Below are 255,035 nucleotides of genomic sequence, written 5' to 3' on the forward strand. Positions count from 1 at the left end.
GTTTTAGTCAGGAAAAGCAATCCCAGCCTTGCAAAGAAAGGCTGCATTTAGCAGTCTTCTCCCTCCTTCTGTGTTCCCAAGATGTAAGTGAGCAGAAGGCTGCTGGAGCAGGAACCAGATTGCTCCTTGAGGGCAGTTTTAGGTACTTTTTTTTTTTTTTCTGATGTTGCTTTTTTGATATGTGGATATTTGCAAAACCTGCCCAAGTACCTGCTAGGGTAGCATCCCAGCCCCCTGGTCCTCTGGAGAGCAGCCCTGTGCTGGCTGCGGTCTCTGATAATGAGGGAAGTCACACGTGCGTGCACTGGGAGCACTGGTGCTGGACTGGGAATGCTGTGTGCTGTCCCTCACCTGGGAGGACTGACTGTTTTAGGATGCAGATCTCCTCTTCGCAGGTACAGTGACATCTGTTTGCACTGTGGGGTGGTGGGAATGGCCTCCAAAAGAGAGTAAGTGCGAAGAAAGGTGGAAACAAAGAGCAAGGCTTGGTCTTCTCCTGAACCAGAGTGGTCACCGTGGCCTCCCCTGGCTGGGAAGGACCCTGCTCCGAGGCTTATCCCTGTGTGAAACCTGGGCTGTGCCTGCTTACAGCCCTGCTCCGACTGACTCGCGATAACAGGTGCAGTTGGAGCACAAAGGAGTTGTTGCATCTCCTTGATTTCCCTCTGTTCTGATAAAAAAAGCACCCAACCCGTGCCCTTCTCGAGGACACCCACATCCCTTGGTGGTAGCTCTCTGCTGGACATCCCTGTGGAGAAGACCACCCTGGGGAATGTGTTTTCCCATCCCCAGCCAGCATGGATGCTCTTCACTGTTTTGTTTGCAGCTCCCTTGAGTGGTTGCTCTCAATTAGCCGTGTGGTGATGAATCCCACAGGTTAATTGCATATTGTATCTGAAAAACAAAAGAGAAGATCTGTTTGTTGTTCTAAATTCATTGTATGCATTCAGGGCTGTTGTTTTCATTGGCTTTTGCAGCAATGGAGAGAGCAGAACCGCTCTGGGCTCCCTGCCTCTCATCCCGGTATTGCTCACTCCTGTGTCCTTGTCCTTTTTGGTTTCACCACGACTGAGAGCTCTGCAGTCCCCTCTTGGCCTGATGCCCTGGTGTGCTCCTCCCTGTCCCCATGGAGCTGGGATGAGTGATGTGCCAACCGTTCCTGAAGCTGAGGCTTCCCACCACAGCATCTCCCAGCCAGCAGCTTGCAGAGCCCAGCACCATGAACCTCAGCAGACCTTCTGGTGATGACACCGAGGCTTCCTCCACCTTCTTTCCTCTGGGTCCCCTACAGCCACAGCTCTGGGCTTCCAATGCTGCCAGGTGCTTGGACTGGTCCCCAGCACTGAATTTTGGGGGCGCCCATTGTCTGTCACTTATTCCTATTTGTACTGGATGTTCTCATTAATTTCTGATGGATGATTTCAGTTTATGGCTGAGTAAGCTGATGATTTAGTTTTCCGAATCTCTTGTTCACGGAGTTTTGGGCAGAAACATTTGAAAAATTCAGATAAATTGCAATATTCTGTCTTTTGCTTGGAATTCTTGCTCTAAACCACCTGCAGCTTAGGAAAACACTGCCAGTGGAGATGATGTGGTATAGATCTGTTGTGGGCTCTCCTAAGATCTTGTAAAATCCTGCTTTTTGTGATAAAATCTGCTTTTGTTGCTGCAACGGAACAGTCTGCTTTGTGGTCACTTGGACCTTTCTTAAAGGTGGAGGTGATGCTTGCTCTGACATGATCTTTTGGCACCGTGGTGTGAACCCCCTTTGTAACTGGGAGGTTGGATTTTTTTGGACATAGCTGTATGGATTGGGGCAGAAATCACTTTGCTTGGTGCCTGAGGCACAAGATGCCCACAGACTGCCTCACGATGGGCACGAGGGGAGCGTGTGTTCAAGGGAGGGGAATGAAAATTCAGGCTGCGTCAGTTTTGTCTTCCTTGAGCTGACAAAACACTTTTCTCCCCTAGAAAACAGCAGCACTTCAGCACTCAGCTGCCTCAGAGTGCAAGGAAAAGGTGATTATTCAATATGGAAATCCGGAGTTGTGCTTTGGAGCGTTCCCAGAGTTGAAATCCTTGCCCTCCCAGATGCATTGAAGTGACCTGAAATGCTGGATCTGAGGAAATGCAGCATCTCCCCTGGCAGCACAGTTGGTGTGGGGGAGGTTTGTCTGGTGGCTCATCCCCGCTCTCTGCCTGGGTGATGCTGTGGCAGAGGAATGCATCTTCGTTTTCCCATCACAAACATTTAGTGCCCCTCTAGGTTTGCACTACAGACCCCTGGGCAAGTAACATGTATGGCCCAGGGGCTTCCAAAGGCTATTGAGGCGAGGAGAGGTCTGTCTCTCTTGGGTTCCTGCACCCTTGGAGTGGTCTTGGTACCTAATAAACCAAAAGGGCTTTGCAACTTCGATGCTTCGTGTTGCCACCGCTGCCTGGCTCAGGGTTTTTGCAAGCCGTGCCTCGCTCTGCACCCTTTCCCTTGGCAGGAGAGCAAGGAGGGACACCCCAGGAATCCCAGAGCAGGAGGAAAAGCTGGTGCCAAAGCCTTCCCCTATTGTGCTGCCTCCCCAGCTTGTGGGCAGAGGCTTTTAATGGGGTTTTGGGTGGTGAAGGCTGCGTCCATCTGCTTTCAGCTGTAGCAGGATGCCCTTTCACAGGCTTTCTGCTGCTTTGAGGTGCTCTGCTTGCCTTGTTTCTCTGGCAGCATCTCCTCGCGGGGAGTAATTAGCTCTACGCTGGACCAGTCACTATTGCAGCTGAGGTAAATGGAGGGGAGCGTGGTGCTGCCACGTGCCATCGGGGCAGGGGGTAAGAGCCCCCTGGGTACTGGCCAAGCGAATCCTCTCCACTGGTTGTAATTACAGGCTGGCCCGCAGGAGACCCTGCAGGTAGGGTTGTTTCCAGGGCAGAGGAGAAGGCAGGAGAGCCGTAGGTTTCTCTGCAAGCCAACACAAAGTTCTGAAGAAGCAGTCCTTTGTGCTGGTGATGCCCTGGTCCCAGGCTGGTGATCACCTGGTGGGGAAAATGGCCTTTTGTGCTTATTTTACCCAAAGCAATGGGCCGTCTGGTACCCTTGGAGGCTCCTGGCAGCGAGAGTTGCTGTGACAGCCTCATCCAGGGAGTGCTGTGATGTGCTGAGAGGCATTGGGGTGCCTGTGCACCCACCCTCCAGGAACACGGGGCTGAAAGGTGCTTTTAGAGCCACGTTGGCTGTAAGAGATGGAGGGGTAGGGCGAGCTCTGGATGAGGCTGTGGCTGTCTCAGGGGAACTAGGGGCCCTCTGGTCCCTGCTAAAGCCACCTGAGGGGTTTGCTTCTGTACGTGATTGAGAAATGGTCTCGGGAGCATCAACACAGCTCTGTTGCTGTCAGCTGAAAAGAAGGAGAGAAAAAGTACCCCCCGCCCTTGGCGTTCATCGCAGAGCAGGGAGGAAAAGGAAATTAATGTTCTCCTTGGGACTTCTCTGAGGGGCTAAGAGAAACAACAGGAGAAGGGAAAGCCAAGAGAGGAAGTGATTCATATGTTTAATTTACCCTCTGCTTCCTATTATCACTTTTTATTTGTTGCATGGCAGTGTTCAGAGGCCCCAGCTGAGATCGGTGCCCTCCGTGTGCAGCCGCTGCTTCGCCTGGAGCAGGAGGAGAGCGGTGAGCATCCTTCATCTGCAGGGAAAGCAAATTGAGGGGTGGGGAGAGAGCTCTGCTGGCTGTGTAGGAGCCGCACGGAGCTTTCATTCTTATTTCTTCCAAGAAATAGGCAGTGGAGAGAGGATGGATGGTGATTCCCTGGGGTACGTGGTAGATCTCCATCATCCTTGGCTCTTTCTGTTGCATCACATGAGCCCATGACAAGCACCTAGGTCTTCTGCTGCCCTGAACTTCAAAGGTTTCTAGTTCACCCCTGAGCAGAGCTGGTGAGAAATGAAAGGCTGTTTTCCTCCTGCTGGCAGCACGTGAGGACCTTCCGTGGCAGCAGGGTGGAGATCAGCTGTGGCAGGTGGGATTTGGGGACAGAAACCTTCCAACGAAGCCCTGGGGATGCCCTCACATGAGCTGGTTCTAGTGTTTTGGAGCTGGTGGAGCTCAGCAGTCTGTTTTACAGTAGGGAGGGCTGTGTGCATGCGGTGATGTGGAAGTTTTGAGCTCAATCTTGTGCAAAACATGTATAGATTATTTATCAAGATGGTATAAGGAGAGTTTTATGTGGGAAATGGTATCCAGTGCATCCACCCTGGAGATGGAAAAGGAGAGGCTGGTCTGGGCTCCTACAGCTCAAGGGGAGACAAACACAACCCAGAACTTGGGTGTTTCAAGGGGAAGCCACCTCCACATGGACCCAGCAAACACTTTGATGGGGTCCAGCGGACTGAGATATCAGTTATTGTTTGCTCAGCAGATGTGCTGTTCTGATTGCCATCAGCGTTGTCCTATAGAAGGATCTAATTTGCAGCTGTCTGGGCTGGGGTTAAGTGGATGATTTCCCCAAACAGAGGGATGGATGGGATCACGGAGCAGTTGTTGCTCGTGCCAGCCTCTGCTGCTTGGGTACCACCAGCTCTGTGTTTGTAGGTGCCTCGTCTAGCCAGGGTTTCCGAACAGTTTCCCAGCAACAGTTCTATCAGCTCCTCGCTGCCTTCAGCAGAAACAGCCCAAATGGGAGCTGCAAGGAAGGTGTGTGGGGTGAAACAGGCAGTGGAGCAAACTGTCTGCATCTTCTGAAATCCTGGGATTAAAAGCTGAATCTTCTCACTGCCCTCCTAGGAGCAAAGCCATCAGCTCTTCTTTACTTCTTTATTTTTAAATTTTATTTTCTGACTTTTTTTTTAATCTGCAGATGTTTTTTAGTGTTTCTTCTCCCTCCTGGTGCCCTCATTGCCCAGTGCTTTTTCCATTTGAGACGATGCAGGCAGCCCTGGGTGCCTCCTGTAGTGTGAGATCCACGGGAAATATGGAGAAGCTTTCTGAAGTCCTGCCCAGGTGAGGTGGGTTGGGATAAGTCCAGCAGGTCTTGCAGCCGAGGTGGCTCAGAAAGGCAGAAAGGGAGGTGAGAACAGAGACCCAGCTGGGCTCAGGTCTTGAGAGCAATTCCTTTTCCCCTTGTTCTGTTGCTCAGTCCAGGTCTGAATTTCTAGATTTTGAAAGCAGCACAGTAACTCTTGCTCTCTGTCAGCTGTGTAATGGGTTGTGCTTCAAGCCTATACCCAGCACCCATCACTTCTGGATTTCCCCTGCCCTCATAAAGTTATTTTTCCTGTAGTCTTGGGACCACAGATGTCTCTGAGGCATGGTCAGCTTTGGACCTGGGCTTCCTTACACTGGGATGTCCTAGAGTAGCATGGAGGGAGCTCGGTGCCTACGCATGTGTTTGGAAGCAGTGGGCTCTCAGACTATTCCATGCCACATAACTAATCATAGAATCACCAGGTTGGAAGAGACCCACCAGATCATCGAGTCCAACCATTCCCATCAAACACTAACCCATGTCCCTCAGCACCTCGTCCACCCGTCCCTTAAACCCCTCCAGGGAAGGGGACTCAACCCCCTCCCTGGGCAGCCTCTGCCAGTGCCCAATGACCCTTTCTAGGAAAATTTTTTTCCTAATGTCCAGCCTAAACCTCCCCTGGTGGAGCCTGAGGCCATTCCCTCTATGTTATGTGCTTTCATCTAGCTACCTTGTGCCCTGTTATAGCCTGGCTGGGGCTGGAGCAGCAGGCTTTCCACCCCACCTAATAAGTCATGATTGGCCCTGGGCTGCCCTAACAGGACATCCCAGCGTCCTGCTGGCACTGGGGAATGACTGGGACCTGGCCTGACAAACTGGCTGCTACCCGAGGAAGGCTGTGGTTCCTTTCCAGGTACCATTACACCTGCAGTCTGATGTTTTTTCTCAGTGCCTACCAGCTTCTGCTGGATTTAGCTGAATGTTCTGGACACAAAGTTCCTCAAAGCCCCCTTGAAATTTCATTTCTGCTGACAGACAGGCTGGGAGAACTGTATTAAACCTGATAAGAGCTGGCTTGGAGATCCCAGCTTTCATAAATACAGCAGCTGACAGTCACTTCTGTAATGCTTTAACACCCATTGTAAATGGTTCCAGCAAGCAGAAGGATAAGAGGGATGTATAATAGCTGTGGTTTAGGATATGTGCTGGTTTAATGTGAGCAGCTTGAGGATTAGATGGAAGGACTGGGAACAATGACTCTGGCTCTGCAGGCAGCGCTGGGAGTGCCGTCTGCTGATGCTGCCGCAGCCCCCTCGCCCATCGGCCCCCTCCCCGGACACTGCTGCACACCTAGGGCAGAGGTGGCAGGGTGTCCATGGACCATGTGGCTGGTTTGCCTAAAGCCAGGGTCCCCGGGGCTAAAATATGAATCTCCCTCAAGGCAGGGATGGGAATATAGTGGAGACTTGGCAAGATACTTTTCCAAGAGGCAGCATGCGAATATGCATCCACAAAAGCCCTGACTGATCCGTAATGGGGAAAGAAAAGGTCTGTTTGGTGTAGAGGCGAGACTGCTCAGTGACTGGGATTGAGATGAGCTGCATCAGAAGAGAGGCTGTAAAAGGTATTCAGCGTTCTAAGCTATTCCCCTGTTGCTCATACGCGTCTCTGGGTGCCTCCTGCAGCGAGAAGCCTTCTCTGCCTGATGGCAGGAGGATCCCAGTTGGATCTGTTGAGACATTACTTCACTAATATTGTTGTTTATCATGTGTTGGAGCTGTGCCTCAAAGTCTGAGCAGCCCTGAGGGGTGCCAGTCCCCACAAAAGCACTGCTGAAGCTCCCTGGGTTTAGCCATCACCTGCTCTTGGCTTTCCTCAGAGGGTCTTGGTGACTTTGTATAAACCTGGGGCAGGCTGGCAGTGTGGGGGTTATCTAAGGACCTGGTGGGATGGGTATTAAGGGTGTTTTGGAGCCATGTGGCTTCAAATCCATGGACGGTGATGGGGCCAGAGCTCGCTGGGTGAGCTGGTGTCTCTCAGCAAATCCCTTGGTTAGAGGGTTGGAAAATAAAACCCTGTTTGTTTCTGAATGTTGAAGCAGATGGAAAGGATGCTGCATGCTAAATCTCTCCCCATTAATGGAGGGGAGTTATGTTTGAGCCTCCAAACCTTGGGACATCCCAAATAAATGCATTGGGCACAGCCCTTGATGCTTCCCGAGGCCACCGAGCTTCAGGGGTTTGGATGGATGAATTTGGGACAGGAGGGCTATCCTGTGGCTTTTGAGCTTCACGTGGTTCCTTGGTGTGGAAGTTAGAGTGAGAATCAGACTGTGACTGCCTGCTGCTTCTGTCCAGGCTGGCGTTAGAAAACCTGGAGGCAATTTGCAGCATCCTCCACCTTCTTTTGGCTCTGGAAGTTACCCGTCTCAACGTGGGCTGAAGTTAAGTGTTTCATATGGGCAAGTACATAGAATCACCAGGTTGGAAGAGACCCACCTGTTCATATATGTACAATGATGTGTGGTCAGAGAAAGTGACCCTGCTGGGGTTTAACCCCCACCGGCAGCTGTGCTCCACGTAGCTGCTCGCTCATCTCCAGGGGGATGGGGAGGAGAATGAATAAAAGTGAAACTCGTGGGTTGAGATAGACAGTTTAATAGGACAGCGAGAAAGAGTGAGGGAATGATGATGATAATAATAATAATAATAGAATACATAAAACCGGTGATGCACGATGCAATTGCTCACCACCTAGAAACTGATGCCCAGCCCATTCCTGAGCAATGATCCCAGCCTCCTGGCCAACTCCCCCAGTTTATATACTGAGCATGACGTTTTATGGTACAGAATATCCCTTCGGCCAGTCTGGGTCAGCTGTCCTGGCTGCGCTCCCTCCCAGCTTCTTGTGCACCTCCTCACCAGCAGAGCACGGAAGCTGAAAAGCGGTTGACTTGATGTAAGCACCAATTAAACAGTGTTTTATGAACATTATTCTCATACTAAATCCAAACCATGGCACTATTTCAGCTACTAGGGCAAAAATAAATTTATCTCCGCTGGAATCAGAATGGGGCCATAACGGGTTAACTTGGTGTTGCTCATAACATCACAATTTTCTTGTCCGCTTCAGTGTTGCTCTAAGTGGAGAAACATTAGAAGGTGTTTGTTTCTGGAGATATCCCGGATTCAGCCCTGAGCCGTGCTTGTCAATAACATTTTTAGAAAGGTGAAAGACACCAAAGCTGTTGGTGGAGATCTGCAGCTGATGGAGAAGAGGGCAGGAGACCTAAATGCTGATTGTAAATGCTTGGTTGCCGGCCATGGTTGTGTGCAGCTCTTGGGATGGGGAAGCGGAGGCTTGGAAAGGAGTAGGGGCTGATTTGGAAGATCCACTGAGCCCTGGCTAATGCCCACTGGGGTTGGGGAGGAGCAGCCAGCAGGTGTTGAGGGATTTTGCTCCTGCTTTTATTTATTCTCGTAGAATAACATGCCCTGTTCTGGCCTGCAGTCAGGAGGATGCTGAGAAGTTAGCTTGGAGCAAATTCAGAAGCAGGATTAAAGGTTGGTTGGGGAAAGCACCACGCAGCCAGGGGCCTGGTATATTTGGGGTGCTGTGGAGGGGTGACTTGATCTCTGACCCTTAAATGCTTGTAGCAAAATGGAGTTGAGGACTCTGCCACCCTTCCCAAGTGGGAGGAGAATGGTGTGATTTTTTTTATTTTTTTTTTTTTGGAGGAGATGGGGAGATGCTGTCCAGGTGATGGACCTGGGGGCAGTGCTGGCAGGCTGCTCTTCCTGGGCACTCTTGCCTTGTCGTGCCTCTCTCCAAATCTTCCTGACCCACTGTGGCTCTCAGAGATGGAGCAGGGGTGGGTTTGGGGAGGTATCATAGAATCACCAGTTGGAAGAGACCCACCGGATCATCGAGTCCAACCATTCCCATCAAACACTAAACCATGTCCCTCAGCACCTCATCCACCTGTCCCTTAAACCCCTCCAGGGAAGGGGACTCAACCCCCTCCCTGGGCAGCCTCTGCCAGTGCCCAATCACCCTTTCCATGAAAAATTTTTTCCTAATGATTCAAGGTACCTCAGCTAAGGTGTTGCTCTGGGTGCCAGCAGCCTCGTGAGCTGTGGGAACAGGTAACTGGGCAGCTCAGGAGGAGCATCCTTGGTCTGATCCAGCAATGACTCCCCAGGGCACTCGTTGGAGTTGACTTTCCTGCGCGTGTGGGTACCAAACGGCTTTGCGAAGCACCGGGCTACTGCGAGGAGCTAATTGACTTTCCATCAGATCTTCGAGTCTTTTTTGCGAGCGAAATGACTAAAACGAAGCCGCAGGCTTCCCAGTAAACAATGAGCAGTTGGTTTTGCATGGCTCCCTGTCAAAAATCCCAAACTGGAAAGGCAGGAAAACAAACAATCATATCAGAAAGAAATGGGTTTTTGGCACAGATTCCCTCCGTGTTGACTGGGCTGTGAGACAGACCCTGAGAAATGGCTCAGATTTTAGTCAAACAGCTCAGACATGAGAAAGGAGGAGGGGGTGGGGAAGCAGATAAAAATGTTTGTGTGCTTAAATCCAGGCACCTGCAGTCAGAGCAGAGCGAAGCGAGGGTATAGGTCTCTGTGTTCTTTCCAGATGGCAGATACATTTTAAACACAAGAGGTGCAGTTATACCCTGGGTACTGAAGCAGAACAAGTGCCAGGAAAATATATGCTTCAGTTAAAAGATAAGAGTTTGGAAATCAAGAGCGCGGTGCTTGTTTTGTAACTGGAATATAAACTACAGGTCTGAGTTGGAGCAGCAGGCAGGGCAAAGGCATCTCCCCTGCGGGCTCAGCTTCCCCAGCACCTTAACCTAACCCACAAAACTGGCCAGAGCATCCAGGGGGAAGTTTGCTGATATTCTTTTCTTGCTGTCTGCAAGAGCTGATAGGTGAAAAGTTGTTTGTTTGGTTTTTTTTAAACAGAAGACAAATGTAGTGGTTGATTGACCCATTCAGAGTGTAGCTTCCCTGGGATTCAGCTGGCCAGAAGCTTGGTCCTAAAGCGGAGAGGTCCATGCTCTTGTCTGCCTCCCACTGCACTGTTTTTATTCTGCAGCATGGTCTTGGAAGCTTCTCTTACTGAACAATGAGTTTATTTGGTGTGGTTTGTTGTTTTGTTTTTTTTTCTCTTCAGAGAGGATAGTCTGGTTTTGGAAAAGTTCCCACTTTGGTAAAGCTTAGTCTCCCTTTACATAAAATCCCAACTATTTAGCCCAGTTTTTCCCATTTCAGTCCTTGTTACAGTGTTTATGTTATTGTGAGAGCGTAACTATCATCAGAGCTGTTTCAAGTTTCATGAGCTTTTCTGTCGCTTCACAGAAGCATGGATTGGGTGTAGGGAGTCCCTGGGGAACAAGCAATGAAGGCATCAGAGATAACATTTGGCACTTGCTGGCAGGACTTTTTTTTTTTTTTTTAACATGAGGTGGTCTCACAGGTTTGTGTGAGTTTTCCAGCTGTGGAAGTCATGGAATCATAGAATAACCAGGTTGGAAAAGACCCACCGGATCATCGAGTCCAACCATTCCTATCAAACACTAACCCATGTCCCTCAGCACCTCGTCCATGTGCCTGCAGGCACGCAGCTGACCTCTGCTAGGTTGGAGGATTTGCTAGATACACACAAACTCTTTGGCTTTTAAAGATACTTTCAAGCTGGCCTTGAGCTTGATGTCCTCTCGTCTCTATCTCCGTTTAAAATACGCATGTACCTATTTGGTGGATGAGGTGCTGAGGGACACGGTTTAGTGTTTGATGGGAATGGTTGGACTCGATGATCCGGTGGGTCTTTTCCAACGTGGTGATTCTATGAGACCAGTGCAAAGCCAGCCTGAACCAACCACTGAGCACTAAATCCCAGGACAGAAGCGTACCTTGCAAGGGGCTCTGGTCTGTTCATCTGTGTCAAAATGGGAGATGCTTTTCCAGACCATTTCTCATCAGGGTTTGTCTGACCTCTCAAATCTCAGCAGCTTCTCAGCTCTCTTTCCTAAAGCTTAAATAATCTTGCTATGCTTTTTTTCTTTCTTAGTGTCTAATCTACAATTTACAGCCCATTACTTCTTGTCCTGTTCCCCGTAGGGATTCAGTGCAATTTATTCCCACACCCTTTGTAGCAACCTTTTACATAATTGAAGACTGTTATCACATCTCTTCTGATTCCCAGACAAGACAAATCCAATTTTTTTGGGTTTTATTTTTCATTTTTCTGCAAGGGGTTTTATTTCACTGCCCCCTTTCCCCCCCGTTAGCCCACATCTGAAGTGTTTGTGGTTCTGAGTGGTGAAGTGGAGGAGAAAAGCTAGTTAGGCTTTTGTGCTGCATGGAAGGAAAGCAACGTTAAAAAGCTAGAGGTCCTCAGGGTTGGTGCTATGTGGGAATAAGAGGTTAGTAAGCGAGCAGTGAAAATAGATCAAGACCAGGTAGTGCCTGCAAGTGAAACGGTGCTGGGTTTGGGTGATGGGATCAAGTACCTCTGGGCACTTCCAGGAAGCTTGGGGTTGAGCAAAGTTGGATGCTCCTGGACGTACAAGATGCTCGTTTCGGTCTCGCTGGGCTTTGCCATTCTGTATTTTTTGGGCTCTTTCCAGCCAGTGCCTTGGGCTGCTGACCTGTGGTGCTCACCTTGCGTGCTTGAACGGCTGGAGGAGGGTTTCACAAGCTCTCAGGCTTGCAGGGAGAGCTGCTGGCAGGTGAGCCCCACTGCCTGTGCCGCTCGCTCCCCCGAGACAACAGCAGCTCAGAGCAGGGATGTCGGCGCTGCTCCTGATGCCGTCTCTCCATATTTCATTCCTGTCTAGCCGGGTGGTGGGAGGAGATGTTTGACTTCATCTCAGTGCCGATCAGGATTGTCTTGTCTTTTGGGATGGGGAGAAGCTGATCTGCATTCGTGTCTAATCATCTGTGGAGCTGACAAAATTATTCACGCAAGGAGTTCTCGAGGAGAACCTCGCTTCTCCTCCCCCCTCCTACTGTACTAGGGGAAAGCTGAGAGCTGTCTTGCCTTGGTGCTCACCAGGGAAGGCAGAAGGGCTGCGCGGAGCTGCAGGAACGGGAAGAAGGAGCTGGGCGATGAACGGCGAACCCCCAGAGTTCAATTACCCCCAGCTCCCACCATAAGCAGTAACCATGGAGACCTCAGAATCCGAGGCATCGCCAGTCCCAAAGTAACAGCATATACATACATATTTATTTAAATAAAGTCCCTGGGCTTGTCACCGAGGTAGCTGTCTGCGTGCGTTCAGGCTGGCTGCTGCTCTGAGCTGCAGGGAGGCCACGTAGGGCAGGATTTGCATGCAGAGCTGTGTGTGAGAAGGGCTCAAAATCACTTTAGGGGGGGATGCAGAGGGATGCACTTTTATAGGGTGCATCTGCATCCCTCCCAGCGTCAGATGTGTTGTTGCTACAAGGAGAAACGGTGAGGAGTGGGGTTGCTGATGCACAAGGGCCCTCGGGCAGCTTATTTTCCCTTCTGCGTGGGCCACGATGGCCTCGCTTGGGCTGGGTTTGGGGTTTTGGTGTGCACTGTCCTGGTAGCAGGTTGAGGGATTTCTAAGCATCCTGAAGAGGATGGGTATTCATAGGCGTTCTGTGCCCCCTCCCTGAGGAGCAGGCAGAGGAAGAGTGCCAGGGCAGGAGCACTCGTGGGGCGTGTGAATGAATGAGAGCGCTGGAGGAGACGCTTAAATGAAGCACTCATCTCCAGGATTTTCTTCCCTTGGCTTCATTGAGATTCAGGGATGAAGGCTTTAAAGAGACAGCACCCAGGCTGGGTGGCACAAGCGGGTGTCCCTGGGAGGGGCTGGCTGGGCACCTGGCTCCACTTCCCCAGCCCTGGAGGTCCCAGCAAAGCAAAAATAACCCAACCTGCCCCTAAACGGACCGGTGCCCGGGTTCCCTGGGGTGATACATACCTGCTTGTGGCTGCCCCATGGTGGGGAGGTATGTGCTGGGGTGGAGGTTGTGTGCCGTGTGGCAGCGTGTGCTGGGGCTCAGCGCAAGCATGGGGACAGAAGCAGCTTTAGGAACCCTCCCAGCATCCAGTCTTGGAAGCTTCTGAAGTCCAGGGTGCTCCTGGGCACTGCTGAGCCCAGGGTTTGTTGGGATGCCCTCCAGTGTAGTGGGAGGAGGTGGAGACCCTGAAACAACCCTTGGCTTAGGCTGTGGTGGGCTCTCTTCTGGAGAAGCCAGCAATTATGAGCTTTTTGAGGGGCACAGTTTAGTGTTTGATAGGAATGGTTGGACTCGATGATCCGGTGGGTCTCTTCCAACCTGGTGATTCTATGATTCTAATCAGATCGACTCGTCCTGAGCTGCACCATGACTTCTCCCTGCACGTGTGAAGGAGTAATATAAAAAAAGCTGTGGGCTGCCTCAGTCCAGCAGCCCCTTGGCAGCATTAAAGGGCATCTATGACAGTGCTGTGGGTCTCCTTCACTGACACGTGAGAGAGTCCGTTTCACCTCAAGCTCCTCCACCCTGCATCTTCAAGCCTCGTTGTCCATGGGTGCTGCCTGGGGCATCTTGGAAGGCAAAATGAAGGGGTGCATCTCTGCCAATTGGGCTGCAAATACGATTTAAGAGGTCTGCAACGCGAGCCCTTCCCACTAGCAATCCTTGGATGCTGTGGGGTAAATTTCTGGCTGATCTGGAAGGCCAGATACTTCCATATCGCTTGCTTTGCCTGCAGGTTAAGGGTTGGCCTCGCCCTGGAGATGGGCAGGGAGCACGAGGTTATATTTTGCATGGATATGTGGTGACTGGAAAACTCATCCTTACTTTGTTATGGAAAACAACTTGGTCCCCATGCCCCAGGTAGCAAGGTGTGTGCAGAAAGAGGGGTTGGGGAGAGCCAACCCCATCTGTTGGGGCAACGTGCGGGTCCTTTGCCACCAGTCCTGGTCACATCGAACCCGCTGAAGCTACAGGGTGTGGGTTTCTGGTGCTGCTGGGGGGGTGGCTGAGCCTGGGGTGACCGAGGTGGCCTGGGGGGGCAGAGACGCGGCTGTTGGCTTGGCTGTGCACCCCATCCTTACCCAGGGGGGGTGTGTGCAAGGGGGTGCGCCTGGATAGTTCTTGCTCTGTTTTGGTGGAGCTGGGCTCCTTCCCTCCTTTGTTATCCTCCGCCTGCCCCCTCTGGTATATGTGCGAGTTCCCTTCCTCCGATTGTCAGAAATTTCTTTTCCACTGTGTGGGCAGGAGACAGATTTTAACTGTCTCTATTTTCTCCTCTCTCTCTCTCTTTTTTTTTTTTTTGGTATTTCGTTTTGTCCCCCCTCCCCCTTTCCTCTCGCATCCCTTCCTTCCCTGCTCCCCTTGCCTCTCCCTCCCTCCTCCTCCTCCTCCCCTCTCTCCGTCCCTCCCTCCGTCTCCCCGGCTCTTTTTCCTTCCTTTCCATCACAAACGATGCCTCTGGAATAACATCCCGACCTCGCCCAGCTCCCCAGCAGGAGCCATGCGGCTGCGTCCAGGTAAGCGGTGGCCGCCGGGCTTGGTGGCCCCGGGGATCCCCCGTGGGGACATCGCGCCTGCTCCCTCCTCCTCCTCCTCTTTCTCCTCCTCCTCCTCGCTGCTACCTGTTGGGGACAGCCGGGAGACGGCAGTTCCCACCAGTTGGGGCTGTCTCCATCCTCCTCCTCCTCTTCTCCTCTCGAGCATCTCCTCCTCCTCGAGCATCTCCTCCTCTCCCTTCCCCGGCGGCTTTTGTCTCCTGCCGCCCGCCGAGGATGCTCTGAGCCCCGGGGACCCCTCGCACCGGCTCCTCGGAGAAGAAGGAGCCGGTGGCAGCGGTGGAGAGGGGTGGCAGTGGCCCCAGGGGCTGAGGGATGCTCCCCGCAGGTGAGGATGCGGCTGCGCCTCGGGAGGGCACCCCCAGCTTTGCAGCCGGGCTCCCCTTTTTTTGCTCCTTGCCCAGCAAAGCAGCTCTGCTCGGGCAAAGTTTTTATTAAAGTAGCCTCGGAGCGGCAGGAGCCTCGCTCCTCTGCTGGAGGTGGCTCGTTGGCCAAGAGAAGGGGGCTAAGAGGTGGCTTGGGGAGCAGGGGGTCCCCCTGCCCTGCGGAGAGAGCAGGGAGGAGGGGGCTGCCCTGCCTCTTGCACCAGGTGGGGTGAGTGAAGCTGGTTTGGGGTGTGCAAACCCTTTTTCTTCCTCTGCTCTGAGTCCCTGAGGACTCGGGGCACCCTGGAGAGCCCTTGATGGGTGCAGGGGCAGGATGGTGGTCAGGGTGGGGGCTGGTTCAGCTCTGATTCTCCCCTGCAAGCCCAAGGCCTCCCAAACGTGCCGGGTCTCCTCTCTTCCCTGGCAGCGCGGGCTGTGTGGTTGCCCTCAGCAGCCTCCCCTGGGCACCCAGAGTTTCTTGTTGTCGTCTTGTCTTCTTGCATCCAGTCCTCGCTTTCTGTGGGTCTGGGTGCCGCTCCAAAGTTTGGCCCCTTGCTGGTTGTTGCTGATGAATGAGGGTCCCCAAAATCCTTGTTCCTGCAGCTCTTCTGGCTTGCACGTGGCTCCTGCTGGCCCTCTGCGTGGCTGGAGGGGATCCAGAGAGGACTCCTCACCACGATCCCCAACAGACAAATGCTGCTTGTACCCTGGGCCACCTTGCCTTCTCCTGCAGGCTGCGTTCCCCAGCATGGGCGATCTCATCCTGCTCCCAATGCTCGGTTGGTGCTGCAGATGGGGAGATCCGGGCTCAGGATGCTGTGGGATGTGGTGACTCTTCCAGCAGGTCCAGGGCCGTTTGGCAGATGAGGCACAGCCTTACGGAAGGCGCTGTCAGCGAGATGAGCCACGCGCTGGCATCGTTGGCAACGCGAGGGCATTGCTGCCACTCATTGAGTAACTGGAAACCAAGCACCACGGGAGCGTTTGGAGGGGTTCCCTTCATCTGGAACACGCTGCCCAGGGAGGGGGTTGAGTCACCTTCCCTGGAGGGGTTTAAGGGACAGGTGGACGAGGTGCTAAGGGACATGGGTTAGTGTTTGATGGGAATGGTTGGACTCGATGATCCGATGGGTCTCTTCCAACCTGGTGATTCTATGATCTCCCTCTCCCCAAAGTGTTCGTACAGCGTTGCTGGCACGTGGCAGCAATGCGGTGCCCGGGAGCTGAGATCTGGGGTCCCTTCAGTTGGCTTTTGTGGGGGTCTCTCCTGTTGGGCATGGTAGAACCACAGTTTAGGGCTTGTTACTGGTGGTCTCTGCTCTTCTAGATGTGCGTCTACAGGTTTAGGAGGTGGAGGAGATGGTGGTGGCAGCAGGTTGCCCCCTGGCACCGAGTTCCCTTCTGATCTTGTTTTCTGCTTGTCTGAGTTTCCTCACTCCTCGGCAGTCCTGGCATACCTGGAAAGTTTGCTCACAGTAGTTTGGGATGTATTTGCATCCCTTGAACAGCTGGGGGTTTCCTCCTCTGCCACAAACAGGGCAGTGTAAACCTTTCCCCAGGAAAATGCTGAATGAGAGGGTGGCCCATCCCCGTGGCATCGTGTCACCTATTCGGACAGGAGACAGGTTGGTGCTTGAGGTGCAGAGTTTCCCTCGGGTTCATCCGAGCACGTGTTGGGGATATCCTGGCAGGTGGTGCCTTTAACCCTGCGTAAGCGGGACTGTCCCCGTGGCCGTGTGAGCCCGCAGCCCCCCCGCGCCCCCTCCCCAGCGTGGTTGAGTCAATGCACCCACCCACTGCACCCAGTGCGTGAGTCACAGGCTTTCCATACTCTGGTGTGAATCACTCACACACAGCCACACTGATGACTTTAGTGACAGCTGAAAAGAGAAAATAGCCCCCCACCTGTCGCCCAGCACCACTACAGCTGCCGCTGGGCTCCTTGCTCACAGTGACCCCAGGAAACTTCTGCGAGTGGCACCGAGGTGACGGTGGCTGGAGTTTCTGTTAACTTTCTGCATCTCGCGGTTGGGTTGATCCGTGGATGGCACTGAGGGTGCTGGCAGCTGAAACAGATGGGGGGACACCAGGATGATGCAGCCTGGAGGGCGGCTGCTCTGCTTTGGGTGCTCTGCTGGCTAGATCGAGGCGAGTCTGGGGGTGTGCAGACCCATCCCCTGGCTCTTCCCGTGGGCATTTTGGGTCTAAGGATGTTCTACATTCCACTCTTATTTTTCTGGGGACCACGCACGGAGGTCTGGAGGCACGGTGGTTTGCTCTTTTCTCTCCCTCTGTGTGCTGGGATGCAGCAGGGCTGCTTGAGCCCCAGCGTGAGCGGCTGGTGATGAGCAAGAGCTGCCAGGAAACAAGCCAGATCCCCTCGATGGCTTTGGCTGCTCCTCTCCCCGGTGTTGCTGGCTAGCACATGGTCACGGCCAGCAGCTCAGCGTCTCCTTGGAGGTGACTGTTTTAACACAGGGGAGATGCTTGTTAGTTAACCACCCCAGGGATCGCCGTCTGTGCCTTCCTGGCCCTGCTGGAGAGAACCCAAAGCAGAGCTGAAGGATTCTGGAGGCACTGCTTTCTCTGGGCAGAGGACAAGGACAATCCTCCATCCCTCGCCACCAAGCAGGGGCTCACGAGGAGCTGGTAGAGCATCCCCAGGTCCCCTCTCGAGGAGTGCAATTGGTGGTGGTGGAGAGACTGTTGGAATTCAGCGTCTTGCACCTCTGTAGAGCTCCAGAGAAAGAAAAGGCGAGGACTGGATCCGACAACAGGCTTCCTGTGTGCCTTCCAGGTCCCAACCCTCCCCTTGGCCGTCTCCCGCATCTCTTCCATGCTGCTTTGCTTCATCATTGCCTGTTGCTTTTTGCAGAAGCTCTTCCTGCCCATCCCTCCCGGTGCCGGCTCCCCACCAGCATGTCCCCTCCTTCCTTCCTGCTCCCCGCGGCTGCAATGAAGTGCTGGAGTATTTCAGGGATGTCAAAACATACCATTAGTCACAGCCGTGAGGCTTTGTGCCCGGGGAGAGGCTGCCAAGCTCTCTGTCAGGCTGAGAAATGATCAGGGAAGGCCAGAGCTGGGGGGCTGGGGGGCAAAAGGATGGCAGCCTGGGGTGAAGGCTTTGGGGTTTCTCCTTTTCTGGTATCGCTGGGACTTAGCTTCGAGCAGTGGGTTGGATCAGAGGTCCCCTGACACGAATTATTCTGTGATTCCCCTGTGATATTGAGATGTGACATCTACAAAATGAAGGGCTGGGTTCCCCCACCCCCAGCTTTGCTCTAGGGTTCTCCCCCAAAATCTGATGCCAAGGGGACCGTTTAACTGTGTCTGGCTCCTGTGTTGGTTATTGGCTCAGAAGGGATGTTTTCCTCCTCTTCAGCACGAAGAAGTGTTCTCTTTAGCACTTTCCTTAGCTGAGTTCATGTGCCTCTTGCCTTGGAGCCCACCTCGTGTGGATTTAAATCAAATAGTGGGTTTCCCAGGCAGCTGTTTAAACAAGGCAGCAGGGGCACTTGACCACCCACTCCCCGTGGAGGTGCAGAGCCCTGCTGTCCTGGTCACCATCTGCAACCTCCACGCTTCCCAGCAGGCTCAGGTCTCTTTCCTTCCCTTGCACAAGCAGGGAAGGGGAGATCTTGTTGTAGAGCACCTGTCTGATGGCACAGACAAAATGCTTGACGTGCCGGAGACCGATTTCTACTCCCTCCGGTGCTGCTTCCCTCTCTTAGCTTGGCGGCACAAAGCTCGAACTTGTCCAGCTCCCTGTGGAAACGTTTGAGCTCCATCTCTCCCTGCAATTCACTGAGGATTCTTTTTCTGCCTATAAATAAGCACCAAACCAGCCAGAAAGGTACCTAGAAGCAGGGAGGTGTAGGCAGGCCTGGGCGATGACGAGCCTCATCCCTGCGAGCGGATCGCTGGAGAGGGCCAATTAAGCTGTGGCTATTATTTTTATGAAGCTTTCAGGTTCAGTAAAGCCTTTGCATTTCTTCTGCCTTGTATTTTTTTTTTTTTTATTTCCTTCCAGCTTTTTTTTCCCCAAGCTGCAGGCAGAAGGTGGGATTTAACCCCTTCTTACCCTGGGTGCATCGAGGGGTCCATCTACTTTATGCCCTCAGACTGGGACCGTTGCGAGTCCTTTTAGGAAACTTGTTCCTGCTTGGCAGCTTCTTAAGTCACCTTGAGGGTGACTTTTGGAAAGCAAAGGGCTCTGTGCAGGCTGGCTCTGCTAGCAAAGAGCTTTGGAGAGCGTTTCTCTGTCCAGGTGGAGCGAGCCTGCTCCCCAAATCCAGGGAGCGCCTGCCATGGGATGCGAGTCTTGCTGGGAGTGGGAGTTGGTGCAGCAGTGGGAGCGCATGGGCGCAGCTCCAGAGAGAAATCCCGGCTCCGGTCTGTGCTCGAGGCATGGATCCAATCCTGGCAGCGGGTGGGGAAAATGCAAGCCTCTCCCCTCCAGCCGGAGAGCATCTGCTCTGCAAAGCTGGCGCGTGTTCTCTGAGGCTTCCCGAGCAGGGCTGGGAAATAAGACCCAGTTTAGAATGGAGCTGGTTCCTTCAAGGAAGCAAACACCTCTTCTGCATGTTTTTGTGCCCTGGCTGAGCCCTGTGGTGGGCCAGGATAGCCGCTTCTAATTTGGCTGCATGGTGAGTGTCAATTGAAATCTTGTGTGCTGAAGAAAATCAGGCTGTAATTAATGGGAGTCACTCAAGACGGTGGCTAATTACCATGATTAACTGAGCAACAGTTTGGGTGACTCTTCCTCCTGCTCTGCCCATCATCCCAGCCCCTGGGGAGTCGAGATGGCAGCAGGGCAGGGTTGGGGGCTGATGTTACTGGTCCCCCCAGTGGGGTGCTCTGGTCTCTCTGGCCATTGCTGCCGCTCTGCTTTTTGTATAAACAGGGTTTTTGCTCTCTGGAGGCAGCTGGTGAAGGAAAACTAGTGCTATGAGCATGGCTGGAGCTGGAACCCTTGGACTACAAAACTCCCATCTGAAAAGTCTAAGTTGAGACATGAGGGACATGCTGAGAAACGGGGTCCAGCTCTTGGGTTTTCCATGTCCTGTCCTCCTCTGTGGGATTTTCCCCTCTTGTTGGGTCCTCCCTTCATTTCTGCCACCTCAGACAATAGGTCTGGCTGTTTGATCAGCAGCTTACTAAGCAACCTTAAAAAAAACACTGTTTACAAAACACATCTTCACTGATGCTAAGTGAGTCTGGTTCTGTGCGCTGCGCTCGCCGGCTCTGCTCAAAATGTGTTACTTGCACCAATGGTTATTTTTAGAGGTGAGGTTTGCAAAATGCAAAGGCTGGGCAGGTTTCTCCAGGGTGCCAGATTCCTGGGAGGAGGAAAGGGGGACCGAGATGACCTCTAACTCTGTGCCGGCCACTGCTTTCACCAGAATTGTCTGAAAAGATGATGCTCATGCAGCTTTTCCCATCTATGTGGGGATTTTTGAATCCTTTATGTGCTTGTTTCCTTTCTCCTGGTCCTCCTTGCCTTGTGTTCTGTGGTGTTCCTGCCTCCCTGCTCCATCTGTGGTGGCTGACGCTTCCCTCGACGCTGCTCCAGGTCTCCAGTCTCTCTGCTGTGCAGTCCCTCCCATCCTGCTGGCCTCTCTTCTTGCCTGCACCTCCTGTGTTTCTGCTAGAGGAGCTGAGGAACCTGCCTGCTCTGCTGTTGCTGTGAGCTCAGACTGTGCCAGGGTAGGCAGGGAGGCAGTGGGAAAGAGGGGTTGGAAGAGATGGGGAGCGCAGCACCTCTGCGCCAAGTTCGATGTTGGGATGGAAAGGCAGCAGGAGAGGGTTGGATGTTGGCTCTGGTCCCTTCCCAGCTGCTCTGAGGCTGCATGGGTGCAGTGGCTGTGAGAAGCTGGCAGGAGAGCATTGCTTCATCCACATTCACCTTCAAACCTGCCTGTGCATCTCTTCTACCCCTTTCCAACCTCCTTCTGACTGGAGAGCTGTTGGTCTGGCACCCTGTTCTCTAACCCTGGCCTCTCTCAAACCCTCTACTCCTCGCTTTCCTAGCTTTGGAGAGTCCACGAGCATCCTGTGTGTTGGACCAGCTCACAGTATAGCAGGTCTTGACCACACGGGTGTTTTGTGGCCTTGGAGACAGCAATTTAGTTGAATCTGAAATGCTTCTGTGGATTAAAGCTCGTTTGCATCAGGCAAGTTCTCAAGAACAAGTAGGGAGGGGTGAGGAGAGGGGGTGAGCTTTGAAAGCACCTGAATTTGCTGTTGCATGTTGGAATGGGAGGTTAAAGATTTGAAAGCTTTTAGGTTCAAAAGCCATTTTTTTTTTTAAAACCTGGTGGTGTTTTTCTTCTGGTGGATATGATATAAAAAGCAAAATTAAAATGAAGCGTGGCTGCTCTGTTGGAGTAGACAGTTTCTGCTGGCTACAAATGACTTCCTCCCCCCACCCCCTTCTCTTGGCTCCTTTTCCTCCCAGCATCTTCTGGAGCTGACACTTTCTTTGCTAAGCAGGTCTCTCCTGCCCCATGGGCTGGCAGCACTCCTGTCTATTATTAAAGCTCTGGGAGGGAGAATTTCTCACTCCGCTGAAGGATTTTCCCTCCTCTCCCAAAGAGTTATGGCAATGCACAAACACCAGCCTTGGTCCTTGCTCTTGTAGAGCCTTTGGAGAGGAGTTGCTCTCCTAGCACCACAGGGTTGCAGCTGGACACGGAGCTGGGCGGCAGGGCTGCTGCCACTGGCTCTGCCTGATTTCTTTTCCAGTGCCTGTTTCCAGCCAGCTGCCAAACTTACTCAGTCGTTCTCGTGTCTCACTCGCCTTCCTTGTGACTGTCGTGAATTTGTTTTAGTCACTTTATCTGTTTTGCTCATGCACAAAGCTGTTAGCATCGCTTGGAGGGTTTATTAGCCTCAAAGCTGTCACCTGTTTCCTACTTACTATTCCAGGTAGTTAATTTTCTTTCTGCTCCTTGAGAGCTGGAGCTTGTTTTCCTCAGGATTCCCTCTGGATAAGGCAGCTTCCCAGCCTCTGCCCCGGAGGGGGCTGCTGGGGTGGTGGAGAAAGCTTTGATGTGGCTGAGGCTCATAGCCACGAGTTTTCATCCCTGGGCTTTTGGGGTGACTCGAGCTCACTCGGAGCAAAAGCTGCAATCTGAATTAGTGTTTTAATTATCTCGGCCTCTTCCCCAAAGGCTTTTCTTATTGTTTTTAATTTTGGAAAGCTCTCATGCAGTCTTTCTCTTCTCCTGCTCCCTTCATCTATACCGTGCAGCTCACCCCAGGAAGCAAGCCGAAGGTGGGGATGGTTTCTCTGGCATGAAACACAAACCAGGGGCTGTGGGGCAGCTTCTGGAGAGCAGGCAGGTGGGCAGCTCGGGCTCTGATCCCACCCAGGCTCCCACCACAGGCTTCACGTGCCAAAACAGGCAAGTTTCTTGGCGCAGGCTTTCAGGAAAGGTGTTGGGCGATGAGATGGGGAGCTCCTGTGTTGTGAATCCCCTAAAGCAGCTTCTCCCAGGGGTGCAGGTAATGGATAAGAGCTTGATGCTTTAACCTGAGCATCTTGAAGGTGTCACGAGCTGCCTTGGTAAGGGTGGACCTCTGTATGCTCTATGCATTTAACCATGAGGGATGTGGGTGCTGCTGGAGTGCTCTGCGCCCCAGGGAATGGGATGCAGAGGATGGGGGCAATTCCTGGAGATGATGCTCAGTGTTGCCTCTGCACCAAAGCGAGGAGGGGGGGGCTGGTTCTCAGCTGCGCTGTGCTCCTCCTGCCAGGGAGAACGTGGGCAGGGGAAGGGGCTCTGGGGTGCTGCTGCTTGTTTCTCTGTGCCTGGAAGATGGGAGAAAGGAAAGCGTGCGTGTGCACACCTCTGCGTGATACTGTAGTCCTGTTATCTTCAGAGGAGTTATCTCACCTGCGGTACCAGCAGAGGAGCGCTGGAGTGAGGCAATCAGAAGAAAGGCTGAAGCTGCTCTGTTGGATCAAATATGTATTTTATTAATAAAAGGCTTATGCTGTGAGTGGAGCTCCCTGCAGTAGGAATGGTGTTGTGTCAAAGTGAGGGTTTAAATGCTTTTAAAAAAAAAAAATCAAGTGGGACAGATATGAAAGAGCAACTTAGGTTGTTTTCATCTTGCTCTGTTATTCATCAGTGCCCTTAATAATTCAAGGATTTTTTTATATTGGAGGAGACCAGACTTGAGAAATAAGTGAAATGTAGCTCCTGGAGCTACAGAGTAAGTACTGAGGCTTGAGAGTTCTTGCTTCCAGGTAACATTTGATTATTGCTATTAGAAAACATGAATACCCTGCATCAGGATCTGATCACCCCATCTTGGGCTCGTGTAGCACATCAATATTAATGTTGCTTTATGGGATTTTGTTGAGAAATGCTTATATCTGCCTAGTCGAAGCTGTTTTGCTGTGGTGGTCTAACTCACACTGGTGTACTGGGATGGGAAGGAACTTTGGCTTAGATGTGGGGCTCCTCTGGGTGAGGTGGGTCTGGGTGGACGTAGTCAACAGAAATAGGTGCCGCCTGTGTGATGATGGCACCTTGTGTGTCTTCTGCACCGCTGCTGTTAAATCACCCAGGCTGCCTGTGGCTATTGCTGTGTATCACTGGGAGGAGAAGAAAAATAACCTCCCTTGGGCTCTCCGTGATTCCCAGTATGGTATAAAAAAGCTACCTTGAGGTGTGTTTGATGTGTTTCCAAAAGGCTAGTGGGTATTGGTGGCTTGAAATGTCCTTGCTTGGATTTTAGCCCCTTTTTTCCCCTTTTGTTAGGGGTCTCTAGTTCTGTGGATTCAAGGATTGAAGGCTGCAGGCTCTGGGCTGCTGTATCCTGCTCTTTCTGCTGGCCAAGGAGATGTAAGCATTGCTCTGGGATACAGAAACATGTAAAAATCACAATCTGTGTTCTAAAAAAACAGCCACCCTGTTAGTGTTTCTTGTATTCACATTTTCAGGTCTGTCTCTGTTTCCTGAAGTTCTGGGTCCAAAGAGGGAGGGGATGGAGGGCTGGAAAGTACTTGTGGTCTTATTTCTGTTTAGGAGCAGTTTTTTTGTGGTCTCTCAGCAATGCTTGGTGTGGTTGAGGATGCTGTTGCCTCTGTTTCATCATCTTGATGCCAAACAAGTGCTCTTCTTCCCATTGCTTCATGAAACTTATGTTTTGCCAGATTGTGCTTGTTTTTTTTGGTTCTTTGGTAAATCAGTATCTTCCTTCACAGAATTGCTAGGTTTGAAAAGACCCACAGGATCATTGGGTCCAAGCATTCCTATCAAGGGACGGGTGAACAAGGTGCTGAGTGGCATGGTTTAGTGATTGATGGGAATGGTTGGACTCGATGATCCAGTGGGTCTCTTCCAACCTGGAGATTCTATGATTCTAATCACTAAACCACGTCCCTCAGCACCTCGTCCACCCCTCCCTTAAACCCCTCCAGGGAAGGTGACTCAATCCCCTCCCTGGGCAGCCTCTGCCAGGGACCAATGACCCTTTCTGTGAAGAAATTTCTCCTAATGTCCAGCCTCAACCTCCCCTGGTGGAGCTTGAGGCCATTCCCTCTCGTCCTGTCCCCTGTCACTTGGGAGAAGAGCCCAGCTCCCTCCTCTCCTCAACCTCCTTTCAGGGAGTTGGAGAGAGCAATGAGGTCTCCCCTCAGCCTCCTCTTCTCCAGGATAAACACCCCCAGCTCTCTCTGCTGCTCCTCTTGTTCTCCAGCCCCCTCACCAGCTTCGTTGCTCTTCTCTGGACTCGCTCCAGAGCCTCAACATCCTTCTTGTGGTGAGGGGCCAGAACTGACCCCAGGATTCAAGGAGCGGTCTCACTAGTGCTGAGTCCAGAGGGAGAAGAACCTTTCTTGGTGTGTTTTTTTTTTCTCTCTGAGGGCTCTGTGGCTGCGGTTGTGTTAGGGGTTGTCAGACACTGCTGCTCACCTAGTGCTGAGCTGGGATTGCATCTCCATAGTGGGTGCGTGGGGGTTGGGGCTTCCTCTTGAGCAGGCTGAGACTTTCCCCCCCTTTCCTGCCTCCGGGCCCCAGGGTTTTATAACCAAAACCTCATTAGATTTGGATGCAGAAGGGGTTTAGTTGGTCCTGGTGTGCTGATGGGTGCAGGATCCCAGGACACTGCCGTAGATGGGGTGAGCGATGGCAGGAGCCGCAGGGAACGTGGGTGATGCAGCCCAAGGTGAGCACCCGTGGGCTTTGCATGCTGGGGCTGTGCTGCTGCTAGGCTGGCTGGAGTGAGGCACTTGCTGCCAGAGGCTTTCTTGGAAAACTTATGGCTGGGTCAGAACTGGCTCTGATAATGCTGAGGAGCATCAGCAGCTCTGTGTGAAGCCCCTGCCCCTTGTCCGCTGCCGTGCACGGCTTGGGATGGGACCCCTGCACATCACCTGGGAGGATGCAGTAATAATAATAATTTGGCATTCGCATCACTGGGAGTTTCTGAGAGATTCATGAGGCTGCTTCTACTACCGGGGGTTTGTTTTTCCTTGCTACAGTAGCTTTAGAAATTTATCACTGCTCTGGCTTTGGGCTGGTTTTTCCATGGCATATGGAAGTAACAAGCTTGGAATAAATGCGATCTGTTAGCCGTTTCATGCAGTCTGTATGTACGCGGTGCTCCACGTCTCGCAGGCTGGGATTTTTTAGAAACATTCTGCACTGGCCTCGTGCTAAAGCTCCCGTGGAGAGCATCCCAGCCTCTTTAGATGTTGTATCGTTGGTCAAAACCATATTAAGGAAGCTAAGCCAGGCTCCAGGCGATTCAACTCTTTGGCTGGAGATCTGAGGTGGCTGGAAAGAAGCTAAAACTACCGTGGGTGCCCTGGCAGCCTGACCTGTATGTAGCTCTGGGTGTCTTGGGAGGCACAGGGAGGGTGAATACTGATGCTTGTCCTGCACAGAGCGATCTGTGTGTACCAGGCCAGTGATGGATGGATGGGGAGATGTCCTAAGGGAGTGTGGGAGGTGGCTGATATGTGGGATGTCTGCTCTGGTCTGTAATCAGCTTGAAGATGCTCAGGGCTTCAGCTCAAAGGAGAGATGGGACAGGTTTGTCTTTGTGTCCAGCTGGTGCTTCGCTTTCTCGGACACAGTCCCTCATGAAGGAAAGGCAGGAGAAGAGGGAATGGGGAAGGGCTGGACACAAAGCCTTCTTCCTCCCTGTTGGGATGCTTGAGTTGCTGTACTCAGAGGCTTCGGGGAGAAAACAAAAAAGACCAGAACAGACCAGTTGCTCTCACCTATTTTCCTGGACCCCAGTGCAGGTTATGAGCTGAGCATTTTTTGCAGAGGGGACGATGAGGTGAGCCTTTCTTATGGGGGGTGACGGTGCTGAGTAGCCATGGAGCAGAGCCTGTGAGCAGCTCTTGGAGCTAGGGGACGTCAGAAACTTTGTCCCAGCAACTGCTGCTCTACTGGAAATCTCAGTTTTGCTGGTTCACTAGTCCCACCTGCAGTGCTGACCCCTGGGGAGCCTGCAGTGTGTGCCCTTTGAAACTGAGAATCCTGTCTTGGTGCTTGCAGGCTTTAAGCAGCTTCTCTTTTCATCTAGGAACTGTTTGTAGAGTCTGTCCAGCCCACTGTGGTTAGAGGGAAGGATGTAAAACCCTAAGGGAGCAGGAATGTATTCCCAGATGGTGATTCTGCACTAGCATGTAGCACGATGGGATTTTAATACATCCCCAAACGCATCACCAGCACTGAGGGAAGATTGGAGCCCTTGCAAGCAGTTTTGTTGGTGGCTAACATATAAACGAGGTGTAAACCTGTAAAATGACCTTGTTTAAACCCTAAATGTGGTATGGGAGTTGTGTTTCGGCTCCAGGCTGGGAAAGGTGGATGTGTCAGCGTGGTAGCCGCTTGGGAGGGATGAATTTCGGTCATTGCCATTTGGAGGGATGGAGACAGGGGGCTGGGACCATGAAGAATAGTTTCTTGGATCGCCTCAGCTTGCTGGTGCTCTGAAGCCTGCCGCCAGACGATGGATGGCTGCCATGGGAAAATCAATGGTATTAAACTATTTTGGAAGGAACGAGTGGGCAAGAGGAGAGAGAGAGGGGGTGTGACGCTCCCAAAAATAGTATTGCTGGTTTCTGAGGCTCTGAAAGCAAATGGTTTCTGCTGATGCCCAGCATAAGTATGCACGAAGGGGTGGTCGTGAGGAGGGGCAGTGCCAATTTACACGGTGGTACCGAGCAGCCGTGACGTGCCGGAGGAGAAACCCTCAGGCGGCTGCACGTTGAGTGACATACGCCGGCAGTCTCGCACTGCCGCTCCTCAGCCAGCCTCGAGATGTCTAAAAATTACAGATGGCAGTTTCCTAGTGTAAAAAGAGCTGTGTGCCACCCGCGGAAGCGACTCGTCTGCTTTCCTGGAGGCAGAGAGGGCCTGATGAAGAGGCCACTGATTAGCAGCCACTTCCGCGCTCCGCGGCGTGATTGCCGATGTTTGCAAATACGGCGAAGTCCAAGCTCCGAGCAAACACGCTGCTGTGAAAGGGCCAATTTCATGACAGGGTTATGAGCTAATTCAGCTGTCAGTCATCGTTTCAGTAGAAAGATGGGACTAACAAGTGAAGCCATGGTGAGAGCAAAGCTCCTTTGAGCTCTGTGCCTGGTCTGGCTGCTCAGCAAGGGCTGCAGAGGTTGCTGGACTGGACTGGTTGTGCTTCTTAAGAAATATAACGAATGGTGTAAGAAATAGGATGTTTGTTGCCTTTTTTCCTGCTAGGTCTTCCTAGGCTTTGGCTTTCAGCAGTGCAGAGCTCAGTGATTGCAGCTAGGCTGTTATTCCTGGCTGTGCCTGCTCTCCTCCACGAATTAGTCTCATCCTTATTTTGAGCTCCTTTGTACCACGCTGAAGTGTCCCACAAAGCAGCTATCTGGCAGGAAGGTTGCTTTGGTATGAATAGTTCCTAGTAACGTGCTTCAGAGGGATGAAACAGCAGCGATGAAATAATGCCACGAAGGGAGTGGAGAAGGGGAGGGGATCGCAGAATTAAAAGCTCGATGCAAGCAAGTGTAGCGAACTGATAAAAGAAGAAAAAGTGGAGCTGGATGAGCTCTTGTTGAAAGAAGAGACATTTTGAGGAGAAAAAGGAAGCCTGGTGATAAGGTAGTGGCTTTCCTGAGGGATATAGTGGCCTTTCCTGAGGAGGACAGGGGTTCCTAGGACATCGTGGGTGCGTGTGCATTGGGTGGGAGGTGAGGAGTGGGCACTTGCTGAGTGAGGTTATTAGTCCTAGTAGAAAAAGAAGGATTCCTGTGTTCTTTTTGGCTCCCTGTAAACGTTTCATTTTTTTTCCTCCCTTCTCCCATACCATAGCAGATTGGGGAGAAACTGAGCTCTGTGTGTGTGTCAGCTTGGAGGGGCTGAGGGTGGCAGGGACAGGTGAGGTTGAGGAGAGAAGGAAGAGCACAGGGCTTTGCGGAATGTGGTACCCAGAAGGGATGCTAATTGCTTGCTAAAGGGTCCTCAAGGCCCAATTTGCACATCTGTTATGTTGACAGGCAAGGAATACCTTTTAATTGTCCATTTATCCTTTCCTGACTCCAGCCAGGATAAGCTAAAATGTAAATCCACTCTCTTCTCTGCAGCCTGCAAAGCAAGCAGGGAAGGGTTATGGAACACCTGGGTAAAGGAGCAAAAAGAAAACATGCTTTTTCTCTTTTTAGATTGAACCAGGAAGGTTTTGCTCTATTTACCCACTAATTTGGCCTGACTGTGTGATGTCCAAGGCTCTGCCTTGTTCTTGTGGCTCGCAGGGTCTCACAGCACGGGATGCCTGGCACACTTTCTTCTAGTCTTCAGCATGGCAGGACAGACTTATTCTCTATCCCTTTCCTTTCTTCACTGTGCAATTTGTGCAAGCAACTGTCTTTTTTTTTTTTTTTTGCACAAACAATAAGACCTTTTCAATGAGTCTTTGTACATAAAGAGAACAAAAGTCAAAAAAGAATAAAGCCTGCCATCGCTCACCTTTAAAACATCCCTTTGTTTTAACCTCTCAAGGGTGCTGTGACTCCTTGTGCCGGCAATCTGATGTTTGCATGATCGTATAATTGCCTTTGCGGGTCTATTAAGCAATGACACACGTTTTGGTTCATGAGTCACTCCGGTGAATGCACTGTTGGAAGTGAGAACTTTTTTTCTCTCTGGCTTTGCCAGGTTAAACAGGAATTTTGTTATATTTGTTAGGTTTCCTTGCTGGTGGGAAGGAGATGGCTGTGGTCTGCTGTGATGCTGTGGTCCAAGCCGTGTGTTGTGTCCTTCCTGCCTTGTCCTGGTAGGTGGTTTCTGGCTAAGCCAGGTACATTTGGAGAAGGTGTAAGCTGTGGTGTGAAGCCCAGATCAGGTTATGTGCTGGCAATTCCTAGGATGCACAGGATGCCATCCAGATCCATGACCCCCCAGATCGAGCAGCAATCGATCTCATGATCCGCTGTTCAACTATGTGTGTTCAGCTCGCCTCTGCACAGGAGAAGAAACTTTTCTTGGGGCACTGCTCAGGAGTCCTGGATGCTTCATGGTTCCCTGTTTTCCCATTGTGTATGGACTTCAAAACCTCTTTGCATCCACTGTTTCTAGCTGGCCTGGGTTTCTGATCTCCTACAACAAAAGCAATGCCCTGTTCTCATCCCCTCCCTGCGTGCCGCCTCATTTCGAGCGCTCCGGAGCAAGGGCTGGCTTGTGCCAGCAGTGTTTCCCAGAGCCCGGTCAGTATTTATCTTTTACAGCCTTTTCTTTCTCTGTTGTGTGACAAGTCCTAACACCCTGATTTGTGCTGGCAGCTCCTTCTCCTCTCTATACCCTGGCAACTCTTGCAGCTGCTTTTGGGATGAGAGTGGTGGAGACCAACACTGAACCTTGACGTTGCTTGGTTACTTGTCCTCTTTGAAATGAACCGACTCAGGCCAAAGATACCGGGCTCAGCAGCACTGCTTCCCACATCCCTGGGTGCAGAAGCAGCTGAGGTGACAGGCAGAGCCGGCTGTGCTGCTGTGTCTTAATTAAAACATAAATCTTGACTCTCCTTGGGGACGATGGGGCTCTATCTGTCACCACCTGCACACACCAGCTCTTGGCTCACCCAATATCCAGGGAGCGGCAGGCTGGGATGTGGAGAATCTGCTCTCCCCGTGCCTATGGCTGGGTGAGGGGATGGTTTTGAGGCTCGAGGTGGTTTCCATACATGCAATTTGTTGGTGCTGGCTGCCTGCCCTGCGTTGCAGGAACGACAGGCAGCCCAGGAGGAGCCTTGTGCCTTTCTGGGGAAAACCTCCTTGTGTTGGGAGCTGCAGGGGAGGAGCGCAGCGTGGCCCTGGAGGGGTGACAGCTTGCTGTCTTGTGCAGGAGCAGAGTTATATTCCTGGAAGGTGGCCCGGTGATTACGTCTGGAAACGGTCTTTAAGTCCTGGCTCTGCCCTTCTTTGGAAAGCAAACTGTGAAGGGCACGCTCTCTGTCTGTGTGTACATACAGTTCTCAGCACCTCTGGTTTCCAGACACTGCTGTGGCACAAAAGGCTGAGCCCAGAGAGTGGTGGGAGATGGAGTTAACTCCAGCTGGAGGCCAGGGACAAGTGGTGTCCCCAGGGCTCAGTGCTGGGTCCAGCCCTGTTCAGTGTCTTTATCAATGACCTGGATGAAGGCATCGAGTGCACCCTTAGCAAGTTTGCGGACGACACTAAGCTGGGTGGAAGTGTGGATCTGCTGGAGGGTTGGGAGGCTCCAAAGGGATCTGAACAGGCTGGATCCATGGGCTGAGACCGGTGGCATGAGGTTTAACAAGGCCAAGGGCCGGGTCCTGCACTTGGGGCATAACAACCCTGAGCAGCTCCAGACTAGGAGAAGTCTGGCTGGAAAGCTGCCTGGAGGAGAGGGACCTGGGGGGTGTTGGTTGAACAGGAGCCAGCAGTGGCCCAGGTGGCCAAGAAGGCCAATGGCATCTTGGCTTGGATCAGAAACGGCGTGACCAGCAGGGCCAGGGAGGTTCTTCTCCCTCTGGACTCGGCACTGGTGAGACCGCTCCTCGAATCCTGTGTTCAGCTCTGGGCCCCTCACCACAAGAAGGATGTTGAGGCTCTGAAGCGAGTCCAGAGAAGAGCAATGAAGCTGGTGAGGGGGCTGGAGAACAAGAGGAGCAGCTGAGAGAGCTGGGGGTGTTTAGCCTGGAGAAGAGGAGGCTGAGGGGAGACCTCATTGCTCTCTCCAACTACCTGAAAGGAGGTTGTGGAGAGGAGGGTGCTGGGCTCTTCTTCCAAGTGACAGGGCACAGGATGAGAGGGAATGGCCTCAAGCTCCACCAGGGGAGGTTTAGGCTGGACGTCAGGAAAAAATTTTTCCCAGAAAGGGTCATTGGGCACTGGCAGAGGCTGCCCAGGGAGGGGGTTGAGTCCCCTTCCCTGGAGGGGTTTAAGGGATGGGTGGACGAGGTGCTGAGGGACATGGGTTAGTGATTGATAGGAATGGTTGGACTCGATGATCTGGTGGGTCTCTTCTAACCTGGTGATTCTATGATTCTATGAAGAGGTGGAGATGATACAGTCTCAAAGGTGATGTGAAAGAAATTTAGGCAACGGGATGGGTGTTCCCAAGCACTGGGGCACCTTCCCATCAGTCCTGGTGCTACCCCATCATTGCAATCCCTATGTCAGACCTGCCAGAACCCTGTGTCTTGCTGCCACCCTACTAAAGTTGTGCCTGTCCTTGACTGTGCCCTGCAAGCATCCTCAGGGCTCAGGCTCCTGCTGTCTTGATGGTCTCTGGCTCTCCTGCCTCTCTGTACTGGAGATGGAGGGCTGATTTCTTGGATGTACGTTTATATACATAATAGTGGGCTTGTTTAACAGTTGCTCTTAAAGGAGAGATGAGATAATTCATGTTTTGATAGTCTTAAAGCCGATTCCCCTGAGATCAGTGCTCTGCAGGAGGGCTCTCGTACCCGGGGCTGTTTAACCCCAGTGCTGGCACAGGCAGAGCTCTCGCCCCCACTCTCCGCTCGCTGGCCTTTGCGTGTCCCTTGATTGTGATGGGGTCTGAGCAGCAGCCTGACCTCATCCAGGCTCAGAGTGGCTTTTCCTGGGAAGCAGAGCAGTGCTCAGCCTCAGGGAGCAAGCTCTGCTGCTGGAGCCTCACACCAGCCCTGAAAACCCCTACACAAGGCAGAACAAAAGCAGTTTCCTAAACAAAAGGTTGTCTGGTGCTGGAGCATCTCTGGGCCTGAAGCAGCCCCTGGCTATGTGAAGCTGTGCTCTTTCCTACATCTGATCTTTGCAGTTGTTCCCGAGGTCTTTGTTGTTGTGTTTTGGTGCTGTGAAGGCCCAGAAAATAGTTTATTATATGTGAATGGGTGGTAAGAAATGAATATTTCTTGAAAAACAAGCCAAGCAGCCCTTCTTTGCACCATGTCCCTCTGCCCCAAACGTGCTGCTCTGTATGATGCTGCTTTCTCCAGGCTCTCCTGCACCAGCATCTTTGACCTAAACCTTGTACCTGTATCTTTGGAGCGTAGGCACAGGTCTGTGCAAGGACCCTTTGCCTGTAGGTGTTTTATTTTCTTTTTCCCCCCTATCTTACTTAAGTCTTGGTTACTGGTGTTGTACAAAGCTCCCATCCATGGGATGCAGAGCTGGCTGTTGTTGGGTACCAGGCAAGCTGGGAGCAGCTCTTCCCAGCCAGAGCTCCCGCAAACGGGGACTACGGGAGGGAGAGGGGGGTTTAATCCAATAAACTTTCCCCCAGCAACAAATGACTTGACTAAAAATAGCTCACCCTCACCAGCTGGCTCCCGCTGCCACCGTGCCGCACACCCGGTCGTCGCGTTCCGTGTGAGACGGAGGAGCTGGAGGACTTGGGGTGGGGGGGGAGGTTCAGAGCTGGCCCGAGTGGGGCTCACCCACTGTGCATCTGTGCCGCTGCGAGGGGAAGGGCACGTGGCAGGAGAGGAAAAGGCCACGAGAATGAATCAGTCGCTCTCGCAGCCCATCTGTCTCTGTTTGGAGGAGCCCCACGCTGGATTTCTTCCTAGAGCTCTGAGGTTTTAGTGCTGCGCTGCATGAGCTCACCTTCTCCCCTTGAACAGGGACTAATAATTAGCAGCTCGGGGTACGCAGGGCTCAGCAGAAAGAGGCAGATGGCATCTCGTTGTCCTGAAAACTAAGTGGCCTCTGTGGCCCAGGAGAGGCAGGTGAGCGAGCTAGAGGGAAGGGGTGGCAGGGCGTGGGTTTGGAGCATCCCCGTGCCCCAGGGAGGCTGGAGCAGGGCTGAACAAATCAGTTCCCAGGGAGACCAGCCAAGCTTGGGAACAAATTGTTCCCCTGTGGGCTGGCGAAGCAAAGAAACCCCAACCCGGCTCAGGGTGTCCCCAAGACGTTTGGGGACAGCATCCAAGATGCTCTTCTATATGTATGTACACATCTCCTCAAGGGGTTCATTCTCGTCCCTGTTGTGCTCCCTAATTCCTTGTTCAGGAGGGAGAAGGGACGGTTGCTCAGACAGTGAAGGAGCAGCATCAGAGCAGCTGGGTGGAAGTGTGGATCTGCTGGAGGGTCGGGAGGCTCTGCAAAGAGATCTGAACAGGCTGGAGCCGGGGGCTGAGACCAATGGGATGAGGTTTAACGAGGCCAAGTGCCAGGTCCTGCACTTGGGGCACAACAACCCTGAGCAGCTCCAGACTAGGAGAAGTCTGGCTGGAAACTGCCTGGAGGAGAGGGACCTGGGGGTGTTGGTTGACAGGGACTGAACATGAGCCAGCAGTGGCCCAGGTGGCCAAGAAGGCCAATAGCATCTTGGCTTGGATCAGAAACGGCGTGGCCAGCAGGTCCAGGGAGGTTCTTCTCCCTCTGGACTCGGCACTGGTGAGACCGCTCCTCGAATCCTGTGTTCAGCTCTGGGCCCCTCACCACAAGAAGGATGTTGAGGCTCTGGAGCGAGTCCAGAGAAGAGCAACGAAGCTGGGGAAGGGGCTGAGAGAGCTGGGGGTGTTTATCCTGGAGAAGAGGAGGCTGAGGGGAGACCTCATTGCTCCCTCCAACTCCCTGAGAGGAGGTTGTGGAGAGGAGGGAGCTGGGCTCTTCTCCCAAGTGACAGGGGACAGGACAAGAGGGAATGGCTTCAAGCTCCATCAAGAGAGGTTCAGGCTGGACATTAGGAAAAAGTTTTTCCTAGAAAGGGTCATTGGGTAGTGGCAGAGGCTGCCCAGGGAGGGGGTTGAGTCACCTTCCCTGGAGGGGTTTAAGGGATGGGTGGACGAGGTGCTGAGGGACGTGGGTTAGTGTTTGATGGGAATGGTTGGACTCGATGATCCAGTGGGTCTCTTCCAACCTGGTGATTCTATGATTCTTGCTCTGATACTGCTGTCAAAATCACCCCCCACATTTGTCAGGGAGGCTGTTGAGCTGACGGAGCAGGGTTGAAGAACTCTGGTAGCTTTGCTGCTAGTGTGCATACAACATAGCCAGGGTTTGTCCACCCTGGGTCCTCTCCAGGTCTCTGACTCCTTACTCACTCAGGGCTTGTGGCAGCGCTGGAGCTCAGCACTGTGGAGCCAGCACAGCATTAAGCTTTTCTGATTTAACTCTGGGAGTTTTGAGGAAGATTATTCAGATAATGGAAGCAAAGAGCTCACCCGGCGCCTTAAGTGCTGAGTGTAGTTATTATGGTAATACCTACTTACTTGGCTAAAAACTTGATTGCTGCTATTGTAACACAAATACATACACAGAGAAAACCCCTAAAAGGAATTTCTGCTTCATAGGTCAGGTGCTGCTGGGAACCCGCTTCTCACTGCAGCTTTGTATTAGTTAATCAGCTGCTAGAAGGGAAAAATGAGTATGGTGTGAGGGTCCAGGGTCTCCTGCCTGTACAGGCTGTGTTCCTTGGCTGTGGCGTGTGGTTTGGGTTGAGATAACAGGTTGTGTCACCTGGCAGTTTGTAGTCATCTTGGAAGGATGCTGCAGACTACTTGTGCATGTCTCTCCTTCCATCACTTATCCGCTGGTGCTGAGGTCTCGAAAAGGCTGTTCACAGTGGTTTATGGGATGGGATGCTGCCCTGGTCTGTGTCCCTTTGGTCCATGGGACAAGAGATGCTCGCTGTGCCGTCCCTGTTTGGCCACCGTGATCCCAGCGTGGGAGGGGAGGGATGGATGCCAGGTGGGGTCTCTCTAATGAGGTCCCTGTTAGACAGGGTGAGCTCCGGCTGTGCATCATCACAGTGGGGTGTTCTGTGTCCTCAGATGTCCCCAGGTTGTGCTGGGAGCATCTGGGAGCATTGTCCTGCTTCCAGATACTTTGCAGGTGAAAGCACAAGTGCCACCTTTTTAGCAGCTGAATACTCACCCTCTAACTCAGTTTGACAGCTCCCAGTGCCCTGTGGCCATGGTTTTATCTAGATGACTTCTCTGCTGCAGGAGAAAACAATAAATTTCCCCACTCCTATTACTTTTAGACTGAAATTTGGGAGATAAGAGCCTCAAAACTTCATTTTCTGGTATTGAAAGCCAGCTACGTGTCACAACAGCAGCTGTTCCTTGGCCCTCCTGTATCAAATGAAGCCAAACACGCTGTTCCTGTGCAGAGATGTTGTCTGCTCCTGCAGCAGCCAGGTGAGCAGGGGAAAGGAGGATCTGCCTGGATCCATGAGCTGCTCTCTTGTCATGTCCCAGCCGTGCAAATGGGGTCAGAAGATAACTCTGGTTTGAAAACCAACTATGTGTTGGTTTCCCATAGGTTTCCCTATTCCAGTAGGCAGGGCTGGCGTTTAAGCAGCAGAAGCCAAATTACGTGAACAAATGTGGTGTTTTTCCCAATAATTTGGCTTTTGTGTAAAAATAAAGTGACTTTATTTTTGACGGGGGGCGAGGAGGAGACACCAAAGGCTGGAAGATGGGCAGATGCCCGGGTGTCAGATGCTCCGTACCCAGAGTGTGGCATCCCGCAAGCACCCTCGTTAGCACGTACCCTCATCAGCTCTCCTTAACAAAATGTTCTGGCATCCTCCTTTCTCTACTTGTCATTTCTCCGGAGGGAACGTGGCTTGTTCTGCTGACAGCGTGAGCCCTGTTTGCTTAGGCGGAGACAGTGCTAATTATTTCTATTTATTTCCTCAAACTTTCTCGGTGTTTCATTTGAGGGCTCTGGTTGAGCCTTTTCACTTGTCTCTGGGCTTGGGAGTCACTTGCATCCCTGGAGAAAACCTCAAGTGGGATGAATTGGTGGGCATCAGGGAGCCAGCATCCATGAGGATGCTGGACCTGCCCTTGGGATATGTCTTCGCTTGCTCTTAGCTAATTGTCCCCATGGCTCTCCTGCAGCCATCCCAGAGTGCTTGTGCTTGGTGTGCAAAAATTCCCTCATTCTTCCTGAGGAAATGCTCAGGGAAAAAAAACAGGGCTGCAGAATGGTTGTTTAGAATGAAAACGCACCACAAACCAAACAAAATACAAACAAAAAACTAGTCCCCAAACCCTGAAGAAAACTTGGCGTGGCCAGACAAGGAGTTAAACTTTAGCAGGGGCGAGTTGAGAATGAGCAAAGGAATATGAGGCAGAAAGGCTTGCGTTAGGAAAATAAGAAATTGTAAAGGTACCCATGATGGGATGGAAAAAGTAATTAATGCCTTTAAAAGAAGCAGTCACATGAGTAAGCAAAGTAGTGAAGTGAAGAATCTGTTTATAGCTTTCAGTGGGAGCAGCCAAACTCCTCTCATCGATGTGCTAATTAATTTGGCGAGGCTCTTGATGGCAATTGCCTTTTTCCTTCTGGAGGGTGTCTCCTAGGCTAGGCAATTTTCGTTCTCGGGGCAGTTTTAGCTGGTGCAGGTTTGCTGTGCTGGACCACAGGGCTGCAGGGGATGGGCTGTGCGTGCCTTCCCCTGCAGCGTGGGGATGTTTATTTTGGCTAGCTTGGGGGTACACACTGTGCTCCCTCAGTTCCTCTTGTGTTTTTATCTATATTTAATTCCTTTTTGCTCCTCGTGTGGTGGTTTCCCAGTCTTTTTCCCTGAGTGCCATTCTTACCTCCCTGTTTGCTCTGGGGGAGGAGTTCAGGTGTCTCCAAACTCACCCTGCAAAGGGGTTAAGATGACTGATGTGCTCCATTTGCTGTGTTACTGCCTTATTTGGGGGGATTTGAATCCTCCCTTCCCTTGCTGGGTTGCTTCCCCCTGTGCCAGGGATGTAGTGAAGAGGAGGATGAGAGCCCTGGGATGAAGTAATGCTGCCTTGCTCTTTTTTTCTCATCCCCTCTTTCACCTCCATCACGGGCAAGTGCTTGAGGGGGGAATTTCAGGGAATGCTAGAGCAAAGCCCTTCCCACAGCAATTTTATGCTGAACGGAGCTCCTCCAATACAAGGATAAAGCATCTCACCGTGACAAGGCTTCTGGTGTATTCTCAGGCACAAGCACCTCCTGTCTATAGCACATCATTTATTTTGCTTAACAAAGGAGTGTAGCTTGGTGCAGAGTTTCTGGCAGGATTCCTGCACCTTTTTGCTCTGATGTGCAGCTCCAGAGTCAAAGCTGTGCTGATATTTCCATATCCAGCCTCCTAAACTGCTGCCTGTCTCTGCCTGGGAGGGTGAGGTTGGAGGGTGGGCATGGATGCTCTAACCAGGGATGCTCCAGTGTGGTACCTACCAGGGAGGGACCGTGCGAGGGCTTTGTACAAGAAGGATGTTGAGGCTCTGGAGCGAGTCCAGAGAAGAGTGACGAAGCTGGTGAGGGGCTGGAGAACAAGAGGAGCAGCTGAGGGAGCTGGGGGTGTTTAGCCTGGAGAAGAGGAGGCTGAGGGGAGACCTCATTGCTCTCTCCAACTCCCTGAAAGGAGGTTGTGGAGAGGAGGGAGCTGGGCTCTTCTCCCAAGTGACAGGGGACAGGACGAGAGGGAATGGCCTCAAGCTCCGCCAGGGGAGGTTTAGGCTGGACATTAAGAAAAGAATTTTTCACAGAAAGGGTCATTGCGCATTGGAACATGGAGATGGTTGAGTCACCTTCCCTGGAGGGGTTTAAGGTGCGGGTGGATGAGGTGCTGAGGGACATGGGTTAGTGATTGATGGGAATGGTTGGACTTGATGATCTGATGGGTCTTTTCCAACCTGGTGATTCTATGATTCTGTGATTCCCATAGACTTGAGGGTCTGCTGTTGTGTGCCCTACGTGTGGTTTGAGAGGGTCTAGCCCAACAAACCCAGGAGAAATGGGACTTTCAGTTGGTGTGGGAGGAGGGGAGGGAATTGTGGGGGCAAACGGATCAATGCCCTTAGCCTTCCCTTTCTTTCTTGTGCCCCTCTAGAGTGATGAGCTACACCACCACCAAAGATGCTGGGATTCGGCACGTGCTCCATCGGCGCCCCAGTGCCGGGCAGGGGGGCTGAGCTGGATGCTGCCTCCCCCCGCTACATCCTGGCCCTGCCCGAGGAGGAGACGTGGCGCAAGCACCGTCTTGGTCTGATGCAAACCACTCAGTCCTGCAACCTGCTGGAACCTGAGAGTCTGGCTGAAGCCCTGGTCTCGCGTGCTGCCAGCTTCGATGCCCTCTACGAGTCCCGGTCCCGAGATGCCGATGGCAGCATGGAGACGGGCAGCACCTTCGACCTGGGGCTGGGCCAGTATGTCCCGGTGAGCCCGGACGTTATCAAGCGCCGGCGAGGCGGGCTGATCGAGCAGAGGGACATCATCAAGGCACACGAGGCACACAAGATGCAGAGCACGCCACAGGCACGGAGGAAGGAGTGGGAGTAAGTACCGGCGAGCCCCCAGCCCAGGTGGGCAGCTGGAGGGAGTGGGGCAGCGTTCTCTGTCCTCCACAGGGTGGGTTGGGGGGTGTCATGCCTCCACGGATCCGCCGACACGAGCTGTGCTTGATCTCCTCGCGCTCCTGAGCAGAGCTGCTTTTCCTCAATTTCAGTATATGATGATGTGATTGAGGGGAGATGATGCGATTGAGAGCAGCCCTGCAGAGAAGGGCTTGGGGGTTCTGGTTGATGAGAAGCTTGACGTGAGCTGGCAATGTGCACTCGCAGCCCAGAAGGCCAACCACGTCCTGGGCTGCATCAAAAGAAGTGTGGCCAGCAGGGTGAGAGAGGGGATTCTGCCCCTCTATTCCTCTCTTGTGAGACCTCATCTGGAGTACGGTGTCCAGTTCTGGAATCCTCAACATAAGAAGGAGATGGAACTGTTGGAATGGGTCTAGAGGAGGCTACAGAGATAATCCTTGTAGAGCTCCGAGGATGATTTTTTCCTGATGTTCAGCCTAAACCTCCCCTGGTGGAGCTTGAGGCCATTCCCTCTCATCCTGTCCCCTGTCACTTGGAAGAAGAGCCCAGCTCCCTCCTCTCCACAACCTCCTTTCAGGGAGTTGCAGAGAGCAATGAGGTCTCCCCTCAGCCTCCTCTTCTCCAGGCTAAACACCCCCAGCTCTCTCAGCCGCTCCTCTTGTTCTCCAGCCCCCTCACCAGCTTCGTTGCTCTTCTCTGGACTCTCTCCAAAGCCTCAACATCCTTCTTGTGGTGAGGGGCCAGAACTGACCCCAGGATTCGAGGAGCGGTCTCACCAGTGCCGAGTCCAGAGGGAGAAGAACCTCCCTGGACCTGCTGGTCACGCTGTTTCTGAAATCACTCGGGATAAGCTGCTGCAGAACATCCTGCTCCAAAATCACCCGTCCAGAGCAGCTCCCTGCCTCAGGCGCTTTATTTGGGGAATGAACTATGTATTATAAAACACCTGAAGGAGGTGGGAGCCCCTGTGTTAATTAGACGTGGCTTTGGTGCGATCTAGGTCAGTGCTCTGCTTGTTTGAAGTGGGGGGGATTTCTCTGGGATGCTTTGCATGATAAAATTGCTTGTGATAATGCTGAGGCTGTTCCTGCCTCTTTTTTTGGAGAGCAGCCCATCAGTGAGGAGGGCTGTTCCTGGCCCTTTCCGCTTGGTGCTCATCCCTTTGTGCCCAGGGAACCTCCTGGCCAGTGACTCAGGAAGCCCCGCACAGAGGAAATAAATTGACATATGGGCTCAGCAAGTGCTCGGTGCCTTATTATCTTTCGTGACCCACCAGGGATGCCAGATGAATAAATCATGGCTGGGTAGGAAGCAGAGAGATGGCCTCGTTAATTGTCGGCTGGCGGAGTGTGTTCCTAGAAGGGCTGCTCGCTAATTAACTGCCTGGATGTCTACAGCTCTATTCTGTGGCAGGGCGATGAATCCAGAGCCTGCTCACACCATGCAGATGTGCCCCTTTTTCCACCCTAGGGTTCTCTATCTAGCAGTAAATGAAACACAAAGCCTAATATTTCTGTCTTTAACGCAATGGGAATATGCACGCGGCTGCCGTCCCAGCCTCTCCAAGGCTGGTAGGGTCTGATCTTTGCATTTCCCAGCTCCTGGATACTTGGTTTTGACGTTTTAGCTTGCTTTGCGATGGTTTTGTGGGTGTATATGGGAGGTCAATTGAAGGCAGGCATACCTGAAATTTGAGACAGGCTGTTGAGGTCTGGCTGTGGGGCTCTCTCCTTTCAGAAGCCCAGGCTCTCAGCCTGGTAGCCAAAGGAGCTGGAGATGCTGGTGCCTTCCAGTAGCTTCGTCTTTCCAGATGAAACGTTCCTGGTGTACGGCCAGATTCATGCAGTCGCTCTTGTGCTGGGTTGCAGTCAGGGAAAAGAAGACAATTGAAGGCTTTTTCTTACTTGCCCATCAGTATTAGCATCAGCAGGTCTGACCCCTACCAGGCCTTCATCTCTGTTATCTTTTGCCAGTGAAAATACCCACGGGTGAAGCATGCATGCTCCTTAATATGGTGAAATGAAATTATGAGGAGGAGAATGTGCTTTTCCCTATTTATTCATAGGGTAACTGAGGCAGAGAGCAGAAAGCACCATCCCCCACGTGCTGTTGGAGTGTGTGTGGGGCAGTGGCTTTATAGGATGCTTAACTTTATGGTGAAGGGCATGTGAACCAGCCTATCTTGTTCTTTTAGGGGGGATTTAAGCCCAAGGTAGACAATAAAACCCGTTTTCCACTGTCGCAGCCTGATGCCCTGCCCTCCTTCCCACTGTTCATGCGCTGGAATCAGGGGTGGAGATACCTGCAGTGCTTCCACAGGGCTTGGCCTCCTGCTGCAGCGTGGGGTTGGTCATGGCTGGATCCCCGGTGTCTTTGTCGCATATGTTTGGTAAATCATTTGGACCTTGTGTGGCTGAGAGAGAGCTCAAAAGAAAAGCTCCTTGTCAAAATGAGCAAACGGAACCTCCTGTGGCTTCTCCGGGCTGAGCAGCCACATCCTCAGCTAATGGCAAGACAGGCAGAGACACCCAGGGAGCAACCCAGAAAAGCTTTAAGCTGAGTGTGCAGCAGACAGGACCTAAACCTGCCTTGCATGGCTTAAAACCACATCTGCATGGTTATTTGTTGAATTGAGCTCATGCAATTTGAGGAATGCGAGCTGTGCCGTCATGTTGGAATGATATCTACAGCAAGGATGCACGGAAAAGGACAATTCCCAGAGTCCCAGGGAGTGCAGGAACAGAGGAGACCGGAGGGAAAGCATCTGGGTCTTGGTACAGTTTGGAGAGGGTAGTGTGGGGATGGGATGCTGTAATTCAATGTTCGAGTACCTAGGTATGGGTGGCAGGTTTCAGTGTCCTGTGGGAAATGATGCTCTCTGCCCACAGTACAGGACAGTGCTCCTAAAGGATTAAAAGCCACCTCCTGTCTTGTAGCACCTCGGAATTAATGGCTTTGATGTTGGAGTTTGCTAGGTCTTCCTTGCATGGTATCATCTCCAGTGAGATCCCTGCAGGCCCCCTGGGCGCCTGTGGTCCCTGGAGTGGTAGGACAGGAGAGCTCTGCTGCTCACCCAGATCTGTACCTGCCACGCAGACGCAGACCCTGGGGAGCCTTTTGGGCTGGAGCATAATGTTACTGCAGCTCTGCCTCCATGCGGCTTTATCGGAAGAAGTAAGAGAACAGAAGAAACTGTGAAAACGCACAGGGTGTTGCTAACAGGTCTCAGTGGCTCTTCATGACTTGGCAGTCTGTCTGGTTATGTGCACACTCTGCATCCCAGATTGCATATGAAGCTAACTTTTTTTTTTCTTAAATATATGAAGCTAAATTTTTTTTTTTTTTTTTACTTGACGCTGAATGAGACAAAATGCCCCCTTGGTGTGTGCTGAGCTGCCAGCTCCACTGCTGCTTCCCAGCACATTTCCCAGCACGTTGCACTAGCTGGGTTTAATCGGCTGTGGTGACGGAGAGGGCAGGAGCACGCGCTGGGCAGCAGTGCTGTTTGCTCCTTGTGCTGCCTGGGAAATGCCCTTGGGCTGGGGCTGCTTTGGAGACAGTGGGGGCCCTGGGTGACCCAGCACCCGTCACCCTCTCCCTCTCCGGGTCTGCTGTGCCGTAAGCCCCAGCTCTACACAGCAGCTTCTGCCCAGTGGGCTCCGTGGAGGGCTGCCTGGTACCATCCTGCTGTAGCCTGGGGCTGGAGGAGGGCACAGGCTCTTGGCTGCAGCGTTGATGTTGGTGAAACAGCAGCCCTTGCTCCTCTGTGGATGCTGCTGGGGAAGGGAGAAAGCACCCTGGGTACCTCCTCCTGATCTTAGCTGGGATGCCAGTGTCCAGTGCCCATCACCTCTCCTCATATCTTCCTGCCCTGGGAGGTAGATGACTTCTCCAGCACCTCTGCAGCGTTCATTTCGGTCAGATGCATCTTAGCTGCATCCTTCTCCACCGTGGGCTCCTGTTCAGGTGTCTGCAGCTCTGTGCCAAGGAGCTTAGGAGGGCTGGGCAGGCAGGAAAGTCGTGGCAGCACAGGCAGCTGGTAGGAGCTGCAGGGGCTCTGGAGACAAAAGCCCTGAGGTGGTGGTGACAAGTCAAAGCCAGGCTCCTATACCTTGGAGCAGCTTTCATGCAGATACATGCGTATCTCCCATTCAAGCCCTCTGCAACCCATGGCAAAGCAATTGATCTCTCCGAGAGCCTAAGGAGCATCTCTCAGTTAAGATGACTCTCTCTGTTTCTGTTTTTCCCTGCAAAAAGTGGTGGAAGGGACCACGTATGCTCTAAACCTGTGGGCAGTAGAATATGGCTTTATTATGATAAATAGGCCTTGAGCAGCAGGGAAGCATCTCACCCAGAAGCATCCATCCTGGACCCCTCTGCTCTCTCCCTCCTTCCTTTCAGTGCAGACCAAGGTTTTGATGCACAGGGAAGAGATTTTCTACTGACCTGGAATGAACTTGAATTCTGCTGAACGTCCTGGCAACAGCATGGAAATAGCAGCATCTTTCCCTGAGCAGCCTCAAAGTCTGGGTTTCTGGCACACCCTGGAGGAATTCCTTTCTGAGTGAATTGAGGTGACTTTGCAAAGCCTCCCGAGAAGGGGAGCCAGTAGGGAGGGCAGTTACAGTCGGTCCTGGCCTCCCTGCACGGCTGAGGCCACTCTTCTGGGGAGCTGGGACAATCCCAGGAGCTGGTTGCTGAACGTGGAGGTCGAGCTTCATCTCAGGTCTGTGTCGAAGCCCTGCACGATTCTGGGGCTGGTTGAGCTTTCCAACACCTTGAGAAAGAGCTTCCCTTTGGCCTGGGGCTAGCCAGGGCTCGGGAGCACGGAATTGATGGGAGGTTGTGAGGTGGGAGAGGATCTCAGTCAGGTTCACCTACAGCAGGCTGTTCAGGACCGTGTCCAGTGGGTTTTGAGCATCTTTAAGGATGGAGACTCCACATTCTCTCTGGGAAGCCTGTCCCAAATACTCAAGTTACCTCACAGTCAAAAAGTTTGTTCCTATGTATAAACAAAGTTTCTTTTATTGCTGTTTTTGTCCGTTGTGACTTGTTCATTCACTGGGTGCCATAGAGGAGAGCCTGGCTCTGCCTTCACTGCTCACCATCAGGTACTCCTGTGCATTGATAAGATCTGTTCTGAGCCTTTTCCAACCGGACTGAGCTCCCAGTTTCTCTTTGTAGGGCAGATGCTCTACTCCTTTAGTTACCTTTGTTGGAGTTGCTCCAGTAGGTCCATGTGTCTCCTGTCCTGGGGGTCACAGTCCTCTGGATGTGTCTCACTGAGGCTGAGCAGAGAGGAAGGGTTGGACTTGATGATCCAGTGGGTCTTTTCCAACCTGATATTCTACGATCTCAATGTGCTCGCAGTGCTTTGCCTTGTGCAGCCCAGGAGGCTGTTGGACACCTTTGCTACACAAGCTCACTGCTGGCTGATGGTTCGGTGTCCACCTGCTCCCTCAGGGCTTTCCCAGCCGAGCTGCTTCCCCACCAGGATGTACTGGGTTGTTCTTTCCCCAAGCACAGGACTTGGCATTTCCCACGAAGCTGAACTTCGTACTGTTCCTCTGCCTGTTTCTCCAGGATGCTGAAGTCCCTCTGGATGGCAGCACAACCCTCTGCTTTATCAGTCCTGGTTTTATATTGACTCCTGCACTGTGAGCGTTAATGTAGTGACATCTCTGGTATTCAGTACAAGTTTCCTTCCCCATCCCTTGAACAACTCAACCTATTCCCCCCTCCCAGGCAGCCCCTGGCTATCCCTACATGATTCTGATGAGAGGGCTGTCTGCTGGCCAGGAGTTGTTTGTGGGAGAGGTTCTTTCCAGCCTCTCGAGTATATATAGTTCACATTATTTCTTTTCACAGTTTCTAAGGTCTAGTACACCCCACCCCCTCACACTACTTGTATTTCAGAGATGACAGGGTAATAAGATAATTCAGGGTGGAAGGGACCTCAGGAGGTATCTAATTTTTTCATTTAACTGCATGTTTTATGTTTTAAAACATAGATGTCTCATTATGCACTTCTTCATTTTAGACCACGCTCTTCAAACTTGGGAAAGGGTTTTGAAAACCTGTTGAAAACCCAGCTATGAGGATTAGTGCACAACTTGTCCCCAGAGAGACCTGCTCCTCGTAGACCTGTCGGTACCGTGGAAACAGCACTTCCACTTATCTGTGCGTGAGGGAATGCCAGTGATGGTGTGTATGTGTGTGTGGGACACTATCTTGGTTCAGCTGCCTCTGAAGGGCTTATAGGCTTTTCTTTTGAACTTCCTAGTCAGCCCCTCCTAGTTCAAAAACTGTTTGCTGTGTTCACGCATGACACATTAATCCCTGGCTTGGACGGCTTGCTCTGTGTGAGAGCTGAAAAAATCAATATGAAGTTAGGAAGGTCCCTGAAATTGTACTAAAGCAGCTTTCAGATGTGGCTCTTGATTTCCCAAGGTGGCCTTTGAAACATTAAGAGATCTTTCTTGGAAAAGCTGAAAGGAGAGAGATGCATTTCTTGTCCCTGCTTACTTTTTGCGTACTTGGAAAGTATGTGAATGGAATGGATGGAAAAGTTCACTCTGATCCTTTGGCGCAGCGTGCATGGGTCACCCAAACCATATTAATATTTCTGTGACCTTCCAGTACCTGAAGGGGCTACAAGAAAGCTGGGGAGGGACTGTTTGCGAAGGCTTGTAGGCGTAGGATTAGGGGCAATGGGGATAAACTGCAGAGGGGCAGATTTAGACTGGACAAAAGGAGGAATTTCTTCACTATGAGGGTGGGGAGGGACTGGCCCAGGTTACCCAGAGCAGTGGTGGCTGCCCCATCCCTGGAGGGGTTCAAGGCCAGGTTGGATGGGGCTTGGAGCCCCTGATCCAGTGGGGGGTGTCCCAAACTATTGGGGGACAACCCAAACTATTCTGTGATTCTGTGGCTGGGCTGGTGCTCTCACTCTTTAACTGGGAAAGATGTGCTGGTGCTTGTTCCCAGCTGCGGGGGGGACCCCACGGTGCATGAGGAGATCAGTGTGGCATCCTTCTTGCCCAAACACACCTGAAAGAGCTGGTGTGGTGTCTCATCTTTCATGGATGATGTTAATTAGCTGCGTGAGGCTTGCTTGGTGGGAAGCAGCTTTCTTGCAAGCTTGAGGCACGCAGCTGTGGTGAATGATTCTGTAACGAAACACACATCGTCTTCCTGAGCTCTGATACAAACCATGAGTTCCCTTTTTTGTCATCAGAGAAGCTTTGCAGGGGTCATTTTTTTCCTACGGCAACTTATGAGACAGCAAAACTAGCTAACGTGCTCTAAGTGTCTTCTCTATGCATTGGCTCGAGTGGAAGCGAGCCTAAAAATTCTTCAATTAACTTTTTCCCATTGAGGAATTGCACAAGACACCCTCAGCTGTGCTTTCCTGGGGCTGGGTGAGGGTGTTTGCCTTCGCAGAGGATGTCGAGCTGATGACTGCCTGTTGCTGCGGCAAGGGGGGTGGGTTTTTTTTGCACCTCCTAGCACCGAGTAGCTTTCAGAGAGAGGTTTTGCTCTTTGGCCTTTTCTCTTTCACAGGTTTGGAAGATGGAAGCAGCATCTCCTTCCTGGCTGTGCGCCAGGGATGGGGCTTCTTTGGCTGCCTTGAGCATCAGCTGCTCAGTGTAAGTTCAAGCTTGCCGGAAAATTTTTTTCAGCAGCTCTATCTTCTCCTGGCTCTTGCCCTGACAACGTAATTTCATTGAAGGCACCCTGTTTGCTAGCAGGTTGCTTATGAGAAAGCTGAGCCTGTGAGTTTGGCTTCACTATATTGGGGATGGAGTTGGGAGGTTGCTGATCCAGCTCTCTTTTTATTGCTGGCAGTATTTGCAGCCCCAAAGCAGGAGGATCCTCTGTCATCCTTCTCGACGACACTGTGGTTGCTGTGTTTGTCTGGCTCGAGCCTTGCAGGGCAGGTAGAAGATCAGAGAAAGTGCCAGGTGGTCTTCAGGCATGGACTTGCCTTTTGTAGGGGTGCAGAAGAGATCTAAGGGAGGAGGCAATCTTCCACTGGCTTTCGTAGGAGCTAATGCTGCTGCATCAGAGGAGACACAAGAATGTTGATGGAGAAAGTGAGGGATTTCTTATGCTTTGGGCAGTGCAGAAGTTGAAAAAAATGCTTTAAAAATAACCCTCTCCAACCCTTTGGCAGGCTAGAACTACGCTTTCTGGTGTTGACTGTCTGTGGCTGGCCCCAGGGATGTCTTTTCTGAGCTCAGCATCCTTGTTCCCCACACATGCATAAAGCTTGGCAGCTTGGTGTTTGGCTGTGGCAGAATCTGCCCCCTTGAGTCTTGCACTCTGATGTCAAGAAGGGAAATATCCCCCAGGTCTGTGCTCCTTCCTTCCCTCCCTCCCTCCTCTCCCTGTTGTCTCTTACCCACGCTGCCCAGCCCTGATCATTTTGGCAGCGACGTTCCCAAACATTCCTGCTTTTTCCCACTGATTATTCCTATTTTTTTCCATTGGATCCTCTCGAGTCAGCCTCTCTGGAAGTGGTGATACCCCAAACTGGAGCCATCTGAGATGGAGGGAGGCAGAGAGGTTATATTTTGCCTGTTGCCAGCTTGGTTAGTGTGGGGCTGAGACACTCTGTGGCTCGGCTGAGGGGAGGGGTGGTGGAGAGGGATTTAGGGGTTGGATGCTGGGATGGAAACTTGCTTTAATCTGATAGAAAAGCAGAGGCAGACAGATAGCTGCTCTCTGAGAGGTGGGATTGCTGCACGCCTGCCCTGAGCAGCCAGGATGTGGCTGCAAATACTAATTAGAGGCCAACTCCTAAGGCTAAATAAAGCAGCAGGGCACTCCAGGCAATTTATTAATGGGTGGTTATTTCAGGTCTCTTCAGCTGAGCGACAAAGCCTCCCAGCCTAAGGCAGAGTTAGCTAAAGGAGTGCTGTGGTCCTTGGAAACACTCAGCATGGGGTGTTTCAGTAGGGAGCAGGAGAAGAGGCAGCAGTGGTCTTGGGGATGCTGCAGCCAGCACCGGTGCAAAGTGATGCTGCCCCTCGGTCGCTGTGGTTTGGAGGGGATGGGGTCTCGCCTGCTTCTGAGCTGTCAGCAAACGCTTCTGCTTGTTTGATAGCGTATGGAATTGCAAAGATGTTGGCCCCTGGCTTTGGTTTGGGCTTCTTGGAAAGTACAAAGACCTGAACAGCCCATGGCAAGGTGGGTAAGTGCAGGCATTGAGCTTCATGGTGACACAGGGAAACCAAGCACCAAAACCAACTCCTGTGGGCTTCACAGGGCTGGATGCACAGCCCTCCTCCAACCCCATAAATGCACAGGACTGGAGGTTTCTTGGCTGTCCTCTAAACCTCTCCCAGCTCTTGCAGCCTGTGGCCATTTGGTTGCTGAATCCCCCTTTGATTTTGGAGGCAGCGTCCTGCTTCATTGGTAGCTCTGATGGATGAGCTGCTCTGTAATCCCACAGTGGCACAGTGTAGGGGAACATTTGACTTCAAGGCTCTCTGGTATATTTGGACACTTTTGGTGGCTTCAAGAGGTACGCGAGGAGTTTATCTTGGGGTGCTTGTGATCCCAGGGTGCTGTGGGAGGTGGCGAGCCCTGGGGCTTGGGACACCTGAGCAGGACCTGGTGCCAGGCTGTGTCTTGCTTTTGCTCACACAGATGGATGTTGCAGCAGACCAAGCCACTGGGAAACATCTACATGGGTGTGATGAGGGGAGGAGGAAATGGGATAAAGGCTCATGGGTTTTTCCTCCAGGCTCTGCTTGGAGCACCCTGAAAAAGCGTGGCTTGTATGCAATCATCCCAGTACCTCACCCCTAGAGAAGTGGGGGGACTGGTGGTTCCTGTTGGGATGTGCTGGGGTGCCGTGTATGTGGGAACCTTGAGTAGGACCTGCCAGGAACTACACTCATATTTGTGTGGCATTTTTGCTTGGTAGCTGAGAACTGGCAAGTGTTCTAAAAAATGGGGCCAGAGATGCTTTGGGCTGGATTCTCTTAGGCAACACTTGCAGAGAGGTTAGGAAAAGGGAATTCTAGGGTGGGAACGCAAGGTGTGCTGCATCTTGTGTCTTGGGAAGGGACTGCAGAGGGGAAGGTAGGGTGAGAGCTTCTGGTTCTGCGCCTCCATCACTTGCGCTCCTGCTTGTGAGAGCTGGTTGTGCGGAGAGATAGCGATCAAAATCCCCATTTCCAGAGGGCTATTCCTCCATCTCAGGAAAAAGAGCTTAACAAGGTTGTACCTCGTTAATTTTAAAGATGCCAAGACTGGATGTTGGACTCCTGGGTCTTGGTAATTAAAATGAGCAGCGTTTGTGGATACGGGTATGTTCTATGGCAATGCACAGCAAAAGACACTTTCAGCTTAAAACAATTCCAAGTTTTTCTGCCACCACTGCTGTGTGGCACCTGGTGGGGCTGCTTCGGCCCAATGACTACAGGAGTTTCGTGGAGTAGTGGCAGTTGCTTAAATCTAGATGCATAGTTTAGAGCTCGGTGTGAAATTTTCTGGCTTTTCCTAGTCTTCCAGTTGTCTAATTTCTCAGTGAATAAATTCTGCTGCTGACCCTGAGAAGTCAGCCCTTTGGGTCGGTGTTGGGAACGCGTCCAGGCGGTTTTGCAAGAAGATGCTGCTTGTTTCTGCTGTTAGTGCTGGGAAAGGCACAGTGAGGCAGATAGCTCATGGGAGAACAGTGAGTAGGGCAAGGCTGTTATCGAAGAGATCGAGCAGGCGGCAGAGAGGAGCCTTCACTTGGGTGAGAGTTGCCTTCCTGCACCAGAGCACAGAGTCCCTGTGGCGTAGCCAGCCCTGGCTCGGCGCTTTGTCAGCGGGAGAGATGCCAACAGGGCTGTCGTGGCCCAAACCACAGCTGCCAACATCTGCAGAGATGAGCACCAAGCACAGGCTGGTGTAGAACCTTCTTCTAGAGCCACCACCCTGGAGCTGCTTGGAGCTTCACCCGCATCCCTGGAGGTGTTCAAGGCCAGGTTGGATGGGGCTTGGGCAGCCTGATCCAGTGGGAGGTGTCTCTGCCCGTGGCAGGGGGGTTGGAACTAGATGGTCTTTAAGGTCCCTTCCACCCCAAACTATTCTATGATTCTGTGATCCTGGGTGTCCATGGGTGAGCTGCACCAGCCTGGGGATTCTGCGTCCCTGCTCGGCTTGGCAGGGCTTCCCCTTTGCAAACGGGGAAAACATCTCTTCCTAATCCAGCAGGTAATGAATTTGTTCCTGGAAAAAAAACCTTCCAGTCCGGCATGGTTATAAACATACTTCTGAGTCAGAGCTACCCAGTCCCAATTTGAAATTTGGCCAGAGCGCTGTAGATGATTTTAATTTGATCCCATTTCCCTACCCCCCCTCCCTATCCAACGCAACTAAAGCCTTATTTTAAAAATAAAATCGAATTAGGATGCCAAAAGCCACTTTCTAAGATGAGCGCAGCCGGTCAGAACTCCTGGGAATAACATCAGTGCCGAAGCAGAGCGGGTCCCCCCCTGCAGACCCCACCTGGGGACCTGTCTCCTGCATGATGCTGTCGCTGAGATGGGTCGCAGCCCCTGGCTTTCCAGGCTAAGCCCCTCGGGGCTGGGCAGAGGATGCTTTTTAGCGGTCTTGCCCGCACCCCGCGGTGCTCAGGTGGATTTGGGGCTGCCTGGGGCGCGCCGGAGGCTGCTCCTGAGCCGGGGAGAGGAGCGGGGGCGGGGGGGATGCGAAAGCTGCGAGGAGGGGGGGGGGGGGCTTTGCGCATCGGCTTCAAAGCGCCCCTCGGGACGGGCAGGCGGAGGGGGGTCTGTTGGGATGCTGGAGGAGGGGCTGGGGAGCTCGGGGGGCTGCGGGGAGGGGGCAGCGGCCGCTAGATGGCAATGCCGGAGCGGCGCAGCCCGGCCGCGTCCTGCGGCGGGGGGGATGCGGGCTTGGACCTCCCCGGGGATGCTGCGCGGGGGGAGCTGCGGGGCTAGGAGGGGAGGGAAAAAGGCAAGGAGGAGGCTAAGATGGCCTTATCAAGGTGGGGAGTGAGATATAGGTGTAAAACCCACAAATGTGTCAAACCCATATGTGTCAAACCCAGCGCATCCCTGTTCCGGCGCTTGCTGTTGCTCTCTCTTCTTGGATTTCCTTCAATCACAAAAAAACCCCAAAACCAAAAAAAAAAAACCCCAAAACAAGCCCTCAACCAGCCTCACAAAGCTGGCTCCGAATCTCTGTGCCATGTTGAGTGGTGCCGGCATCAGCTGTGCTTCTCCCTGACTCACCGATCCCAGCGCGCTGGGGTGAGGGTCAAGACGAGAAAGGCAATAAACATCCTGGGAAAACGAGCCTGCAGCTCCTGGCATAGCCCAGGACTCTTTTTTTTTTTTTTTTTTTTTTGCTTTCAATCTTCTCTTAAGGAGCTGCTTTCTCATAAATATCCCATCCTTTAGCCCTGTCTGAGCAGGAGAGAGGCTCCCAGCGGGGTCATCCTGCGCTCTGCTCTGCAGCAGAGAATATAGAGTAGAGCTGAAGGCGAACCCCTGGGCACAGGGGATAGCCTGCTGCCCCAGCAGAAGTGTCCAGGTAAGGCTTGCATCCCTGCTTTGAGGGGCAAGAGGAATGGGAATGCTGCCTTCCTTCTCCTCGGCCCCTTGCACCGAGCCGTGAGGCAGGTGTGGTGTCTCTGAGGTGGGGAAGGTGCTGAGTTTAGCCTTCCCCATCCTCCTTGGGTACCGGCCTGATCCAGCGGGAGGTGTCCCTGCCCTTGGCAGAGAGGTTGGAACTGGATGATCTTTAAGGTCCCTTCCAACCCAACCCATTCTGTGATTCAGGCTGGGTCAAGGCGAGCCTGCAGGGGAAGGGGAGAAGGCTGGGGGAACCGAGGCAGCAGCTCTGTGGGGCTGAAGATCTGCTTCTGGCTATCGGCCCTAATTAACAGAGGCTTAAAGGGTCGAAAGGTGGGAAGGTGGCACTGCCAGTGGTGGGGAGGAGGAGGAGGAGGCGAAGGGGCTGGATGAGCCACAAATCATAATTAATTCGCATAGGGTAGCGTCTTGCCTGGAATGAATCGAAGGGGCTGTAATTAGTTGGGTAGCTGGTGTAGCCTCTCTAGCAGAGCCAGAGGGGCCTTGCTGACACCCCCCACCCCCCCCCAGTTATACCCCTGTCTGCTATAAGTCTAATTGGAGGAGCAAAGTTGATTAGAGATGCAGCAGACGGGCTTTGTAGTGAGCTGGTGAGCTCTTGGTGTCTGGCTGAGGCTGGGGGAATAAACACACACCCTATTTTTTGTGAACACTCATTGGTTTTCTTGCTGTGGAAGGGCTTGATCCTCCTCTTTCCTTGCCCAGGCAGCCCAAGAGCTCCTGGCAATGCACCTGTGGGAGCCGGGCCGAAAAGCAAGCCCCAAGGCTCTTCAGTCGTGGTACTTGTGCCTGCAGGGTGGGGAGGGCTGTGGCGAGGTGCTGCCAAGCTGCACTGAGGGAGTAGCCCTTGCCTAAATGAGCTAATGATTAATGTGATTACAGACTTGATTTTGATTTTTTTTTGGTTCTTTTTTTTTGGGGGGGGGTTGTTTCTTTTATTTATTTTTTTTTTCCTGGCTGCTGCACAGTGGGTGTGGGAGACGGGGCAGCAGCTGCTGTGTTTGCAGAGCAGGTTGCTGGTGGTGGGGTGGACAGGGAAGAGCATCGTGGGGATGTGGGGTGTCTTGTGATGCTAGCTGGAGCTGTGCATGCTCTTCCCAGGGGAAAAGCAGGTAGTGAGCACCAAAGACCCCGAGCCCTTTGGATGCAGGGTTGAATGGAAGGGGTGGAGGATCCTGCATGTGAACAGCTTGCAGGGTAGCTGAGTGTGCTGAGCAGTGAGGCTGGTGCCCTGCCTGTTGGGTAGGGAGGATGCAGGGGACATCCCTGGGGAGCCACGAGTCCCTTGTGTGTGCCAGGAGGGCACGGTGAGTTCCCCAAAGGCTGATGGGGCCCTGGTCAAGCCCAGGGGACACTGAGCATCCCTAGGTGACCTCAGCGTCTGCATGGCCGCAGAGGCGAGGGCACCGCACCAGCCAAGTCGCTCTAGCTGCACAACAGCTGGGGAGAGCAGGGTCAGTGCCAGGCTGGCCCCGGGGCCAATTCCCCGCTCCGGATCCCCGTGGCAGCTGCTGCAGGGATGCATCTAGACCCGGTTGTTTACACCTCTCTGATGAGCTGCTGCTTCTTCTAGACAATATCAAGCATCCAAAAGAAAATCCCATGGCAGAGGGTGCTAAGTGTGCTGATCTGTATGCGAGTGTGCTGGCATCGGGGAGGCTCCGGCAGGGAACGGGGAGCCCTGAAGTTTCCCAGGGCTGGAGGGGTGGTGCATGCAGCCAGAGAGATGCTTGGGGTGGGCTGAGATGAGGGGAACCTCTCGCCTCCCCTCTTCCCATCCTGCCCCCCAGTTTAGCCACTCACCTAGGAGCACCCGTGTGCCGGGGAGCCCCTTGCAGCTGGGGCGGGGGGTGCTTCTTGCAGGGTGGGAGCTCCCCTATTGCCTTTGTTCCCTCCAGACCCTCCCTCGCCTCTGACTTTCCTTTGCGGCAGTTCCTGTGCTTGCCAAGAGAATGCACTGGATGGAGCGTGTGTGCGCGCTTGTGCGCGCGTGTGTTGCCACTGACTTCATTAAATCGAGCTGTCCCTGAGCTGCAGAGGCGCGGCAGCCTTTAATTTCGTGGCCCCGGCTCCTGCGGGAAGCCAGCATCGCATTTTCAAGCTCGTGCCCTGGCAGGGAAAGGCTGAGCATCCCTGCTGCCTTGGGGCTCGTCCTGCATCCCTGCCCGCTGCCCCCCGAGCCCAAGGATGGGTGGCCGGGCTCCTGCAAGCTGCTGAAGATGGAGTCGGGAGGAGGGAGTTGGACACTTGGCTCCAACTAGGCTGGACCACGCTGCAACCTGTTCCCCTGGCCTCCCCTCGGCTGCGCTGGGTGCTGTACCACACTGCATCTTCTTGGCGATGGGGTGGATGGAAGGACTTGGATCCCAGCCCTTTCCCTGCCTGATCTCTGGTGGCAGGCGGTTCTCGGGCTTGACTTGCTGAAGGGGGGGGTTAAAAAGGGCTGGTTTAGGCTCCAGAGCAGAGGGGAGGATGTGGCTGGGTTTAACCCCTTGCTTCGTGGCAGAAGGTGCTTAGGGACCGAGCTGCTGCGGCCTCTGCCAAGCGCGCAGGATGACTCCCTGCCCTCCCCGCTGCCTGTCTGGCTGTTGGGGTGGGGGGGCTGGAGGCAGCCGGTTGCCCACCCTGTCCTGCCACTGAGCCGCTGCCGCGCGGATCTCTGCTCCCCTGGAGGGATGGAGGAGAGACGGAGCTGAGCATCACCTGGGGAGGAGGGGGCTGTGGTTGGGATCACACCCCATAACCCCCCTCCCTCTTCTCCCCCCTTCCTCACCGCCTCGGTGGTGCTGCTTCTGCTCACCTGTGTGTTTTATTCCAGGATGGCTTGCTTTGGGGAGGCAGTGGCTGGCAGACTGGGCTCGGGAGATGGGGGCTCCGACCAGAACCGGAGCCGGCAAGGAGCTTCTGCCCCTGCAGGAGGGACCCCAGGAGCCTTCAAGCAAACCAAAGCGCAGAGAGCCCGGACTATGGCTCTGTACAACCCCATCCCCGTCCGGCAAAACTGCTTCACCGTCAACAGATCGCTTTTCCTCTTTGGGGAAGAGAACATAGTCAGGAAATACGCCAAGAAGCTCATCGACTGGCCATATCCTTTCTGTGCCCCTTGTGAGCCCCCACCTTGCTCCCCGGATTTGCTTTGGTGGCCGCCCAGGACACGTGCGTGTGGCACTAGCCAGCAGGTAAGCGCCTGCCTTCTGCTCTCCTTTGGCACGCGGAGAGGGGTGCCCTGTCCCCTCATCATCTCGCAGGGATGATCTCCTCGCCCTGCTGCTCCAACCCCTCTCGTGCTCTGCTCGGTGCCTGGCAGGGAGCTGAGCCCCTTCTTCCCACGGGGAGCCCCCCAGCCCTTCCTCAGGTTTGGATTTGGAAGCCTCCTGTGCTGGCACGGAGGGATGCTCAGGTGCCTGTTTAAAGCTGCTTTAGGATGCACCGTCCGTATGGCTGGGGGGTAGCAGGTTGTGGCCTTTCCTCTGAGCCTCAATGTCTTGCGGGAGTTTTGCCACCCCACCCCGCCTGGAGCCAACTATCCCATGGATGACAGACCCCCGGGAGCAGGCAAACTCCAGTCCCTGCTGGGCGGCGGCTTTGTCCCCTCCTCAACCAGCCTGCGTGTGCTCCGTTTGCTGCTGATCATTCCTGGCAGGGGCTCAGCCACCCTCGCTCTGCAGCCCCCGGCCCCGACGGTGGCTCTTGGAACTGGCTGCCCTCTCCCTGCGGCAGACGCTGGAAACCTCTGGTTGTGCCACATGGCCTCACGGGGGGCTGGTAGAGGGGACCACGGTTTATCCCAGGGACCCCTCAGCCTAGGGCTGGGTGGAGGGTGCAGATTTGCTGCTCCTCCACCCTTTCGTACACCCCCTCGTGGTTCTCTCCTCTCCCACCCTCCCTGTGGGTGGCTCTCGATGCCCTGGCTGGTGCCCAGCGCCGCATCTCTCCATCAGCCTAGGCTCAGCACCTGAGACCTCTCGTGGGCTTTGCCCCCTTCGAGGAGCTGAGCCTGAAAACCTCCGTGTGGCCACGCTTCGGCTTTAGGTCCCTCCCTGTGCAGTTTTCTGCAGTGGTGATTACATGCAGCTCTTGCCGCTGCCGTTTTCTCTCTCTGCAACTTGTTGGTTAACTTGCTGGCTCCTCCGGCAGGCGCAGGAGAGCTTTCCCTGGTGCCAAGCAGCGATGCCTCGATCTAGAGCAACAGGTATCACGGGGAAACTGCCCGGTGAGACGCAGGGATGCAGGGCAGGTCACCCACCCTGCTGAGCATCCTCAGAGAAATAGCGTCCTTGCAGCTGCAACGTGTCAGGTGAAGCCTCTGCCAGGCAGGGGCTGGAAAGCCATAAAGCCTCCAGGGTTGGGGAGGTGACCTGGGGGTGAAGGGGCAGCTTGGAGGGACTGAATTCCCCACGGCATCCCCTAAATCTGTCCCTGCCAGTGGAGGTGGGCGGCTGTGGGAGCGTTGGTGAGAATGGAGACCTAGCAGCTCAGCTCGGAGCTCTGCAGGGCAGCGGCCAGGTTGGCCTGCCTGCTTTTCCAGAATACGCCAAATTATTCATGTGCTTTTTCAGTGTGGTGTGGAGGGCTTCACCCCTTCGGCTTTCATTTAAAGCAAGAAGGAGCTGAGGTGCTGCTGCTGGCCTGGCACTCCCCGCGTGGGCCAGGGTCCCGTGCCGGTGAGATGCCTCATCTCTAGGCAGCCGCTGTCTCCTAGAGACTAGAGCTTCACCAACTGCGTGGTAAAAACACCCCAGCATTATTCTTTCACGATATTTGCAATGCATGAGGGAGATGGACTCATATTATAATTTTTTTCCAGAAGTAAATGACATATCCCCATGTGAGTTCTGGGAACGAGTGTGCTCCAGGTGTGGGAGTTGAGCATCCCTGGCCATCCCCCACCGAGCTGCCATCTCTTTCTTTCTGAGAAACTCACTCATCTTGGGGTTCTTCTACGCCACTTGAACTCTTGAGGGCTTGGACAAGGCTTTTTGGTGATCAGTTTGGTGAGGTTGGTTAGACAAGTCGTTCCTGTCCTTGTAGTTGTACCCTGGCACACGCTGCTGGTGCCTTTTGGCCAGGGAAAACGTGTGAACATCTCAGCTGCCTGGTGTGGAGACCACGGCATCGTTCCTGGGCAAGGGTGATATGCGTAGGTGAATGTGGATTTTGTCCCCCGTCAACGAGAGCTGCTGGTCCCAGCGCTGCGAGTCAGAGCGGGCACGGAGGAAAGTCAAGGGGGCTGGGTGGAGCGTGAGGAGGAGTGGAGGTTCTTCTTCATCCAGCTCCAGTTGACTAGGTAATAGGGCTAAAAATAACTGGTGATTCAGGCCTGTATATCTGCTGGGTAACTGTATAATTATAACCAGCAGCCTCTGCAGTTTGGCTTCCCAGTGTAAATAGGGATGATGCATGGAGTGGAAGGAGGAGAAATACGAGCAACTGGGATTGGGATGCGGCTACTTGGGGAGACAAGTCTTTGCCGAGTTCCTTGCTGGAAAGGCCAGTGTGTTACCTCCTCTGGAGCTGCTCTTTTCACTGATCCTGCTCAAAATGTGAGGCAGCTCCTGGTTTGGCTGTAGGAACACCTACTCCTCTTCTCCTTTGGAAAAAAGGCCTTGTCCTGCCTGCTGTCCTGCTGATGACCAGGCCTTTAGCACTGATTTCATTTGTTTGGCTGCCTGGGAAGCTGCAATTCAGTTAGCACACGAGATGGGCTGCAGCTCTTCTATATCTGCTCCATTCTTCATCCGCTTAATCACATTTGACCTGGATAAGATCCCTCTCCCGTCCTAGAGAGGCCAGATGACACTGTGTGGCTCTGGCTGTGTCCCCAAGGACAGCCTCCAGCTGCAGGCACACGCTGGCCACTGGACCTGGCCGTGTCGTTTGGCAGGGATGGGTGATCTCCATCAGTTCTCTGGGGACCTTACTGCTTGCTACAACGAGGACTTTCTCCTATCTCAGCCTCTTTGAAGACCAAATCTTGTGCAGGGCTTGGCCAAGAGAAGCCGGGGTGTCTGCAAAGCCCCAGTGCGTGCTTCCAGTCCAACACACGGAGGGGTTTTATCTCTGTGGGATGCACACCCGTGTGTGCCTGACTTGTTTTGCTGGTGATGACTCCTGCTCTGAGCTGGGCATCTCTGATGCTCTGCGGACACTGTCCCTCAGGGACCCTGGTGATGTCACACCAGGGCAAACATCTCCTGCACCTTTGCTTTTGCCCAGCCAAGATTTGGCAGGTGTCCCCTCCCCGCGGGAAGAGCCACGCCATGTCATGCCATCCTCGGGCAGCTCACTCCTGGTGCTACCCAAGAACGTGTTGGTTTTTACCCTCCTGTTTTCCGTGCCCTTCATTCATCAGATTTCTAAAATGCTTTTTTTTGGGGAGGGGCGAGTAGGTGTAATGGCAGGTACATCTTTTTGACAGCAGGAGAGAGCGAGGCTGCCTGTCAGATGGTGAATTTAAACAGAAGCAGCTGTTGTCATGGTGACACCAAGTTGCATCCTGTTGCCATGGCAACCAAAGTTAAAAAACTGATGTTAAGGCAGGAAAATCACATGATGTGGTTCTTTTTTGTGGGTTTTTTTTTTGGTTTTTTTTTTCTTTTTTTTTTTCTATTAAAAGAAAAGGAGGAAGAGATGTGATTTCCAGTTTTTAAGCACAGGGTGAGGTGGGGGAGGAGGAGACCTCCACCCCATGCCCACATCCCTTGGGGAGCAGCAGCGGTGCGGGGCAGCTGTGCCTCAACCAGCTTCTCGCTGGTACTGCCTTTGGTTTAGCCCCCGTTGGAGACCACACCACCACGGTTTGGAGTCATAAGCAGCGACATCGGTGGCTGCAGCAGATAGCGAGTGGAGTCTCCTCAACTGAGGCGTGTCCACGTAGTGTGATTGAGGCAGGCTGAGTGTCTCACCCGGGTGCTCCCTGTGAGCTGTGCAGAGACGTGAGCACAGCCCTGAGCCCACGCTCGCTCTCCTGAGCCTGTTTCGCTGTACGTAATGGGCACCGAGGAGCTGGCTCACATCCAAAGCATCGCTGGAGGAGCTGGAGCCTCTCAGCACCTTGTCCCCCTGGGCATCATTTTCTGTTGACCCCAGCAAAGCACAGATGGGACAGGGGTGCTGGATGGTAGAGCGCAGGGATGGGGCAGTCCTAAGGGAGCACGACTCTATGGCTGCTTGAGGGCACTGGAAAGCCTTACCTGATGGGGCAAGATCCCCCTGTCCTCAGGGACAAGCCAAGCAGATGCTGTAGGGCTGGGAAAACCCAGAGCTGAATTAGGACTGTTGGTGGTCTTTTCTCTATTTGGCATTTTGGGTGTCTCTTGGAAAACAGACTTGGAGAGGAGGTGCTCGCTTTCCTGATGGAGTTTGTGGCTGAGAAGAGGGGAGTTGGAATGTCCTAGGGATGGAGATGTTGAAGTGGTGGGTCTTTCTTCCTGTCATACCATGTCTGTGTGGGGCAGGTAGCAGTGATAGGATTGAGACCGGTAAAAGGTCCTAGAAAAGCTGGGGTGGGGCTCTTTATCGGGGGGGTGCTGGGACAGTATAAAAGGTAATGGTTTTAAGCTGAAACGGATTGTCCAGAGAAGCTGTGGCTGCCCCATCCCTGGAGGTGGTCAAGGCTGAGTTGGGTGAGGCTTTGGGCAGCCTGATCCAGTGGGAGGTGTCCCTGCCCCTGGCAGGGGGGCTGGAACTGGGTGATCTTTAAGATCCCTTCCAACCCAAACCAAATCTCTACGATTCTATGAAGGTGAAGTCAACAGATGTAGCTCCCTCTCACTGTCACCTGGGGAGCAGGGAAAGCCCCTCAGCACAGCAGGACCTGGGCAGGCCGGGGGAGTGGTGGGAAATGAAGACTTGAGTTTCTAGGAGATGTTGGAACTGCACTGGATGATGCAGGCAGGGGAAGAGGTTGAATTGTTCCTGCCTTTCTCGCTGACCCTCTGAGGTGGCTTCCCCAAGAGCCCTTTTGGAGATGCCCACGTGGCCTCACTCCTCTGGGTCTTCTGCTCCTTCCCCATCTGTCTGCCCAGGAGCAGGGAGAGAGCACGGTCACTGAAATGGAGAGATGGAGGGGGACTCTCTGCAGCTTTTGGCCCTTGCCTGCATCTGAGGAGGGATTTATCTTGCGCCCAGCCTCTTGAGGAGGTTACATCAATGTGCCATCAGCACTATAAATCCATCTTCAGGGCTTGGAGCTCAGCACACTCTGTGCTTTAGCAATGCAGATGTTCAAGCTGGGCTGGTTTTGGCTCCCTGCTGGAGGGGGAGATGAAAAGGGGGAACGTAGTTGGAAGCAGGGGTCCAGTGGTGGCTGGACTCCTCCCTGCTGCTCCCTGCCAGCCTCACCATGGAGCTCCAGCTCCAGGCATGGGGGTTCTTAGCCTGCAGTGCCTGCTCCATGTGGGCCACAGCAGAGATCTGGGGGGTGGTGGTGGTGGGGCGGAGGGTGTCCGTGTAGCCTGGAGGCACCTACCCTCCCTCAAACACACTGAGAGGAAAGTGTGGAGCTGCAGGTGTGGCGTACACTGGGATCGGACGGGTTGCTAAGGAAACAAGTCAACGGTGCAGGGGAGAGTGTGTTGGGTAAAGGAGATAAATCAATAAGAAAACCTATTTTTATCGGCTCCCTAATGATCCTCCAGGAGAAGCCAGACGAAGGAGGAGGAGAAAGCTGGAGGGAAACAGGCTTTCATTACTGGGCTTGGAGGGAGGCAAGTGCTACTCTGTGTTTTGGGTGACTGGAAGGTTGTGTAATTAGACATCTAAGCAGAGAGGAAGCAAAGGCGTGAGAGCATTGTCCGGTGGGCTCCAGCCTTGAGCTGGGAGGATGCTTCCTTGGCAGAAGTGAAGTGTGTGGAGAACATTTCCCCCAGTTCAGCTGGATGTTCCTGCTGTCCCTTGGGGAGGTGTTTCTTACCCTTGGCCTCTCAAAAGCTGGTGCAACTGGAGCTTGTTCCCACGAGGTTGATGCCTTCTAGTTCTCAACCAAATGTAATAACCTGGGTTTGGATGCTTGGAAATCTGGGCAAGCAGGGTTTGAAGAGTCTCTTTTGGCAGCGATCTTGTGCTTAGGTCACTGCTTAGGGAGGCGACTGCTCTATTCCCCTTAATCTTGATATCTCCTGACCTGTGTGCCTTGTGCTCATCGGAGATGGAGCGGGGATGTGGTTCTGTGCTGAATTCGTAACCGATCCTCGTGCTGCTGAGCCAGATGTTGGAGCCAGCAAGGAAATGTAGGGGCAAGCTGATCTATCAGAGGTGGTCCTGAGCCCTCCAACCATTGCCAGGCAGGAGTCCCATGCTGCTGGCTCTCAAAAATCTGAGTTTCCCCTGCTTTGATGTTTCCCCTGTGGGACTAGCAGCTGCAGGAGAGAGGAGGTGCTGGTAAATGCCTATGTGGTGGGGAGGAGTGCAGGATGCTCAGCGAGGTTAGCCGCGCTGGGGCAGACAGGCGGACACGCCGACAGGTGGACACGCTGTGCTGTTCCCACCCTTCTCATCTAGGCAAATGTGCTTAGCACCTGGGGAACTGGCTGCACCGCCTCACTAACGCACTGTTTTCTTTTAAGCCTGTGCTAATTGCTCGCAGACTTTCAGGAAAATGAAACAAAAGACCCCAAATAGGCTGGTGGCTCGGGACCAAGCGCCGCGGTCTGTTTAGTAGCTGAAGCATGCGGCCAGAGGTGGGAAGCAGGGAACGTACGTGGCTTTCACAGGCGCTGTGTGACAAAATCCTCACTTGTATGAAGCCTCAGAGGAGAACTTTTGGTGTCTGGCTTCTCCCTGAGCATGAGGAGCTGCTTGCAATTCGCCCTGGGTTGGCACCGAGGTCCAGGCTCACAGCAGTGAGCGCTGCAGCGGTCTCTCTTTTGGTTTGCCTTTAACTTAGAAACCATTAATTTCACTGAGTGGCCTTTTAAATGCCTTGGCTGAATCTTCCCTGGCTCTTCTTCCTCCTGGGCTAAATACATCGCAGCTCCTGCAGGCTCTTCTTGGCTCTGCATGCTCTGATGCGTGGCCTTGCTCCTACCTTGCCCGTGAGCCACAACAGGCATGAAGTTGTTGCTGCCGGAGTCAATTAATGGTTTCCAGTTTCCCATACTCATGGCCAGCACTGGGATGTCCTTTCTTGCCCATGGGCTCAGGGCCACTTGTTTAAACTGTTTTCCTGTAGTCAGCGCCAAAAGTCAAGGCTACAAAAAAGAAAAACATCTCTTTTCCTAGGGGTGATGACATGGATGTTCAGCACCTTCCAGCCTGAGCGGTGTGAACCTGAAGCCACAAGCTCTGGGGAAGCTTGACGTGGTAGGGAAGGGCTCATGCAGGGTCCTGGTCCTTGTTGTGTCTTGAGATATTAGGAGTGCAGATGATTTCCTTAGGGGCAAATGTATCCCAGGTGGGATCACATCCCCTTTCTGCAGACAGGAGCCTTGGGCAGGTGGTAGTCCCCTCCCTGCTTGCTCAGATCCTCAGATGCAGCATTTGATGCCACTTGTTCTGGTGCAGGATTGGTCCCAGAAAAGGGTGCATAGCCCTATACATGGTTGTAGCATTTAGGTTGCTCGTAAGGGTCCAACCAGATCCTGTTGATAAGGTGCTGCTGTCTCTTGGGGTCTCGCTGAAATGTGGCTGAGCTGGGAACAGGTGTTCTGGGAAGCCTTTTTCCCTGCCTGAAGAGGAGCTCGGACCCAGGCACCTTGAGCATCAGCATCTTGAGCTGGAAACATTCAGCCTCGTGCTCTGCAGCTCCCAGTGCCACCTGCTGCAGGGTGCTTGGCCAGGGACCCTTGACTCTCGGGACACAGGGTGGGCTGATCCAGGTCAGATCCCCAGGACTTCCCAGGGATGTCCTGTCTTCCTTGGGCTGTGCAGATAGTCTCTCCTACAGGGATGTCTTAGGAGTGGCACTGCCTATGACACCTCCTCCTCCAAGCTTCATTGAGTTTTGCTTCGTGATGGAAGAGAGAAGGCAAGCAGCGAGGCCGTGACGTGCCAGGGATGTGCCAATCCCAGCCACCAGCATCCCATGCAAGGGACAGCCTCCCTGATGCTGCCAGGGAATAATTCCAAGCTCTTTTACAGATGAAGCCCAGCCTGGTCAGATCCTGGTCGTCCACCTTCAACCTTGTGTCTATCTTTTGGGCTTCTCTCTCCTAAGATAGTTCACAGCCAAGCAAAGGCTGTCGGTTAAATGTCCTCTTGCCTTGGGAGGGAGGTGATGAGACTCGGTAGGTCTCCAGTGGGGAAGGACCCGAGGGCTCTCAGTTCTCTTGTCCCCTCTTGTTTTCAGACAGCACCGAGGCGGGCTTTACCCTCCTGTTTGGGAGCAGGAGGTGGTGAAACCTGGGCACCGTGTGTGCTTGTTCCTGCAGTGAATAACAAACAGAAGAAACATGGGGCAGGCAGGGGTGGGCTGGTAGGTGGGGGGCATCATCCACCTCTTCTCTGCTCCTTAACTCCCCTCCACTCCTTTCGAGTACATGATCCTGGCGACCATCATTGCCAACTGCATCGTGCTGGCCCTCGAGCAGCACCTCCCTGAGGATGACAAGACACCCATGTCACGGAGATTAGTAAGTACCCCGTGTCTGTCCCTCTCTGCCCTGGGTCGGGGGGGTCTGGCGGGTGAGCAGGGGCATCAGCCAAGGGAAGCCACCCCATCCTACCTGCCAGATTCTTCTGGTTACAAGGTGTTAGGGGAGGTGATTTCCTTGAACCAGCTCCTCCAGCCTTCCTGAGGCTGTTGTCACATACTTCTTCTCCATGGAAAGGGTTCAGGAAGGCTTAAGCCCCTTAAAAAGTAGGGTAGGGAAAGGGGACTGGGCAACTTGAGTGCGTCGTAGTCCCTACTTTTTGTTTTTGATGTTGTTGCTGGCTGATGAAGGGCTGAGAAAACTCACAAAGCGGGGAGGGTGGGATGGGACATGAGTTAGTGTGAAATGGCTGGAATTCTGTTTGCCCAGTTCCCCCTCTCACCGTGTTGCTGGTTCCCCTCTGGCAGGAGAAGACAGAGCCCTACTTCATTGGGATTTTCTGCTTCGAGGCTGGGATTAAGATTGTGGCTCTGGGATTCGTTTTCCACAAGGGCTCGTACCTGCGCAATGGCTGGAACGTCATGGACTTCATCGTGGTCCTCAGCGGGTGAGTTGAGCAGCACGGGGCCATCAGTGGGGTTGGGCAGCCGGATGCAGGGGCTCGTCACGGTGGGGACACCAGCTCCAGGATGTGGGGCAAGGCCCTGGTTTGCTGCCGTTGGTTTTCCTTCATCCCAACAAGGGAGGTGGTTCTCCATTCTGGAGGCTCCCGCGTTGGGTTTGTTGCGGGTTGCTGATGGTGGGACAAGGTTCCCCATTGGATGAGGAGGACTGGCTCTGAGGGCATCATCACCCACCTGGGCATGGGGTGAGGTGAGGATGAGATAGGGGCCTGATAAGCAATTGGATGTGGTCTGGGAGAGGTTTTGGTCAGTCCCTACCTGGGGAAGAAGAAAAATTCTTTTCCTCTTACCCTTCCAAGCACTTTGCAGCCTTGGCCTGGTGCCGGTGTTTGGGGAATGAAGTCTGGGTGGGGCTGTGCTCCCAGGACGTGCTCGCTCAGCGTCCCGATGCGTAGCAGCGATGCTGGGAGTGGCAGCACACGGAGCTTAACAGGTGCCGGTTGTGTCACTGGTGATGTCGCCTGCCTAGACGTGGCCTAGATTTGAGTTCTACTTGTGGTGTGATGGACTGTGCCGATGACACAGAAACGAGCAGGGACATTTGGGCTTGTGTTAGCCAGCACTGGCAATCGGCTTGAGCCGCAGCCCCTTGGGATGACGCCCCCAACGCCGCACTGTATGGAGGGCAGGGGCTGCCTGCAGCCACCAAGGGGTCCCGGGGAAGGAGCAACTGCATTGTGGCACTTTCTTTTTGCATGCTGATGGAAACATGATGTGCAGAGGAGCTGGTTTGGTGGTGCCTGTGGGTTCCTAAGCTCTTCACGAGCTCTGCTGGGTGCAGAGCAGCTGCAGGGCTAGCTGGGAAACTGAGGCACGGGAGCCAGGTGAGATACCTGGGGTCTCTGCTGAGTTGCTTGTTGCACAGTCCTGTCTCTTGGCTTGCAGGGTAGTGGCACCACCTCGGACGTGACACTGTTTGGGTATTTGGAGGAGGAGAGAAGGATGCTGAGCCTGGTGCTGCCAGGGATGTGGCAATAGGTACTGCTTGTCCATGGTGGAAAGGTGTAGGCTGGGACTGTGCTTGAAAGAAGGCTTGAGGAGAACACGACTGGGAATGTTTTGGCTTCCCTGGTCCAGTGCAGACCTGGGTGACCTTGCTGGGTAATGGGACCGTGTCTGCCTGTGGAGGGAGGGTATCTCTGTGTGCTGGTGCTGGGGTGATTCTTCTTGGTGGACACCAAACAGGTTGCCTGCGGGCTGTGCAGCCATCGCATGGGATACTTCTGGCTCTTCTGCATCTGCAAAGTGACTCTTGGGGGAGTGCTCTGTGCCCGGGAGGCTTGCTGCTGTGGGGACAGCAGCGGGCACAGCTCCTGGGCCGGGCAAAAGTGGTTTACATCCCTGTCCTCAGCTCTGGGGACGGCATGAGACATATGTCAATCCCGGTAGCAACAAGAGGGGATGTCGTAGCCATGCTGTGCAGCTGCGGTGCTGGGCTGAGGGTGCAGAAAGCAGCCGGCTGGCTGGGAAATGCCCATCAGCTGTCTCCTAGCCTGGTTATGGTTTGGGACTTTGACCAAGGGGAAGCACTGGGAGTTGAGTCACCTTCCCTGGAGGTGCTTAAGGGATGGGTGGACAAGGAGGTGAGGGGCATGGTTTAGTATTTGATAGGAATGGTTGGACTCGATGATCGAGTGGGTCTTTTCCAACCTGATGATTCTATGATTCTACTGGGCTGGAAGGTGGGGTTTGCTGTGGACCTCTCCCTGCCCTCCCCGTGGCTCCAGGTGAGTTGACTGTAACTGAGCCGGTGCTGAGTCAGCGCTCGGTAATTACTCACTCACGAAAGCCTCGCTAGGTCCTTTCAGTGCCGCGCTGCACCGGGCCCTGTGCCAGGGAATCAATTGCCCATGAAGGGCTGTTAGTGTCACGCTGGCCGTCCTGCCAGGAGGTGCCCAAGTTCCCCTGACCGTGCCAGTTACGGCACACAGCCCTTCGCCGTCTGCTTCACCACCCTCGTATCCTGATGTTTGCTCCAGCGGGGTGGAACCCTCTCCATGAAATGCACAGCTACCTACGGTGCTCCCAGCACCCATTGACGTGGGCTTCCTGGGCTTTCAGGGTGAGTTCTGTTGTGTGATGGGCAGGGGAGACAACCCACAGATTTTCATCCTGGACCAGTTTTGGGTCACTGAAGGATCAGCTGGACCAGGTCGTGGGCTTCTCTGTGCTATTCAGCTCTTGCTTTTGCCATGTGGTGCTGGTAAAGCTGCTGTTCTTCAGTGCCGTGGTTGCACCTCCCTTGCAAGAAACTCTTGCCTGTTTGATCTGCTGAATTATCGGCAAATTTCTTCAGCAAATAATCCTTGGCTGGCAAATGACTTGCAAACAGCTTGTGGGAGAGGGTTTGCACTTGGCGGTTCACGCTGTGTTGGTTGTGTAAGGCGGGTGGTGAAGTCTGCATGAGGGATGTGTGCGGGCAACCAGCGGGCTTAGGATTGTCTTTGCAGTTTCAAACTTTAATTAATATGTGAGTGTCTGGATAGAGATCTTGGGAGAACTGATGGTCATTGGGATCTTGCCACCACTTAGCAAGAGGCAGTGGCTGTAGTGGAGGGGTCGTTGCGAGCTTTAGAGGTGTAGGGTGGTGCTCACCTTGGGATGTGGTCACTGGTTTGAGATGCTGGTGCCTCCCATGAGTATGGATTGGAGAAGATGTCTATGTGAGTAGGACCTACCCCAAATGATCCCGAGGGACCCAGCATCACACTCGCTGGCCCTTGTCCCTCTGAGGGTGACACAGAGCGTTACTTTTCCTTTCTTATCTTATTTTTTTCCATGTGTCCAAAGAGAGAGATGTCACCACTGCAGACACCGCGTTGGGGTTTCCATGAGAGTGGGATATCCTGAGCGCGCTCTCCCTGGTGTTAATTAGCTTAATGAGGGGCTGCTGCAATGAACGATCTCCTGAGACCCTGTGAAGGAATGGATGGCACTGACTTGGGTTCAACCAGTGTTTGCTTCTTATGTCAATAAATCCAGATTTTTTTTCCATCTCGGCGGAAATTGACGCCCACCTAGAACTCCCTGATGCTAAAGCTTCCACTGGGGAACTAATAGTCACATTTGTAAACCTGCTCTGTTTATAACCTGTGGTTTCCAAATCATCATCGCTGCCTGAAAAAACAGCCTGTTCTCCCCCAGCTAAAAAAATTTTCACCCAAAAGGTGCATAAAATACCTTCACTCCTTCTGAGGCAGAGCTGGGGAGGGGAACATCTGTGCTTACCTTGGGACTTGGAGGTGCTCACCTTGCCTACGCATGAACCAGACCTGACCAGGCACTGAAGCTCTGCTTGTGACCTGCTCGAAGTAATATGTCCTGGACCAAAAAAGGGGAAAACTCCCCAGAAATGGTCAGGAAGGGCAGCAGGAACTTAGTGAACTCTTACTCGGTGGTCCTGAGAGGGAGAGGCTGAAAGACCTTCAACCATCAGCAACTGGAGCATCAGGTCCCTGCTTTCTGGGTGCCATTAGTGTAACGAGTAAAGACTGAGCATCCTAATCCAAACTGCTTTGTCCTATGCCATATTTGAAGGGGTTAATATAAGATGAAAATATCCAGGCGGGTATGTGCTTCACATACTCCAATGCCTGAGAATCATAGCTTTTTTTTTATAGGAGTTGCAGCAGTAATACAATAACATGTTACGTGAGAGGTGAAGGGATGGGGGAACACTTCCAACGATGGAAAAAAATCAAGATGTAAATCAAAAGGCCCTTGTGAAGTTGTGCTGCTTGGGAGCTGGGGAAGCAGCTGCTATAAAAGCAGGATAAATACACCAGGATTGCTAAAGGGAAGAGCTGGCGTCAGGGTTTTTTTGGTAGGTTTAATAACAGCCGCTACACCTGAATGCCTTTTGTGAAGCCCTCGGGCACTGTGGTTTATATTAAGGGATTTTGTGGGGTGGAGCATGGCCAAGGGAAGGCAGGAATGAATGATCGCCGGCAGTGCCCTTCGCCAACCAGAGAAGAACCAGCCTGTGCTGGTGGAGGAAAGCCCAGCTCTCCAAGGCCCAGGAGCTGACCCAGAAACCAAAGTCCTCTCCCTGAAAAGGCAGTTGTGAGCCTGGCCTCTCCCTTTGCCCTCCTGGGTAAATCCTGTGTACACCCATGCCCTGATTTTCAGCTGTGGCTGGAGTGAAGCAAGACAAAGTGGTTCATAGGAGTCTGCTTTCCTGTGGATACGAGGCTTGGAGAACAAGCATTAAATTGGAGCGCAAGTGCAGCATCGTGACAGGATTATTCTGCTGGAGAACGTGCTGTTGTAAGGAGTGTTGTCCCAAAAGATAAACCAGTAAAGAGGCAACCCTGAGTCCAAAAGCAGCGCAAAGCTTTGATTATACCAGCCAAGACTTTTTTAACTCTTCCCTTCTTTTCCGTTCATGAATGGTGCAGGTCTCCAACCTGATGTCTTCCTCATCTCCTAACCCCTTCCCAGCTCTTTCCTTCCAGGACAATTAGTGAAGTGTTTGGTCTTTCGTTTGGATGAATAATTAATTTTCCAGCTTTTGTGAATGATTCATGTGCCATATGTCATGGCAACGGGACATGCCTGACATCAACACCTTTTACAAAGGCCGATGCTGTTTTGCTGACCCGGTGAAGGGAAGGGATGGGAAGAGGCTTCATGCTGCTGGGGATGGGTGGTGGAGGGACATGGTGTGACCGCCCGGGCAGGCAGACCCACAGCTCTGGCTTTGAGGGGACAAGCATCCTTCCCTTCCCTCACGCAGGATCTGGCCTGTGTGCTGCTCATGTGCTTCTCCCCATCCTTCCTGGCTCCTCTTCCACGGGTAGCTGGTTTCTTGCAGCTTCTGTGGAGCGAGTCAGTCCCTCACATGGGCTACGTGTCACTGGGGGCATCGCCTCACCTCCCCAGGCACTCTCCACCCCGTGTGGTCCCTGTGGCTGCTGCTGCAGCCCCAACACCCTTCTCCTGGGCTCCCGGGCTGGGGAGAAGCCCTCTTCCTCGTGGGGTATAAAGCCTTGGGTCAAGCTGCAAAGTCCCTGCGCACCATTTCTTTGCACGGCCATGGACCTTGCTCCAGGAGAGGAGTTGCAGGGTCAATCCTTGGCTCAAGGGAAGGGGAAAAGGATTATTTCCCACCACATCCTCATGTGGGGAGGTGGTATCACCCAGGCTTGGGTGTCATGGACCTCTCCTTTGGCATGAGTTCAGCCACCTCCCGCCGCGCCGTGCAGTTACATGTGCTGCGTTTGTCTTTGTGGGGCTGGATCCCCAGCCTCTTGGCAATGACTTTGATGCCACCAGGTTTAGTTTGTGCAAACACAATTTCACCAGCATCTCCTCCCCCTGCCAGATCCTGCATCTGCTGCGAAGCGTCGCAGGGGCGGGAGGTGGGAGGGAGGCGCAGGAGGGGTGCGCAGAGTGGATGCTCCATCCTGCACCAGATCCTGAGGGCTTCTCTGGGAAGAGGTGGCCTTGGGGGATGATTTTTTCCCCCAGATCGAAGGCTGGTGAAGGCAGATTTTGTGTTCGCCTTCATCACGCTTTACAGGGAGTTGCTGGTGCTCACTTCAGGGCTCTCAAAGCTGCCAGGAAAGACAGCGTTGCAGCAGTGCAATCCACTTGGGTCACGGCCCCGAAACCCAGAAAGAGCGAGCAGAGATGATGGAGGCTTTGAGGTTGCTCTGAACAGTGCTGAGGGCAGGACTTGGTCCTGGTGTCCGAGTCTCCTGGCATCCTGAAAGCAGGAGCAGCGTGCTCTGCTGGGGCATCTTCAGGAGGGGCAGCCTGTTCCCACTGGCCCTGCCTAAAATAGGGTTTGGTCCCAAGAGCGTAGAGTCCATCCTGCTACTTGTGGTGCTGTCTGCGGGGAGGGGAGGGATTGATTCACCAGCAGAAAAGGGCAAGAACGGGGTAAATTCATCAGGTAACTTACTTTCTGTGAGTCGTTTGACCAGTGTATTAATTATGAAGTAGTCTCCCTTGTAGAGTCAGGTGGCAGTGCAGGCCTTGAGGGGCCTTTCCACTTAATTATAAATATTAATTTGTGCCTCAGCCAGCCCACACCCTCCCTGTCCCAGATTTTGAGCTGAGATTAGTCTGTGTCAGCCCATCCGTCCCTCTATCCAGGGCCCGGGAGCTGCCCTTCGCTGGGACGGCTTGTCTGCGTGTGCCTCTGCAGGGGTCCCTGATGGAGATGGTCAAGGGATGCTCAGTTTGCAGGGATGAATCGCGGGTTGATGATGTGAATGATCCCATTTAGGGGTTCGGTTTTTGCTTGGGGTCCCTGGTGTGAAGCCCTTTGCAGCACGCCCTGAGCTGCCTGCACTGTCCCTGTGTGCTGAGGCTTCAGGGCTGCTGGTGCCCAGGTGGCCAAGAAGGCCAATGGCATCTTGGCTTGGATCAGAAACGGCGTGGCCAGCAGGTCCAGGGAGGTTCTTCTCCCTCTGGACTCGGCCCTGGTGAGACCGCTCCTCGAATCCTGTGTTCAGTTCTGGCCCCTCACCACAAGAAGGATGTTGAGGCTCTGGAGCGAGTCCAGAGAAGAGCAACAAAGCTGGTGAAGGGGCTGGAGAACAAGAGGAGCGGCTGAGAGAGCTGGGGGTGTTTAGCCTGGAGAAGAGGAGGCTGAGGGGAGACCTCATTGCTCTCTGCAACTGCCTGAAAGGAGGTTGTGGAGAGGAGGGAGCTGGGCTCTTCTCCCAAGTGACAGGGGACAGGATGAGAGGGAATGGCCTCAAGCTCCACCAGGGGAGGTTTAAGCTGGACATTAGGAAAAATTTTTTCACAGAAAGGGTCATTGGTCCCTGTCCGAGGCTGCCCAGGGAGGGGGTTGATTCACCTTCCCTGGAGGGGTTTAAGGGACGGGTGGACAAGGTGCTGAGGGACATGGTTTAGTGTTTGATGGGAATGGTTGGACTCGATGATCTGGTGGGTCTCTTCCAACCTGGTTATTCTATGATTCTATGATGCTCTTAATGTGATCGATGATGGGGATGGGAGCGGGTGTGATGTGCAGTGGAGGCACGGTGGGTGCTGTTTGGTGTGATCATGCCTGAATTTGGTGCTGGCTCTGTGCTAGGAAGAGGGTTTTGTGTGGGCAGGGTCATTGAGCATCACTCACGGTTTATTCTGCTAAGTCCCAAAGAGCAGAGAGTCATCTTTAAATGTCATTATTCTTTCCCCTCCGCCCCCTGGGAAAAGAAACCCCTAGGTGCTGGTCTTTAGCTGGAGGTGAGGGTGTGCGCTTCGCTCAGCTGCTGCGAGCTGGAGCAGGGCTCGAGGGCTGAGCATCCAGCCCCAGAGCCTGCAGGTGCAGCGGGCCCAGCGGGAGCTCGCCCTTCCCTCCACAGCCTGTAAATAAATAAAATAAAATAATCATCCTGGTTGCAAACACAAAGCATCGGATTTTTTTTTTTTTTTCCTGAAAGCATGTTTTTGTCTGCCGGTGATTGCTCACTATTCAATTATACTTTGGGGATTAGCATATATTTCCCATCCTGCCTCCTCTCTCATTTGCATTCTTCCAATAGCTCCTCTCTCTGCTCTTTCCTCCACCTGAAGTCTCTTCCCTCTTTCCTCTGAAGAAGTAAAACTAACCCCTTTGCCTGGGTGACCTATAAAAACGCCTTCACTTCTTTTTTTTTTTCTTTCCCCCCCCCCTTCTTTTTTTCTCCAGTACATATGATGAAAAGCATGAGATCATTGGGATTTTTATAGCCCAATCTGGCAGCTTTTTCAAATAACATGGATGGTGAGATGTAATTTTAGTTTGGGTCCTTGCCTAAAAATAAAGAATAATTATTAGCACATCAGACGTGGATATTGTAAGTGTTCAAAAAGGGTTTAAGTTGTTCGGCAGACACCGGTGCTGCTGTTCTGTGTCATGGCCCAAATCCCTTCTCCGTGCCTCACATCTTGAGGAGCTACAAGAAACCTTAATGTGTGTCAATAAATAAATTAGAAATGGCTCGTGCTGTGTGATACAGGTGGCTGTCTCCAAAAAAGGCATGCTCAGGGGGTTAATAAGCAATTAACAGGTGAGATGGTGAGATGCTGAAGCCCAAAGCAGAAAGGTGTGTTTAGAGTGTTATATTTGTTATTAGTGGTAACGCGGTGGTGGTGTCTGTTCGTTATTTAGAGCCAATGAAGGGCTTGGGAAAGGCAGAGAGAGCACATCCTTGCATGCCTGGAAGCTTGCTTGGCTCTTCCCAGCTACCTCAATTGGTCTAAAGGTGGTCTAGGGCTGTTCAGAACATACTTAGAGGCTCTGGGACGGATGAGTGTGCTCGGCGCAGCTCCACCAGCACGTATTCCCAGAGCATCCATCCTCTGTGGGAAGCTGTGTCTGCAAAAGGATGCACGGGCACCTGTGCAAGGAGTCATCTTTGTCATCTGCAGTGCAACCGCCTTGCCCTGGTGATCTTGTCCAAACCTCCTCCTAAAAGGGCTCGCGCTGTCCCTTGTCCCCCAGTGAGGACAAGGAGCACGTCACCTTGCCACAGAGGAGTCCCATTCTTAGCAGCTAATTTGGAGCGCGGGGAAGCAGTGCCCTGAAATCGCCTGAACCTTGCCTGAAGGCTCGGTGCGCCGGCTCCCGAGCCCTATAAACGAATCTGGGTTAGCGGAGGATTTTGCAGCCTCTCCCCTCTGCGCTACTGGACCTGTGGTACCTCAGGTGATGCTCCTGCCCGGGAGGAAGATGTGTGGTGGGGCTGGGAACAGTGACAGCTCCACCTCCATCACTCCACCCACAGCTGTAGGACCACAGTTTGTGCTGCTCCATGGTGGTAGGAGAGAGCTTTCAATCCCGCTCTGCTGCTCAGAGCTTTCCAGCTGGGATTTTCACAGTACTGGGCTCGCATGGGTGAGCATGAGGCATCCCTGGTCTCCTGGAGATGCTGGAGTCAATGCAGGGGCTGCACACGCCTCTCCTCCATCCCCCTGGGAGGCTGGTTGGACACCAGGCATTGGGATGTGAGGAGCAGAAGCTGAAGGAGGGTCTCAGGATTTCTAATGCAGCGTTGGGCACAGCATGTCCTCTACGCTGGTGTTTTGGGAAGCGCTGGGTTACGCTGCTCTCGCTGGCAGCTTGCATGAAAGAGATGAAAGCACCTGTGCTCTTCTCTCTCTCTCTCATGTGCTGCTGAGTGGCCGTGCTTTATCGTACTTATTGATTTTGATCTTACAACCAATTTAACAAGGCAGCTCTCCCAAGCCTCTGGGTGCTCCTGACTTAATTAAGTCCCTTTTCTGCTCTCCCATCAGCCCTGTGGGTAGCGGGGGCTGGTCACAGGCTGGGGCACGGGCGAAAAGAGAAGTGGCATCAAGGGTAAAAGATCCCTACATATATTGGGGATGAGCAGCCTGGTATGTGGGGAGATGTGGGTGATGCTGGGACAATTCATCCTGACTGCGGCTGGGGCCGGGCTGTGCAGCTGACCCCTTGTGCTGGGGCAGGGAGACAGAGGAGGCAGAAAAAGCAATGGAAACAGCCTGGTTTGCTGATGGGAGAGCAATCCTGCTGCCGGGGTATCCTAGGAAACACAGCCGCCTTTCTGGAGGGGCAGGTTGGTACCTGCTGTACCTCAGGGAGAGGGGAGAGAAAGAGTGCTAATTGCTCAGCGCACCAGAGAGCTGCTCTGGCCTGTAATTAGATGAATTAGTGGAACAATGACCCAATTTTTCTCCGTTTTTGGATTGCTGCAAACAGCCCTGCCTCCCTCTGTCCCGCTCTCCTCCCTGTCCCATTCTTTCCCATCTCCTGCCTCACCCAGCGCCCTGGGGACTGAGCCTGGATGGGAGACAGCGCCGTCAGTGCTGGCATCATCCCTGAGCCATCCCATCCCGGTCCCCCAGCAGGTACTGAGGCCCCGAGTATTTTCACTTCTGCCCCAATTTGTTTTCCAGAGACAGGCTTGAAAAAAAATTTTGTGTTTGAAAAGAAAACCTCTGGAGTCTTCCTTGTGCCTGCTGATTGCCTACCAAGGTCATCAAACTTTCATTACTATGGGTTTTTGAATGCGTGTGAGGTTCTCGGCTGCTTCTCAGCAATCCCAGCGGTGGGGATCCAAGGAAGCTCCGTTTGTGGAAAAGGCCGAAGCAGCTGATGGCTGGAGGTGCTGCCAGGGGAACACGGGTGATGAACAGGGGAGTGACCCCCATCTCTGGGGCACCATCTCTGGTCCACGTGCCTCATGCCTGTCGATATTGTTGAGACCCCAGAGTGTGGTTGCACAGCCTGGGTGATGATGACCAGCTCTGTGGTGTGGGGCTGTCCCCAGCCATCCCGGCACGTGGGGGGTGTTGATGAGGGCTAGCAGGGCTGTCTGCCCTTGGCTGGCTGGATTGACCCATAAGTTTTGGTGCCAGCATCAAACGGGCTTGCTGGCAACGTGGGCTTTGGGAGGTGTTGAATCTCTGTATCGCCTGGGGACACGGTGCTCCTCACGGCTCCTTCCAGCCTGGTGTAAGAACACGACTCTTGGCACTGGGGTTGGCTGAGAGCTGCACCCAGGGTAACTCTGCTCTCTCCTTGTCTGCCCGCAGCATCCTTGCCACCGCTGGGACACACTTCAATACCCACGTGGACCTGCGGACTCTGCGGGCCGTGCGCGTGCTCAGACCTCTGAAGCTTGTCTCAGGCATTCCCAGTAAGTTGGACGCTCCTGGACCTCCTCTCAGGGTGTCCCCATCTGTCCCTGACACCCTCCAGAGTGAGAGGGGTCCTTGTGCCACCTCAGGGACATAGGGTGCAATCTGGGAGAAGGGCAACAAGCCTCCCTGTGGAGTGGGCATCGTATGTTCCACCTTCTCAGCCATCCCTCGGGTAACCCATGGAGGACGGGGCTGAGGATGGCAGAGTTTGGTGTCCCCAGGTGGCATTTCTCCCCACCCCCCCAGCCCTCTCTGCTGGCACAAGGCTGCACTTAGCAGCTTGCTGGGGCCTGCCGGGAGCTCCACTTCCCCGGCCAGAAGGTGGTGGGTGGATCCTTTCAGGACTGAGGTTTATTCAGGGGAGATTTCAGTTTATTGCAAGATTTCATTTGCTGGCACAGGGCTAAATAAGGAAACTGGGCTGCTGCTAGTGCCTGTCGTCCTGTCCTGGACACTGGCTAGTGGTGTGCTGGATCTGTGCCTTGAGGGCAGCGAGGGGAACAGAGCCTCAGGGGCCACGTCCCACCAAGCCCAAGCGGGAAAAAGACAGGCAGGACACCAGAGATGGGACCAAATACAGAAATCAGCCCTCCTGGAGGATTTCTATGCAGCCTGGCCCTCTCTGTTCCCCCTGGGATGGTGCTTTTACCTGTGGTCCTCAGCTGCCCCAAGGGATCCTCCAGACTGTGCTGGCCTCTTGCATCTGTCTGTCTGTCCTCTATGCCTACTCTTACCAGAGGAGATGGACTTGCCTCAGGCAAGGGATTTGCATTCACTGCGCTGAGCTGTGCTTTTTCTTTCCCCTCCCAGGCCTGCAGATTGTGCTGAAATCCATCATGAAGGCCATGGTGCCTCTCCTCCAGATCGGCTTGCTGCTCTTTTTTGCTATCCTCATGTTTGCCATCATTGGGCTGGAGTTCTACAGTGGGAAGCTGCACCGAGCCTGCTACACAAACAATTCAGGTGGGGAGAAAGGCTCCGCACCCACTTTGCATCCTGTGGGTGGAAAACAGCTGGGATGAGCGCATGTTGCTATCGTGGGAAGCCCAGGGCTGAGAAGATCCTGCATTTTGCTTCACGCACACCGGGCATCGTGTGGCTACATTCAGGATGTCCCGGTTTCTTTATGGGAGCACTTTGTGTGCAGCCAGGGGTAGTCCCAGCGGGATGGCTTGCTCTGCCCCAAATCTGTCTGCATTTAAGCTCTTCCCCACACCTGTCCCCTTCCTCTCTCTTACTTCTGCCTCCTCTGGCTCTCTGCTGTGTGCTCACAGGTGAACTAGAGGAGCTCGACCCCCCTCATCCATGCGGGGTGCAGGGTTGCCCCTCAGGCTATGAATGCCGGGAGTGGATCGGTCCCAACGATGGGATCACACAGTTTGACAACATCCTATTTGCTGTGTTGACCGTCTTCCAGTGCATCACCATGGAAGGGTGGACCACAGTCCTGTACAATGTGAGTAGAGCTGCTGTGGCGCCTCTTTGGGCAGCTGGGCACCGGGATGGGGAGCCAGAGACGGTATTTCTGTGTCCTCTGTGAGATGCTGAGTTCCCCTTGTGGTGAAGATGGGGGTCAATCCTTCGCATTGGGCAGGAGATGAGGAATAAAGAGGCACGTGTTATGTGTCTCTGGGCAAAGGGAGCTCGAAGGGCTTTGCCCCCGTCTCTGGGCTGTTTGGGGAACCCATTGAGGAGAGCAAAACCTTGTGGACATGTAGCAAGACACTTGTTCAAGGGGTGGCTCTCCTTTCCCTGGGGAGGCTCTCCTTTCCCTGCTTCGCATCCTGCACTGCTTGGGAATGTGGTTTCTGGGAACTGCTCAATCTGCAGTCCCTGTTGACCAGGTGGTGGATGTGCCTGCATCCCTGCGGTGGCCTCGGGAAGACCTTGAGCTGGGCTCGGACCTTCTCCCTAGAGCAGAGGCAGCGTTTCAGAGTCCCACAGGGAGCTGAGATCGTTGGTATTTATGCTGCAAGCCTCTTTTGGTGCTGATGAAGCAGGAAATAGCTGGGATGGCTCCTGGGGTTTGCAGCTGTTTTAAGTTGCCGGTGGCCAAGCCCTTGGGGTACACTGGGAGTGATGTGGGGCAAAGCTGGAAAAAGGAAAAAAAACTATAGGAGATCACACAGTGTGATATTGGTGTGAGTGATTGTCCGTATATGTATGTTTTAGTTTATGGGTTAGAAGAAACTGTGCTAGTCCTGTTTGCAGCTTAATTTCAGCATCAGTTTTGGCATCATTGCACCGGGAATGTTTTTATATCCTGGTTCCCGTAACACCTGGAGATTTGCAGAATGCCATTGCTCTGTGGGAAGCATGTTGGATGGCTTTTGATGGGGAAACGTGCTTTGGTAGTTACTTTCTGACTAAAAACCTGGTTTTGAACCCTAGGCGAAGGCACTGTGCTGGCTGTGTTGAGTCCTCCTCCTGCTTGGCTAATTCCAGAGTCCTTCTAGGGGTGCAAGGTGGTGTGTGCAAGTAGATGGACTGTGAAACCCAGACTGGGGCAGTGTTGTGGTTTAACCCCAGCTGGCAACTAAGCTCCATGCAGCCACTCACTCATCTTCCCCCACGTGCCGTAGTGGGATGAGGAGGAGAATGGAAAAAAATAAGTTAAACTCATGGGTTGAGATAAAGACAGTTTAATATGGCAGCAAAAGAGTGAAAGAATAATAATAATAATTCCCAAACAAAGTGATGCTCACCACCTAAGCACCTAACTCTTCCAGTTTAAATACTGAGCAAGACATCAGATGATACGGAATCGTTGGCCAGTCTGGGTCAGCTGTCCTGGTTGTGCTCCCTCCCAGCTTCTCATGCACCTCCTTGACAGGAGAGTGTGAGAAGATGGAAAGTCCTTGACTTGATATAAGCCCTACTTAGCAACAACGAAAACATCAGTGTATTATCAATATCATTCTCATACTGAATCCCAACTACAGCAGCTACTGTGGAGAAAATTAGTTCTAACCCAGCTGAAACCAAGTAGAAAGGGGAGAGTTCATAGCAACGGTTGACCTTAACATGAAGATTTTGTTTTCATCTTCCTAAAGGATGTAGTGGTGTCTGGATATTGCTGTTTTGGTGAGGGAATTAGGCAGGATTGAACCACGTGGGAGTTCAGACCAAAAAAAAAAGACCATTTCTTGGTTACTTCTGGCTTATCAGTTAGATTAGAGACTTGACTACGGTGCCTATTGCCCAGGCATAACTGTGTATAGCAGGAAAAGTGATTTTTCTGCCTTTCACCTTGTTTCTTGCATTAATTACTGGCTGTCTGCAGAACCCGGGGGCTGCTTCCATCAGCACTGGCCATGTCCCCTCTTCCCAGTGCATTGGCCCCTGCAGCAATTAGTAGCAGTGCTCCTCATGCTAGAGCCACGGCTACAGAGTGCAAGGAGCCGGTAAGCTACACGGACGGGCAGTTTATGGATCTGATGGGTTTGTACTGCCAGTTCCTGAGAAAGTCTGGTCCCCTACCATTTAGGGTGCTCGTACTGGGAAGGCTGGTGCTGATCCATTTGATATCAGGGATTTGGTCATCCATCATCTGGCTCTTACTGGGGGCAAGGGTGGCAGATGCCGCTGGGAGCGTGCTCTGTGGGACCTGCCCTGCGGGATCCCCTCTTTACCACCAGAGCTGCAAAATTAAGGGTCTCTGGGTCACTGTGGAACCACAGCCCCAGCATCTGAGTGCTTTTCCCAGCACCAGTCACAATGCCAGGCAGATGCGCTCTGTCAGTGCCCCTGATGGCCAGGGCCATAAGGTGCCTCCCTCTCCTGCTCCTCTGGAACCAGATATTACTTCATCTGTAATGCAAAGGATTAGGGACCTTCATTGGCTTTTAATTGAATGACAATTGGGGCCTTGGTATAGTAAAATGCTGCTGATTCACTTTGGGAAGCAGTGAGGACACCAGTCCCAGCACTGTTGGGCTGTGCCTCCCAGGCTCTGCAGGGGCACGGGCTGTTTTGCAAGGTGCCTCTAGGCTGCAAAGGTTGTGGATGCTCAGTCCTTTTGCTGCTTGGAGGCAGCAAAAATGGGTTTCTGCCTTTTTTTTTTTTTTTTGATAGAAAATTTAGACACACGCAGTCCATGGGGGATGTTGGAGGAGGGCTGATGGGGTGGAAAGCCACTGAGATGCTTTGCCATCATCCTCATCCCTCACGGCAGCAAACTAGAGCAGGCTGCCACTACTAAACCACATAGACATTGCCCAGCACACGCCCCAGGTTTGGGGTGTCATCAGGGGACTCTGCTTTCCCACTGGAGTAAAGAGATGGGAGGCTGCATCCTTGCAGGTTAACACCACAGCCTTTCAGAGGAGAGGAAGATTGCAGGAGAAGTACTTTAGCAGTCTCTCAAAGAAACTGCTTACTCGAGTATTCCCATGTGTAACTGTATCGTGATTGTAAAATCCATTTTTCCGCAATTGTACTGGGCCTAGAAGCGTGGCTCCTGGAATCTGCAGATAGCTTCACAAAAAGCTAATTGGCCCCATGGTACTTTCCACGTGTGTTATTTCCTGGATGTGTTTGCCTTTTGCATTGTTTTCATCAGCCTTGCCTGTGTGAAACGCTGTCTTGCTAGGCAAAGGCAACAGCATGGGTTAAAAAAAAAAGAAAAAGCCTTAAACCGTGGGGTATTATGGCTTTGCCAGCCCCCGTCCCTGGGAGCATAAAGGACCTTAATTTTTTTAGAGGGGCATTTTGGCATTGTGGCTCCTCTGGCTGTCTCCAGGGCAGGGATAAGGAGTATTTTGCTTTTTTTCCCCATCATACTGGAGCAGATGCCCCTTCCCTGGGCTGGCTCGAGACCAAACCTGATTTCTGTAGAGACCAGAGAGAAAAATAATGCTGGCAAAGAGGCTCACTGTCCTACTTCTCCGCTTCTGCTTGCGTGCTGGCACGGGGCAGGGGCTGGCTTGCAGTTTTTTTCGTGAGCCAGTGATGCTGGGCTCTGCAGGGAGTGGCTGCCGGGGGTACCACGGGGTTGGCGTGGCACACCTGCTTGGTGATGCTGGTGGCTTCAGATGCTCAGCCTGAGAGCAAACAGGTTTGAAATCATGATTTCCTCAGAAACACTGGCTTGAGAGGCTGTATTTATCCACTGAGATTGTTTATTTCCTTTCTCCCTTGGAAGCGCTGAGCTGCTGTGCGTGCAGGTAACGAGGAGGGGCCTGGTTTGCCGGGAGCTGCCACTCTCCTCTTCCCCCACACTGCCAGGAGTTGAGATGGGAATAAAAACACCTGTGGCAGGTGTGTGCTGGGGCTGCGGGCTGGCCTGGTGGGCTCTGCAAGGAGAAGGGTCACCCTCGCTCTCCTGACCGAGTCCCTTGCCTGGAGCATCACTCTGTGCTCTCTGGAGCTGCCAGAATTGGTAATGCCAGCCACGTGGCTCAGGACCTACAGCATCTAGTCGTGAATTAGTTAGTCCAGGACAAACAAAAATGCAAGGGCGTGGAAAATATTACTGTTTATAGCTGTGGGAGTGATGCTGATGTGGATGGATGGAAGCAGGGGAGCCAGGGCTGGCTGCACCATTGGCCAGCAACGCTCCCGGGCACGGAGGCTGCTGCGAGGTGCAAGTGGTGACCGAGGTGGCATGCAGCTGCAGGAGGCCACGTGCCCAGACGTGGTCCCAGGCATCTTTTGCTCTTACTGGAAGAGGCTCCCAGGTGCTTCATAAGTGCAGCACAGCTGGTACTGAGAACCAGAGCCTGCTGTGCAGGGAAAGCCTGCGTCCCTGCATGGATCTGGCTGTCAAGTTGAACTCCTGATGCTGATGGTGTGATCCTAGTAACGTCCCAAGAGTCAGAGCAACCTGCAGACACGCAGGGGCGCCTGCATGGCAGTGGTAACCGAGCCCTAGCCGGGTCACGCAAGGAGCCAACTTGACTTTGCACAGGGCTATGACTGTTAGCAAAGATGGGCAAAAGCGTTTGCCTCTGAGGTGCAAGCATTAAAGCAGCATCGAAAGAGCAGCTGTGCTGCTAATTAAAAATGCAAGGCAAGACCTAACCAGCTGGAGTTGCTGCCTCTAGACCCCAAAGGAACAAGGGATTGGGACTAAAGGGAAGCAGGAGGGCAAGAGCCAGCAGTGTGCCCAGGTGGCCAAGAAGGCCAATGGCATCTTGGTTTGGATCAGAAACTGCATGACCAGCAGGGCCAGGGAGGTTCTTCTCCCTCCGTACTCAGCACTGGTGAGGCTGCTCCTTGAATCCTGTGTTCAGTTCTGGCCCCTCACCACACGAAGGATGTTGAGGCTCTGGAGCGAGTCCAGAGAAGAGCAACAAAGCTGGTGAGGAGGCTGGAGAACAAGAGTAGCGGCTGAGAGAGCTGGGGGTGTTTATCCTGGAGAAGAGGAGGCTGAGGGGAGACCTTAGTGCTCTCTGCAACTCCCTGAAAGGAGGTTGTGGAGAGGAGGGAGCTGGGCTCTTCTCCCAAGTGACAGGGGACAGGACAAGAGGGAATGGCCTCAAGCTCCACCAGGGGAGGTTTAGGCTGGACATTAGGAAAAAATTTTTCACGGAAAGGGTCATTGGGCACTGGCAGAGGCTGCCCAGGGAGGGGGTTGATTCACCTTCCTTTGAGGGGTTTAAGGGACGGGTGGACAAGGTGCTGAGGGACATGGGTTAGTGATTGATGGGAATGATTGGACTCGATGATCCGGTGGGTCTCTTCCAACCTGGTTATTCTATGATTCTAAGAAGGTACAAGGAACCTTAGGACATGCCAGGGTTGAGTGCTAGGAGCCTTCTGGGTGCGTCTACAGCAGGAGGAGAGTGTTTGCTGGAGGAAAGAGAATCAAGTCCTTGGCAGTTTGCAAGATACCTACTGGAAGACAATGGTTGTGCCACAGCCTCAGGGGAGCTGGGGTGCAGGTCTTGTGTAAGCAGCCAGGTGGTTGCAAAGGTGCTTGTTAAGTGCAAAGCGTGAGCCGTGCACGCAGCAGAGACTGTAAAATGTGAGCTGCTGCAAGGAAGGGGGTTTGCAGGAGCGTGACTCAACCACCACGTGCTTCAACTCTCCTGAAGCGCTGCAGCCAGGAGGGGGCAAGGGGAGGGCAGTGTGCCAGAACATTGGGGCTCAGTGCCACCCCTGTTTGGGATCTGCTCTAAATGTGGGGTGCAAAAGGGCTGAGATGAATTTCATCCTATGCAAGATGAATCTCACCATGTGCCGAGGTCAAGGGTTTGTGCTGCTGAGTGAGGGACTTGGGTGTTTGGAAGCTGGCATGGGCTGGTTTTGGCTGTGAAGCACCAAACCTGAGATCTTCTGCTGGAGCCTGGTTTTCAAATGTGGTAGAAGTTCCATTCTTTTTGAAACAAGGACTGTTCAGGCAGCCTTAATTCGGGCTGCTGAAAAAGAGAGGTGTGTTAAATTGGGTCACTGGGCCCTGGAACAGGCTGCCCAGGGAGGAGGTTGAGTCACCTTCCCTGGAGGGGTTTAAGGGACGAGTGTACGAGGCGCTGAGGGACATGGGTTAGTGATTGATGGGAATGGTTGGACTTGATGATCTGGTGGGTCTTTTCCAACCTGGTGATTCAATGATTACCAGCTCTGCTGGAGCACATGGATCAGAGATAGGTGCAAGGCTCCATTCTCCTGCTCCATGTTGCACTAGTTGAGTGGCCTCGGTGGGGCTCAGAGGAGGAATCATTTCAAAGCAGTTATTTTTCCATGAGTGTGTCTGCAAAATTGCTTGTCGGCATGAATTTCCAGGATGTCATGGTTGTCCTTTGGGATGTTCAGCACTCAGCTGCCCTCCCTGAAGCACCCAAACAGCATGAGTGGGACCTGAGCATCATGCAGGTCTGGGTGGGTTTGGAGAATGAGAATTTGGAGAATGAGGGCAGTGCCTGTTTCCGTGTGTGGCAGCCAGGGGCCAGCAAAATTAATCACTTGACCAGAGAGGAGTTTGGTCCTTCTGGGGTTTGCTCAGACGAGCTGGGAAAACTCCCTGAGCCCTAGGGCTTCCTGGAGCTACAGCAGCTTGTCTGGATATTGTTGCCTGTCCCTTGGGGTCCTTGATGTCAGGGCAAGATGTACAGCAGTGCCAGCCATGTGCTGAGGGTCATAGGAACTCTGTGGAGACCGCCAGGGATGCAAAGAAACAGTACTTGCCCTGACACCATGGTGGTGGGCAGAGCACCGAAGCAGCTCAGCACAGCAGTGGTCCTGCAGCTGGGGGCTGAGCCAGCCCTGCTGCTCCTTTGAGCGCTGTGGAAAGTGAGATTGGAAGTGTGATGGATTACGGTGGCTCCTGGCAAGGAGCGATGCGGGCTAGAGATGATCTCTGGGGAGAGGAGGAGGGAGAGAGGCTGGAGAGCAGAGGAGGTGGAAGGGATGGTGAAAGAGGGAAACCACTTGGCTTTTTACCCCTCTGTGCCCTGGGACAATGCCAGGCTCTCAAGCTGGAATGCTTGCAAAGGGAAAAGGAGTCCATTCTTGTGTGTTTTAAATTAAAACGCACCGCACACAAAATATTCTGTTGGGGAGGTATGAAAATTTAATCAATACCCAGTGCTCTTAGCAGCTCGGTAGCAAGTACAGATCGTAATGCCTCTGCAGCTATTCCTGGCAGCTCCCGGCCGTGCGAGCGAGGTGGGGGGTGCTGCCTGCTGGCGGGGGGACGGGGGCTGCCCAAACGTCCCCAGCGCTTGTGGCACCGCGGGACGGAGCCCCTTCCTCCTTCTGCCTCTGAAACGTTGGACAGGGAGCGGTTTAAATGTGGTTAAGGTAACGAGGACTCCAGAGAGGAGACTTCGAATTCCACCCCCAAGGTTTAAAACCTTCCTAACTTTTAAGGAAACGAGCTGTTTTTCCCCAAATGGCTCCTGTTGGTGCCCAAGCTGGCAGCTTGCGTGCTGCCAGCCGTGGGTGCTGGAGCCCAATCCCGACGGGCACGTGTGCAGCAGCCAGCCTGCTTTACCCTCCTCTCCCTTTGGAAAAAACGATTCTTTCTCTGCACTCAGCAAAGCCAGACCCTCTCCAGCTTGCCAAATGTTCCTGCCTTTTTCTTTTTCTTTTTTTTTTTTCCCCTTTCCCTCTGCATGTGTGCTGAAATGACACAGCAAGAAACAAACTGTGTCTGCTGGATCCCCAGCTTTGCAGGCATGTTCTCTCCGAAGCTCCCTGCCCACACCCTCCTCCCTGCCCGTGCGGGAAAGTCTCACTTCTAGACCGTCTGCTGGCAGGAGCTGGGGAGCTGAGGGGCTGGTGGAGGCTCTGATGCTCCAGCTCCTGTTCTCCAGCACTGCCCAACAGCTCCAGGCTCGAGAGGAGGTGGCAAGAGGTCTCTGTTGCCTGGTCCCCATTGCTCGTCTTTGTTAAGCCCAGGGGTCTGTAATTTAATTAGTGGTTTTGGTGCTGGAAATGGTGCTGGTGAGACTTTGCAAAGCTCTTTCCAAACCTCAGTGTTGGTGCACGTGCTGCTTTGCATTAGGACTGGATTTAGGGGTATTGGAAGGAGTTGATGTTCTTGACTGAGGTCATATGTGGGTCTGTTTCCCCAGAGCATCACAGCTGTAGCCAGGGAGGTTCCTGTGTCTAGAAAATGCATGGTGGGGCCCAAGACGCCTCTCTGGGCTTGCAGCACAGTCAAAGCAGAGATGAAGCCTGGCAGTCACCAAACCCCACTGAAAAAACACCCCAAATACTGCATGAAAACCATGCCCTGGTGCAGTGTGTGTGCTCTGGATCCAGCTCCAGCAGCAGACACAGCGCTGGCTCGTGTCCGAGCCCGATGCTGAGAACCTGAAGAACGTCTGCCGAGAACACCAGCACTGCCCTAGCCAAGCGTTGTGTTTAACGAGGGCTGTGGAGCTTTTCCAAGGACTATTTCTCGAATGATTCATCCTGGCTGTGGGGCAGTTAGGGGGATGCCCTCATCTGGGACTGGGAAGGCACAGGAGGGGTCCAGGCAGGAGGAGGGTGGAGGTTTGGGAGTGGAGGTGGAGGCAGCCAGGGGATCACAGCAAAGGTTGGCTGGGAGGAGAGGGAGAGCAGGTGGTGGAACACGTTGGGTCTGAGTCTGTGGAACGGTGCTGGGGCATCTGGGTGTAGTTTCTTGGTGGATCAGGGGGGAGAACAGAGCAATAATTGGCCTCCATGCCCGTGGCAAATGCTTTGAAAATGCTTGATTTTTAATCACGCTTCTAGCAGTCGCTATTTTGCATTCCATTTAGAAAATGGAAAAGTGAAATGTATTTTATTTTGGGTTTGTTTTTTTTTCCAGTTTCCCCACTCCCCTTTGCCTACACACATGCAGGAACAAGCATCCCTCTATCCTTGGGTGATTCCTGCCTGCTCCCAACACCTCAGAGCACCCCAGAGCCAGCAAAAGGCAGTGGGGAAGGCAGGCACTGGGCAGGAGGTGCTCACCCTGCCTGGAGACCCTGCATGGTCCAGCCCCAGCCCTGCAAAGGAAGTGCACCAATTTCCTCATTGACCTGATTTGGAAAAGCAAAGCATTTTCATTCAGATCTTGTCCAGCGCAGGGGTCACTGATGGATACCAGGCAGGGCTGGTGGGGAGTGAAGCATGGCCCTGCATGCAGGAGATCAAATTATGGCTATTAAAGGGAAGAAAGAGATCTGTTACTGGGCTAGGGGGAGCAGAAGAGGGTGCCAAGATCTTGAGGAAACTGGTTAGGCCAAGGAATCTGCTGTAAGGTATTTTTTAAATTATTTTTTCCCTCCTTTTTGCTGAGGCACGGAGATTTTGATGCTACTCCTGCTGGTCTGTGTGTGTTTCTCGGTGGGACGCAGCTGTGGTTTGCAGGGAAGAACACATCAGAGGCCATGGAGGTGATGCTGGGGGGATGGCATCAGCCGTGGCAGGGTGTCGCCATCAGGCAAAGACCATCAGGAGATGCAGAACTGGAGATTCGGTGCACAAGTTATGGAAGCTGTGGTGTCCATGCCGGGCAACAAGCCCCTGGGAAGTGCTGGAGATTGCAGGCACAGTGCCCAGGGCAAAGCCTCCTGAGATACCAGGTTTTCTCATCATCCCCAAGCCCCCTCACTAGGGTTGTGATTGGCGGGGACAGGCTGACCCCCCCTGCCCAGCTGTGGTGGTTGGGACAGTTTGGTCACCCTGTCCCTGCCTCTTCAATCCTTCCTGCAGTGCAGGCAAAGCCATGGGTCCCCAGGGAAGCTCTCCATGGGGTCTAAGATCCCTAGAAGTGGACTGTGATGAGAACAGGATGGGGCTACCCGTGCCTCTGGAGGTCCCATGGATTTTTTACACGTGCTCCACCAGCACATCCTGGCCAGTTGGTTACGGTAATGCACGTACGATACCCCAGTCTAAGTATGTGCTGTTTTGGTCTGGATTCAAACAGAAACCGCAGAGGTTCTCTCCTAAAACAGATGGATTTTGAGAGGGGGGACACAACTGCCTACGGGGTATCAGGATGGGCAGTTGGTGTTGGCCAGGCTGGTCATGGAGATCTCTAGGATGTTCCTCCTGCTGGGGAAGAGGCAGGAAGCTCCCCTCCTCTTCAGGGAAAGCCTCAAGTGGGAGCCCAGCCCTGTTTCTAGACACCAGAGAATCAACAAGGATAGAATAGTGTGTGAACGAAGTCCAGTGGCTCCTGGTGTCCTGCTGCTCCCTGAACTAGATGGGTAGAGCCTTGGTCTACAAGACCTCAGTTCCCTTCCATGAGCTGGTGGGCAATGAATGGTCTCTAAAGGCAACGTACACAGGCAGAACATGCTCTCTGTTTATTTTTAGGTAGGAAAGATTGAATTTGTGGGGTTTTTTTGTTTGGTTTTTTTTTCCTACCCTCTTCCCCTATAGCAAAGCAATCCTAAAGTCTCCCATGCAAGCGCAGCCTGGGGGAGGGTACGTGTGGGCTGCGAGCTTGTGCTTTGCATTTGACTCTGGTATATATTTAGATTCCTTTAGATCTCTGGCCCCCCGAGTGAGACCTGCTTTTGCAGCTCCCTGTGCCTTTTCCCGCCCTTTGGAAAAAAAAAAATTAAAAAAACCCAACAAAAACCCAAAAGGAAACACAACAAAACCGAAAAACCAACACAAGAGCTGCCAAAGGAATAACCCCATGCTGAGGGTTGAGAACCGGGAGCCAATGGGGACGTCTTTGCTGGATGGGGACCCCCTGGGCCAGCTCTGTTACTCCACAAAGGTGCTGCACCCACGCGCTCCCCTTGGTTGTGTTGGTGTCTTGGGTGTGTCTGGAGGTCGTAGCAAGTTTGTTTCTTGGTCTGCTGGCCATGGAAGAGCTTAGGTATGGTGGTTTAGGCTGGTGGGGTGCATAACAAAAAGGTGGTTGTCTTAAAAGGAAGGACAGAAGCAGCAAATATTGGTTGTCAGGGAGCATCATCTCCGTTTCCTGAAAGGCTCGGGTGAGCGATGGGACCTGGTCTGCTGCACAGGGAGCTGAACATGGCTGTGAGGCTGGGGTAAGAGCAAGGAATTTCTTCCTTGAAGGAGTTACCTCATTCGTGCAATCTGGGGATTCAACTCCTTGTGTCTACCCTGACTTCTGCACACGATGACAACATGGTACTTCCAGCAAAGGAGAAAAAAGCCTTGTGGGAAGGTAGGCTGGAAAAGGTTGATGAACCATGACCTATGGAGGGATATTAAGGATGGGAAAGGGGGCTACTCAATCAAGAGGTGCCAAAGAAGATGGGAAGTGCTACAGGAGCTGTCAAAAGTCACACTGACATGGATCTCATGAAGGATGCTCAATGGGATGGTGAGTAGTTCTCTGCCTCTGCAGATGGGAGCAAGGCACAGTGAAGCAACGGCTGGGGAGATTTGGGTACAGATGGATATTTTACCCTGGCTTTTGGTCAACACAAAGACATAGGGAACAAAAAGGGCTGGATAGTGAGAATGAGGACATGGCCATGAGCGCAACTGATGTGGAAGCCAAGTGCCAAGACCATCACATCCATCAGCCTGGTGCTTGGGATGACTCCCCCCCTCCAGCGCTCAAAGGGAGCTGGCACATGAAATGGCAGGTCTGGTAACAAGTATTTTTAACAACTCCATCGAGTTGGGGGAGGCACCATCTGACTGGAGAATAGCGAATGCGATGCCTATATTTAAAAGCGAGGGGAGGAGGGGAGAAAAAGTAAGGCAGGCAGGAATAGGACTATAAGCCTGACCTCGATCGCATGTCATTTCAGAACAGACTTGGAAGGCAAAAGAGGAAAATGAATCATGGGTTTGCCAAAGGTAGGTCATGCCGGGCTAACCTGGCATCAGAAACCTGGAAACGTGTAGAGCTGCTCTTTGTAGTAATGCTCTTGCTATGGGAAAGTGTTAGTGAAGTAGAGAAGGGGGGAAGGAGAAGAGGAGCTCTGCAAGGCTGGCAGGGAAGTGAGCAGCATGGGGGTGGTGCTGGGTGGTGTTGAAGGGACGTAGTGGCTGGTGGTGACCAGTGGGGCTCATCTGGGGTGAGTCTCGGGGTTTCCTGCCTCCAATGTCAGCTGGGGGACAGAGGCTGCCACTCTGGGCTGGAGGATTTGGAGGGCTAGGAGGAAAAGATGTGGGATGCAGTGAGAAACGGAAGGCCACGTGGTTGTTGAGGTAGGTATCTCCTAGGAGCCTGGCTTTTGCTGATTGGGAAGGAGCAGTGTGGAGGAGGAGGGGATGAGCGAGGGAATGCAGGGTGACTACACGCCAGTGGTGCTCTAGAGGAGGAGGGAAGTTTGCAGCCAGCACGACAGTCTCAGTAGCATCATGCAGGGATGGAGTGGGACCCATCAGGATAACTCACTTGGGTCTGCTGTGTCCAGGGAAGATGAAATGAGCCTGGTCTGTGGCAGGGAAAGGGGTACTTGATAAAACAGGGAGGGAGAGCCAATCATATAAGAGAGAACTGGAGAAATTTTGTTCTGGCTAGCAAAGCGTAGGCTGGGGAAGGCCATGAATTGCTATCTATAAATACATCAGGATGGGAAATGGGAAGGAGAAGAGCCATTTTCGCCAAAGGCCAATGCTGGCAAAAGAATGGAGCGGTATATAAAATGACCTCAAATAAATTTAGGCTGAAAATTAGAGCAGCCATTAGAGCATCTGCTTGAGGGACCTTCCAGCAGGAATGGTGAGTTTTTAAAGTAGAATTGACAAAACCTGGGGGAGATGGAGTGACACGAGGAGGTCTCTTTGCCTTGGGCTGAGGGGTGCACGATGCCATGAAGACTAATACTGTGGCAAACGGTGCTGTTAGAGCAGAGCATGGTGGCCTGGGTGTCTCTGGAGGACAGTGATGAACACCGGCTGTATGGGATTCCCATGCATCATTCCCACCTCCCTGTCCTCGCTTCTCCCGTGGCCCTGAGGAAGGGGGCTGGGGGTGGGCTGCGGATCTTGAAAGCTGCAAAGCCTTGAGATGTGTGTGGTTTCCACAGTGCCGAGGGAGGAGGGCAGTGAGTCTTCGCAGATGGTTTCCCCTACCTGCAAGTCCTGATTGCTGCTGTGTGTCAGGCACTCCTGGTGTCCCTCTCCCAGTGCTTTGGTTGGTACCTGCAGTAGGATGTGCTGGCATCACCCTTCCTGCCTTGGGCTGAGTGTCAGGGTGGTGGGGACGCCTGGCAGGAGGTCACACTGATGCCTTGGCCACCAGAGGAAGACTGGTGGCTTTCTCTTCCCTCTCAGAGATGTGTTTCTCCCCTTGCAGAGCCTCATCTCGGCTCCTGCACTGGCTGACCGGGAGATGCAGTGCCAGTGACTCAGATGAAGATGAGGGCTTAATTAGCACTGGGTGAGGGGGGAAGAGAAAGAAAAGAGTCTTTCATCGCAATAAGATTGATACCAACTCCCCCAGACAGTCACGTTCTGCTGCATCACCCTCCAGCCCGGCGTCATGTGTGCCATGCCTGAAACTGGAGGACAAATGGGGCCTGGGAAGTGGCTGCGAGGTACAGAGGGGCACTGCTTTGTTAAAAGCCTCACTGAATAAGTGTCTGGAGCTATTAAGCAGGTTTTGCCAGCAGCCTTTTTAGCTGCTGGGCTTTGCCCTATGGTTAGAGCTCCCCTCTGCTCTCAGCATCTTGGTGCTGGGGTAACGCACCCAGGACGGAAGAGTGTCCGCGATTTATTACCAGTGATGCTGTCAGCAAAATGCTCATGTGAAGGTGTGGGGCTTGTCCACACCAGTCCCTTTCCCACCTGTATGTGGAAGGACAAGCACTGGCTGCTTCTTCTTCAGCTGGCAGCTTCCCTGGCGCCAGGGCACCTCATAAATCTTACCCTTTTAACTGGCACCGTTACTGCTGAGGGAGACACTCTTCAAGGTGGCCCCTGTGCCCTCATCCCCATGATTTTGGGCTGCACAGCCCTGCACCACCACCTACCAATCACTGAGAGACTGGACCAACGTCCAACAAGTCCTCTGTACCTGCAGGAGGAGGCAGAGGAGTATGGTCCTGCCTGACGAGGGCTGGAGGCTGTAGAGAAGAGCATGGCTGGGACAGGATGCCATGGGACACTGAGGCTTACCAGGAGGCCCTATCTGGCCATGCCTGCCTGCATAGCCACCTGCCTGGTGCCTGTCAAGGCTCGATGGGCTTAGCTGCATCACCCTGAGATGCCTGGTGTGGTCAGCCCGGAGAGAGAGTCACCACCGTTCCTGAGCTAACGCATCCTCCCTCTGCCCTGGCTGCTGGTGTTGAATGTACCATCACGCGTTGTTTCTTTTCCCCTCCAGACCAATGATGCCTTAGGAGCCACCTGGAACTGGCTGTACTTCATCCCTCTCATCATCATTGGATCCTTCTTTGTCCTCAACCTTGTCCTGGGAGTGCTGTCAGGGTAAGCAAGACACCATCCTTCTCCTCCTGGCCGTGCCTCTCCCGTATCTCTGAGCCTGAAGGTGGAGCCCCCAGTACCACTGTGCCCCCCAGGACCCCAGTACCTGGTTCCCTTGTCTCGTGGATCCCTGCCTGCCCCACAGCGAGGGATTGCTCCCTGGTTCTGCTCGGCTCCTTCGCTCCCTGGGGAGCTGAGAAAGGGGCAGTATTGAATATGTGTCCTCTTTGCTTCACTTTGCTGAAGAGCTCGTGGCTTTGGTCACCCGCGAAGAATGGTCAGTGTTGATCTTGTGGCTGCTTGGGACCTGCTAGAAGGGGCAGGTGTGGGGGAGCCTTATGGAAACGTGTTGGAGTCTGGGATGTGTTTATAGCAGGGTGTGTGTTTGCTTGATGATGGACTGTGGTGGGCATGGGGTGGGATGGATTTGAGACATGCGTAGAAGTGATGTGGTGACTTAGGAGGATGTACCTGGCACCAGTGGGGGATGCACACTGGTTGGGATCGGGGTGCCTGATGTCCATGTGGAGAAGCTGGAGACATAGACACAACGCAGCTGTCCCTGTTCTGCTCTTCCCATGGGAAAGGAGGTTTTAATCCAAGTCGTTAAGCTGAGCTTGGGGAGAAAAAGGCTTCTCGTCTCCATGACAATAAAACGTGGTTCTGTCAGCACATCCTCAACTGCTGGCAAGGGTTGGTGCATGGGGAGATTGTGTCCTCTCCTGCTTCGGGAGGGGGATGCGGGCTCCTCTGCCTTTGCTGCAGGCGGCAATGGGGACCCTGTATGCAGTAAGAAGTCCTTCCCCCCCCAAAAAAAAGCCACAGTAACACTGGTTTGACCAGCTAGAAAGCCATTAGATGCAAGGATCAATGTGGAGACTGCTCCTGGTAATCTGTCCCTGTCCTAAGTGTCCCTGTGAGTTCAGGTGTGATTGGTAGTGGTTTCATGAGGGCTTCTGGAGCAGCAGTGTGAGTGTTGAATTTCCCCTGCTCTCAGTCTGGAGTCCGACTGAGAGCTGGGGCTCTGGAGCCAGGCTGCAGGAAGAGCTTCATGCTACCCTGCAGAGAGGGAGCTCTGGTGGAGGATGAAGTCATCCAAGCAGTGTTGCGTAGCTTTTTCATTTGTTATGCCACATCCAGGTTGAGAGATTGAGCAAAGTCCAGATGGACGTCAGCATCAAGTGGGAGCTTTCCTGCAAAAAAAATTCAGAGGAGGGACATTAGGAAGCTCAGGGCTAGATAGCTGGAAAAGCCCCTTGTTGCAGCATTGAATGTGCCAACGTGGTGTGTTGTGTGGACACCACGCTTTTGGTGCCAGGGTAGCATAACTCTGGTCTGCAAGCCAGACACCGGCAGGAGGAACCATGAGGTGGCTGGTGGGATGCCCAAGCTAGTGTCCTTGTCCATGCTTGCCTGCACTGGGACTGCACGAGGCGGCTGTTCCCGTGCTCCCTGAATTGGATGCGGTTGTCTAGGGCTCTTCCCAGGCGCCGGCTGGCATTTCGACTGTTTGTTTATCGCTAATAGGGTTTGTATTGGGGAAGGATGCAAGTGGGTGGGTGGCCTAATTGGCAATGGAGATGCACTCATGGCGTGCCAGATACCTAGGGAGAAGTGTGACTGCTCAGCTCCCCGGAGGGCTGAGTGAGGTGAGCAGAGACAGCGAGCTGGGCTCTACCACCCGATGACAAGGCCACCGCACGTGCCCTCTTGCCCGTCCACAGGCACAGGCATCCCCTGCGGCTCGGTGGATGCAGCAGCGCGGCGGTGGTGAAGCATCCTCTCGCTAAGGCTGGAGCTGCAGAGAGGTGCGAGGCAGGAGAAGGTACTTCTGCCTCACAACAATGTACGTCCTTGAGTGCAATGAAGAGGGCTTCGTTCTTTGCTTTGCTTGCTTAGGTTTTATTGTTTTTAACACTCTCGCAATCCTCTTGTGCCAGAAGAGAGCACTTGACCTTGCTGCAGAAGGGGAAGGGTGACATTTCCTTTGCCCTGCTGCTGAGCTAGATGAGCAGCCAGGGTCTGGCTGGATCCCTCTGCGCGCCCCACGGCTGGGCTGAGCTGGAAGGAGGTCACTTGGGGGATGAGCTCCATGGAAACACCTCCTTGGGAAGGAAACCTTTCCCTGGCATTACAGCACTGATCTGGGGAAGGCAGGCAGCTGTGCCAGGCTAGCTGAAATCACAGTTGCTCTGCTAACCCAGGGTGGAGCAGTGAGTGGCGAGTCCTGGTAGCTTGCTTGCAGAAACCTGGACCCACGTTGCTTGCAAACTGCACCATCTGCACCAGTGAATAACAAGGTCTGCTTGGGATTTCTAGCTGCCTTCTCAAAGTTTGTGCTCATGAGCTCCTGTAGAGCTGCCTCTCCGCTCTCGTTTCAGCAGCGATTTTCTTCAGGGAAACAATCAAACGCGCAAGGCGGGTCCTGAATGTGAAGAGGCTGCAGGAGGACATTTGTATGTTTAACTTGCCACCATCAGAAGTTTGCCAGAGCCCAGATTTAGCAATCTTCTGGTTGCGATGCGCATCTCTCCCAACAGTCACTTCTCCAACTGTTAAGCTGAGGCATGACCTCCGTGATGTAAACAGCCTGGATCCATCTGCTCCTAAGCACAAAGTATGTGGGAGAGGAAAAGAAATGATTTCCATCATACTGAGGCTCCTCGATTTTTCTCTCTAAATACTAACATGTACACATGCACTGGAATTTCATGCAAAGCTAATAAGAGGAGATGGAGTCCCTCCAGGCAGGGGCTTGGTGAGCCATTCCTTCTGAGGCTTTGGCATTTATTACTGTGTCTATTAACTTTCCCTCTCTATGGGTGCAATTATGGATCAATTAATCCTAACTGAAAGTAGGAAGGAAAAAAAAAATATTGGCCCTGTTCCTCTTTGAGAGCAGGTATGAAGCCCAGGGAGATGTGACTGCTCAGCTTTTAAAGCTACACAAGCTACTGAAATAATCCTGGCAGAAGAGAGTCAGTGGGAGCGAGCGAAGATAGAGCATCAGCTGAAATGCCCTATTTTCTGCCATGTGGCAGCTGGTGGATTTGAGAGCTCAGGAAGATGCTGAGACTCATCAAGTGTTGGTTGCTGCCGTCCTGTGGCCTGAGGCTGGTGGAAGGCAGTGCCCTGTTGCCGTGGGGCAGGATGCACCTGCAGCTCTGTGCCCCTTCTTAGGGAGAAACGCTGTTGTGCAGAGAAAGGGTTGGATGCTGCAGCCACCTCTGCTGTCGAATGGGTAGGAGAGGTGGATGGGACCTCCTGTGGTCGGTTGGATAGGACCTCCTCCTGTGGTTGGTTGGCTTTGAGTCGGGGGGTACAAAAGTTGAGTGTGCCCCATACCAGAGATTTGCAAATTCTTGTTGTTCAGTTGTTTCTCATTTAAAACAATTTGGATCTGTGTGCTCATCCTCCATCTCCAGAGCAGAAGAGACCAGATAAAAGCTGTGCTGCTCAGTCCCCACCACCTGCGGCGTGCACGGGGCCACAGCAGCAGTAGTGCCATGCCAGTCGATATAGAATCATAGAATAACCAAGTTGGAAGAGACCCACTGGATCATCGAGTCCAACCATTCCTATCAATCACTAACCCATGTCCCTCAGCACCTCGTCCACCCGTCCCTTAAACCCCTCCAGGGAAGGTGACTCAACCCCCTCCCTGGGCAGCCTCGGACAGGGACCAATGGCCCTTTCCGTGAAGAATTTTTTCCTAATGTCCAGCCTAAACCTCCCCTGGCAGAGCTTGAGGCCATTCCCTCTCGTCCTGTCCCCTGTCCCTTGGGAGAAGAGCCCAGCTCCCTCCTCTCCACAACCTCCTTTCAGGTAGTTGGAGAGAGCAATGAGGTCTCCCCTCAGCCTCCTCTTCTCCAGGCTAAACAACCCCAGCTCACCACTGGTCCTGTCCAAGCCAGTGCTCCTGCCTGCTTTGTCCCTCCCGCAAAGAAGATGGCTCGTGTCTAGCTTGTCACTGTGATCAAGAAGATGAAAAAGTGAAGATAAAAAAATAAGCCGTGCTTGAACGAATATTGCTGAGGAGTCATGTGGAGTTTCTGAGACCATACAAGCTGTGTTTTGAATCCTCTCTCCTTTTTCTCATCCCCTGTAGTAAAGCCCTTCTCCATTCATTGTAGCACATCTTCCTGTTGAAGTAGACCTGGAGCCCTGGTGAACTCCATTCCCCTATCCAGTCTTGTACTTCCAGCCCTTTCCAGAGCGACAAATTAGCTGTGATCACTGGTATTTGTGATCTGCAGCAACAGCTGAGCACGTGCTCCATGGAAGGGGATGCTGTTCAACCTAGGAAGGCTGGGTCCTCGGGTTTGTCAAGAAGACCTCTTAAAGCTGATGGCAGGGCAAGAAGTTGAGCACAACGGCAAGGAAAATGAAATCCATCTACCTTGTACCAAACAAGAGAGTAATTTAAATCCTCCTAATTGCTTCCACTCATCCTGGTGATGTTAAGTCTTTTCTCCCTTTAAGTCTTTTCTGCCCCCCACCCCCAGCTCTTGCACTAAGCCTTTGAAAGAAAAGACTAATGTTATAATTAAAGGATCAATTTGGCAAGATTTCTTTGTCTTAAGATCTTCTTTCTTTCAGGCTGGGTTAACGCTGTGTTCCCAGTCTCCGGAGAGTTTTCTTCAGCTCCTTCAGGAGCCTTCTGTACCATCTCTGAAATCTTTTCACTTCACTTAATTTGATTTTTTTTTTCCCATCCAATTTTGAGGCATAACAAACGATGAATAAAATTAAGTTTTATAGCAATTAATAATAAGGACGTTGAAGGAACAAGTGTACATTTTCAATGGAGGTGGTGTTGTTGGGGGGAGGGGTACCAGCTCTACGCCAAGCTTGGGCTCTGTGTGTTTGAGCTGGATCAGGTGGTTGGAAGCCAGAAATGCTGGGAAGACGATTGATGTCTTGGAGGTAGGTGGTTTGTGGAGGGGAAAGTAGGGAGAGGTGTTTCTACTGTGCAGGAAGGCTTGTGAGGAGAACATGAGTTGATAGCAAGATGTTGATAGCGAGATGCCAGCGACCATGCCTGAGAAATATTGCATTGGAAGTGCGGCTGCCCAGGGAGGTGGTTGAGTCACCTTCCCTGGAGGTGTTTAAGGCACGGGTGGACGAGGTGCTGAGGGACATGGTTTTTAGTGATTGATGGGAATGGTTGGACTCGATGATCCGGTGGGTCTCTTCCAATTTGATGATTCTATGATTCTGGAAGCATCGTTGCTCTTAACGGTTGTAGCATCTCTAGGAGTGGCTCAGATGAGATGTAAAATATCTGTGCCCATTCTGTCCTTGGGGATTTGGTAGCTGGAACCACTTTTGAATAGGGATGTGGATATAATGGGGAGGGTGGGCGGTGATGCCTCCTGCCAGGTCCCCCAGAAGTGTCGTGGGATGCATGTTGGTTGGGCCACGCTTGGCTAGAAATGGCCATGCTTGTTGCTTTGTTCTGGGGAAGCTCTTGTGTCATCAGTGTGGTATTTGAACATAAGTGAAGCAAAGGAGCGTTTGAGTTCTTCATCTATATTCAGCAGCCAGGTGGGCATCCATATTCAATGAGTGCCTCTCTTCCTTGCTCTGCTGTACCACCTTTCTGCGGAGAGACTCCAAGCCTACTGCAAACAAGCTGCCTGACAATAGACACGTGCGTCTGCTGCGCCGTGTCCTCCGGTGGTACCGGGAACAATGGCTCGTCTTGCAGCCAGCCGGACAGGATTAGAAAAATACACAACAAAGAGGCGACTCGGTGACCTCCCCTTTGATTTCTCTTCGCAAATTATTTGCCAGCATGTCTCAACTGCTTCAAATTTGCTCTTACTCATGCCTCCTTGCATATCTGCACTGTGGACTGCCTGTTGTCTGAGGACGATGAGTAAAAAGACTCATTTTTGATCCTCTCAACAAAGCATGCGGCAGATACCTCTTGCTTACAGATTGCTTTTGGAGTTGTTTTTTTCCCAGCTTGTTGTAATTTCCATCATCTGATGACAGCTCTTTGACTTGGGGGGTGGCTTTGGAGATGCCCAGTTCCTCCATGACCACCTCCATCCTTGCAAGGGGGTGAAGTAGACAGGACGCCCCAAATGAATCACGTAGTGTTATCAGTTCCTTGTACATCGTAGGCGGCTGTTTGTTTGTTTTGCAGTGGCAGAGTAACATATCTAGCAGCTGCATTGTGGGTTTCGCGCTTGATGGTTGGTTCTGAATTCATTGTATTTGTGTGCTGAAGGCGTAAATTAGAGTGTTTGGAAGTTTCTGGGAAGTTAACGCGATGAAATGTTGAAAAGCAGTGATTTTTTTTCTGTGCTGTAACTCACCTGCAGTACTGGCTGCACACCTTTCATCTGCAGATCTCTGCCACTTGCAAAGGGGGGACTATAAAATTGTTCTCGGCTTACAGGGGATAAAAACTAGAGCATAGGAGGGAAGGGGAGGGGTGACGTTTTCCCAGCACTGCATGAGCCAGTGGGAGTGATTGCGAACAAAGCCCGGGGCTCTTGAAGCAGCGAAGCTGCGCTGCTCCTACCAGCCTTGCCTGATAAGAGCAAAATAGAATCCAGAGCTTCTGTCTCTGTTGCTTGCTGCTGGGGCTACCAGACCCTCTGTCTCCTCTCTTCTTGCAGCACAAGTTGGCCGTGCTGTGCTGTCTTCAGTGCAGCATTGCAGCCCGCAGGGTTCTCTAAGCAGGGGGGAACAGAGATGCTCACCCCGGCATTGCTACCCTTGGAAAAAGCCTTGAAACCGAGCTGCTACAACTGGAATGTTGGTGTCTCCTTTCTTCGGGTGATACTTGTCCTCTTTGACATTTATTTCTCTCTACTTCAAAGCAATAAGCTCTCCAAACTGCTGGCTGCTCTGGACCCAGCCCCAGTGTCGCAGAAAACCTGTTTCTTTTTTAAAGGTCACAGCAGGGTTGAGCTGAACCCTGAGCAAGCATCCACGCCTGCTTTTCTCACATTGATAATGGAGAACGTCATATTTTTGAAATGAGAGGAGAGGGGCTGATCCCACCCTGAAATACAGAGGCTGGACTGGCATCTTTCCTCTGATGCGGTGGGGAGGGACGGGTTTTGCGGCAAGGTGCAGCTGATTCCCAAACATCTTGGAGGGAGTTGGCCTCTTCTCCCAAGTGGCAGGGGACAGGACAAGAGGGAATGGCCTCAAGCTCCACCAGGGGAGGTTCAGGCTGGACATTAGGAAAAAATTTTTCATGGAAGGGGTCATCGGGCACTGGAACAGGCTGCCCAGGGACGGGGTTGAGTCCCCTTCCCTAGAGGGGTTTAAGGGACGGGTGGACGAGGTGCTGAGGGACATGGTTTAGTGGTTGATAGGAATGGTTGGACTCGATGATCCGATGGGTCTCTTCCAACCTGGTGATTCTATGATTCTATGATCTTCCCAAGCAATGGGTGTGCTTGCTTTCAGATCAACAAGAACCTCTTGACTGAAGCTAACTGTAGACAAGAAATGAGGATTACGGGAGAGGACGGGGGAGGTATTTAGAGTCCTTGCTGTTCAGTGGAATGTGTTCCTCAGCAGCAGATGCAAAGTCTGAGATCTTGTGTTTCTCATCGCTTTGAGTTGTTTCAGCGTCTCCATTGCTGTTCTGACTTTCCATCAAATGGCAGTTATTTGAATTATAGAACTTCATCTTCAAAGCTCCCCAGAACTGGGACCCGAAACTTTCGGTAACAGAGCTGGCCAAGGGTGACCTCATTGCTGCTGCTTTGGGTCGTACATGGAGCCGCAACGGCCCATCTCTCTTTGAGGCAGTGGCTTAAAAAAGGAGCTCTTTGGTGTTGGGAGTCTTGACTTTGCTTCTGGTGGTTCCTCACCTGGAGTGCCTCTGTCGTCTCCCAACTTGTAGAGACACTTACCCAGTTGGACTGCCTTCTCCTTATGTCTTCATGTCGTCGTTGCCTTTCCCTTCTTTTGCTGTTTTTGTTCTCTTCCCCTCTTAGCATGGAGCATCAACGCAAACTAGCATGATGAGGTCTTTCTGAATTGTTCACGCTGCTTAGTATCAGTCCTAGCTTATACAACCGCCTTTAGGACTTGGTAGAAGTGACAGACAGCAGCAAGTACCTATCAGAAAATCTGATTTAAATCACAGGTTTTTTTCTGAGGTCGAAGGTAACCATCAGCATTTGCCTCTTCTTAAATGGGACAGTGATGTAATGGGTAATCTCAGGGCTGGTATCTCTTAGCTCTTTCCCATTTTACAATTCGATGTCACCAACAGCTTGTCAGCTTTTCATTCCCCAACTCGTGGGTCTGCTGGTGCTCCATAAACTCGTTCTCTTTAGCATCGTCAGCTGTGTGCTCCGCTTCTTGCTGCAGCTTTTGCACAACGTGGTGAACACGTAACACTCACTGAAATACACGGGGGTCATCAAAAGCTAATGGCCACTGCTAACAGGGAGTACAAGAAATAGGATGTTTTCCTTATTTATTTTTTTTTGTATTCTTTCTTTTCCCCAGTTAGCACTTGATGGGAAGACTTCGTTGAAACAGTCCAGGTTCATTAAGGAATCTTAGAATCATAAAATGGTACGGTTTGGATTGGAAGGGACCCTTAAAGGTTGTCTACTCCAACTCCCTTGCAATAAGCAGGGACATTTTCAACTCAATCATGTTGCTCAGAGCCCCATTCAACCTGACCCTGAATCTTCCCTGACTTCTTTTGGCAATTCAGTTAAACTTAAATCAAGCGATTACCCTTATCCAAAAAACATGTGGCCTTCTTCAAAGCAGACCTATGAAACACATCTTCCCTCCACTGAATTTTTTTTGTAATCCAGTATTTCTCTTCTTTGTATCCCATCGTTTTTGCTGCCTCATGTCATTTTAAGGCTCGCTTGGTAACTGGTTTGTTGGAGGCATCTTTAATGATGGAAAAGGTGATGAATTGATGGGTTTGAAAAGTGTTGGCTTGTTGTTTCAAAGCATGGAAGCCACAATATTGATGTCACCTGTACTATATGCCCACTCCAACTCAAAGAAGCTCTAAAAGGAGAGAAGTGAGTTGCATTATCTGTGATATTTTATTTTTCTTAACTGGTTTTAGTTGTTGATTTTCTTGTGGTTGGGGGTGTTTTGGGTGTGGGGGTTTTTTTGTGTTATTTTTTTCCCCCAGTTTGTTTGGTTTTTTTTTTTTTAAAAAAAGTGGCCCCATTTTCAACCTGGATGCTTCCACATGGGTTCTCCCATTAAAACCAGACCTGGGCTCTCCAGTCCTTTGAGAAGAGCGCACCAATAGAGTAAAAGTATCACTGCCCAGGTGCGAGTGAGGGCGTAGGGGCCTGGGGAGGAAGGTGGCTGAGTGTGGTGCTGTCCCCCAAGGTCTCTGAGAGCGGAGATGCTTTCAGGCCGCATGAGAAGAATGCCAAGGGTATAGAGGAGAATTTGCAGGCAGAGGAGGAGCAAACCATCTGTGCTCCCATCACCCCGTCAGGCCGGGCATGGCGTGCGGATGGATGGTGCCCTCATGTGCAGGAGGACAGATGGCACAGGGCTCCCCAGCTCCCACCACGACCTTCAGCGCTCGCCTCCACTGCTTGCCGCGTGCCTCCAGCCTGACAGGGCTGGATGGAGAAGGGCTGCAATGACACAAGGTCAAACACGAGCAGAGCTCAGCTGCCATGGGTGGCTGTTTTCATGCTGGAGGCGCTGGGAGAACAGGTGGACAAGCAGAGGTGTTACCGGTGGGGGTCGTGCTTTCTGCTGGGGTCCCCCTGAGCTCCTACACGGGGACCTCATGGGGCAGCACCAAGCCCTGGGCTCCTTGCAAGGCAAAACTTGGCAATGTAACCCAAACGTGGCAGGGAGCAGAGCCCTTCAATGGGAGGCAGGCGCCTGGCTCTCCTGGCAATGCGATGCCGCCCTGCCTGTGACTTGGAGCCTTCCCAAGCGGCTGTCAGTCACCAGCGCTGGCCCTGTTCTCACTCACATACAGTATTATCTCTACCCGCTGCTGCAAATTGGCTCTGAGCAATCCTTGATCTGTCAGCATCGCCTACCCACTCTCAGATGTCACCAGCCCCCGCTGCTGCCCTGCTCGGTAACGTGTCTCTTGAAATGTAATAATTCATTAAGTTCAGTTTAACTTTCTTTTTTTCTTTTTTCCCCTCTCTGCCACCCTGTCCTCCTTCTAATGGACAAAAGCAATTAAGCTCCATTAGGGATCAAGCATGTGGGAAGTGTCTCCCTCAGAGACGTTGCCTCAGCTGCACAGACCTTGTCCCTGCATGCGTGTGGCAGCAGCTTCTTGCAAATTAGGGCTCTGAGCAAACAGTTGGGTGGAGGGAAGTGGTGCTTGATGAGAGGAGCCCTGGAAAAGATGCTTCCATTCCCTCCTCTGGGAAAAGACGATTGGAGGTTCAGCTGGTCCTTCTGGGTTTCATCGTGGACATGAGATGATGGCTTCTCTCACCAAGCAGCAAGGAGAGGCTGGAAGGAGGTGGTGGAGGGGGCCAGATAGCCAGCTGGTGTAAATCAGGGGAAGCTTTCCAGGTGGTCCTGGTCGCAGAACATATCTACAGGGTGTGGGTAGCAAAGATTCTGCTGAGGAGCTGTGTGGCTTGGGGTTACGGCCCGTGGGGCAGAGGTTCAGTGCATGGGAGGACCAGTGGACCAAGCCAGAGGGAGAGAGGCAGCTTCCCCTCTAACCCTGGCTGCAGGTGGCACCTTCTCATTTCTCGACATCCCAATTTGCTAACAGACAAAGGCTTGTGGGGGGTGATGGCACAGCCAAAAAGGTTCTGCCTTTCCTCCAGCTAGAGCAAGGCGGGGGTTGGCATGGCGTGCCCAAAACTGAGAGTGCATTTTGCCGCTGGCTGTGGGAGGCCCTTCCTTCTCCCCCATCCCCTCCCACCCTTCTTCCTTCCACTTAGGCTGCTTTTCTCTTTCTTGTCTTTTGTTCTCTCCCCCTTCCCTGCCCTAGGAGGAAAGTCTCATTTCAGTCTGAAAGCCAGCGATGGAGGGGGAGAGTCATTTGATGCTTAATGCCAGAGCGGCAGGAAACTTCACCTTCCTGGGGTGGAATTAAAAATGCTTGAATTGTCTGGGGATATTAAACAAGAGATGCAGGGAACATTCAGGGCTTTTCACACAAACAGACACACACACACACGCACGCACGCGCACGCCAAAGCCCACACAGCATTAAGGCTGTAATAGCTCAGCTAGGGTAATGCTCTTGAACTCTTTCTGCAGCAGACAGACCAATTCTTTCAGTGCTTTTGAATATATATATATATATATATTAGGTTGGGGGTCGCTACTAGTCTCCAGCGCGAGAGGCGTTTGTCTTGCAGAGAGAACGATCCCATTTGTTATTCTCAATCGCACTTAACTGGGAGAACATTGGGACTGGGAGGGGGCTGAGGGCATGGGATGGATCTTCTGTGCAGCTTGGGCTTTGTGCATGATGGGGCTCAGCCATGGGATGTGGAGCTGCAGCCAACAGACCGTGTCTCTGTGATGAAGGATGTTGAGGCTGTGGAGCAAGTCCAGAGAAGAGCAACGAAGCTGGGGAAGGGGCTGGAGAACAGGCCTTGTGAGGAGCGGCTGAGAGAGCTGGGGGTGTTTATCCTGGAGAAGAGGAGGCTGAGGGGAGACCCCATTGCTCTCTCCAACTACCTGAAAGGAGGTTGTGGAGAGGAGGGAGCTGGGCTCTTCTCCCAAGGGACAGGGGACAGGATGAGAGGGAGTGGCCTCAAGCTCCACCAGGGGAGGTTCAGGCTGGACATTAGGAAAAAATTTTTCACGGAAAGGGTGATTGGTCCCTGTCAGAGGCTGCCCAGGGAGGGGGTTGAGTCCCCTTCCCTGGAGGGGTTTAAGGGATGGGTGGATGAGGTGCTGAGGGACATGGGTTAGTGATTGATAGGAATGGTTGGATCTGGTGGGTCTCTTCCAACCTGGTTCTTCTATGATTCTATGTTGTTGCAAGGAAGGAAGGGTGTGCTGGGAGAATGTCTGGTGTGAGGGATGCTCCTTGTTTGCAGATGTGGTTAATAGAGGTATAACGTGTAGTTGGAGATGCCGCAGGTATGTGGTGTGTGCAAGCTTGTGGCATGGGACCTCCCAGAAGCAGGTCCGGCTGTGTTGTCTCACTTATCACCTGTGGCGTGGGTGGGAGGTTGTCTGCATTGCCACTCCTGTGTTGCCTGCCAAATATTTCTGTTTCCCTGTATGTGGTGGCCTTTGCACACATGCTTAGGGCTTTGGGTGCTGCTTCATACAGGGTGAGTGAAAACCTCTGCCTTCGGGAAGGCAGCCTGCATGGACGTTCTGTGTATGGCCATGAGTGTGTGCACACCAGAAGGGACAACGTGCTTACCAGTGCAATCTTGTGTCTTAGCTCCACTTGAGAAAGTGTATGTAGCCCCAGCTCGTCTTTGCACAGCTCTGGGCTGGGCTACAGGTGAAATTATATTTATTATGTACCAAGGAGCGTGTTTGTGATGGTGTGTGTGAGCGCATGGACACCAGTACATCTGCGCATCATGTGTGTTAGGGGCTGCATGAGCAGTGGGCACAACGTTAGCTCTGGCCCGTGTTGCTCAGTATTTGCCTTGCCCTTCCTTGCCTGCACAGAGTCCACGTGGCCCTCCCTGCCCTCCTGCTTGATGTGGTGCTGAGCTGTTCCCCTTCTGTGGACTCTAGTGTCTGAACAGTTCGTGTGAGACACTGAAGTGCAGAGAAGGACAACAGGGAGGTCTCAAGTCCTAGGAAAACCCTCCAAGGAGAGGCTAGAAGGAGAAGGAGTTCAGAGGAAAAGGTGGTGAAGGCAGGGGCAGAACCTGCCCTTCTCCATCCCCTTGTCTCCTTGTGATGCCCAGTTTTTCTTTCCTGATGAGGGACAAGGAGGCACTTAATGGCCTCAAGCTCTGCCAGGGGAGGTTCAGGCTGGACATCAGAAAATAATTTTTCATGGAAAGGGTCATTGGATACTGGAACAGGCTGCCCAGGGAGGGGGTTGAGTTACCATCCCTAGAGGTGTTTAAAAGATGTGTGGACGAGGTGCTCAGGGCCACGGTTTAGTGGCAGATAGGAGTGGTTGGACTCGATGATCCTGGGGGTCTTTTCCGACCTAGTGATTCTGTGGGAGCATCCTCCTTGAGTGGCAGCGGCTCCCAGATGAGGCATGCAAGGCTGAGTGACGAAGCAGAGCGATTGCTCACCTGCATCCACACCTTTCCTCCTGCAAAGAGGCCTCTCATCCTCTCTGATCGTTCGTCCATCCCCTGGCCGTGCTTTGGCTGGGGATGGTCAAGCACGGCCCCAACATGCTCCCGTAGCCCTTGGCTTGTGCTCGCCCTTGGTCCCTGCCTCCCCTCCTGCCCCTGTGGTGCCCCCAGCCTCCTGCGTACCCTGTTACACAACCAGCCGTGCCCTCATCAGCTTCCTCTGCCCTTCCCCAGGGAGTTTGCCAAAGAGCGCGAGCGAGTGGAGAACCGCCGAGCCTTCATGAAGTTGCGGCGCCAGCAGCAGATCGAGCGGGAGCTCAACGGCTACCGGGCCTGGATAGACAAAGCGGGTAAAGGCTGAGAGGCCAGGGGAGCTCTTGGGGGAGTGCAGGGTGTCCTGCAGAGCACTGGGGATGGGAAGGGATGCGTGAGCATCACCCTGTGCAACCCTCCAGTTGCATGGGTGCTCTTACGGTGGCGTTGAATGCATGGATGAGCTTGGCTCCAGAGGGTGTAACGGTCCAACTAGGCTGCAGGCAAAGACATTGCTAACAGCTGATGAAACATCACATTCTGGGGCATGAAACTTTCATATTTTGAACATGAGGCACATTACAACTCCAGGGGAGGCTGTGAGCATCATAGCTGTGAGCTTTGCTCTGTGATGATTTCCTTTCTCTTGATGTTTGCTAGAGTCTCCTGGACTTATGGGTGTTTGGCAAGTAGAGCGGTGAAGTGACAGCGGTTTTCTAGCTAGAGGTGTTCATGGAGCAGTCTGGAGGGGACACGCTCACTTGTTCCCACCTCAGGGCTCCTGGACCTGGGAAAGGGCTGAGGGTGGTAGAGGTTTCCAGGCTTCCTGCTGACACCCAGCCAGACACAACAGCCCATAGGTGCTGGTCCCTGAGCTATCACAGTCTGTGTCCATGCTTGCCCCTCACGGGGATCAGGCCAGAACATTCATCTCTGGGAAGAGAAGACGTACACTTTCATTAAGTGTTCAGACTTGAAAAAGAGTGTGTAGCTTGAAATGACCTCTGAGCCCCAGCCTCAGCTTTGGTCATGGATTGGGATGTTAAGCCCCAGACCTGTCTGTGCTGTTCAACTTCTTTCGTGGGGTTAATCACAGTGGAGGAGAAAGGGTAGATTACAAGTAATTTTTCTTTCTGCTACAATGAGTGGTAGCTACCACCTGCCACCCTCCAGTATCTGCTTTTGAACGCTTAACCAATGCTTGACAAGAATTTGCAGCCTAAAGCAACCACCTCCAAGCTGGGCAAAGCGCTTAGGTACAGCGTGGTGAGGTCTGATGTGCTCAGCCAACAATGTCTTGTTTGCTGATACTGAACTGTGTGTTTTGCATAGAGGAAGTCATGCTGGCTGAAGAGAACAAAAATTCTGGGACCTCAGCCTTAGAAGGTAAGAGAAGTTATGCCCTGCCTAAAAATCTGTCTGCCCTTCCTGCTGCCTGCCTGCAGCTCCAGCTGTGATGGGAGGTCTGGGCTGCCGCACCGGGGTCTGCAGCCCAAGAGAGGGATGTAGGGAGGTGGATTGACTGCATAACCCCTGAGGGAATGTGGAAGCCGGGAGGTGTCTGGTCCCACACAAGTGATAGCTCTAGGTTAGCGTCACTTGGGTATCTCCATCCTGTTACCAGACCAGAGGTAGCTAAGTACTGATCACCAGGTCTTTGTCCACACTGGCTACTGACAGAGTTGGGCTACTGTGGCTCCAGCACCCATTCCTCTTGTCTTCGCAGTGCTCAGGCGAGCCACCATCAAAAGGAACCGGACAGATGCCATGAACCGTGACTCGAGTGATGAGCACTGTGTCGATATCTCCTCCGTGGGTGAGCGGAGGCTGGCGCAGAGAAGACCTCTTCACCCAACCTTGGGTTAGTGTATTTTGGAGTTTACTTGACCAAAATCTTTCCTAGCTTCTTGAGTTGCTAGGGGTGCACCTATCATGTGGAGACTGTCACGGATCTGCCATCACTTTCCCCTCTGCCACAGAAAAACTGTCTGGATAAGTCATGTGCCCTAAGAGCCGCGTCTGTGAGCTGTCTGTCCAATCTCATGTTGCAGGGAAGGCTGGAGCACCCAACTCCTTCTCTTACCATGACTGGAGCGCCCAACTCCTTCTCCCTGCTCTTTTCCCTTAGGTAACCCTTTGAGTCACTCAGGACTCAAAGGAGCCAGAGTAGATGGAGCCTCCTACTTACGGCACAAGGAGCGACTCCTGCGCATCTCCGTTCGTCATATGGTGAAATCCCAGGTCTTCTACTGGATCGTCTTGAGCCTGGTGGCTCTCAACACTGCCTGTGTGGCCATCGTCCATCACAACCAGCCAGCCTGGCTCACACACTTCCTCTGTGAGTCCCTGGGCTTTGTGTAGGTGTGACAGACCTGTGTGGACAGGCAAATCCTCCTGCAATCTTTTTATCTCCAGTGTCCGGAGGTTGCAGGGTCCCCTTGCTCCCTGCCGCAGGGCTTGTGGGGGTCAATTCCACCAGAGTCACGGTGGTGATGGAGCTGAGTGGGGAACAACCTGAGTTACATCCACTGTTGATGAAAAAAAGGACTGTGTATGGCCATTTAATTCAGATTTGCCCTTGGCCACTGATGGCTGTCTCAGCCCCGTGGGCAAACATGGAGGAGTTTTACTGGCCTCTTGGCCTTCAGTTCCAATGTGTTTGTCAAGAGAGAAGGAAGCAGACCGCAGGCCTCAGCTGGGTTTATCCTAGAACTAGGAATAGTGGTGATGGAAAGCTTGCTGGAGATCCATCTTCGGGTGTCCACGAGCAGTTGCTGGAAAGATGTGAGTTTGCAGGGATGGAACCGGTCATGGGAGGACCCTCTGGTTAAAGTTTTGGTGCAGAGCGTAGTGTGGAGATCTCAAGTCTGAGACCAGTCATTGGAGCATCCCCCAGCCCACCATGGGCCATAGCACAAGGACAGGTCTCAAAGGCAGCACACCCCTGTCTATTCTTGCATGGTGCTAACTGCAGAGCAGCTTCATCAACCCCGTGGCAGCCGTGTGTTACTCCTGAGCTGCTGCAGGAGGGACAGTGCTGCTTTCTCAGCCACGCTATTCTTACTCACCTTCAAAATGTCCCTGTCAAGCACTGGGCTTGCCCAAATTTGCATTAGCACAGTCAGGCCTGCCAGGTTCCCAGCATGCCAGGGTGTGGAACGGCAGCTGGTCGTGGTGAGAAGCATCTTTTGGACAAGGTGAAGAGCCAGACTCTTGCCTGCTAATGTTCATGGAATAGCTGGAAAAGCTTTTCCCTGGCTTTTGGCTGTTTGGCTCGGCTACCCTGGCCAAGTTCCAGCCGTGCGATAATTTAAATCCAGGTTGCTAATCTTCCCCTACGGTGTCGTGTGGTTAATATCTTCGCAGATGCTTCAGCCACCTTTGTGTAATGCTAAAGGGCTGCTCTGCTCCATGCTGGTCATCTCTGATCTTCTCAGACCCCTGGGACATTAGTCCACCTACCCTGAAAGATTAACCTGTAGGGCTGGTGCCCTGTTACACACGATTTGGTTCCTCACAAAGAAGCTTCCCTCATCCCATACTCTGGTCTGAGAGAGCTGGGGGAAGCGCTGTGCTCCTCGTCCCGTCTCTGCGATGCGCTGTGTGGGCTACTGGCAGGTGCATGCGCAGGATGCTCCTCACAGCTCCGTGCCCCAAGGGTAGCACATCTGGGTTTTCTCTTTCAGACTATGCAGAGTTCCTGTTTCTTGGGCTCTTCCTCCTGGAGATGTCCTTAAAGATGTACGGGATGGGGCCACGCCTTTACTTCCATTCTTCCTTCAACTGCTTCGACTGCGGAGTAAGCAGCCCCAGAGATGCTGTGGGTGGGGAGGGAGGTGTTTGGCAGGTATCTGCAGTGCAAGGCATCAAGGGGAAGAGCAGGATGGTCCCTTTGCAGCGGGCACGGGAACCCTTTCTGCTGGGATAGGCTGCCAGTGCCAGGCTGAGACAGCAGGTTCTGGTCAGGGTTGTGGGTGCTTCATCTTCAGGCACTTGCAGGTTTCCTGCAACAGCCCATCCTGAGCCTGTCTTTGACTCACGGCTCTGTCTGCTTCTCAGGTTACAGTGGGAAGTATCTTTGAAGTGGTTTGGGCTATCTTCAGACCAGGAACCTCGTTTGGGATCAGTGTCCTACGAGCCCTTCGTCTCCTGCGAATATTTAAAATAACCAAGTATGTACCAACTGTCCGTGCCTGTCACCCTCTGCCTTGGTCTTTGCCTGCAGCCCAGATCCAATCGCTCCTGCTCTCCTGTTAGCACCACTGCAGGTGCTCCAGCACTGTCTCTGTTTTCTAGGTACTGGGCATCCCTGAGGAATTTGGTAGTCTCGCTGATGAGCTCCATGAAGTCTATTATCAGCCTGCTCTTCCTCCTCTTCCTCTTCATTGTAGTCTTCGCTCTGCTGGGAATGCAGTTGTTTGGAGGCAGGTAGGTTTTAAGCCTAGGGAAAAGGAATTTCTTGGTGTTAGAGCCCTCTTAGGTGTTTAAGAAAACTTGCCCCTCGCCCCGATGCTGACAGTGGTACCTCTCCCATACCCTGCTCTGGCAGGTATCTCTGGGCTGTGTGGGTCTCTCTGGCCAGGGTAGCTTTCAGATTCCAGCACCAAACGCTCAGGAGACCTTCCTCGAAGTGGAGAAATCCTAAGTGCAAGAGAGGTGGCAGCACTCCAGCTCATTTATGCCCTGCTGATTCCACTTCCAGGTTTAATTTCATTGACGGGACACCGTCGGCCAACTTCGACACTTTCCCTGCAGCCATCATGACAGTGTTCCAGGTAGGAGCTGCTCTGCAAGGGGATGCAACCAAAGGGTCTTGGGTCTCTCTGCTCACCCCTACCTGTCTGGAAGGGGCTCTTTAAACCAAACAAGTTCCCTTTCATCAGCTGTTAGGACATAACTTGCTTCCTCCCTCTCCTCCTGTGTAACCAAGTGGATGGCAAGAGATGGAAACTCTTCCGCTTCCATTATGCAAGACGGTAGAGGTTAAAAACTCTTTTGAGGAGACCTAAATCCTCAGTAGTCTCCAACATCTCCCTGGAGTGCCACAGCTGTAGAGCTGGGTTATCCACTGCACAGGGTCTCCGTACTCATCTCCTGCGTGGGGGTGGGATGGATGGAGGGGCCTGTCCAGGTGAAGAGAGCGTGTGGGTGACCGAGCTACTGGCTTGTTTTCCTGCAGATCCTGACAGGTGAGGACTGGAATGAGGTGATGTACAATGGCATCCGCTCCCAAGGAGGGGTTCGCTCAGGCATGTGGTCCTCCATCTATTTCATCGTCCTCACGTTGTTTGGAAACTGTATCCACCCAGCTGCTGTGCTTTTAGTGGAGACAACATGAACTCATCTCCATCTCTGGGGGCACTCTCTTCCACACCCACTGCTCCTTATGAGGAGTCTTACGAAGGGCAGCTGAGTAAACCGGGGTTGTTAAGCCTTGAGAAGAAGAGGCTGAAGGGAGACCTTATTGCTCTCTACAACTAACTGAAAGGAGGTTGTGGAGAGGAGGGAGCTGGCCTCTTCTCCCAAGTGACAGGTGATATGACAAGAGGGAATGGCCTCAAGCTCTGCCAGGGGAGGTTCAGGCTGGACATCAGAAAAAAAATTTCACAGAAAAGGTCATAGGGCACTGGCAGAGGCTGCCCAGGAAGGTGGTTAGGTCCCCCTCCCTGGAGATGTTTAAAAGATGGGTGGATGAGGTGCTCTGGGACATGGTTTAGTGGTTGATGGGAATGGTTGCACTTGATGATCCCAGAGGTCTTTTCCAAACTAGTGATTCTGTGATTCCTTCCTCCTCTCCCAACAAGGGAGCCCTGTCACACATGTGGCAGCCCTGGATATTCCAAACACAGAGAAGAAGCTGTCTGGAGATGCACTGAAGCTTGCATATATGGGATGGGTGAGGAGTTTGTCCCTTTGGCTGCTCCTCGCTGATCTGATGAGGAACCATCAGGGCCATCCTTACTTGGTGGCTGCAGACACCCATGTCCTTAACAAATGGCTTGTGCATCCTTAGCTGCTCGCAGATACTCTGCTGAACGTGTTCTTGGCCATTGCGGTGGACAACCTGGCCAACGCTCAGGAGCTCACCAAGGTATGTTCCTGTTACTCTTTTTTCTTCCCTTGTGAAGAGAGTGAAGGATGGGGCTGGCAGGAAAGGCACGAGGAACAGTGCCTGTGGCTGCCCTCACTCCAGAGCCAGGGCTGCCTGGTCCCTTAGCTCAGCCTGCCTTGAGAAGAGGTCGCATCAAATTGGAAGTGGAGTCCCTTCCTCTGGGAAGGTACCCAGGGTGCTCCCCTGAAGCACAAACCTCTATCGCTGGGCTAAGCCATTTATGCTCTGATTTAGGAAAGTGCTTAAACCTGCTGGCCTCTCCAGGAACACACACACTTCCTATCTAGTGTGACTTAACTATTTCTTCTTTTAAGCTCCTAGTTGTTTTGCCTCCAGTCTGATCGAGACAACCCTCATCTACCTGATGGGATCTGATGCAGGGACAGTTATTTGCTCTGGAGATGTGGAGTGGGAAGCGCTTTCCAGTGGTGTCAATATTTATTCCTCATCTGCTCACAGGGCAGTGGACGTGATTTAGGATGCAATTTAGAATGGTGCTTGTGAAGATTATTGGATTTAGCTGTTTTTAAGACCATGCTGGGAAATATTTGGGGAACGCTAAAATGTTAGGGCACCATCTGGATAACGGTGACTAGGCGAGAGCTGCAAGGGTCATTGCTGCTCTTCAGAGGGGACCAGACATCCCGTGGTGCCTGTTTTTTCTAGAGCCTGTGCCTATTGCTCAGGTCCTTGGGGTTTACTGAAAGGCTTCCATGCTGGTGCAACAAAACGGGGCACGGTGCTCACTTGCCTAAGGGGTGTGCGCAGGGCTCCCTGTCCTCCTGCGGCGAGTGCAGGTGGCGCTTCCAGGGGCTGCCGGCTGCCACTGGGGTGAGAGGAGTGGGAGAGCCCCACAGAGTACCAGAAGCATCAATTAAGGGAGTGCTGAGTTTTTAAAAAGGCTGAATGCACACTAATGACTCCTAATGACATTTTTTGCTCCGGAGACACAACCATACTCATTAAAGCAATACGGTTTCTGCTGGGGTCATTCATGGATGCCTTGCTTCCCACTCCATCGAGGGGATGCCTGTCTCCCCCCCGTGACTGTGAAGAAGGGAGGGCTGAGCTGGTCTACACTGTCTGGGTCTGTTCTAGCGTGCACTTGTCTCTAGCCTGGAGTGGGCTGGGTTCACTTATTTAAGTAGCACTGACACCTTCAGTAAGATCTGGTGTAGTGGGGAAGTTGCATCCCCATAGGAAGGAACATGCAGGCTGTCTGGAAATATAGTTCCTCCTTTCTTCCACTAACCTTGACATCTAAGGTAGCCCTGCGCATCCCTTCCTGCCTCCGATGGCTGCACCTTCTTTTGAACCCCCAGTGTTCCACTGAGCAACTCCCCTTTCTTTCACAGGACGAGCAGGAGGAAGAGGAGGCCTTTAACCAGAAGCATGCCCTTCAGAAAGCCAAAGAAGTCAGCCCCATGTCTGCCCCAAACATGCCTGCTATCGAGTGAGTGCCCCTCTGAGCCCAGCAGGGCTTCCCAGCGGGGTGGAGAGGTGATGCAGAGCCTGGCACGGCTGCTCTGGGGGCTGCCGCAAGATAAAGGGGTCCCCAAACAGGGTGACTCTCTCTGGGTGCCTTCCTGAGGATGGATGGAGATCTAGGAGCATGCTCCTTGCAAGCGGCTGTGCCTTCACGGAGGTGTCAGCGTGGGGAACTGGTCACCTCGCAGCAACCGGGGTTGCCCCGGCCTCAGTGCTTGGGTATGCCAAAAACCCACTAAAAGAGCCTTTCTACCCCAAATGCACAGCTCAAGCACTCCGGGCTGCTGCTCGGGGTGAGGAAGAAAGCTGGAGAGGAGGAAGAAATCATTTTTTTCTCTTGAGGAGGGGGGTATTTGTTCCCAGAGAGCGTTCCTTTGTGGCAGAGCCACGGGATTGCAGCCAGGGCTGGGGGAGAGGGAGGCAGTGGTGCCACAAATCCCCTCCAGGCCCCTTTCCTGGTAATGAATGCAGTTATGAGAGATGGAGCAGGTTTGTGAAACCACATTTGATTGTACAAAAATTGGATTTGGGCAAGGAAAAAAGCCCCAAACCACATAAACCCCTGGCACAGCGTTAAGGAGCCTTGTCTCTGTGTTTCAGCAGGAGAAGATTCTGTTTTTTCCTTTCTAGATGCATTTTCCCCCCTTTATTTTGCAGTTCTATATCACATAAAACTTTCAAAGTCAACATTGGAACGAGGCGTTTTGATTTGTTTCCCAAAACAGTACATTTCAGTACAGCTGAAAGGATTTTTTTTTTTAATTTCTATTTTTATAGAATTCCCAGGGAATTTTAGGTTTCGTTGTGCTTTGAAACCCAGCTAAGCTTGTTCACAGCAGAATCTCTTGCAGATTTGCTGAGAGAAACCACTGTCTTCAGGCAAGCTCCAATCTGGAGGGGAGTCAGAGACAGTCAACAGAGATGGGTCAGCCCCAGCTCCCTGGCTTGGAAAGAGTGGGATGTGATGGTTCCCCATCCTGCATGCATCACCTGTGGGTTTAGGGGCAGCAGGAGCTGGGGGTTGTTTGTAAGCCCTGCCTGGTCTCCAAGCAGCCAGAAATATCGGGGGTTGATGGGAGGTTTGCAATAAAACTGTTCCTGTCCAGGTACTGGGTGGGAGGGGTTTATGGGAGAGATGGCAGAGTCTGTGTCACAATTGTCTTTGGCTGCCAGTGGGGATGTGCCTGATGAAGTGAGGAAACAGAGGGGTTTAGGCTGTAGAAGAGGCTGCAGAATGGACAGATAGAGAGGAAGAGGGGGAGATGGACCAGGAGAGCACTATGGGATTCACCCATGCTGCACATCCCCGCTGGAGTTGTCTGGCCATTGTTGGATGTAGCTGGTTAGAAAACCAGATCCCTCTATCCTTTTGTTGTTGTTCTAGTGGCATTGAAGTGGGAGGTATTGATATTTGCAGATCCTTTTTTCCAGCTCCTCCCTCTCATCCGAATGGATAGTGACAGGGGCAGGAAGGGGATGGAACGCCGTGGGGGGCGACCGTCTCCAGCATCAGGTCTGATGTGCCTTTCATGGTACAAGACTGATGCCAGCGGGTGGGGAGGGCTGGTGGGGACGTTAGAGCACGGGACAAGCCAGAGCAGAGCCCGTTCCAAAGGGCTGTTGGAAACTCAGGATGGTGCAGTCGAGCCGGTCTCTGTGTTCGGGTGCGCGCAGACACAGATGGCTTCATTTCTATGTGGGTATCCGGCGCAGGCAGGTTTGGTACACGCGTTCCTGCTGGCAGAGGGGTCCGGTGGCGCTCAGGGATGGGTGCTCCCACGTGGCCAGGTTGGCGTGGGCGGCTGCGGTGCCGATCGGAGTATTGTCTCTGTACACGGGCGCCGTTGGTGCAGATGGCTCGGGGCTGCTTGACGAGTGGGTGGCCAGATGGACACGCGCGGGTGCTGTCATGTGTTGGTGCCGACCGTGGTGCGTGGATGCGTTTGAAGGCTTGGCCACTTGCTGTGGGGATGGTGGTGGGATCCACAACCGAGCCACGCAGGCAGGACCTGCGAGCAGGATCCCTGCTCGCAGGTCCTGCCTGCGTGGCTCGGTTGTGCGATTCGCCCTCTCTCTTGAGCGTGGCACCAGCCCGTTCGCTGCACGTGGCCCTAAGGAGGCGGTTGCCAGCGTGACTCACCCAGGGCTTGAGGGTCCCGTCGCACTCAGAGGATGGCAGCGAGATGAGTCCTGTCTTGCCTGCGTGAGCTCTGCGTGCACGCAGCCCCTCAGTCCCGTGTGCTTGGATTATATTTGCTTGCATGCCCTGCACACGCACGCAGCATTTGCAAAAAGCAAAACCTGTAAATCCCTGCGTGCACATTTGCATATGCTCGCGGTTGTTTGCTCAGAGCTATGCGTATCTGAATCTTTTCTCTGCTGATACAAACGGCAAAGCCTTGAATCTTCCCAGCTGCCTGAAGTAGGTGGAAGTGAAGGGCACTGTCAGCCCTGTTAAGCTTTTCTGTGGCGAGGCTGCTCAGGTGGCATCTCAGCCCTGGGCTTGAGCCTCGCTTTTGCTGGGGAGCTTCATGTTCCTCTCTGTGGTCTCAAGGCACCATCGACCCACAGTTCTGAGCAGCTTGGGGCTGACAGGATGCATTGCTTCCTCCTTCACATTGCCCCATCTTGCTTGGAACAAGGGAGTTTGGAGAAGGTTGGCTGTTACCTGAGCAAGTTTGCAGGTGACACTAAGCTGGGTGGAAGTGTGGATCTGCTGGAGGGTCAGGAGGCTCTGCAAAGGGATCTGAACAGGCTGGATCCATGGACTGAGTCCAATGGCATGAGGTTTAACAAGGCCAAATGCCGGGTCCTGCACTTGGGGCACAACAACCCTATGCAGTGCTACAGACTAGGAGAAGTCTGTCTAGAAAGCTGCCCGGAGGAGAAGGACCTTGGGGGGTTGGTTGACAGCAACTGAACAGGAGCCAGCAGTGGCCCAGGTGGCCAAGAAGGCCAATGGCATCTTGGCTTGGATCAGAAACGGTGTGACCAGCAGGTCCAGGGAGGTTCTTCTCCCTCTGGACTCGGCACTGGTGAGACCGCTCCTCGAATCCTGTGTTCAGTTCTGGGCCCCTCACCACAAGAAGGATGTTGAGGCTCTGGAGCGAGTCCAGAGAAGAGCAACAAAGCTGGTGAGGGGACTGGAGAACAGCTCTTATGAGGAACGGCTGAGAGAGCTGGGGGTGTTTATCCTGGAGAAGAGGAGGCTGAGGGGAGATCTCATTGCTCTCTCCAACTCCCTGAAAGGAGGTTGTAGAGAGGAGGGAGCTGGGCTCTTCTCCCAAGGGACAGGGGACAGGATGAGAGGGAATGGCCTCAAGCTGCACCAGGGGAGGTTTAGGCTGAACATTAGGAAGAAATTTTTCATGGAAAGGGCCACTGGGCACTGGAACAGGCTGCCCAGGGAGGGGGTTGAGTCCCCTTCCCTGGAGGGGTTTAAGGGACGGGTGGACGAGGTGCTGAGGGACATGGTTTAGTGTTTGATAGGAATGGTTGGACTCGATGATCCGGTGGGTCTCTTCCAACTTGGTTGTTCTATGATTCTATGGTTCTATAAATACCAGAGGATGTTCTAGGGCTTCTGAGAGGCTGCAGCCTGCACCACCCTCCCCGTGCACTGCATGAAGACGGCTCTGTGGCCCCCACAAAACGGATCACGGCGTGTGAGTGTGAGCGTGGGGAGCCGCACGGGTAGCTCATTGCTAGTGTGCAAGCGTGTACGTGCAGGGGGTTCACTGCTGGCTGCTGCACTCCAGCATCCCGGCAGCCGGTGGCCGATAGGCAGAGAGATGCCGGCTGTTGAGGGTGGGGGGACACCTCTTTGCGTTGCCCACACCAGTTGAAGGAGGGATGAAGGAGGGGGATTGAACCCATTTGTTTTTCCTCCCCAGAAGAGACAGGCGAAGGAGACACCACATGTCGATGTGGGAGCCACGCAGCAGCCACCTGTATGTGGGCCGCGGGGGCGGGTGTCGTCTGTGGCTCCTGTGCTTTCTGTGCGTCCACGGGGCCGGGGCGCACACCGCTCCCCTCCAGCCTCCGTGGCCAGGGGACGTTGTGTGTGTGCCCGTATCCAGTGTGCTCCTTTGCACCCCTGTTTGTGTGCGTGTGCATCTGTGGATTTGTGCGTGCCCTCGTGGTTTTGTGCGCACCCAACCTTCTTGTGTGTGTGTCGCGCGTGCTCTGGGGGTGAGCAGGGTATGTGTCTGTACACGTGTGGGCTTGTGGGTGCGTCCGTGTGCCTCGGTGGGCTGGGAAGGGCACGTCTGTCTTCTCCAGGGTGTTTGTGTGTGTGTTTTATGCACTGAGGTCTCATGGTGTAGCCCAGCCCTCCCTAGAACACACCTGCAAGAAGATAGAGAAGCCCAGTGCGGCTCCTTCGCCATCAGGCAGACAAAAATCCTGCTCCCCAAGCCATGGGGCTGGCTTCTTCCCTGGGATGTGCCAGGCAAGGGACTGTCCTGGCTGAGGGACTGTCCCGGCTGGGTGTAGCTGAGCACCCGTTGATATTTTCCAACTTGGATGGCCCTGTTTCATTGAGAAAGGCAGGTCTTGTACCTGGCATCTGGCATCTTTTCCCCTCTAGCTGTCCCCATCCCATCAGGATGCTGCCCTTGTTAGTAGGTGCCGTTATCCCCTGCACCTTCATTTGTACCATTAGGACAGTGCCACTAGAAAAAGGAGCTGGTTCCAAGGAGCTGGCAAAGCAAAGACACCACCAGTGCAAGGAGAGATCCCTGGCTGCAGTGAGGGGACATCTCCCATATTTAAGGAGCCCCCGTGCACTAGGAAGCTGGTCGCTGCCTGGCTGAGACGGGGGAGGCCGGGATGCTGACTGCTCCCAGCAAGCTGAACGTGCTGCCTGCATCCTTCAGAGAAGCTTTGAGGTTGCTGGGACTGCTTCTCCATCAACCTGACTTCTCTGAAGGGGCAGAAATACAGTTTCAGCCCTCTTTCCATCCCCTGCCAGCACCAGAAGGGTGAAGGGCGGGGGGTGAAGCAGGAGCCCAGCTTATAGCCCTGGGGACAGCATCTCCTTCTTCCCGTTATTCCCACATTAAAATCAGGGTGGGTGCTTCACTGGAGGGGTGAAGCACCAGCGGCAGGCTGGGTGAGCAGGGTGCCGACCCCTCTCCGTCCCCTGTTGCAGGCGGGAGCGTCGCCGGCGGCACCACATGTCGGTGTGGGAGCAGCGCACCAGCCAGCTGCGCCGCCACATGCAGATGTCCAGCCAGGAGGGCATCAACAAGGACGAGCCATCCCTCATCAACCCCCACGCCAGCATCTTCCGCAGGAAGAAACTAGGGGATGGTGTTGCCTTGGAGAAATGCGCTGAGGAGCAGGGCAGCAAGGGTGAGCGGCCGTCAGCTGAGGGACCCGAGCAGCCGGCGCCAGGGGCCAACCCCGGTGGTGGTGAGGACAGGAGGAGCCCATCGCCTCGGGCCAAGCGAGACAAGGAGCCGTGGCACCAGAAATCATGTCATGGGAACTGTGAGCCGGGTGAGCAGGATGGGACAGGAGGTGGCGTGGAGGACAGGGCGCGGATGAGGCAGAGCCAACGGCGCAGCCGGCACCGCAGAGCCCGGATTGAGGGGAAGGAGCCAGCCAGCACCCTGGGGAGCCGCTCGGCCAGCCAGGAGATGGGTCTGGAGGAGACCAGCCCCATGGAGGGGCCACAGGACGGGGACCGGCGTGGGGATGTGGCCGCAGCAGAGGCGTTGATTCAGGGGGAGACGGAGGCAAGCGGGGAGCCTGTCAGGTTGGTACTCGGGGAGACCGTCTTGCAGCTCCCACAGCACCTTGTCCTTTCCATTTATCTTCTCACACCTTTTTTCATCCTGTCTATCTTCTGCAGGACAAATGGGGTCCCTGCTGGTGATGCTGAGCTGGTCAGGACCCGTGTGGAGGGGAGCACCCTGCAAGCGGCATCTGAGCCCCCCCAGGGGAAGCCAGGCAGCCTGATGGAGCAGGACTGCAGCAGCCTGGACACCAGCGAGCAAGCGCTACTGGAGGCCAGCCGCACTGTCAGCCGGAGCGAGCCCGACCTCTCCTCCATCACCCCCAACACTGAGAAGGCGACGGAGAGCACCACCATCATGATCGATGTCCACGACTCCGCTGTGGTACAGAGTGAGGACCCGTCTCTCTTTCCTGAGCCCGCCTGCAGGCCCCTAGGGACCCTGCAGGGATGGAAAGCTGCTTGCACAGCTTTCCCTATCTATGTCCATCAACCGGGGAGGCTTTCTTCGCTGTTCCTTGCAGCGTCTCCCTCCATCATCCTAGTTTTACAGGGGAGTCTGAATGCAGCACTGATGTGCCACCGTCCCCTGGGGACCTTCTCCCTTTCTCACCTCCTTCCCACCTGCACCTTTGCCTGATCTCTCCCTCCCCCTTCCTCCTGCCTGAGCAAAACACTTGCATCCCCTGTTTTTCCTAACACCTCCACAGCTCCTGCCTAGCTCGCTGCCGCTCAAACTCCTTAACAGCATCCTCGCTGTCAAGGTGAGCTGCTTTAAATGGTGTTATTAAACAGCACCGTGAAAACTGGCCTTGTTAAAACCTCCTTTGCCTGCTTTATCCCAGCAGCTCATGTCTTTTCTTCCCTTCTGGTCCCTCTCCCCTTGACAGCGTGGGGGTGCAAAGCAGAAACCAGGGGGGCTGCATGTGCCCGGGTGGCAGGGACACCCCAGGGTGTTGTCTGGGTGCAAGGCCAGGCAAAGGCTCTCGCTTTCCTGCAGTTAGCAACAAGACTGATGGCGAAGCCAGCCCCTTAAAGGAAGCCGAGTCCAAAGAGGATGAGGAGGAAATGGAAAAGAAGAAGAGGAAGAAGGAGAAAAGCGAGACAGGCAAAGCGATGGTGCCGCACAGCTCCATGTTCATCTTCAGCACCACCAACCCGTGAGACATTTATTGGACTGTAGGCGCCTGGGGCTACGGAGGGCGGCAAGGGGAAGGTTCCTTTTGGGAAGGGGGCTGGATGTCTCCCAAGCAGCCTGGGTAACCAGCCATGGTGCTCTCCAAAGCCCAGCAGCGCTCTTCCTCTCAGCCATGCTCGTGGTTTTCTTTCCTGACTGCTGATTGTTAGCTGTGATTTTTTTGTTTGGTGCTTGTTACATTTATCTGCAGTTTTCTGCTCTCCCATATCTCTTGCCTAACTACAGCAGCCTGGAAGAACCAGCTTCTCCCACGCCCCTGGTTTCTCAGAGACTCTACCTGGCTGTCCACAATGTGTCTGGGGGGTTGGTACAGATGAGCAGAGAGCTCAGCAAGCCCCAAACACACTTAGGCTCCCTTCTTTTCCTTCTCAGACTTTTCTGTTCCTCTTTCTGCCCTGGAAGCTGGTGATGTGGGATGGGTTCTGCATGTGGGCCATGCCTGGGTCATGCCGGAGTGTCACGGGTCGGGGTGTGGACTGTCTCCCCGCAGGGTGCGGAGGGCTTGCCACTACATCGTGAACCTGCGCTACTTTGAGATGTGCATCCTCCTGGTCATCGCCGCCAGCAGCATCGCCCTCGCAGCAGAGGATCCTGTCCTCACCAATTCTGACCGCAACAAAGTGATTGCAAACCTCCCCTGCTCCCCTCCTCCCACACACAGAGGGTCCTGTGGGATTTTATCTTCCATGGTGGGGCACGTGTTGGGAGATGGATCAGGGCAGCCGGTGGCCGTGCTTGCACCGTTCTGTAGGGTCTGACTTCTTCCCCATTAGCTTCCTTTATAAACCCTGGGAATCCTCCTCAGCCTCCCTCTCACGGGATTTAGAAATTGGGGAGCAGGCGAGGGCATCTTGTCAATAGTAAACTAACTTAAACTGGGGAGATGCTGATGTGCACAGGCACTGGTGTCAGGGAGCATGTCAGCTCACAGCGTGATTTCAGAGCTGCTTGCACCATGCACAGAAATGTTTTTTGCTCCCACCTACACAGGCTGTGTTTAAGGCTGCCCTGAACTGTTAGGGAACAGGTTGGGTTTGGGGCAAGCAAACCAATCTGAGCTGGTCACAGGGTCTGGGTGGGCACCAGTGAGCCCACTGGCGGTGGCTGCAGAGCCCCTGTGCCCTCTCTCTGCAGGTCCTGAGGTATTTTGACTACGTCTTCACTGGTGTCTTCACCTTCGAGATGGTTATCAAGGTAAGAGCCCTTGCAGGCTGGCTGCGCTGTGGGTGCAGTCCTACAGCAGCCTTGCAGCAGGTGGGAAATAGCTCAGTTTTTCACTTCTGGTCCTAATTTTGGGTGAATGAAGACTTAAAAGCCTGGTTCTTTGTGCTGGAAGCTGGGAGTGCTAGGCACTGCTTCTATCAGTGTTTAGGCTTCCCAAATTCGATGCTCCTTGACGCACACGTGTGGTACAGGGACATATCCGCTGCTCCCCAGCCGTATCCCTGTCCCCAGCACATCCCACCTGTGGCTGCTTCTACTTGATGGCCGAGCTGCTCATTCCCTGCCTTTTTTTCTCACTGTTCCTTCCCCGCAGATGATCGACCAGGGCTTGATCCTGCAGGATGGGTCCTACTTCCGAGACCTTTGGAACATCCTGGATTTCATTGTGGTGGTGGGAGCACTGGTGGCTTTTGCCTTGGCGTAAGTGGCCATTGTCCTTGTAAGCTTTCTGCCTTGCCTTGGCTGGGGTGGGAGGAGGACTGTGTGTTACACGTACTAGACCCTGCTTTTTCTGTTATTATTATTCTATTATTATTTCTCTGCGCCCTTCTGCTCAGCTTCTGGGATGGTGCGTGGCTGCTCCAGAGATGTATTTCTCCTTGTTTGTCAAATGCTGGTGAGCAAGAAGGCAGGGGGCAAGGCAAGGCAAGGCAAGCTGGAGCTACTAGGAGAGGTTGGTTGGTGTAAGAGAACTTCAAAGAGGGCAGAAGGGGGTATTAAAGGGGGGGAAAAGACCTAATGGTGGCAGAGCTGGAGTTACATACTTGGTATGCATCCCAGGGCACACAGAGACAGCCTGTCAGGTGGAGCTGCCCTCTCAACAAGTTTGTGCTGCAAATGGTACCCCTGGTCTGTGGCTTTTCCTCTGCTCCAAGGGGGAGCATTGCCCTGGAGCTGGATGGGGATGGGGCCGCTGGGGTTTGTACCCACATCCCCTGCCATATCAGTGTCTCCCTGCCGAGCATCGCCTTGTGCTTGGGTTCTGGTGCTGAGCTTGTGGCGCCTGGCGAGTCCTCCTCTGCAGGTGGCTGCAAGGTGGCTCAGTGTCTGCAGTGCCTGTACCACGGAGGAGAGAAACGCCTAGGGATGAGTTTCATGCTGCTCTGGCTTGTTGCTTTTGCCATCCTCACCCTCCTCACCCCCTTCTTCACCCGGTGCTTTCAGCTGCTGCTCTCTCCCTAAGAAGAGCACAGGAGAATTCAGCTCGCTGGGCACACAGATGAACCAGCTCCCAGCAGGGGAAGGGCTGACCAGAGACCCTGGCATGGGGAAGGGGCATGGGACAGGTCTACTGGCTGAGGACATTGCTCCAAGCCTCCGACAGGGAACCCAGGCCACCAGGAGGATGCATCGAGCATCTCCAGGGTCTGGCTGATCCCACTTCTGCCAGGCAGCCCCTCATATCATGTCTGAAATTGGGGCTGAAGGGCATCAGCAGCCCGAAGATGCACTGGGTGGCTTGAGAGGTGGAGGACAAAAGAGCTTTTCCTTCCAAAAAAGGAGGGTAGGTTGATGGCTCAGCCTGCTCCTGGGTGGATGGATGTCCTCACCACCCCTAACAGTACTGTAATCAGTGTTTGCTGTGATTGCTGTCCCTTTGTCCCCATCCCACAAAGGTGACACAGTTCTTGGAGTGGCCCTTTGAGATGGTGGGGTTCCCCACTGAGCATGTGGGGAAGCTGCCATGCCCTTTCCAACCCTGCTTGAGGGAAGGACAGGTCCTTCTGGGCATGGGACAGCTGAATTCTCGAGGACGAGCACCTCCATCAACTGCAGCACCAAACCCCCTCCCTTGGAGAGGGCCTTTGCAGGTCCACATATGTTTGCAGCAAGCATCTATGTCACCTGCCCACTCTTGTAGCTGTAGCTGGGTAGATACTGAGTTGCTTGTGTCATGGACGACAGCTCTTTATAATGTAAACCTGATCTCCCCCACATCTGATGGTCCCTCCTGCTGGAGGAGGTGATCTCATGGCTTCAGGGGTGAGGGGAACAAAGGAACCGCAGTGATCTCTGATAGATTAATGCATTATAAAGCATTTATTAGAACACCTGCCTCTCCCGTTGGCAGCTTGTCACTGCCACAGCCCTGGGAGCAGCAGGATACTTGCCAGTTATATATGTCCCAAACTGACACCTACCCTCCCTCCATCCTGGACTCAAGAGGAGAAAAATGGTGGTGACATCTGAATCCCTCTCATTTTCTTCTCCCTCTGTAAGCTCTTTCACGTGGGGCTGTGGAGGCAGCGTGTCCTCCTTCTCCCTCTCCTCGCTTCTGTGATGTTGGGTGGACACAGTGAGGCCCACAGAGTCACTGTGGCCACCACCTTGGCTGAGAGTGGCTGGTGACCAGGCCCAGTGCTTGCTGGTGGAAGTACTGGGACACAAGGCACAAAAGAAGGTCTCTGAGCTGGTCCAGTGGTGCTGGACCATCATCAGCTGCCGTCAGTGCCACATTGAAATCACTAATGAGCACATGTCCATGAGTAAAGCCATGTCTCCATGTGCAGTCGTGGCTTATGTACTGCTCCCTTGGAGATCGTAGAATCACCAGGTTGGAAGAGACCCACCGGATCATGGAGTCCAACCATTCCTATCAAACACTAAACCATGTCCCTCAGCACCTCGTCCACCCATCTTTTAAATACCTCCAGGGAAGGGGACTCAACCCCCTCCCTGGGCAGCCTCTGCCAGGGACCAATGACCCTTTCTGGGAAAAAATTTTTCCTAATGTTCAGCCTGAACCTCCCCTGGTGGAGCTTGAGGCCATTCCCTCTCGTCCTGTCCCCTGTCACTGGGGAGAAGAGCCCAGCTCCCTCCTCTCCACAACCTCCTTTCAGGTAGTTGGAGAGAGCAATGAGGTCTCCCCTCAGCCTCCTCTTCTCCAGGCTAAACACCTCCAGCTCTCTCAGCCGCTCCTCTTCTTCTCCAGCCCCCTCAGCAGCTTCGTTGCTCTTCTCTGGACTCGCTCCAGAGCCTCAACATCCTTCTTGTGGTGAGGGGCCCAGAACTGACCCCAGGATGCGAGGAGTGTTCTTACCAGTGCCGAGTACATCCTGAGCCATAGTTCATCTCGGTTCATCCATCGCTCTCCGCATGGAAAGCTAATACGTCAATCCAAATGCAGCCTAAATAAAAAGCCCAATATAAAACTGTAAATCTCCTAAGAGTTCAAATTAAATTAGCTGAAATAACCAGAACCATAACTAAAGACCCTGCTCTCTTTTGCCTCCCGTGGCACCCTCCGAGGAGGCGTCGCACAGAGGAGCAGCTTTTGCTTGTGGCTTTGCAGAGCTGCCAAGTGTTGGTGGTACCTATGCTCGTAGACATGCAGCAGCGGAAAAGGTTGAGCAGTGGAAAGGTTGAAGGGTGGTTGGTGTGTAGACCTTGTTGTCTTGCCTGGCTAGTAAGGGCAAGAGTTTCTCCACCCAGAGCTACCCAGCAGACCTACCTCTTTCTTCGCCAAGCAGCACGTCCTTACGCTCATCGATATCGGTGTCTGGGAAGCTAGAGGGACCCCTACATATTGCAAAATAACCTGGTATGAGGCTGGTCAGGGCAGAGGTCTGAAAGCCCATCATAGAAGTGCTGCAGAGTTAAAAATCTCGGGGTGGGGGGGAAGGTTTGGTTACAACTGGAGACCTTGTAGAGCACTTTGGCTTGCCTGAGCAGGTGTCCTAGTGGGTTGCAGGAGATCCTGTGCTGCAGCTCAGGCTCTTAATTGGTGGATTTCTTGATGGAGGTGATTTACTGAAGTTAGCCTGTCTGGGTGGTAACTGAGGCCATGCAGGTAGGTTCCTCAGAGGCAGCTGCCTTTGGCTGGTTGGGGCTGAGCCTCAAGGTCCTTCCCCAACTCTTGACTGAGGAGGACCATGCACCTGCCCACTGTCACCTACCATCCTGCTCTCCTCAGATTCCTGTTTCAGCACAAGTTTTGCTACAAACGCTCCCTCCCAAAACCTCCAGCAGGGAGAGCAGAGACTCCCAGCTCTCTGGATGAGTCTCTACCTGGAGATAAGCTCCATCCTGGTGGACACAGCATGGTCTACACCTTGTGCCTTTAAGCCAGGTGTGGTGTGGTGGAGGGCTGCGGCAGGGTCTGGGCTGCCCGAGAGGCTGTGGTCACCCCCACGCAGCTCCCCCACTGCTTTTCTTATCTTCTTTCTCTTCTCTCTTTTTCCCTCTCTCTGTCGATGCTGTGTGGTGGCTGCCGGGCTGGATCGCTGACAGGAATGCACTGGGGTAACTATTCCATTCGGTTTGCTGCAGGTTGTGCCACCCTGGGGAGCGCGGGGGGACGGGTGCAGGCGGGTGTCTGTCTGTCCAACACCCGTGCTGGCCCTTAGCTGTGTTCACAGAGATCAGATTATGCAGCTCTGCACACACCCTTCTAGTGTCCTGCAGCGCATTAAAGGGGATGAGCTCCAGGGAGGCACAGGAGAGATCTTCTTCGCAAGCACTTGCCTTCGGAGGTGACTGCTTGCGTCATGGACCTCGGTGTCTGCACAGCACCTCGAGATGGTGTGAAAGGCTCCCAGGAGAGCAGGGCGTGGGGAAAGTGGTGTCTGCAGCAGAGCTGGAGTCTTTGCCCTGGCAGGGGCTTTACTGGCACTGAAGCTCTGCAAGGACTTCGGCCCCAATGTCCTCTGAGGGTGGGGGATGTGGTTCGTGCCAAATTTCGGGGCCTGGGGATAGCTCAGCTTTGGCCATAGATGCAGCGAGGCCAGGCTTTCCTCCAGATGTTCTGCAGCCCTGTATCCCAGATGGATGTTGAATCCCTAGCAAATACCAGGGTATTTCCCGACCTCTAAAGAGGCTTCTCCTCAGCAGATATAAAGCACTGCAGTCGAGTTGCCCTTGGTGGCAGCTTGCACCAGCTGAGCGCTGCACTCAAATCCTCACCCCAGCCCCAATCAGATGCCCCAGCCCCTGACCCAGGCCCCGACGCGGGGCAAAGTAGGAGATGGGACGTTCTAAGTGAGTCCCGGGGCTGTTGGTACAGTTGCTTTCCATGCATTTGTGGGGCTGTGCTCCTAGGGATGACTATTAATTAGTGGCCTTGTTTACATCTCTTAATGATTAAGCCCATTATGGTGCTGCCTGCTGCATTAACCCTTGCAAAGGAGCTGTGTAATTTGGAGTGTCTGTTGTAAGTAATTTTCTTGATGTTTTTTGAGGGTTCCCAGTGTACACAAACTGTGCCACTTCCACCAGGACTTCTCGACTCCATCCCGGGGTCCAGCCGTGGGCTTTAGATAAAAAGACAAGAAAAAAGCCCTCCTATTGTGGTTGGGATTAATCACCATATTCAGTAAATGAGGGCCAAGAAGGGTCTTAGTTCTGCTTTATTAAGTAATTTTGATAGTAAGCTCTGCCTCCCTCAGCTGACTTGGGGTGGAGGAAAGCACAGCCCTGATCTGTAGAGGGAAGAGAGGGCTGAGGGGAAGGACCAGGATGACCAAGCCAGGTAGTGTTGATGGAATAAGGCAGAAAGCTGTAAGAGACAGCGTAGAATCACAGAACCATGGAATGGTTTGGGTTGGAAGGGACCTTAGAGTTCCTTCAGCTCCAACCCTCCTGCCATGTGCAGGGATGCCTCCCACTGGACCGGGCTGCTCAAAGCCCCATCCAGCCTGTCCTTGAACAACTCCAGGGATGGGGCGAAGGAAAAAAAACAAAAATATTGTGCAAAGAAACCAAGCACAGAGCTGGTGCTTCCCTGGGTGACTGTAAGGACCACGAACCTTGAGTTTAAACCAGGATGGAAAACTCTTGGCAGGAGACCTGCACGTAGACTCCATTGAGTACATCCTCCTCATTTTATTAGGAAGTTCTTGCAACCCATAGTGATACTAGAAAACAATTTGAAATGGTGGGGGCCTTTTGCAAGCCCTGACTGCAAATAGCACATACCTGCAGTAGGGAAGCAAACCTTCTGGCCCTGTTGAGCAGTGTGGCTTGAGGACACGAGGGAGGGCAGCGTGACCTTGCCTGGGGAGAGCATCGCTTCACCTCCCTAGCCCCATGTCACTGCTTCCTTCAATAAGGGGATTTGTTAATGTTGCTCCTCCCCAGCAAAGGGGAAAGGTGCTGATCCCGAGGAGGAGAAGATTGCTTTATTTTTCATCTCTGCCAGCTGTCAGCGTGTGTGCTGGAGGAGACTCGTTGGGGTGGGCTGAGAGCTCAGCAGTCGCGTGTTTGTGGTCCTCCTGTTCCCATCCTTACGTGTGCTGGGGAGGGTTGTCAGCAGCAGAAACCCTCAGAGCATCCAACCCCAGATCTTTAAGGTTATTGTCTTTCCATTTCATTTCTGGGTACGTGTGCCTCCCTCTGATGTGGTAGGACCAATAAGGGCCGGGATATCAAGACCATCAAGTCTCTCCGTGTGCTACGGGTCTTGAGGCCCCTGAAAACCATCAAGCGACTGCCAAAGCTGAAGGTAATGATCCCCATCTCCTGCTTTACATCTGTCTTCTCCAGCATGGACTGGTTGGTGCAGGGACCACATGCACGGATTTGCTTGTAAGCGATGAACAAGTAGTTTTCAAAGCATTTATTGTTTTTAAGAGCCCTGTTTTCAAACACATCGCCCTTCAAGCTGCTTCGCATCCAGAGGTGCAATGAGTTGTTAAAAGCAAGCCTGGATCTCTGCAAGGTGTCAGAATAAGATGACAGGGAAAGTGGCACTGGAGTAGACGTTAGACAGCAAAGCCCAGATGCTCCCCTGATGAAAAACGCTGCCCCAGCTTTGGAAGACCTCAGATCTCTTTCCAAAGTTCTTGATCCTTCCCACCAGAGCAGCTTGCAAACAACTGGGGATTTTGTGTGCTGTGTTGTCATGGTATTGCACCGGAGGGGGGGTTCCTGTCAAACAGAGAGATTATTTGAGCAGTGCAGGTAGGATTATGGATTTCCCTGTCTTAGCTGATGGGATATAGAAGAGAGAGGAGTAAGAGACCAAGGAAGCCCTGGTTTTTTTCTTACAAGAGGTTATTTGGCTGATGGATGAGACCCAGGGTGGTAACCCAGACACGTGGATTTTGACCCCAGCTTTTGCTTCCTGAGCAGTGGATGGATGCAGCCCATGTCAGTTAATTTCTGGACACCTCTGTCTCCACCACGAAGCAGGGATAAGGACATTTCTCTCCTTCTTAAAGTGCTATGAGAACCAGGGCTGTGAGCACAGCCTGGAAAGATACTGCTATTGCAAGCAAAAGTATTCGCTCTGCCTTGCTCTTCTGGGTGACGCGAAACAAAGAAGTGTTTACTAATTGGTCTTGAGTGCTGCTAATTTCATCACTGGGGCGGTCCCTTGTCTGCTACCCTGGTTGCAGAGAATGTTGGAGTGTATAAATATCCATTCCTGCTGCTGTCTCAGGGGCTGCTCTGTGTCTGTGTGCATGCTGGGGTGTTCTTCAGGTCTCAGATACATCCATAAAATAGCCCTTTGCCCAGGAGAAGGCCTAGCTCTGTCCTCCTTTCCCCCAGGGGTGGGAGATGTCTTTCCCCATGGTAGTCTTGAGGAAGGTTTTGGTCCCTTTGCTAAGACTTTAGGTTCTCCATGGTGAGCAATGCCCTCTCCTGCAGGCTGTCTTCGACTGTGTGGTGACTTCCCTCAAGAACGTCTTCAACATTCTCATCGTTTACAAGCTCTTCATGTTCATCTTTGCTGTCATTGCCGTCCAGCTCTTCAAGGGGAAGTTTTTCTACTGTACCGACAGCTCTAAGGACACAGAGAAGGACTGCATGTAGGTGCCCTGTTCAGTAGGTCTGCTGCCTCCTCTAGCAAAGGCAGGGTGCTAGGTAATGTCATCTTTGGGTTCCCAGTTAAGTCCACGGTCGTGGTTTGCTCTTGGCCATCATGTTTTGGGGTGGAGAGCGTGGGCTGAGCCCCATCCCTGTTTCTGTTTCAGTGCTGTGAATCCTTGCACACATGCGGGCTGCAGAGCACTCTGGTTTGTTCCTATCCTCTTTCTTCCCCCTCTTTTCCCTTATTCTTTGCTATTCTCTGCTAGTTGGTATCCAGTCTCTCCCTGTTTCTCCCTCCAGCCCAGTAGGAGGAGAGGTGTTCCACCCCTCCCTGCATACACACACTGCCCCAGGGTTTAGAGCCACTGTCTCATCGTCTGGCAATTCAGAAAGTGAAGTCACTGCTCTCTCCCAACCTTGCAGAGGGAACTACGTGGACCACGAGAAGAACAAGATGGAGGTGAAGTGCCGGGAATGGAAACGCCATGAGTTCCACTATGACAATATCATCTGGGCTTTGCTCACCCTATTCACAGTTTCCACTGGTGAAGGTTGGCCCCAGTGAGTATTCTGCCCTGACCATCCCCTTGAACGGAGGTAATCGCATCGCCATTGGGGTGGTTGGTTTAATAACTGGCTACGCCTAAGTGAAACTGAGAGAGGAACAGTGAGGCAGGTAGGAGGAGAGGAAGGATGAGAAATTATGTCAGGACATGAGACCTTGTATAGCCCCCATATGAGGCTGGGGCTGAGGTTATCTTCTTCCCTAGGGAGTGAATGATGGGTAATCCCATGTCCTGTGTGGCCCTGAGCTATATTTTAGGTCAATTTTAAAGACAACCATAAGAATAGACCTTTCTCCACGCTCATGTGAGCCTGGGCAATTTTTTCTCTGTGTGTAGAGCACAGGAAAATCCATTTTCCATCAGAGGCACAGGCAAACCATGGTAAAACAAGTCGCAGCGACAACATAGGGTTGTCTTTGTAAAGCGGATTAAGATAGAGCTTTATCAGCATTGTTACAAGTGTGGACAGACAGAGCTGGCTGTACAAGGTGGGTCTCATGAGACGGGTCACACAGGGAAGTCCTGATGGGCATATCTCTGGTTGCTTTTCTTCACCTGTCTGCCCACAGGGTGCTGCAGCATTCGGTGGACGTGACGGAGGAGGACCGTGGGCCCAGCCGCAGCAACCGCATGGAGATGTCCATTTTTTATGTCGTCTATTTTGTGGTCTTCCCTTTCTTCTTTGTCAACATTTTCGTGGCTCTCATCATCATTACATTCCAAGAGCAAGGAGACAAAATGATGGAGGAGTGCAGTCTGGAGAAGAACGAGGTATGGTCTGGAGATGGGGAAATAAGGACGTTTTAATGGGTTTTCTGGCGTAACAGATGGGGTTAAGGAGCCCAGTGCTCCCCAGGTAGAAGTTTGGCAGGCACTGTCTCCCACCTGACCATTGGCCAGGGTCTGATGCGCGTCGTTTTATTCCAGAGGGCCTGTATTGACTTTGCCATCAGTGCCAAGCCCCTCACGCGGTACATGCCCCAGAACCGGCACACCTTCCAGTACCGGGTCTGGCACTTTGTGGTCTCCCCGTCCTTCGAATACACCATCATGGCCATGATAGCACTGAACACGGTGGTGCTGATGATGAAGGTGAGTCAGTCAGGGTGAGCCTGGGGTGCTGGGGAGAAGGAGGATCAGTCGGAATGGTTGTTTCTAGGAGATGCTTTAAGACAGAGTCTGAGCATGTATTCCCTTGGCACAGTCACTTGAGACACCACATGCCCCAAGCTGGAGGCAAGATCTTCGCTAAACCAGATGACCCAAATGATATGAATGTCTTAATGACTGCAGAAAGATCTGGATTTACTCTGTGCTTCCTTCTTAGAAGCCGTGGCAGATGTCCTGGGAGAGGGGTGGTGAGGGGAAGGAGGAGGTGGTCTTGAGGCACCTAGGGCAAGGAACATGGGCCACTGCCGTTCTTCCCTGGGAATTCACATCAGCCGAGAGGCTGGCAGGTCCCCTCCTGGCTAGCAATGTCTCTCTCTTTCTGTCAGTACTATTCTGCTCCCTACACCTATGAGTTGGCCCTGAAGTATCTGAACATTGCGTTCACGATGGTGTTCTCCTTGGAGTGCGTCCTCAAGATCATTGCTTTTGGCTTCCTGGTGAGTTGCCGCTTCTGTTCTAGACAAGGGTGTTAATTTGGACTTTGGCAGCACACGGGTACAGAGAGAAGGTGTTAATAATGTGAGGTTGTTGCTATTTATTTTATGTCTCTGCCTGAGAGCTGCTTTTAGGTTGGAAACACTCCTTAGGTTCTCATTCAACCTCCAACTGCTGGGTACCGGTGGGACAAGCCACATCGTTGCTTTACTTTTTGCCTCGTTTCTGTGCTACTTTGGTGCTTGGACCATGTATTTTCTGTGCAGCTGCTCTGCTAAAGCCAACTGCTGCTGCAGTCTTGCTGGTGGCTGCAGTCCCTGGGAACCACGAGGTGCCGGGGCGTTGCTGTCCTTGGGCTACGTCATTTGGACAAGACCTGAGCAGCAGCGAGACCTCCCTGCTTAATTCACAGCCCTCAAGCACCCAGCTGCCCATTTAAGATCTGAAGCCGCAGACTGCCTTTCTTTCAGCTATGTTTTGCTGCTTATGAGTGACTGTCAGATTTGCTCTTTTATAGTTTCTTTCCTGTTTCTAACCTATATTGGAAGATGATGTGCACTAGTAGGAGGGTTTCTAGCCACCCTCCTTGCTCCCAGCCATGGTCAAGCCCAGTCTTGCACCAGCTGCTGCTCAAACAGTAGAGGCTGAGGTGTGTCTGGGTACCCGCGAAGAGGAAGGAAAAGCAGCCTCGTGGCTGTGAGGGTCAGTGTGATGAGCTGTTGCAGCCTTACTGGGGCTGGCTGTAGCTGCTTTTCCTGTTCCCGTTCACCAGGGTGGCCTGTTGAATGCGTGAGTCATCTCCCAGGAGAAGCTGCTTGCTGCAGACACTCAGTTCTGCCACCTTCTCAGACACAGGGAGATGCTCCAGACCCTGGCTGCATACAAATGGGCAGCGAGGTCTCCGCTGCCACTGTTGTCCATGAGCAGCCTTGGCCCGTGGCCCAGTGCCCTTCAAATCTACCATCCATGAGCTTAAACCCACATTCCCTCTCTCCTTTCTTTTGCAGAATTATTTCCGGGACACCTGGAACATCTTTGACTTCATCACCGTCATTGGCAGCATTACAGAGATTATCCTGACGGACACCAAGGTGAAGCGGGGGCTGGGGAGCCATGGGGCTTGCTGCTGTGGGGTGAGGGGCTCCCACCTCCCTCTGACCCTCTCATCTCCTCCCAGCTAGTGAACACCAGCAGCTTCAACATGAGCTTCCTGAAGCTCTTCCGGGCTGCTCGGCTCATCAAGCTGCTGCGCCAGGGTTACACCATCCGCATCCTGCTCTGGACGTTCGTACAGTCCTTCAAGGTAAGTCACACGTGCCTCGCTCTCCTCCCAGGCCACGGTGCTGGGGTGCTTCTCCCAAACGCAGGCTGTTCCTAAGGTCTTGCTGACTCGTTGGCTGGTAGGAGAGGTGGATTGGCACAGCTTAGCTGCTTGCTGTGCTTTCTGTACTCCTCTGGAGCTGAACCTGTGCTAAATGAGATGACTGATGTGCTTCTCTTGCAGGCTCTCCCCTACGTCTGCCTCTTGATCGCCATGCTTTTCTTCATCTACGCAATCATTGGAATGCAGGTGAGCACAGACCTCTTGGTGTGCATCCTCTGGTGCGGACAGGCTGGACCAGTGTGTCCTCAGCACTATGCACAACAGCCAGCCTTTGGCTCACCTGTCAGTGCTTCACTCCGTCGTGGAGTCTGGGAAGGTCCTGAGGGTGGAACAGCTTGTTTGGGAGCTGCAGAGCTGCATGTCCTGGAGGAGCTGCCACCAAGCTTCTTCAGTCAAGCTCCACAGCTGCCTTACCTACTTGTACCTGTAGAAAGGTGTAGGAGGTGGTTGAGTCACCTTCCCTGGAGGGGTTTAAGGCACAGGTGGACGAGGTGCTGAGGGACATGGTTTAGTGTTTGATAGGAATGGTTGGACTCGATGATCCGGTGGGTCTCTTCCAACCTGGTGATTCTATGATTCTATGAAATGTGGCCTTGGGGACTCAGCTGGGCATCCTGTGCAGCAGCTGCTTCCAAACCGACACCTTTTCATTTCATAGGCACTTCAATTTTAGAAATGACACTCCAACCCCCTAGCAGCCCCCAGAAATTGTTTTCATGCCTGAGGGACCTGGCAAGAGGCTTTCTGCCTTTCCCACCTGAACAGCTGGATCACGGCAGAGATCCCTGCATCCTACCATCCACCTTATGGCTCTGTGGAGGGTTTATGTTGTAGCCGTGCCACTGATGCTCTGCTCGGGTTGTTGTGCTTTTGTACCTGTGATGACCTGCCAGGTGGTGGGAGGTCTGCAGAGCATGGGAAAGTGTCAGCTTCCCAGGCTCCAGCTGGTAAATAAGAAGCACGTGAGCTAAAACCCTCAGCTCCACACGTGCCGTGGGGCTGGCTCAGTTCTGCGATGACTAAATCCCACGCTGAGATTGTGACAAAGCATCTTCGACGACGAATGCTTGGGATTTGGAGCTGCCTGATGAGCGAGCTGCCGCAGTACCCAACGCCGTGTGCTGCTGGGACAGGCAGATTTTGGGAAGGCAGTGGGCAGCGAGGTGGCTCCCTGCTCAGGCTGCTTGGCAGCGCTAGTGTTTAGTCTTCTCCACCCCCTTCTCTCCCACCCCGAGAGTCGCGTGGCTGCTTTTGGCTGCTCTGTCCTACACATCTCAGCACCGGCTCCAGGTGTTCTCCGTGCTAAACAACTGCCATCTGACTCAGCTCCCCTCCCTGCCGTGTGGTAGTATTTGATTTATTTTATTTTTTCTTTTAACACCATTGTGAACAAATCCCCAAGCAGTAAAGTCTGTGGGCGTTATTTGAGCAAAATAGCTGGAGGCAGAAAATATTCTACAATTACACATTCCAAAAAACCTGTACAGGGAAAAAAATACTCTGCAGTTAGTGTATTTTTAGGTTCACGGAAAGTGGAATAAATATTTAACAGTGATAACGGCACATTTTTCCTATTTGAGGAGCTTGATGAACTTTCGTTATATCCTACCACAGCCTTGGCTGTGAGTCCTTATTAGGATGTTGTCCATGTTTAGGGCTTCATTGCCTCTTTTGGCCCTGAGGACAGGAGCCCCAGGAGTCAGGTTGTCTGTGTTGGGTTGTTTAGCCTGGAGAAGAGGAGGCTGAGGGGGGACCTCATTGCTCTCTCCAGCTACCTGAAAGGAGGTTGTGGAGAGGAGGGAGCTGGGCTCTTCTCCCAAGTGACAGGGGACAGGACAAGAGGGAATGGCCTCAAGCTCCGCCAGGGGAGGTGCTAAGGGGCATGGTTTAGTGTTTGATAGGAATGGTTGGACTCGATGATCCAGTGGGTCTCTTCCAACCTGGTTATTCTATGATTCTATGACTTGTCCCTGTGCCTCCAGCGCGCTTGGGGCTGCCAGCTGCCACGGGGTGCTAAGATGCTTCCCAGAAAGATGTACATGGAGCGGTTGGATTTGGTTGATCCGAGGTCCTCCACGCTCCTGTTTCCATAGCAGCTCAGCCTCTTGCAGCCTTTGCCACCCACCACACAACCCTGCCAAGGAGAGGAAAGTCTCCTTCATGAATAGCTGCTCCGCACTGACTTTCTCACGTGCTGGCTGTGCACTGGGGTGCTTTTCCATGGGGAATTTTGCAGAGAGGCTGCTTTGGGGGCTGGCTGCAGTGAGGGTGATGGACCTGGGGCAGGGTTGGTCCTCGCAGCGCAGGGATGTGCGCTCATGAGCGAAGGTCAATGGGCAGCTGCTTCTCTGGCCAACATGCTCTTGCCTGAAGGGCTGAGCCCGTTTTCTCCTTCCTGTAGGTTTTTGGCAATATCAAACTAGATGAGGAAAGCCACATCAACCGGCACAACAACTTCCGCAGCTTCCTGGGCTCCCTCATGCTCCTCTTCAGGTAAGCAACCATAGAAAACCTTTTTGACAGTGTTTTTTGGGTGCAGGCACTCCAGGAGTTGGGCTGGGCAGTTCTTACTGCAGACTGTTTGGCAGAGGTCAGCTTTTTAGCAAACACACAGCTGCAAGACCTCAAGAACTCCCTTTTTTCCCCCACTCTGACCCCAAAAGAACGTCTGTCTCCCAGCTCTTTGGTCAAGCTGGCTGGTGGGGGGACTCAGAGCCTTGCTCCTCTGCGCATTGGAGGTGCGTTTGATTTGGGCACGGGGTTGCACAGCTTTTTGAGAGGATTCTCCTGGGGGGATCCGGCTCTGTCTCCATCCTGTACCACCATGAGCTGCTGACCGTGGCTGTGTTGGGCTCAGGAGTGCCACGGGAGAGGCATGGCAGGAGATCATGCTGTCCTGCCTGGAGGGCAAAGGCTGTGAGCCAGACACAACAGCGACGTCCGGGCAGAATGAGAATGAGCGCTGCGGCACTGACCTGGCCTACGTTTACTTTGTCTCCTTTATCTTCTTCTGCTCTTTCCTGGTGAGTTCCTCTCCCCTGAGAGCCCTGAATGTCCCTCTCATCAGACCCCAACCTGCACCCCTGCCATAGGGTCATCAGCTGTCTTCCATCTTCCCGTGATTATCTTTCCTTCTCCCTCCACTTCCCTTTCTCTTTGCGTTTTCCCCTGTCACTTAGATGCTCAACTTGTTCGTGGCGGTCATCATGGACAATTTTGAATACCTGACTCGTGATTCCTCCATCCTGGGACCTCACCATCTAGATGAATTTGTCCGGATCTGGGCAGAGTATGACAGAGCCGCGTGGTATGTAGCCAGCTCCTTCTCTCCCGAGCAACCTTCCAGAGCTGATTTTAAATAGACACCTCTAGGTTCTGCTCTTGGAAATTGGCTGTGAAGCCTGAGATGGTCAGGGAAGGGCTGTTCTTGTTTGCAATCACTGCAAGGACAGCAGCTGGTTCCTGCAAGGACAGCAGCTGGTTCCCACAAGGCCTGGTGGTGCAGACATCTTGGATGATGTTCACTGTATGCCACGGTGTTTAACCTGAATGCTGGAGGTTCCTGCTCTTTCTCTCCTCCCCAGCCAGTGAGCAGGTTCCTCTAAGCCTCCTTCCCTGTTCCCATGCACCAGCAGGGTGCCCCTGCCCAGAGATTAGCTCCATTGCCTGGTCCTCAGCACCCACAGTTCCTCATCAGAGCAGGGCTGAGTGTGGCTTGTGCTCAGCCACGGGGAGGTTCTGGAGGTCTTCTGGGCTCCTGCCAGCCCACCTATGGAGGACCTTGTGGAGTGGGTTTGGGGAATTGTGTTCCTATGCTGGCCAGTCAGCTCAGCCCTCTAGAGACAGGAGGACTTTGTCTCCAGCACTCGTGCCTTTGCTGATGAGGACCCCAGCAAACAGAGCTCCCAGGCAGCAGCCTGTTCCCAACAAATGGGATGTGTTCCACATAGATAGATAGATAGATAGATAGATAGATAGATAGATAGATAGATAGATAGATAGATATGGCCATACATGGTATAGGTGGCTGGGCTTTGTCTCTGCTTCCACTGCTTCTGCAGAGCATTTGTGCTCCACTGCTCCTCCCACGATAGTCTGGAGCATCATTAGGGCAGTGTGGAGCCCTTGGCAGCTCTGGGAGCACGTTTGCCCTCCACTCAGCACCACGAGGGTGCCTTATGTGGCCCGTTCCTCCCTCCCAGAGCCCAAAGACAACCTCTTGGGAGCCGTGACCCACTACTGCTGTGCTGGGGACCACGGGCGATCTTAGCTGGAGAGCCCTTGGCAGCCACATGATCTCCCTTTGAAGACTCTTCACCTCCACTTGCTAATGTCCTTTTTTACGCCCAAGATCATCAGCTCCTTACATGGTTTCCTCCACCGTTTCTCCCCGATCCTGTGCAGCTGGCTCAGTGCTGGCCAGGTTCCTCCCTGCACGGTTCCCTCCAGCACTCTTGCTGCTGGGCAAGGTCCCCATGGGAAGGTGGGTTTGCTTGTTAGAGGGTGAAAATGCCTTGTGCAAGGGGGAAGAGGTCAGCATGGGTGAGCAGATGTCCTGATGGCCAACTAGAGAAGAGAGAGGAGGTGAGAGCAGTGAAAAATGCAGCTGCTCGGTGCTGGGCTTCTCACCTGTGGCTTTGGGGAAGAATTTCTCCACACCGGGCACTTCATTCTCTCTCACTCCCCATGCTGGTGCATGGGTCTCCAGGATAGTCACTGTAAAAGCATCCCTGAGCTGTTCTATTGAAGCCACGCACCCCTCTGACTTCTGAGCAAGCCCTGCTCTCCCATCATGATGTGTAGCCAATGATTAGGGGATTTGCACAGGAGTCGGTGGTGCTGGGGCCCTGGGGGCAGCACTGGCCCCCAGTACTGGGCGAGGAATGGGTGAGTACATCTGAATGGGTCCCACCACGTGAATGGGGCAGCAGTTCTGCATCCTGACACTGGGGACTGTTACATGAAGGTCTCTTGGGGAGGCCATTCAACACCGGGGGGGGCTCAGGGATGGATTTTGCCAAGACAGTTGGGCTAGCTCTAGCCAGAGATGGTGAAGGGATGGAAGAAGAATAATGAGAAACCAGAGGCAAAGACGCTGGGTAGGATGGCGGTGCTGATCTTTGCCTCCTTCCGTGGTTTCCCTCCAAGCTTGTCTAAGGATGCCCAGGAGGCTGCAGCAAGCTGCACCTCAGCACTTCTACCCTACGTGGTTCTGCTTCCAGAAGGGCTCTGGTCTGGAGTGGCATGGGGAGCTCAGCATCTGATGGCCCCTGCATCCTTTCCAGCCAGCTTTCTGCCTCGACTGCTTTGTTATTTCAGCTGGTACAGAAGGGATACGGGGCCGTATCCTGCGATGACTGCATCCAGGCCTGGGGATGTGTGCTGCTGTGGGTGAGAAGGGATGTGTGTATGGGAGAGTTTGCTTCCAATAATGTGTACCCCTGGCAGAGCGTGGTCTGGTGGTCAAAGCACAGGACTCAACTGCGAGGGAAATAGATGCTAGTGCCATAGCCACCGGTCACTAGCTGGTCACATTATCTCTCCCCATCTCAGGTTCCCCAGATATTGGAGATACAAGTGACTCAGCTGCCAACCTCCCTGAGACCTTGTGAGGAGCAGAGAGTTGGCTGTGTGAGGGCAGGCTCTCTGGTGCTGTAACGGGACACGACTCCATCCGAAGGTCTCACGGTGGCTAGAACCCAACCAAGCTGCACCTAATCCTGTCTAAAAATTCCAGCCTTCTCCCACCAGGCGTAGGCAGCCAGGGGCACAAAGAGGAAGGGAGATGGGTTGGTGTTCACTGCAGAAGGTGTCCTTCTCCAGGTTCAAGATGGGTCAACGTGAGGAGGTACGAGCTGACTCACGGTGGAGAAGGCAGTAGCTGATGTTCAACGCTTTCTCCTCTCTGGCTCTGACAAAGCCAGGAGGAGAAGAGCCATGCACCCGCAAGGGTCTTGCCCCATAGGCGACCCCAGCATCCCGCGGTTAAGCTCTCCATCCCCCCCCTCCACCCTCTCAGTGTCCTATTAACCCACCTGTGCTTCCTTTGCAGCGGCAGGATCTCGTATAAGGATATGTACAAATTAGTACGGGTGATCTCGCCTCCTCTGGGCCTAGGAGAGAACTGCCCCTACAGGGTGGCGTGCAAGGTTTGCCTCCCAGTCCTCCGCCACAACCTGGCCACGGGACGCACCATCCACCCCTCCTTTCCCCCTGCTCCACCGCCACCGCACCTCCTGAGGGAACCCTGACGTTGCTTTCCTTCGAGTTTAAAGAGGTCCATGGCCTCCCAGAGCCAGCAGCTGTCCCCCTTGAGGGGAGGCACGAGTGGGGCCAGGGGGGCTTAGAGCTTCCCAGGGTGGGTTTGGATAAATTGTGTCCCCTGTGCAGCCCCCTGCCCTGGCTCCGTTGGTGCAGACAGTCCTTGGAGGGTGCCAGGCCAAATGCCATCGTCCTGCTTGGCTTCTCAATGTGCCCTCACCTGGGAGCAAGAGTTTTTTAGGGGTTCAGACGTGGTTTACACCTGGTGAGAGAATGAAGGAGCAAAGGAAGGAGGATGTTGGGGACTTTGCCGTTGTTTTGGAGAGTGAGGACTGGGAGGAGGACAGGGAGAACAGGAGGACCCCTCTCTCTCCCTGAAGGGTGCTGTGCCGTACCCACAGACACTTCCTCGAGTGTGGCACTTGGAGGGCACACAACCACATTTCTGGGGAGCAGGACTCCTTCTGGCCTTGCCTTTAGCTTGCTGGATCTGCTTGGGAGGTGGTGACACCTGAGCACATCTCTGGAGCTCAACAGCTCCTCTCCCTCTGCTCGACCCAAGCTCCTAGCCATGAGTCCACAGCAGCAATTTGGCCTCCTTGTGTGTGTCTCTCTGACTTGCATGGCTTTAAATTTTATTTTGGGATGACAGTTGAGTAAAATCATTTGCCTGCCACCTTCTCCAAAGTGCCACAATCACAGAATTACAGAATGACCTGACTTGGAGGGGACCCACAAGGGTCATTGAGTCCAGCTCCATAGGCTATGATGCCTATGTCTGTGTCTGTGGCATGAAAGGATGAACTGCAGAGTGTCCTCTTCCTTCTGCATCCCTTGCAGCATCTGAAGGGAGCTCAGATGCCCCCTGCCCTTGATCTTGGCTTTGCAAGGAAGAGGGTTCTTTGGTGCAGCATGGTGGAGCCACCACATCCTTCTTGCCACATTAGAAATGCTTTTTCCAGCTAGCATCTTTGGAGCAGCTCTGTCAGCCTCCACAGCTGGTCATGAGGATGATGCACACCTTCTGAAGTAGGCCACCAGAAGTAAAGCAGAGTGAGTGAGGCAAGACCTGGATTCTTGTTTGTCTCATTTATGAAGAGGTATTTAGGTATAGGAGATTTCTTGCAAGAATCTCGAATGGCTCATCTGTTCAAGAAGGAGCTCGTTGCAGTCTTTCTGCTCTTCTCTGTCGCACCCCTGGCAAAGGATGGTGGCTTTGCTGAGGACACTTGCTCAGGACCCTGAAGACAGAAGACTCATTCAGGAAGATTTTATGGTCTTTCTCAATTGACATCAGAGCTTCACTGGCAAATGCTGCTCTCCTCAGCTGGATCAGTTGATGCTCAGAAGGGTATCTGTAAATTCTTCCTGGGAAGCGGGAGCTCTGCAGTAGTCCAGGCTTTCTTCTAAGTCCGTGGGACGAGCAGGAGTGGAGGTGGATACATAAAAGAGGAAGTGGAGGCAGAGAAAGTGAGATCAGCTCCTCCTGTCACGCGAGGGAGACCATCCTTGTTTCTTCCCTGTGTACCTACCTTGGTCTCTTCTTCCCCTTGCACGGGGTCATTTCAAAGACAAGAGAGATTTTCAAGGATTCCTGTTGCCCTGGAACAATTCCCAAAAGGTAACTGATGAAGAAAGAAAGCACACACACTGTCATTGCCTCTTGCCACCGTGGTCCAGATCGCAAAATGCCAGCCCAACTTGCTCACCTTTCATGGAATCATAGAATCATAGAATAACCAGGTTGGAAGAGACCCACCGGATCATCGAGTCCAACCGTTTGGTGAGCCTGACCTACACACCACAGTGCATGAATTCACCCTCCTGGAGCCCACACCATGTCCACCAAGCCATCCACAGGTAGGCTAACGAAGGGGTGTTGATACAGGAAAGCTTCCTGAGAGTGTTCAGCAAGATCTATGCTTATGCTGGGGAGAACAGGTCTTGTAACCAAATCTTTCTGGGACTAGCAGCCTGATCCACTTCTTGGGGCTGTCTCTTCCTTTCTTCACCCCCTCTGCTTCTAGCAGTCATGCAAAAGTCATTTTGTCCCCTGAAAGTAGCCCTTGAGATGGTCATGGGTCAGGCAAATGCTCCAGAGACATTCATGTCCCTGTGGACATCTATTCCTGAATCTACTCTCTTATTACGTGCTGTTTTGATGCTGTGTTCCTAATGGCCTCGTATGGCACAGGACTTATTTCCCAACCACAGGAGGACAGATGTCCCTCGGATTTCCTCCTTCATCACTCACAGGGTTCTCTCGGAGCACTGGGAATGAGCCATCGATGCCTGGCAGCTTTACAGACCATCCTGTGGTTATGGCACTCCTCCATCCAGATGCAGGGAAGATTAATTGGCTCTCCCATCAAGGACGTGCCCATGCTGGGATCAGCTCTTGGGAGTCATCCTGTTCAGATGGATGTAATTCCACCTGCCTTTCTGTGCTTCGCTCCATGGGAATGTGGATTGTGGGCACGCTGTGCTGCTCAAAATGCTCTCAGTTCTCTACTTTGAGAAGCAGCAAAGTGTGCAGCCCTTCTGTGAGAATAACACAGTTCTTGTGTGATCTGTCTTGGTTGCTGATGCAAACTCTTCCTTTCCTGGGAATCCATTCCTCCTTCATTGTGCAGAGAATTTCAGAACAAAAGGCAGTGTCTGACATGTGCTTGGTACACTAAAATCCCTCTCTGCAATCCACCTGGGTGGAAGATCACCGTCTTGCTTCCTTCACGCTCAAGGTTCTTGCATGAAAATTTTGGATTCACCTTCTCCCCTTCAGACACCTCCAGTCAATGCACATCCAGCTCTGCCAAAATGCTGCTTATGGACTCTTGGACCTGGCTATTTCCTCTTCATCATCCCACTTCAGTCTCCAGTGTTGCTATCAATCCTCTCTCTAACCTGTTTAGGTGTGTCAGGTCTCAAAGGGGAAGGCTTGCCCAGCCTGTTCTGTGCCTGCACCCCAAACAGCTCCCATCGTGGGTCATCACCATCCCTAGTTCACATCCAGAATGTCAGGACTTAAATTGATGGGGGCCTCTCTGGACGGGGGGCTGCTTCCAAGCTGGCCAGTACCCCCTGAGGAGAGGAGATATCATCATCTTTTCATGCTGCTCTGAGCCCGTGGGTAGAGAATTGGCCAGGATCCCACAGGGAATGCTTAATTTTTTAGCTGTACCCTCTCTCCCAGACCACCCTAGCTGAGATAGGTTCCTCTCCAGCAGCATCCTCCCAGTCCAGCTGGAAGGGTGAACGGCTTTCCTCTTGCGAGGTTGCCCTTCCCCACTAACCATCCTCAATGTGGAGGTCAGAAGCTTGGCATGAGGGGAAGAAGAGGTGGCCAAGCTCAGGATCCCTGGGCTAAATACTTGAGCAGCCTCCTGGATGTGCAGAGAGAGGGAGCGCAACCCAAATATCTCAGCCAGCAGAGGACTCGAGTCATCGTTGGGTGGCCCGTTCCTCATTGCAGCAGTCCCAGGCAGGTCCTCACAGAGCAGAGGAGCGCGAGGTGGGGGTCCATCCTAGCTGCCTCCCTTGGGAAACCCAAACAAACTCCAATGTTGGAAGGCCCGAACAGCTGCCTCTGCTGAGACTCTTTAAACTCCAACCTGGTGGAACTTGCAGCCGCATGTGGGAGAGAGCCAGGGCGGGAGCATGGCATGTACAACTCTTCCTCCCGGTTTTGTTTTTTCAGCCAATTCAGCATGCCTTTTGCACTGGTGCATGGTGGGGAAGTGATCCATCCGCAGAGCCAGACGGAAGCAACTGGGCATCTTCCTTTGACAAGTGACCCTGGCCCACTGCCTTCTATGCAAGACGCTGCCTCCCAATTGCATAGACCTTCTGAGCTGGGGATACACAGCCTTCTGGCTATGGGTTAGGTGGCAACGCCAAGTGACATCCAGGCATCCCCCCGCCCCGGGAGGGGAGACGCTACGGAGCCCACAGAGCACTGTGGTGCAAACCACCGTTATCTCGAATAACCCATGGCTTGAGTGCCGTGTATCTGATTTATACCACTCGCACACAGCCCTGGAACCTGTGGGACAAGTTGGGGGCTGCTGGAGGGCTTTAGGAAAGGGGTTGAGACCAGAGAAAGGCTCCCAGGCTGCTAGTGAGACAGGCGCTTGAGTCCAGCAGCAGAGAGAAGAGGGGTGAGTCGCTTTCTGCCGGCATTCCTGGGTCTGTGTGAGCAGTGCTATAAATCGACATCAGGACAGTCTCTCATGTATGATTTGCCTTGATTAACGGGTTTCCTATTCTTTTCCTGTTTGTCCGTTTGTTTTTTTCTCTCCTGTTTTCCTGTACTATTTTTTTGTTTGTACGTTTTTCTGCTCTCTGGGAATGCCTCCTCTCTCTCTGCATCTCCCTCCCTCCCCTTCCCCCTTCATGAGCAGTGGCCGAATCCATTACACTGAGATGTATGAAATGCTGACTCTTATGTCACCACCGCTAGGCCTCGGCAAGAGATGTCCTTCCAAAGTGGCCTATAAGGTAGATCAACCCTTCCTTCTATGGGGGCTAGAGCCAAGCAGGAGCTGGGGCTCCAGGGAGCTGCGGGAGGTGGGGCTGGTGGGACCTGGGAAGGCGTTGGGGGCATCCAACGCGTGTTTAGCTCCCTCCTGAGGAACCAGGTGTGCTCAGGAGAGTCCTGGCCGCGCTGGCTGGTCTCCACTGCCGCAGCGTGTGACACGGCTGTTGTCACTTCCAAGCCTGAGGTGGAAGAACCCAGCGTGGAGGAAGAGGGGCAGGACCAGCAGTAGTGTGAAAGTTGGAGGAGATGAGGTGAAGGGCAAGCTTCTAGCACATCTGGGGTGGTGGGATGTCCCCAGGAGCTCACTGACCCAAGCTCATCCCCTGGGCTTGGAACTGTCCTTGCTGCAACCAGCGCAGGAACGGAGCTCAGGCCCATGGAGATGGGAAGCAGGTGGGCAGCAAGGACGTATCTTGTCGGAGCAGCTCTGCAGCGCGTGAGAAGCCAGGTGCATCACCACGAGCTCTCCCAAGGACGGCTTGTGCAAGGCAAAGCGAGGGGCTTTCAAAAGGTGTCTCTGAGCTTCACCCTTTCGTTCCTCCCGAGCTGGTGGCCCGTGTCTGGCTCGCGGCACAGGCACAGCCTGCTCCCAGCTCTGTAGGCGTGTAGCAGGAGCACAAGGAGCCCTGAGGGATGTGGGGTGGGAGCCACGTGGCTTGCTAAGGGCAGCAGTTGCTAGGACAAGACCTGGAGCTACAGAGCAATGTGTTGCCCAGGTCTGGAGCAAGCTGAAGCTTTTCTTGGCCATGGGCTGCTGCCTGCAGCCCTTTCAGCAGCACTCAGGGGTAGTGAAGGGGTTATTTCTGCACACATCCAAACACGCTGCCCTCCTCTCCAGCTCCCAGGTGTTTGTTCACGCATGCATACATCCAGCATCGCGCTTTTCCAGGACAAAAAGGCAAGCTTCAAGGCAGGGAAAGAACATGAGAAGCCAGGGGAAAAGGAATGGGCCAGGAAGGGATGACCTAAGGTATTCACAAAGCAAAATATACTCTCTGGAAAGTGGATCTGGTCACTTCAGTTTGCACCCCGCCTGCCCAGGGTGGCGAAGGAGCATGGCGTGTCTAACCTGCCCTGGTTGCCCTTCTCTCTTTCCTTCTGCACTTCTTCTACCCTCTCCTTCCCTTCCTTACCCTTGGATAATCTGGACCCTGTGCATGTGCTGGCAAACTTCATCTCTGAAAGACGCAAAAAGGGAGCGCCAGGATGTAGCATGCTAGAGGAATCCAGCTGATCTGAAGTCCCTGAAGGTTAGGGACCCTCCTCTCCCCTGCCCCAGGTGGGAAGGGTTGAGAGCTGGAAAGCCAAAGCACCCGGGAATGGAAACCTGAGCCCCTCTCCTCTTCTTGAGCATCCCCCGTGCCTGCATCCCTGACGGATCAGGCGTGTCTTCCCAAAGGTGCCGGGAGGTGCCGAGGCAGCTCCGGTTCTGCGGGGAGGGGGGCTCAGGGGCTGTTCCTGGGGTGCAGGAGGAGCCCTGGAAGGCAGTGAGCCGGTGTCCTGGGGTGGAAGGAGCCAGGGGGGGTGGCGGGGTGATCCTTGCCCTTCTTTTTTGGCTGTGCTGTTTTGACACTCTTTGTTGCTTTTTATTTTTTAATTTTTCTTTTCCCTTTTGTTTAATGTTTAATTTCTTTTCCTCCAGCCTGGTCGATGTGTTTTTCGATATTGTTTTCCGTCCGCTGTTTTCTTCTCTCTCTTGCACAGAGACTGGTGCTGATGAACATGCCCGTGGCTGAGGACATGACGGTGCATTTCACCTCCACCTTGATGGCGCTGATACGCACAGCCTTGGACATCAAAATTGCCAAAGGTAAGGTCCGTGGGGTAGAGAAGAGACAGAGCCAGGAGAATTTCAGTGTGACCAGCACTCATCCTTTGGGCAGGCTGAGGATATCACAGACAAGTTGGGGTTTGGCTGCCCAGAGCCTGGTATGTGGATGGAAGTGATTACCATGCAGGCAAGTTTCTGCTGCTCTGCATAAAATATATATATGTGTGTATATATATATAAATTTAAGGAAGAAGTGGCCGGTTTTCCATTAGAAGCTGCTTCTAGAGAGCAGAAACAGCTTGATGTCCACTATGTAAAGCGGGGAGAGAGAATTCCCCTTCCTCCCCTCATACAAAACAAAACCAAGAGGGAGAAGATCGCAGAAATCTCTCTCTTAAGGAAGATAAAATGTTCAGAGCAGGAAAACCTGCTTTGTTGTTGCACTGGAAACACTCTGATGCATCAGATCAAAGGCTTTCTGCAGAAATATGCCATTTTCAATAAAGTGTCCCCTGAGAACAGCTCAGCTGTTGGAAGAAAACCCAGCCCAGGGCAAGTTATCAGCAAAAGCCCAGGGCTGAGACAGCTCCTTGAGTTCAAGTCCATCTAGATAAAGCAGAGATTCAAACCATGCTTCCTGCAGCTCAGTTGAGTTGCCCCAGCCTTGGATGTCTCCAGTTGGTGCGTGTTTGTGGTTCCCTTTGATCCTGGGTCTTCTTAAGCTCAGCAAATCCCTTCACCGCTGGTCAGAGAGCTCTGCTCTCCTTGCACAGGATCGCTGAATATTTAAGGATTTCAACCAAGTGGAGCTGCTCTTCCACCAGCACATGATCCGCTCACCAGAAAAGAGAAAGTGGGGCAGCAGCAGGTGTGTGTGGGCTGGAGTAGGATTCGAGCTGCAGAGACGGGCCCAAGGCAAGCTTGAAGATGGCAGCTTTGAGTGGGAGGGCAGGGGATGGGGAGATGGAGGCACATATGGAAGGGATGGTAGGGAAGTTTCCCTCTGAGAGCAGGAGACCAGCCTCACTGATGCAAGGTGGCCCTCCCAACCCAGAAAGCTGGTTGCTGCTTGTGAACTTCACTTCAGGATGGGAAAGTAATGTTTTCAGTTGGATCTTGGGGCCAAGTCTTCTTGTATGGTGGCCACTTTTTTTCCCTGTTGTTCAAGGTGGTGCAGATTGGCAGCAGTTAGATTCTGAGCTTCAAAAGGAGATCCTGACCATCTGGCCTCACCTGTCCCAGAAGATGCTCGACCTCTTGGTACCAATGCCGAAAAGTGAGTCTCTGTGGTGTCTGTCAGCGCCGCTAAATTCCCATTATACCTGCAGCAACTTCTTCCCAAAGGGAGGAGGGAACTGGTCAGACCTGTTCCTAGCTGGGGAAGAAATGGGAAGAGAGTTCGTGTAGCTACAAGCTGGCTTCTGCCTTGCTCTGCCTGACTGCTTGGGAACCGTCTTGAAAAACAGACAGTTTGCAGTGATCTACTCCTGCCAAACCCAGAATCTCCTGTAAATCATCTGTAGAGCATATAGGAGAAGGAGCAATTGCTTGCTCTGTTACATCTGATGATGTGCATCTTGATGGTTTATGATGATGCCTTCAAGCCATCTCCATCCATTGTATCTCCATGTGGAGTGCCTGGGTGTTCAACTCACTCTCTTTCGGAACAGTGAGCAGATTTTGAGGTTCACTGGGGTAACCCGCAGCAGGGCTCTTCCCAAGATCCACGGTGATGCCTTCAGACCTGCTGTTTCTGTTAAGACAAAAGTATCTCCTCCTTCCTTCCCCTCTTCTGCTCTCAGCCTCCGACCTGACTGTTGGCAAAATATACGCAGCCATGATGATCATGGATTACTACAAGCAGAGCAAAGCGAAGAAGCAGCGGCAGCAGCTGGAGGAGCAGGTGAGGTTCACGAGAGCACGCGGTGGGCAGGATGAGGATGTTCAGAGCAACCAACCATGCTGCTTCCTACCACACCCCAAACAAACGTGCAGCCAGCCGCGTGGAACGCAGCCAAGGGATGAAGATGCTGGTACAGGTTGAGGTTTGGTGACTATGAGGCATGCGTACGTGTATTCTCGGTCCCCAACAGCGAACGTGAGCATGCCGTTGCCTTCCCAGGTGGCGTGGGCTTGGTTGGTGAAGCACTGGAAGTTCATCTGCATTTCCTACAGTCTCAGCTTCTTCCTTTCTTCAATACAGAAAAACGCCCCCATGTTCCAGCGCATGGAGCCATCCTCATTGCCACAGGAAATCATCTCGAACGCGAAGGCTTTGCCTTACCTCCAGCAGGACACCATCTCAGGCCTGTGAGTATTGCCTTGAGAAGAAAGGAGGTAGTCCCGTTTGTTTTCTGTCCCTGTAGCCCTCATTTTGTTTTCTGGAGTACGCACTGGGAAGCACAGAGGGTTAAAGAGCTGCCAGGGGCAGGAGAACCCCAGTCCAGGGCAGAAAGTTCCTGGTACAAAGCTTTTGCAGGACCCTGGGTATGTGGTGTGCATCAGCATCACCAACAGCAGCAGGGGTGGCTAAGGTGGATGGCCAGGTGTCTGCGTAGGCATCTTCTTTCAGGACCATCCCAGCACTAAGCACAAGCTCTCCTGCCCAGGAGGTCTAGGATGGACCCGGGAGCAGCAGGTCCCTGGGTGGTGCGGGGTTGGTGGAAGGTCCCAGCACCCTGGCTAGTAGGAATGATGATCTTTAAGGTCCCTTCCAACCCAAACTGATTCTATGATTCTAATGAGATGGTGAGAGTTGCTGGCATTGCACTCGGGATGTCCCCACTTCTGCTGTGGGACCTGGGGCACCGCTATCCTCTTCTGCCTGGGCCACTTCAGCTCTCCAAGGAACGTGATGTTTGTCCTGGGGGTCTCAACAGCCTGGGAGGCAGGTGTGGGTGCTCTGCATCTCTGAGCCGCTCGGAGAGGTGATGCCCAACAACAGCATCACCCAGCACGTGGCCTCTCTGAAGCTGGAGTGTCTCTACAGGAGCGGCCGAAGTGGGTTCCCCTCGCTGAGCCCGCTCTCGCCACAGGAGATCTTCCAGCTGGCGTGCATGGATCCGTCCCACGGGCAGTTCCAGGAGCACCAGTCTCTGGTAAAGTCACGCGCTGCCTGGCAGGCACTCGCCTGTGGTCCCAGAGCCTGTGGGGATGGGGAGGTGGCAGGGTGGGACTTCTGGCACAGTGGTCAAACTGCTCCCTGCCCCTGTAGCAACAAGCACAGTGTAGGGACGGCAGCTGCTGTGTCACTCACAGATCCAAAGCAGGGGACAAACATGCCTGGGTGGCCCCTAGCTGGGGCTCTGGCCCCTTGCCTCTGTCTGGGCACTGGGGACACAGCCGTTCACGGACCAGCTCTGGCTGATGAGGCCAGGCAAGTGCTTTTGGGGCAAAATCTGTGATGTGGGTCTGATGTCCTGCAGTAAAATATCCTTTTCTTCACAGGCTTCTCTTTTTTTTTTTCCACTGAGCGCTCGTTTCAGTGGGTTACCCCGTGCCGAGTGATGGTATCTGGTGTTTTTGAATTCATGTTCATTTTGTTGTCAGTGTCCCCAGTCCCAAATCAAGCTGTCAAACTGTCTCCAACGGGAACACCCCCCTCCGGCCTCACACACATACCGGCCGGCAGCAGCAGTGTCTGTTTGTGTGTGTATATATATATATACATATCTATATATACCTCTCTCTCCGTGTCTGTGTGTGTGCATTCGTGCACCACCCTGACGTCTGTCGGATGCAGTGTTGTATCACTGTGCCTGCTCCGTGTTCCCGGGGTCTGTAGTACTCTGTGCACCCCCTGCCCTGGCCACCCTGCCCCAGCGACCACCCTGCAGGCTGGGAGGTGGCAGGTGACAACCCCTTCCCCAAAGTCACCTCTCAGCAGATCTCAAGGGTCACTCCCTGCCCGTCTCCTGTACCGCCAAGTTAAGAGAGTCCCATAAATTTGGAATAAATTAAAGTGCAAAGGTGCCACGATCGGCATGGTTTCTTTTAATAGGTGTGTGTCTAGGAAGAAGGGTCAGAGAGGAGATCCCACACGTTTGTCCCCTTCTGGCAACGGTAGAAGGCATTAAAGCCTTGGCAGTCAGGGCATCATCGGGTTCAGGCAGGGTTTCCACTGCCATTGTCAGAAGGAAAGCGATGCTAGATGAACCAGCACCGCGTCTGGGCTCACCTGCAATGGATTGTGAATCGCAGATTATCTCTCAGTGGAGATTTGATAGATGATGCGTCTTAGACCTCCTTTTTGGCCCACTTAAAATCCGCTCCTGGTTGAGTGAGCAGGGCTGTTCCCTGCGAACGGGGCAGAAGCAGCGTGCTGCCCTGCTCCAACCCCATCCCAAGAGCGTGGCTGTGTGTTTGTTTCCAGGAGCCAGAGGTTAGGGAGTTTCAAAGAGTGCAGCCCTCTAACCGTGGCAGATACCTTCCCGTGGACACTCAGGACCACGCTGTCTCTGGGAGGGCCTCCTCCATGCCTCGTCTCACTGTGGATCCCCAGGTAAAACCAAGCAAAGCCTCCACGGGTGCCGGGTGCAAGCAAAGCCTGCCAGGTAAAACTGGGGCTTCTTTCCACGCTGAGCAAGTCCTGAGCCTCACGGCTTCCCTAGCACCCTAGTGTTGGACCATCTCCTGATCTTCTGGGTGCTGCACAAGTAGGAGAGCTGGTGTTCCCCTACATGCGTGACACCAGCAACCAGGAGAATTGAGTTCCTGGCTCATGTGGGTGGCTCGTGGTTTAGGAGGGCCGTGCTGGGAGGTTGGAGGCTTCCCTGCAGCGGGATACCCCTTCTTTTCTTCAGCTCTGGATGATGGCTGAGGTTTGAGGAGTCCCAGCCCAGGTGATGAAATACCTGTTCCTTTCTTTCCCGTTGTCCCAATGCACGTGCTTCTCCATCTGTCTGGGGGAACCCAGGCCACATCTCACCTCCTCGTTTGTCTCTCCGGTTTCTCTGTTGTTCTGTCTTGTACGCAGCCTCCCTAGAGACACAGATGCTCTTAAGGGGTTCAGTTTGGCTGTGAGGTTCTCTGAAACTGCTTTCTCACAGAGGTCCTGGTGTGGGTGCGGGTGTGATGTGTCCTGGCACTTTGGAGGGGTATGAAGAGGAAGGGAGGCTTTGTTTTGTGGGCTTCATTGATCATTTGGCAGTGGGGGGGGATGATCAGGAGGGGATGGTCCCAGGAGAGGAGATAGGGAGAATGGCCCCAGGCTGCAGAGGAAAAAGGCTGCTAGAATAAAGTAAAGGAAAATATAGAAGAAGGTGATGTTTTCCACAAATTGTGTGGGAACACAAGCTAGAAGGAGAGGAGAAAGTACAACAGAGAAGCATGGAAGGGAGAAAGGAAAACAAAAGCTGGTGAAGGGGCTGGAGAACAGGCCTAATGAGGAGCGGCTGAGAGAGCTGGGGGTGTTTAGCCTGGAGAAGAGGAGGCTGAGGGGAGACCTCATTGCTCTCTACAACTACCTGAAAGGAGGTTGTGGAGAGGAGGGAGCTGGGCTCTTCTCCCAAGTGACAGGGGGCAGGACGAGAGGGAATGGCCTCAAGCTCCGCCAGGGGAGGTTTAGGCTGGACATTAGGAAAAAGTTTTTCACAGAAAGGGCCATTGGTCCCTGTCAGAGGCTGCCCAGGGAGGGGGTTGAGTCCCCTTCCCTGGAGGGGTTTAAGGGACGGGTGGACGAGGTGCTGAGGGACATGGGTTAGTGATTGATGGGAATGGTTGGACTCAATGATCCAGTGGGTCTCTTCCAACCTGGTGATTCTATGATTCTATGAAAGGAGAGGGATGATAAAAAACCAGCATGAGTGGGGAGAAAGGGACTGAGTGCAGGGGAAGGGAACACGGGAATAAAGGAGGACCAAGTAGGACCAGTACTGCCACTGGAAAAGTGGCAGCAGTCAGGGAAATAAACTCAAAGCAAGGGGCACTGGAGGATCCTCTCTCCCTCAGTTTTTTCTTCTTCGATGGATCTGTTCAATCCACTCTGTCCTCTTTTCAAGGTGGTGAGGGATGCTGAGAAAGCTGGGGACAATGTCTCAGTCCCTGCTGTGTCCTCGCACCCGGGGCAGGGTGCTGCTGCTGTTCCCCCGCCGCAACGCCTTGGCTTGACATCAGGAAAAAAATTTTCCCAGAAAGGGTCATTGGTCACTGTCCGAGGCTGCCCAGGGAGGGGGTTGAGTCACCTTCCCTGGAGGGGTTTAAGGGACAGGTGGACGAGGTGCTGAGGGACATGGGTTAGTGATTGATGGGAATGGTTGGACTCGATGATCCGGTGGGTCTCTTCCAACCTGGTTATTCTATGATTCTATGATTCTAACCCCCGTCTGGGCTGGCTGGGTGACTTGCAGGTGGTGACAGACAGCAGCTCGATGCGGCGATCGTTTTCCACCATCCGGGACAAGCGCACCAACAGCTCCTGGCTGGACGAGTTCTCCATGGAGCGCAGCAGCGACAACACCTACAAGTCCCGCCGGCGCAGCTACCACTCCTCGCTCCAGCTCTCCGCCCGACGCCTCAACGCTGACTCGGGTGAGCGAGGGCAGCTGGCCCCATCCCACACCGGTGCAAAAAAAAAAACCCAGCCGAGCATCCCTTGTTCCTGGGAAGGGGACAGTGGGGACTGATGGACTTGTCCTGCAGGCCACCGGTCCGACGGACACCGCTCGGGTGGCAGGGAGCGGGGCCGATCCAAAGAGCGCAAGCATTTGCTGTCCCCTGATATTTCCCGCTGCAATTCAGAAGAAAGGAGTCCCCAGGCACACGACGAGTCACCGGAGCGGCAGCGCGAGTCCCGGTCACCCAGCGAGGGCAGATCGCAGACACCCAACAGACAGGTGGGTGACAAAAGCCCCTTTCTAAACTCAAAGGGAAGCGTAGGAAGAGCTCTTTGACAAAACCAGGGAGATAAGCCCCAACTCTGGGAGTTCTGCACTTCTAGTGAGTCGTTCCCATGTGCCCTGGGAGCTGAGCAGCTTGGGGCACCCTGCAGAGCGTTTGGGGAGAGGGCTGGATCTCCGCGCTGATCCTGTCACCGCTGTGGCATCCTCTCCCAGCCAAAGCTGAGTTGTCCAATCTACACAAGCCTGGAGATACCAGTGCTTGAGTGCGCTTGAAGCCCATGGAGATGCTACCCAGGAGCTGGCAAACCACAAACTTTTCCTGCAGCGAGTTCGCAGGTGCTTTTTGACTTTTGACCACCAACAACAGACACCGTCCTCATCCCTAGAGCAGACCCAGAGGAAGGATGGGGTAGGCAAGGGCACGGTGGGTTCTATTCTATGAGATTTAACAAGGCCAAGGGCCGGGTCCTGCACTTGGGGCACAACAACCCTGTGCAGCTCCAGACTAGGAGAAGCCAGGCTGGAAACTGCCTGGAGGAGAAGGACCTGGGGGTGTTGGTTGACAGGGACTGACCATGAGCCAGCAGTGGCCCAGGTGGCCAAGAAGGCCAATGGCATCTTGGCCTGTATCAGAAATGGCGTGGCCAGCAGGTCCAGGGAGGTTCTTCTCCCTCTGGACTCGGCACTGGGGAGACCGCTCCCCGAATCCTGTGTTCAGTTCTGGGCCCCTCACCACAAGAAGGATGTTGAGGCTCTGGAGAGAGTCCAGAGAAGAGCAACGAAGCTGGTGAAGGGGCTGGAGAACAAGAGGAGCAGCTGAGAGAGCTGGGGGTGTTTATCCTGGAGAAGAGGAGGCTGAGGGGACACCTCATTGCTCTCTGCAACTCCCTGAAAGGAGGGTGCGGAGAGGAGGGAGCTGGGCTCTTCTCCCAAGTGACAGGGGACAGGACGAGAGGGAATGGCCTCAAGCTCCGCCAGGGGAGGTTTAGGCTGAACATTAGGGAAAAATGTTTCACAGAAAGGGTCACTGGGCACTGGCAGAGGCTGCCCAGGGAGGGGGTTGAGTCCCCTTCCCTGGAGGGGTTTAAGGGACGGGTGGACGAGGTGCTGAGGGACATGGTTTAGTGTTTGATGGGAATGGTTGGACTCAATGATCCAGTGGGTCTCTTCCAACTTGTTTTTTCTATGATTTCTATTCCAAGCAGGAGGATGCTTGGGGTCCGGGTTGGAGGGTGGTGGGTGCCTGGCACTGCCCGTTGTCTGTGTATTCCCCAGCGTTTCTTGGTGTGTTGCAGGGAACGGGCTCCCTGAGTGAAAGCTCCATCCCCTCCATCTCAGACACCAGCACCCCACGGCGAGGCCGCCGTCAGCTCCCCCCAGTGCCCCCCAAGCCACGTCCCCTCCTCTCCTACGCGTCCATGCTGCGGCACGCCGGGGACACCTCGCCACCGCCCGAGGAGAGCGAGGGGGGGTCCCCGCTCCTCTCCTCCACCCTGGAGCCCAACACTGCCGGCTTGACCGAGTCTTCCAGCTCCCCAGCGGGGAAGCAGAGCCGACAGTCCACCCCGCAGCGTTACATCTCAGAGCCCTACTTGGCCCTGCACGACGACTCGCACGCCTCAGACTGCGGTGAGGAGGAGACGCTCACCTTCGAGGCGGCCGTCGCCACCAGCCTCGGCCGCTCCAACACCATCGGCTCGGCCCCGCCGCTGCGGCACAGCTGGCAGATGCCCAACGGGCACTACCGGCGGCGGCGGCGAGGAGCGGGGCAGGGCGTGATGTGTGGGGCCAGCATCGACGTGCTCAGCGACACCGAGGAAGACGACAAGTGCTAGAAGCTGCTCCCCCCCGGCCCCGTCTCAGCTCTCCCTCGCCCCACTGCCGCCTTGCCCCTCTCCAATGCATGCTCTTTGCCACGCCTGGGAATGAAACAAAACCAAATGCAGGGGAAAAGGAGAAAACCAAACTGACCAGAACGGAAGGGGGAAAAAAAAAAAAAAAAAAAAAGAGAAAAAAGTCTTTGTGCAAAAAAAAAATTAAAATCTGTCGACTTTCCGTTATTACTATCACTTTTTTTTTTCTGCACAGAGAAGAATTTGATGGGTGGCAGAGCAGCCTGGCTGGGTGCAAGTGAGACCCCCCTGGCTGCAGCCCCACTCTCTGCCCCACGGCAAGACCCCAGGGAAGGTTCATCCTGATGATATTCCACTCCATGAGGCTGGAGAGTCCCGGCGAGGGGGTACCGGGGTCCCCTTCACTCCGTCGCTAAACCTCGTGCTGCTGTGGCTTTGAATTGCCCTCGCTGAAGGGGCGAGGTGTGATGATGGGGTGTGGGGAGAGGCTGAACCAGGTAGACCAGTGTGGCTCTGCCTGCCGCGGCGGGAGGCACAGCAAAGCCAACTGGTTTGTACTGGGGCAGGCAGGAGCAGGGCGAGGGGCTCAGTGCTGCCGAATGTATCTCGTCTCCCACCGACTTCTATTTATTTCTATACGGAGAACTCTAGGTGTGCCTGTGTATATATGGTATGTGTGTGTATATATATTTATATGCTGTATATATAAAGATATACACATACATGGATTTGTTTTAGTCATCTGGGGAGCCCTCATGGGGTTTTTGCTGCCTGCGCCCCACTCGGTGGGGCAGGACCGAGCCTCCCCGGGGGGGCTGCTGTGCACACGTGTCATTGGGAATGTCACCCTGCTCCCCTTGCCCCATCCCAGGTGTTTCCAGCGGTGGGAATTGTGTTTTCTCTGTTAGAGGTGGCCACGCTGGAGGCGTCTTTGGGCAGCTCTGCTGCTGGCCATGCTGTGCGGTGCCAACGGGGATGGAATGCCCAAGGGACAAGGATGAGGTTGTCACTGGGATACGGCTCGCTTGGCACCAGTGGTGCCATGGGAGTGATGGCAAATCTCTCAGAAGCCTTTTTGCTGTGTTTTCCCAGGAAAAGAAGATTCCTGTGTCTGCAGGGAAGAGAAGATGATGTGAGTGTATGACGGTACCCTAAGCCTCTTAGCAGAGGAGCCTGGCTTCAGCATCTCCCCTGCCTCAGTTTCCCCTGCAGCCATGGCCCCTGCCTGCTCCCCCTCTTTGGAGGGGACGTGCCGTGGGGCAGGCAGGGTTTGCAAACCCCATGGCCCCAGCGTGGAGGCAGGTGGGTGTTTGAGAGCCAGTGGGAATTTGCGAGAGCACCGTGGTCCGGGGAGCGAGCAGGGTGACTCACACCTCCTGCAAATACTGAAAATGGAGTGCAGGGCCACCTTCCAGTGCTGGTTGTTAATTAATCTGGTAATCACATGCTGTCGGCTCTAACAGTCCGTGCACACCCTAGGTGTGGTGCTTTGCCTGCCAGCCCAAGCAGATGCTGCAGATGCTGGAGGCTCATGGTGATGAGGGGCTCACGGTGGTGCCAGCTGGTGTGTTTCTGCTGGGTGTGCAGAGAGCTGTGTCTGTCGCTGGGCCGAGCGCTGTCCTGGGGAGCCGTGGGGTGCTGGACCTTTGGAGCCTCAGGGAAGGGATTGCTCTGTGGGCTGGAGGTCTGGCTGGTGTGGTTGGACTGGGCATGATCCTCATCCTGCCCTTCCTCCTGCCCCCCGTCTTTGCTCTGCTCTGAGTTGTTGTGGTCCGGGTCCTTGGGGCTGCCTCTAGCCCCTCTAGCAGCTAAGCCACAGCCCTGGCCAGGCTTTGCTTTGTTCCCCACAGTCTGGGATAACCCCTGTATCTGCTGACCAAAAAAAAAAATGCTCTAGGCACACGCTGCCCCTGTCCTGCATGTGCCAATCAGCCTCTGCCCCAATTGCTTTGTGAGCTCCCCCAGAGGAGCTCTGCTTTGTGAGGAGCAAATCCCACCAGCTTCAAAGGCTGCCAGCTCCTGGGCTTGATCATGGACCAAAACCCCCTTTCTCATGGTCAAACTGTCCTCTGCGCACCCAAGGAGCAAGTTTGGCTTATGGGGACGCAACCTCCTGCTGCCTCAATCAGTCCCTGCTGGGTGGCACCTCCGCTGTCCCCGCTCGCTCCACGCTTTCCGAGCAGACACTTCCAGCTGCCAAATGATCCAAAAAGTCCCTGGGAAACCCTCTCCTTTGCTGTGGCCCAGCTCCTGCCTCCCCCATCTCAGTGCCTGGGGGCAAGCCATGCCTCATGCAGACCTGGGGAAGTGCTGGCTGGTGGCATGGGCATCTCCGGTCCCCTTCTGGGCATCCCCTGTCCCATCCAGCCCCCTGGAATTGGTCTTTGGCTGCAACCTGAAGGTGCTTGGTCCTTGTGCTGGAGTTGCCAGGTCTGATGGGCAGTGTGGGATCGTGTGGGGGCCAGGATCGGGATGCAGTGGTGCTGGGAGCTGGGGGAGATGATGCCGTACGTGCTCTAAATATAGGTGCTGGCATCGTCTCCTTCTAAATGCAGAAAGGTGTCTGACAATACACCGGGCTCTGAGTAACAGAGGGGAGGAGGCGGCTTTTTGTGTCTGTGCCTGTTGGGTGGGAGGGAGGGAGGGATGCTCTCAAAGCGGGGGCACATTTCATGCAGATTCCAAGCTCTGGGCATTTTTCTCTCCTTGGCCCCAGCACTGGGCCAGCGAGCGGTGCGCGGCGATGCTCGGTGGCGGCGGCACGGGCTGGGGGAGAGCCCTTCGGGGTGCTGCGGCGTCCAAACCTGAGCTTTTTGGCATGTAAGCCCTGTGTTTTACTAATGTATAAAGCAAATGGAGCCCCTTTTTTCCCTGGGGATGGACCTGAAAACGCTCCTGTCCCTCCTGCAATAGCCAGTGGTCCTGCTCCTGCGGCAGGAGGGCAGTCAGGGACCCGCGGGGGGGACAAGGTGGCACCTCCAAAGCACGTCGGTCGAACCAAAAACCCAGGAGAACTGCAGAAAAGACTACATTGAGGGAGGAAAACAGCCCCCAGGTGCCGTTGCAGCTTGTGTCTCTCTTTGCAAGACGCTGGACTCACTTCGCTGCTGTACAATCTCTTGTCCGTGGGTTTTTGGACTTCTTCACCTCATGGACACCAGGGATCTGCTGCTGTGCTCGGAGTCGATCGCTGCTGGCTGTGTTTGACCACAGGAAGGGGAATAGAAAAGGCAGGATTGTGCTTCAACCTCTGCCTGCATGGACAAGCACCTGCCCAGGCAGGAATTCACCAGTAGCATGCAACCGTTTCCCAGTTTGGTGCTGGGACTGGGCTCAAAGCCCTGCGAAGCTCCCAAGGAGGGGGCTGTGAAGGGTGTGTGGGGACGTGAGGCAGCCCCGGAGCGTGGGGCCTCGCTGTCTCCTCCAGGCTGGCTGTCCCACCCTCATTTTCCTGTCACCCTGCGAGGCCTCGGAGGGCAGAGGTGCCCAGGTGTGGGGCTGGCGGCTCCTGGGGCCAGGTGAGGGGGGGTGGGAGATGTCCTGCCTCCAGCACCGGGGCAGGATGCTGTAACATAACATGCTCGTTCGGACCCAAACGGGGAACCGAGCCAACTGACAGCAATGTACAACTTCAATGTTTTTTTGTCAAAAAGGGAAGAAAAATAAAACCTTGTTGTAAAGAACCACCGTGCAGCCTGTCTCGTTGGCACCCCTTCAGGCTGGTGGGACCCCAGGTGAGATGCTGGACCCTGGAAAACGTCCCCATGGAAGGGAGGGGGTGGCACACAGCCTGGGATGGGGTGTTCCACAGCATGAGCAGAGGGGTCATCCCCTGCCAGTATTGCCCTGGTGCCCCTGTGGTCCCCGAGAAGGTGGTGCTGGTGGGGGGGTGCAAATCGGGGAGGCAGGGAGCACATTTTGGAAGGGTTGTCGCCTTGGGAGAGCTGTGGCTCGTACATGGCTGCTTCCAGACCTGCCACACTGCGAGCTCAGAGGGTCTGGGGGCACCAGGAGAGCTGGAGCCAGAGGAGCTGTTAGCAGAGGCACAGCAGCAAAGCGGCTCGGGGGAACCGAGAGCTTTGTGGTGACATCGTATTGCTGGAGAAACACAAGGGAGCACCAGCCTTTAAACTGAGGGCTTGGAAAACCTGCTGGGAACCAGAGCTTTTGGGGATTCAAACTGCTTGGCTGCCTCTCCATGCTCGTGCCTGGAAGATGTCAAGTGGATTCGGATGCTGTTGCCTGGTCCAAAGCTCACGGGTGAGTTGTCAAGCAAAGATGCTGAAGTCAGGCCTTATAGTTCTTTTTTTTGCAGAGCTGTTTAAAGTACAAAAAGTTCTCAGGCAGTCAAAGGCGAGTCAGCAGCCTGTGGCAGTCTGCAAGCTGAGCACGGGTGACGAGGAGATTTTATGGCTTTTCAACAGGACTCTTTCTTTCCCGGTGATGGGAGGATGCTGTGCCGAGAATTGCTTAGGGAAGGATAAAGTCAACTGCTCTGCTCCTCTGGACCACTTTGAGACGAGCTTACCCTGCGTGTCTCCCACACGTTGCTGCCCCTCCCCACGTGGTGCCACCGAGGACCAAGGCTGAACAGTGTGACCCATAGGAACTGGCTTTGTGTTGCCTTTCTCTTTGGGCGTCATAGAATCCTAGAATCACCAGGCTGGAAGAGACCCACCGGATCATCAAGTCCAACCATTCCCATCAAACACTAAACCATGTCCCTCAGCACCTCGTCCACCCGTGCCTTAAACCCCTCCAGGGAAGGGGACTCAACCCCCTCCCTGGGCAGCCTCTGCCAGTGCCCAATGACACTTTTCATGAAAAATTTTTTTCCTAATGTTCAGCCTAAACCTCCCCTGGTGGAGCTTGAGGCCATTCCCTCTCATCCTGTCCCCTGTCACTTGGGAGAAGAGCCCAGCTCCCTCCTCTCCACAACCTCCTTTCAGGGAGTTGGAGAGAGCAATGAGGTCTCCCCTCAGCCTCCTCTTCTCCAGGCTAAACACCCCCAGCTCTCTCAGCCTGTTCTCCATCCCCTTCCTTGGCTTCGTTGCTCTTCTCTGGACTCTCTCCAGAGCCTCAACATCTTTCTTGTGGTGTCTTTCCCTTTATCTCCCAAATGCTGCCAGGTTTGGTTTCCAATTCTTTGGGTCGTGAAGTGCTAGAAAGCGTGTTTTCAGTGGTAATTGTACAGTTCCATAGGGACATAACCCAGGAGATGGCCCGGATTTGAGGGCACTTGCCTGAGCGAGGGATGCAGTGACAGCCAGGGACATTTTTCAGGCTGGGAAGGACATTCCCATCTTACAGCCGAAGATGTGGGCTGCGTCCCTGACTGTGGGGAAGGCTCTGCAGGATGGCAATGCCTTCTTCATTGCTGAGGGCTTTGCACTGGCTCTGGAAGCAGTTTAAGGAGAGGACCCCCTCCTCTGTGAGCCAGAAGACCTGCATTAACCCTTCCTGAAGCGCGTGTACCCCAAATTCCCCACAGGCTCTGCAACTGGGACTGAGCGTGCAGGTCTCCGATGGAATAGCCCGTGGCCGGTGCCAGGAGGAGTGATGGATGTAGCTAGCTGAGTGCTTAACCTCCTCTGCCATCTTTCCCCAAAAGGCCCAATATATCTGGGGCCATGAAAAACTTACCTGGAGAAACACAGGGAGAGCAGAGCTTCACCCTAGCAAGAGAAACTGGTGCTGCAAAATGGGGAGCCTTTGCTGTCAGAGAGCCAGCGCTCTGCCTGGCAGGCAGAGAGGCTAAAAAAAGCCCCTTGACAAATGGAACAGAAAGGTTAAAATTATCTGTACATCATCTGAATAACAATGGCAATGCAGATTGTACCTGCTTATAATAGCTTCGGGAGACAGGGGATAAATCGGGAACAAAAGTACCCCAGAAAGAGATGCTGCTGGCGTGTGGCTGGCAGAAGCGCCGGGGGCTGCTCCTCCTCACCAGTCTTGGGGAGCTGCAGGGGACAGGGGCACCAGAAGCACCCAGACCTGGCCTGTGTGTGCTCCTCTCACCTTGCCCAAGTGTCCTTCGTGGTCCTCGCAGCCCCAGGTCCTGGTAGAGCTACCCGGGTGGCTTGGGGCTCCCAGGACAGGGCAGCAGTCCCGGCATCGCAGGAGGGTTGTGCACAGCTTGTCTCGCATCCAGGCACCTGAGGGCCATGAATGGTCCTTTTTCTGGTACTGCTGCAAATTATCACCCTGAAACCTGGCTCTTCTTCTTTAGAATCATAGAATCATAGAAGCACCAGGTTGGAAAAGACCCACCGGATCATCGAGTCCAACCATTCCCATCATAGAGAGGTTGGAATAAATATAGGTGCAATATTCCTCTCCTCCTACTCATTCAAGAGGTCTCATTTAGTAGATTTTTTTTTCCCTCTGCCCTGCTTTTTCTCCTATGGCCCCTCGCAAAGCCAAATGAAGGCACAGGGCACCGGGTGCATCTGTAACTCCACAGGCTCTGGCTCTACCGTAAAGGCTTCTCAGGTAATTTTTAAGGCAGGATGACAGCAATTATGAAGCCCTGGGAGGAGGGAGGTGGGGCTGCAGTCCTTGGGCAGACCCCTTCAGTCAAAAGCCTGCTCACTCTTCCAGCAAAACACGGGAAACTTGGATGTGAGGATGCTGGAGTCAAACCCAAGCGCTCGGGGGAAGGAAGGTGCAAGGTGGGATGGGACTAGGAAACTTGGAAGGATGAAACCTTTTGTCTTCATTTTTCTAGTCTGGGAGAGGTGTTTCAAATCCACACGTACAAGGCTGAGCGGGCAAGAGTTTGCTCCCTCCGATGGCTCAGGGAAGATGCCAGGAATGGCTCTCATCCTCCCCCTCCCCTTCCATTCTGCCGGTGGCGCTTAGAAGAGCTCTCTCCCTGTACCAAGGACGTGTGTGGGCTCTGAAGTGGGGCTGCTGCTTACTCATGCTGGGAGCTACGCGGCGTTGCTGGCTGGTGAGCTGGCAGTGCTCACCATTCCCTGGATGAGCATCTCCCACCACGGGTCGTCATTCCCCTCCACGGGTGAGCATCCTTTCCATGGGCAAGCACAAGCTCCTTGCTGGCACCATCGTGGCTCCCCAGGGAAACGAGATACACTCACGAGGATTATCCTTCCTGAAGGGCTGGAAGAGGCGAGCCTGGTTCAGCACCTCTATTTTTTATTGTTCGCTTTAATTTATGTCTCTTAACAATGATCTTCTTTGCTCGGTGATGTCGTGCTCTACTGGTTGTGTTGGTCAGACCCCACGCAAGTAGGAGCTCCCTGGAAACTGGCCCCTGCCAGCACATGGAAGATTAAGCTGGCAAATACCGTCTACCCTGTGATTTGGGGGAGCTGCATTGTGTCACCTTTGGCTTTACAGTCAGCAGAGAGCAAGGAGATGGGCAAGGATGGTCTCATCCCTGCCTCTCCCATGGGCTTGTCTTGTCTCAGTGCTCACTGCCCCATCTCCTGGTTAAATGCCACTGAGTAGGAAAAAGCCCACTGATCATTTGCCTTTGCTATTTCTGTGTAGATAATTAAAAAAAAAACCCAAAAAAACCCCGAAACACAAACTAACCCAATGCAATTCTGCCTTCTTAATGAATTCAAAGAGCATTAATTGCTCTCCTTCTCCAGCTGATATCTTTCTTTCCCCAGAGCAGGGCTCTCCAGGTGCTGCGAGGGCTGGGCTGAGCCAAAATCACCCAGTGCACTCATCTTGAAGTCATTGCAGGCTGAGAGCTGGATGTCTCTGCAGCCATCCAGGGTACGAACAAGCTGTTGTAAGGACCAGGACACAGATATGATGCGCTCGGCTCGCGGATTTGTCCGACTTCAGCGGAGGTACCGGTGCCCTTCAGTAGGAAACAGGGATAAGGGTTAAGGATGCTCAGTTATTTGCTAAATCCAGGCCTAAGCTAGACTCTCTCTCCCTCCCACACACCCTCCCCTGGGATGCAGCCAGTCAATTGAAGGAGCAATCCGCCGTAGATGATGTGATTTTCAGATTGATTTTCACAGATCTGCATCATGGTCATCATGAATGATGCGGGATCTTTTTCCCTTTCCAAAAGGGGAGGAGCAAAGGAGGTGAATAAATTGGAGGTTTACACCTCCCCGTGGAGTTGAACCCTATGCTAAATTCAGCAAATGATGCCCGGGCCAGCAGGAGGGCTTGGGGTTTGATAGGAATGGTTGGACTCGATGATCTGGTGGGTCTCTTCCAACCTGGTTATTCTATGATTCTATGATTCTATGATTCAGGCAAAGCACGGAACGTGTGGGACCATCAGCCAGAGCCTCAGCTCCCACCTGCCCCTTCCCGTGGCCTCTGAAGTGTTGACAAGGGCTTGCAGGTGGCCTTATCATTTAATTGCTAATTTATTTGGGGGAGGGGGATGTGCAATCAAACTTTTTTTAGGTTTTTCTCACTGATCAAAGCTTCGTTTACACAGGCATAATTTTTTTAAGGACCTGTCCCAGCTTGAGCCCCTGTTCCTCCAGCATGTGATATTGCGCTGTATCAGCACATCTCACCTCCTTTAGCAGCTAGGAGCGCATTAGGGAACCAGTGTGAGCTGTGCGAAGGAGCTGTGAATTAGCAAAGCTCCCCCTGCCCCTTGGCAAAGCCTCGTCTTACACCTCCCAGCAGGAAGAGCTGCAGCTGCGGAATCAAGACTCAATAACTTATAATGTTATAAAATAGGTCTGTTTATTCAGCGCTGAGACGCACGGGAGAATTATTTCTCCAAAACAACGTGCGTGCCCATCGTGGCAACTTATCTTTATACAGTGAACTGTTACATATTCCAAAAACGCCTGTACTTATTCATAATCTTTCCCTGCTCCTTATTATAATGAGTTTGAGAAGAGTCTTTTTCCTGTTTTTTCCTGTGCAGGGTCTTCTCAGGGATGAAGTTGATGGTCCTAACTTCCTTAAACTTCAAGCTGTGCGTGTTCTCCGGATCCTTGATCCTTATCAGTGTTGCTTTCCACTCTTATCACAGGTCCAGATGACTTGTCCTGCTGATCAGAAATCTTCTAGCAACAGGCACATAAAGGCTTATAGAAATATGTTGCTTTAGCTAAACATCTGTCATCCTGTGTATTTGAGTGTGAGCAGCTTCCATTCTGCTACTCTTTAAGTGTCAGTTGCTTCGGCTAAATTATTACTTTTCTGTTTACCCTTAAGCGTTCGTCCTTTCTTTGTGTTTATCTCGAGCTGCTAAACAACAGTTACCCTGTTCATCAATGGTTAATTCACCTAGCCCCGTATCAGCAAGGACCAACATCCTTGCCCCTAAGTGTCAGTCATCACTTAGGGGTAGAAGATGCCCCAGCGGGTATCAGGGGTGCAAGCCAGTCAGAAAAAGCCACCCATACCCCCCACTCCTCTTGGATGCTTGGGGACGTTTCTGTGATGAGTGATGGCGAGTCCCCCTTTTGCCTGGTGCTGGTTTGGAAGGAGGGACGTCTCCCTGTGCTGCAGAGAACCAGCTTGCTCTCCTGTGCCTGCAACATCTCAGCAGGGGGATGAGATGCAACATCCCTGCAACATCCCTGCAGCATCGGCGGGGATGAGGACCTAGGGCTGATAGCGACACGGGCAGATGGGACTATCAGTCACACGTGCCATCGCTCCCTTCTTGTTTTAGCCTCTTTTTTTGTCTGCATTAACTCCTCGAGCAGCTTTTCAGACTGCACGAGCGACAGCAATTTGACGCTTGACACAATCAGCTTCTTCCTGCTGTCTGTGAGAAGCTGGTGGGTGTTCGAACGCATCCGACGGGACGTTTCGGAGCGAGGCTGCCTTTCCTCCGCATTGCGCCCCAGGAGCTCCTGGCAGGAAAGCTTCCCTGGATGCTGGAGAGCCCAGCGCTCCACAGGGAAAAGGTCTTTGAAGCTACTTTGCCAGCTCCCACCTAGTTTTACGGTGCCCCAGATGTAGCCCACCACCATCTGTATGACAAAAAGAGGCTGCCCTGCTTGATTTCCTTTGCTAATTTTCCCATCTCCTGTGTTGCTCTCACATTTAGCCATCCTTGCCCTGGGAAAAGCTTTAGAGATATGCTCTGGTGACAGCAGCTAATGGCTGGGAAGTCATCTCGGCCACAGCAGGCAGCTTTCATTAGACCTCCTTCTCCTTTGTGTGCGCTCCCTGAGCACGCCTGCCTGAAGAAAAGGGGTGAGGGAGATGACTGGCTCAAAGCTGGGGTTAGCCACTAACTCGGAGGGCTACACTTCAATTAATAGCAGCATGAATTTGTTCTATGATTGCTCATCGCCTCAGGCTGTAAAGCTGCTGATGTCCTCTGAACTCCTGCCTCCACCACCCCCCCCATGCCAGAGGGACCCCTTCGAAATATTCAGCCGGAGCAAGCGGATGAGTGGAGCAGAAGGAGAATTTGCAGGTAAAAACTGCAGCCCCTGCTGGGATTAGCTGTTCCCAGGCCCTGTTGTTTGCACTTGCTGCACGCACACACCTTCCACCAAGGCGTGAGGCTCGGGCAGCGTGGAGACTGAGCTGCCAGCACTGAGCGAGCCCAGGGTTTTCTATGAAATGCTTTGGAAGCCCATTTTCAGCTGTGCAGGGTGGAGATGCTGCAGTCCCCAGGTGTGGCCTATAAGCCACCTCTTAAATAACAGTGATGAGGCTCCTTGGGGAGGTGCAGCTAGTCCCAGTGAGGATGGGTCTGTCTTCTGGCCAGGATGGGCTTTTCAGCATCCTTCAGTCCAGCCTTGTTCTCGTATGGGGAAACTGAGGTATGAGATGGTAGGAGTGAGAACAGCAGTTTCTAGTGGGTCGGGCATTGCTCCTCTGGGCTTGGCAGGGGCTGGTGCTCACTGCCTGAATGCTTTCATGCTGCTTCTTAAATTGCCTCCCTGTAGAAACACCTTTTTGCTCTGCTTGCAAGGGGAATAGGGAGACTTTCAGCCAGGGCTGTGTTTGTTGGGGCTGAGCTGCTGTCCCTGTCACCCCCAGGGCTCTCATTTACCCTTCAGGACAGCCCCTACATCAAGGGAATGAGGCCAAGTCATATTTTTGGATGCAAGTCACTGCAGCTCCTGTGAATTAACTCAGAGATATTGTTAAAGGCCAGGAGAACAGGTCAAGCTTCAGCCTGGGAAGGAAATGGATAAGTGATGTTCTGCAATCACCTCCTGGCTGATATCAGGCCAGGAAATAGGAATGCTGCCCCCCAGCATTCTGCACCTTCCCTTGGCTCCTGGTGCAGGGGGTTGACTCTGCCCCCCCAGCAGCCCTGCAGGCAAAGGGGAGCTTGGAGGATAGTGCCCTACAAACAGGCTGGGGCAGGGGAGAAGCTCCAGCAGTGCTGGGAGGGAGTCTGGCTCTTCTCTTGGCAACAAAAGTCTTATTTCAGTTGGGAAATTAGAGGTCAGGAGGGATAGGCAGGCCTCCCAGGATAAATTTCACAGCCACGAGTAGAACAAGTTGTTGATTGTGCCAGTACTGCCAAAAGGAAACATCTTGCAGACGGAGAATGCTGTATCCTCCGTTCCGGAAAAGTGCTTGTCATGATAGCTTGAATATAAAGCAGGGGCTTAGGCAAAAGGAGCTTATTTAGTGTTTGTATTTTTTTTTAATAAATTCATGTTTCCCTGTCGTTCATAAGAACCTCCAGAAGCCCAAAGCAAAGCCAGGGCTCCCGTTTGCTAGACAGAAGCGCAGGGGCGAGCCCCATCGCTCACAGGCTGGGTGGGAAAACCAAGCCATGGGGTCTTGGCTTCCCCATCGTGCTGAGGGAGGCAGGCACAGCGGATGCAACAATATTCGCATGAGGAATATGGACTGAACTGGATGGGTCTGGTCCGATAGCGTGGAACCTTGTCGTGGTGCCAGAAAACCAAGAGGCCACGTAGTGAAGCTGGTAGCCAAGCCACCAGCCTCCGCACCCCGGTGTGGCTGCTGTGGTTCCCTGCCAGGGTGCATTGCAGGGAGGAGAGAGGGTCACCAAAAGGGATGCTCCTTGGTGTCCTCCTGCTGCTCAGCTCCCTTCTTCCTCACCATTTGCTCCAGCAGCCCCTCCTACACCCCCAGAGAAAGGATTTGCTCTGAGCAGGGTCATTCCCTGGCAGCGTCCCCTGCTCCGCCTTGGTCCTGGCAGTCGGAGAAGTGAAGCAGACAACAGCAAGACCAAAAGGACAGCTGAGAGGTGAGTGGTAAAACTGCAGACAGATTTATTTCAAGATGCACCTGGAATTCTATCTCATGTCTATCTGTGCTCTGTGCCTGACACCGTGGCGTGCGGGGACAGATGTGAAACACAGCTCCGTTTAGAGCCTGGGAATAGCAAGAGCTCCCTTAAGCAGTCATGTTTTAATTTGCATTTCGAGGGCTCTGGCAGAAACCTGGGTCCTGTGGTGTACTCAGCAGAGGATGCACTAAATAACCACGAGTTTCTGTATCACTGACCTGCTGGGGCAATCTGGGCAGTTGGCAGACCCGAAGCTCTCCTGGAGCTAACGCAGCAGAGCTAGTTGCAAGCAGAGCCTGGGAACCGGGGGGTGTACCAGCTGGTGGGATGGTTTTAGTGGGTTTTGGTCTATTAATCCAAACCTCAGCTTGGCTTGATATCTCGATGCCGCTGGTTGAATGGTCTACAGTGCAGGATTAAATGTCAAACGAATGGATGATAGGCGTGGATAGGAAGAGAGAGAAAAATCACAGAATCACAGAATAACCAGGTTGGAAGAGACCCACCGGATCACCGAGTCCAACCGTTAAAAATCAAGCGAAAGGGAGAGCAGCAGGGCTGAAGATGATCTATGCAGACCCTGTCCTAAGAAACACGCTTCCCAGGAGCATGAAGATGAACTGCTCCTAGAGAAAATAAGAGGAGCGAGCTGCCACCTAACAGATTCTCCTTCATACTCCTTCATAGGGCTGTGATGCTTGTGTGATGCTTCTCCCAAGTGACAGGGGACAGGACAAGAGGAAATGGAGGTTCAGGCTGGACATTAGGAAAAAAATTTTCACTGAAAGGGTCATTGGGCACTGGAACAGGCTGCCCAGGGTGGACGAGGTGCTGAAGGACATGGTTTAGTGTTTGATAGGAATGGTTGGACTCGATGATCCGGTGGGTCTCTTCCAACCTGGTGATTCTATGATTCCGGATTCTCTTTCATAGGGCTGTGATGCTTGTGCAAAGTATTCGTGTGGTCACGGTGGCAGATGTTGCAAGGTGCTCTCACTTTTACACTGAAAGCACTCTCAATGCTCCTCTGGTGCTGTGGAGAAGCCCTGGGCTGGGCTCGCCGCTGCCGTGTGCTGCAGTAACAGCCTGTCTCTCAGCAGAGACGGGGCTCCTGGGGGTGCTGCCATCTGGAAACAGAGCAGGAGGCAGCCCTTGCTCCCTGAAATGTGTCAGCTCAGGGTGGGAGAAGCAAATCCTGTTTTACGGAGGCACAAATAGAGATGGAGGGACACCGCTTGGAACCGTGAGCACCCCAGCTCTGGGTCCAAGCACGAGTTAACCCAGCCCCATGCAGTCTCAGCAGTGGAGAGAGCATAGGGTGTCTTTGGTGAGAGCAGATGCTCGGGGGCAGCTTGCTCGCTTGCCTTACAGGCAGTGGTTGGCTGCCCATTGCAGTTTGAGCTTGCCTGGCACGGGGCTGGCTCCCCGCAGACTGGTTGTTCGCATGCCTGCTTGGCTGCCCGTGCCTCGTGTTGGCTGATGTGATGATCCCTGGGGCAAGGATGGCTGCGGATATTTTGATGAAGGCTCAAAATCCTTCCACAGCTCATCAAAGCGCAGCCAGCGATCAGGCCGTGCTTCGTGACTTGGTTAAATCTGGGATGTTACAGGGGTCTGCATCTCAGGAGATGCACCTGGTGTGTCCCAGCCTAACGTGGCTTTTCTGTCACACAGAAGCTTGTGTGGCTTCCCTCCTCAGCAGGAGAGGCTGCACGGTGATGGCTTTGCAGCTGAAAACGATGGCTCAAGGTGCGCCATGAAGATGCAGCAACCTTGTGAGCTCACCCAGCAGGGGCTTTATGGAGCAGGAGGGCAAAGATGCCCCACAAATGGGGATTCTGAGTGTCTCCTAACAGCCTCTCCCGCAGGGACCACAGCAGCTCTTCAGCAGGAACGTTTCAGCGCTGAATCGGGGAGCGGAGTGCTCCTGGCTGATTCACCACAGCAATCGCAGCTCGTGCCTGACAACCTGCTCATCCAGGCGTGGATCCTACCAGGCTTTGGTCAGTTCAACTGAACCATTCAGCTGAATGCAACGTCTGCGTCTTTTAAATGAAAGCTGCTCCTTCTTCCTTTCGGTCTGCTGCACTTCCAGCTGTCCCTGGTGTCTGCGAAGTGGTAGGACTGTCGCGGATGGGTGACTCGGACTTGTGGCTCTCATCTCTTGGGAGAACCAGCTGCTGATCGGAGGACCAGGTGCCCTGAGTTCCTGGTCAGCTCTGTGTGATGCCACTGTTGCCTTCTGTGGGCATCTGTCACTGTTTAGCTCTACCCAGCCAAATCTGGCAGCTAAAACCAAGTAGTTGAGCCTCCAAAATCCCTAGTTGGAAACTAAAACTACAGCTTTAATGAAAGAGAGAGCTGGGCTGAGAGAGCCGGGGGTGTTTAGCCTGGAGAAGAGGAGGCTGAGGGGAGACCTCATTGCTCTCTACAACTACCTGAAAGGAGGTTGTGGTGAGGAGGGAGCTGGGCTCTTCTCCCAAGGGACAGGGGACAGGACAAGAGGGAATGGCCTCAAGCTCTGCCAGGGGAGGTTCAGGCTGGACATTAGGAAAAAATTTTTCATGGAAAGGGTCATTGGGCACTGTCCGAGGCTTCCCAGGGAGGGGGTTGAGTCCCCTTCCCTGGAGGGGTTTAAGGGATGGGTGGACGAGGTGCTGAGGGGCACTGTGGTTCTATGATTCTATGATGCCCTGTCACTCTGCAGGTATCTGTTGCCTTCTTGGGTGCTGATCTTGCAGACCAAGCCAACGGGTGGCTGAATTTCCTTCTTTTTAAACAAAGGTTACGCAGAGGCAGCTGACAGACCCTGCAGCTTGTTTTACAGGAATGCAAAAGCCACATGATTCCTCAATGTTCCCAGCTAAGATATTACTGAATAATCTTGTTTGCATTTTAATTTCCCAGCCTTGTTGGGAAAAGCTGATGCACCACTCTTCTCTCCTCCCATGGGCAGCGTGTGCCCGCAAACCCTCTCGTTGGAGGGTAGCACTAGTGGCAGTTGGTTTTACCCCAGCTGATGCTCTTTCTGCCAGGAGCAGAGGGAGAAAAGGGACGTCTAGGGCTCCATCCAGGGTGTCTGGGAGGTTGCTGGTGCTGTGGCAGTGACGGCTGTCCCACTGGCTAGAAGGACAGTTAGTTGGCTTCTCTTCTTTGTATGCCTCACAGAGGCTGGATACGAGCGACGACTGCCTCCTGTTCCCTCCCCGGTTAGGCTTTCTGGTGCTGAGAAAGTGCCCAGCTCTGTCTGCTCGTTTTTCTCAGCTGGTGGAGCTGAGTCATTGCTGCTTTTCAGAGGAGGAGGTTCACTTGCCCCCAGATGGTCTCTCTCCCTGTGCGGCAAAGTCTGTGCCCCTCTCGAGACTTCTGTAATTTTCTTCTTGTGAATCCGTGGGTTTCTTGAGCCGAGGAATTTGTTTGCCATTCATATATCCCTGTTCTGTAAAAACAGCCACTCCACTCTAGGGACGTAGTGTTGGGAGGCAGTTAACACCTTCATTCATGGATCAGCCTGGTACATGTGTGAGAGGCTCCGAGCAGCTGAAGGTGCCAATAAAACCCATCCTTGGTTTCCCTTCAGATAAGCAGGCAGTCCCCGAGGCCTGAAGTCATCCTGCAGGCTCTCAAGAGCTCAGGCTATGTGCAGGGGAAGGATCCCTGCTTTCAGAGGAGGGTAAGTGCAGATGAGGGCAGGGTAGGTTGTGGCCCCATCCTGGTACAAGCAGATCCATCCTTTGGTCCAGGGAAGTGCTGTGATAGTCCAGCCTCGCTAGCTGAATGCCAGCATCCCAGAGCCTGACGCCGCTGCTGTTGCCCTAGTAGTGCTCTCGGGTTTTATCTGCCCTTCCTCAAGACAACACATCACCATCTGACAAAGCCTTTCATCTCTTTAATTTCTTGCTTGCATCTACATATGTCCTTTATCAAATGGTGGGACCAGCGTATCTCTCCACCCCTCTCCCAGTAAGGGGAATAGCTGCTTCTTATCAACTTGAGCCAATATCACCTACTGGTGGTGGGCACTGGTGTAGGATCCTGCAAGTTTGCCCCTTCCCACTTCTTTTTTCTCCACCTTGCCTGTCTGTCTTGCAACTCTTTCCTCTCTCTGGAAAGCTGTGGAAATCATCAAGTGTTTGCAGCAATTTCCTACAGAGCTTGTTTCCTCAGAGAGCTGATTAAAGGTGAATAGGAGGCAATCTAATTGTCTCTGTGCTTTTGTCTCCTCCAGAGGCATCTTGATTTGCCAGAAGAACAAGAAAATCCCGTATTCTGCGGAGTCAAGGAAACTTCTTTATCTCTCTCTCGTTAAACAGAAGCTTTAGCTCTGCGTGTGTGTTGATAACACTGTTGGTGTCGGGGACTTGTACCAGTGGTGAAAGTGGCTTGTGAGAAGCAATGGGAGAAGTTTTCATCACAAGACGGCCCACTAAGGGGCAGCTTGGCAGAGGCATTTGCTGATGCATCGTCCTGTCCCTCACAGAACAGCAAAGGCAGCTGAGCAATGCTTAGCATCCGTAGAGATGTAGAAAAGTTTCTCCAAGTAGCTGCTGTGTCTCTTCTTCCAAGTGACAGGGGACAGGACAAGAGGGAATGGCCTCAAGCTCCGCCAGGGGAGGGTCAGGCTAGACATTAGGAAAAAAAATTTCATGGAAAGGGTCATTGGTCCCTGGCAGAGGCTGCCCAGGGAGGGGGTTGAGTCACCTTCCCTGGAGGGGTTTAAGGGACGGGTGGACGAGGTGCTGAGGGACATGGTTTAGTGTTTGATGGGAATGGTTGGACTTGATGATCCGGTGGGTCTCTTCCAACCTGGTTATTCTATGATTCTATGCTGCAGGGTGATGGTGCGGTGGTGGTGGTGGATGTTACATCTTCCAGACTGGCAGGCTCCGTGCTGTCCATGCCCCTTGCAGACAGCTTTCTGCCTCATACTTGCATCTTGTCCTATAAGAAAATGTCATTTCTGCCTTTCATCCTCTTGCTGTTTCACAGTCAGCCTCCTCTCTTTGACCTGTGAGCTTTGTAGGGGTTTCTCGGGGACATCCTCACAGTGTGTGCCAGGACCAGCAGGCAGGTCTGTGGTGACAGAGGGCATCCACACACTGACACTCAGCTCCATCCAAGAGAGTGGAGGCTGCTGAGCACTGCAGGTGGGTGAGACGTCTCCTGCGATGCACAAGGACAAGCTCTTGTGTTCTCCTCACTAACCTCCATCTTTGTCTTGTGCATTTTTCTAAGCAAATCTCTATGGAAACAGGTGCTGTTTGTAATAAAGCCTCTGTTTTTCACTTTGCTTCACTGCTCTCGAGGAAGAAGGGGAACCTATAAAGGTCAGATGAGGTTTAGGCAGGGAAAGACGTTTCAGCTGCCTTGGCAACAATGAGAGCTGCCTTAGCATCCCTTGGTCCTGCCCTTGCTGATGGGAGACGGAGGCTGAGATCAACCCTTCTTGGCTCTCTCAAATTTGGTGAGGACTTGATGTCAGGCATACACAGCCCTTCTTCCTGGCTCAGCTGGATGGAGGGGGTGCTGGATGGGGGGAAATACCTCCTTTGTAGAGTTAATAATGGAGATTTCATGTCTCCGCAGTGAACTACCAGCCCTACAGAACCCTGGTTCTCTTGAAGGTCACCCAGGGCTTGTCGTGTCTTCGTGTCCTGACTGCACCCACTGCAACAATGCTACAGGGTCCACGTGAGTCACCTCCATGCGAGCTGTGGAGCGGGAGGAGCGGGAGCCGCAGGGTGTGATGCGAAGGGGCTGGAAACCACCACGAGACAGAAGGATGCGTGAGCCCCCACCTTGGGACGCTAGAGCTCTGTCATCTCATAGAGCTTCCTGCCTGTGAGCTTTCTAGCTTGTTTATTTATTATGGGGTGGGAGGGAGATGTTTTTAAGGAGGAATTCAGTGCCAGATTGGCATCCTCTGCATCAGACGGAGCAGCGCACCAAAGCGTGCTCAGAGCTGCAGGAGGGAGCTGTGCTTGTCAGCTTCTTCTGCTGCGAGTCACCCTTGATATTCAGCAACCCTGGACCTTTCCAGGGGCTGTGTTGGCTGCTAAATTCAAAACAAGTTGGGGTAGACTAGTACTCAGAACCTGGGTTTTTCTAGGACGCTCTCAGCTGTTTCTGTTTTCCACCCAGAACTTTGCCCTGAATCAGATGTAAATGGCCTTTGACACAAAGATGAGTCCATGGTGGCACCTGGTCCTCTGGTTCTGGAAGAAGGGTCTACCCCTCTGACCAGTAGCTGGTGTCCTCTCCCCACTGAGATTTGGTCCTGCTGCCCATCACAAGCCAGAGGCTCCTTGGCCCATGAGGGTTGGAAGGATGTGCTGCAAGAGTTTTGTTCCCATCCACTCATCTTTAAGCAATTCTTTGTGTTGAGCCCACACCAGCCACATGTAGCTACTGGGCAGCTGAGGCTTGCTCTGGATGAAATCCATCTCACCCATTTCCTTACCCACTCTTCCAAGAGGCAAAACCCAGGGGCTGCTCCACTGGAGCTGTCAGGGATGGTATTTGGAGTTCGCCAGGTCCAAGGACACTGAGCATGGAAATATTCCCTTCACGCTGCTGTTTCTGGGAGAATTATACTTGCTTTAAGAACAGGAATTCAGACTACAATGCTAATGGTGCTTCCTTCCAAAAGGAGTCAATATTACAGAGTTTTTGTCGTTCTGCTAGAATTACAACACATGATTACTGGGGTTGAAACACTGGTTCATTACCTAGTCATTTGTTGTAAAGCTCCCAATTAGCTTGTGAAAGTGTAGCAAATGCATTACTTCACACCTGTTTTTAATAGCTTATACAGGGTTATTCATAGATGCTAGAAGATAAACAGTGTTGCTGTGATAATAGGGTGGGATAACACTTTCCTGCTTCCCTGGGTGTCTAGCTTGGAGAAGACAGGAATTCATAGATGAGATGGGGTAAGCACCTTGATGTGATTCATTTCACATCCAGGCTGATCACATCACCTCGGGTGCGATTCAGTCACGCGCAGCTTTCAGGGTCGGCGTGGGAGCCTCTCAAAGCCCGTGGTGATGCCAGCAACGGTTCAGCCTGTTGGGGAAAACGGTTGAAAGGAGGACCTGCAACATTGCCCACCTTTCTGAGCCTTGTTGAGCTTAGCTGTCCCAGCCTCTGGGTGTTAAGGAGTAGAGAGAGAGGTTTTGTGCCCAGGGAGAGGGGCCCTGGCTCTCCTCACCGCCTCTGCGCGCTGCCTGATTTCGTGCCCACAAGAACACACGCATCGAGGCAATGTTTGCCCATGCAAGTGCCTGTTTGCCCACACACCACATTTGTACATCTGGCTTGGCAGATTGGTGCACATGCAAAAACGGGCGAGAAAACATTGAGGCCTGGATGGCAAATTGGGTCTGGTTTTATTTTCCTTTTTATTTTTTTTTTTTTGTGTGAAGGTGCTGCTCACAGCTACCTGCTCACAGCTGCATTGAGATGTGCCCTCAGGAGAGCTTTGCCTCCCAGGTATCGCATCTCAACAATCTGAAATGTGCCTCTATGTTTGGCGCAGTAGGTCACCTGGAGTATTTGTTTGCTTTTTACCCATTGAGCTCTCTCATGACCCTTCCCCAAACTCGTGTCTCAAGGTGCGTTCCTCCTGCAAGGCCTTTAATCCCTTCCCCGTGCCGCTCCAAAGCAAGACAGGTTGTCAATACAAGATGTGCAGTAGGAGGAAGGGTCCTAACTCAGGTCCTAGACCCCAGCCCAGCGTGTTCATGTGATGATGCCCGAAGTGGCAGTGATTTAAAGCAAGCTGCCCTGCCCAGGGCGGGCTTGACCTACCCGTTCAGATGCCAGGAGGTAGCTTTAGGATGCCATAACTTGGTTGTGTCTGGACCCAAGATCATACGTGAGAAGGACAAGCTACAAGGCACCAGAGCATCTTCTCATGCTCATGGTTGGTGTGGTGTCCAGCAACAAAGACCTGGCAGGGCTGGCACTGGCTGAAAGGTGAGTCTTTCTGTACATGTTTTTTGGTTTTCTTCCTTTAATGCATTTCCCATTTCACTCCCGTTTAAGCAGGGGTCTGTGGGCAACTGTCTGCAATGACTGAGATAATACATGAATATCTAGGTGCCGCTCCCCATCCGATTTTGCTGCTCAGCAAAGACACGCTGGAGAGATTATCCCAGCGAGGATGAGGGGTTTTAACCACAATGGCCATGAAAGTCTCCATTATTTATCTCCAAGCTGCTTAGTGATACAGTGGGTGGAGAAGGAAGCCACATTTCCTGCTCAAAGAGTGTGTGGGAATACCTTTTCAAATGTTAATTTCTCATGTTTTTCAAAAAGCTACCCAAAGGCACTGGTCCGAGCAAATATTAAGAAGCCCGTGCATATTCAAACCAACTAGGTTTTAAAAAGTCTGCAGAGCTATTTGGGGCAAGGGGGCGGGGAGGGGATAAGAAGGAGCTCCAGGAAGAAACCCGCGACTGTTTCCCCCACATCAAAGTTAAAATTAGATGTGCACGTTTCCCTCTTCTCTGATGTTTCTCCCTCCAAGGAAATAGGTGATGAATGCAAAAGCCCAGAGGGTGCAGGATTGGCCGAGGGGTTGCCCTCCAGCGATGCTAATGAACATTCTTCTCCCAAGTCCTTCACCCCATGGCATCCACCACCAAATCCCAAGTGACTGGTAAGCATTAGCACCACCAGGCAGGGTTGGTGTGGGTTTTGGACAAGAGCCCAAGATGTACAAAAAGCGACACGTCCTCAGTTCTGTTTTGCATCCGAGGCATTCTGGTTCCCTAATATTAAATTGTCCCACTGTAAAATTCATAGTCCAGGTCTCCATTATTGATAAAAACGCTTTCCACAGGAGCTGCCCTGGCAATACGTTGTTTGTTGGCTGTTTACTGTTGTAGTTTTTCCTTTAAAAAAAAAAAAGTGAAAAAACCTCATGCGATTTTTAATGCAGATTTGAAAGAAAAGAAAAAAAATCTCTTGGGTTTGTACCCACCACAAGTTTTAAAGTACAGAATCTATGTCTGTTCTTGAATAAGAAATGCATGCTGACTGCCAAGTTTCAGCTTGAAAGCAGCCAGAAGCTATCGGGGGAAAAAAAAATGTTTTGCAAATACCTTTTTTGTAATTGTAAAATTTAAAAATTTTTTAAAAAGCCAGGAAGAATTTACATGTTATTAACCCTTGAAAACATGTGATTCTGTGTAAGTCAGAGGCCAGGAGTGACATCTAAATTGCACAAACTTAAAAACATGATTTCACAGTTTGCATCTTAATCTTCATTCCCAAGCAGTTTTATAACCAATATCTCTTCAACCCAAGGGCTCAAGCAGCAACACAAAACTCCTCAAACCTGGCAGTAAATGTGATGAGGGTACATGGATCCTGCTGGTCCCAAGTACAAATTCCATCATTCATCATTCGTTACTGTTTAGCTAACTCGTAGCTGGCCAGCCCTGGAACGATAATGTCCTTTCTTGGTATGGAAGTTGTCACTATTGAAAGGGGACATAGAGTCATAGAATGGTTTGGGTTGGAAGGGACCTTAAAGTCCATCCGGTTTCAACCCCCCTGCCATGGGCAGGGACACCTCCCGCTGGATCAGGGGCTCAAAGCCCCCTCCAACCTGGCCTTGAACCCCTCCAGCACTGGGCCATCCATGACTTCTCTGGGCAACCTGTACCGGTGCCTCACAACCCTCACAGGGTTTCTTCCTAATACCTAGTCTAAATCTCTCCTGTTTCAGCTTAAAACCTCATCCTACCCCTGCACTCACAGTTCAAGAGCCCCTCCTCAGCTTTCCTGGAGCCCCTTTCCATACTGGGAGACTGCTCTAAGGTCTCCCTGGAGCCTTCCCTTCTCCAGGCTGAAGAACCCCAACTCTCTCAGCCTGTCCTCATAGCAGAGGTTCTCCAGCCCTCAGATGATTTTCATGGCCTCCTCTGGACTTGTTCTGATGGATCCATGTCCTTCCTGTGCTGAGGGCTCCAGAACTGAATTCCAGGTAAGGTCTCATGAGAGCAGCTCCCGAGAGAATCATCTGATGATCTTTGTTTCCCTCTTGCTTTTCCCTTGGCCAAGTAGTCCAGGGAAAAGATGGGGATGCTCAGTGAAACCCCTCTCTGCTTGCTCCTCCAGAGTAACTAGACGAGAGAAGAGGCTTTTCCAACGAAGAATAAGAAATCTGCAGTACTTGAAAAGAGGATGGAGATATCTCAGCTGGACTGCAACCCTGAACTGCGCTGCAGGTGTGTTTATAGCTAGGTGAGCATCCCTTTGCACCTTGGTAGGTGGGTGGCTGCCTCGCAACACAGTTCAGGAACAGCCCTGTCACTGTCCACCTGTGACAGCTCCTAAATCCAGAGCCAAGAAAGGCAAGGAGTTTGGGGTTCAGCAGCTGCTCCTCTCCCCCACCACAGCCCCCCGAGTAGCGGGATGCTGATAGGTTTCCTCTGGCTCCAGCACTTCCTGCAACCTCCTCTTGACTTAGTCTGGATTTGCAATGTCCACCCTGCTTAGTGCACGCTCAGACACACAAAAAATTCCTCGTGATGAACAAAGCAAAGGAAATCACGGGGAAAAGCTCTTCAAAACAAACATTATTTACAGATCGAGAATTCCACGACCTAGTGAAAGCACAAACAATACTGGACCAGGCATTCGTAATACTTTGTGCCTGGTTTGTATCACTACTGCAGCTAATATCCCCAAATAAATACTCCTGTGACTAATCCCTTGGAAAGAAAAACACAAAGAAAGAGGCTGTCACATGAAACGAGATGATTTTGATGTTTGTTTTGTATTTATAAACACAAATTCTGTCTCTCGGGTTGTGTAATATGCTTCACTTAAAACCCTGTTAGTCTCTTGCTAGGTAAACATGTGTTTGCTTTCTGTCCTCGTCTTGTCCCTCTATCCTCCCCTAAAAGCCAACCAAGAAGTCTTTGTCCTCCTCTCTGGTCTCAGGCAAACCTCTGCATATTTCGCTGAGGATCTAGAAGTACGAAGTCTTAAATTCTAGAAATAATTGCAATTTCATTCAGTGAAACTATGGAAAATTTCTCCTTGGGATTTTTTTGCATAGCAGCAACAATAAAACCCCGTAAAGGAAAGAACACAAAACTTGTTGGCGTCATCAGAACCTAAAAATAACAGGAAGATGACTGCTGGTGCCAGAATGATACCAAACAAAATCTATTATTGAATTAGATTTTTCCAATTGTTGTTCTTAGGAATATATTTCCCTTTCCCCCTCAGGGTTTGTTTGGAGCCAACGTATTCTGCCTGCCAGTGCCATTCCAGCACTCAAATTAACAAGAAGTGATGTCTCTTACAGTAAAACCCAATATCTATTAAAATATTGATGAAGGCGAATAAGCAAAGGAGTTTGCGGTGTCTGGTTTCTAGCTGGCAGTCGGGAGGTAACTTTGAATGGAAAGGAGAGCCACCCAGACTCACTCTGCTGCCATGGCCATGAGAGGAGCAGAGGAGCCTGACTCCAGGTACTGATGCAGCTCATGGTGTGGCTGGAGCGCTCAGCACTCTTCCTTCCGTGGGTTTTTTTCACTGCCAGCTCAGCAGCGCCTATTTTCTTGCTAGCGTGGGTTTAGAGGTCCTGCTTGCTGGGGTTTGCTCTCCATGCATTCAAAGGGTTTAATCTTTCATTTATTTTCTCAGTCTTTCATTCTAATTGAGCACCTGTCAATCTCGTTTCATCGCAGAGCTGAACATCTAGTTGACCATGGGACTTTTTTCTATGACGGAGAAGGGAGTTAATACTACAGGTCAGTTTTTATAGCTTAATCTACACCTCTTTCATAGCTATTTTAAGGGCCTCTTGGAATTATCTGTCACCGCTTCTCAGAGTATTTCTTGCTCTCTAACATTGCTGCCCCATCATTACCATTATCTTGACCAGCAAAACCAAGCTAAATGCTGATACTCCAGTGAGACCCACTTGAAATGCAGACTGTACTTTCATTAGCTCAATGGCGTGCACTTAATCATAGAATCATAGAATAACCAGGTTGGAAGAGACCCACTGGATCATCGAGTCCAACCATTCCTATCAAACACTAAACCATGTCCCTCAGCACCTCGTCCACCCGTCCCTTAAACCCCTCCAGGGAAGGTGACTCAACCCCCTCCCTGGGCAGCCTCTGCCGGTGCCCAAGGACCGTTTCCATGAAGAATTTTTTCCTAATGTTCAGCCTGAACCTCCCCTGTCGGAGCTTGAGGCTATTCCCTCTTGTCCTGTCCCCTGTCACTTGGGAGAAGAGCCCAGCTCCCTCCTCTCCACAACCTCCTCTCAGGTAGTTGGAGAGAGCAATGAGGTCTCCCCTCAGCCTCCTCTTCTCCAGGCTAAACACCCCCAGCTCTCTCAGCCGTTCCTCATAAGGCCTGTTCTCCAGCCCCTTCCCCAGCTTCGTTGCTCTTCTCTGGACTCGCTCCAGAGCCTCAACATCCTTCTTGTGGTGAGGGGCCAGAACTGACCCCAGGATTCGAGGAGCGGTCTCACCAGTGCCGAGTACAGGGGGAGTATAACCTGCCGTACCATCATAAATTTATCTAACCATGTCATCTTCATCTGTAAGAACCCCCTGGTTTTTCTATTGATGCTGCTGGTATCTTTCTTCTCTCTGCTGTGGCTGCTGGTTTTCTTGAGGCACACCATCTCAGTCCTCCATCAGACTGGAGCTCACCCTTTGCATCTCTCTTGTCACGGGAAGTGGACTTGGTCCTGTGGTTGTGGTGACGCTGAACAGACCCACCATGAGGGTTAGAGGAGTTCTGGCTTTGACCCAGGATCATAAAGAAACATCCGTATTACACAGCATCCTCTCTTGAGCTTGAAAAGCAACTGGTGACTTGAACTGCCTTGATTTTGAAGCGAGAGTTTTCACTTCACACAGCAAAAAGCGTTCTTCTTCATTCTCCTGTAACTGTAGATATTTTTACTTATTTCCTTTGTAAATGGGAACTGTGGAAGCAGTCAGACCTTATCAGGCATGAGTGTCTTTGAGGTTTCCCCTTGTAGAAAGAAAATGTCACTGTGCCTGTCGGAACCAAGTTACCCAGGACTCCTCCTTCTTCAATTAAGCACAAGCAAATCTGTAATGTGTGAGAGTCCATGCTAGGTAAACAGCGTGCTGAACAATTTTGGAGGTCACTCCAATGCTGGTTTTGAAAACTTCAGCAGAAAGCTGTGCTGAGAAGAGTTTCCTGAACAGTCTTTTGCTCTTGCCTGTGCCATCCCATCCCCAAAGCCTTTCCCGGTGGTTTGGCTCCTCTTGTCTCTGCCTGGAGTCTGAATTGAAGAAGGCACGTGGATTGCTAGGAAAAAAAGACTCAAGCCACAAGTCAGATCAAGGCTTTGAATCCCCCTAAGCGGCCAAAGAAAGCCTGAAAAATGCAGTTGAGGAAATTGATTTTTAGGGCATAGATCTCCTCCACTGTGGCTGAAAGGTCACTCATTAATAGCTTGGTTCCTCACCATGGGCCTAGAACAGATTTTTCAGCTTGCAATGCATGCCTGCTGCTTTTCCAATAAGTGGTTGAGAACAGGAGAGAATCAAATTCAACAAGTGTTCCCTCAGGATACAGCTAGGAGCACTCACTGAATGAGGTGTTATTCACTTGGGGAGAAGCTACAGGATGTGTCCTTATATAGCATATGGCACAAGAATAAAAACCAATTTCTTTACCTAGGCTAGAAAACATAAAGACAGAAGTCCCTACTGCAGAGCTGGAATTGCTACATCAAGCTAGCTGTGAACAGCCACGCTGGAGTGCTCCCACAAAGAAGGTGTAGAAGAAGGGATAAGCCTATGTACTTCCCAAGGTCAGGTTAAAGCAAAGTATCCCACCTCAGAACACTTTCAAAGAGTTTTGGTGGTGCCCCAAGACTCAAAGTAGAGGCTAGCAACGTCATCACCATTTGACCAGACTCATCACCAGGACAAGGTGTGCCAGAGATCAGCTCTGTATTCGTTGCCGTCCCACAGACAGAGGCAGTGACTGCGCGGTGTGCAGGTTTGCCTCTAAATCCCGTTCATCACACATCGAGCCTTCTTCTGTCTAATCCTCTCGTCTTGCACGCGTGGCTAAATGATTTCATTGCAGCAAGGCAGTCGTCCCTGATAACGTGATGGGAGTCGATTGCCTGAGTGGCTTATGTCAAGCCTCAGAAAAATGAATTTCAAAGAGGTGTCGCTATTAATCTATCCACTTCTCACAAAATTCATCTTGCTAATCTTTGCTTCACAAACATTATTTTTCGGTGGAGTTGACTCCAGCCCAAACCTAGGCTGCTCGGAGGGTGCAGCCCCTGCCCTCTGCCACTTCTCTGTGGGGACTGGCTCAGGGCAGCAGGCTAGGAAGGGAGTAAGGGGCGAGAGCTGATAACAACCTGCATGTTTGTAAAAATCCCGCTCCCCACGCGTGGGCTTGGTGAGAGAAAAAGTAGTAGGCTTAAACAATAGCAAAGTAGATGCGGTTTGAACACAACAGGGGAGGGAAAGAAAACACGGTCATGATAGGTATAGGATAAATAGAGCAGATTGTGGGAGAGATTTCACAGGCTGAATTGGAAATATTTGTGTGTGGAGCCTGTTAAAATTCTCCTGCTGGAGCAGATTTTGGTGTAGATGACCATACCACTGTGTTAGTGAGGTGAACTGCCAGACCTCTGCAGTTCAGTTCAGCCCTGTTTCTAAAGATACTTGTAGTATTGGTTTTGGAGATCAGGAAGAATAAAAGGGAAAGTCTATCTTCTCTTATAAAACTAGAAGTAAATGCATGACACGACTTAATTGCAATTACTGACTTCCCCAGATAAGCTGAATGAAACTAGCTCAACAGTGTTCTGGTTAATACAGGAAGATGACTTGCGATATCCAGTGCTCACAGATTACAGCACTAAGGATGGAGTGACGAGACACCAGTAGTGAATCTCCGTGGGGAAAGAAGACCACAGAGATTTGTTGCTGACACAATAATGATAACTTGAGCAAAAATGAAATCCATTAGTTCATCTCCAGAGCAGAAAAAGGAGGGGATGAGGAACGGGCTTTAATTGCACCACCCTCGGGGTTTCGGTTCTTTGTGGAGCTCTCTGCTGTTCTGGACCTCAACTGAAGGTGTAGGTGCAGTATGATCTCTAAAGCCATAGAAGAAATGAAGCCAGTTAGGAATATAATTGAAAACACAACGAATCCATTGAGCTGAACTGAGTGCTTTGTCCTTGGGTTCAGCTAGACACCCGTAATGTCTGAGCGACGTGCTAGAGGAAAAGAGGACTACTTAAGGAGCATCTGGAGAGATGGGCTTCAGATGCCCTTTTCCCTATTTATGCTTATTAGAGGCAAAATTGAAGTGCAGCATGATTAAATTATGCATATAAAGAAGAGCTTCCACAAACAAAAAAACATAAGCAATGTGGGAAGGAACAGAACTGCAAAGAGAACGAGAGGAGCAAAACCAAACAGGATGCCAAACTGCAAAAGACATTTCAACAGGACCTAATTAAAACCGTTCACATTTGCAACAGACAGAAGGTAAAGCCATTCACTAGGAAACAGAAGAAAGGGGGGAAAATATTAAAAGGACTGATTTAGTCAGTCACAGGAGATTCTGGAAAAATAGGAAGCTTGAGCAAAGGCCAATTGCAGAAGGCAAAACGCATTTGGAGTTGAGGGTTTTTTTTCCGCTTGTCTTAGAGCAGAACTGAGAGAGTCCAGCTGGTAATAATGAAAAATATAATGTGCAGCAGCCGCTGCCCACAGTGCCTGCAGCCTATGGGGAGCTGGCAATACCATCATGGTGCATTTATCTCCATGCAGTGATTTGAATGAGCTCATAGAGCAACCAGTCCAGGACTGAGAAATCAACCCAGTTCTCCCAGGTCCCACTCCAATAACTCAATCACAAGATTATCTCCCAGCTTCTTTTATTAATTAATGAATCTTCATCTTTTGGCTTCAGAAGCCATAGACGCAGCACTGGTGAGGCTGAAAATCCACCTTTGTTAACAAGATGAACTAATAACACTTTTCCTCCAGTGACACCTTTCAAAGCCTGACGTGTTCACCACTGGGTTCATCTGGTTTCAGTTATGTAGCTGAGCAGCATCAGCCTGAAAGTGGAATAATCATGACAAATGAGTTCTTAGGCATATTTCAAAGAGACGGAATCAAAACTTCATCTGGGTGACAAAAACACAGAAGATGAAAAAAAAACCCCAAGAAGAAACTACACTGTACTTTGCTTGTCTCTGTCTAAGCAAAATCATTTTAATAATTGGTGAACATGGAATGAAAAGTAGGGAATAAGATTTCAAAGGGAAAAGACTGTCATGTAATATGTCTGAGAATGAAAAGGGGAAGGTGTTTTTCCTTCTTGTGGCAGAGCCTTTGCTTTCAGAAAGAGCTGGCTAAGTGAAAACTGAGCTTTCTTGCTAGAGAGAGGCTGATTTATGTGTATACAAGAAATCTCACTGTTCAGAGATAAGACATCTAAGTGCTTTGTTAATGATAAATGATGAAGCGGCAATCAAATCTGGAGGAAGGAGCTCTTCATTAAGTAAATCAGGAGCTGTCAGAGGCCTCTGGTAACCCAGCAGTCTAGATGCTGCCCAAGATCCAGCCATCCTCTCCTTGTCCACAGATGATGTTACACGCTGTAAATCACTTGTCCAGTCCATGAAGAGTTACCATCAAAGCAAAGGTACGTGTTAAGCAAACCCGTGCTGGGGGTAGGGGGGCAGGTTTGTGTTTGTTTTTCCCTTCTGCCTGGATAGGTATCAAAGATTTAGCCCTGTGTCTGTGGATGGCAGGCAGCAGGGATCCCTACTCCCTCCTAACCCTCAGAGCAGGGGCTGGGAGTCTGAATCAGGTTAATCCAGGTTACTCTCGCGCCTTTGGCGTGTTTGTGATTTAGCTGTGAGGACTAAGGCCAGCCAGCGCTGCTCTTCCCTGCCCTGACACTGAGAAATTAGCAATGGCACAGAGAGACAAGTGGCCTGGGTGTGTGGCTGTAGTTATTGTACCCTCAATAGCACCATTCATACAGGGGCAATAGGAGGAGGAAGAGCAGAATCCCCCCTGGGACCCCCTCCTTCTCAAGGAAGTGACTGATGAGCCTGGCAGCCTCTGAACAAATATTTCTGATGCAGAGAATTCACTTGTCAACTCGGAGGAGCCCCGAGAGGAAATTTCCAAAGCAGATCTGTCGGAGATAATGACATTGCACAAGGAAGCCCTCCTTAGGAGGAATGTCTTCAGAAGATGTGGAGGGTTTGAAAATACGATGCGTCTGTGTGTTCCTGTGGATGAGTTTAAATTCAGGCAACCATGGCTGAATTTTTAATCTGTGAGCTGTAGCAGACGAAGCACAAGGAAGCAGTGATTCATTTTTTCACCTTTTCTGATGCTTCCTTGGCCAGTCAGACCCTTTTTTTTTTTTTTGTTCAAGATCAGAAACCTCTCTTTGGGTTCAAGATAATACGCTGTGTTCTGCCTTGTCCAGATTACAAACCAGGGAATTTTTGTGCATTTGGATGTTTGTGTAATTGCCTAACACTGTGAAACCCCATCTCAGCTGAAACCTCTTGGCTCCACTGTTAGATAAAAACCAATTAACAGTAACCATAACCAGAAACACTTTTAGTGTGAGGACAGGCAGCAAATGGCAAATAGATACATCAACAAATCTGGTTTTGCCTCGTAGTTTGCTGTTTGCAGTTGATGGGTCATTAATTTTTATATGAGTATCATGTACTTATAAGCGGTTTGGGAATCTTGAAGTTATTACCTATGACAGTGGCTTTCATTATGTTGGCTGCTTTGTGTTGCCTGTGATCCTTCAGTTTAAGAGTCACCCAAAAGTCTACGGCAGCCAGAATCGCCCCCCAGAGCAGCCTTGGGTACCCAAAAAAACCCCCAGCCTGTGCCCTGATTACTCCTCACACTTATTGAATCTCTCAAACATGTTTCTTCAAAATGGGGCTGGGTTTGTAAAGCCATTTCCCTTCTGGAAGCTCATCAGCATGCACGCTCTGTAGGTGTTGTTCAGCGAGCTCTCCGAAGTAGCAGTATTTCATCCTGTCAAACATGAAATTGGCTCAGGTCAGAAATTTTGTGCTGAGCTAGCCAATCTTCATGGTTTTCATTAATTAAATCTAAGATAACCAATAGATTGTTTGGCTGAACAAGAATAACTATTTTAACCTCTTTTTCCAGGTGTTTTCCGATCGTTTTACATTTTCTGATTCATTAGCTCAAGTTTCAGCTCTCTGGGAAAAAAAAATAGGACAACTTATATTTTGCTTGGCAAGTTGGTAATTATAGATAAAGCACGGTTTACTTTCTGTGCAAAGTCACAGATGCACTTGTAGCGTATTGTTGTGAATAACATTAGCTGGATTCATGCAAGCGATGTTTTTTAATCCAAGGAACTGCAGCATTTCAAAAAAGCAAATAGAGAGATGTCAAGAATGAGATCGCTTGTTACCACACTGAGCGCTGTGCTTTGGTTACCGGTTATTTTTAAGCTCTCTCCTGGTTTGTCTGATGTTAGTCTGTGTTTCCAGATAATCTATCCGTTTAGTTTTATTACATTCTGTTCCCTCCTGCACTCATTCCGGACTTCATCTGCTCCCGTCTTGCAGACACTTTTAAATGTTAAGCTTGTTTTCTTACCAGATGGAGAATAGACGCCTCTATTTCAGGTAAGCATCCTGTGATGTCTCCCTGGTGTAAGGAGATCATATTGTGCTTGTTAGACTTCAGGTCGGGAAGGCTGCTTACTGCAAATCAAACCAGACCTTTTGTCCCTCACAGGTTAGAGAGGTTTTGCTGGGATATTTGTGTGTTTAATATGAGCACGGCATCCTCCTCACGCGGTCAGTAACTGTGGGCAGTGTGAAGGGGTTTTGCTGGAGCAGTTCAGCCTGGAAAGCTCCGATGTTAGCACAGATCTTGCCAGTACTATCACCTCGTATATGTGGGACAGTGCAGGTACCGCTCCTTGCTAGAGAAGGGCTCTCATGGAGCATTTGCAGGGCTAAAGACAAAGCTTCTCTGCGGCCCCAAGTGGGCCCAGTCCCATGCAACCCTTAGCAAGTTTGCGGATGACACTAAGCTGAGTGGAAGCGTGGATCTGCTGGAGGGTCAGGAAGCTCCAAAGGGATATGAACAGGCTGGATCCATGGGCTGAGACCAGTGGCATGAGGTTTAACAAGGCCAAGGGCCGGGTCCTGCACTTGGAGCACAACCCTGAGCAGCTACAGACTAGGAGAAGTCTGTCTAGAAAGCTGCCTGGAGGAGAGGGACCTGGGGGTGTTGGTTGACAGCGACTGAACATGAGCCAGCAGTGGCCCAGGTGGCCAAGAAGGCCAAGGGCATCTTGGCTTGGATCAGAAACGGCGTGGCCAGCAGGTCCAGGGAGGTTCTTCTCCCTCTGGACTCGGCCCTGGTGAGACCGCTCCTCAAATCCTGGGGTCAGTTCTGGCCCCTCACCACAAGAAGGATGTTGAGGCTCTGGAGCGAGTCCAGAGAAGAGCAACGAAGCTGGTGAGGGCCTGGAGAAGAAGACTTATGAGGAGCGGCTGAGAGAGGTGAGGGTGTTTATCCTGGAGAACAGGAGGCTGAGGGGAGACCTCATTGCTCTCTGCAACTCCCTGAAAGGAGGTTGTCGAGAGGAGGGTACTGGGCTCTTCTCCAAATGACAGGAGACAGGACGAGAGGGAATGGCCTCAAGCTCCGACAGGGGAGGTTCAGGCTGGACATTAGGAAAAAATTTTTCCCAGAAAGGGTGATTGGGCACTGGCAGAGGCTGCCCAGGGAGGGGGTTGAGTCACCTTCCCTGGAGGGGTTTAATGGATGGGTGGATGGGGCACTGAGGGACATCGTTTAATGTTTGGTTGGAATGGTTGGACTCGATGATCCAGTGGGTCTCTTCCAACCTGGTTATTCTATGATTCTATGTGATCATTTTCACTCCATGTTTCTCTTTCATGGGAGACGGCAGGCTACAGCAGCTAAAAATTGGCCAGTCTGGGCTCAACCCCAGCCTATTGGTGAGGGATGTTTGTGGTTTGACTCTTCTGGAGGATTATAATAAAGACAAATGAAATGGCATTAATACAGACGTGCAAAGATAGATGCCTTGGTCATCTCAGCAGTGACCAAAACAGAGAGGGCAGAGGGATCCTCCCCCTCAAGATGCAACCGTTGTGAACACTGTTCCCAGCACAGCCCTGCAAGTGGGTGTGCAGATCCCACCGGAGAGGTGAGAATGTTCTGTTCTAGTGGCAAGGGAGGGTCTCCACTGCTCAAACTGTGGCCCAGTAATTCATCTAATGAGAGTCTGCACACATATGAGAAAAGAGAAAGCAGGTGTTTCTGCAGTTTTTCCTTTTTTCCCCTCTTCGTTTCCCTTATAAAGGGTAAGCCTCTGCTGTACAAGTTTCCTGACAGCTGAATGCAAGCAGATGCCCCCCTTCTGTGCAAACACTTCTGTTGCTTCCCTGCAAATTGAATGTTTTTCCAACTACTGACACGCTCCTCTTTCCGACTCTGCAACTATGAACCGATGTGCTGTTGTTTAAGTAAGATGTTTTGTTTGAAAATGTGCAACATCCAAATGTACCAAAAAAAAATAGAGAAAGAGAAAAAAGACAGCTCCCTCCTCAACTTCTCTCTGATGCTAATTATAGAAATCTCAGTCCTCCAGCGGAAGCATCAGTCAACAGAAGGTTCAGCTCTTCTCAGAGGCTGAAGCTATGAAAAAAGTACTTGTACTAAGGGTGGTACATACAGCTGGGAGATGTGGCACGTATATGTTGGAGGTGAAGACTGAGGGTCTGAAAATGCAAACAGACTTCAGGTTCTGCCAGTTCCCTTCCTCCCCCAGCACCTAGAACTCTGCCTTGTTGGCCGGTCTTCATTTTTAAATCATCTAACACTGTGCTGTCAAGACACATGTGTTGTTTTCATAGAGTTGGCGCCAGAAGTTTGGGTTTTTTTTCAGCTCAGTTTCAAGAAGGGTACCAAGTATTCTGGGTTTGCTTTGAAATTGTTGCGGGAGGAGTTCCTGGATTATACATCACGGTTACTCCTGCAATGAAAGTGCAGATTTCTGTTTGAGTTTCAGCCTGATGGTGTTTCTAGCTGTGAGAATGAGACCCCAGACTCTGTCCCCACCCCCAGAGAGGGTTAGAATATGCTTGCAAAATCATTCCAGCACAAATTTTCATTAGGGAATCTTATTTACATACCGCATTATTCTCTTGTACAAGAAAGCTGGAGGGCTTTTTTTTTTTTTTTTTTTTTGTTCTTATGCAATTTAGAGGCGATTTGATATTTTCGAACGGCTCTCAGGTATGTATAATTCATCCTGTTCCATGTCTGCTTTTTCCAAAATAACATCGGGAAATTATTTGAGTTCCTGCTTTTTTTGGACAATCATTACTCTTCCCTTTTTCCAGGTTGACCTATAAATGTCCATATGCTGCAGGATATTTGCAGTAGGTGTAGGTTCCTTTGGAGACGGTCTTGTGTGGGAGACAATATGACAGCTCATCTGCATAGCACAGGCATCATACCCCTGCCTTGATTTAGCAGAGAGTCCTGGATCTACAGGCTTCTCCCATAGAGCTGGTATATTTAGGGGATTGCTCACATGCACTGCTCACTCACACCCTCTCGTGCAGTCATTTCTCTGTTATCTGTGGGCAGCTCAGCTGGTTTGAGAATAAATCAGAGCGTGCAACAGGCGTGCCAGACCCCGGCTTGGGGGTCTGCGCTGTTGGAGCTCTACGCTGGAACCAGACATAGAGTCATAGAACAGTTTGGGTTGGAAGGGACCTTAAAGATCATCCAATTCCATGGGCAGGGGCACCTCCCACTGGATCAGGTGCCCAAGCCCCATCCAACCTGGCCTTGAACACCTCCAGGGATGGGGCAGCCACAGCTTCTCTGGGCAACCTGGGCCAGGGCCTCCCCACCCTCATAGTGAAGAAATTCCTCCTTCTGTCTAGTCTTAACCTACCCCTCTCCAGTTTACACCCATTGCCCTTCATCCTATCACCACAAGCCTTTGTGAACAGCCCCTCCCCAGCTTTCTTGCAGCCCCTTCAGGTACTGGAAGGTCACTATAAGATCTCCTTGGAGCCTTCTCTTCTCCAGGCTGAACAACCCCAACTCTCTCAGCCTGTTCTGCTACGGGAGGTGCTCAAGCCCTCTGATCATCTCTGTCGCCCTCCTCTGGACCCATTCCAACATATCCTTTTAATGTTGAGGATTCATCCTAAACGTTCTGTGTTGTTAAGACGTGTGCTAACGTCCAGGGTTTATGTGAAAGAAAAACTTTGCCTTCGCTGTGTGTAGCAAGCCATGATGAAGGTTGTACAGATAACCTGATGCAACTGATGTCCCCAGGAGGGTGTTCAGTCTTCAGACTTGACAAGGAGTGGCTGGAAAGCCGCCTGATGCTGTAGGACCTGGGGGTTTGGGTCAACAGCTGGCTGAACAGTGGGCCCCTCACCACAAGAAGGATGTTGAGGCTCTGTAGCGAGTCCAGAGAAGAGCAACGAAGCTGGGGAGTGGGCTGGAGAACAAGAGGAGCGGCTGAGAGAGCTGGGAGTGTTTAGCCTGGAGAAGAGGAGGCTGAGGGGAGACCTCATTGCTCTCTCCAACTCCCTGAAAGGAGGTTGTGGAGAGGAGGGAGCTGGGCTCTTCTCCCAAGTGACAGGGGACAGGACAAGAGGGAATGGCCTCAAGCTCCACCAGGGGAGGTTGAGGCTGGACATCAGGAAAATATTTTTCATGGAAACGGTCACTGGGCACTGTCAGAGGCTGCCCAGGGAGGGGGTTGAATCCCCTTCCCTGGAGGGGTTTAAGGGACGGGTGGACGAGGTGCTGAGGGACATGGGTTAGTGTTTGATGGGAATGGTTGGACTCGATGATCCGGTGGGTCTTTTCCAACCGGGCGATTCTGTGAACATGAGCCAGCAGTGTGCTCAGGTAGCCAAGAAGGCCAACAGCAACCTGGCTTGTGTCAGAAAAAACGTGGCCAGCAGGACCAGGGAAATCATCCTTACCCTGTATTCGGTGCTGGTGAGGCCACACCTTGAATACTGCGTTCACTTTTGGACCTCTCGCTATAGGAAGGACTTTGAGGTCCTGGAGCATGTCCAGAGAAGGGCAACAGAGCTGGTGAAGGGTTTACAGTGCAGGTTTTATGAGGATCAGCTGAGGGACCTGGGTTTGTTTAGCTTGAAGAAAAAGAGGCTGAAAGGAGACCTCATCACTGTCCACAGCACCCTGAAATGAGGTTGTTGTGAGATGGGTGTTGGTCTCTTCTCCCAAGCAACAAGTGACAGGATGAGAGGGAATGGCCTCAAGTTGCACCAGGGGAGGTTCTGTTTAGGTATCAGGAAAATTTTTTTCACTGAAAGGATTTTCAGGCACTGGAACAGGGTACCCAGGGATGTGGTTGAATCATCACCCTCAGAGGTATTTAGAAGACGGTTAGATGTTCTCAGAGATATGGTTTGGTAGAGGACAGATACGGTTGGACTTGATCTTAAAGGTCTTTTCCAATCGAATGATTCTACACTTGAATGGTTGGACTCGATGATCCGGTGGGTCTCTTCCAACCTGGTTATTCTATGATTCTATGAAATGACAGCTTGATCTAGTGGGTCGAGTTCCTGCCCATCACAGGAGGGTTGGAACTAGATGATCTTTTAGGTCCCTTCCAACCCAAATATTCTATGATTCTATGACTTCTGATTAGGACCAAGTTATCCCTAGGATTGTGGAACCTGACTCTTGCAGGCAGGGTTGGGGGGAATCGTGAGAAGCTGGGTTGCAGGTTGTTAGCATGAAATCAGGCTGAGGTCCAGGAAAAGGAGCACTCTCAGACTGCACCTCAGCTTCCCAAACTCTGTTACAGCTGCATGCTGATGATTTTCATCCAGCAGCTGAAGAATTTGTGGGTATTTAAATTTGTGGGTTTATTTTAAAGACCTCCAGCAGGCAAATATCCTTCCCATCTCATGGGTGTGTTTCAGAGAAGGATTGAGCAGGTGGGCTGGAAAACAGAACAGAGATGGGGCATTTCATTTGTTTTCACAGAAGCAGAAAATGGGTTGGGTTGGGAGGGAAGGGGCACTGGTGCCCAGCATGGGGAGGTAGCTCTGGGTGGCTGTCCTGGGGGTGTGACAAGGGCTGCTCTCCCAGTGACAGTCACACTGGGATGGCTGTGTCAGCCTCAGAGGAGTGGGGGGTGTTTAGGATGGTCTCGGCGCGTCAGTCACCTTGGGAAGGGGGAGAAAGGGATGGTCCCTGGTGGCATCATTCGCACTGTGACAGGGGTGGTCCTTGGTGGTGTCAGTCATTCTGTAGGTGTGACAGGGGCAGTCCTTGGTGGTGTCAGTCATACTGTAGGTGTGACAGGGGCAGTCCTTGGTGGTGTCAGTCATTCTGTAGGTGTGACAGGGGTGGTCCTTGGTGGTGTCAGTCATTCTGTAGGTGTGACAGAGGAGGTCCTTGGAGGTGTCAGTCACACTGGAGGTATCACAGGGGCTGCCCTGGTGGTGTCAGTCCCACTGGAAGGGTGACAGGGGCAGTCCTTGGTGGTGTCAGTCATACTGTAGGTGTCACAAGGGTGGTCATTGGTGGTGTCAGTCATGAGGAGGGTGTGACAGAGGAGGTCCTTGGTGGTGTCAGTCAAATCAGACGTGTGATGGGGTGGTCCCTGGTGGTGTCAGTCACACTGGAGATGTGCCAGGGGTGGTTCCTCGTGGTGTCAGTCACTGGGAGGGTGACAGGGGCGATCCCTGGTGGTGTCAGTCACTGGGAGGGTGACAGGGGCGGTCCCTGGTGGTGTCAGTCATGTGGAAGGTGTGATACAGGAGGTCCTTGGTGGTGTCAGTCGCACTGGGGTGTGACAGGGCTTGTCCCTGGTGGTGTCAGTCACACTGTAGGTGTGACAAGGGCGGTTCCTGGCGGTGTTAGCGACACCGGGTGACAGGGGCCTCCCCGAGGGTGTCAGTCATTAAGGGGGGGGGGGGGGGGTGACAGGGTGGCCAGTCCCACTGCGGGTGCGTTGGGGCCGCTCCCAGCGCTGCGGGGGGGGGGGGGGGGGGGGGGTGACCCATCCCCCTTCCTGGTGCGTCACCGCCGGGGCCGCCCATTGGTCCCTGCGGGGGGCGGGGCCACGTGCGGGGGGGCGGGGCTACGGTCACGAGGGGCGGGGCCTTCTGTGTAAAGGATCCAGTGGGAAGGATCCACTGGATCATCGAGTCCAGCCATTCCCATCAGTCACTAACCCGTGTCCCTCAGCACCTCGTCCACCCGTCCCTTAAACCCCTCCAGGGAAGGGGACTCAACCCCCTCCCTGGGCAGCCTCTGCCACTGCCCAATGACCCTTTCTGTGAAATACTTTTTCCTAATGTCCAGCCTAAACCTCCCCTGGTGGAGCTTGAGGCCATTCCCTCTCGTCCTGTCCCCTGTCACTTGGGAGAAGAGCCCAGCTCCCTCCTCTCCACAACCTCCTTTCAGATAATTGTAGAGAGCTATAAGGACTCCCTCAGCCTCTTCTTCTCCAGGCCCCTCTCCAGCTTCGTTGCTTTTCTCTGGACTCGCTCCAGAGCCTCAACAGCCTTCTTTCCCTCCAGTCAATTGTTCTATGTTCTTTACAGCTTGACTCTAAATTTGGTACTCCTGTCTGATTTTGGCTGTAGTTAGGACTTGTTTTCTCAGTGTGTTTGTTTCTCCCAAACACCTTGTTCCTGAGTTGACTGGGACCCAAAGACCTAGAAAGTCCTGACAAGCTTCACAGAGAAAAAGCAGGTTACAACTACAGAGCTGGCTCGAGTCAGTGGAACGATTCCTTGCTCCAGGTGACTTGAGAGAGGACAGCATCAGAGATCCCAAACCTTCTCCTAATCACACTCTAAGGTGCTGCTGGAGCGTCTTCTCCTCGCTGCAGCTTGGTGCATGTGGTGTAATTGGCTTTGGTAGGAGAGCACTTGCTGTTCGGTGCTGAGATGGAAAAATTGCAAAATTCAGTGCCTGTAATGGAAAGCAGCTATTGCTAATCTTTCACCAGGGTCCAGCGTGCTAAAGGAAGCCTTTCTTTCCCCTAAGGAGCTACAAGTTTAAGTTTCAGCCAGGTACCAGCTAAATCTCTCTGAATTCAGATCCTACTTAGAAGAAAAGTTGTTTGGGTTTTTGTTTGCTTGTTTTATGTAGAAGAGCCTGAACCTCTACAAGTTTTAAGTGTTTGTGGCAGTCCTAAAACAAAGGAGCCAGATGTCAGGGGTCAAACCTATATGGCCAACAAAAATTCAAACTTGATAGGATGTGATTTTAAATCCCTCATAAAAATATTAATCCCCCATTGGGACAGCAAGCAAGTTTGCACTTTTTAGTGAATTTAACAGAAACATGCGAGAAACATTCCAGAGCAGGTCTAACTGACAATAGATTACAGGTGCTTTTCTGTCCTGACAGATTCTTCATATTTAAAACATGTAAAAACGGGGTAGCATAAATAAAAGGAAGGATTTGGGATCCATATATGTGTGTTGGGAATAGAAATGTAGGAAGGCTGCAAAACACCAATAATGTAAGTTTAACAGGCATCATTTATTGTAAAGAGGTAGGTGTTGTGCTTGTTTTTTTGCCTCCTTCCCCTTGAGCATTACAGCTTATTTTTGGGGTGCTGTGATGGTATTCTTATAAAATTTGGTATCTCAGCGTCATCAAGGATGGTGGGAAAGGCTTAGAGTGCAGAATTTAATGAAAGCGTGTGCTTTTAAATGTGACATATGAAATAGAAAGCAGAGGACATTTTAAATACCTCAGTATCAGGAGGAAAAATTAAAATACATGGAACTCGATAGAGCTAAGTGTATTAGTCTGGAGACCAACCTGCATGAGATCAAACCTCCGAATTTCATTTTTTATCTTAAGTTCAAAGAGAAACATTAGTAGAGTGGCCTGTTCTTCATTATTGAAAGCAAGTGGCCAGTTTTAGGACCGTGATCATGAATTTTATGAGGGTGTTGACACTTTTGTTTGCCTAAGTGTTGGGGTGTGTACCTGCTGGTTTTACTCTTTTGCCATAGAAGCCCTTTCTGTCTCACCTCGGACCAACAGCAGAGACACACTGTACTGAATAGATCTGCCCTGGGTCTTTGATCTATATTTGGAGCATTCTGCATTATGTATTACTACTAAAGCATTTTCAATTAAACTGACATTACCTGGCAGGTAATGAAATTCTTGTTTCTTTTCTAAGGATGCTGACCTGAAAGAAGCCAGCCTTGAGGGGCCACAGGAATTTATTCTGCCTGTCTCCACAATTACTAACGAGTAACCACTGTATGATACCATAGAATGTAGGTGGGCTTGGTTTCTGTTAACGGCAGTTGTCACACAGGTGAGGACCACGCAGGTGAGAAACACTCAGGTGCTTCCAGACAAGCCTCAGAAAGGGTGGGCTGCATAGTTTAGTGATTGATAGGAATGGTTGGACTTGATGATCCAGTGGGTCTCTTCCAAGCTGGTGACTCTATGATTCTATGATCTGGGGTTCTACGCTTGTAATTAGAGTTTTTGTGCACACTTAGGTTTTAAGTTAAGACGTTGCTGTCTGTGTTATCACCACCCTCTGGTGCTGGTTTTGCAGAAGTGCCACTGTTGTGCTGCACAGCCCACTTAGCCAGAATGACTCATCCATCTCTTCTCTCCATCCATCCTCTCATGTTTTAAGGCTGTAGTTGTAATAAACCATGATTTGGATTTTTTAAACATGGTCATTTATTGTCTGTACCCATGCAAGCATGCTTGGCTGTGCAGGTATTAGTGCTCATGCGCTTATATATTACTGGAATTTGCCTTATGAGAAGTGATGAAGGAGGAGAGGGTTGTGTGCTTGTCTCCCGTACAAGAGGTGGAAGGTGTACGTGATTCTGTGCATCTTGGGTTGAGGTGGAAGAAAGCCATCGCACTGCCCAGCAGTAAGAAATGTCTAAGAATTTTAAATTCAGAAAAATGATAATAAAAAGAATGAAAACCTTCTGAGATTTTTTTTCCATAGTTTGGGAGACTTGGAATGACAGTTCTTTCTCTGCAAGGTTTGCCATACTAAGCAGCATGTGGGTTTCTCATGGATTCAACGACTGCCATTAAAGGAATGTTGCTAAATTATTTTTTAACTGCCTAATGTGAAGAAACTGAACTGCCACTTACAGTGCTCTCAAAAGTAGCTCACTTTTGCGTGTGAAAGCAGTCAGTATGCTTCTTTTCCTCACCCTCAACTCCCAGCAGAATAGTTTCTGGTTTCGTGTTTATTTTCAGAGAGATCTGTGGGATTACAAAAAAGCGAAATGCTTTTAGAAAGATCTGTGAGATCACAAAACAGTAGAACACTGAGCATTTTTATATGCCAAATTTGCATATTTCACTAGTAATGTACACTCTTGTTAATTTTTAATTTCGGTTCTGTATTTGCTGTTAATTGCAGAAGCCCATTTCCCAAAGTGAGAGTTTCGTTTAGCCGTCCAGTGCGCAAGGTGACTGCAGTGTTCAAAGCAGGAGCAGCCTCTGCGAGTTTGCACGGTGACTTTGGAGAGATGTTCTGACTCCAGGAAAAGCAGAATTGGTCAGTAAGATAATGAGGGGACAACTGAAGAGCACGAAGGGGACTGGGTGAGCGACTACTGCTTGTTGGGAGTTTCCCCAGGGTGCTCCTAGGGGATTAGACCTTGGGTGACTCCTGTCGAACAGTTAATGTTAATGACAGGAATGTAAAAATGGACATGTGGGAATGAAATGTGCTGACAGGCAGTATGAATAGGAGGGAGGGCTGCAGAGCCACAGGGGAATGAGAAGTCTTCCAGAAATGGGGGTAGAGAAACAGTGATAACTTCTGCCTCAAACTGGTGGGGGTTTGGCTTTGAGGGATGGAGGAAAGGAGCCCGAGCAACTCTGCAGACTGTGATCCTACTGTGGCTTTGGAAAAGGCAAATGGGATCCTTGGATGTGTCAGGTAAAGGACTTCCACTAGGAATAAAGCAGGAAAGGCACGGGTGAGACTTCCCTGAAGTTCCCAAGTGCAGTTCCGGGCACTGAGGGTGAAGAAAATATTCATTCCAAGTGGAAGTGGGACACAGAACTTGGGACATGGATGCAACCTTCCCTACAGGAGCAGGACCTGTTTCCTCAGAGCTTGGGACATGGATATAGCTTTCCCTACAGGAGCAGAACTCGGGGACACGGATGCAGCTTTCCCTACAGGAGCAGAACTCGGGGACGTGGATGCAGCTTTCCCTACAGGAGCAGAACTCGGGGACGTGGATGCAGCTTTCCCTACAGGAGCAGAACTCGGGGACACGGATGCAGCTTTCCCTACAGGAGCAGAACTCGGGGACATGGATGCAGCTTTCCCTAGAGGAGCAGAACTCGGGGACGTGGATGCAGCTTTCCCTACAGGAGCAGAACTCGGGGGCACGGATGCAGCTTTCCCTACAGGAGCAGAACTCGGGGACACGGATGCAGCTTTCCCTAGAGGAGCAGAACTCGGCGGCACGGATGCAGCTTTCCCTACAGGAGCAGAACTCGGGGGCACGGATGCAGCTTTCCCTACAGGAGCAGAACTCGGGGACGTGGATGCAGCTTTCCCTACAGGAGCAGAACTCGGGGACGTGGATGCAGCTTTCCCTACAGGAGCAGAACTCGGGGACGTGGATGCAGCTTTCCCTACAGGAGCAGAACTCGGGGGCATGGATGCAGCTTTCCCTACAGGAGCAGAACTCGGGGACACGGATGCAGCTTTCCCTACAGGAGCAGAACTCGGGGGCATGGATGCAGCTTTCCCTACAGGAGCAGAACTCGGGGACGTGGATGCAGCTTTCCCTACAGGAGCAGAACTCGGGGACACGGATGCAGCTTTCCCTACAGGAGCAGAACTCGGGGACACGGATGCAGCTTTCCCTACAGGAGCAGAACTCGGGGACACGGATGCAGCTTTCCCTACAGGAGCAGAACTCGGGGACGTGGATGCAGCTTTCCCTACAGGAGCAGAACTCAGGGACGTGGATGCAGCTTTCCCTACAGGAGCAGAACTCAGGGACATGGATGCAGCTTTCCCTACAGGAGCAGAACTCAGGGACGTGGATGCAGCTTTCCCTACAGGAGCAGAACCTCTTTCCTCAGAACTTGGGAGAAATGCATGCAGCCTTCACTACAAGAACACAGCTTGGGACATGGATGCAGCCTTCCCTACAGGTGCAGAACCTGTTTCCTAAGAACTCAACAGAAGAAGGAAAGAGAACCATTGGAACGGGTCCAGAGGAGGCCAGGGAGATGATCTGAAGGCTGGAGCACCTCCCATACGAGAACAGGCTGAGAGAGCTGGGATTTTGCAGCCTGGAGGACAGAAGGCTCCGGGAAGACCTTAGAGCATCTTCTAGTACCTAAAGGGGCTACAGGAAAGCCGGGGAGGGGCTTGGACTGATAGGACAAGGGGGAATGGCTTTAAATTGGAAGGGGGAAGATTTAAATTAGACATGAGGAAGAAATTCTTCCCAATGAGGGTGGTGAGGCACTAGCCCAGGGAAGCTGTGGCTGCCCCCATCCCTGGAGGTTCAAGGCCAGGTTGGAAGGGGCCTGGAGCCCCTGATCCAGTGGGAGGTGTCCCTGCCCAGGGCAGGGCGGGGACTGGATGGGCTTTGAGGTCCCTTTCCCCCCCAGCCTGGGCCGCACAGACGAACCCGGTGGGTGCCGCGTTGTCCCCGGGGCCTGGGGGGCCGCCCCGAGCCCGGTCCCGGCGAGCAGGAGGCTCCGCTCCATCCCCGGGAGGAGCCGCCCCGCCGGCCCTGCGGTTGCGCCGCTCCCGGAGGCTCCGCGCCGGCGCGGGGGGAGGGGGAGCCGCCTCCATCACCTACTCCCAATTCCTTGAGGTGTTCCTTTGAAGCCTCCGTCGGGATTTAAACCGTCCTTCCCCGCCGTGGGAGCCGAACAGGCTTTTGTCACGGTGTTTTCGTTCAGCCGGCGTCCCTCGCAAAGTTTTCCTTGCGCGAAGGGAAGAGCGGATCGGGAGCGGCGCCGTGTGGCTGGAGCCCCTCGCAGGAGGTGAGGGAGGGTCCCCTGCTCGCCCCAGGGTATCACTGGGGAGGGTGGGAATTCGAGGGGGACTTAGAATCATAGAATCATAGAATCACCAGGTTGGAAGAGACCCACCAGATCATCGAGTCCAACCATTCCCATCAAACACTAACCCATGTCCCTCAGCACCTCGTCCACCCGTGCCTTAAACCCCTCCAGGGAAGGGGACTCAACCCCCTCCCTGGGCAGCCTCGGACAGGGACCAATGACCCTTTCCATGAAGAATTTTTTCCTAATGTCCAGCCTAAATCTCCCCTGGTGGAGCTTGAGGCCATTCCCTCTTGTCCTGTCCCCTGTCCCTTGGGAGAAGAGCCCAGCTCCCTCCTCTCCACAACCTCCTTTCAGGGAGTTGGAGAGAGCAATGAGGTCTCCCCTCAGCCTCCTCTTCTCCAGCCTAAACACCCCCAGCTCTCTCAGCCGCTCCTCTTGTTCTCCAGCCCCTTCCCCAGCTTCGTTGCTCTTCTCTGGACTCGCTCCAGAGCCTCAACATCCTTCTTGTGGTGAGGGGCCAGAACTGAACACAGCATTCGAGGAGCGGTCTCACCAGTGCTGAGTCCAGAGGGAGAAGAACCTCCCTGGACTTGAGCTCTTCTGTTCCAGGTGGTGCCCACTGAAGAGTTGTAGAACCGTAGAATGGTTTGGGTTGGAAGGGACCTTAAAAATCACCTAGTTCCAACCCAACTGCCATGGGCAGGGACACCTCCCACTAGACCAGGACTGGAAGACTCATCGAGGCGTGTTTTCACAGCCAGGGAAAGCACAGCTTGTGTCGTACCTGTGTGGGTGTGTAAGGTTGGAATCAATGATCATCTCAAAGATCTTTTCCAACCAAACGATGCTATGATTCCATGAATGAAGCTGGCCTTTCAGAGATGTGAATGCAGCCATTCACTTCATGCACGTTGCTATGGTGCCTTTATAACCTAATAAAACTAAATAGACAAGCTTTATGTGCACAGGGAAACATATATATGTGTGTTCCTACATACATATGTTTTTAGATCAATATGTGCTTGTATTCAAAGAAGCCTTAGTTGGAGAAAAGCAGGTAAGAGGAAGAAAATCATGGAATCATAAAATTGTTTGGGTTGGAAGGAACCTTGAAGTCCATCCAGTTCCAACCCCCCTGCCATGGGCAGGGACACCTCCCACTGCATCTGGTGCACCAAGCCCCATCCAGCCTAGCCTTGAACATCTCCAGGGATGGGGCAGCCACAGCTTCCCTGGGCAACCTGTTCATTGGGAGTAATGGGAATATGAAGACTGTGGTGGAAAGGAGAAGGTGGGGGTCAGAGGAGCAGCCAAGGTGTCAGTCAGGATGGGAAAAAATGCGGTTTCTGAGCTTAGATTGGCAGTTCAGTGGGAATGCAACTGTAAACCAGAGGAGTGAAATCTCCCTGTGGAGCTGCTGTCAAGAGGCTGCTGGGACAAATCTAGAAACCCTCTTACAAATCTGCATCTTCACAAGAAAGTCTGTGGCTCAGACAGGTATTTCTGACCAGTTACCATTGCTCGTATTTTCTGCTAGCAAGGCCGGTTTGCAAAAGGAGTTTATCCAGGGCATTTGAAGCTGTTCCAGTGGGCCAGTTCTGGAGGATTTACTAGCTGTGACTAGGAGAGGGTGATTAGAAGACTGTGAGGGTGATTAGCAAGCTTTCTGGACAGCTATTTCAAGCCTTTCCTTGCATATATCGTCTTTGCATGGGGTTAGCTAGTAGTGGCACAGGGACCCCAAATACCCTCAAGAGTTACAATGATGCTTACAAGGATGGGAGGCCAAAGGCTCTCCTGAGCTTTCCAGGACCCTCTCCCATACATTGCTTCTGGTTTTAGCTGGTTGACTGACTCATGTTCTGGGTCTCGTTGCATTACCTAATGAGTTTGTGAAAGAAAACAGTTTGTGATGGGTGCTCCTAATTCATATTTAGCAAAGGAAAAACAAAAATTAAGCATGAATCCTCAGAAGAAGAGCAGTGGTGAGGGCAGCTGCGGTGTAGGACTTTGCCTAAAGTGTTTGCACCCCAGGTTTCTGAAGATTTCTTGTCTTTAGGAGAGCTTAAAATGGAAATTGTTTATTAGTTTGGCTGGATTATGATAGAGGATTTAACTTCATTGAATGTAGTCCATCTGTATTTTTTATGTCGAATATATATTTTATACATATATAATAGAAGATGATTCTGTTTCTTCTGCAGTATGACTAGTAGTCTGTACCATCCTTTTAACCAGAAAAAAAATCTTCACTGTGATAACTTTATGTTAATAGCAGAAGAATCATGGATTAAATGAGTGTTTTATTTTGTAGCGAGAGCTGTAAAGAGAGCTGAGAATAGGATGGACTTACTATGAGAGACCTGAAGCTCTTGATGTACACATCATCGATGAGCTACAGATGAATGCAGTTTATAAGGATGCATCTCAAAGGATGGATGTGAACATGGACTGGAATTCTGAGAATAATGTTTATGACACAGGTGAGAAGCATGCAAATTATTCCAGAAGGCCCTCTAAGCAGCTAGGCCACATGCGTAACCTTCAGGCAGACGTGAATTACTCACAGCCTTCCAGTCCTTGTTGCAACTCTGTGGGACGTAAGAAGGAGCTTTCTGCAGAGCTGCAGTGTGAAGACAAAGAAACCTATGAGACCTATCACCAGGAACGAGATGAGAGTACAGCTAGGGTATTTGTCCCTTCCAATACTGACTCTGACTTGCAGCATGAAGATAAAGATTTAGAGCACCATTCCTCTGAGCAGTCCAAGAAACCACGGAGAAGACTACATGGCGATAACGAAAACACTGTTCTTGCTGATGTGTTTGATGAGGACCCTAGGGAAGCTTTGGCATATCAGTGCAAGAGGTGTGGTTGCTCTTTCCAGGGTATGAGCGAGTTGCAGGAACATCAGCGAGCTCACCTTGTGGAAAACTCATATCGATGTCCCATCTGTGCCAAAGAGTTCTTCCGTGCGGCAAATCTACGAATGCACAAGCTCATTCATTCTAGTGACAGGCCACACAAATGTCCAGAGTGTGACAAGGGTTTCATTCGCACGGCTGATGTCTGGAGGCACCTACGCAATGTGCACAAGATAGAGCGCTCCATGGTGATCCTGGGAAAAGGCATGGCTAGGAACCCATGGTCCGTAGTGCACCGTAACCAACACACTGTCGAGTACACTGATCAACCTTGTGCAGAAAACCGAAGGTCTGAGGAAGATGACTGTAAACCTTATGCCTGTCCAACATGTGGCAAAGGTTTTGATAAGCCTAACCTGCTTTCCAAACACAAGGTGATCCACCGACAAGACAAGCCCTATCAGTGTCAGGAATGCGGCATGGCGTTTGTCCAGCTGCTGAGGCTGAAGAGACACCAGCAGACTCACTCTGGGGAGCGCCCCTTCTATTGCGAGGAGTGTGGAGGGACGTTCACCCGGCTGGCATCGCTCCAGCGCCACCACCGGATCCACACCGGTGAGAAACCCTACTCTTGCAGTTACTGCGGTCATGCCTTCACCGAGTCAGGTACCCTGCGGAGGCACGAGCGCACACACAAATTGGACAAATCTTAATTCTTAAGTTCGCAGTTGCTTCCTATCTGAATGAGGCTTGCTCAGTTGGGCTGGAGAAAGCACTGACTGCATGCTCTCTTGCCAGTCCAGACCTACTTCTCAGCAGTGTCTGACAGGGAATGCCGCATCATGGGCATCTTTGGAACCTTTACTGGTAGAGGTTGCTCTTGCTGGCTTTAAACTGGCTTTGTATGAAAAAAATAACCTGATTATCACTGAGTAATGAAATTTGAGGCTTGAGAAGACTGAAATGACTCACGTGTGCTAGCACCGTCTCAGTTTGCTGAACCAACGATGCCTCAGCTTGAGCTTTTTTAAGGATGCATGGGCTGTGAGACTTCTCTCTGCTGTCTTGGTCACTGGATAAATTTGCCCTGCCCTCTCAAGTGTGATGGCTCTTTGGCCCTGGGTTTGGAGATCTGCTGTCGCAGGTCTTTGCTAAGTCAGAACAGTCTGGAGTCGTCCCTCTATCCCTGCTCTCCTTGCATTCTGCTGTATTTTTCTTTCCATTCCATTACTTTATTTATTTATTTATTTATTTTATGGGAAGGGGAAGTATCGTGTTGGGTATTTAAAAAAAATGCACCACAAAACAATTCCTTAATAAAATCAGGATTTACCAGCTGTATTTCATAAATATTTCTATCTAAGGGGGTACTGATCCCTTCTGCACTTCCATGTGATCAGTTGAATAATGGAAAAAGCTTTATTTTTGCTATGACATTACATGTTTTGGGGGTAGGGAATTTGAATACATTTGTGTCTCTGATGTAACCGCGCACTCTGAATCTGTCCAGCTGAGTGAGTATTACAGTAGGAAATGTTTGAGAACACAAAATTCAGAGAGCAGAGGACCAAATTTAAGCTACCTTTGCTACTCATTGCATAGGAATCTTCTTCATGTAAATGTTTCACGCATAAGGAAACTTCTTTTCCTGTTTTGTGTCCTGTGATGTGTCTGAGTACGACCCAAAGTGTCTGCTAGACTCTTCGCTTTGATTTTGATTCAAATGGTTCATGAAGAAGACTTTCCTTAGAAACCAGCCCGGCAGACTCAGGTAGGTGCTGCCAAATGCCCCAAGGCTGTATCTTCCAGAGAAGTCTATTGCCTCAGTTGTGGAGGTGGGTGTTTTAGCTCTGGAACATAATAATTTACAGTTAACCAGTGTGGTGGAAGCATCCAGTTTGTCCTTCGGTTGCAGCCTTAATTTCCTTTCTGTGTCAGAAAGCTTGGCTTCCTTCCCCCTGCCAGCTGCCGTAATTTCACTAATTTCTTCTTAATGCGTTCTGCCTCTTCAGCAGGAACTTGTGCAATAGAGTGAAAATAAAGCCTCAGGGTAATGTAAATGCTACCAGGCTGTTGAATGTAAAGCACAGGTTGTGCCATTTGTTTATATAATTCGTAGACTGAAAAATGTCTGTTGCGTTCCTCTGGATTTCTGAGCAGTTTTATGGAGTCCAAGCTCCATATCTGAGAAGTTGGGCTAAAATGTTTGTGGGTGGTGGCTGTGCAGCACCTTCCACCTATGCAACAGCCGAGCAGGTGATTTACAGTTGTGGGTACTGCCCTGGTTGATGTGAGCTCCATGGCTCAGATCACTGTCCTCACCAACACCTCAGCTTCGTTGTGAATGGGAGACTCAGTCTCCAGGCCTCGCTAATGGGTCTTAAATGGGTTTTAATTTCATTCCTCAAGTCTCCGCATTAGGGAAGTGATTGACAGCCCACTTCTTAGAGCTGTGTTCTGTTGTCTCTGTGAAGATGTCCTTCTGTGATGCAGATCTCTCTGCCTGGATGGCTCTGGACCCTGCACCACAGCTATGAGCGAGACTTCTCCAGACCTCCCTCTGCAGGTAGTTTCAGCGTGATTTTAGGTTTCTGAAAGAGCCCCCTTAGCAAAGGGTCAGTCTTACCTGAGGGCTGCTTATCCTCTCTAAGAGGAAAGGTATTTGTATTGAAAAAATCCTGTCTGAAAGGTGATGCTGGTTAAAAGATCTACAGAGAGAGATGATCAGTGCTGTTCAGTGGTTCAACACAATCTGAAATGACTTGGAGAGAGGGCAGATAGCAAGGTGACAAAGCCATTCCAGAAGCCGTCATGCATTAATTTTCTATGCTTATCTTCTAAACCCATTTTGAACTTGTCGGATACAGTCTCCTCTTTTCAGCATCCTGCTTCTTTCTTGGTTCTCTTGCTGCAGGGGGTTTTAATATACAATTAAACTGCACCGCTATGCGCACCTTTATGATGTGTGACTGTTCTGCTTAGACAGTTGCAGTAATTGGGAACATCTAGTTATTCTGCGTTTTGGTGTTAGCAGTTGGTGGAATTTGTATCTCTTAAGAGCCTAACGGTGAAAGTGTTTTGAACAAAGATCTGTTTAATGGGAAGAGTAAATGGTTGGTGAAATGAGAACTACTAGGCTTAACTAAAAGGTTATTAAAAAGATACTTGCCTGGAAGGTTGACTTGCATATGAAGTGCTTGGATGTGTGAAAGCAGTGATTAAAATGTGTGATGGCTTCTGGGAAGAGTGTTGAACCCTCTTTAAAGAAACTTGCACTAACTCCTGTGTGAGCTACAGGAAATCTCTCAGAGCTTAATTTAACCTAGAGATCATCGCTTCTGCACTTTTGGTTTTGAAGTGTGTGGTTCCAGCAGAAGTCATTTTTCCTTGTTCAGAGTAACCCGTGTATCTGTTAGCTCATTTGCACCTGCAAAGGCCATGGGAGAAGCTGTTTGCTTTGGTGCTGTCCTGTGCAGAGGACTCACTCACAGGCCCTCAGTGCTGGGTTAGTAGGGGAAGCATTTAGACACAGGCACAGGGTGGGAGCTCCGTATTGCATGAGTAATTTTGAACGCTGGGTGGTGTTTGTGAACAATGGGACCCTTTACTCTTTGCTAATTTTCCCATCTCCTCACTACTCATTTTCATCACAGGAAGATTGTCCGAAGACTCAGAAGTTCTAACAGCTCCAACTCTGCATGGTCCTGGCCCTTGCTGACCTGGAACCATTGGCCAGTCCTTGGCAACTGTGGTACCGTTTTCTTACTTTGCTAACAAAGTAAATAAGCGTTTGCTTGTGGAGCATAGATACAGCACCTTGCATAAAGCAAAAGCTACTACTGCTTTCTACTACCAGTCTCTCTGCTCCTTTGCATAACCATTCTCCTTGCTTACACTGTTTGTCTTCTCCTGGTGTGGAGGACTCTGAAGCAGGAGTCTTTGATGTAAGCAGGGAGTAAAACTTCATTTGTCAATTAATCTGAGCAAAGGGCATTGAAATCTCTGGAGCAGGCAGCTTTTGTTTAAAGGGAGGCTTCAGCACATGATGATTTGCCTCTGATCTTGTAAAATTTCTGTTGGTATAAAGAACCTTCACTGTGTTTTTCCTTCTTACATGCTGAGAATGAGCAGGGGCTGAAATCTCACCAGCAGAACGGCGTAAACAGCATTTTCCTAGGATCACATACTGGAAATAGAAAGGAAAATGGTGTTTTTATTTTGGTGATCCCAGCTGTGTCTGATGCTTTGAGAAGTTAAAAAACAGGTGATCCTGTGCAAGGTTAGGGTTGTCTTAAAGAGCAACCACTGAATGGGAGCCAGCCCACGAAATTTGGAATACAGGGCTCTGCACCAGCATGCAGCCCACCTGGAAATTCAGTGTAGGATGGTTGTGCTGCTGAACCGCCCCCCGCTACCTGGGAATGTTGTTTTCCAGAGGAGAATGCTTGTGCAGTTCATGTAACGGCTTTCCTCTTGTATCTCTGCTAGAAGAAAACATCAGAGCTATCAGCTTATTTCCTCATTAAGGGTTTTATGTTAATAGTTTCTTATGTGCTTCAAATCTGAAAGCAGGAGTACTGATTTCATTTGAATAGGTCTGTTTCTGCACGAGCTACCAGCACACATCTTGTTGGCTGCAAGTGACTCTTCAGGAAGAGGTCCCTGGGCTCAGAGACGTGCACAGGTAACAGGAAGGTAGCCACCAGCTTGCCATATAACAGCTATTCCTGTAACTACCTGGCATGTCTTAAAAAAACCCATCTTCCTCAATGCAAGGATGTTCTTCTTTGAGTCAGGTAAGTTTTACCCCAAGGGAATTGACATGTTTTGCTGGCTTGCTTGCCCAGCCCCTCTTTTCCTGCTTGAAAGAGGCTGTGCTAATTTTCTTCTTCCTCCCTACCTTGATCATTGCTGCTGCTCCTGAAAATGCCACTGGTGGTGTCAGCTGGGATGCTTTGGTGACTTCAGTGGGTTCTTTTGGATTGCCTGATGGACTGACAGCAATTTAGAAAGAGGAGCTACTGTAAACCTGGGACGTCAGCCGTTGTTATAAAACTAAGGGTTTATTCTGACATCTTTTGCTTGGTATGTGGTGTGAGTGATGTCTGTCTCATCTTCATTGTTTGGGAAAGGTAATTGGGAGAAGGCATTATACAGCATTCGGTCTCCCAAGACACCCGAAATTGAAGTGTAATCTAACTGACCTTCCTTGTGGGACCTTTTAGGAAGACTGCCAGCATCTCTGTCTTTAATACTTGCATTTAAGGAGCTCTTGGACCCGTTGTTAACTACATATCGTATTTATACCACACTCGCTTAAAAAGAAGATAATTCGCTTATAGGAGCCTGTCTGCTGACTGTGCAAAAGGGTTTGCCCCAGGAGCCTGAAATAAAGAAGGCGTGTCTGTGTTTGGGGTTGTGGCCCTGCAGGTGGAGTGGAACCTCTGCTGAGACAAGGCTGCCTGCACGCCCACCGTGAAGCCTCCCACCAGCCTTTGATTCTCCCCTGGGTTTCCCTGCAGGCTTGAGGTTGAGGTGCAGGAAGATAATTGCGAGTAGTTGCAAGACCTCATGTCCTGCTTCACTTCTGGACACGTGCAGATGTGCAGTCCTTGCATACAGTAATAGACACTGAAATATGCTGAATATCTGTACAAATAGCTGCATTGGCTCAAGACCAAGAGTTAAAAGCGCAAGAGATTTACTTTCAGGCTGTTCATGGCACACGTGAGTAGATATAGAGTATTTATTTCCAGTGTATTCACTTGAGACATAGCAGCTCCTTTAAAATAGCATCAGGAGTTCATGTAAACATAAGGAACATCCCCAATTTTAAGTAAATTATTTCCTTCTCAGTTCTCTTACTATGATACAGAATCCGGTTTGTAATGATCAGGCAGTAATCAGTGCAAGAGTGAAAAATAATATGGGGCTGCTCCTGCCTGGACAGTCCTGGCAGCTACAATACTGTTACAATACAAGCACATTTATTATAGAGACATTTATATATCATCATTTATAGGCCTCTAATAGCACAGAGCGGCCAGGTGGTCTGAGACCAGAGCTCAGCTCTTCAGCACATTTTTACCACCACAAAGGACAGAATAAGACATCCAGAAGGCAATGGGATAAGACATCCAGAAGGCATCCCTGCACTCTCAGAGTGCAGGGATGTAGTGCTGGCAGTAATGTCATTGTAGAGGTCTAAGGCAGCAAGATGAAAGACCTCTGCTCCTCTCCAAGCTGGAAATAAGGACAACTCTCTTTTTGGATGTGCTCACTCAAATTGATGTGATTTGTTGCTGCCATTGAGAAGTCCTAGCTTGATCTATTTTATTCATACTCTCAAAAGGGGGAAGCAATTTTGGAGGGGAGGCTTTGAGCAGTTTCCAGTGCAGAGCCTTGCTGAGTGCATTATGCACTCACCTGTCTTTTGACCTGACTTCCTTTTTATTTCACGTTTTGCTGTAATTGCTTTTTTGCTTCTCTCATCAGGACACCATGAGGAAGAGTTTTAAGTGACTTTTCTGTTGTCTTGTAAAGATTTTGCTGGCTGACTGTGTACAGACCTGCAAAACACGACCACTACCCCTGGCAGTGGAAGTGATAGAGTTAGCCTAGCACACATTTCTATGTTCTTCCAGACTGGTGGTCCCCAAAACCTTCCTGGAGGAGCTTGCGAGCAGGAGATTGGACAGGCTGAAATGGTGACTGGGACTCTGGAGCAACACACGCCTGCTACGCTTCTAGGCTTCATCCGTCACCTGCTTATGTTGTGAGGGAAGGGGATTATTGTTCTAAAATCATGATCTGCATGAAAGAGATTAAAACCTTGACTTGGGAACCATCAGAAACTTTCCCGTACTGTTGTCTCCTGCAGATGAATCTGGTGTTGGGCTGGTCTAGCAGGAGGGTTGGAAGGAAAGGCAGGAATGTCCTTGGCTGATGGGCTGAAGATCAGCAAGGGACTTCTGCTGTGTCCTCTGACCATTCCCTGTCTTTCAGGCTCACCTCTGGTCCCATGAGACACTTAGATAGTGTCCTTCCCAGACCCTGTGTTCATGGACTTGTGAAAAACACCTGGGAGGAGCTGGCAGCGTGAGCCCTGTCTGCAGGAAGATGCTCAAAGGTGGGTTCTCATCTACAGAACCACATCCCCTGCCTTAGAGGCTCGGGTACAGCTGGTACCAGTGTGACTGATGGGGAAGTGAATGATGCTAGAGAGTAAGAGACAGCAAGGGATGGGACTGCAGCTTCATCAGGGAGCTGCTCCCAGGCAGTTGCTGGCAAGACCTTTCAGGCAAGTGCTATAAACCAGAAAATGAAGCTCTGAGCCCTTCATGTGAAAATCTTGAGCAGGGAACTCTGGCTGTTTGTCACTATGTGAGGCTGGATAAACCAGGTACTGACCACTAAATATCTCTGTCATCATTTAGAAGACACTTGGGTTCTTGCCTCTGGGGATGCAGCAATAAGTAGCAATTAATTATCAAGCAAGAGGGAAGGAAAGAAAGAAGGAAAGTAAGAAAGAAGTCCAAAATGCTTCTTGTCCTTTTGTTCCTTGCAAGAGATGGGTGAGAACAGGATGTTCCCAGCAGTAACTTTTAATTATTTCACCACTTCACATCTCTCTTACATAGCAGGTTAGAAATGGCAATTTAATTTTCTTCCAATTGCCTCAGCTATCAGGTACCCGAGAAAGGCCATTTTTCCCAACTATCTAGTCCCTGTTCTTGGTCTCAGAAAGCAGCTTATTGCTGTGGAAACACACAGCGTGCTTTTGCTTTGGAAAGGGGCTCTCCTAGGAGCAGAGCAGGGGGTGCAAATATTTTGCCTGTAACCACCGTATCCAGCATACTCTGCGTGAAAGGAAAGGGTTGTGCTTTGCAATGCTCATCTCATTGGCAGCATAGAGGGGTTTGGGCCTCAGTTTGCTTTCCCTTGCCCATTTCCATGTGGAATTTAAACCTCCATGCAGTGTACACCATCCCCCTTCCTCTCCTCTAGCCTGTCACGGGGTTACTCCTGGTCCAGGCATTCGGGATGCTCTGGGCTTGCCATGCTCCTCACCTGCATCACGTCTCTAAGACTCCTCCACTCCTGGATCATTGCTGTAGGGGACGTAGATTTTGTAGCAGGGAGGAACAGACATGAGGAGCACAAAGCAACCAGGTAGGCGTTTCTTAATCTATAACTGGTTTTGTCTTTGGTCATGGTGATTTATATTTAGATCACATCTGCTTTTTCCTTCATCTGATGGCTACAATGCTTATTTGAGAGCATGGATTTTGAGAGCATTTTCTGCACTTTCTTAACTATTTTTCTGCTTTTTTTTTGAACACAGAACCACCAGAAAACAAAATGCAGACATTATTTATTACAGAGCCCTGATGCTTTGCCAGGTTTCAGATCAGTTGGCTGTTTCTCTTAACAGCTAAGGACATCGTGTGTTACCATGCCAGGCAAGCAGTAGCTGCTTCTCCTATTCCTGGAGTGCCCTGCACAGAAAAGAGCTCCGTGTCAATGCAGAATCATGCAGTATGAAAAATAGATCTTAATAAAGGTCACCTGGCCACACGGAGCATTTCCAGAGAAATAAAAATAGCAAGGAGGTGAGAAACCAAGGACATCACGTTGGAGCTGCCTGACAGCCCCTCCAGGCTGGCTCAGCGGAGCAGATGCCCCGCGTGCTGCCAGCAGTGGATGTGGGCAAGCCAAGCTGCCTCCTGCCCCTGTGCACAAAAGCAGCCACATTTCCACTCCACTTTTTATGCAGAACATTCAAAGAAAATTAAAAGCAGACCCTGACCGTGAGCCAGACGCAGCTGACAACCAGCGGGTTTGCAGTTTGTGGGATGTGCAGGGCCAAGGAGGAGAGGTTGGGCCCGTGACAGTTTTATTTCCATCAGTGCTCTTTGCTGTTTTGCAAGCGGGTAAGCAGGCTCTGCCCTGTGAAATGGCCTGAGGAGCTCATGCCATGTGAGGGGTCCCAAGAGCAACATGCATCCGCTCCCTGTGCTGCTGCAAGGCCAGGGAGGTGTGGGCAGGAGGGCACCTGAGCAGCTGCTTCTCAGCAAGGCAAACCTGGCTGCAAACCCCAGCAGAGAAAGTGTGAAGCCCCATTGCTCTCACTGCCCAGAGGTGCGGGGAATTCCTCTTCGGATGCTGATTTACTGTTATTCCTCAGCATCCTTGTTCAGAGGCTGCTGGATGGTTTAAAGCCAGCTGGCTGAGGCTGCTGCTGGCAGGGACCGCGCGGGTGAGAGCTGGGAAATGCCAAAGCTGCTTTTATCTATTTGCTTGCTCCCCAATGGGAAAGCTACGGACAGTGGTGTGGGGCTGTTCACTGATGCAGAGAAGTGGGAGAACATCTGCAGGGAAAGTCACACACCACAAGGCTGAAGCTCCTACACCATAGCAGCTTCCCAATGACAATAATCCACTCTCCTTCTTCTGGGTGATGCCAGAGGCATTTGGAGTTTTCTGCAGAAGGGGACAGACTCCTGTAGCCTCTTGCCTGTGCCTTCCCTGGGTTCCCCCACCTGCGTTGCTTCCAATCATCCTCAGGTTACCTGCCTATCTTCTCCCAGCTCCAACTGGCAAAGCCTTTACCTCGATGGGTGCACACGGGTGCGCAGGAGCAGCCCCTGTGCCCCTGCCTTGCCTGAGCTCTTCACCTCTCCTCCTCACAAGCAATGGGGAGCACTGTCTGCCTGCTTGAATTGTGCCTCCCACTGCACCTGCCAGGAGGCTTTTGCCTGGTCCTGGCTTTTAGACACTATTTCCACCCCTGCAGGGCAAAACCCCAGTGCCAGCAGTGCTTGCTGGGTGCTTTACCCCTGCCAGCCTCCCAGGACTTCACACTGTGACCTCCAATTCATCTCCAGCGTGTTGCACTAGATCCCTGCTTTTCATAGAATCATAGAATAACCAGGTTGGAAGAGACCCACCGGATCATCGAGTCCAACCATTCCTATCAAAGATAGGAATTTCCTTCAAGATGTGTTTATCCCTATGTGCTTGTTCCTTGGCCACAGCGTGAGCGGTTTCTCCCAGCCCACAAGTCCAACGTGTGTATTTCTGTCTTTCCCTGGTGTGGGAGCTTTCCCACAGGGATATTTCCTCCCTGGTCTCTTACTGCCATCTCACACATGCTGCTTGGTTTTCCCTTCCTCACAGTTGGGATTTCTGTCTCCTCTGTGGCATCGGGATCAGGCTTCTCCCCTTGCTTGGAGCTGACTCACTTCGTAGGCAATCTCAGCACCAAGGACTCACTGCCCACAGTTGTTTTATTTGGAATGAGGGGGTGCAGATGTGCTTTGCTGCTTGCATCTGGAGAGGGAACAATCCCCAGCATCAGCACAGCCAAGGACAGCAAATTGCAGTGTAGGGAAGGGGCAAGTTTAGGGGAAGATGAGACCAGTTCAAGCTTCTGTGCACCTTGCACTGAGAGACTGTCACCTGCCCCCAGGTCCACATTTTGTGTTACAACTGCCTTATTTTTTGAAGCTGATTTTCTTTTTTGCTGTATCTTTAACATGTGCAGGAAAATTCCTTTGAATCCCCAAGACAGCCACAAAGGGAAGATGTTCTCAGCAAAAAGTAAAACAAATGAAGCCCCCAGAAATCCCGTCAACAGGTAGCGTTTATACAAAAACTTCACAGAGCAGCCTTCAGTCCTGCACTGCTGATCAGGGCTTTGCACATGCCAATATTCACGGTTGATATGGGGATATGATCCTGCTTTTAGGAACTGGGGGAGCACATGGGAAGATTTAGTTACCCCGAGCTGCACTCAGAGCATCCTGAAGGTGATGCAGAGCACAGTACCACAAAGCTGTCACTATCCCACTGCCTGCTCCCCGAGTGCTCATTTCTCCCATTTTCCTCTCTTTGACAACTTGTATTTAGTGATCAAGAGCATGTGTCTTGGATATTGCTCAAAATCCAATAACTCGAAGGAAATAATGTGGTGTCCACAGGAAACCAGAGACATGCAAAAAAGACGAAGCTGGCTGGGCCATGAGGTTGTTGGGTGACAGTGCAGGTGAGCATCTGTCGTGGTTTAACCTCAGTGAGAAACTGAGTCCCATGCAGCCCCTCACTCACTACCCCCACTGGGATGTGGGAGAGAATTGGGGAGGTGAAAGGGAGAAAGCTCGTGGGCTGAGATGAAGACAGTTTAAGAGGTAAAGCAAAAGCCACATGTGTACTCGGCACTGGTGAGACCGCTCCTCGAATCCTGGGGTCAGTTCTGGGCTCCTCACCACAAGAAGGATGTTTAGGCTCTGAGCGAGTCCAGAGAAGAGCAACGAAGCTGGTGAGGGGGCTGAGAGAGCTGGGGGTGTTTAGCCTGGAGAAGAGGAGGCTGAGGGGAGACCTCATTGCTCTCTCCAACTACCTGAAAGGAGGTTGTGGAGAGGAGGGAGCTGGGCTCTTCTCCCAAGTGACAGGGGACAGGACGAGAGGGAATGGCCTCAAGCTCCGCCAGGGGAGGTTGTCCGAGGCTGCCCAGGGAGGTGGTTGAGTCGCCTTCCCTGGAGGGGTTTAAGGGACGGGTGGACGAGGTGCTGAGGGACATGGTTTAGTGTTTGATGGGAATGGTTGGACTCCATGATCCGGTGGGTCTTTTCCAACCTGATAATTGTATGATTCCATGTGCAAGCAAAGCAAACCAAAGAATTAATTCGCTACTTCTCACTAGCAAGCAAGTGTTCAGCCATCTCCAGGAAAGGAAGATTCCATCACACAGAACAGTTACTTGGGATGATAAACACCATTACTCTGAAGGTCATAGAATCATAGAATAACCAGGTTGGAAGAGACCCACTGGATCATCAAGTCCAACCATTCCTATCAAACACTAACCCATACCCCCCAGCACTTCATCCACCCGTCCCTTAAACCCCTCCAGGGAAGGTGACTCAATCCCTCCCTGGGCAGCCTCTGCCAGTGCCCAATGACCCTTTCTGTGAAAAATTCCTTCTTTTTCCCCCAGCTTTATATGCTGAGAACAACATCATATTGTCTGGGCTATCCCTTGAGTCAGTTGGGTTCAGCTGTCCCAGCTGTGTCCCCTCCCATCTTCTTGTGTACCCCCCATTTTCTCCCTGGTGGGGTGGGAAGCAGAAAAGGCCTTGACTGTGCAAGCAGTGCTCAGCAGTGACAAAGTGTTGTACTATCAACACTATTTCCAGCACAAATCCAAGACAGCCTCGTACCAGCTACTGTGAAGAAAATTAATTCTGTCCCAGCCAAGCCCAGCTCAGCACTCATGAGCAGGCTGCTGTTGCACTCCCAGGGCTGAAACTATTATTAATTATGGGATAGAAATGAACTGGCTTCCCAAACGGTATTCTCTGTATGTTAGCATCCCTGCTTCTGACAGTCTGAAATCCTCCTCCTAATAGTTTTATTCCCATGCTTCTTCCCTCGTAGCCTCCTGTTGCATTGGAGCAAACCACACCATATCAGCAAAAAGCATTTGCAGGATCTTGGCAGGATCTCTGGGTTTAGCTCGAGTTGGGAAATAGCATCAGGATTTGAACCAGTGTGGAAGCTGCCACTTGAACACAAGCCAGGGATGCCCTAAGAGCCAGGGGTAAAAGAAAGTCATGGAAGGAAATCTGCAGAGGTTGGATACAGGTTCAGCTTGTTACGGTGAGAAGAGCATCATGACTGAGGCCAGCTGAGGCTTGTTCACAAGCTACAAAGAAAGCAGGGAGCAGGGGCAGCTCCTTTTGTAGCACAGGCTGCTGGGGTCTTCTGGTGAGCCTGGTGCCCCCTCCAGCTGTGCTGGGTGTTTGGGGGTATCCTAGGGGGTCCCTCCCCATGCAGAGCTCCTTTCCTGCCTGGGGTGGGCATGATGTTATTACCAGCCTGAAAGGAAAAGAAATATTGCAGAAGAAAGTGATAATTTTGATGAATATCACTTTCCACTTTGGACTTTTGAAACAGAGGATAAATGCTGTCAGGGAAAAAGACAATAAACTGTCCTCCCTGCTCAGCTCTGTAAGTAACTTGTTGTCCTGGGCTGATTTCTTGCTGCAGCAGAACTCTGTGTGGAAGATGCAGCCGAGAAAAAGCCTTGTGAGACGCTGTATACTAAGCAAGCACCAAGTCATCCAACCTGGGTGAGAAAATGGTGAGTTAGAAAGAAAATGATGCCACAAAATCCACAGCACTTGGGTAAGTGATTTTTTTTTTAATCTTTGTGAAGTCTTCTGTTTTTCCTTGTGGTTCCTAGACTGTTTTGAGATCCACCTGGTGTTTTCCCTGGTTACCAGTGCTAAGTTATGGGATTAATGCTGCGTTGCACACCTCCAGAAGAGGGGTGGTGGAGGGGGAGCCCGAATAATACTCAGCCCGAGCTGTTCCCGTGCCCGTTAAGCGCTGTCAGAGGCATGAAGGCAGGTGGTAACCCAAATTACAGCCCCAGATGAGGGGACGTTCTGGGGCTGTCCCAGGAGACCCCCATTCTTTGGGCCGTTGGGATGAGGCAGTTGGAGCAGCTCCCTGGAGCAGTTAGGTTGGTGTCCTCTTGCTGCTTTTGACCACTTATTTTTGCACCCTTTGGACCTGACAGCGATGTAAGCTCAGACACCTCGCTCAGTCTCAGCATCCTGGAGTGTGAATGTTTCTGATCTCTCTCAATAACTCGTTGCAGTCCTAAAGTGAAGATGGAAGATGTACTCATTAGATTTGTGCTTACTCTTGATAACAGGAGACTTATCAATCCCCACTGAGAAAAGCGATTTCTCTTGCTTTGACATGAAGAAACACCTTAAAATTAGGGGTTTTTTTTTCTTTGTAATTATTTTATTGCTGACGTTCCTGCTCTGTTCAAGGTCCTTTCTTGCTTACAACTTCTGCCATGGCAGCTGGCCTACAAAGCAAGCCCCTTCGGTCCAAGCACTAGGTTCCACATCTTGGATAACCTCTCTTTTTGAGTGTATTGCTCACGGTCCAAGGGCTGGGTTCCACATCTTGGATAACTTTTCAAGTGTATTGCTCAGCACTTGGTTGTCTCAGATCCTACCAGGGAATTTCAAAGCTGAGCCCTCAGCCTTCTGGGCCTGCTGGGCTTGGCTGGTCCTCAATCACTCTGCATTTTGTCAGATCGATCCTACTGCTGTTCAAGCATAAAGTGGGAGTTGAGAATGAGGATCACTTCCATTCACACTAGAGCTTTCCTCAGCCCTCGCTACTCTTTAGAATAAAAGTTAGCAATCTCTTCCATCCCTTCTCTTCCATCCCATCTCATTGCTCTCTATAACTACCTGAAAGGAGGTTGTAGAGAGGAGGAAGCTGGGCTCTTCTCCCAAGGGACAGGGGAGATGATCCCGTGGGTCTCTTCCAACCTGGTGATTCTATGGTTCTTTCTACCTCCTACAACAGCAGTTGCACAAACCCGATGGTGCACTTCCCTATCTTGTGTCATCCAGCAATCAATACTGGTACTTGCTCCTTCTAGCATTCTCCACTGGTTAATGCAAGGAATTGTATAAGGCTTCTTACAGAAGCACTGCTGTGCTGCTAAGTTCATGTAAGAAGTCATCTAGGCCACTCCAGAGGTCACATCATGTGATGCGTCTTGTTGACTTTCAGACCTAGAAACCCAGACCTGCTTCTGGAAACCTCCTCTCTCAGATGGGTAATCTCAACTATAAACTGCACAGCCTCTTAGAAAAGATCAGCTTAGAAACATTTAACAAATATAGCTGGAAACCCATTTTCTTTTCTAATGGCTCTGAGCTGCAGATAATTACCACTCTTCTCCTTCATTTGATGGCATCTTCTATCTTAAGCTGTACGAACAATATGTAGGTGCTTTAAAGTTTAAAATAAGTGAATATCTCTCGGTATGGCTGTGAGTTAAAAAATGAAGAACCCAAGGTAGAAGAGGGAGCTGGAGGTGCGTGTTCTCATTCAGGAGGTGAGTCACCAGCAGAGCCGAGGGCAACGCTCGGCACCTGGCTCTTGCTCTGCAGCAATTCAGGGCACTGATTTGACCCCAAGGCAGTAGTTCTTGTCCAGATCCATTTCTAAGGTATTTTGCAAGTTGTTTGTTGTAAATAAGCAGGCACTACAGTCGTATCTCGTGGCTGACTGCCATGCAGCCACCTCAGGCCAGAGCTGCTGGCAGGTTCAGCACCCACAGGGAGCCAGGAGTGCTGACACGGCTATCACTTGGCTTCGAAGATATTATATTTTTGCTTATAAGAGTAAAAGCGTAGTTGCTGGGTTTGAATATGCCAGAGAGCTTGAGGGAATAGCTTACCCTTCTCCTAAAATGTGCTGACAGATATCTGATGAATCCTCCACACGTGGTAAGGCTGGTGTTTGCAGAGCTGGGCTGTTGGCAGGGGACGCAGCTCTGGTTTGGGACACGACTCCGCTGTCTGCGTGCTGCTGGGTGCTTGCATGTTCGTTAGCCACAAATAAGCCTACTGGGCACATACCCAGCCCCTGGGCAGGGTGGACACGGAGGCACTTGGAGGGGCTGAAGCACAGCTCCCTTCTTGCTGCCAGGCTGGAGCTGTGAGAAGTCTGGCTGGAAACTGCCTGGAGGAGAAGGACCTGGGGGTGTTGGTTGAACATGAGCCAGCAGGGGCCCAGGTGGCCAACAAGGCCAATGGCATCTTGGCTTGTGTCAGAAATGGCGTGGCCAGCAGGTCCAGGGAGGTTCTTCTCCCTCTGGACTTGGCACTGGTGAGACCGCTCCTCGAATCCTGGGGTCAGTGCTGGGCCCCTCACCACAAGAAGGATGTTGAGGCTCTGGAGCGAGTCCAGAGAAGAGCAACGAAGCTGGGGAAGGGGCTGGAGAACAGGCCTTATGAGGAGCGGCTGAGAGAGCTGGGGGTGTTTATCCTGGAGAAGAGGAGGCTGAGGGGAGACCTCATTGCTCTCTCCAACTCCCTGAAAGGAGGTTGTGGAGAGGAGGGTGCTGGGCTCTTCTCCCAAGGGACTGGGGACAGGACGAGAGGGAATGGCCTCAAGCTCCACCAGGGGAGGTTTAGGCTGGACATTAGGAAAAAATTTTCCCAGAAAGGGTCACTGGGCACTGGCAGAGGCTGCCCAGGGAGGGGGTTGAGTCCCCTTCCCTGGAGGAGTTTAAGGCACGGGTGGACGAGGTGCTGAGGGACATGGGTTAGTGATTGATGGGAATGGTTGGACTTGATGATCCGGTGGGTCTTTTCCAACCTGGTGATTCTATGTTTCTCTTTGCTGCCCGCAGGGTTTGGTGCCAGTGGGGAATCCAGGGAAGGTGGGTTGGTGTGGGGTTGCTGTGATGCTGTGTGTGCTGGAGGGTCCCTACAGGGACATTCTCCTGCAGGCAGGGATGGAGGGGGCAGGGGTGGGTGGCAGAGGGAGGCTGGCGTGCCCTGCCGAGCAGCAGGCAGCAGATGGCAATGTTGCCCTGCGAGAGCTGCAGGCAGGGATGCAGGTAGGTGCTTGCTGCTGGCAGCCTGGGGACAGGGGAACCAGCTTCTTTTGCAGTAGCCAGGCAGTTTGAGGCAGCGTGGGTGCCTAGTAGAGATGTTCCTTGGGCTAGCTTGGCTCTCTCTTGCCACCCAGACAGGAGAGGCAAGTGGGGAGGCAGGCAGGGGCACCCCTTGCTGCTTGCTGCCCTCCTGTCCTGCCTGGGGGAGGCTGCTGGGGGGCTGCCCGCAGTGGGAGCAGCCCCAACATGTAAAATAGCCCAGGCTACCTCTTGCCAGGCCTTGAGGGGTGTTATTTTGACAGCTTGGGAAACTGAGGCAGGAGGTGTGCCCGTGAACGGGTGCTGGAGACACCATGGAGCTGGTTGGCTGTTGTTTTAGCATTAAGGTGAAGCTGCTTCCACAGCTGAGTCTGTAAAGGCTTATAGTGCATCTGGGACGTGAGCTTTGTCAGTCATGCCTCTTCTCCCTGGCTCACCCCAGGGCTAGCAGGTATTTTCAGGGTGCAACAGACTGTGGAACTCAGGCAGCTGCATCTTCTCACCACGCACAGTGACCACTCCTGTGCCCTGCAGAGCCTTGGGGGCATCCAAAGCCAGGCTGCTCCCTGCTGACACTGCTGCCTGGCTTGGCCTCATCCTGGGGCCATGGGGCCATCCCAGAGCTGTGCTTTTGGGACTTTGTGCCGTGCTCTCTCTATCTGATGGGAAGAGAGCCAGGGCTGGAAGCCTTTTCTTCTCCTTTCCTCTGAGCGGCTCCGTCCTATCAGGCAGGGCTGCTGAGCTCAGGGAAATGGGAGTTGTTTGCCTGCTTGGGGCAGGATCTGGAGGAGCGGCTGTTTGCTGACCTCCCCAGACTAGCAGCGTGCTGGCGACTGCATCGGTGGCACAGAAAACGGGGCTGGCACCTGCCCTGGGTGCTGCCTCTGAACGTGGCATCAGCAGCCAAGGCACCTCATGGGCCTCTGAAGGAGAGGCCAGGGGTTCCAAGAAATCATTTTGAGTTGTCAAAAGGCCCACAGTGGGTCCCCTTGGGCTCTGCGCTGCCTGGACCCAGCACATGTCATCTTGTTTTGGCACTAAGCTGTTCCCTGGGGAGCGAGGCACAGAACCTCACCTATCAGGGCCATCCTCTGCTCCAAGAACAGGAGAACTTCAACCTGGCATGGGGCCGGTGCTAAAAAACAAATTAATTTCTTCCAGCTGAGTGCTCCGGAGTCAGCATTTCTCCTGCCAGCACTTTATAGCGGGGGTGAGATAAGAAGAAGGTGCTGTGTGCCGAGGGGTGGTCGTTGTCCTGGCTGGGTATCTCCTGATTAGGTGCAATCCAGAGATACTGGCAGTGCAGCTTCAGCACGCCGGGGCCAGAGGTGGGGTTTGGCAAAAGGGTGTGGAGGTCATGGAAACGGGGATGGTCCCTGTGGTGCCCCTGTTGCCAGCCCTCAGCTCTTTCCCCAGTTCTGTGCTAAAGGATACGGATACCTTGGAAGGCGCTGGTTTGAGGATGCTCCTTAAAAAAAAATAAGTCTGTGTGGCCCGAGACTAATTTATTCCTCTTAGAAGAATTTGTATGATTCCATTTTCTGTTTGCATTGCTGTCATCTGTTCAGCAGTGCCCAAGCTCTGCTGTGGTGGGCTGGTGCATCCCTGAGACGTTGCAAACCGTGCTCATAAGAGAGATCAGACTGTAAGAGAGGCCCTGAATTTTCCAAGTTGATGCTGTGTTTGGTTTCATGTGCTTCTCCCCTTTGCATGGCTAGAAATGAGGAGGAAGGAAACCCTGCTTTGAAATCAAGTGTAAATCTGAGCCAGATCCTCCTCCATGTGTTTTGTGTCCTAGTCACACAGACTTTTCCTGGAAAAATTAATGTAGATGGTAATAAGCAGTCAAAATCTGAATGCATTGCATGTTGGTGGTGACCTTCCCGTGCAGCAAAGATAAGGAATGTGCAGTCTTTGCATTCAGGGAAAGGAGCCAATTTGGGTTCAGGACCAGGAGGTGACTATCTAGCTGGACGTTGCCTGTGCCACGTAAACCTGCTGGCAGGCAGATTGCTGCCAGCATTATAAAGCTCTGTCATCCTCCAGATGCTAATAGACCTTATCACTTAAAGTAAATCTTATTGGTTAGGGGTGGACTTTACTGCCTGTATTTGTGGCCTTTAAACGTCATGTGAAGTTTTTCACCCTCAAGTGAATTGGAGAGGGCTTGACAAGGCGGTGGGAAAGAATGACAGGGTGGTTTCTTCCAGCATGAGCTGCCCTGAGCTGTAAGTGTCCTGCTGCTTCAGGAGCAACTCTATTATTGCTCCGATGTGATGATGCTGGGGATCCAGACTGGTCTAGGGGCTGTGCTGAGCTCTTGGCTTCCTATGCACATGAGCAACCCAGATCATCGCACCTGTAGGACCTCAGTGGGGTTTGCTAATTCAAGCAAATCTGGTCAGGATGCTCCTCCTGCCCAAGTTTGGAGCAGAAAGCTGCCCTGGCTGTGCAAGTTCCTCTGGTTGGTTCAGAAGAGCTCAGCAGAAGCACTTGTACACCTAGCAGGTCTGAGGAGTGTTCAGTCTGCTGGTAGTGGGCTTCCAGCCAAGGATGCTGAGATGCAGCTAGCCTTGCCTACAGTCTTGTGAACAAGAACATCGCAAGGGACATTTCTGGGCACTTGGTTTGTTAATGCTTATCTTTATATTCCCAGAAAGGCTTCTGTAGCACGAGCAGTAATTCGCTGAGGTCCTGGTATGGGTGATGTCTTCATTTCACACCTGATCCATGCAGTTTCCTGGTGAGGTGGTTCTGCCCCTGGGACAGTTTGGACAACCAACCTCTCTTCCCTGTGTGGCTGCTTCCACCTCCTATTTCAAGATAAAGTAGCACATTTCCCTTGAGAAAGGGAGCATCTGGTCGAGGGGGGAGGGAACATTATCTTGTCCCTCACACTGGCTCCTTGGCCCTTAATGCTTTAATGAGGAAGGAATCATAGAATGGTTTGGGTTGGAAGGGACCTTTACAGATCATCCAGTTCTAACGTCCCTGGTCACCTCCCACTGTATCAGGTTGCTCCAAGCCTCATCCAACTATGGCTTCTCCCATCTGGAAGGCAGGAATCGCTCAAGCCTCGTGTGTGGGACTGCAGAGGGTAGGTAGTGAAGAAATCCTGATTTCTTTAGGTAGCTGTAACCTGCAGGTGTGGAGTTGGCTGTTGGAACCACCGAGGCCTCTTCTGCCAGCTCCTCTTCTCAAACAGCTGCTCCAAGAGCTGTGATTTATGGCACTTTATCAGCAGAGAGAAATGTGCTGTCTCTGCCCTGCCAGCAAAGAGCAAGCAGGGAGGCTGGAGACTTTGCTGCCCACTCAGAGGTTTGCAAAGCCTCTGAGCTCTGCATGATGCTCCTTCCTGCATCTCCCTCGGTGGCCAGATCGGCAGAGGGCACTGCATGTCCATGCTTCATCCATCTGGGAAGGGAGGGAAGGTCCTCTCCTCCTCTCTAGGGTCAGGGGAGGGAAGGTCCTCTCCCCCAGCTCCCTGCCAAAAAGCTCCGGGCTGCAGGACTCCCTCCCTGATGGAAAGATTTGGGGCTGATGAAGGAAATCAGGAGGCACTTGGTGAAACAACAGGCAAATTTAGATCAAACGGCAGGAAATCCGCTCTCCAGCGGCGCGGAAGAGCCACGCTGTGGAAAGCTCTGGTCTGGCAGGAGGTCATCCAAGAAAAACAGGGAGCTGCCTTCTGGGGTGGACTGGCCAACTGGCAGGATGGGCGAGAGCTGGGGATCTGGTCAGGGGAAGACATAAAAGCAGTTTGGCTTTGTGCTTCTCTGCGGTCACTGCAGGTGGTTGGGGAGAAGCTTCCACCCTGCCCACAGTGTGCAGGATGGTTCCCTCACCCACAGTGAGCAGAATCGAGTCTTTCTCATCAGGGCCTGAGGCAGCCTGCTGGGCTTTTTCATCACAGCATGATATTTATCAGCCTGCGTGGCATCAGCATGGTCCCAGCTTGGTTCGGTTCAAATTGGATGTTAGGAAGAACTTCTTCACCTGGAAGGGTTACCAAGCACTGGCAGAGGCTGCCCAGGGAGGTGGTGGAGTCCCCATCCCTGGAGGGGTTTAAAAGATGGGTAGATGAAGTGCTTAGGGACATGATCTAATAGTGGACAAGTACAGTTGGCCCTGATGGCCTCAAAGATCCTTTCCAACCTAGTGATTCTATGGTGCAGATTGTGTCCTCCTCGGTGAGGTGGGCTGGAGATCAATGTTTGGAGACAGGCTTTGGACTCTTCCAGTGAGAATATTTGAGTGCAAACACAGACATAAATGTCCCAAAGGGGATATTTCCACGATGCCCATGGAAGTAGCTGCTTGCTGGAGTGAACAGGCAGCCAGGTGGTACCTCTTGCCTTGCTGTAGCACTGCAGGTTTTGATGCAGCAGTGACTTCTCCTCAGTGGAGGTCCCTGCCTGAAGAGGCAGCAGTGACCACAAGCTCATGGACTTTCTTGGACAGCATGTCCTGCTGTCTTTCATGGGGCAGGAGGGGTGAGCGATTGAATTGTTGCGTGTTTCTTCTCCAGTCTCTTCCACTGGTTGAAATCTGGTCTTGTCTGAGAGCTCTTTCCCTCGAATAGTGATGACCACCTCCAAACCCCAACCTGGCTGGCTGGTTTCTGCAGGGCAGCAGTTGCAGCTGAAAGGGTGGTGAACATCAATAAGACAGCAGGTGTGTGTATCTCCAAGCAGTACCTGTGGTTTGTGCAGACCAAATGCTTCACTCTTATTTGAGCTCATTTATTCCTATCCAGTAAAGGTGATTGCTCCTTGGGAACCTGCCTTGGAGTTCATTTGTTCACTGAAACCTTTATCAAGAGAGTGAAGGTGATTTTCCAGACTTGATGTCCTTAGGAGATAGCTTGTATGGAGGCTTTCCAAGATGTTGCTATCTCAGCTCTTGCCCTTTGACAGCAGCAAAGATAAAGATAGGTGAACCCCCTGCTCGAGGGAGCTCCCTCCTCCTCTTGCACCACTTCCTTGAGATTAATGTGCGGTTTGCTGCTTCACGAGCTGAGACTCTGGCCTCAGGAGGAGCAACTGGGGTTTCACACACAGCCCTACTTGCTAGTGAAAGTACTCTCTGACTCTGCTCACTTGGGGCGAGGGCTTGTGTGGGGGTGTTTGAGAATGTTAGGGTGGAACTGGGGGTGATCTGCTTGGACTCTGTGAGCAAGAGGGATGGATTTTGTCCTGTTTAGGCTATCTGAACAAGTAGCTGTTGCTCAGGAGGAGAGACAAGAAAGCTTGGCTAATATTATGGTCCCCTGGCATGATAATGGCTGAAACAGCAGTATATTTATGCAGGACTGTAAAGGAGCCAGGAAATGCCACCAGCCTTGCTGTGAATGTCTCAGTGAACCTCCTGGAGCCTACAGCCACAGCCTCTGCTTGCTCTGGCAAGCAGCAGACCTGGAGGGAAGGGAGTCTTCAGTGGGACTAGCTGGGCAGCTTGAGGCTGTGCAGAACTGACACTGAGGACCACTCGCAGTGCTGGTCAGCACAGATGGAAGGGGAGGTGAGCTCCAGTGGGCTGTGGACCGCATCCATCCTGCAGGCTTTCCACCTTCGTCCCCCACCTAGCTGCTTCTGGAAGAGGTAGCTGGGCTCACCAGCTTGCTGTCAGGGTGCAGGTTCAGAGGTTTCCCTCAGATCAAGTATTGGGAAGAGTCCTGGACTGTTGGGCTTGGAGTCTTTGGGCTGATGAATGCAGATGAGACCTCTGCTCACCACAGGCAGCCCGCTGCCACAAGTGCTTCCAGAACGTGCTTTGTCTTGGAAGCAGGTTGCATTTGGGTTATTTTCTGTCCACTGATCCCCTTAGGAGGCTGCCCTGGGGACCTTCCCTCTCAGTTGTTAGACATCTTCTGCAGATTTCCAGCACAAGTGTATCCGTGGCCAGCTTTTTCCTCATTTGTTCTTGAGACAGTGCTGGCACAAACAGCTCTTCTCTCCGCCTGTACTCTTCAATGTTGATTTGAAGCAGTTTTTCTTTGGCCTTGGGTTTTGGAGGGATCCATTTCAAAACCAGAAATGCATGGGCTTGAAATATTTCCCATAATTTTATAAGAGTTTGACCCTCTGATAGTAAGATTAGAAGAAAGATAACAACAAAGATAATCAACATTCAGGCTGGAACCGCTATTGTTAAATAGACAACACTGCAAAGCCAGTACTTCTTGTTTACAATTGAACTCATGAATTTTTAGATATTAATGGATGAAGGAATTGAGTAAACAAGCATTGTGCCTCTAAGGAATGAGTCCCAGGCTGTCCTGAGCTGGAATACTTTGTACTTTCCTGATTGCCTTCCAAGAATTTCAAATTACTTTGTAACAGAAAAACAAGCCTGCTTTACAAGATGATTGCGAGGTTCTCTGCGTGGCCTTAATTCCTCTGTGCTGTGATGTGGCTGGTGTTGGGGCACAGCTCTGCAGCTGGGTACCGCGGGGTAGGTGCTCAGAGAGAGGTGGGGACTACATGTAAACAATAAACTACTCGGGGAAAGTCAGCCCGGATGCGTTAAAACCCTCCTGCCGAGCACGGGTCTGCGACCAGTGTGTAGCCTTTTCATCCCTATTCCCAGTTTGATGGGCACAGAGACACTGTGGATGCTGGCCCAGCAGTCCTGGGACTGCCATAGAATCATAGAATCACCAGGTTGGAAGAGACCCACCAGATCATCGAGTCCAACCATTCCCATCAAACACTAAACCATGTCCCTCAGCACCTCGTCCACCCGTCCCTTAAACCCCTCCAGGGAAGGGGACTCAACCCCCTCCCTGGGCAGCCTCTGCCAGTGCCCAATCACCCTTTCTGTGAAGAATTTTTTCCTAATGTCCAGCCTAAACCTCCCCTGGTGGAGCTTGAGGCCATTCCCTCTCGTCCTGTCCCTTGGGAGAAGAGCCCAGCTGCCTCCTCTCCACAACCTCCTTTTAGGTAGTTATAGAGCGCAATGAGGTCTCCCCTCTGTGGAAACAGCCCCCAAGGACAAGGGATAAAGGGCTGTGTAGGTAGGGCATGACCATGCCGTGCTCTCCACTGAAGCTGCAGACCATGTTATATATTTACAGACTCTCCAGGCTTTAACGTAGCATTTCTGAGCATGGTGGCTGTGACACGACAGGCTGTGGTGCATTTGCAAATTGTCCCTTATTTCTGGCTGTCCTCTGCTGAGCAAGTGCTCTTCAGGAGCAGCCAGCCTGTTGGCTAGAGCCCCTCCAACCAAAAATACTACTTTTGACTGGAGACCAGCCTGCTTAGCACCTGGGCTGCCCCAGTGCCATTTGCCTAGTTTTTGAGGTTTTTTCCAGAAATGGAAACATCTTTCCATTGGTGTTGGTGGCTGGGGATTGCAGAGAAGTCACACAGCAGAGGCAGCTGGTGTCCAAGAAGTCTTGAAGTGTCCCTTTCAATCCTGTCTTGGTCATCGTGACTGGCACTTTGGTAAAGCCGGTAGGATGGGTCCCTCACTACCTGGGTTGTTCTTGGGTTTGGTTTTGAAGCCAGCAGCCTGGAGCTGTGGAAGGAGTCATGAATCTGGGTTACCAAACCATCTGCTGGATGCATTTTAAAAAGCAATTAAAGCAAAATTGTTTCCAGCCCTTCTGTTTGCAAGATGTAGTCTAAAGAGAGATAGCTGAGCCAGGATTTGCCTGATCCTGCCACAGCTCTAAGTATGAGTTAATTTGATCTAATCCATCCTCTGTGCATGCTGGTAAGTGAGGAGTTCCCTGCTGAGGGCTCAGGGAGCATGCAGGTAAAGAGGGCTGCTCTGCTGTTGGCACAGAGATTTGGGTGATGGTGCAACTGCAGAAACTGGCATTTTGAAGCCTTTTTTCTTGCTTTTAATCAGAAATTATTAAAATGTTGACAGTAACTATATATTTGCATGGTAGAGGATGATAGCATGTTGCCAAAGACTGATGGATGCCAGGTCCAGGCAGGGTCAGGTGGAGTTGCTAGAAGTCTGGGGGGCTGCCTGGGGGTGGGGGCCAGTCCCTTCGCTGCCTCTGCTCACCCACTGCCTCTCATTGACCTCTCAAAGCATGAGACTTTGCTTTCTTCCTTTCTCCATGGTGAAAGGCATGCAAACAGAGCAGAAAAAGGGGTAGGGACAAAGGGAGAAGGTAGGGTGACATCATTCTTGCTTGTCCTCCTTTGCAACTGTCACCAAATCGGAGACTAACCTTGTGTTAGAGGGGAAGGTGAGACTGTGCCTGATGGTGAGGGGCATGTATGCACTTTCCTGGATGTTTTTATATCTACAGGGTTTTTATTCTTGTTCTGCTGAAAGGTCTTTCCCAGGAGAGATCAGGTAATCAGTCCTCATAATCCTTACAGGGCATGTATTTGAGGACCTTCTTATGCATGGGGACTCCTTGACAGCCAAAGATGACAGGATCAAGACACCCTTACAGAAAGCAGGGACAGATTTTTTTAGGAATGGTTGGACTCGATGATCCGGTGGGTCTCTTCCAACCCGATTATTCTATGATTCTATGCTTGGTGGAGAGGACTAGCACCCATGCCACTGGTGCCAAACCTCTTGTGGCTGCCCCTGTGATGATTTCGGTGCAAAGCAGAGAGAAGCGAGCTCTGGTGTTAGAGAGCTCAGGTCTGGGCTAAAGCATCTCCTTTCTCTGGCAGGAGGAGGGAACGTGCCCTGGAGCCGAGTCTTGGAGAGGGTGGGATGGGTTGGTGGCTCTCTCTGTTGGGTTGAGTGTGGGGACTGTGGGAGGCTGTGGGGACAGCCTGGCTCTGCTGTCACTCCCCACCCGTGCCCTGCTACGCCAACAACCACCTGAACGTGGCATGAGTGTGTGTTGAGGGGTTGCCCAGGCATCCTATCTCACTGAGGATGGAAGGGGAAAGCAACAGGCTTGCAAGGAGGCAGGAGACTGGTCTTCCATGAGTGGCAGGGTCCCAGAAAGGGTCTGATGGTGCGGCTGCTTAGTTTACAAGAAAAAAGAAAAACCCTGAGCACAGCACTGGGCTGAGCCGGTAGCTTATGTAAGAGCTGGCAGCAGGGCCGGCGGTGCAGAAACTCAGCGGGCTGCCAGTGAGCCACGATCGCCTTTGATTTTTCTCCTGTTTGCTCAGCAGCTTTCATGCGGCGGGGGAGCGGGGCGAGGGCACGAGATTCCAGCACACTAAACTCCTCTGTTTCTCTCGGCAGGATAAACAGGACATAAAACAAAGCCCCGAGCCAACCCTCTCCTCCGAGGCAGCGTGTTGCCAAACTCCAGCGGGGTGGCCCATCCCCTGCGTGCTCCCTGGGGAGCAGCCACCCCAGCCTGGGATGCAGAGAGGTGATGGGAGCCCCCCCAGGGGGGGTATCTGGGTGCTTCAGCTGATTTTTTTTGCAGCTGGGTGAGGGTTGTCCCATGGCATTGGTGAAGAGCAAACGGGGAAAACAGGAGCAAAGCTTCCTGGCAGGGCTCAGGGGGCAAATCCTTGGTGAGCTGAGGATGGGTGCTCCTGAAGTGGCACCAGGCTGGACACTGCAGACACTGGCTGGGCTGAGTGTCCCCTGCAGGGGTTTTGCTGCGACCCAGCTAGCCCACAAGACACAGTCCCAGGCAGTGGGATTGAGTCCTGTCTGATGCATTGTGAGATGCAGCAGGGTGAGGAGAGAGCTGAGCACTGGTCCACTCCCTGCAACGGGCTCTGTGTGAGGTTTTGAGTGTGTGCCTTAAAGCTGGGCTGCTTTATTTATAACTTCTTCTAAGGAGCAATTTCCAGGCTCTCTTGCCACCATGCTAGCTGCCTGTCAGTGACAGAGGGCGATGGGGCTGACCTCAGCCCTTTCCCAATGCAGTGTTAACTAATCCAGCTCCCCAGAGATGCGGCAGCCCGAGCCCATGCCAGCTCCCCTGAATTTCCGCAGAGCAATGATTTCACCACTGCCAGCCTGCTGCATGGAGAGGGGAGAAGGAGGGAGCAAGCCCTCACTACTAGGGCTTGAAAAACTTCCAAGAGGCTCAAGTGAGGTTCTATCTGGAGCAAAGTGTCCTGGAACCACCTTGAAATCACTTGGTTGGGGAAAAGCATTGACCAAGTGTGAGGCTGGAACAAGACTCCTAGGAGATGCTATCACTGCTAAAGCAACACGAAGGGAGGATGGCTTGGCAATGTGCCTCTGTCCTGTCAGCTGGGGTGGGTGGTGAGGTCCCTTCTCCTCCAAGATGCTGCTGGTGAGTTACCCTGAGCTGCACTGCTGCAGCCACACTACGCTCCTCGTGCTACTGTGTGCAATGGCATTACTGACTTCTCCTCCCAAAACAAAGAGCTTTGAGCTGTCTAGAAAGCTGCCTGGAGGAGAGGAACCTGGGGGTGTTGGTTGACAGGGACTGAACAGGAGCCAGCAGGGGCCCAGGTGGCCAAGAAGGCCAATGGCATCTTGGCTTGGATCAGAAACGGCGTGACCAGCAGGTCCAGGGAGGTTCTTCTCCCTCTGGACTCGGCCCTGGTGAGACCGCTCCTCGAATCCTGGGGTCAGTTCTGGGCCCCTCACCACACGAAGGATGTTGAGGCTCTGGAGCGAGTGCAGATAAGAGCAACAAAGCTGGGGAAGGGGCTGGAGAACAAGAGGAACATCTGAGAGAGCTGGGGGTGTTTATCCTGGAGAAGAGGAGGCTGAGGGGAGACCTCATTGCTCTCTCCAACTACCTGAAAGGAGGTTGTGGAGAGGAGGGAGCTGGGCTCTTCTCCCAAGTGACAGGGGACAGGACGAGAGGGAATGGCCTCAAGCTCCGCCAGGGGAGGTTCAGGCTGGACATTAGGAAAAAAATTTTCCCAGAAAGGGTGATTGGGCAGTGGCAGAGGCTGCCCAGGGAGGGGGTTGAGTCACCTTCCCTGGAGGGGTTTAAGGGACGGGTGGACGAGGTGCTAAGGGACATGGGTTAGTGTTTGATAGGAATGGTTGGACTCGATGATTCAGTGGGTCTCTTCCAGCCTGGTGATTCTATGAGCTGGATAAAGTCACCTGGACAGAAAGCTGCTTTTGTGATTGGGATTGTGGGGCCTCTGAGGTGCACACAAAAACCCATTAGAAATGCAGAGGTAAGAAAGGCAGGTGCAGCCTGCAAAGATGAGCTGGGTGGCCTTCAGGAGCTCTTTCTTGTGCCCAGATGGGAAGAACAAGCTGGTGGCTGGAGCTGTATGAGACTTGAGGAGCAGCACGCCTGGGCTGCCTGCTCTGGCTGCTGGTTTGTGGGTGCTGAGCGCCCCTGCAAGCACTTCATGGCCAGCTGACCTGTGCTCCTCAGAAACCCTCTGGATCTTGGTGGGGGCACGCGAACCCTGGGGCTGCTTATCCAAACCTCTTGGCCTGGGGTTTTGTGAGAGCCAGCTTTCTCACAGGATTCTCATTCTGGACTTGATGGGTTGGAAATACTGCAAGAGCAGCCCTTTTTCTGTTTTGGTTTGGTTTGTTGGGTTTTTTGTTGGTTTGTTGTTTTTTTTTCCCCCTCCTGATGTTTGTGTCTTTCCCCTTCTGCCTCTGGCCAAGGCGAGTGGTGCCAAGGCACAAGAGCCGGGCACACCCAGAGGGAGTGGGAAGCAAAACACCCTCAACCCACAGAAAACGGGGACAGAAAGCAAACAAGGTGTCCAGGAGCAAGGAGGAGAGTTTGCTTTGCCATTTCCAGCTGAGAGACGTCTCCCCTCAAGGGAGTTCCATGCACTTTGAGGCAGGTATCGTGCTTCCGATGGGGCGCTGATGCCATGGGAGAGGTGATGGGATGCCCAGGGGGGGCACGCAGGGCTCAACACCCTCCTCCTTCCCAGCAGTCAGATCTCCCTGGCCCTGCTTTGAGGAGCAATATGGGCTCAAGCTGCACGAGCTGAAAAGGCTCAAGCTCTCGAAAAGCAGCACGGGATCAAAGCTTTCTAAACACTCAGGGCATTTGGCCTGGGAGGTTTTGTTCCAACTATTTATAGCAGTTGGGGCCAAGCAAGTTCAGAGTTAGAGGCAAACTTTTCCAAAGCTGGGGGCCATTTGGATTAGGGAGGGGGAAAGGGAGTCCAGCCAGGCCCATTTCCAGCAAACGTTGACTCCTTCCCTTAGGTATGTGTTGCTATCCCTGACACACTAACAACAGCTCCACACAGAAGTGCCTGGCTGGGGCTGTAAAGATCAAAAAAATGTGAATTGGCTGGAAGCAAGAACATGAAACAGAGAGAGTTTCCAAACAGCAATGCTGTAACGTTTGAAAGGGAAAACTTTCCTTACCAGCTTGTTTTCATCCAATGGTCAACATCCTGCAGTTACAAATACACTCATGTTGGGTTTGGGAGGGGAAAGCTGGTCGTGATTTTAGGGCAGAAAGACCAAGATGTGGCTTCTTGAAGCATATATCAAGCATAGAAATGGAGAGGAGGGGTCCTTTTTACCTTCAAGGTGATATTTTTATTTTTGTGTGTGCACTGTTGCAAAAGAATGTGTTGTTTTTCTGTGCTACCCAATATAGGCAAAGCCAGGCTTAAACTCTGAGTAAGTAAACCAAGCTGGCCCGTTTTGAAATCATTTGAAGCTTTAGCCCTTGCAGAGGATGAAGGCAGAAACTGGGGTTTTCCTGCCTGCTATGTGAATTATGCTAATGATGATGTTTAATTGTGAGGAGCATGAGCAACATTGTTTGGATACCACAGCTTATTGCATGCCTAGATCCACTCTTGATTGAAGGCATTCAGTGTGGGCTATAAAAATATCCCTGTAATTACCAGCAGCTCCCCAGCTCACTGTCAAATCTCTGGTGCTTTTTAGGAGCAGTATCTCTGAGCTCCTCCACAAGGGAAAGGTGCAATTAGGTTGGCAGGTAATTATAATTAGTCTAATGAGAAAGTGGCTTGAGGGAAGTGGGTTTGGCAGCTGGGTGATGTCCAGCCCAGGTGTAGCAAGCAATGTTATGCTCTTTCCTGGCAGGGATGGTGCAGGTTTTCTGCTCACTGTTGGATGCTGCATCAACAAACACAGCCGAAATCTGCATGCCTCGGGTTGTTTTCAGAGAGGGGAATGCCGTAGCTGCAAGGTTTCCTTCAATCTCTGACATTCTACCTCAACTGATGCAGAGGATGCATTGTGGGTGGTTGGACTGCACTGGAGAAGCCAAGTTGTTATCCTTCAGTGGAGGCCACAAAGTCTACGGTGGATTTCGAAGAACAAAATGAGCTGCGTGTGGTTTGGAGAATGGGATGAAGGTGAGTCTGACCTGACTGCACATCAGGTGGCTGTGGCTGGTGTCGCAAGGGGAAGCATCAGACAGAAGAGGTGGTTTCTCCTGGAGCTCCCAAGCTGTCAGCCTCGGGGCCTCTCTTGTTTCAGATTCCTGTGAATGACCCAAAAAAAGTAGAAGAGCAATAGTGAGATGTCTGGATGAGGCAGAGCTGAAGTACAGTACAGAGGAGGTTATAGATGTAAAAAAATAATTGAGCAACCTGGAAGATGGGAGCCACAACAATGATATGAAGCGCATCAGCATAAAAGACAAGGTCTTTGAGCTTGAGGAGCAACAAGATATGATAAAATAGGACTTCACGTTGTCTGGCAGTGACAGAGAAGGGCTTTGGACTAACCCCTGATCTCACACAGTACCTGAACACTGCCAAGCAAAAGGTGGCTGCACCCTTAGGGAGCTCTCAGGACAAGCCCTCTCTGTTGACCTGAAAACCCTCAGGACAAGAGCAACAAAGGCCTCTGCTGGAACAGCAGGTTCAACTCTGATCCTTTCCCCAGAAGAAGTCAGAGTAGAGTGAATGTAAAGCAAATCCACCATCCTGGTTGCTCCAAGGGTGAAATGGGTGCGAGAGCCAGACGTGGTCGTCCTTCTCCCATCTTGTTTTTTCAGCGTGGCAGAGACAGGCTCTGAGCCCCTACCCAGCAGAAGAAAATGTTCTCCTCCTCCTTGCCTCCTGATGATGATGATGACCATTCACCTCTTGTTTTGTACGTGTCCGTTGCTATGAAAGACTGTCCTTGTACTCGGCCGACCCTTGGCTTGGAAAGGGCACACCGGCCAACTGGACAGTCATTCATTTTGCTGAGAGGCTGCCTGCTCTGCAATTAATAGACAAAATGCCCACCACTGTGGTTGAAAAGAAGTTTTAATTAAAATCCCTTGGTATTGGCCTTGCCCAGACAGTGAAGTGAATAGGAAGAGGGCAGAAGGCCCAGGTCAGTGTCTTGGGTCACCCTAGGAGAAGATTGTCTGCTCAGCTGAGGCTGAACACAGGGACCTGGTTTATAATTGCATGGGCTTATATTTTTTTCCCCTCAAGTGACCTGCCCAATGGACAATTGCAAGCTGATAGGAACGCAGATACTGCCAACCAAAAGCTGGAATAGGTCTACAGGACATTTGAGTCCTAATGAGAAACAATGAATAGAAGCTTATGTCACACAAGTGAAAAACACCTCACCCTCTTCCCTAATGAGCAGAGCTCACCAATTACTTCTGTCTTGGTCTTTGCTTGGCTTTCAGAGGTGCCTAGAGCTGCATGTTCCAGGCTGGCTCCCAAGCTGATGTCACCTACCCCTTCTTCTCTCTGATGGCCACCAGGAAGGTACCTCACTCTGCTGGGTGGCCAAGGTGGACCTGCGGTGGCCCTGTGTGTTTATGGTAGTGCCATGGGTAATTGAAGTCTTCAAAGGGTGAGACACCACCTCAGGGGGATGTGATGTGCCCTGCTTGATCTCTCCAAGGTGGAATTTGCCCTTCATGTGATTGCTTGTGATGGATAAGCAGGCACATTTTTTCATGCGTGGTGTTCCCCACCAGCACTGTGACTGCAGGTGCTACCCTAATGAACGAGTGCCTGCTCCTGTCTATGTCAAAGCCCATTAATTAATTCAAAAGCCATGTAATAAGTGCCAGAAAACAGGAACCAGGATGGGTTCCCCTGTTGTTTGTGTGGAGCGAGTCTGTGGTACCAGCCTGTTGATATTCCCTTTGCTCAGGATGAGGTGATGGATTTCTAGTTTGCGCAGTAATGAGCAAGCAAAATTAAGACATTTAAAAAGCTCAATGGGTGCCAGGCCCATAACTAGTCACTTGAGGGGCCAGCATGAGGGTCCTTCCAGCCCACATTACTTCTTGACACAGCACTAGAGCCCTGAAGCCACGTAGATGCTCTTCAAAACATTACTCCATCGCTCGTATTTTTTTGCAGATTAAGGTAACTTTTTGGAGGCAAAAGCCCCTCTTGGTTCTGAGCACTGAGCATTGACTCCTGCACCCTTCCTTGAGCACGGCACAGACTGTCTGGAGGTACCGCAGGGGCATGGGGCAGGCATCTGGCACAGGGAGCTGGAAAAGGAATTTTCTCTTGGGCTCTGGCCTAGAGAAATCAATTGGCTTTCATAGGTTTTAAGGAAAAAAACACAAAAAAACCTCCTTTCCTGCTACCATTTAAGGCTTTTGTCTTCTGCTTTCAGGTTTAATTTTATGCTGTCAAGCTCTGTGGGAGCGCTGAGGAGCTTTGGAGTTTCTCAGCCAGTGCTGGTGATGGTGGAGACATCATCCAGGTAAGCCCAGGCTCTTTGGCTCAGCGGTGTTTGTCTGGGTTGGGGGTGGGTGTCCCTGTCAGGAACTGATCCCCTGGGCAGGGAGGCAGTTGGATGGCTGGGACTGGGAAGTGGGGAGAACCCCAGCAGTGAAGCGTGGGGGTGGCTCCAGGGACTGCTCAGTGGTGGCATTTGGGGCTTACAAGTACCTAGGCAAAACATCCCGGTGCATTTCCCACTGGTATCAGTTTAGACCCACGCAGGACCAGCCACCTGCACAAGCCCAACTTTTGGGATGGAATTAGTACTTTGGGGACAACGGTAGGGGATATTTCTACTGTGGCCTGAAAAATATGCCATTTTTAATACCCAAGTGTAGCAGACAAAGGGGTTGGCTGTGTTTTTCCTTTCCCTTTCAATCCCTTTTCGGCACGATAGTATTTTCTACTTCCAAACGCCGTTCTTTATTATTTTTTTCCCTTCTTTTTCTCCTCCCGTTTCCCACTCCCTCTCCATCCAACATCTTCCTGGGGGAGCAGCCCCTTTCCCGGGGTGCCCTATCCTGGCAGGGTGCCGGGGAGGTGCCAAGGCGTGCGAGAGGGACGATGCCAGCGCTTCCTGCTCCCTCCCTGGCAGCACAATGGGGACATTCAGGCTGGCACCGTGTCGCCCAGCACCAGCACCCCCCTCTTCGCCATCCCCGTCCTCCTCTATCGCCGTCTTCCCGAGCAGCAGCGTGAGACAGAAAGCAGCTGACGCTGTGTCCCAGCGCGCTGGCGGAGGCGAACTGGAATCCAGCATCACAAAACAAGCCCTGTGCACGCTCCCCTCCTGACGCAGGCGCGTGTGTGGGTGTCCCCCTCCCTCCATCCCCCCAAAATCTCCAAGTCTGCCCAGTAACACCAAACTGGGCTCCCTTTCCCACCCGCCGCTGGCCAATCCGCACGCTGCCAGCAGGCCAGGGCCTCCGCTGCCGAGATGCGAAGGGCAGGAGCTGGTAGAGTTGCAGGGAACGGCATGTTTTCCTTCTCCCCTTCTTCCTCCGGCGCCGCTTGTTTTTTAATTCAGAGCCCGAGTGGGTCGGAGCTTGGAAGCAGCCCCCATCCCTTCCCACACACAACACAGCCTACCTCCCCCCAAAAATAAGATGAGATTTCATTGTTTCTCCTTGATTTTAATCACAGGCAGATCAGCGGGATTTTTGGGGGGTGGAATGAAACAAAGAGGTCTTCCCGAGGTCCAACCAGAGCTTTTCAGGCTTTCCTGCCTGCTTTGAGGGGTTTTTCCACCCCCCGTCTTCTTTGCTTTGCTGGTTTTCCATGTCTCTGACCTTGCTGGCAGCAGCTGCTGTGTTTGCAGAGTGGGAGGCTGGGCTGGTGTAAATCCAGCGGTCCTGGGGTGCTGGGGGGTGATTGATAGCGGCCGCCGGATGGACTCCAGCCTGCTGCCCTCCAAACCTCCCTGGGAAGGAGCTGGGGTAGATTCAGGGATATAAACACTGAGCACACTGCGTTTCAGGGGATTTAACTGAAGGTCTTTATGCTTGGACTTGATGATCTTAGGTCTTTTCCAGCCTAAATGATTCTATCATTCTATCATTCCAGCTGTCTTGCGGGGGAGCTGCTGCCTCCTCCACGCATCTAGGCTTTTTGCAGGTCCCTTGTGCTTAGCAGCCGCACAACTGCCAGGTGCAAAATAGTAATTAAACACATTTTGGTCTTTTCTGGTGTGTTCATGGGGCAGCACCTCGTGACGAGCTTGCCAAGGTGTCCTTACAAGTGCAGAGGTGTTGGGGATGTCCGTGATCTTGTTGCCCATCCCTGACATAAGGGATGGGAGTTTGGACTCAAGACTGGCAGGGCAGGCAGGTAAACAACGTGTTCCGGTTGTGCTGAGATGCAGCAGTGGCTGATGAGAGATGGAAGTCCAGCTTTTGGCTGCTCTCCTGCAGAGCTGGAGGAGCTCTGCTGTGTCAGTGGAAGTGATGCTCTGCTGATTTGTATCCTGCTGAAGCCTTGGTCCAGGAAGGTGCTTAATGCAACCAAATCCTTATGGGATCTTGGTAAGTTGGGGGTGTAAAGGTAGTGACCTTGTTGCAAAGGGTGGAAAGCAGGAGGTCAGGTAACCATGCAGCTCGTATCTTGTGGGGAAATTGCTGCCAGCAATACTACCAGGCAGATGGGATTGTCCTGACATCCAAACACTCCGCAGCCACCTCCAGAAGAGCGTCACACAGTGTTTTGAGCATTGTGACCCAACATCAGCTGAAGGGAGGGTGAGACAAACATCCCCCTGGCTCCAGGGGGCCTCAATGGCTGGGGAGAAAACAGGGGCTGCTGCAAGCTGGTGCCCTGGGCTCCAAGAGGGACAGATCCTGCTGGCACCGTGTGCAGGGGGTAAATTGCATGAACAAAGCTTGGACTGCAGGCATCCTGGGGAATGGCAGCCAAACTGTGCCAGCCGTGATGCAGCTGTGCATGTGGAACACCAGGTATTGCAGCTCTCAGGGGGTAAGGGCACTGCTGAGTGAGCAGGACCAGCTCAGCTGTGCTGGATCTTCCCTCTGCAGGGCTGTGTTATAGATAAATGGGTGTTATTTCTTCAATTTACTTTGTAGTCTTTTTCTCCTGTGCTTTGCTTCTCTCATCTGTTTCTCAGCATCTGTCCTTCTCACTGACTCCACTGAATTATATCAGGACACAGGTATCTGGGGTGAAAAGTGTACATCTTGCACAGATAACTAGCACCATCATGCTTCCTGGCTATGCACACCTCCAGCACACAGCCAGAGGAGGAGCATGGAGGTTTCCAAGCCTTGGGACTTTAACCCTTACACCCCTTCTGAATTACATCCATGGGCAAGATCCCTGCAAGGTAAGAGAAGAACAGCCAGGTCCTCACCAACAAGAACAACTTGGAGGGGAGGATGGCTGGTGTTAGACAGGTGAAGGATAGACATCATATTCTAGTAGACTTGATTGTAGGCAAGCTAGAGGTTCCTACAGCAAACTCACTGCTCTGTTCATCCGTGGGTGCGGAGCTATGGAGAGGGCAGGTGCTGGTTCCTCCTGGGCTGGTTACGGTATTCACTGGGCAAACCAGTCTTCTTGGGCTCCTGCGCACTCAGACTCAGGCTTGAGTGACAAGTAGGATGCAGGCACAATACACGGGGTATCCTATATGATATCAAGCTACAGAATATAGACACAGTCTACAGCTTGCTGTAGAAAACATCTTCCAAATGAACAGTTTGAGAGCTGGAGTTTTGTATCAGATGTTGCAAGAGCTGCAGTGGCAGGCAGTGGGCTGGTTTTATCCAAGCCCAAAGAAAAGAGAGAGGAAGGATTCTTATTCCCTCCCTGACTCAGATTGAGGTTAGGGATGCAGATGGGCTTAGCAGATGGTGATGGTCCCTCTCTACAGGTCAGTCCTGCATCTGTAAGGCAGCCAGGGTGGGGCTGGCTGGTGTCAAGCTTAGCCCTTTATGCTGGTAGGATGGAAGAGGGCTAGCAGGGAGAAGGCAAGAGTGGTGGAACCCAGCTTTGCATTAGGGTTATGGGACAGAAAACACCTTCAGAAGGGTGTGAGCCTTGGGGTTATGGTAATTACCCCCACTGCCGGTGATTCAAGCTGTACCTACTCTGGGTCTGAAGCATCAAGGTTTGACCGACCCATTGGATTTCAAATCTTGGAGATTTCCCTGGTGGAGTGACTTGGTTTTCTTTGCAGCAGATAGTCTTCCCGTCCTCCCCCACTGCTGAATACTCTGGCATTGCACCAAATAGCAAAGTCAACATGAAATACACCCTCGTTTCCTGGGCCTCCTCTTCCCTGCCATCCTCCAGCAAAGAGGAGTGATTTACCATCTACTTTTTTAGCCACTGGCCTCTTCCAGGGCTGGGTCTTTGTGTCTCTTCGGAGGTGGTGCCAAGAGCTTTGAAACTTATTCAAGGCGTAAAGCAAGGCAGCAGTAAGGAGCAAGCAGCAGGAGCCTGTGTTGAGCTCTGCCCACTGCCACTAGCACCCCAGAAGCTGTTCTGAAGGTGTCAGGTTTGTGCAGGCTTTTAAGGGGCATCGCTGAGGCCACCACTGTCCCATGGTGTTCCACAATCTCCCTGTTCAGTGCACAGGGGGAAGGAGCTGTTCACATTTTTTTCCTTCCAATGCAGGCACAAAGAAAGACTGGAATAAGGATGTTGGCTCTGCCCCACTGGCCTGGAAACTGCTGTTCACAGCTATGACAGTGAGTCTAAGTTATGAGATAAGCAGGATCAGCAGAAGCTGACTTGTGGAAAGGGATCTCATCAGTGTCTGCCAGGCCACTTGCAGGAACTGGAAGCAAGGTAAGATCAAAAGCATCCGCTGCACCTTCACTGCACCAGTTTCTCATCTCCATCCCAGTTCTTTTGCAAAGCAGCTCAGAAGCTGGACAAGCAGCTTTCCACAGAGGTGGACAGTAAGAGGCAGAAAGTTGAGCTCTAAAGGGAGGAGGGAGCCTACCCCTAAATCAGATTGCTCCCTGCCAGTGTTACACAGCTAGGGCACATCAGGGGCTGTTCTTCTGTCTCAGATGAAGGGTGATGTCTCCTTGCAGGCTGTCAAAGCCGTAGCACCAACTAACCCTACAGAAAGGGGCAAGCAGAGGCAGTGAGAGAAAGGTAAGTGGCAGAGGGACAATTCTGACTGGAAAACAGATGCTGTTGGAAGTGTCTCTGCTGCTTCACTCCTCCATTGGCTGTGAGTGTTCAAGAACCAATAAAAGCTTTGGCACACACCCTGGGTTTACACAAGCAGATGCAAAAGCCCCCCTGATGCACACCCCAGCCCCGTTACAAGCACAGCTCCCTGCCCCGGCACCCCAGGGCCCTGCCAGCCTCCCCAAAGCCCTCTCCACTATAGGCTCTGCCCATCAGCATCCCCGGTTCCCCCAGCAGCAGGCAGGAGGGGAGCTGTCTTGGTGGGAAGCAGCTGGCTCTCTAGCTGCAGTTCTTATGGCAGCAGTAAACACCTTCCTGCAGCTGGCCAAAGTCCAGCACCAGCGTCAGCCTCGGGGCTGTGACACAGCCCGTGTCCTGGGGCTACCCTGCTGATGCTGGGTGCCAGCCTCTCTGCCCACGGAGAGAGCGAGGCAACCACGCTGCTAATCCCAACCCAGCTTTGGGGTGTGGACCTGAAGACCAATTCCCCTGTGATGCTGGTTCAGCTGCACCAGGTGTGGACCAGCACACAGCTAAATGTCAACTGCTGCTTTGCACAGATCTGGCTTGTCAGGACGTCTTTAAGTATATTGTCTTCAAGTCTGGTGGATGTCTCTGAGGATGCACACACAAAGCTCCTTGTTAGCTGGAATTGAAGATGATTAATATAGAGATGCATTAAGAAATTTAGCCCTTCTGCTGGGATCTCTTTAACTGCAGCCGACCTCACTTGTGCAACCGCACTGCAGGTTCTGAAAACTCCCATGCAAAGGGAGTGGTGGAGCTGCACTTGGAGCAATGTGGCATTAGGAACTGCTACTGATGGTTGTTAGGCACAGAATCATAGAATAGTTTGGGTTGGAAGGGACCTTAAAGATCATCCAGTTCCAACCCTGCTGCGGTGGGCAGAGTCTCGTCCCACTACATCAGGCTGCCCAAGTCCCCATCCAGCCTGGCCTTGAACACCTCCAGGGATGGGGCAGCCACAGCTTCTCGGGCAACCTGTTCCAGGGGCCTCACCATTCTCATGGTGAAAAAATTCTTCCTTATGCCTAGTCTAAATCTGCCCCTCTCCAGATTATACCCATTGCCCATAGTCCTGTCACCACAAGCCTTTGTGAACAGTCCCTCCACAGCTTTCTTGGAGCCCCTTCAAGTACTGGAAGGTCACTGTAATGTCTCCTTGGAGCCTTCTCTTCTCCAGGCTGAACAACCCCAAGTCTCTCAGCCTGTCCTTTTATGGGAGGTGCTCCAGCCCTCGGATCATCTTTGTAGCCTCCTCTGGACCCGTTCCAACAGCTTCATATCCTTCTTATGTTGAGTATCCTGCATGGCTGGACCTGTCTCTGTGCTGGGCAGCCCCTATTCCAAAGAAACTTGCCTGGAGGGAAGGGCAGGCAAAATGAATCACCCGAAGGCTCAGGCTGTGCAGTGGCCAAGGTAAAGACCCTGGTTGAACAGGCATGTGGAACTTCTCCCTCCTTACTGCAGCCACAGGATGTGTGGGAAGGCTTGCAGAGCCCCCACTGACTCAGCTCCTGCCACGCTGCCCCAAAACACAACCCCAGCAAAGGAAAAAAACAGCTCTGTACTTGGTGTCTGGCTACTTACAGGTGGCAGTTGGATGAGCAAAGGCATTTACTCCATTGCTTGGAGACCTTGGGCATCTTCCAGCCCCAGTGCACAGCAGGGACCAACCTGCTTTGAAGGCCGCAACTGACCCTCCAGCATGGGGACAAGGAGTCCTAAATAAGCTCCTCAGAAGTAATTGAGGTACTCCAGCACATGCACTAAAAATAAGGAGACAGCAGGCTGAGCTGGGAGGCTCCCCTGCGTCCAGGCTGACTGAGCCCTGATTTGTGGTCTGACCTTGGCCGCACTCATTGAACTCCTTGGACCCTGGCTCGTCTGGCTGGAAAACCGAGTAGAGTAAAAGGCAAGACGTCAAGGCTAAGCTTAGCTTTTCCTTCTGCAGATAAATCACTGGGAGATGAGGAAATTGGCTGTGTTTGTTTGCAAACAGCTTGCTTTTAGTGTGGAAAGCCTGCCTGCACCGGCTGGCTGTGCCAGGCAGGTTGCACAGTTGGGGTGGAAGGATGTGCAAACCATGATCCTATCCTCATCCTAGTGATGGAGATTTAGCCTGAAGAGCCTGTCTGCAACAGCACGGTGGTTCCCAGGGAGAGGGAGTGCAGCGTAATCCACTGATATACAAAGGATGGGGGTATGAACTGCTGAAAGAGAGGAGATTTGGATTAGATCTTAGGAAGAAATGTTTTCCTGTGAGGATGGGGAGACCCTGGCCAAGGTTGCCCAGGGAAGCTGTGGCTGCCCCATCCCTGGAGGTGTTCAAGGCCAGGCTGGATGGGGCTCAGAGAAGCCTGAGCCAGTGGGAGGTGTCCCTGCCCATGACAGGGGGCTTGAAACTGGATGGGCTTTGAGGTCCCTTCCAACCCAAACCATTCTATGACATTCACATAGCAAAAGTCTGTGTCATCTGCAGTAAAGAGTTTATCTAGAGGCAACTTTGCCATTTGGTACCTGCTACACTTGAGCCAGAGTATCTCTGTTATTAAGTGCTTAACAGAGAAAGCTCAAGGGTACCCAGTAGTAACTACACCCAGCTCATCCCATTTTCCTTGTGGCTCCCGGCAGCAGGAGCGGAGTTTGCTGTAGCTTCTGTTCCCATCTATTCTGGAGCTGAAGCTGCAAAAACAAGCAGAGGATGACTACACCACACAGTTGCAAGCACTGAGAAATGATGCGGATGTGAGAAGCAGAAGAAAAACTTGCTCATTTAGTGTTTTCCTGCCTGCCTGCCAAAACTGCATCTGCTCTTCAGCTGACGCAGTGTGAGACCACGAGCTGGCTATTAGATGGGAAGAATGCAAGTAATTCTTGTCACGTGGAGGAAGGAGGAGCGGAGACCCACCCCGATGGCCCTTCAGAGCTAAAAACTGATGCTTGTGGCCATCGGCTGCTATGTACAAGATAACAATGTATGGATTTTTTATTTTCTTTTTAAAGTGCTTCCTAAAACTTTCATAATTTGAGAAGTAAACCAACACGGCCAGACCAAGCAAGCTCCAAGGCCAGCAGCTATTGTCATGAGGTGAGCACTGGTCCTTGGTCTCATGCATCTTCTATGAACCTCTGCAAACGTGAGCAGTTTGGGGTTTTTTTATGGGCAAAGCTTCCATGGACCAAACGTGGATTTGCATGAGGATCAAGCATCCCCCCAGCTGGACTATTCTGAGTACTGGGCCGCATATAAGGCAAAAATTTCCAGTAAAACTAGACCCGGTAAAATCAGAGTAAGAAATTTACAGGCAGAAAAACTACAGGATGGCTGCTGTTGCTGATGCCAGAAAGATGTTTGCAGAAGAGCAGCAAGAGCTGGTGAGATGCTTCATCCAGTCCCACCTCCCTGACCACTGCAGACCCTCTTGCTGATAGTCCATTGTGGAGGTGGAAAGGAGGGAAGAGCATGAGCAGATACGATCCCTTGCAGCATCTTGAAGGCACCTGGGTTCATGGTAAAACTATTCAGGAGGCCCTCAGGACCTTCCAGATGCTGGGCTTCTGCTGCCCTTTCCCCCTCCTTTCTTCCCAACTCTCAGCACCACCTCTTCAGAGAGCTGGGACCAGTTAAACCCATTTATTTGAAGCCAGGGAGAGAGGAAGGTGGAGAAATATGATTACTGGGTCAGAGATTTATCTCCTGCAAGGCTCCTGGCGCACAGAGTGTCTGCTGAAACAAAAATCGTCATTTGTCTGGCCCTGATAATTTCATAAACAGCTCTGGATCCAGGGATGAAATACTGTTGTTCCCAAGGAGGTGCCTGCTTTCTGACAGCTGACACAGATGTCTGTTCTGTGGGGGATGAGCAGGGTTCTGCTGTGCCCAGTGCTGCAGGATGGCCCCCAGCAGCACAAGACACACCCCATAATGGGTCCTTTTATTATACCCACCCCGGGCGATGGTGCTGGGGTTGTTCAGTGTGAGCCCAGTGGCAGTTGTCATGGAATCATAGAATAGCTTGGGCTGGAAGGGACCTCAAAGTCCATCCAGTTCCATCTCCCTGCCATGGGCAGAGACACCTCCCACTGCACCAGGCTACTCAAAACTCCATCCAGCCTGGCCTTGAACCCCTCCAGGGATGGAGCAGCCACGACTTCCCTGGGCAACCTGTGCCAGGGCCTCACCACCTGCACAGGAAAACATTTCTTCCTAAAATCTAATCTCAATCTTTCCTCTTTCAGCTGAAAACCTTCCCCCCACCCTCATCCTATCACTCCAAGCCCTTGTAAAAACGTCCCTCCCCAGCTTTCCTGTAGCCCCTTCAGGTACTGGAAGCCGCTGTGAAGTTTTCCAGGACCCTTTTTTTAATCGAGGCTGAAAAAGCCCAACTTTTAGCCTGTCCTCACAGCAGAGGTGCTCCAGCCTTTGGATCAGCTTTGTGGCCTTTTCTGGACCCGTTCCAACAGTTCCATCTCCTCCTTACGTTGAGAACTCCAGAACTGGACAGAATAGTCAAGATGAGGTCTCACAAGAGAGGAATAGAGGGTCAGAATCCCCTCCCTTGCCCTGCTGGCCACGCTTCTTTTGATGCAGCCCAGGGTAATGTTGGCCTTCTGGGCTGTGAGCGCACATTGCTGGCTCATGTTGAGCTTCTCATCAATCAAGCACTTCAAGTCCTTTTCCACAGGGCTGCTCTCCATCACATCATCCTCCATCCTGTGCTGAAACCACGGATTGCCCTGAGTCAGGTATAGGACCTTGCACTTGGCCTTGTTGAACCTCATGAGGTTCACACAGCCCCACTTCTCCAGCCTGTCCAGATACTTCTGGGTGACATCCCAGGCTTGCTGCTCAGTCTCTAATCCCAACGAATAAGCTGGGTGTGTTTGGAGGCTGGGAGACAGAAAGACATGGGGCTCTGAGCTGAGCTGTGTGTCTGTCATGTGGTTTAAATTGCATTAGAAAAGATGATGTTAAATAATAAATTATAGCATTTAATTAGGAGGATCCCAAAGCCTGCTGTGCTCTGGTTTGGCCTGGGGGAGGGAACAGAGCTGAGAGCTGTAAGAGGGATATAACAAGCAGTAAATTATAATCCTGGGATTACAGGCAGCAATTAGCACTGCGAGTATGTTCATGTCACTCCACGCTCCCTGCCTGTGGGCTTTGGTTTGTGATACAGGGACCAGAGCATGTCTCCTGTCTGAGCTCATCCCTGGGCTGGGCTATGACAGGGTTAGTCCCGTTAGCTTGCACCACACCACAGTGCCTGCAACACCTTGGCATCACAGTTTCCTAGGGAAATTAGCACCAGCAGAGCCTGGAGGACTCCAAGGAGTGCTGGCCTCGACCTGCGAGTTGGGCAGAGCTGGCAGCAGAGGCAGGAGCTCCAGGGGGAGCAGGATGGCAACGGGATCTGCAGCCAAGGTTGCGCTGGGCAAGCTCCTTGAGTGCCAACGTGAGCCCTGTGCCCACCTGCACAGGGTGGGCACCAGTCCCATCTCAGGCTGCTTTTGAGACCTGGGATTTAGAGCTGCAGTGGGTGCCTCGTACCCAGAGCGAGCCACATGCACCCTGGCTTGCCAAATAAAACCTCCAGCATCAATGAGAGGCTGAGGGCTACAGGGCTGGGCTTGCAGGCAGCCAGGCTTTGCCACAGCCTCACTCTGCTTTGCACCATCCGTACCCTGCAAGCTGGAAATTGCAACACTGCAGACTGTGACCTTTCATTTCTTGTCTAGAAAATGGTCCCCACAAAAAGAAAAATGGAAATTCAGGGAGCCACCGGTGTTTACTGGCCAAGGAGGCATCAGGATGCACCAAGCGATGCACCTTTCCCTGTCCCAGCTGTGCTCACCATCCACGATCGCAGCCCAAACTTTCATGGCCATCTCAGGAAACGCAGGATGTGGCTTTAAAACTGGTTCAGGCACAGTTTGTTTTATTTATAGCTAACACCAACAACCATCAAAAAATATATGAAACACCAGGCAAAGCCAGACATAGGACCAGAGCGTGGGGGTCACCAGTCACCTTGTGGCTCCCTGAGCTGCTGCGTGAGCCGCACTCACATGTCTGCGGGTGGCAGGGATGGAAAACACCCCCCGGGAGTGGGGATATGAAACCAGGCACTGAACACAAATGCATGATTGCCATGGGAAAGTGAGAGTAGTTCATAGCTCAGCGTTGCTTGCACACAGCTCAGTGTTGCTTGCACACCACGGGGTTGCGCTGATTTGGCTGGTTCCACAGCCACAGGACCTCGTCCTCACTCCAGGCCTGACTGAGCAGCTAATGGGGCTCCTCCATGCGCCTTGCTCTTGCCCAGGGTCTCCCTAACCTTTGGATTTTTTTTTTTTTTTTTGGCATTTCCACATTTCATAGAATCATAGAATGTCCTGAGTTGGAAGGGATCCACAGGGATCATCGAGTTCAGGTCCTGTCCCTGCATAGGAGAACCCCAGCCTTCACACCATGTGTCTGAGGGCATTGGCCAAATGCTTCTGGAATATTGTCAGGCTTGGCACCGTGACTGTTCCTGGGGGATCGTGTTCCAGTGCTCCACTACCTCCTGGCTGAAGAAATTTTTCCTAATATCCAACCTAAGCCTCCCCTGGTACATCCTCCTTCTGTTCCCTCAGGTCCATTATTGGTCACCAGAGAAAAGAGATCAGCTCCTCCTTCTCCCCTCATGAGGTCTCAATGAGATCTCTCCTTGGTCTCTTCTTCTCCCGGCTGAACAGACCAGGTGACTTCAACCACTCCTCATACGACTTCCCCTCTAAACCCTTCAGCAATTTCATGTCCACTTATGGACACTGTCCTGTAGCTTTAGATCCTTGTTATACTGTGGCACCCAAAGCTGCACACAGTGCTTCCTTCTTGCTTACATCCAAAACCCACCCCAAGATGCCACCATCCCCCCTCCGCCTCTCTGACCCAACAGGCCTGTGTGTGCTGCAACCCCTCAACAGATAAATCTGCATTTTTTTCTTTTAATTTTTTTTTGGTGAGGAGATTTCAAAACCCAGGACATATCCCACAGGGGCTGTTGCCAGTGAGCTGGTGTCCAGGAGAAGGCAGGGTCGGGCACCATGCGCAGCATTGACATTTCGGGATGCCTCTGCCATGATTTCCAGTCCAGAGAGAGAGCTTTGCCTTTTCCACAGGTTCTTAAATCTCACTTACATCCACATTCTTTGTGCCTTTTCTGTCCCCTTCCAGCCCAGGACTGTCCCTGCAGAGCTGGGGTGCCAGTGGGAATCTTGTTTACACCGTGTTGAGCCAGCACGAGAAGTGGAAGGGTAGAAAAAATATCTGACACTAGTTGAGAGACTGGTTGCAAGTAGCATTGCCCTTCCAGGAATTGCAGGCAGCTGTAGTCACTCTCCAGACACTGGGCCCTGGGGACAGTGGACAGCGGGGTTTGCGGTGGGCTCGGCCTCATCGCAGGGATGCTGGAATGGTACCAGGAGATCCACCGGAGAGGAGAAGCAGAGTTAGCATCACTCCAAGAGACCTAGTGCACACTCCAGCTCCTCCTCAGCCAGGACCACATTATGTGATGAGTGAATCAGAGAATCGTAGAATCACCAGGTTGGAAGAGACCCACCAGATCATCAAGTCCAACCGTTCCTATCAAACACTAAACCATGTCCCTCAGCACCTCGTCCACCCGTCCCTTAAACCCCTCCAGGGAAGGGGACTCAACCCCCTCCCTGGGCAGCCTCTGCCAGGGACCAATGACCCTTTCTGGGAAAATTCTTTTCCTGATGTCCAGCCTAAACCTCCCCTGGTGGAGCTTGAGGCCATTCCCTCTCGTCCTGTCCCCCGTCACTTGGGAGAAGAGCCCAGCTCCCTCCTCTCCACAACCTCCTTTCAGGGAGTTGGAGAGAGCAATGAGGTCTCCCCTCAGCCTCCTCTTCTCCAGCCTAAACACCCCCAGCTCTCTCAGCCGTTCCTCATAAGGCCTGTTCTCCAGCCCCTTCCCCAGCGTCGTTGCTCTTCTCTGGACTCGCTCCAGAGCCTCAACATCCTTCTTGTGGTGAGGGGCCAGAACTGAACACAGGATTCGAGGAGCGGTCTCACCAGTGCCGAGTCCAGAGGGAGAAGAACCTCCCTGGACCTGCTGGCCACGCCGTTTCTGATCCAAGCCAAGATGCCATTGGCCTTCTTGGCCACCTGGGCCACTGCTGGCTCCTGTTCAACCAACACCCCCAGGTCCTTCTCCTCCAGGCAGTTTCCAGCCAGACTTCTCCTAGTCTGGAGCTGCTCAGGGTTGTTGTGCCCCAAGTGCAGGACCCGGCGTTTGGCCTCGTTAAACCTCATGCCAGCAAGAAGCGTGGAGGAGGAGGGCACTTTCCTAGCATTGCTTTCTTCAGAACTCACACCCTTCCTCGAATCACTCTTGAAACTCCCCTGGCCTTGCGCTGGCTGTTAATGTTTAACTGGGCAGGGACAGCGTGTTGGACGCAGCAGGCGGGAGGCAGGGTCGGTGCGAGGATGTCAGGGGGCGGCTGGGCACCCCTGAGGCCACCTCCCCACACCCAGGGCTGCCGGCGGCACCTCACACACTGCTCCCCTGCGCCCTAGGACTTGGTTTGAACACACAAAGCCTCTTTTCCTCTAGGGCCAGGCTGCCTAGGAGCCCAAGCAGGCCCAGGGTTCCTGCCACAGAATCATGGAATCATAGAATCATAGAATAACCAGGTTGGAAGAGACCCACCGGATCATCGAGTCCAACCGTTCCCATCAAACACAATGTTTTAGGGTGGGCACCGGTTTGTCTAATGAGGGAAGAAAATACTGTTTCCTTGTAAGCAAACAAAGCTTGACTTTATTGCTTTTAAAGTGCAACTAGCACAAACAGTGGCAAAAGTGCAAACACTGATAATGCTCAGAACATTTTGAGCTGAGCAAACAAGCCAGAGGTAGAAGAGTGTGTTGAAATGAAGGGGTGAGGGGCACAGGAGGGGGAAAGAGAGCTCCAAGCATCACAACCTTTCAGAAGCTTTCCAAGGCAGTGATGCTGAGTGCTGTTTTGGGGGTGGAAGCAGCCCCAAGTGTACAGGGCTAAACAGGAGCCCTATGGAGCACAAAACCCTTGCTGAGGTGGGATGCAGATGTTATTGTGACATTTTTAGCCCCGGCTTGAGGCCGTGCCCTACCCTGGCAGCTGGAAGAGCTCCAGAGCCTCACAGCAGAGCCACCAAGACCAGGCAGAGCCATGTGTCCCTTCCCTAGCCTGACAGCCTGTCTGCAGGTCACTGCCCCCCTGGAGCATCCCCCCAGGTTCTCCGGCGCCCGCTGTATGGCAGACAGCGTGCTGCCCCTGCTTTATTTTCACCCTTCCTTCCCTACCCCATCTCCTCTTTCCCAGGTGGGTGCATGCATCGCACATGCCTGCGCTCCTCCTGCAGCTTTGATGTCCCACCCAGCTGTCCAAAGCCTCCTCCAGGTGATGATCCATAGGTGGTTGCTTTAATAAGAGCCCTGCCTTGCTGGCTCCTTGCCTGATGACCACAAAACCCAGTTCCCCTCTTCCCAGTGCTCATCAGGGCACAGTTTTCCCTGGATAAGGGAGGGTGATGTGTGCAAGACTCAGTCCTTGAAGATGTGAGAGAGCTTACAGGGATCTAGAGCACCAGTGCTGTAGGTAAGGATTAAGGTCCAGCTCTTCAAGAGGCATTTAGGCATCTGCCTCCTATTACATAGGATTACAAAGCAGGTTGGAAAAAGCAGGCCACTGCAAACTGGGTCAAAAGGAGAAAGGGAGAGATATGGTATGGATTATCGTGGATTCAGGCAGGGTGCAAGGAACTCAGCCTTTATCTCAGCTCCATCCCTCCAGATCCTGATGCAGGTGAGGGGCTCTCCAGGATGGTCCTGCTGCCAGACATACCTGGAGTCAGGGCAGCCCTATTCCGCACGCATAGCCCTCCTCACCCCAACACAAAAGGATTATCAAGTTTTGCATCTGGTTGATGAGCTCGTCCCTAACCCAGCCTCAGAGGGGGAAAAGCTTTTCTTATTAAATTCATCACCATCCAAGATCACACCTCTTCCCATCCAGGCTGCTCGCTGACTCAGACACCTCCCTGGCTGCCTGATGCTCCCACTGAGCTGACAACCAGCTGGGATTTTTCAGGAATCCAGGGACCCAAGGAGCCTTTCTGTCTCTGCAAGAGACACTCCAGCACCGGCAACTATTTTTCTGCAGCCAGAAAGACCTGAATATTGAGGTGGAATTAATATCTTTGCCAAACTACCCAAAAATCAGTCAGTTCAGCATGTTAGTAAGGGAAGGGACAGGCAAACAGAATGGTGACACACTCACTTTTGTAAGGCTTGAGAAAACAGGCTGAAGTACATTAAACAACAAAAAAAAATGGGATAAGTTCAGTTGCTTTGGGAGAAAGTAATTTAATTTTTTCATTTTTTAAAGCTAAACCTTCCTTTATTTTTTCTCCTAATTCTTCCAAATATCTTCTGAGCGAGGATTTTGGGAATTTTCCCAGCTGGACTCTGTTTTTTGGTGGAAGAGACCAGGGCAGGAGCACCCACAGATCCCACACTCGGAGCAGAGAGACGACGCATGTTGTACGTGACATGTGGGGCGGTTTTGGCCCAGTGTGGCTTGTTGGTATAACCGAGGCCGGAGGCCAAAGGTAACAAGGGATTGGAGTAAAACAATTTGGGTGAGGAAAGGGGTTATCCTAGGACTTTACTGGGTCCTGCACTTGGGGCACAACAACCCTGAGCAGCTCCGGACTAGGAGAAGTCTGGCTGGAAACTGCCTGGAGGAGAAGGACCTGGGGGTGTTGGTTGACAGCGACTGACCATGAGCCAGCAGGGGCCCAGGTGGCCAAGAAGGCCAATGGCATCTTGGCTTGGATCAGAAACGGCGTGGCCAGCAGGTCCAGGGAGGTTCTTCTCCCTCTGGACTCGGCACTGGGGAGACCGCTCCTCGAATCCTGTGTTCAGTTCTGGGCCCCTCAACACAAGAAGGATGTTGAGGCTCTGGAGCGAGTCCAGAGAAGAGCAACGAAGCTGGTGAGGGGGCTGGAGAACAAGAGGAGCGGCTGAGAGAGCTGGGGGTGTTTATCCTGGAGAAGAGGAGGCTGAGGGGAGACCTCATTGCTCTCTCCAACTCCCTGAGAGGACGTTGTGGAGAGGAGGGAGCTGGGCTCTTCTCCCAAGTGACAGGGGACAGGACGAGAGGGAATGGCCTCAAGCTCCACCAGGAGAGGGTCAGGCTGGACATTAGGAAAAAATTCTTCCCAGAAAGGGTCATTGGTCCCTGGCAGAGGCTGCCCAGGGAGGGGGTTGAGTCCCCTTCCCTGGAGGGGTTTAAGAGACAGGTGGACGAGGTGCTGAGGGACATGGGTTAGTGTTTGATGGGAATGGTTGGACTCGATGATCCAGTGGGTCTCTTCCAACCTGGTTATTGTATGATTCTATGAATCCAGACAAAATGGGTCCTTACTTTTCAGAGTAAGCTATTATTCTTAAACAGGCTCTTACTCACCCCAAACATTCACTTTCCTTCCAAAAATCACATCACGTGAGCAGTGAGCCCCATAAGCCCCATTTCCCCCTAGCCCAGGAGGTTCCTCTGCGACGAGCAGCTGTACCTCACCCGCGGGGTGCTGGAAGCTGTCAGACCTAAAAATTCACAGCTCTTCGGGGAGCAGGAAAACTATTTTAGAGGCTTCAAAATTGCAGCAGCCCAAATGATTTCCTGAAGCTTGCATCAACTCATTCAGGCATCTGGCTGTGCAGGCATAAAGCAGCTCGCTCATAAAAATGCTACTCCCTGATAATTTTCTTCAGTTTTCCCACAGTCATGTTTTCTCCGTGCTACTGGGATGTGGGGATAAAAATCCTTCTTCTAGTGAGCTTGTTCAGAATGGGATGGGAAGGCATTTTTGTGTGTGTGTGCCCACTCACAGCATCCACATGGCCATCCTGGGCTTGGAGCCTGACACCGTCTTATCCGCAGCGGTGCTTGCATTCACCTGGCTTTGGACCGAAAGGCAACCTATGTCCTTTAAGAGGTAAAATTTACCTCGGCACGGCTAGCAGGGCAGATGGATTTGGGGACAGCCCTGGAAAGCAAAGCCACCATGTCCCTGAAGCACTCAGCCCATCACAAGCATGCTCGATTTTCCTCTGCAGGGCCCCAGGCAGGAGAAGCCGGGTCAGCGCTCTCCCCACTGGGCAGCCCCCGTCCCAGCCTCATGCCAGGGTCATGCGCCCGCATCACGCGCCGAAGCATCGCCACCGACTGGCACTTCATAGCTGCTTTGAGGTGCTGCCAGGGACTGCAGGTCATGGCTGCCAACAAATCAAAGCCATTGTGCTCCATCGCTCCCCCCGTTTCTCCCCGTTAATAGCCCCTTTCTGTACCCAGGGAATGTGATTCTGCATCATCCCATCCTGCTGTGAACTCCGGCTCCGCTCCAGGCTGGCCACCTGTGTCCCCCACAGCCGGTGTCCCTGCTGGCCTTGCAGGAGATGGATGCACCTTCAACTCTGCACCTCTCCCTGCAAAGCACTTTGATTTTGTACCACAGGTTTGTATTGGGTTGCTACATTCAGAAAAAATCTCTGACGCTGCATTATCCATAATCCCTTCCAGCAAAAATGGGTCTCATTCTCATACCCTCCCTCATCCCACAGCTGCTGTTTGGTACCCGAATGGCACCGTGGGTATCCAGAGCAGCGATGCACGACAGCGGGCACCCCAACACAAGGGCTCGAGCAGGCAGGATGTTTGGAGACTCTCCAGGAACACGAGCCACCTCGCCAAGCTGTTGTTCTCGTTTGTTATTCACTGTTAAGGAAATCTGCACCATTCTCCTGCCAGCCTCCCCATCCCGGAGGATAATTGATGCTAACGTCATTTCATTTTGGTCCAGCTGCTGGGCTCGGGAACAGATGTTTTATTGTTCAAACTGAACACACAAAACCAAAAAAAAAAAAAAAAACCAACCCAAAAGGCAACAAAGACCAACTAATTTGTGTTTGTGGTGAGGTTAGCCACAGCTTTCTCTTCCCCAGAAACGCGAGGAGACAGTGCAGCAGCCCCAGGGAAGACCTAGACCTCCAGGAAAGCTAAGATTTATAAATCCAGCAGAGAACTACTTCCCTCGACACTGAGATGTCATCTTCAGGTGGGATGTGCCCTAACAGCCTCCATGGCTTCCCAGGAGCAGAGACCCACCCCAGTATTTGCAAAGAGGAGCACGGCACTTGTTTAAGAGCAAGGACACACATCTCCTCCAAGGAGCAGATAAAAATAGGTGCAAGAATGTGCCAGCAACACGTGCATCTCCTGTACACGGGCAAGTGAGCTCACCCTCTTTTCCAGCTCATCGAAAGCAGCCTGTGCGTTTGATGCTTCACTGCAAGAGCCCCGCGTTTTGCAGCTGGAGGGGAGGGCTGGGCACCACACGCACACACACACCTCTCTTCAAGGTCATGGGATGGAGAGAAGGGGCCCATCACTTGCTCTGCCGCAGGTGAACAGCAACGCCTGGTCCCATCCTGGTCCAGCCAAGCACCTTACTGCGTCCTTAAGGGTTCTCGTGAAGCTACTACCAGGCAAGCCTTGCAGCAAGTGGAAAACACTTCCCTGGCTGCCAAAAAAAAAGAAAGATGTGTTAAAAAATAAATTTAAAAAAAAAGCTTGCTAAAAAAGTCTAATATTCATTTTCTCTCTAGCACCAACAACCCTATAGATAAGAACAGCACTTCTCCCACAGAGAAGAACTGGGAAACACTGGTATCTCTTACACAAACTGGTGAGAAGCTACTAGGATAGACACAGCTGTTCTTCTAGCCTCACCTCACTTAATATAAAGGGCTCTGGAACACCCGTAGTAAATTGCTTGGGTAATTTTCCCTACATGGCCAACACAGACATCACAGGGCTGCCTGTAAGACCCACGCGAGCATCTTTTGACACCTCTCGGTGTGTATTTCTGGCAGCATACTGTGTTTTCTCCCTGTTCCACAAGAGGGAGGTAGTAAGGATCCAGCCCTAAGAGACCCAATCGTATAGGCAGTGGCATGAAATGCCCTGGTCCCTGCTGGGAGGCTGTGCTGGGCCTGGCAACCAGCACATGGTTTGAAAAGCAGGAGAATGGCTGCAGCATCTCCTCTTGCAACAGTGGGAGAAAGCCATTGACTTTTTATGGTTGCAAATGGAATAGATCCCATGCATGAAGAGCCCCAGGCTCTGTAATGCCTGCGCTGTAAATCCAGCTGCTGAAGACCCACCAGGGATCAGTGCCAGATAGGATAGTCCCATCAAGAAAAATGCTGTCAGGGAAAAGGAGTCTGTAAGGGAACAAAGCAAGAGCAGGAAGAGGCTAAAGGTGGAAAATACCTATGGGACAATCTGCGCCTTCTCATTCAGCTGGGTGGGCAGCAAGGCTATGCAGTCAGCAAGTTTCCCCTCCTTTGCCTGGTGACAAGTTGCTCCCACTTCAAAACAACCTCCCTGCATCCCATCTCGGGCCCATGGATGCTTCACACCTGCCCTAAGGCTGCTGCCTCCAGCATCCCAGCTGGCTTGGCAGTAGCCCATAACCACAAGAGCCTTTTAGCTTCAAGCAGGCCAGGGAAGGTGTTGGAGAAACCATCAGAGCAAGCCAGAAGGATTTAGAGTCTACAGGAGCAACGCTGGCCCATGAGCCACTTCATTTTCCCTGGAGGGGGATCCAGAGGCATTGCTGAAACATGCAGAGAGTTGATTTGTAGGGATATTGGTTGGGGATGTGCAGGGAAGCAAGGAATCTAGCAGAATCTAGCCCCACTCCCCACACTGGTGGAGCTCAGGCAGGCTGGCTGCAAACTCAGAGCTGGGTGAGCTCTAGGTAGAGAGCCTGAAAGGAGATGTCAGAAAGAGATGTCATGGAAAATATTTACTCCGTGAGGTCAGTGCACCCTTGTTTTCTCTTTGGAGGGGACTTTGAACGCAGGAGGGCAGGCGTTTCCCACACGCTTCTGCAGACGAAAGGCTGGAGGACTCAAGCGCTTCCTTTGGCTGGGATGACAAAAAGCACAAGTGGAAAGTTTCATGCATAAGGGAAAGCAAGTGAACCTTCAGCTGCTGGCAGCTGGGTGCTTGCTGTTAGAGGAAACAGCCTCCTTTGGGAAAAAGAGGCCAAATCTCTGAGATACAGGGGGAAAAATACAGAGGGGATGCCCTAGAGCAGAGCTGTGGACTGGCTGTATGGCAACCAGGAGGTGCAGGCATGCACCAGGTTCTGCACTAGAGGGAAGAAATCACCCCAAAATTGAAGTGCATTGCAGGTAAAATGTGGGACAGGGTCAGCATGGACAGGCAGAAGGGGCTCAGCGTGCCCATGGGGCACCCGTTACCCACTCTCCTGCCCAGCAGAGCCAGGCCACCCTCTCCTCAAAACATTATCCCATGCTAACACTCCCAGGAAGGACATTTGAGAAAAGAGATCCCGCTCCCCAGGTCTGAGATCAAGGGAAGGGGGCAGGCTAATGGAGAGACAGGTCGTACAGAGGTGCCCATCACTACATATTAGGTTTGAGTCATGATTTGAATGCTGGTTCCACTGCCTCCCCTCCCATCCATCTCTGGATGGAAGCAGCTGGCCCCCTGCATACGTGATCAGCTCTGGGTGCTCCAGCCACCTGAGCTGGGTGATGCCAAGCACTCGGGTGTCTCAAACAGGGAAAACCATGTCCTAGAAGACCATCCTGAAGGGCAGAGGAACAGCTCTCAGACAAAGACTCTCAGCACACCTTGTCCTAATTCATATGCAAATTGCTTACCTTAAAGCAAGGATCTGATGCTTTCTGGGAACAACTCTTGCTACACTTTCCAGTGCGGTCAGCATCTCAGGGGACAGTGTGTCTCTTTATTTCAGGTTTAGCTCATACAGTGACGATTTTCTGTTGCAACCACCCCACGGGGGCTGTGACTCCATCGCCTCTCGCAAGCGAAGCGGGCAGGGGGAACTCCCAGTGCCGAGGCTGCATCCAGCATCGCTGCCAGCAGTGACTCAAGAGGTGGGACTCCTGCCTGCCTGACTCCTCACTGTTGAGTCTAAGCCCTAGCGGGATGCTTCACTTGCATCACTTGGTGGAGATGACGAAGTCCTCAAGCTTTTGACTCACCGTGTTGTCAACTCATCGCTCCATCAAGCAAGCACGGTACAAACTGACCTCTCATCTCAGCATCTGCTTCTACCAGGCAAATCCCCCACAACGGAGAGCCCTTCGGCACCCTGTACCACACTGGGATGGGGTCTCCAGCTCAGCATGGCAAGACCCTCGCTCCCAGGAGGCTCTTCTAGGTGTGAGACCAGCAGAAGGGTTGCCCTCTGCCCACCACCTTACTGGTCCCCAGCTCTTCCACCTGGAGCCCCAGCACCCACCCACCCAGCTGCCCCTCATCCCTTGCTGTGGCTGGGACACTCGAGCCCCAGCTCAGCTGTTGACTCTAGCCCAGCCCCGAGGAGGAGGATGGGGATGGGGAGCTACTTCAGGGTGGAATTTAACTCACTTCCGTGACCTCGTGCCTGCAGCACGCTCTAAAAATACAAATAAACCAGCGGGCAGCACAAAACCCACCCCATTTCCCACAGAGGGCTGCTCGGCCAGGCCCTGCTTCCCCTGGCTTCATCCTCCTTTGTGAAGGAAATTAAGCTGAGAGCTAACAAAAAAGGCCAGATCCTGTTCTTCCCTGGTCTCAGCTGAAGAATATATTAATTATATAAAAACACTAGGGCCAATTTGCTGAAGACATGGGCATGGGGTGAGGAGGGGCAGGCTCTGTGTCCCCCTCACACTTCCCACTTTGCTAAGCCAGGCCAGCCAAGCTCTTCCTCTCACCCCTGGGCTCTCCCATCGCTCTGACCACCCTGTTGCCCCTCTCATCCGAAGCTGCCTGCTGCAGGCTGGGCACAAGGGGCTCGGTGGTCCCCAGTGCAGTGAGGAGCCCATCCCCAGCCACCCAGAGCATCTCACCCTCATGGTATCCTTGCCCCGAGGCATCCCCTCCTCTGTTACTTCAGACAAACCCTGAGGCAGCAGATTTTCTTCCTCATCCTCACCTGCATGGCTCTTACGCTCCACATTAACTAATTTCACTCCCATTCCTGCCTCCCCAGGTCTCACGCTCGGACTCATGAATCCTCAGCCCCTGTCTCAAGGTTTTTAGCAGAAACCATCCACGAGCCCGATGCTGGTCTGAATAGTATAACTTGGGATTGTGAAATCCTCTTCCCACCCCCTTCCTCCCACAGCTGGGGACACAGCGATAGCAGGACCCAGGCTCCCTGTCCTGCCTTCTCCCCTCCTGTGTCCCCAGCTGGCACGCCAGCCCACTGTCACTCGCAGGGACAGGGAGCTGAAAGGGACACCAGGCAGCAGAGGTCACGTTTCCCTGCGCCCAGCAATAAACAAGCTCTCCCAAAAGGCAGGGGAAGGAGGGAAGGTGGCAAAAAGCCCAAGCGAGATGTATTTTTGCGAGCAAGCAGATTAGGAACAGCTCAAGGCACGCTGGCAGCTGGAGCAGGAGAGCCAGTGTTATCTGTGAATGGGTTCAGGCGGTTACCCGTGGCTCCCACCACTGCCGGGACAGGGAGGTGGGGAAGGGGAGGTCCAGGGAGATGTTTGCTCCTCGGCCAAGTAGCTATTTCTGACTTGGGGAGATTGCAGCTGAGGCCAGAGAGGGTTTGCAAGCAGCAGCTGGACCCAGGCTGCACCCAAGGAATACCCAAAACTGAAGAAGTCGTCCTGTCCCCAGGCCCTTAGTGCATGCCCCCCTCCTTCCCATCACTCCTGAACCCTGCTGGCATATGCCCCGTGCCCCGGTACACGCCGTCCCGCGCTGCAGCGCTCCAAGAACCACCAGGCTGGCGAGGTCGCCAGGCGCGGAGCGGTTAACGCAGGGAGCCGATTGAGTTACAGGCCAGAGGCTGCATCGTGTTTACCAGCTCCCTGCAGCATATCCTGTGCTGGGAGGATTCCTGGAAGTGGGAAGCCGATTTCACACCCCTCCCCATGCCGCACAAACACGCAGGCTATGCCAAAAGCAGATATCCACACGTGACCACTGCCGATATTACCCAAGCGGCTGGCAGGGAGCAGCCACCCCCTTCCTCACTCTCCTCCTATGGCTACATACCTCTTGTCTCCAGCACAGGGCTGGCCCCATCTCTTTTTATATTCATAGAATCACCAGGTTGGAAGAGACCCACCGGATCATCGAGTCCAACCATATTCTTCTTCCCCTTCTCTTAACTCTATTTACCTTCTGCTACCTCTTAATTTAAAGCAGAGATGGTGGCCCTGCCAGAGATGCTGGAGGTCTCCAAACTCCCAACAGGATGGTTAAATCCTGAGTTTCCTCCACCCTGTGCCATTGGGCTGCTCAGGTAACACCAGACCTCCAGCCAGCAACTCTGGAATGAATGAAGTCCTGGAGTCCAGATTCACCAAGTGATATATGAACCTTTTAGCCACGCAGGAAAACAGGGTGAGAGTCGGTCACAAATGCTGAGCATCACTTGGAAAAGCAGGTGCTAGTGCAGCAGTGTCCAGACCCAGGGTACTGGGCTTTGTGCAGCACACGATGCTGCAGCACCTTCTAGCAGACAGGGATGGAGGAAGAGGTGGAGTAGGAAGATTTTTTCCACCTGCCCTGGGCCCTGCATGGACACGGTGCATCCCTCTGACACTGCACTGTGCCACCTGAAAACTCAGCGTGGAAACCTTCCCTGCATGGCACCCGAAGGAATCCTCTGGGACAGAGTTCAGGCTGCTTCTGCAGCCCAACCAACACGTCTTCTTCATGCCAGCAGATTTTGGGGTGGCAGCTGTTGGGTCGGTAGGTCCCACTTCTGTTTTTATTTCATATCTGAGCCAGCCAACTTGGTGAGAGGGCAGGGTGTGCCAGGGGTGCCACTTGCCTCTTGGCTATAACACTTCACTGGGGATCTTCTCACTGACGTCCAGCTGCAGTGGGGTGGGACACTGGGCAGAAAGTCTTGAAGTGGGCAGATACATCAGTTCTGGGGAGCCTGGGAACAGCAGCAGCTTGAATTTCTCCTAGCCAGCTTCTCTTGCATCCTCATTGACATCTCAGCAACAACCCCTGAGAAATAAGAAAGGTCAGCCCAGCTGGGAACTGCATCTCTGTTTTGAGTTCCAGCTCCTCCAACCTTAATCCTCATGGGCACACAGAGGATGCAGCTCATGGCTGGCTTGCTCACCATCTCATGCATGAGATTTCCATGCCCAGCATCTCCTGATATTACTTGCTCACTGCTTTGCTTTAAATACATCCCTTTCTTAAGAGAGATTGTTTATATCTTTTGGAGGCGTTTGTGTGTCTAGATCTTCCTATTTTGCTCAAGATTTCTTTTTGAGATAGGCTGGAAACTATCCTGGGGTGCACCAGGGCAAAGGTTTCCCTCAGATATATTTATGCATTCAAGAAGACAAACTACAAGATCTAATCTTGCAAAGATTCATGCACGCATTTGACTTGAGACACCTGCACTGTTCCTTCATGGCAAGTGAAAGAACTTCAAGCTAAAGGTTAACCCACACTTACTGGGTTTTTTTCCAGGTGCGTGTTTTTCTCTTGTAAACAAAGAGCCAAATGAAGCACCTCTGTTGTCCAGTAGAAAATTCAATGTGAGCCAAAAAAAAATAGCTTTGGAAATAAATTGTTGTATTTGCAAAGGTTCTTCACAGCATCCATGCCAGCTGGGTGGGCTCTGGGGCCACAGGTGATCAGTACTGCTGTATAAAAATCAGGGAAGAGGAGGAAGGGAAGGATGTGAAAAGGAAAAGAAAAAAAGCTTCTGTAGGGAAATGCCACGAGCACCCCCAAATTTAAGGTGACCTCTCTCAATGCTCAGCACTGTCGCCACATGGGGATGGATCAGCTCTGACACCGTGTGGGGTCTTGATCTCCATCCCACACACATGAACACCCTGTCTCCCTGACACATCAACAATGGGAGGGAACCCATGCTGATGAGTACCCTCGATGCTGATTTTTAGAGCAAGTATCCCTTCCTGTGATGTCCTCCAAGAGCCTCAGCCCTTCTGCAAACTCACTTTGTCCCACCACATCTGTATTTTTTGTCCCCTTCCTCTACCAAAACCCCTCCCACCTTCCTTTAATTACAAATGTCATGTAAACACAAGCAAAAACCCAATTGGCAGCCAGACCGCTGTCAGCACCTATTATCTCCCTGCATTAGCCATGTCCTTAATGAACTACTTAAAAACAAAAGCAGAAGGACGTTGCCCATGGGCAGGAATTTTCCACCAGGTAGCTATGGCCAAACCGCACGACGGGATGCAGCATCTACCACCAGCACCATGAGAGGCAGCTGCACCCACAGGCAGCCCCTTCCTGCATTGCCCAAGTCCTTCTGCCCCGGGTATTCCCCAAAAAAAACACCTTTCATGGGTCAGTTGGACCTGAAACATCCCTGACCTCATCCCAGAGGCTACAACCTCCAAATTCATCCCGCAGGGCCACTAGCTCACTTAGGACTCACTCATCATGAGCTTGGCACGAGGCTTCCTACATGAGGTGGTTTCATGGTGATGCCCTGTCCCTGGGACATGAGGACAGAGCAGAGG

General features: G+C 52.2%; 2 protein-coding genes across 2 annotated transcripts; both read left to right on the plus strand.

Annotated features, from left to right (window-relative positions):
- The first annotated feature begins 14,380 nt into the window (after positions 1-14,380).
- CACNA1E (calcium voltage-gated channel subunit alpha1 E) lies at positions 14,381-152,196 on the plus strand. Its single transcript, XM_069862676.1, has 49 exons — positions 14,381-14,470; positions 38,163-38,607; positions 54,079-54,344; positions 62,724-62,830; positions 63,259-63,398; positions 73,993-74,096; positions 74,911-75,063; positions 75,375-75,556; positions 89,789-89,892; positions 103,323-103,438; positions 104,454-104,507; positions 104,848-104,982; positions 105,250-105,459; positions 106,808-106,920; positions 107,181-107,293; positions 107,418-107,549; positions 107,824-107,896; positions 108,301-108,418; positions 109,145-109,212; positions 110,589-110,686; positions 114,615-114,671; positions 115,874-116,482; positions 116,579-116,853; positions 117,462-117,621; positions 118,150-118,279; positions 118,794-118,853; positions 119,197-119,303; positions 125,226-125,322; positions 126,471-126,631; positions 127,056-127,193; positions 127,768-127,969; positions 128,126-128,290; positions 128,695-128,805; positions 129,811-129,894; positions 129,981-130,106; positions 130,308-130,373; positions 132,589-132,680; positions 133,045-133,210; positions 133,367-133,494; positions 136,240-136,336; positions 142,690-142,795; positions 143,925-144,032; positions 144,559-144,659; positions 144,960-145,066; positions 145,746-145,854; positions 147,129-147,257; positions 149,104-149,284; positions 149,396-149,589; positions 150,891-152,196. Exons 2-49 carry the CDS (start codon positions 38,189-38,191, stop codon positions 151,428-151,430), a joined length of 7,311 nt encoding a protein of 2,436 aa, XP_069718777.1. The 5' UTR covers positions 14,381-14,470; positions 38,163-38,188; the 3' UTR covers positions 151,431-152,196.
- A 44,857-nt stretch (positions 152,197-197,053) lies between these two features.
- On the plus strand, positions 197,054-198,388 carry LOC138723177 (zinc finger protein 501-like). The gene has a single exon (XM_069862088.1). The coding sequence runs from the start codon at positions 197,212-197,214 to the stop codon at positions 198,385-198,387; it is 1,176 nt and encodes a 391-aa protein (XP_069718189.1). The 5' UTR covers positions 197,054-197,211; the 3' UTR covers position 198,388.
- Positions 198,389-255,035: the final 56,647 nt, after the last annotated feature.

This window comes from Phaenicophaeus curvirostris, chromosome 8 (assembly GCF_032191515.1).
Source record: "Phaenicophaeus curvirostris isolate KB17595 chromosome 8, BPBGC_Pcur_1.0, whole genome shotgun sequence".
NCBI lineage: Eukaryota > Metazoa > Chordata > Aves > Cuculiformes > Cuculidae > Phaenicophaeus > Phaenicophaeus curvirostris.

Excerpts from the sequence above, each read along its gene's own strand:
- LOC138723177 (XM_069862088.1), top strand. The coding sequence starts at position 197,212 with ATGAATGCAGTTTATAAGGATGCATCTCAAAGGATGGATGTGAACATG.
- CACNA1E (XM_069862676.1), top strand. The coding sequence starts at position 38,189 with ATGCTGGGATTCGGCACGTGCTCCATCGGCGCCCCAGTGCCGGGCAGG. Across the intron at positions 104,983-105,249 it reads ACCTCTTCACCCAACCTTGG|GTAACCCTTTGAGTCACTCA; the intron begins GTTAGTGTATTT and ends CTTTTCCCTTAG. Across the intron at positions 117,622-118,149 it reads ATCTTCAGCACCACCAACCC|GGTGCGGAGGGCTTGCCACT; the intron begins GTGAGACATTTA and ends GTCTCCCCGCAG.